General features: G+C 43.8%; 1 protein-coding gene and 1 pseudogene across 2 annotated transcripts; one reads left to right on the top strand and one right to left on the bottom strand.

Moving 5' to 3' along the window:
• Nucleotides 1-85,403: 85,403 nt before the first annotated feature.
• LOC126456952 (E1A-binding protein p400-like) lies at nt 85,404-274,925 on the top strand. 2 transcript variants are annotated; one of them, XM_050092889.1, is made up of 7 exons: nt 85,404-85,500; nt 196,596-196,949; nt 200,040-200,276; nt 203,607-203,884; nt 209,354-209,783; nt 215,428-215,889; nt 271,825-274,925. In XM_050092889.1, the coding sequence occupies exons 1-6, from the start codon at nt 85,483-85,485 to the stop codon at nt 215,884-215,886; spliced, it is 1,776 nt and encodes a 591-aa protein (XP_049948846.1). In that variant the 5' UTR covers nt 85,404-85,482; the 3' UTR covers nt 215,887-215,889; nt 271,825-274,925. The 2 variants fall into 2 exon arrangements, with proteins under 2 accessions (XP_049948846.1, XP_049948845.1); XM_050092888.1 differs by having other exon boundaries at nt 85,428-85,500; nt 196,593-196,949.
• Nucleotides 274,926-283,142: 8,217 nt separating this feature from the next.
• LOC126459137 (5S ribosomal RNA) lies at nt 283,143-283,259 on the bottom strand (annotated as a pseudogene).
• Nucleotides 283,260-288,358: the final 5,099 nt, after the last annotated feature.

Raw genomic sequence — 288,358 nt, 5'->3', positions numbered from 1 at the left:
AAGGACTCGTTTGTGCCATTCCACAACTCTTGAACGACTCAGATTGTACTCACCGTACACAGCCTTCATCCGTCGATACATTTCACGGTCTCCAACTCTGTCCGCCGCCAAAAATCGAATCATTCCTCGTTGTTCCTGCTTACTCGCCTGCATGTTCGGTAGTGGACGGTAACTTGTGTGACCACCTTCTCTTCGACGTCCGCAGCTCGTGGTCTTGGGGTCGCGTTCTCACTCCCCTAGCACGGTTAGCACGGTGTCCCGGGTTCGATTCCCGGCGGTGTCAGGGATTTTCACCTGCCTCGAGATGTCTGGGTGTTTGTGTTGTCCTCATCATTTCATCATCATTCATGCAAGTGGCAAAATTGGACTGAGAAAAGGTTGGAAATTTGTAAGGGCGCTGATAACCACGAAGTTGAGCGCCCCACAATCCAAACATCATCATCTTCGGCGTGAAACCACACTGGCGCTATGTAACATCAAACGGTGCGCACGCGTCACCAAGCGAGGTGGCGCAGTGGTTAGACACTGGACTCGCATTCGGGAGGACGACGGTTCAATCCCGTGTCCGGCCGTCCTGATTTAGGTTTTCCGTGATTTCCCTAAATCACTCCAGGCAAATGCCGGGATGGTTCCTCTGAAAGGGCACGGCCGACTTCCTTCCCCATCCTTCCCTAATCCGATGAGGCCGATGACCACGCTGTCTGGTCTCCTTCCCCAAACAAACAACCAACAACGCACGCGTCAGTCTCTCTAACAATACCCGCAGTTACGTGGTGCCACCTTACTTGTATGGCAAAGGTAGACGCACTGACCAACTCTCATTTGAATAAACCTCATATTTATAAGATGTACGGTATTCAAACAAGTTCTCTTTAAAAACTTCGGTACGCCTCGTCTCGCTGGTTTGGTGGGGCGCACCACAATGTGGTGATTCAGAATCGTAGTTGCGTAGTTGCGTCGTGTACGGTGGCCGGTACCCAAGAGCTGTTGTGACGTTTCATTATTATTCGCAGAGGGCAGGGCTCGCTGCCCGCTGCCGCCTTGAGCAACAGGCCGAGGCGCAACCGCTGCGTCGCTACAGGCGCGCGCGTGCTACCAGGACATTTCTCCCAGTGGCACAACAGCCGTCGTTACGAATACTCGCTGACCACGCGTCTTTCGACATGGTGGAACAGTGGCCAGCAACTCGCATTCTGCGGCGACTCTATTCATGGCGCTTTCATCGCGCGCCATCTATTCTAGTGCCCAAACACTAATTTTAAGCCGGCCGGGGTGACCGAGCGGTTCGAATCCTACCTCGGGCATGGATGTGTGTGATGTCCTTAAGTTACTTAGGTTTAATTAGTTCTAAGTTCTAGGGGACTGATGACCTCAGAAGTTAAGTCCCATAGTGCTCAGAGCCTATTGAACCATTTCTTGAACTAACTTTAATCAGGAAATGAGGAAAATGCAAAGAGATACGGTCGGTAGTCACTGAAAATCTTCCTAAAAATTAGAATCGTGCTATCTGTTTAATAAAGGAGTATTAGAACAGACACGTTATTAAAGTTTTGTATCGCCATGTTGCAGTTCTGCAACATACCATTCAAATCACCATAAGCAATTTTTCTCGCATCTTAGAATACGAAATCTTCATTGCTGCAGTGCTCCAACATTCTGTCTTTCTAATTTCTTAAACATTCCGTTAGATATCTCTGCTGCAAGTATTCGTCAGTTACTTTCCAAAGATATACAGGGTGGTCCATTGATAGTGACCGGGCGAAATATCTCACGAAATAAGCATCAAACGAAAAAACTACAAAGAACGAAACTCGCCTAGCTTGAAGGGGGAAACCAGATGGCGCTATGGTTGGCCAGCTAGATCGCGCTGCCATAGGTCAAACGGATATCAACTGCGTTTTTTTTTAAATGGGAACCCCCAATTTTTATTACATATAATATGAATGTTTTAGTTGGACCACTTTTTTCGCTTTATGATAGATGGCGCTGTAATAGTCACAAACGTATAAGTACGTGGTATCACGTAACATTCCGCCAGTGTTGACGGTATTTGCTTCGTGATACATTACCCGTGTTAAAATGGACCGTTTACCAATTGCGGGAAAGGTCGATATCGTTTGATGTATGGCTATTGTGATCAAAATGCCCAACGGGCTTGTGCTATGTATGCTGCTCGGTATCCTGGACGACATCACCCAAGTGTCCGGACCGTTCGCCGGATAGTTACGTTATTTAAGGAAACAGGAAATGTTTAGCCACATGTGAAACGTCAACCACTACCTGCAATAAATTATGATGCCCAAGTAGGTGTTTTAGCTGCTGTCGCGGCTAATCCGCATATCAGTAGCAGACAAACTGCGCGAGAATCGGGAATCTCAAAAACGTCGGTGTTGAGAATGGTACATCAACATCGATTGCACCAGTACCATATTTCTATGCACCAGGATTTGCATGGCGGCGACTTTGAACCTCGTGTACAGTTTTGCCACTGGGCACAAGATAAATTACGGGACGATGACAGATTTTTGCACGCGTTCTATTTAGCTACGAAGCGTCATTTTCTACGTAATGTACTACCAATGTTACTACAAGATGTTTCACTGCATGGCAAAATGGCGATGTACTCCAAACATGACGGATGTCCGGCATATAGCTCGCGTGCGGGTGAAGCTGTATTGAATAGCATATTTCACGACAGGTGGATTCGTCGTCGAAGCACCATACCATGGCCCGCACGTTACGAGATTTGACGTCCCCGGATTTCTTTCTGCGGGGAAAGTTGAAGGATATTTGCTATCGTGATCCACCGACAACGCCTGACAACATGCGTCAACGCATTGTCAATGCATGTGCGAACATTACGGAAGACGAACTACTCGCTGTTGAGAGGAATGTCGTTACACGTATTGCCAAATGCATTGAGGTTGACGCACATAATTTTGAACATTTATTGCATTAATGTGGTATTTACAGGTAATCACGCTGTAACAGCATGCGTTCTCAGAAATGATAAGTTCACAAAGGTACATGTATCACATTGGAACAACCGAAATAAAATGTTCAAACGTACCTACGTTCTGTATTTTAATTTAAAAATCATACCTGTTACCAACTGTTCGTCTAAAATTGTGAGCCATATGTTTGTGACTATTACAGCGCCATCTATCACAAAGCGAAAAAAGTGGTCCAAGTAAAACATTCATATTTCTTTACGTACTACACGAATGGGGGTTCCTATTTAAAAAAACGCAGTTGATAATCCGTTTGACGTATGGCAGCGCCATCTAGCGGGCCAACCATAACGCCACCTGGTTTCCTCATTCAAGGTAGACAAGTTTAGTAATTTGTAGTTTTTTCGTTTCGCTTATTTTGTCAGATATTTGGCCCGGTCACGATCAATGGACCATCCTGTATATATCTGAAGTCACTCGTTTTTGAAACGCGAAAAACCGGTAAGAAGTGTTACGTAAGACTCATCTGATACTATATGTAATAGGCATGCTTCCATTTTCTACTTCCTGAATGTATGTATTTGTGAAATTACATTGTTTTACGTACATAAGTGTACTCATTTCTATACTGCAGAAGTGCAGCATCACCTAAATACACTCTACAAAAATCGACTATTTCATGCATGATACTCAAGATGAGAGGGCTGGTTCATTTAATGCTAACTGCAATTTAGTTACTACTACAGGTATCCGCTGTGGTAGGCTATTCAAAATAAAACCTGTGGCGAGCAAACGCACTGAAGCATTTGATAAACTGCCCCTTGAGGAATACGTGGCCGTTGTTGAACAAATGTGCTCAACAAAATCTCTTAACAGCATGAAACGGCACGTGCCAAACAAACCACACAAGTGGGATTATAGAATTATAGAATTATTGTGCTCAGTGGTGATCAGAGTTTGTTTACAAGTTTAAGGCTGAAACAAGCAAAGACGATTACGTAAGAGGCGAGAATCAAGTGTGGGAGCTTTCTCAAATATCTTTGCAAAGGATATTCGAAGATATTAGAATTACTGTGTATTTTTTGATAGTTACTTCACATCGATTCCTTTCTAGAAGTGCCTGCACATACAGGTGATCCTTAGACTTGGTAATATTAGAAGAAACCGAATTCCAAGCTGTGAGATAGCAGATGTGAAGAAAATGCAGAAAAATGAACCTAGTGTTAGGAGAGTATCTAGCTTACATCAGTGGGCAGAAGTTTCTGTGGTTAGTTGGAGGGGTAGTACGATAGTAAATCTGGCACCAACATTTGCAGATGAAATGTCTAAATCACAGGTGCAATGGTATGACAGATCTCAGAGAAACGATATTTCCACTAATGGACCATTGATTTTTGTTGAATATAATCGCTACATAGATGGGGTGGATCTGATCGATAGCACTGTAGGGAGATACAACACAGTCCTGAGAGATGGCATGCACATATGTTTTACCATTTTCTTGACATGAGTGTAGGAAATACCTTCGTGCTACAGAAATGTGTGCAAAAAGAGAACGGGTCATCGTGGTAATCAATTTCCAGCTTAATTTGGCAGAATTATTGTCAATCCAAACAGAAAATAATCTAGAACCAGAAAAATCAAGCGGTTCAATGGAAGAGGATATTCAAGCAAAGAAAGACAAAGGCCTCACGCAGCTTGTGCCACAAAAACCTGTATGTCAGGGTATGGTGGTCACTGGCCAATATGGACTGTATTAGATGCAAGTTCACTAATGGTGCATTCAATCCACATATGTGTGAAAAGTGTGGTGTTCAACCCTGCTACAACAAAGTGACAACTGTTTCAAGAAATTTCATAACAAGAGCATAGGTGATATGTTATACTTATTATGTAATAATTATGCCTTGATGTCGCAATGTTGCAGAACGTTGTTTTCAATAAAAACTATGTTCTTTGAAGGAAATGACTTTTTAATTGTTTTCCCCTCATGCCATGTCTACTGAAGAACAATAAATTGAGAGCCAATGGTTAACCGTTACAGAAAAGTAGTTGTCTGGAGCCATAACGTGCTTGCACTTCTGTTGTGAAGAAATTAACAACGGTATGATTTAATGATACTCAATGTGTCTGGATTCGACGGTCAAATTTTTTGGCCGCCTAGAAGTTTATGTAACAAGGCCGTAACATTAGATACATTACTACGACATGCAACCTCAAAAGAGATGTGTTTCACAGTAGTAGAGATAAACAAGTGCTCATAGCCCTCAAGTATTTCATTTTAGAGCCAATGTTTACTGGGCACTTTTTTCATTTAGTCCACGATACCATCTCTCAAAATATGGAAAGCAATGAGCTTGCATTGGAAGAGATTTGTTTCACAGTGCAAAAAATGAAGAAGTGCTCATAGCTTTCAGATACGCATTTCAGACCCCAACTTTTTTGGTACATTTACCCTTCTCCATCAGCCCTAAAAGTTTGGTACATCATCAAGGAATCTCCCTGTACAGAAAGTGTTCGTCGTATGCTATTAGGAAGTCGGCCAAGAGTAATATAGCTACACAAGGACGAATAGTTGACTTTATATGCACCTTAAATTAAATACATTCAAAACAGTTATCTACTCCACCTTCGGTTTCCTAACGAATTTAGTGACAAACTATCTATATGCCGGACGCTCAATCACAGGGATACCGTGGAAAGATATATTTCCACTACTCTCTTAGCACCACGTACTGTAACTCGCAAATGTTCTTTTTCTGAGAATTGACTGTCAGTAGTCATTGCCCTACCTTACAGCCAGCACTTACAGTTGTTGTGAAGTACACTATGGTATCAAAAGCGCCCCGACAGTCCTATCTGATGGGGAACCGACCACTAGTTCTCACAAAACGTGAACCCACAAGTGTGAAAGGAGGCGGAGATTATTGTGTTATCAGAAGAGAAGGAGTAATGCAGAATAAGTCGGTTGGGAGAATTCAATGATTTCGAACGAGGGCTTTTTATTGGAGTGACAAATCCATCCAGGACTTTCCAAATCTTCTAAGGCTGCCCATGTCGACTGTTGATGATGTAAATGCGAAGCAGAATCGCGAAGGAACCATCACAGCTAAACTACTACCTGACCGATCTCGTGTACTGGCGGATAGGGACCGTCGAGCTTTGTGGAGGGACGGAGTGTGGTCCCCCTTATTGCGTTTCAGAAGCGCTAAAGGCGAAAGGACATGAATACATTTTACAGCAATGTGTACGGCGTGCAGTAGAGGAACACTTCGGAGATGATGACTGTATCAGCATGGCAATGCACGCTGTCCTAAAGCAGCGTGTTAAAGCGTCGACTTCACTAGTTAGTTACATGTTCCGTAAACCATTTCAACTATTCTTTTATCAAAATGATGTGGCACGAGTCAGTTTACAGGATACATATACACTGAAGCGTCAAAGAAATTGGTATAGGCTTGCGTATTGAAATACAGAGGTATGTAAAGAGGCAGAATATAGCGCTGCGGTCGGCAACGCCTATATAAGACTACAAGTGTCTGGCGCAGTTGTTAGATCGGTTGCTGCCACTGCAGTGGCAGGTTATCAGGATTTAAGTTAGTTTGAACGTGGTGTCATAACAGGCGCGCGAGCGAGGTAGCGATGAAGTGGGGATTTTCCGGTACGACCATTTCACGAGAGTACCGTGAATATCAGGAATCTGGTAAAACATCAAATCTCCGACATCGCTGCGGCCAGAGGAAGATCCAGGAAGAACTTGACCAACGACGATTGAAGAGAATCGCCCAACTTGACAGAAGTGCAACCCTTCCGCAAACTGCTACAGATTTCAATGCTGGGCCATCAACAAGTGTCAGCGTGAGAACCATTCAACGAAACATCATCGATATGGGCGTTCGTAGCCGAAGGCCCACTCGTGTACCCTTTATGACGGCACACAAAGCTTTACGCCTCGCATGGGCCCGTCAACACCGACGTTGGATTGTTGATGACTGGAAACATGTTGCCTTGTCGGACGAATCTCGTTTCAAATTTTATCGAGCGGATGGACGTGTACGGGTATGGAGACAACCTAATGAATCCATGGACCGTGCATATCAGCTGGGGACTGTTCAAGCTGTTGGAGGCTCTGTAATGGTGTGGGGCGTGTGAAGTTGGAGTGATATGGGACCCTGATACGGCTAGATAAGACGCTGACAGGTGACACGTACGTAAGCACCCTGTCTGATCACATGCATGCATTCATGTCCATTGTGCATTCCAGCGAACTTGGACCATTCCATCAGAACAATACGACACCCTACACATCCAGAATTGCTACAGAGTGGCTCCAGGAACAATCTTCTTTCGCTGGCCACCAATCTCCCCAGACATAAACATTATTGAGCACATCTTTGATGCCTTTCAACGTGCTGTTCAGAAGAGATCTCCACCCCCTCGTACTCTTACGTATTTACAGACAGCCCTGCAGGATTCATGGTGTCTGTTCCCTCCAGCACTACTTCAGACATTAGCCGAGCCCATGCCTCGTCGTGCTGCGGCACTTCCGCGTGCTCACGGGGGCCCTACATGATATTAGGCAGGTGTACCAGTGTCTTTGGGTCTTCAGTGTATACGATTGCTGTGAACATAAATGAAAACATTATTATGTTTAGTCCTATTCATACAAAAACATTTTTTTTATTTTACTGGCTACCAGTTTTTAAGTACAAATTTGTGAGGGGTATCGAAGGAGCTGGCCAGGACACATGAATTTAAATTTAAAAATTGCGCCACTATCTGTCAGACATTTTATGTTGTTGGAGAAATGATAAAAAATTTTTGTTGCTGCATGTTGGACTCCTTTCTGACGCACTGACAGCTTTAAGAATGGGAAGTAAAAGTCATTTTTCCCACTAGTGTGTAGGTATAGACATCATTTTCATTTCAAATTGTGATGGATTATTTATGACAATTTCGTTGGCGAATATACAGGGTTATTCTTATTAAGGTTTAAAAGGTCCCGCAGCAACGTAGATGACACTTAGGCAAGTAATTTAAAAGAAGACACATGGGATGGAAATTTTGGGAAATACGCCAAAAATGAAAACCAAATGTTGAACATGTGACGTCACCAGATGCTGTACCTCGCCGCACGTGCAGCGGTCTGTTGCACCTGATCATCCCAGCCCAAGTCAAGAACTCACGACTGTGTGGCTCCGGGAGTACGCGCGTGACTTTAACATTTGGGGCTGAGGATTCGAGTCTTGTGCCTCGCATGCAATAATTTTTTGCATTGCGTTAGACATTATGAGTTACATTGACGTAATATTCATTGTTTTATTTACCTGTCTGCCGGTCTCCACTGGTTAATACCAAAATACAGTACAACAAAAACCTATCATATTGCGTCACAAGTAAATAAAGTACAAGATTCTGAATTGCGTCGTTGCCAGTAAATGATCTATATGTTCTTTACTAAACAAAATCTGTAAACAAACAAAGAAGGGACAAAATAAAAGTAACACAAAATAAGAATGGCTTTTGGTTGGTTACGGCGAGGACAATAATTTTGTAACTTCTACATTTACAATACATCACATTTACAAAAGATACAACTGAGCAGCCCAGCTGAGCGAGATGTAGAATTGCCCCTGGGATCCCGCGGGTTGTACGGTAATGTGCATGTAGTGGGGATCACGAAATAAAATACAACCTCTCTAATCCACTCGCAGAAAATCAAAGTTCTGAACTGTTCTCAAATTCCATATCAGCTCAGAGCCCCTACGTGCTACTGCATGAAAAGACTTACCCATCCATTACACAGCGCAAACAGCTTTAATGGTCCCGAAAATGTGGTTGGACGTGCAAGTTTGGCAACGTTTCGTCTATGGGATGCCAACTCACATTCTTCGCAATGCACCGAATGTACCACCAAATTATTTGATATAAATTCAGGCAGGATTTGATATGTAAAAATGATGTACACACTCACGAATTTTTTAAAGTTTCGCAAATTCGAATTTATTCCCAACAAGAACATAGAGAAATCGAAAAGTCACAATTCACATAAATTAATTTCAGAGTCTGACTGAGTTTCTTAAGATCTTGGAGGCGGTTGAGTAAACCACGATTAATTGCGTGTTATCTTTAGAAGACCAGTGATGTTCCACTATGTCACAAACTGTAAATTCCACAACGGCTACCTGTTGAAACCGCCAAAGTGCGGCTTGTATAACATGCAGCCCGACAAATAAGAAGTCCATCACATGGAAAAAAACTTCTGTGTCCCAAAACAGGAACTCTGAACGCGAACTAGCGGCCATTTCACCGCTCATCCGATACAACTTTCTCGAAACGCAGACTAACGCAGCCTGACCGTCTCCAATGGGATCCGAACATAGACTCCCTGCCAAAATGCCGCTGTTCATCCAGGAAACAGGAGCCAAGCACCACTGAGGTCAGTTAAGCTATTGAATATGAAAATTACTGATATTCTCTGGTTTTTTGGACTTCTAATTGAAAAATTGTGTGATAGTTTTTATGCAGACATGCATGTTATTATTTTATTTCCTGTGAAAGTGTGGGGAAAGGAGATTATTTGTATTTTATAAAGTGGACTATAATTGTGCAGTTTCTTGCATTCGGCTCATAAAAAGTGAGTGGCATCTTGTTTAAACGAACCAGTTCAAAGTTTTATTACTTTTACAATATCAGTTCCTCGCTAATAGTCTATTAAAGCGTCAAGATAACTGACTCACGACCTACGTTCTGTTGTCTGCGCAGTTTGGCGAATATTATTCAGGACTGATGCATTCCAATCAGGGCCGTCAAAGCAGTTAGTCTCCTCGGGTGTACTGCAGTCTTAGTACAAATGAGACCAGTGACACGTCATCTGCAGTAACACATGTTCTGTAAACCCTCGTCGCCTGTTTCGTGAAGGCCTCGTCGTTACTGCTGTGGAGGCCGGGTCGTCACTGTTGTTACGGTAGGTCGAGTTTGTGAGTTCGTGAAACGGCTCCTGGTCCAGTACACCGCTAAAGACAATTTGTCCCTGCCACTATTACATAGCTATCCCCCAGGATCAGATAACAGGGTAGGAGAACGATGATTCTTCAACACTTCACAAATTAGTAACAAAGTCACACAAATGACTTAAAGGGTTTCAAAATGGTTCAAATGGCTCTGAGCACTATGGGACTCAACAGCTGTGGTCATAAGTCCCCTAGAACTTAGAATTACTTAAACCTAACTAACCTAAGGATAGCACACAACACCCAGCCATCACGAGGCAGAGAAAATCCCTGACCCCGCCGGGAATCGAACCCGGGAACCCGGACGTGGGAAGCGAGAACGCTACCGCACGACCACGAGATGCGGGCTTTAAAGGGTTTACTTATCTTTGTGACTAGTTGAATAATGAAGTCTGCAATACTGCACGTAATATAACACAAAAAGGCCCTCAATGGCTAAGTGCACTTAATTGTAAGTAAATTTCACAGCACATAGCAAATGCAATTTACAGCAATTGTCTGTTCACTTCTAAGAGTTTACTAAACAGCATTCCCTTTCCAAGTCAGCCCTTAACGATGATCTATAACCAAGTGGGCGAGAGCTGTTCTTCTACCTTCCGAGTAGGCTTCTGTCCGTTGTAGTTCGGTCATCGTCGGAGTTTACTCGGTCGGCAATTGGCCGAGACGAAGTCGATGTCTTCAACCTCAGCGCCGCCCGTGGCGCTGTGGAACTCGCACAAGTGGAGAGAGTAGGGCACTGGTAGCAGCTCGCATCTTTGCATCTGTGGTGTTTGTGTCGTCGTTTCTTGATCTGATGACACAGAAACATGTAAATTCCTCTTGAAAATAACTCTATATCTATCTCTCTTCCAATTGCCGTAGTGTAACTAATTGGTGTGGATGGGACGGACGACAAATCTGTGTTGAGAGGTTTATTTGGCTAACGCTACAGTGTTTTCCTGGAGCAAGAGCATTCTGAATGTCCAATTCATTTATTAACTGCATCACGGGAGTAAAACTCCGTACATATTATAAGGTGTAGAGTTTTAAAGACGTCCAGTATACGGGACTGATGACCTCAGATGTTAAGTCCCATAGCGCTTAGACCCATTTGAACCGCCCAAAGCTGCTGTTGAGGCATTGACCCATCAGGTCGACGAATGTAGGTCTTAGTGCAGGACACACTTTCCTAGTAACGAGCCATGCCTACTCGTTGACACCAGTTAATATCTTTTCGAAACTGTCCGTACATCCATATATGTAACTGAACTGAGTACTAGATATCACTGAAGGCGGAACAGCTAGTATAAAAAGAGGCGGGGAATACCGTGTTCTCCGTACAAATGAGACCAGTGACACGTCATCTGCGGTAACACGTTGTCGGTAGAGCAGCAGTGACAGGAGGGCAGCTTAGTGCTTTCGAACTTGGACTAGTCATTAAATGTCACCTTAGTAACAAATCCAACATGGACATATCAACCCTTTTACAGCTGACCAAATCGAGTTTTTGTGACACGATTGTGAGGTGGAAACGTGAAGGAACAGCCACACCTAATAAACCAAGACCAGACAGACCTCATGTACTGACGGACAGGAACGATCTAGCACGGCCGCATAACACACTATTGGCCATTAAAATTGTTGCACCAAGAAGAAATGCAGATTATAAACGGGTATTCATTGGACAAATATATTATACTACAACTGACATATGATTACATTTTCACCCAATTTGGGTGCATAGATCCTGAGAAATCAGTACCCAGAACAACCACCTCTGGCCCTAATAACGGCCTTGATACGCCTGGGCATTGAGTCAAACAGAGATTGGATGGCGTGTACAGCTACAGCTGCCCATGCAGCTTCAACACGATACCACAGTTCATCAAGAGTAGTGACTGGCGTATTGTGACAAGCCAGTTGCTCGGCCACCATTGACCCGACGTTTTCAATTGGTGAGAGATCTGGAGAATGTGCTGGCCAGGGCAGCAGTCGAACATTTTCTGTATCCAGAAAGGCCCATACAGGACCTGCAACATGTGGTCGTGCATTATCCTACTGAAATGTAGGGTTTCGCAGGGATCGAATGAAGGGTAGAACCACGGGTCGTAACACATCTGAAATGTAACGTCCACTGTTCAAAGTGCCGTCAGTGCGAACAAGAGGTGACCGAGACGTGTAATCAATGGCACCCCATACCATCACCCCGGGAGATACGGAAGTATGGCGATGACGAATACACGCTTCCAATGTGCGTTCACTGCGGTGGCGCCAAACACGGGTGCGACCATTCACGATGCTGTAAACAGAACCTGTATTCATCCGAATAATAACGTTCTGCCGGCCGTGGTGGCCGTGCAGTTCTATGCGCTTCAGCCTGGAACCGCGTGACCGCTACGGTCGCAGGTTCGAATCCTGCCTCGGGCATGGATGTTTGTGATGTCCTTAGGTTAGTTAGGTTTAAGTAGTTCTAAGTTCTAGGGGACTAATGACGACAGCAGTTAAGTCCCATAGTGCTCAGAGCCATTTGAACCATTTGAACCAATGACGTTTTGCCATTCGTGCACCCAGGTTCGTCGTTGAGTACACCATCGCAGGCGCTCCCGTCTCTGATGCAGCGTCAAGGGTAACCGCAGCCATGGTCTCCGAGCTGATAGTCCATGCTGCTGCAAACGTTGTCGAACTGGTCGTGCAGATGGTTGTTGTCTTGAAAAGTCCCCATCTGTTGACTCAGGGATCGAGACGTGGCTGCACGATCCGTTACAGCAATGCGGATAAGATGCCTGTCATCTCGTCTGCTAGTGATACGAGGCCGTTGGGATCCAGCACGGCGTTCCGTATTACCCTCCCGAACCCACCGATCCCATGTTCTGCTAATAGTCATTGAATATCGACGAACGCGAGCAGCAATGTCGCGATACGATAAACCGCAATCGCGATAGGCTACAATCCGAGCTTTATCAAAGTCGGAAACGTGATGGTACGCATTTCTCCTCCTTACACGAGGCATCACAACGTTTCACCAAGCAACGCCGGTCAACTGCTGCTTGTGTATGAGAAATCGGTTGGAAACTGTCCTCATGTCAGCACGTTGTAGGTGTCGCCACCGGCGCCAACCTTGTGTGAATGCTCCGAAAAGCTAATCATTTGCGTATGACAGCATCTCCTTCCTGACGGTTAAATTTTGGCGTTTGTAGCACGTCATCTTCGTGGTGTAGCAATTTTAATGGCCAGTAGTGTACTCTGGAAAATGTAGAGCGTTGAAAACGAATGAATCGTTTATAGTAGGCCTGTAAAGTCGGACTATTGGCAACCCTAGTCGTGTCAGTCAGCCTGCCGAGCGTTCTCCAAGTGAGAGGACTCTTGCTTTCTCTGGAGGTGGACCTGGTGATTTCATAGAGCAATAAAGCACTGGTTACCTTTTAACTGCACCTCCCGCGCCGAGAGAGATGCGGCCGGTTGCGCAATGCGTGCATTTAGTGACTGGACGAAGCTGCCCCAGTTGACGCTTTATTTCGGGCGCTCCCATTGTTACGTTTGACAGTGCCGCGGCGCGCACCTGCGGACTTTCTACCCGCGCTGCCAGCCCAGCCCCTAATGAGGCCGCTAACGAAGCCCAGGTAGAGACAGGCCTGCCACTGTGCACTGCACCGATTCCAGCACGCAGCGAAGGCGTAGAGGTGTGAGCTGCGCCGCTGGAACGCCCGGCGCTCTTACGGGACAGGGCGCCCGCAGTGTGTTACGCAAAACGCTCTGCGTGCCGCCAGGAGCTGAGGTGGAGAATGTGGCGTCGAGGAAAAGGCACCGCCACTTCCTAGTCGTTCCACCGACCTCCTTCCACTCCTGTCTCCTTTCCAATTGGAAAATGTATTTATTATTTGAAGTACAAGTTCAGATGCACTTCAAAGCCAACCACTTTCTTTCCTGTCACTGAAAGCGTTAACGTATGGACAAAAATTTGTGGAAACTACGCATGTACACTTGGGAGTTCTCGTATCCACATGTTGCCTCATTGCGCAAGTAGTCAGCTACGAATCTCCTTCTTTGCTTGAGAGCTTGTGTTGCGTTTATTGTGACGAAAAGGCGATAGAAAAAAAAACCGTAAAAGTGCCTGTAGGTAAAGAAGTATGTAAACAACTGAGGAACCAAAAATACAAGATACTGACAATGTTTCCTGTGCAATATTTGTTTTATAAATAAAACTGTCTTTTCCTGCTGCTAGTTACTTTATTTATCCCACACGCGTTTCGCCTTCTCCTGTTCTAAAGCATCTTCAGTGGGATCTATGCCATATATGGCAGTGACGAAAGTGGTAGTGCGACCTACAGACCAGATGTGTGGAAACACAGATCAGCAAATCGTAAGTAATAACTTTTTTTACAAAAATCGCGAAGTGAACCGTTTGATAATCTATAACTAACAAACTTGTATCGTTATAGATCCCACCGATGATGCCTTAGAACAGGAGAAAGCGAAACGAGTATGGGACAAATAAAGTAACTAGCAGCAGGAAAAGACAGTTTTATTTACAAAACAAATATTTATATTCAAAATATCAGTTCCCTCTGAGCAGCCATAGCGTACGGATCTCCGTGCCGGCACGTTCACAGGAGCTCAGTCCGTCAGTTCACCTGATGGTGGCGACATGTATGATCGCCGAAATATTGTGCCCGTTGAACACTGTAGACGGCAGTACACCCGTGGAAATTTTGATTATCAAATACGCCGGGAGAAACTCAAGAATCAAAATACTTATATGCTTGCTGCGGAGGATGGCCACACAAACAAACTTGTTTTCCTCTGCAAATTTCAGAAGTAGGTCACTAAGAGAGGGCTGGAAATAAAATTTTTTAGCTACTGACTGGCAACTTATATACTCGTTTCAATTATTTATTCCTCATTTCAAAACAAGGCATTTAAATTCAATCAAATTTGTAACTTGTAATGTGGAATAGCTGTAATTTATTGTTTGATCGTTTTATACCTCTTTTCACTGTAGCAAATGCCAAAGCTTGTAATTATTAGCATATTTTGTTCCTATACAAATTATAAATTGCATCTATTAGCATTTATAGGTACTGTTCTCAAGTATATCCATGACTCGTTCCATATCCACGCAGTTCCCTTGCATGCTGGCTCAGCGTAACACAAATAAATAAATAAAAATAGAAGAGATTTTCCCTGAAACTGCGAAATACTCTAAGGAAGTTCTAAGTCGTTATGTTAAAGTTTATTTACTTTCAATGCGTCATTTGTATTTGATCATGAAATACAATAGGTAGAATAGCATCCTAGGACTCAACAAATTTGGGAAGCCACTAGAGCGGAGCTTGTATTTTTCAGTTTCGTATTTTTTGCATAATCAGTGTGCTTCTTTTCTATTTTTAGGAGTTTGTTGAGAAGCGACACATACCGCATCACTTGTTTTGTTCAGATATCAGGCTCCTCAGTTGTTGTGCTTTTAAGTTACTTTAGCATGAATGTCCGTCCACCGTTTTCATACACACTTATCATAAATTTTTAAGTTATTCTCTTCAGTTTGTCTACTTCGAAGCTTATGGTATCTTCATGTTTACAGAAATATGATCGGAGACTTTTTACCTAATACGCTGAGGTCAACACATCCTGAATTTTTATTTAAATAATCTTTAGAAATGGCATTACGCACGACTGTTTTCATTGTCTGTAATTAGCTATAAACTTAAGCGTGCTTCTTCTGGACGGAGTCAACAGACATAAATCGCATTACAGGATAATCTCAACGCACTACACAATCAGACGCATATGAACCCCAGCTGCCCATAGTCTGCTAAAAAGCGCAAAGATTCCCACTGAAGGCGGGTAGCAATGCGCTTTACGCACTGTCTCCATTTCCAGAAAATTGTGCATGTACAAATGCGCACGCTTAGTTGCGCTATTAGATATTTAAGGGCATGCGCAAAGTTGAACACAAGAAGGCCATCGTGCGAACGCATCTTTAGTTTGGTCCGAGAGTTGCGCTTACGCCGCCTCGCCTACGTGGCTTATGCCGGGTGTTTCACAATATTCTGACGATTTCAAATTGTAACACGCTACCTAATCGCGAAACAATGTTGTACACTTTACATAAGGTACAACATTTATTCAAGTTTGCTTATGAAATACTACATCGGACAATTGACGACCATTCACGGCTACACGACACTCGACGCGTTTCACCCAGTTTTTGACCACATTTTCCGTAACTGCTGGAGGACTAATGGAAATTTCGTCATGAGTTCGACCTTTAAACGTTGCAAGCTTTGGGTATGTTGTAACCTCCCCACAAAAATTTTGAAAAGACAATTATTAAATGTAAATGGGCATCGTGCTAAACGTAACCTCCCAGCAGATTTTTACAAGACAATATAAATGTTAACATGAATAGAGCCAAGTGTAACCTCCCCGTGAAATTATGAAAATGAAAAGAATTGAATAGAATTGCAAATAGTGCGAAATGTTAGCTTCCCACAGTAATAAAACTCAATGATAATAAAAATGTGCAAAAATGTTAAGTCCCCACAAAATTAACGTTATGGTGAACCTGATAAATTTTATAAGGGCAGCTGCGCTGACCTTAGGCCCTGTGCAATAGTTAATCTGATAAATTGATTCTGGGAGGAAAAGCATAGGGAATATTGTTTCAATTGTAATGATTATTTTCTTAAAAACGATTGCTTTGAAAACAAAATTATTATTGGGCCATTTCTTGAACAAATTAATTACAATTAACATACATTACATTATCAGATGTGCGCAATGCTGCTTCATTACCTTATTTGCAATATACCTCGTCCCGAACTTTGACCAGAGATGTAAAGGGCGCACGCCGCCGACCCATGCCGTCGGCTGACTACTTCCTCTCGCGACTCACTACACCCAACATCCTACTCGCAACTGGACTCTCGCGCAGTCAAGCGCAGACTAGCAACGATAAACAACTCTCTGGTCAGAGATTCTGTCATGCCTCGCCATCGCTGGTACTGAATACATGCGCATTTCAATGTATTCGTAAAAAACGACGAGGGCTTGTCTCTAAAGTGCTACGTACACGTTCCATGTTCTCGGGAGTTTTCCGAGGGCCGGTTGACTTTCGATTCAATACTGTTCCACGATCAGGAATTGGATATCGCGGCTGAATCTTGAAATACTTACGAAAGGCAAGCTGCACGCACAAGGCAGATTCGCCGACGTGAAAACAGCACTCCACCGCGAGTGCACTGTGTTACTTCGACCACTACAACATGGTTACCGACCAGGATATGGGATGAAACTTGACACTCCGCACTACTAATAGACGCCACCACCGTTGCTGTACCTTTTAGCGCTCGTTATTCAAATCTGAAATCATCAAAACATCGTGAAATCGATTCATCAGTATGATTTCCGCTGGCGCCGGAGACACTTTTGTGCAGTCTACGGCATGACGAGTCATTCAAGCTCTGTTCTACCTATCTGTTCTAGTTAAGAGATATTAATGTCGTGTTTTTAGTATGAATATGAACTCTGTGGTTCAGGGTTTCATATTAAGCATATATTTCAGCTGAGACAGCATCGTGGACTGGCGGAATCTCTAACGTCGTTTCCAGTTGTGACCTATATAGTTTAGAACATGATCACTTCCACACCTACATCTACAAAAAAAATGGTTCAAATGGCTCTGAGCACTATGCGACTTAACTTCTGAGGTCATCAGTCGCCTAGAACTTAGAACTAATTAAACCCAACTAACCTAAGGACATCACACACATCCATGCCCGAGGCAGGACTCGAACCTGCGACGGTAGCGGCCGCTCGACTCCAGACTGTAGTGGCTAGAACCGCACGGCCACTCCGGCCGGCACCTACATCTACACATCTGTATGTTATACAAATAACATCTTTAATGTGTTTTATGGCATTTGTTTAGCATTTATAACAATAGAGGGTGATCGTACAGTGTCTTGGTTCACATGGCTCTGAGCACTATGGGACTACAGTGTCTTGCACTAGGCGTTTGACGTAAGGCGTATTTGATGGCTCATTGTGTTCGCAATGCGTATGAAATCGAATTTTCGTTGCGATTCTGCTTATATTACTATAAACATGCAGTTCATTGAGCTGTACAGACAATTCAAATGCATCCATTTTTAATTTGTGCTTGCAAAGTGTAAGCTGCCTCACGATATGTGGTAAGTAGTTTTATTTATTTTCCGAGATATCGACTCTGAAATTGTCCTTGGAAATGTCACAGCTCTCACTGTTACTGTCTTTGGTCGTGTATTTATAGGCAGTCCATGTCCTGGTGCAGTTTAAGTGTGTTTGTGGTGCTATAGTTGGTTGTGGGTTTTATTTTCTTGAACCATAGTTTTCAGAAATGTATCTGCACAGATTGAATACCCATTTTACGTATTTAGATACCACTGCAATGTGAGCTGCGCTCTTTTTGCGTTGCCGATACATTTTTACAAAATTGTGAGTGATATTGTAGGGAAAATACAATGTATAAAGACTTTTAGAATTGGCAGCAAGGGCACTTACCTAGTCAGAGGGCACAGTCAGGTCCTAGAGAATGGGGTGGGGAAACTGTTGAACATCATTCGTCATTAAGTACCTCCTCGAAAAATTTGTTAACCAACAAGGGATCCTTTTCCAAAACAGTAACAAGGTGCAACCTTGTCTGTTTTCATTTATATCTACAAAGGGAAAAAATTAAATATTAAACACATCAAATATTAATCAATTGCATTTGACCAGCTCGATGTCAGATCGGGTCACATCCCCGCTGGCGGCACAAGAGGCCCCAGACATGGATCCAGGACCCCAACCCCCGGTGATAACAAGACAAGTGAGAGTAAGATGACCGCAGGTAGACTAAAGCTCTTGGTCCAGCTCTGAAAGATATCACAAGCCTTTGAAATCAGAATCATAAGAAAACAACAATTTGAGCCGTAACTTAAAATCGAGCGCCCAAAATTTTTAAAAAATTTCTCTGAAGAGATAAGTCAAGGGGGTTGCGCATGTGCCAGCGGCCCTTTTAAATAATCACCAACGAAATGCAAAATACGGAAACGGAGCACAACTGAAGTTGAACAGAGCGGAAGGCAAGCGCCATGCTGCTTCAGACTGCAGGCTGACGACCATTACAAACGACAGTCACCCTTAAACAGAAGGAGGCATGACGTGGTTCTGTCCGCGACCGGAAAATCGCGATGAAGGTGTTCCGAGCAACTAGGGCACCGGGGGCACGCTCTGTAAGCTTCACAGAACAGCGCCGAGTTCTGCAGGAGGGACCCCGAAACCACACTAATTAGCGCAGGCAGGGCGGGCATAGCCTCGCCGAGCACGTCGCGTCAACAGCCGCACTGCCCTCTACGGTTAACGCTGGCTCGCACCAGAAAACACTTGCGCCAATAATACTAACCAATTGCTCCCCATGTAGCACGTACGCTCCGCCAGACACCACTACTAACCTCCGCCAGCTTCGACCATCTCTCTGTTGTTCGCTCCACACCTTCATTTACACCACAGAGAGAGACACAAAGAGCCTTGAACCTGCAATGAAAGTTCTCAACTCGTCGGGTGCGAGCTATCGATCTATTGATTGCAAACTGCTGTTTCTTCCACAAAGCCTATGTCATTCCTAACAATAGCAGTAACTTTAAGTCAATATAATGGTATATATTTGTTTACTGAATAACATGCTGCATTATCTCTTTACCTCCCAAAACGGTGTCTGAGACCAATTTAAATACGTAAATATTTATTTTTGTGGTGTGTTGTGACTAACTTAATAGTACTTCTAATCAGTTACGTTTAGTCACTCTAGTTGCCTGCTTAGTGTAGTATTTTAGGTAATACGTAACTTTCTGCTGTTATAAGCCTGGGCAGGTTTTATGACATCCATTTATTGGGCCTAATTTCTAAATTGTCACAGTTATTAGGTGAAATCTAGCGTTAGATACACACTTTACAAATTTGGGCACTAATTTGATGTTCATGTGTGTAGGTGGAAAGTAACTCACATTTCTTTAACACTGCAGATGTATTTATGAAATATTGTGAAATCACATTAACTGATTTCAGTCTTAAGAAATATTTATTTTTGTGGTGTGTTGTGACTAACTTAATAGTACTTCTAATCAGTTACGTTTAGTCACTCTAGTTGCCTGCTTAGTGTAGTATTTTAGGTAATACGTAACTTTCTGCTGTTATAAGCCTGGGCAGGTTTTATGACATCCATTTATTGGGCCTAATTTCTAAATTGTCACAGTTATTAGGTGAAATCTAGCGTTAGATACACACTTTACAAATTTGGGCACTAATTTGATGTTCATGTGTGTAGGTGGAAAGTAACTCACATTTCTTTAGCACTGCAGATGTATTTATGAAATATTGTGAAATCACATTAACTGATTTCAGTCTTAAGAAATTTATCCCGTAAAAAACTCAAGTCGAAACTAGGCCCCGGGAGTAGACAACATTCCATTAGAACTACTGATAGCCTTGGGAGAGCCAGCCGTGACAAAACTCTACCATCTGGTGAGCAAGATGTATGAGACAGAAAAAATAGCCTCAAACTTAAAGAAGAATATAATAATGCCAATCCCAAAAAAAGCAGGTGTTAACAGATGTGCAAATTACCGAACTATCAGTTTAATAAGTCACGGCTGCAAAATACTAACACGAATTCTATACAGACTAATGGAAAAACTGGTAGAAGCCGACGTCGGGGAAGATCAGTTTGGATTCCGTAGAAATGTCTGAACACGTGAGGCAATACTGACCCTACGACTTATCTTAGAAGATAGATTAAGGAATGACAAATGTACATTTCTAGCATTTATAGACTTAGCGAAAGCTTTTGATAATATTGACTGGAATACTCTCTTTCAGATTCTGAAGGCGGTAGGGGTTAAATACAGGGAATGAAAGGCTATTTACAATTTGTATAGAAACCAGACAGCAGTTATAATAGTCAAGAGGCATGAAAGGGAAGCAGTCGCGGGGAAGGGAGTGAGACAGGATTGTAGCCTATCCTCGATGTTATTCAATCTGTATATTGAGCAAGCAGTTAAGGAAACAAAAGAAAAATTTGGAGTAGGAATTAAAATCCATGGAGAAGAAATAAAAACTTTGGAGGTTTGCTGATGATATTGTAATTCTGTCATAGACAGCAAAGGACTTGGAAGAGCAGCTGAATTGAATGGTCAGTGTCTTGGAAGCAGGATATAAGATGAACATCAACAAAAGCAAAACGAGGATAATGTAATGTAGTCAAATTAAATGGGGTGATGTTAAGGGAATTGGATTAGGAAATGAGACACTTAAAGTAGTAGTTGAGTTTTTCTATTTGGGGGGGGGGGGAAATAACTGATTATGCGGTGTGGCCGAGCGGTTCTAGGCGCTACAATCTGGAAGCGCCACCGCTACGGTCGCAGATTCGAATCCTGCCTCGGGCATGGATGTGTGTGATGTTCTTAGGTTAGTTAGGTTTAAGTAGTTCTAAGTTCTAGGGGACTGATGACCTCAGCAGTTAAGTCCCATAGTGCTCAGAGCCACCTGAACCATTTAACTGATGAGGGTCGAAGTAGAGTGGATATAAAATGTAGACTGGCAATGGCAAGGAAAGAGTTTCTGAAGCAGAGAAATTTCTTAACATGGAGAATAGATTTAAGTATCAGGTTCAAATGGCTCTGAGCACTATGGGACTCAACTGCTGTGGTCATAAGTCCCCTAGAACTTAGAACTACTTAAACCTAACTAACCTAAGGACATCACACACATCCATGCCCGAGGCAGGATTCGAACCTGCGACCGTAGCGGTCGTGCGGTTCCAGACTGTAGCGCCTTTAACCGCTCGGCCACTCCGGCCGGCTTAAGTATCAGGAAGTCATTTCTGAAAGTATTTGTGTGGAGTGTAGCCATGCATTGAAGTCAAACATGAATGACAAATGGTTTAGACAAGAAGAGTATAGAAGCTTTTGAAATGTGGTGCTACTAAAGAATGCTGAAGATTAGATGGGTAGATCACGTAAGTAATGAGGTGGTACTGAATAGATTTGGGGAGAAGAGAAATCTGTGGCACAACTTGACCATAAGAATGGATCGGGTGGTAGGACATGTTCTGAGGCAGCAAGGGATCACCAGTTTAATACAGGAGGGCAGTGTGGAGGGTAAAATATCGTAGAGGGAGACCACGAGATGAATACACTAAGCAGATTCAGAAGCATGTAGGTTGCAGAAGATACTGGGAGATGATGAAGCTTGCACAGGATAGAGTAGCATTGAGAGCTGCATCCAACTAGTATTTGGACTGAAGACCACAACAACAACTAGAACAACAACAAAAAACTAGATCTGTATAGTTGATGTAAACATCGTACTTTTGTGCTGCCTACGTAGTTTGCAGTGCCTCTTTTGTTAAGAAGAACTTCATAATATTCCTTCAGAAGTGCCTGCATATCCGAAGGAACACGGCACTGTTATTAACAAACTGCCACTATAATATCGTATTTATCCACCGACACCAGACAGCGATTTTCAACTGAAGTGTCCTCCCCTGTAAGGGAATTATATAATACATGTATGAGTACGGGCTGTGACGCACGAACGACATGATACGAAAGTTTGACTCTGCTGTGAGTCATGCAAAGACAGCGAAAGCAATTAAGGTGAGCGCTCGCGTAAAGCGAGAAATCGGGGTTCGAATCCTGATCACGAAGATATTTTCATTGTCATCATGCCCTCATACAGCTGATGGTTGCTCGTATTCACAACTGTGAGTATATTTGATGTACTTTTAGAATTTTTCAACATCTTAGATGTGGGAAATAATTTACCACTCTGTTCAGTTATTAACTATGAAGCCATCTATTGGTGGAAATAACTATCTGTGGTATAAAGATCGAACACTGCTGCTTTTCTTTAGTGAAGCCGTCTGCTGGTGATAGGTGCACTCGTTTTCTAGAGTGCAGCCATCTGCTGGTGGCATGAGCTATGGGATGTGAAAGAGGCTTTTATTTCGTTTTTGCAAGCATTGTGGTAAGGTATTTAAGGTAAAACTTAGTTTCAACAAATACAAATTCTTAATTTACTATTTATATTTTAAAAGCAAATGTTGGTTTTCAGTTTTTTGTATGTATAGAGAAATATGCTGTCTACTCGTTGCAATAGTCCATGGAGAATGTTTTATAGCCTCAAATAAAATTTATCAATTTTACGGCTGAAGGGCAGCGCATATGCTGCTGCCAGCCGCCCCGATGGGGAATTGAAATACAATAAAGAAAAAAAAAATTGTCAATTTTTGGAAGTCAGTCTCGAACATACCCGCGTCTTCTACACCTCCCGCCGCCTTGATCCCCCTCATCCTCGTGTTGCTCCTCTCCTCTCCAACCCCCGCCCTCTACCGTGCCTTCACTGTTGTGTTCCCCCTACCCTTCACCTCTACACTCTCCATCTCCTTTTCCAAGGTGGCTTCCGTCGACTCCCCCTCCCGGATGATGCCCTCTCTCCCTCCATTTATCCCTCCTATCAACTCTGATCCTCATCTCCCCCTCCCTTTCTCTGTCCTTTCCTCGGGCTCCCTCTTCCATCCTGTTTTTTCCCCACCTACCCTCTCTCTGCCTTCTTTCTCTCCCCCGAGTCTTTTTTGCTCTCCCCTCCCCTGCCTTTCCCACTCCTTCTCACATCCATCCATCCAGGCCCCCCTTTGTATGTACCCTCCCTCCATTGGCTCCCACATTTTTTTTTCTTTTTTCTCCTCCCACCCTTTTCCCCCTCATAGGTCGGTGGGTCCCCCCCCCCCATCTGCCGCCGTGTCACCTGTATAGTGCTGTTACAAATGAGTGTTCAGTGTTGTGCGCCCCCTGTCAGTGTTACAAACAGCCATCATACTGTCGCTAGTTGTGTTTTTTATCTCGTGCGAACAGAAAACAGAATGTCGCCATGTTTTTTTTAATTGTGCCTATCCCCTTCTTGTGTATGTTCATCTGCATCGTCACCACAGTGTTTTTATATTTTAAATTCCACAACTTTGCACCATTTTACAGTTTTTTACACTGTCACCGTTTTCTTGTTTGTTTGTATTCTCATTACATTAACTTTTCTGTAGGGTGTAGAGCAGTGTATTATGCAGCTGCCAGCCCAGCCCAGAGGGGGGGGGTGGGGGGGGGGGGACCGTAATCCGTCAGTAATGCAAACAAGGTTGACATAATTTTTGGCGTCAGATACTTTATCGTACTTGGCCACCAAACACAGGTGCATGGGGGCACGGGGAGTGATGAACTACCCCTCCCCTCTCTCTATGGCTGGATGTCATGAAACTGATTTGATGATTACCGGAATGACCTTGGAGATAAGAAAGTGGTGATGCTGATGTGACATACCTGGTTCCCCTCCTTGGTCTTGGCACGTTGCCGATGTCATAATTCCTGGAATGGCCTTGGACATAATAAAGTGCTGATCCTTCGAAATATGACACGTGCAGTTGAGACAGCTGCAATATGACACCACAAATAAGAGAGTACTGACGCTGATGTCATAGAATTCCCGGCCAGAATTCCCACTGCCACCCTATTAGTGAAAAAAACAGTTTAACGTTAATTTGACTGTGTGACAGTATATGGGGAGGAGGGGTGGTTAAACGGTTCAATAGTAATTATCAAAACTCTATACTGAGGAAACAACAATTATATTCTGCTGGCCATAACTGTACAGGTAAATAAACACTGTCCATAATTTTTAAACATGGTTAAAGGACAAATACTTTGGCAGTAGTGCAGTAGGACCAGATCCTGTGTTAGCTGCGGCTGTAACGGGCAGATGAGGCCCACAGAATGTGACACCGAACTCATGGATTATTGGCACCGTAAATATTCCCAGCGCTAGTTTTAAATTATTCACCCCGTAGACCCATACGATGTATCCCATAATCCACTTCACAGTGTTCGGAGTCGGTTCACAGTGTACTAGTGTCATTTTTCCGCCTCTCTCGATTTGGTACATGAGAAGGATTAATATTCGTAAGACTGTTTGTAAGTCCTAATATTTATGTTTTTGGCTTTATTGCCCTTAACTGCCTTGTAATGTGGGAAATTTAAATGTTTCGAGATTCATAGTCCCAACTCTGGCAATATTTAAGAGAAAGATCGGCAAACGGTTACACGCGTTATCTTAGTAACGCCAACGCCGCTGCTAATAAAGGCTAAAATCTGAAACAAGCAGACTGCAATCAACATGACGTCTAGTTGTTTCTGGGCAGTGGGCAATCTCTCCCTTTTCCTTTGACTAGAGTCATCTTTCACTGTTTATTACAACTACCTAAGCACGCGAAAGAAAGTGTTTGAATTAATTTGAGACGTAAACGGAATGAAAGAACATGAAATATTGCAATATAAACTTTATTTAGTTATAATATGAGGAAAAGAGTTACTAAATTAGCGGTATACACATACAGCCAATAGAATTTAGATAAACGAAGGTGTGAAAATAGATCAAATAATTGCACTTCAGTTATACTGATCCAATAAAATAAACTAAAGATTCAAATTTAAATACTTTTATGCTTGTACTCAATGCATGCAGTGTAAAAATTCGCTTAATTGCTGAATTTGGGCTACTTCGACGATGAAGTTTAAGGTGAGAAACATAAAAGATGTGTGCTATGGTAGTGAGGTACAAGTGTGAAGAAAATGTTGAACAAGATTGATATGAAAATGGAACAAGCCTGGAGTTGGATCATTTGCAGCATGAAGATTATGATGATGGTGAGCATACTGATGATTTCCCCTCGAAACTTTATTGGCTTTGCCGTCTGATTTATCAACCGTTTTAGAGAATGACGCGCGGCATGTCGACCGCGTTTCACTTTTTATTCGCCGAAGCAATATGGTGAAGGCCATTTAATTTTTAGTTTTGGACCTCCATTAGTTATGATGTTTTTTTAGCCCTTTTTACATGTGCCTGTTTTTAGCTGTCTCCTATTCTGTCCATTGGGACTCACGTATAGTCGTTTAACTCCTCTCTGTGTTCGTGTTCTACAGTTTTGACCTGGGCGCTTATTAACCCAGTTGTTTTTTGCGCCCTAAAGCAAAACAAAACAAAACAAACAAACAAACGGTAGAAGGAAAGGTGAATCACTTTTGAGTACAGGATGGAATTGATAGAATGCTTATTTATTCATTTCAGCAGCCAACTGAGAATCATACGTGCCATATTAGTACGGCCATACCCAACATTTGAAATTGGAAACATCCGATAGATCAAGATCGTTATGCATCGTAACCTCGAACTGTCATTTTAAATGGTATCAGTGACCCTCCCCCCCTCGCCCCCCAGAAGAATCTAACTCCCATGTATAAAACAGGTAATTTTTCACCCATCTTAATGTTTGTGAAGTCGTATTTCCTGAGACAACTGTAGCACATTCAGTAGTTTACAGGGTGTCTCATTTATCTTGACCACCCTAAATAACTGTTTGTCCAGATGGAAATTACAAAACGTTTCAAGCAAATGTTCTTTAGCCGTCAGGAGAACATCAATTAGCATGATTGCCTTCGTTGTAGCTTTGTTTTTTACAAAGATATGATCGCGTTCACATTGTTACTTCGTGCCAGTAGGGGCTCTCAACAAGGGAAGTGTCCAGGCGTCTTGGAGTGAACCAAAGCGATGTTGTTCGGACAAGGACGAGATAAAGAGGGGAACTGTCGATGACATGCCTCGCTCTAACCCTCCAAGTGCTACTACTGCAATTGATGACAGCTACCTACGGATTATGGCTAGAAGGAACCCCCACAGCAATGCCACCTTGTTGAATAATGGTTTTCGTGCAGCCACAGGACGTCGTGTCATGTCTCAAACTGTGCGCAATAGGCTGCATGATGTGCAACTTCACTTCCGATGTCCATGGCGAGGTCCATCTTTGCAACCAAGACACCATGCAGCGCGGTACAGAGGGGCCCAACAACATACCCAATGTACCGCTCAGGATTGGCGTCACGTTCTCTTCACCGATGAGTGTCGCATATGCCTTCAACCAGACAATCGCCGGAGACGTGTTTGGATACAACCCGGTGAGGCTGAATGCCTTAGACACATCGTCACGCGAGTGCAGCAAGGTGGAGGTTCCCTGCACCTGTTTTGGGGTGGCATTATGGGGGGCCGACGTACGCCGCTGGTGGTCATGGAAGGCGGCGTAAGGGCTGTACGATACGTGAATGCCATCCTCCTACCGATAGTGCAACCATACAGGCAGCATACTGGAAAGGCATTCGTTTTCATGGACGACAATTCGCGCACCAGTCGTGCACATCTTGTGAATGACCTCCTTTAGGATAACGACATCGCTCGACTAGAGTGGCCAGCATGTTCTCCAGACATATACCCTATCGATCATGCCTGGGATAGATTGAAAAGGGCTGTTTATGTGTGACAAGACCCACCAACCACTCTGAGGGATCTACGCCGAATCGCCGTCGAGGAGTGGGACAATCTTGACCAACAGTGGCTTTATGATCTCGTGGATAGTATGCCACGACGATTACAGGCATGCATCAAGGCACGAGGATGTGCTACTCGATTTTACAGGTACTGATGTGTACAGCAATCTGGACCACCACCTCTGAAGGTCCCGCTGTATGTTGGTACAACACGCACTGTGTGGTTTTCATGAGCAATAAAAAGGGAAGAAATGATGTTTATGTTGATCTCTATTTAAATTTTCTGTATAGGTTCCGGGACTCTCGGAACCGAGGTGATGCAAAAATTTTTTTGGTGTGTGTACCTCCTATAGGAAGTCGATCCCTGCACCTTGTAATAGTACTTGAATTACGTAACCATTACGACACCTCACCTCAACCTCTCGATACCAGCAATATTCTACTGTGTTTCTGTAAAATAGTTAACATATTTCTGTGACAACATTCAGATTTAATTTCATAAATGTAGAGGTACTTTGATACATCGATATGTTTATATTGCAATGATATTAATCTTATGTGTATTCTTTCTTTTGTCACTATGATCTTTGACGTACATGTAACTCTGATTTTTGGGCGCGTAAGCGGTTATTAGAGAGTCAAGTCTTGGTCGTCATGTTGAAAAGACGCAAATTGTAGTCAGTTTATGAAATGTGAACTTTAACAGTGAGGAAGATATTTTCAAGTGTGTTTTATATTGCGAGGTGATATTGCAACGAAAGTAATAAAAAGAAGTGTAACTTAAATTCGGAGAGCTGATTGCTTTTTTTACATTACCATTGTCCTAACTTGCAAAAGTTTAATCTTCAAGAATGGTTTATGAAACACATCTATAAAACTTTTGAATATCGCAGAATAACACCTAGGCCTCTTTGCATCCGAGCTTGGAATCATCACTACCTAGATTTTCGATGATTGAGCCATGAGTTCACAACGAGACCAGCGTGGGAAACACGAAAAGATGAGTGCCTAGTTTATCCATTATTTCACGAAATGACTTTATTAACTGTGCTCTAATGACACCTGCCACATAATATAACTTTGTTGTTGCCCGAAAATGCAATATTTAGCAGCGTGAGCAACACTACAATCATAATTAATTTTTGACCTTTGTTGTGGTGGGGTTGTTAGAAACTCCAGGGCACTCATCTTCTGTCGCCCTCGTGATGCAAATGGTGAGTTATTATCTTAATTTCTAATATATCCTGTATTGCAGGTCATTTAGGATGTCAGGGTAGTTCACGCCAGTCTCCCGGTGGTGGCAGCTCACAACAATGTAATACACTGCTGAAAAATAATTGCAAGACCAACAAGGAATTGTACGACGTAAATGGAAGTTGGCAGGCATGTTCTATATCTGATAGGTGATACACACTCAGACTTCTCGCCTGTCGCATAAGAGAGGGGCTAGTAACGCCACTATGAGAATGCAAATCAAGATAGCGTTAAATACACATTGTAACCGTCGTGAGCGGTAGTTACCATTGAGACTGCACCCTGTGAGTTGGTTTTTAGTTAAGAATGGCTTTAGGCAACAAGGACGCAGTTACCAACATCTCACTGAGTGTGGTGTGCGTACTGTAAGACCTTCGGTACACACACCATCAGATTATTTGACTTGTCGCTCTAACGAAGTAGGCGAGTGTCAGCAATATGTCTCGTGCTCTTATTGTGGCGTGTTTATCTTCTGCCGTTAGGTCAGACGATAGAAATGCCACTTGCATGCTTAGAATAGCAGATCGACGATGACCAACTTTGAACAGAACTTGATTAATTTTCACACACATTTATTAAAATAATAAAAATCATAGACCTTACGTAACTTGATTCTGGATGCCGTTTACAATTGACAATCTGAAGTTCCTTTGGTCTTGGTACGTTAATCTTATTCTCACACATCTCTGATACTTGACAAAGTGTCTAGTCATTTATCTACATGGGTATGTACAGGAATATGGTAATATTATTAGGCACAGACTGAAACTTGACTACAGACTAATGCAGACTGACTAATTGGAGGTCTGTACACTCGTTATAATACCTCGCGCGTTCAGGTATCACTGCGCGAGTGTGATCCGCGAGGAGAAAAGGTTCTACGTTAGCAGCAATCTCATTGGCTGCATTACATATTAATACGCGGATCGGCGGAAGCAGAATTTGGTCCGTCTCCAAGACAGCGCCATCTCGTAGAGCGGAGACGGACGAGCGCTGCGCCTGAGCTGTTGTGCTTAGCGGGGCGCGCTCTAGTGGGAAATTTGTGTACGCGCTGACTACGCGGAACTATGTACACAACACTGAGTTTGATCCCAGTCGTATAATAGGGCTAAGAGTACCTGGATGTTCCTTCTACGATACTGCAGAAAGACTTGGCGGGAATATAGCCACTGTACATAACTGCAGGAATGTAGCCACTGTACATAATTGCTGGCAGCGATAGTCAAGAGAATGTAGTGTCGCAAGACGACCAGGCTCTGGAAAGCTACGTGACACTACCGAGAGGGAAGATCGTCGTGTTCGCGGATGGCTCTGGCGTATCGTATTGCATCTGCAGCAGCAATATGAGCAACAGTTGGTATCACAGTGAGACAACGAACCGTTACAAATCGGTTACTTCAAAGGCAGCTCTGAGCCAGGAGCCCTGTGGCATGCATTCCACTGACCCCCAAACCACAGCCATTTTCGACTTCTGTGGTGTCAAGCGAGAGCTCATTGGCGGCTAGGGTGGAGGTCTATTGGGTTTTCTCATGAAAGACGGTTCTGCCTTGGTACCAGTGATGGTCGTGTGTCGATTAGGAGGAGGCAGTTGAGAACATGCAACCAACCTGTCTATGTGCTAGACACTCTGGACTTTCACCTGGAGTTATGGTCTGATGTGAGATTTCGTACGTCAGTAGGAGCACTCCCGTGGTTATCCAACGCACCCTGAGTGCAAATTTGTACATCTGCCTGATGCTTCGACCTGTTGTGCTGCCATTCGTGGACAGCGTTCCAGGGGGTATTTTCCAACAGGATAACTCTCGCCTACATACCACTGTTGTAACCCAACACGCTTTACACGTTGCCTTGGGTTGCTCGATTACCACATCTGTCTCCAGTCAAGCACAGATGGAACACCATCGGACGACAACTCCAGCATCATTCACAACCAGCATTAACCGTCCCTGTTCTGACCGGACAAGTGCAGCAGGCGTGGAACTCCATCCCATAAACTGATATCCAGCACGTGTACAACACAATGCATGTGCGTTTACATTAATGTACCAGCATTTCACACTTGCAGTGGCTTATCTCGCGCTTACATTAAACTCTGATCTCGCAGTGTTAATCTCTTAAATATGTCACCTACAACAATATGGTCGTATTCCCGAAATTTCATTGCCCTACATCAATTGTCTTGTGATGTTGCAACTATTTTCCCCATCAGTATGTGTATGGATGATACCAAGCAGTTTTGCCATTCAATGCTAGATGGTATTGGCATCGTTCTCGTAGTGGCAGGCAACTCAAATTCTTGATTCATCACAGTTTAAGCGATTTGCACGGAATATTTATAAATTGCGTACAAGAATCTTCATTGTGAGCTATTATCTATTAGTGTTAAAGATATCAAAATCCCTACAGTAGTTCCTGAGATGGTGTTGACCGTACAGGAAGAAACGACGGTGGAGGACATTATTTTAAATATGTATAGAAAAAAATAATAAATGGGGGATTATTCCACTCCACTGTCTTCCACACCTTAAAAACCTTGGTCTGACCATCTTTTCCTACGCCAGTGTTGCATGGATATTTGTCCCACCTATGTCCTATAAGCCCATCCAGATTCCTTAATGTCAAGCACTCCACCTCGCTTTCCGCATCCGTCTACATTCCCCTGTTTGGATCCTCTACAATCTTTTCAGATTCCCATTCGTCTTCAACCACGACGACCATCTCCGCATATGCTACACTACCCACAGACTAGATTCCAATACCCCTATTGTTTCTCCTCCGATCACCAGTCCCAGTATGCTGTCACGCCTTTACAGACACATACCCCATCATTACACCTATACGGCCTACACACACTCCATATCCTATCTGAACACAACTTCAACCGACTTCGTCTGCCAAACAATGATATCCGCCTCAATCTCTTTACATTTCAATAGTACTTGTTTTCGCCTCTGTTATATTTTAAAAGCTCACGGGGAGAGGGGTATGAAATTACAATACAGAAAAAAAAGATACAAGAAGAAGAAGATCGAAGATAAGTTTGTCACAGGGAAGCTTGGATATCGCAAACTGTGTGCAAGATGGGTACCGACAAATGCGTCCAAACACTGTTGCCTCTAGCAACGATCAGATTCTGTATTTGGAACTTACAAGTTACAGTCCCGATCTCACACCCTGACAATATCGCATCTTCTTGTTCTTGGACCAATGTTTTTGAGGACAACGGTTTGAAGATGATAAGAAACTTCGCTGTTGTCAACTGAATCAATTCCCAGCCGGAGAAATTTTATACAGAGCAGCTGAAGAAGCTAAAAGAGCTGAATGTGAAGGGCGATTGGGCGGAAACGCCAAGTGGGGTTTCAGACAACTATAATCAATAATAATAGCTTATCGTAGAGAGATTTATTTAAATAGTACTTTCCCTTCCAGTTATATGTTTTAGAAAGCTCTTTCGGAGAAGAAGTGCTGAAATAGCGATTTCTGGAGGCTTATGAACCTCAAATATATTTCAAAAAATGACAGGTTTTGCCAAGAACGACGACTAACACTCTACACTGCTGGTGATAAAAGATATCAGAGTCTCACTTTAGTTTTTACGATTAACGAAGTATCCCAATACTTCCTCTTAAAGATGAGGCTTAGCTTAGTGGTAACCTGTCTCAAGCAATATGCACACCAAAATTACAGTAAGTCAAAAGAGATGCCAATAACAGATTTCTGTGAATGGGATACATGTAGAATACTTTTCCCAGCGTTCGAAAACTTTGATTCCAGTTTTCGGCTTTATCAATTTTAAAAATCAAACCAGTGCTCCCTGAAGCTTAGCATCATTTATCTGTGGAAAAATCATTCATAAAATGCTGTACGTGAAAGAAAATTTCACACTCACAAGAGCATTCATCAGTGTGTAACTAGTAATTAACGAATTCTTTGTATAAAACAGATTGATTTACCCTTTTCTTCTTCACAAAAAAAAAAAAGAAAAGCGCATGTGTGGCAAACACATAGAATTAAACGAACACATGTACAGAGAAAGGAATGACAAGAAGTTACAACCAATACATGGGCGTTTGATTACAATTCTTTACGAAAACGTATTGCGTCAAACACCGAGAATTTATGGCACACAAGAAATTTGAAAGCAACTGGCTCGTCTGTATCTATTGGGTATACTACGCATCAAAGGTAACTACAACCGTCTGTCAAAATATGCGATGTTCAATGTTCTAGTTGTGTCTGTTTTTCACCTACTTCAGGAAACAGGTTTTTAAAACACTGTCTTGAATGCACGGCATGACAGGCGTACAGTAACGAGTAATCGATACAAAAACCACTGATGGCTATGAATGTACAGCTAAATGACTACCGGAAACGAGCAAATAACATGTTATGGCAGCTGGCTTTCTCCTTAAGGAATCTATCTCAGCTGGTACCGGAAAAACTACATGAAATGATCAAATGATGCTCTGACATCCACAACTGTCACCAGAATAGTCGTTGACAGCAACTGCTGTGTGAACACGAGGAAATGTATTTGAGTGAACACATGTCTTAATTCACATCCGGTGTGAGGTGGCGCAGTGGTTAGCAGACTGTACTCCCATTTTGCTGTACGTCGGTTCAATTACCCGTCCAAGCAACCAAATTGCCGCTGTGGTTCCTTTGAGAAATGCACAGTCTGTTTCCCTCATATTTCCGCAATCCGTGCACGTGCTTCGTCTCTAAAGAATGATCTGTCGACAGGACATTAAACCATAATATTCCTTCCTTTCACTTTTATTCGAATCTTTTTATTCACAAATTGCATTTCCAATTAAGAACTGTGTTTTTATGGTCAAACACACACACACACACACACACACACACACACACACACACCCACATACAAGCACACACACACACACACACACACACACACACACACACACACACACACACACACACAAACGTCCATCATCCGGCAAATTAGAAGATGTTATAAAATATTTGATCAACCAAATATTTAAAACTGTGTGCCGGACCGAGACTCGAACTCGGGACCTTTGCCTTTAGCGTGTTTGGGTTGCTCAGATGGTAGAGCACTTGCCCGCGAAAGGCAAATATCCCGAGTTCGAGTCTCCGTCCGGCACACAGTTTTAATCTGCCAGGAAGTTTCATATCAGCGCACACTCCGCTGCAGAGTGGAACCAAATATTTACTGAGTAACATTATGGTATGATAATATTTAGTATATTAAACACGCCCATGGTCAGCACGACTATATCGTTAAGCCAATACAAATCTGAGTATTGGCTGAATTGGACGTAACATTCACCTTTCAACTGAGTGGCATATGTTGGGTTTACACTAGTAAACTGGCTTCTGCAAACGGAGTGTAAAACATACAGACGGCGATGACACTGGAAAACATGCTGCACTTGTCACAGTAGTTCAGCTTGGTCACACTACAGTAATGCATAAAATAGCGTCGTGGAAACCAGCGTTGTCCATCCTTTAGACCTGACCTGCTGGCAAGGGAAAACAAGCGTTAGTGGCTTTCTCTTGCTACACGTACTTGGAGGTACTATCCAATGTAGAAGCATACTACTACTAATAGCTGTAATTGTTAGTCTGCACATGAAGTAAACACTGATGTAATGTTATTCATTGCACCGTGCTCAGTCACAAATAAAAATATCTCGACTTATACCTCTAACACCCTGTATCACGAAAGAAACTCGGGTCATCACAACACATTAAAGTGCCCGAATGCCAGCCTGCAACTGCGTTATACTAGCAGTGAAAGCACAAGAAGTCAGAATGGGCTCGTCTATATAGATCACAGATTTCTAGTATGGTTAAGTGACTTGTGGCTAGCGATTTTACAAGACGAAAATGGCGCATTCTGCACTTCTGCGCGCGCGCACGCACACACACACACACACACACACACACACGCACGCACGCACATGTTAACTGCTACTTATTTCAATATGAAATGCTATCAGGCTGAAGTGTTTATTCTTAGAATAATAATAGTTTGTTGTGGGAGGTGCCAACTTGGTTTCCATGGTAATGCTCTTGCTAAAGAGCTACACGCCATGCGTTTGCATGCTAGGTGATGTCTAGCGTCTAACGTGAAGTATGGAGCGACGCTGTATCACTCTGGAAGAGCGGTAAGACGTTTCATGCAGTGATGGATCTCAGGAAGCCGAGAGCTGTTCCATTGTGAGCGTGCTGGCAGGGAAGAGTTTTATGATCGGATTCAGCGTAGCTGCGAAATGATGTAGTGCAACGCCGGTGAGAGGTAAGTTGTAGAATGATGATGACGATGATGTGGTGGTGGTGGTGTGTGCGCACGACCTGGTTTTGAAAGAGTGAAACTGTTGTCCCTCAGTAGCTTGATCATGTTAACCTATGAAACTTAATCTTCCTTTTTAATCTCTTGCAAATACATGGCTGAAACTAACCTACTGGCCATTAAAATTGCTACACCACGAAGATGACGTGCTACAGACGCGAAATTTAGCCGACAGGAGGAAGATGCTGTGATATGCAAATGATTAGCTTTTTAGAGCATTCACACAAGGTTGGCGCCGGTGGCGACACCTAAAACGTGCTGACAAGAGGAAAGTTTCCAAGCGATTTCTCATACACAAACAGCAGTTGACCGGCGTTCCCTGCTGAAAAGTTGTTGTGATGCCTCGTGTAAGGAGGAGAAATGCGTACCATCACGTTTACGACTTTGATAAAGGTCGGATTGTAGCCTATCGCGATTGCGGTTTATCGTATCGCGACAATGCTGCTCGCGTTGGTCGCGATCCAATGACAGTTAGCAGAATATGGAACTGGTGGGATCAGGAGGGTAATACGGAACGCTGTGCTGGATCCCAACGGCCTCGTATCACTAGCAGTCGAGATGACAGGCATCTTATCCGCATGGCTGTAACGGATCGTGCAGCCACGTCTCGGTCCCTGAGTCAACAGATGGGGACGTTTGCGAGACAACAACCATCTGCACGAACAGTTCGACGTTTGCAGCAGCGTGGACTATCAGCTCGGAGACCATGGCTGCGGTTACCCTTGACGCTGCATCCCAGACAGGAGCGCCTGCGATGGTGTACTCAACGACGAACCTGGGAGCACGAATGGCAAAACGTCATTTTTTCGGATGAATCCAGGTTCTGTTTACAGCATAATGATGGTCGCATCCGTGTTTGGCGACATCGCGGTGAACGCACATTGGAAGCGTGTATTAGTCATCACCATACTGGCGCATCACCAGGCTTGATGGTATGGGGTGCCATTGGTTACACGTCTCGGTCACCTCCTGTTTGCATTGACGGCACTTTGAACAGTGGACGTTACATTTCAGATGTGTTACGACCAGTGGCTCTACTTTTCATTCGATCCCTGCGAAACCCTACATTTCAGCAGGATAGTACACGACCGCATGTTGCAGGTCCTGTACTGGCCTTTCTGGATACAAAAAATGTTCGACTGCTGCCCTGGCCAGCACATTCTCCAGATATCTCACCAATTGAAAATGTCTGGTCAAAGGTGGCCGAGCAGCTGGCTCGTCACAATACGCCAGTCACTACTCTTGATGAACTGTGGCATCGTGTTGAAGCTGCATGGGCAGCTGTACCTGTACACGCAGCCGGTCGAAGTGGCCGAGCGGATCTAGGCGCTACAGTCTGGAACCGCGCTACCGCTACGGTCGCAGGTTCGAATCCTGCCTCGGGCATGGATGTGTGTGATGTCCTTAGGTTAGTTAGGTTTAAGTAGTTCTAAGTTCTAGGGGACTGATGACCACAGCAGATAAGTCCCATAGTGCTCAGAGCCATTTGAACCAACCTGTACACGCCATCCAAGCTCTGTTTGACTGAATGCCCAGGCGTATGAAGGCCGTTATTACGGCCAGAGGTGGTTGTTCTAGGTACTGATTTCTCAGGATCTATGCACCCAAATTGTGTGAAAATGTAATCACATGTCAGTTCCAGTATAATTTATTTGTCCAATGAATACCCGTTTAGTGTCTGCATTTCTTCTTGGTGTTGCAATTTTAATGGCCGGTAGGGTAGTTGAATTATTCGCAGTTGGATCTAATTTGGTACGAATGTGAATTAGATGGTGTCATACACATAAACCCTCGTGTCAACGTCTTCAGTACTGAAGGGCTGCCTACCAATCGCAACTGTAGATTGCCTATCTAACGGCATCCAAGAACAACAATAATTTCGTTTTCAACAGTTCTCGCAGTTATTGACCGAATTTAAAAATTTTGAAAGTATTAAAGTTAGAATCTGTGTATATGTCCTGAGGCATCATAAGTTACGACGTGCAAATTACCCAGACCACATTCACCCAGTATTTGAGAAAGAGAGCACTTAGCGACTTCCAAGAGCTTTCCATATAGTTTCAAACGTTTTGAAACTTTTTCTCCCGGACACCCACAGCAAAATAATGAAAAGATAAATGATTACGATTAGTACATTTTCGCTGTTCATGCTGCACAACCTTAGCATCAGGCGTGACGTTTTATTTTTTTACATCCTTACAGGTGACTCCATTCGCAACAACGTCTCCAGACAGTAACTACATTACATCACTGTAACTACATTATATCATTGTATGACGCATAGCTCTGGAAATATGACACCTTCAACACTGAGATGCCTGAAAAACTAGCTTCTCTTAAAAGCGAGCAGTTTTATACACGGGAGTTGGTTTCTGTAAAGAAACAGTGGTTGACGTCGTTACTGTTTATTCATATCCGAAGATACTATCTTTCGATTGAGACTGAATTTTAGTTTTCGTAGGTATATTTCTCTTGTAGATCACTTGCTATCTAAAGAAAAAAATGCAACATTGTTCTGCTTTATTACAGTGACTCTGAAAGCGCAGCTACACTACACTATAGACATTCTTTTAGTCTTTCATTTTGGAACAGCTTTTACTGACACTTCCGAGGGTGTTTGTTCAGCTGTAGGTACAATTATTCAATTCATGACTTGAATTATAACGAAGAACTATATTAATGTTTTGAGTCGACGTGCCAATCGCATTCAACGCCTTCAAAATGATGGAGCACAGCAATCAATCGTCCGTTCCCTTCAGGTTTTGGTAGTCTTGAATGAACTGTGACTGAAGCTCGGAGAACTGGGGACTGACATTCTATGGCATATATTGAACCTCTGAAATAATGCAATGATAATGGCTAGGCACTAGCCGAAATGTAGATTTGCTTTAATAAAGCCTGAAAGGAAAGGACGACTAATTGCTGTTTTCTCACCGCCCGCGTAACTGTCGCAGTACTTGCAGTGGATCCTGATGCAGTTTGGAATTCCCGTGTGATGGTCTGGATAGATGTCTGCCTATTACACATTACAACCCTCTTCAACCGTCGGCGGTCTCTTTCAGTCAACAGACGACGTCGGCCTATACGCTTTTTGTGCTGCACGTGTCCCTTCACATTTCCACTTTACTAACACGTCGGAAACAGTGCACTTAGGGATGTTTAGGAGTGTGGAAATCTCGCGTACAGACGTATGACACAAGTGACACCCAATCACCTTACCACGTTCGAAATCCGTGAGTTCCACGAAGGGCCCCATTCTGGTCTCTCACGATGTCTAATGACTACTGAGGTCACTGATATGGAACACCTGGCAGTAGGTGCCAGCACAATGCACCTAATGTGAAAAACATATGTTTATGGGTGTGTGCGGTTACTTTTGATCACGTAGTGTAGTTGGCAAGCTGTTGGCCTTGGAGTCCTCTGTAAAGTGGAGCGAATGAGCTCGGAATCACGCTTCATGAAGCATACATAAAACTCTGTAGTCTTCAAAAATATGCCAAATGTGAGGGAAAAGGCCGGCCGGAGTGGCCGAGCGGTTCTAGGCGCTACAGTCTGGAACCGCGCGGCCGCTTCGGTCGCAGGTTCGAATCCTGCCTCGGGCATGGATGTGTGTGATGTCCTTAGGTTAGTTAGGTTTAATTAGTTCTAAGTTGTAGGGGACTGATGACCTCAGCAGTTAAGTCCCATAGTGCTCAGAGCCATTTGAACCATTTTTTTGAGGGAAAAGAAGTTTCATAGGACGAGTCGGAACACATTTGGTTCCTCATTGGTATGGCTTGCATTTTATACGATGAGCTTCATATTATCTCGAGACGTTACTGAAACAGAAATTGATAGTGTAAACACTAGTGCGTGTTCTGGTGAACAAAAATAAAATAAAAATAAAATTTTATTTTCATTTCAGATTTACCTTAACGAAATCCTACAGTCCCACCAAAAGGTTGTATACAGTGTGCGGGCCTTAAATCCGGACGAATTTCAATTTCGATTTCTCGCTATATCGTAGTTCCGCCGGAGGTCATGATTAACGTTCTCGAAAGCTATAGCCATCTAGTAAACACTCAGGACTTCAAAATGGCCGAGATGTTACGGACAACTGGGGAGTAGAACTGAAGAGCAGCTGTTATCGAAACTCTTCGCGCTGGGCGTTCGCCCGCTGAAATAGTTCGATTCTCCGAGCACCCGAGCTCAACCGTTTAGGATATTGTGGCCAAGTATAATGCTTCGGAGAAGTATGGGCAAGGTTCCGCTATCGCGGCGAGAAAAGCTCATTCGAGTAAACGTGTGTCACGAACTGCGGTAGTCATCGAAAGTGCTCAGGCGCTGATTTAGGACGGTCCGAGGCAATCGCTGAGGAAATTGGTATCAGTATTGAATGTCAGCGAGCGAACAATCCGTCGGGCGGCATAGGAAGACCTCATACGAGCCATTTGGTACAAAACTGGCTCTCGAATAACGTTGACATGCTTTGGTCAAAGGAGTTCTGCCCCCAGAATGGGTCGGATTTAAACCCCCTCGACTACTATGTTCGCCGGCCGAAATGGCCCAGCGGTTCTAGGCGCTACAGTCTGGAACCGCGCTACCGCTACGGTCTCAGGTTCAAATCCTGCCTCGGGCATGGATGTGTGTGATATCCTTAGGTTAGTTAGGTTTAAGTAGTTCTAAGTTCTAGGGGAATGATGACCTCAGACATAGTGCTCAGAACCATTTGAACCATTTTTTGAACTACTATGTTCTGTGCGTAATCGAAAGAGTTGCCAAAAAGACAAGGCACTCTAATGTCGCATTTCTACGCACAGCTATCGAAGCAGCATTCGACAATGTGGACAGCGCTGTTTTAAAGAGTGCGTGCGATAGCTTCAGGACAGATGCTTGCGGGCATTGCGGATGAAGGGTTTTACATGGAGTAATGTTATTTTTGATTGATGCCACTATTTATATATAAAAGGATTTTTTCGTTTGTATTTTGTTTTCATAAATGTGCTTTTAAAAGAAAAGTTTCATTTGTCCGGATTTAAGCGCGTACCCTGTACTTCTAGTACCGAGAGGCTTCTTAGTGAATAATGAACTTCAAAGAGGTACATAAAACTTCTGTATAAATCGGCGGGAGCTAAAAATGGAAGGGTGATCGCCAATAGGACTGTCAGTTGTATACACTCTCCATATTTGTATCGGTTTTAGCAATTCTCGGACCAGTGTCTTGCACGAAATATTTGTTCTTCCCGCACATAAGTACTCTCGCCGACCAACGGTGCAGTCTTTGATTTGGTCTGCAAGGAGGTGTAAAGTATTAGTTTATTTTATTACAGTACAGGCGTGAAGATTTACTTAGTTTCGTATAATCGATTTCCACAGGAATGTTCTGAGTAATGAGAAAAATCTGGGGACCTGTGTTGGAGAATGGCGTTTGGAGAATTAGAAAGGACAATGAAATTTTTCTGTTAATGAAGCAACCCACTATCATCCAGAAATTAAAAAGTAGGAGACTGCAATGGGCTGGACATGTGGCCAGAATGGAAAACAACAGAATCACCAAGAATGCATTTGAAGGAACTCTCCAGGCAACAAGACCATTGGGCCAACCTCGTACAAGGTTGACAGATGACATAGAGAAGGACGTCGCAGCATTAGGAATTTCCGCAGGGTGGAGAGAGGCTGCGAGAGATAGAAGGCGGTGGAAGCAGATCGTTGATGCAGCGCGTGGCCTACAGGGCCTGTGATCGCTGAGAAGAGAGAGAGAGAGAGAGAGAGTTTACAATTAAGTTTATAATTAAGTATCGCTTGATACAGTTCGTTTGATGATGTCTTGTTTGTGGGGCGCTCAACGGCGCTGTCATCAGCGCCCATACAAAGTCCCAATTCCTACACAGTCCATTTTTTTCACAATCCAATGTAGACGCTAACACAAATGATGAAGATGATGAACTTTATACAGGAAATTTTACGTAACTCTTCGCTTGAAGACTAAGTGATACAATGTACACATTAAGGTGTGCTTAAGACATGTAATATACAGGTTGCCTAGCTAAGACGATGCGATGCAGTCGTGTCGCTCGTTGACTGCAAACTGGACCGAGCGTTCCTCTGCTCAGCCGTAAGTAGACCGCCGACTGCGGCGGCTTAGCAGACGTCTGGCAGGCGTGGCTACGCCAGCGTTGCTCATTCGTTGGCGCGGCGTGCAGTTACTATACTCTTCTGTGGTTTCCTTGCGAGTTGCCGATCTTGCTTTGGTTACCCCGATTTTTGGACGTGCACTCACTTCCACTTGCTGCCATTCGTCCATTTTTTGGCAATACTGTGGGCCCTTGCAAACACTTTTGGCCCAGATACGTATTGCCGTAAACATTACTGAGTAGTGGTGGCTGGTAGTATTGTGGGACATGTCGCTGCAATTGCAGTGTTGCCAGACAACATTGTCGAGATATGCTGTCAGCAACAGGCAATTATTATCGCCCATGTAAATGTATGCTAAGAAATGTGACACCGGTGGTCTAATTATACTGTTAGACGTGCAATGTTTCGAAGCACCCACAGTCCAGCTAATCAGCCTACACGCTGCGCAAGGCCGCTGCAACACGGCCGAAACGTCAGTTGTTTTAGTATCATTTTTATAATTTTAAATATTTTATAAGATAAGGCGTCAGTACACCCAGTAAGCTATTACTCAGAAATTCTGTTTAGTACTTAATACTTCGCCCGTCATTAATACTCCTCTCATGGTGAAGTTCTTACATTCCTGTTCGTTTGTTGGAAAATTTAGTTGTCCACATCCTACTCACACAGTTGTCTTTGACGTAGCCGCTAAGCCCCTCACCATTGTCTATGTGAATTTACGTGTCAGAGAGAAAGACGTGTTAAGAGCCGTCCTTAACATTGTTTACTCGCTGTAGTAAGGTGTTTGCCAAAATTAACTGTGCATTATGCTGAGTTGTAAATTGATTTTTATTCTTTTATACTTTATCACGGCAAAGATTGTTAATGCAAATTTTAGTATCAAAAACTGATCAGTTTGGATATTTTAAATTTGTATTTTGAAAGGTTTCGCACTAATGTTACGTTAATTTGTCCAGAAATGGTAAGAAAGTGCTGACCCATCTTAAGTGCACTCAGATTGCTAATAAATGTTGTTAAATAACAACTGACAGATCTTTAAGCATAAGATTTTGGGTAGAATTATCATTTTAAAAATATGTAGTTATTGGTAATATATTTGGAAAATATGGATTACTTACCTGAATAAAAAAATCACATTTCATGTTACTGAAATTTCTTATTTATGAGATTTTATTGAAACATTACTGAACATTCTATTGAAACAATGAAACCTGTCGCTTACCACTGTTTACAGCTGAGATCTTAAAATACGTTATTACAAGAGTGTAATGAAACAGTGCACATATGTAAGAAGACACCAAGTTTAATGCTGTGGTTTTGATCCATAACGACGTAAGTCTGGCCGGGGGGGGGGGGGGGGGACACAACAGCCCTTTGTGCATTGCGTGGTGGAGGGGGGGGGGGGAGGGGGTGAAACTCAATGGTCCCACCGGCACGCCTATTGTGACACAAAAGTACTTGTATATTACATTTGCAGAATCCCATGCTAATATTAACTACGTTGTTTCCTACAAGAATGAACCATTGAAACATCAGCTGCCCTTGCGAAAGTTTAACAATTTTTCAGTAAATCTTTCGAATCAGATTGCAATATCACATGAATATTCCTAAAAAAATGCTAATAAATCAGTCGTAAGATGTTTGAAAATTTATATTGCGCATTTGAACGAGTTGCAAGCCACCGTTAGCTTTCACATTCGAATTTTGTTATCACTTCCTTACACCAATAGACTTTCACTGTGTTTGAGGTTCGGTCGAATCATGCAGAGTCCATCGGAAGCAGATCTTTCTCACAGCTGGATGTAAAATCGAATTTAATCCAGTCTTCTATACGCCTAAGGACGGCTCGATCTCGCAGCAAGACACATGTCAATATTCTTCAAACATAGTGCCCACCGCGAACTTCTGCAAAACACTTCTATACATTCTTCTGGGAACATCATTAATTACCAAACGTTGAACGAAGTGGTTCGTGGTATTGTTGTTAGGACACATCTTTAAGAAAACGGTGAAACAATCATGCAAGGTAACATTCAGGTGAGTCATCTTTTATTTACAATACCGTTTCTTTAAACGCTCACTGTAAACAAACTGCAGCTATTATTTTAATAAAAAACGTTAAGAGTGTCACTTCTCAATAACCCCATGAAGATGTCACTTGTAGAAACTTCCCGTGTGATCACATATGTAGAAGATACCGAGAAATAAGCGTTTCATTCAACCGTTTTTCATATCTGAAAATGAGACAGCACTGTCCTAAAACTGAACACCTCCTAGAGGACGACTCAGTGCCAGATTCACTCGTTCTGATTTATAATACTTGCGAGTTTTCTTTACCTTAAGTCAGGTAATAAAGACAAGTCTTCCTACCCAGAATGTATACGAATTAGCTTCCTTTCGAAATATTCTGATGTAATAGCTCCATTTTTAGTACTCATATACAACCTCTTTTCTCGCCGTAAAATTCGTACTTAAGGAATGGAGAAACGCACAGGTCACTCCATAACACAATAAAGGAAATAGAAGTTATCCGTTGAATTATACACACATGTCACTGACATCAATATCCAGTAGGATTTTGGACATATACTGTGTGTCTTCGAACCCTAGAAGAAAACAATCCCTTTACAAGTATTTGGCACGAATTCAGAAAATACCGTTCTTGTGAAACACAGGTGTGACTTTATTCAAGTGAAGCAATGACTGGTCTCAAACTGATTCCATATTTGTAGATTTCCAGAAATTCCTCACAAGTGGCTTCTAATCAAATTGTGTATCGGTGGAATATCGACGCAGTTGTGCACTGGCTTCATAATTCATAAGGTCAAACTGCATAGTAGTTGGCGGAATGTCATCGAGTGAAGCAGAAATGTTGTTTGTTGTTTCCAAAGGAAGTGTTATAGAACACCTGCTGTGCCTAATTCATATAAATCATTGAGTAGCCATCAGAGGCCATTTTCAGATGATGCTGTCGTTTATCGTCTAATATCGTCATCAGAGGTTCAAAACCAACTGCAAAGTGATTTAGATGCCTGTATGATACAAAAAGTGACAGTGGATTCTGAACAATAAGTTTCGGTTACACGATAAATCAAAGACATTTGAATGTTGTCGATTGAACTAAATACCTAGAGATTACGATTACGAACAGCTTAAATTGGAATAACCACATAGAGAATATTGTGGGGAAGCTGAACCACAGGTTGCATTTTATCGACAGAACAACTAGAACAGACCTCAAATACACTGAAAATGGTACACCTGCCTAACATCGTGTAGGGCCCCCGCGATCACGCGGAAGTGCCGCACACGACGTGCCATGGACTCAACTAATGTCTGAAGTAGAACTGGAGAGAATTGGCACCATGAATCCTGCAGGGAAGTCTTTAAATCCGTAAGAGTACGAGGGGATGGAGATCTCTTCTGAACAACACGTTGCAAGGCATCCCAGATATGCTCAATACTGTTCATGTCTGGAGAGTTTGGTGGCCAGCGGATGTGTTTAAACTCAGAAGAATGTTCCTGGAGTCACTCTCTAGCTATTCTGGACGTGTGGAGTGTCGCATTGTCCAGCTATAATTGCCCACGTCCGTTACAATGCACAAGGGACATGAATTGATGCAGGTGATCAGACGAGATGCTTTTCCACGTGTCACCTGTCACAGTCGTATCTAGACGTATCAGTGGTCCCATATGACTCCAACTGCACACGTCAAACACCATTACACAGCCTCCACCAGCTTACACATTCCCCTGCTTATATACAATTTGAAACGAGATTCGTCCGACCATGTTTCCAGTCGTCAACACTCCAATGTCGGTGTTGACTGGCCCAGGTGAGACGTAAATCTTTGTGTCGTTCAGTCATCAAGGGTATACGAGTGGGCCTTCGGCTCCGAAAGTCCATATCGATGATGGTTCGTTGAATGGTTCGCACGCTGACACTTTTTGATGGCCCAGCATAAAATCTGCAACAATTTGTGGAAAGGTTGCACTTCTGTCACATTGCACGACTCTCTTCAATCGTCGTTGATCCCGTTCTTGGAGTATCTTTTTCCGGGCGCAGCAATGTCGGAGATTTGACACTTTACCTGATTCCTGATATTCACGATGCACTCGGTGAATGGTCGTACGGGAGAATCCCCACTTCATCGCTACCTCGGAGATGTTCTGTCCCATTGCTTGTGCGCCGGCTATGACACCACGTTCAGTTGAAAGGTGGCTACACTGAGCCACAGCGCCAGAGATTGCGCCAAAGAGTATTATTCAGCCGCCTCCACTGGCAGTGCTTGGGGAGAACTCGTTGTAGTCAGTGCTTGTTGAGAACTCGTAGCAGAGAGTGCTTGCTGAGATGTCGTAGTGAAGAGTGCTTGTCGAGATGTGGCAGTACTCAGTTCTTGTTGAGATGTGGTAGTAGCTACTCGGTATGGTGATATATTGTAATGATTAGAGTGCTTTTCATCAATATAAATGAAGGTAAAAAAAAATTTTCTTTTCTCTCTCATTATTTCAGTGTCCTGAATAATGCGTCATAACAGGTTCAGTCAACAAAGCATCTGGCGTGTGTTCTTGTATTAGAGTGTAATTCTGGTTTTCTTGCGCAATTATAGTATTTCTAATTTTTTTTATCACGTCAGTATAAATGGTATTTGAAATTTCTTGTCTTTTTGAAGAAGAACCGTGCCAGATGTGTACGTTGAATCACACTTCCACACACAGAACAGTTACTCTTGTGCTTGTTGTTGCGTTGGTTTTATAGTTGCTGGGGACTTAATTAATTAATTGTGTTAACGAAAATTTTCTTTCATTCTTTGTTGTTATTCTATGCAGTCAGATTGCGTACAAATACTAGTCAGGGCCAACCGTTTACGAGAAACAGCGTAATCGGACTTACAGCTACTAAAAATTTAAAAAGTATTTTCATTATTAATAATTAAGCCCCCATGCACGTGGCGACCGCTGCTTCGGATCGTCCCTTGGAATTCTTCTGAATGTAAAAATAGTAGACAGTATTGTTGTAGTAATTTGTAGTTTAGTAATTGTAGTCTATTTTGCATATGTAGATTTGGTAATTGGCATTCTTCTAATGGTATTTTTCAAAATTTAATTTTTATTGTCTTGTCTATGGATTTGACAATTTAGTGCAATTATTTCAATTGTTCGTTAATCGTGTTTGAAGGAAACATTTCGTGTGAATGGTATTGTTGGAGATAAAGTGTCATTGTGTGCAATTTTCATATAGTGACGATTTTTGTATATTTTGTAAATGATTACGCGATCAATGAAAAAGGCAAAAATGATGAATAGTGAGAATGACGACATTGTTAACATGGCGTACTCGCCAACACAGGAGAACAGTGTGATGAATAATGAAGTGGAAAACAATTTAATAAGTCGGGAAAATAGTCCGGAACCATTTCAAAATTTTTCTCAATCAGAAAATTCACAGAATACGAGATTAACGACAGAAGATTCTGTAATAGTATCGAACACAGATGGCCTTACAGCTATGACGAAGGAAGCTGGTTTTGTGGTAAATGTTAGGGGCGAAAGGAATTTTGAACTAGTTCATACGGAGCAGTTGATGAGTGCAATATTAAATTTGGGAACACGGTTAGACTCACTGGGATCACAAATAGGAACAATTAAAACAGAGATAGGAACAATTAAAACCGAGATGGGAACTTTGGGATCTGAATTAAAAACTGATATGGGAACAATGGAAACACGGTTAGACTCACTTGGATCACAGTTAGGATCTGAATTAAAAATAGAGATAGGAACAATTAAAACAGAGATGGGAACTTTGGAAACACGGTTAGATTCACGAATAGGGACTTGTTTCAAAAATATGAAAGATGAATTAAAGAAAGAAATCAGAGAAGAAGTACAACCGATTTTGAATGCTCGCAATAATAGATTAGTTGCAGTAGAGATTAGACAAAGGGAACAGGATAGAGAACAGGAAGAAAGAGATCGCGTGATAGTACAGAAATTTTCAGAGTTAAATTTACAACGTGCAAAAGATAAGGAAGAAATATTTGAGAGAATCCAGGAATCCGTACCAAATGACAGATTAAATAACCTAACACAACAGTATGAACAGTTAACTACTAAATGTGTTAATACTGAAACCCGAGTCGCGACACTTACGGAAGACGTAAATAAACAGAAAGAACAAATAGGTGATTTATCGGAAAGAGTTGAGGAGATTTCAGACAAATTGACAAATCTTAGTTTAAATGGGGACAGAGTTTCGGATGATACAGCTCCATTACCATTTGCAGAAACCGAAGAGTATCAGAACATAAACAAGCATGTTGAAAATCAGGGAAAATTTAATGAACGCGTTAAAAGGGAAGTTGAGGCATTACGAAAGCAAGTCAAACAAATCGAAGGCGAAATTGGAGGAAAAGACAGTAGAAGAAATTTAGAATCACAGATAGCAGAGGGGTTTGAAGAAAATAATTTGTTTCATTTACGGGATGCAACAAGAGAGCGCCAGGCGCACGAACTTGACAATAATCAACATTGGGACTGGGACAGACGCGGTAGGTCTTTGTCGCCACTAGGCGAAAACTTTGACTATAAACACTTTTTGACTGTTCGGAAATTTAAGATCTTCCGCAATTCTAAGAATGACATACATCCATGTTCATGGCTAGATCAATTTATGTACGCACTCCCACCAAATTGGCCACTAAGTCACAAACTGGAATTTATGTGTGGATATTTAGAAAACGAACCGGCGACGCGGATGCGCGCACTCATTAGAGATTGTTAAAATGTAAATGATTTTTATCATGCATTTCTATCGGCATATCGGTCCGAAAACACGCAAGACAGAGTCAAACATAGTCTGATTATGCAGCGTAATTTTAAACAGTCTGAGTTCCGCACGCCAGCAGAATATTTTGAAGACATGATTCGAAAGGATCAGTTCCTGTCCAACCCTTATAGCCCGACTGAATTAATTCGCACTTGTTTAACTAAGCTGCCACAATCCATAAGACAAATTGCTTTAGCCGGAAGATGTAAAGACGACATTGAGACTTTTAAGACTTTGTTGCAAGAACTTGAGTATGACAACGACGACGGGATTTCTTGTAATTTTTTTCAGTAACAGTTATTACAATAGATTTTCAGAAAAAAGGGATAGTGATCGGAACGGGCGTTATATGGGTAATTTTGAGAATGGCAGACGTAACAGACAGGACAATAGATACCAGCCTTATGACAATAACAGACGTTCTAACAGAAATTACACAGACAGTTATAATAACGGTAATTCCTACCGGAATGATCAATCATACGGAAACAGTAATCGGTATTATCAAGACAGAAATTATTCATACAGTAATAGAAATTCTTACTACAGAAATAATCAGGGTAGTAGATACAACAATAATTTCAGAAGTGACAGTCGAAATTATACAAGAAGTAGTTATGCAGACAGACAGGAAAACAGAAATTTTAATAACAGACACAACCAAGAATTTGCATCTAACAGACAGGAGGGACCTAATTGGCATCCTCCACGTGACAGAACTTCAGAGAGACAAGTGCAAATCGTAGAAATTGATCCGCGAAATGACGCGAATACTCAAAGACGTGACGCAAACAATCGACAATGACTTGTAGCTTCGGCTTCTGGCAGCAATGTAGACGGTTCAGAAAGTAATGACACTGCGACTTTACACTACGTACGCCTGGAAGACATGAGAGACATTTTGCTAGACGAAAAGGAAAATAATGTAGGCGCGTTTTTACATCCTGTTATTGAAGTATGTGTGGGTAAGAATAAGTTCACTGCAGTTTTTGATTCTGGGAGCCCATTGAATGTCATTAGTGAACCAGTTTTTCGTATATGTGTAAGAGCTATTGCTTGTCCTGTGTTACCTGTTTCTAAAACTACAATTCGAGGCGCTATTTCTGGAAAAAGTGTGGAAGTTAAACAACAGACCAACTTAAATTTCATTTGTCAAGGATACGAATTTTCTGCTAATTTTATTATTGTTCCATTACTCAGTACACAAATTATATTAGGTATGGAGTTTCTTAACCCATATAAGGTAATTTTGAACTTTAAAGATGGAAGTGTGAATTTGACTGTTGCCGGAATGCCGAAATGTTTGAAATTTTTCGAGTGTTTAACAAGATCTGAGTCAGATACAAAATGTTTAAGGTTTCTTACTTCTGATGTTTTCGTTGAGCATTATGACAACAGTGTGTTTATTTATGACAATGACAATAGATACAGAGACGCGATGGATGATATAATTAATAGCGAAGAATTAATTAATGAAAAGGTTAAGAAAGCTGAAGTGCCAGATGACGTTGCAAGAGAAGAGCTGCACCACATTTTGACTTCACATGTTACAGTATTTAGTCATCACACAGGAACTATACAAGGCTTACAATATTTATTTAAAGTAAAAGAACACACACCATTTCGGGGGAAAACGTACGCAATTCCTTTGGCTTACAGAGACAAGGTTAAGAATGAACTTCAATACATGTTAGATCAGGGCATTATTGAGCCTGCAGTCAGTCCTTATACCAGCCCATTACACGTTGTTCTTAAAAAGGATGGGTCAATTCGTTTGGTTCTGGATTCCAGACAGATAAATAATATCATCATTCCTGAAACTGACCGCCCACAAAATTTAGATGAACTTCTTCAACATTTCCATGGAATTAAAGTTTTATCAACGATTGATATGCGCGCAAGTTTTTGGCAAATAGAACTCCACCCTGATTGTAGAAAATATACTGCCTTTTTAGCCTTTGGTAACTGTTACCAGTTTCGGAAATTACCGTTTGGACTTACTGTATCTTCAGCAGCATTCATTCGTAGTTTAAACGAAATCTTACCTGTTTATCTTCGTGACAATATTACTTCGTATGTTGACGATATTCTTATTGCTAAACATTCTTGGAGTGAGCACAACAAAATTTTGGATTCATTATTACGTATCTTTGCAAGAGTTGGCATTACAGTGAACTTGGAAAAATCTGAATTTGGTCGTTCACAGGTGAAATTTCGTGGTCACATTATTTCTACAGAAGGTATTCTTCCTGATCCAGAAAAATTAGACGCTATTCGTAATTATGCTGTTCCTACTACAAAACGTGATGTTCGTAGTTTCCTTGGTGTCTGTAATTTTCTTAGACGCTTTGTTAAATTGGACGATTTGGCCACACCTCGTTTATGTGAACTATCCGGAAAGAATTCTAATTGGTGTTGGGATGAGGAAGCTCAATCAGAATTTGAACAACTTCGTGATGCTTTAGTTGCCGCTCCACTTCTTTCACATCCAGATTTATCTAAAGATTTTTGTTTGGCGACGGACTCATCTTACAAAGGCCTAGGTGCACATTTATTTCAAGAGATAGAAGAAAACGGCGTTGTAGTACAGAAGACTATTGCATTTGGAAGTCGTGTTCTCTCTAAATCAGAAAAGAATTATTCGATTACGGAACTTGAAGCTTTGGCGGTTGTTTGGGCTTTCACAAAATTTCGAACATTTTTGTTTGGCAGACATACTAAGGTTTACACCGATCATCGAGCTCTGGAATTTCTTATGTCGACAAAATTAACTCATGGCAGATTGTCACGATGGGCGTTGTACCTACTGGAATTTGACTTTAGTATTGTTTACATACAGGGTTCTTCAAATATTGTTGCTGATGCTTTATCACGTACACCTATGGGTTTGAAACTAAGTGCTGAAGAGGACTGCAAGGAAAACAATTATTGTTTGATGTATATTCAAGGTGTTGCGTTTGAGAACTTTATTTCGTCTTCGCTCCAGGACGTCGCTAAGGAGCAAAATAAGGATCCAATCTGGAAGGACATTAAGGAGAAATGGAGGAGAAAGGAAAGCGTAGCGATTAGACAGCATTATTTAGTTCGCAATGACATTCTTTTTAAACGAAAATCGGTCGACAACTCTGTTTGGTTAGTTTGTATTCCTGATGAGTGGATTAATAAGCTGATTTGGTATACGCATTTCAGTTATGCACGCTTTGGTCCCAGAAAATGCTTTCATAAATTACAGGAAAATTGCTACTTCAGTAATATGGAAAAACGTATTCGATCTGTTCTGGCCAAATGCAAATTATGTCAAAAGGCTAAGCCGCCAACAATTTCTCACAGAGCACCGTTGTTTCCTATCATTCCAGCGAAATTAAAGGACATGGCTGCAGTCGATTTGTTCAGTCCAGTAGTTCGTTCTGCTAATGGTTTTGCGTACATTTTCGTAGCAGTGGAATTGACATCAAAATATGTGTGTTTTACACCTTTACGCAAAGTAACAGCTCGTTCAGTATCTAATGCTTTCATCAAACATTTTCTTAAAGAAGTTGGTCATGTTGATAAGGTTATATCAGATAATGGATCACAGTTTCGTTCTAAAATTTGGCTCTGTACTCTACGGCGTCGTAAAATTAAACCAATTTTCATTTCACTTTTTCACCCTCAATCTAACGCTTCAGAGAGATGGATGAAGGAAATCAATAAATTGTGTCGTCTTTATTGTTATCAGAATCACAGAACGTGGGATCAGTATCTTCATATTTTTCAAAACATTCTGAATGAACTTCCTAATGACTCAACTTCTTTACCGCCTATACTGATATTAAAATACAAAGCACCGACAAATCGCATATCTGAAATCGTTTCTTTTCCGCCTTCACGGAAACTGCGGCATTCTGAAGTTGTGAACATGGCTCTACAAAATATTGCATCTGCGGCTGCTAGAAGAGAGAAATCAGCTAAGCGTCCTGGTCGTTTAAAAATCTTGTCAGTTGGTCAGAAGGTGTTAATTAAGTCTCATCGTTTGTCTCACAAAGGAAAAGGCTTGTGTCGCAAATTTTTTCTGCTTTATAACGGTCCATATAGAATTCGCAAAATTATACATGATAACACTGTTGAAGTAGAAACTCTTAAATCACGACGCTCTAAGAGAATACATCATATATCAAACGTTAAAATTTTTGTGGAATGACATACTTTCGAGAAACCAACAGTTTACGTAAACATGCAGAGAATACAAGGATACCGCACTGTGTTTTGGCGGCGGCACATACTCAAAGCAACAGTCAAGTCTGCGCGCCGCATAAGGCAGTCGTTGACCGAAAACAATTGCTTCCTACGTCACGCGCCTACAGCTGATCGAGCGCTCAGTGCGAATGCACTGACAGCCGTAAACAAATACACAGTCTAATTTCTCCGACCAAATTCAGTATAAAGCTATAGTGACTTGATGAATTATGTTATTAACGTTCAGTATTTTTCAGGATACGGTTCTATAAAATATTTAAGAACTTCAGGTAAATTCTGTGTGTCTCCGACGTTAAGAGGACTTGCTATCGAGAAAATTTCAGAAAGAATGTAATTTCGAAGAAGAAACTAATATACTAAAAAAGGTAACTATTAATTGAGTTCATTTTTCAGGTAACATATTTCCACTTAGGTACGTACTTTAGACGTAATTTGCTGCTCGCAATTACGTGATTCATACTTTGTGCTAATTTCATGTTCTATGAATTTACTTGTGAAGCGACGTGCTTGCGTACATTAACTGATTTTGACAATGATTATTAATGAACTGGGTTGTAACTTGTGTATATTATGCATCGCTTGGCTGCCATGCTTTTTCACTGATGTCACATTATTTTTCTTATGTGCCTGCTGTGCTTATTTATTTAAATTATAATTGTAACCTGATTAATTGTGCTGACTGTGATTAGGTATGTAAGTTATACATTGTGATTTATCTGCTTGCGCCTCCATGTTTACTTATTAAGATTACATATGAATATTTATTTGCTTATGCTGATATGATGCTAATGACCTGTTTATTATGTTAGATAACATATTTGCTGCCTTGCTTATGGATTGCATATTTACACATTTCTGTTTTGTTGTCATAACTACTCTTTAATTTGGTATATAGAAATGCTGATATACTGTGAATTAACATAGAGTTTAGGTCACACTATTGTATTAATTATAGATTGTTCGCTTGGCAGAGCCTCGTTGTAAGAATTGTGCTGCATCCACTTGTTGACATTCTGTTCTCTACTGGTATATTTACTCGCTATTGCATGTTTTGCTTACGCTCAGTGCCTTATATTTTTAAGATAGGAAAATGAACTGCTATAATTCGACATAAACGACATTAGTACAAGAAACTTCATAGAAGTCACATGAGCTGGAGGTTTTATGAAAGCTGTATAAATGTATGCTAATAGGAAGGAAGCTAACAACATGACATACCAAAACTAGGTTTAGACCATTGACAGTTATTACACTGCATTTTTCGTGAGCAATTGAAATAGGAAGTGACACTTGACACAAGAAATACTCCACGTTTGCTTCTGCCATGATTCTTGAAGTGGTGTACACACTGTGAAATATTATGATCATTCACTCTCCGTAATCGTACTTAATTACTGAGAGTTATTCAAACTAAGTCTGTTAGAGGTCATGTATGCATTTCTTTGTTTATAATTCATAATGAGTAGAAGATTTGGGTCAGATGGACTACACAGAGGTTGTGTGTGGACATTGTGTCTTCGGATTGTATGGGATGATGAACTGAGGTTTGCATTAGGATTTTATCTGTACTTGTTCGAGGAGACTGACTAGAGGAAAGAGTTGTTATGGAAGTGAAATGATATTGGCGATAAGGTTTATATGTGTTGACGTATTGAAGAGATATTATTGAGGTATTGAGATTATATGAAGTTGATGATTATTGGAGTTTTTGTGGACAAGAGGTAAGGTAAATGATATTGATGATAAGATTTATATGTATCGACATAAGAGGTATTATTGAAGTATTGAGATTATGTGATGCAGATGATTATTGGAGTTTTGGTGGATAAGAGGTAAAGTAAGTGAGGTGCATATTTTTTTTGTTGGTCTATATGGAACAAGGAGGATGAAGATAGCAGACTAGAACACTAAAGTAGAAGGAAGATTGTCTACACACACTTGTTAAATCAATAAGCAGTACATATTTTTTTTTTTTTTTTTTGGAGAGAGGAAGTAATTGCATATCTTGGCTCATTGACAGTTGTTCAGCAACAGTACATTTTATTTGGCTTGGCAAACATTGGTCTTGACATGATGACTATGACGTTGACTAACTATTATTGACTGTTATACATTGCTGCCACTCCTACTTGATACACATGTCAAACATCAAATTTTGACAGAATTGCATTTACACAGTTAACACTATTCAATTACATAGTAGTACTTAATGTGGATGAAAGATGAGTGAGTGTGTTTTGTGTGTTTTCCTTTCCTAATCCTATCCACCTATCTCCTAAATATTATTTTGTTTGTATGTAGTGGCTTGCACTGACACCCATAAATGTTATAGGTTTACTGATATTTGTGTATTTGTAATAGTTAATATGACAATTATCTGACATCATTTGTGTGTTTGTTACGATTTGTATGTTTAGTGTAAAAGCATTTGTATGTGGATTCAAGCTATTGTTCATGCCTGAACTGTCTTATTAGTGATGGTGAATATTATGAACTGTTACCTGCACTTATTCAACATTGATGTGTGACACTTAGAAATGTTTAATTTCTGCTGATGAACTGTGTGATCAGTGATAGTAAATATTATGGACTGTTGCTTGTACTTTTTCTACATGATTGATGCCACTAGGACATGTTTAATTTCTGCTTATAAACTCTGATGAACAGTGTGATTAGTGATAGTGAATATTATGGACTGCTGTCTGGACCTGCTCATCATTGCTAGGTGCAACTGATGGACTGCTTCTACTGAAATAATGTCACTTGTGGTGTCTGCACCTGCTCAACATTACTGGGTGCCACTGATGGACTGCTTCTACTGAAATGATGTCACTTGTTGGTGTCCGCACCTGCTCAACATTGCTGGGTGCCACTGATGAACTGCTTCTACTGAAATGATGTCAGCTGTTGGTGTCTGCACCTGTTCAACAATGCTGGATGTCACTAATGGAACCGCTTCTGCTGAGAAATGTGACTGTTGCTGTGTGCACCTGTTCAACATTGCTGGGTGCCACTGATGGACTGCTTCTACTGAAATAATGTCACTTGTTGGTATCTGCACCTGTCAGCATTACTGGGTGCCACTGATGAACTGCTTCTACTGAAATAATGTCACTTGTTGGTGTCTGCACCTGTTCAACATTGCCGGGTGCCACAAATGGAACTGTTTCTACTGAAATAATGTCACTTGTTGCTGTCTGCACCTGTTCAACATTGCTGGGTGCCACTAATGGAACTGTTTCTGCTGAGTGATGTCACTTGTTGCTGTCTGCACCTGTTCAACATTGCTGGGTGCCACTGATGGACTGCTTGTACTGAAATAATGTCACTTGTTGGTTTATGCATCTGTTCAACATTGCTGGGTGCCACTGATGGAATTGCTTCAACTGAGAAGATGTCACTTGTTGGTGTCTGCAGCTGCTCAACATTACTGGGTGCCACTGATGGACTGTTTCTACTAAAATGATGTCACTTGTTGGTGTTTGCACCTTTTGACCATTGCTGGGTGCTACTGCTGGAACTAATCATTGAAAGCATTTTATGTGAACATTTGTATAAACTGATTTTTTGTGTATTGTGTGAACTATTATGTAAAGTCACATGTATGAAAGAATTTGTATTGCTTACTGTATTTTATATATTAGGTTATTGAAAGGTCAGTGCAAAGCCAAAATTTTAACTAATTATGTGATATTTAGGTATTAATATTATCTTTTATTTTTGTCTGTATTTTTGTGGACGAATCTTGTGGTATTTTCACCACCAATGCTGGCAAAAATACCATCAAATTCTGGCCCGTGGAGGAGGGGCATATGAAAGGTGGCTACACTGAGCCACAGCGCCAGAGATTGCGCCAAAGAGTATTATTCAGCCGCCTCCACTGGCAGTGCTTGGGGAGAACTCGTTGTAGTCAGTGCTTGTTGAGAACTCGTAGCAGAGAGTGCTTGCTGAGATGTCGTGGTGAAGATTGCTTGTCGAGATGTGGCAGTACTCAGTTCTTGTTGAGATGTGGTAGTAGCGACTCGGTATGGTGATATATTGTAATGATTAGAGTGCTTTTCATCAATATAAATGAAGGTAAAAAAAATTTTCTTTTCTCTCTCATTATTTCAGTGTCCTGAATAATGCGTCATTACAGGTTCAGTCAACAAAGCATCTGGCGTGTGTTCTTGTATTAGAGTGTAATTCTGGTTTTCTTGCGCAATTATAGTATTTCTAATTTTTTTTATCACGTCAGTATAAATGGTATTTGAAATTTCTTGTCTTTTTGAAGAAGAACCGTGCCAGATGTACGTTGAATCACACTTCCACACACAGAACAGTTACTCTTGTGCTTGTTGTTGCGTTGGTTTTATAGTTGCTGGGGACTTAATTAATTAATTGTGTTAACGAAAATTTTCTTTCATTCTTTGTTGTTATTCTATGCAGTCAGATTGCGTACAAATACTAGTCAGGGCCAACCGTTTACGAGACACAGCGTAATCGGACTTACAGCTACTAAAAATTTAAAAAGTATTTTCATTATTAATAATTAAGCCCCCATGCACAGTCTCACTTAAATCGTGATTACCTACCATTGTAGCAGCAATAACCGATCTAACAACTGCGCCAGACACTTGTTGTCTTACATAGACGTTGCCGACCGTGGCGCCGTACTCTGCCTTTTTACACATCTCCGTATTTGAATACGCATGCCTATACCAGTTTCTTCAGCGCTTAAGTGTATATTGCAGGGACAGTCTATACAACGCTTGTCCGTCCGCTTTTTGGAGTATTGCTGCACAGTATGCGATCCATGCAGATATCGCTGTCGGACGACAGGCAAAAAGTTCCAAGGAGGGCAGCACGTTTCGCATTACCCCAAAACAGGGAAGATAACATCACGTATATGATATGCGAAACGAGGTGGCGATCATTAAAAAAAGGCGTTTTTCATTGCGACGATATCTTTTCACGAAATCAATTACCAACTTTTCCTCCGAAAGCGAAAATTTTTTGTTAACTCCTATATGCATACGGAAAAATTACCACCGTAGTGAAATTAGAAAAATCAGATCTCGCACGGAAAGACTTATGTATTCGATAGTGGAAAGGTAGAGAAAGAGAAAGTGGTTCGACTAACCTTCTACCAAGCCCTTCAGCGTGAACTGAAGAGTATTCATGTGTATGTAGATGTTCATCATTTCAGATACATGTCTCATAGACTTGTCTCATAGACATCCTTACATAGGCAGCTTCTAGTGGAAGTTGAGCTACTGGTCATTCGCTATCTACACTGCAGTCGACGGTACGTTGAACTGTTACGAGTCCAAAGGTACGTGAATAACTGCTCAATTTACACATCCATGTCTGTAATCTAACTTCAAAGACTGAGAAAATGCGTTACATATGAAGCCCTAGTTCACAGAGCTTAGTGGAAACTTTTCATTTTGCAGTAACGCAGTGTGCACTATCTAAATGGGATCTCAAGAAAACGTTCCTCACTTTCTTATCCATAAACATCGTGAAACCTGGAGCAGGTGCAGTTTACAGAACCTGGTAGCAAAGAATACGAGTAGTTCGTTGATGGTAATACCTGACAGGGGATCTCAGTTACGTAATGCAGTGCATTTTAAGTATCGTGAAGATTTGGACTAATTAAGAACGAGATGGTCTTTAATAACTTTCCACGCTTGTTCTGGCTGCAACCAGGATGACTACGCAAAAGTTACCGTTTCGCCAGGGAACTGGTGGATGGCGTAAAAGGAGCTGAAACAAACGAAGATTTACTGTGTCTGTGTGAAAACGTTTTAAAATTAACGGCCGGGATCAGTGCAATGAGCCTTTATAAACATTGTTAGATACCACTTTACTCAAGAAAATAAGACTTTTTTGTTACAAAAGATGAAGTGATTACCTCTTCTGACTTCTTCTCTGACAAAAGACTTGTGCTTCTTCTTTAGGGCTGCAAATAAGCCTACTAGGTGGCTAGCGTGAAACTTTTGGACCCAAGTGGAAATGTTCTGTACAACTAGACGCAGTCACAGCATCGAAACCATACCGAGCCGGTTGGCGCAGCGGGCACTGTGCACTCGCATTCTGGAGAACAACGGTTTCTGTTAAAATCATGTGCGAGGAAGAAAACAAAATAGCACATCGTTGTCTATACAATTTTTGTTTAAAACTATGTACAAGGTGAAAAGTATTTAAACCGACAAACCCTGGGAGGTTGTAGGCGACATCAAAACAAATATTTTCCCTAATGTCATTTTTTCCTATGAGGATTATTTAAACCGGTGGAGGCCGCATTACGCTCTTCAGTTGTAGGCTTCTGCTGTCCACCTGTGTAGTAGTGCATTGTCTGTGTTTACTAATGGAACGATACACCTGGAGTGAGTACATTGATATGGTTGGTGCGTACTACGTAGCGCACCACAACGGACGAGCTGCACAGCGGGTTTATCAACAACAATATCCTACTCGTCGTATCCCGCATCACACGACCTTTGCTGCTGTGTACCAACGTTTGCCTGAGACCGGGTCATTTAGCAGATTACCTGGACAGGGACGCCGTCGCACGGTAAGAAGGCTGCAATTTGAGGAAGCTGTCTTGCAGCATGTGGAGCGGGATCCTTCAATCACAACACTCGTCCAATTGCACGTAACATTGGGACGAATCAGGAGAATGTAAGAACAGTCCTTCGAGAGCAATTGTTACGTCCATTTCACTTACAGCGTGTCCACAATCTGGAACCAGTTGATCATCCACCCAGAGCACAGTTTTCGCAGTGGTACCAGAACAGTGTGAAATGCATCCTACATTTCCATCCTGTGTGTTGTTTACCAATGAAGCAAGATTCGGACGTGATGGAGTCTTCAACATGCACGATTCGCATGTTTGGAGTGAGGACAACCTACATGTCACAGTTACTAGCGCTCATCAAGTGTGGGTCGGTGTTGTTGGGAACTGTTTAATTGGGCCATATCTGCTACCTAGGCCATTTTCTCGCCACAGCATTGCCAGAATTCCTGGAAGACGTCCCGCTCCCTACAAGACACATGCATGTGGTTCCAACATGACGGGGCGCCGACACATTTCAGTCGTCGTGTGCGTCGATTCCTGGACCGACGGTTCCCAGAAACGTGGACTGGCAGATGTGGTCCTACCATGGCCTGCTTGGCCCCCAGATATGTCCCCTCTGGACTTTTTTGTGTGGGGAGAGATGCGCAACCTTGTTTACACAACCCCTGTAGCATCAGAAGAGGATCTGGTTGCCCGGATAGTAGCAGCAGCAGGAAAAATTCAGGATACTCCTGGGGTTTTTGCACGTGTCATATAGAACATGATCCGACGGTGTAACCTTTGTTTACGTGTCAACGGAGGCATTTTTGAAAATCTACTGTAATTGAAATTTGGTTGTGTTAATGTATTGTCTCTTGGTCATAAAAAAACGGAAAAGTGTTTGTTGGTTTAATCAATTTGCCGCCAGAGAAATCTTCCTCTACCGGTTTAAATACTCCTCATAGGAAAAAATGACATCAGGGAAAAATATTTGTTTTGATGTCCCTTACAACCTCCCAGAGTTTGTCGGTGTAAATACTTTTCACCCTGTATAAGGAGAATGAATATATATGAGAGAAGCCATTAGTGCAATGATTTAGAAGCCCTACTATGGTGGTTAAAACTAACTGTGAAAATATTATATAATATATTAAAAATATAATATATATTCTTTTAAACAATTTGCAGATTTTCTGTTAATACTAAACGTAAGAAGGAAAATGTTGTGCTATCAAAATGTATAATGTCATTATACGTATTTTCACAGTCAGTTTTAACTACGATAGTAGGGCGTCTAAACCATTGCATAAATGGTGCACATATATATATTCTTTTAAACAATATACATATAGTCAGTGAGTGTCGAGATATTTATTACAGTATCATGAACAAATCTGAACTGGTTAAGAACATTTCGAGATTTGTGCTTAGTTTACCCTTTAGATACAGGGTGATTTTTTCCACCGTGTACAAACTCTAGGGATCGATCGATGAGAGGCTATGGAAAAAAAGGTCTAATGAACTTACGGCAGGAAGTGCACGGTTTCCATGCTAGAGGCAATTTATTCAGTCATACAGTGTTACAGAGACTGTGGTCTAATGCGTTCTGCACCATACATCCACAGTCACTATATGTGAAAAAATGGTTTCCAAGTGCCTCAACGCATGCGTGTACGAGCTGTACCCTGTTCTGTCTTACACGTTCACATCGGCCAGGCTGCATCCGAACAATGTCAAAGGCAAAATGAGTGCGCTACTCCAGTGTCTCCACATCTGGAATGCACTCTGCATACACGATACTTTCCAGATGACCCCATAACCAAAAATTGCACGGATTGAGATCCGGTGAACGAGTAGGCCACGCAACTGGATCCCCTCTATCGACCAGAGAAGACACGATTGAGATGCGTCCGGACGTTAACGGCGAAGTGGGCTGGAGCACCATCACGTAGCAGCCACATAACCCTTCGAATCAACAATGGCACTTCTTCCAGTGGGGGAGACAAAGTTACCATAAAGGAACTCCGACAGTTCCGGCCTGTTAGGAGACGTGGAAGGAAGACTGGTCCCAAAATGCGGTCGCCAATTATCACGACCCACAAATTTCGATGATCATGATTTCCTGTCACCATACCTCGGGGATTCTGCATGATATCCTACAGATGACTGTTATGGAAGTTGAAGAGGCGTAAAGGTTGCCTCGTATGTGAATGGGATGGATGACAGAAATCCCGGAATAGTGGTGGCCCGTTGAAGAAACCGATGACAAAACTGCTCCAGATGTGAAACGTCTGTCGCTAGTAAGCCCTGCACACGCTGTAAGAATGTTCCACACAGTCGTCTGGCTTACCCTTTACTGGCGGGCCAACTGCCTGGTACTGACCCAGCGGTTGCCTTCCACAGTGTTAATCGCATTTTCCTCCAAATCTGGTGTCCGAACATTTCGGATACGTCCTTCATGATTGCAAACATTGAATGCTGTAGCTGTTGTCGGCGGGGATAGGTCTTCTGATACAGACCTCCTGCTCGCCGCCCGTTGCCATTTCGCTTTCAGTAAGTAAATACCATGCTGGCAAGCTCTCGATTCGAATACGGAAGCACTGTGTACAACGCAGTATCGAGTCCACTACAAGGTGAGTCAGCAAAAGAAGTGAATCAGGCACAACATTACCAATTACTATGGAAGGAGAGGGCGTTAGGGCATCACGTATGAGGAACAGTAGCACCCTCTAGGAAGAAACCATACATACTGTAACTGTGGCGGTATGGTACAGCGCGTATTAGACCACAGTCTCTGTAATAAGATGTGATTGAATAAATGGCCTCTAAACATGAAAACCATGCATTTCCGGACATAAATTCATTACATCTTTTTTGTTCCTTATCCTCTCATCGATCAGTCCCTAGACTTTGTACACAGCGACAAAAATCACCCTGTATATAGAGGGAAAACGTAGCACAAATCTCGAAATGTTCTTGACCAGTTCACTTCATATTTGTTCATGATACTGTAATAAATATCTGAACATTCACTGACTATATGTATATCGTTTAAAAGAATATATATATGTGCACCATTTGTGCAATGGTTTAGATGACTTATGTATATGCAACACGTTGCCTATGTCCATCCAAGCGCTTATCAGGGTATTGTCTAAATATTTCCAGTACATGGGTTACGAAATGTCCAAGAATTTGCTAATAAAAAAATTATAAGAATGTTGTGTAAAAATTTGAGGTAAATCGATTAAGAACTTTTCGCGATTTTTAGCAACACATTGAAAAATATGTATTGTATGTTCGTCCAAACGTTCATTAGAATATTGTTTATTAGTGTATTGTGTTAAAATTTGAAGTAAATTTGTCAAGAACTTTTGAAGATTTTTAGTTGCAACATTAAGCAAGGAACTCTCAGGGTGTAGTAGCATTATTATAATATATGTGTTTAAGTACTTAATATACAGGGTGATTCAAAAAGAATACCACAACTTTAAAAATGTGTATTTAATGAAAGAAACATAATATAACCTTCTGTTATACATCATTACAAAGAGTATTTAAAAAGGTTTTTTTTCACTCAAAAACAAGTTCAGAGATGTTCAATATGGCCCCCTCCAGACACACGAGCAATATCAACCCGATACTCCAACTCGTTCCACACTCTCTGTAGCATATCAGGCGTAACAGTTTGGATAGCTGCTGTTATTTCTCGTTTCAAATCATCAATGGTGGCTGGGAGAGGTGGCCGAAACACCATATCCTTAACATACCCCCATAAGAAAAAATCGCTGGGGGTAAGATCAGGGCTTCTTGGAGGCCAGTGATGAAGTGCTCTGTCACGGGCCGCCTGGCGGCCGATCCATCGCCTCGGGTAGTTGACGTTCAGGTAGTTACGGACAGATAAGTGCCAATGTGGTGGCGCTCCATCCTGCTGAAATATGAATTGTTGTGCTTCTTGTTCGAGCTGAGGGAACAGCCAATTCTCTAATATCTCCAGATACTGTAGTCCAGTTACAGTAGCACCTTCGAAGAAAAAGGGACCAAAAACTTTATTGGCTGAAATGGCGAACAAATGTACAACTAAATGAAACTTTATAGCTCCCTTAATTCGCCGACAGATAGTGCTTAGCTCTGCCTTTTGTCGTTGCAGAGTTTTAAATTCCTAAAGTTGTGGTATTCTTTTTGAATCACCCTGTATATTAAAAAGATAGTTAAACAAGACTTGTCTTTATTTAGTAGTATAGATTTAAGGAAATCTAAGAAAGGTGTACTAGTTTACCTCTGTTGCTCGTTACTGTCTGTCTGCCACCTTAACAGATCAAAACTGTTGTCTACCCAACGTTTCTGCTTTCTTCCCTATATGCCACTGAACCCCACACGGAGCGAGGCTAATTACTTAGAGAGGTCGCCTGTTAACCCTTCCCACGTGCCACGCACCCCTCAACAGGGATTGCACCACATCTTGCGTTGGGTATTTGGGTAACGGAGGAAGGACTGTGGGAATTGACAGTGGAGGGATGTGGCGTTCAGGGACGCTCTTCTACTGGTTCATCCACTGAGGCCTCTCCGGGATGGGAGACCCTGTCAGTTGCTGAACTACAGCCGTCATAACCTTCAGTTTGTTGCAAACACGCAAGCCTCTCCGCTCACATGCTTTTACAAGGTGGTCTCTCCCAATGGGAAACAAAGTTTTACATCGTCTGCCTGTCAAAAGTGGAGAAACCATAATAAAAGATAAAAATCATTGTCGTTATTAAGCGCTAGGGTCACCAAGAGAAGCGACAAATAATGTGCATATCATACGATCCTAGGAACAATATTCTTAACAGCAGTTTTAATAGGAATTACAAAAAGCGAAACAGGAGAGAAACGTTGTTCTTATGTTTGCTTTTCAGATTTTAAGTCGAAGTTTCTCGTTAAAATGATCTAGTAATCTTCATGATCAGACACTAAAGAGAACGCCTTGCTGATGTAGCAATCCCTTTCTGCCCCCCGCCATCTGTACCAGTCGATTGTTAGCTGCAAAAATTCATTCCATCGATAACGCTTTGTAATATGGGTGTTCTGGGTCTTCCTCTTGATTCTTTCCCCAGTGTAGTTCCTTCCAAAATAATTTATGAAAGTGTTGTGTCGAATTAGATGTCCAACTAATTTTGTTTTCTGCACTGTATGATTTTAATCAATGTCCTTTTCTCTCTAATTTCTTTTAGTGTTTGTTCATCAGATTTACTTTCAGTTTATGATGGTTTTGTGGCTCTTCTCGATATGCTCATCTCTGTTGTTTTCAATTTTTTTTTGTCCCCGCCCTTCACAACCACAACTTGAAATATTTTAGTAATATATTTCTTTCTTGTTTCTATATTAAAGTGGTTTTTTGTTAATAAATTATTCTCATTTCTGAATGTTTGTTTAGTCACTGCAATTCTTTTTTCGATATGCGTTATACTTCTGTTGTCATGTGTTATTGTACTTTCCAAGTATCAAAACTGATTTTCTTGCATTAGTATTTTATTTCTTATCTTAACGTTTCTTTTATCTGTCCTTTCAACTTAACTGTCACTAGTTCGCATCTATATTCAATTTTCGGTATTAGAAGACATCAGACAAAATTTTAAACATTTGGTTCATGCCCTTTTCAGAAACAAATTGGAGTACTATATCATCAACAAATTGAATACATTGTGTGATAGACTGAGAGGAGAGTAGGAACGCACATCGAAGTCTGCTTTTGAATTGATTTGCAGAGCAATTTTAACACAGTGCCGGACCCTAACGTTTCCATCCACTATTCAGCATAGACAGTAACTGCCGACTCTTTAATTCATACGCAGCAAGAAGCATAGCTGTCACACTATGTGCCGTATTTTACGTATTGCATGGTGATGTGCTGTTATGTGCCTCTACAGCTTGCTTATGACGCGTGCGTACGCAGTGGGAAGTACTTACTTCAGGAGTACTGAGGATAATTAACCCATACAAATAGATGTCGCTTTGTGACCTTAATGAGTGAACTGCCTACGGACTCCAGAGCCTATTGTGGCCACTTAATGTATGCCACACGTCTGTAGACACAGTGAGACAATGGGCGAGCGTCGACGTGAAGGCGGTCCACTCAAGGTCGACTCTTTTTCCTGTGCGACAGGACGTTACATTCTTGTTCCAATAAGATTTTTGTGCAGTAACCGTTGCCTACAGCGACCACAAAAAGACGGTGATGGAGGGGGAAAAGGGGTGGGCAGGATGGGACCCTGCTGGAATCTGATTACTTCAGCCTTTCTTTAGAAAAATATTTCTGCTGGTTTGATGCTTTCCTCCGTCTATTCCTGTCCTGTGCTAATCTGTAAAGCACATTCTAAACTTGGTTTTCCACTAGATTTTCCCCACTACAGCCCATCCCAGTGCCAGGTTAACTATTCGTGGATACTGTACGAAATAATCTATCCATTCTTCTGGTACGGGTCATATAAAGTTCTTTTCAGTGCCTCTGCATTTCGTACTACATCGGTCCACTTCATTTTTAATATTATTCGATAGCATAGTATTTTATATCTTTCAGTTTCTTCTTCTTCACATTTCCAATGGTCAATGTTGCACTTCCATACAATGTTGTGGTCTGCCCTCACGGACCTCTTCTTCGGTTCCATAACATCTTTTGATAGCGGTATAGTGCTTTTCATAAAGAAACCTTTATTCATGTGCACCGCTTTCAACCAGCACCACAGAGTAAACTTGGCTGTAGTATAACTGCCCGACATCAGTCCGTACGTCTGATGTACGGAAAGTTGTAGCTGTGGTATGCAGTCCAAAGACTGGTTTGACGTTACACTCCCAGCTAGTTTATCTTTAGAAAGCCTCTTCATTTCTAAATAACCACTGTAACCACTTAGTCTGCTTACTGTATTCGTCCCTTGATATTCCTCTCACATTTCCCTCCATTATCAAACTGATTATTCCTTGATGTTCCCTCCCCTTTCCTTTCCCCTCCCGCTCCCCCTCCCCGGCAACTTAAATGTAGGCTACATGTAATCTATCAAAGCTGCGGATTCCACGTGGTGTCTGTTCTTTCGGACATCTACGATAGAACAGACACCACGCATTCATATAATCTATGTCCCATAGCACCGCCTGACTTAATTCCACTACATTCCGTAATCTTTGTTTTACCTTTGTCGATGTTCATCTTATAATCTGTTCAAATGTGTGTGAAATCTTATGGGACTTAACTGCTAAGATCATCAGTCCCTAAGCTTACACACTACTTAACCTAAATTATCCTAAGGAGAAACACACCCAACCATGCCCGAGGGAGAACTCGAAACTCTGCCGGAACCAGCCGCGCAGTCCATGACTGCAGCGCCTTAAATCTGTTTTTGAGACACTGTCCTCTCCGTTCAGTCGGTCTTTCAAGTCTTTTGCGTCTCTGACAGAATTACAACATCATCGGCAAACCTCAAAGTTTTTATTTCTTCTCTCTGAAATTTAATTTAATTTTCAAATTTCGCATTGGTTTACTGCATGCGCAGTGTAAAGACTGAATAACGATAGGGATTCACTACAACCTAGTCTGACTCCATTCTCAACCACTGCTTCCTTTTCATGTCCTTTGGCACTTAAAACTGCAGTCTGGTTTCTGTACCAACTCGTAAATAACCTTTCATTCCCTGTATTTTATTCCTGCTGCTTTTAAAGCACTACACTATTCTCACACTTCCTAGAAATAAGTGTTTGTAAGTCAAAAGATCACAGGTTTAGCATCGTTGACTGCAACGGAAAACACTGCGGTTTCAGCAAGCACTGCATGACCTGCGTTTGTTTGGTTGTCAGGCTGTTCTATGTGAATCGTACCGTTGCGTTGGGGCATAGGTAGTTTCAGCGCTGTTTTGCAATCATGACGGATTTGAGCCTTTACATAACATTGGCGAAATACATTCCCCAGTCTGTTATCTGTTGCTTCTCTTTACTATCTGTATGGAGTTCAGAGAGGAACGGTTCCAACACCCAGCACAGAGTAAACTTGGCTGTAGTACACCTCTCCGACATCAGTCCATAATTCCCAAATGGACGCCACTCTCCACTGTTGCACAAGTAAAATAATAGTAGTTTGCCTACCGTGGCTTTGTGGCACCACACTCAGTTGTACACAGCACAACGATTGAAGTAGACTCGGGAACACATGTATATGCTCTACTGCATGTGTCCTCACCTATACTTCATCTGTGGGCGCAAAAGTATCAGTCGAGACGATGAAATGCTGTTTCCTGTGCTAGACGAGAGGGGAAAAACTTTAGTACTTCACATTCGGACAGATGTCCTTCTCAAGTGGCAGGACCTTTCAACTGCATGTTTACAAAACAGCGCTACATATAGTCATAGAGTTATGAATTCTTCAGTAAGGATGGCATAACAACACAGTAACGTATCAAACTGAGGAGGCGAGGATCGTCTTAGTTAGATGTGTTAAGATTACCTTCTACCATCAAAATTGGGGGCACTCTTTTGGAAGCATTCCCGCACTCATTTCACTGAATCCTGGGCTTGCACTCTACTTGAATGTTAGATATTACATTCCAACTTCCAGCATTTAATAATTTTCTCGTACTATTTACGGCAGGGTTACTGCAAAGATGCAGTTCAGTACCTGGTATCACAGACATATATTACTAGACGGGCGATACTGTATATAGTATCACTGGAGTCTGTTTAGAGTGGCAAAATGGCGGTGAGCACAAAGGACATGTAAACAGTTGCTTATTTACTGATAAAAAAACAGTGGTAAGAAATGGGGATAAACTGACATAACTACGTAACCTTTAGAGTTTTGACATAATGGTCAATACGTGCGTCGTGTTTGTAATTTATCGTACAGCAGGGCGATGATACGAGGAAAGGAACATGTCTCGATGCAAACTTAACTAGACGCATCACACGTATTTTTGCTTTTGTACCGTATGTAACGCTAAATAATTTCACTACAGTTTATCTTATGTGAAATATCGGCAATGTTTCAGTAGTTTATGTATATTTTAAGGCGTTTCAACTAAAACAAACCTTCAGCCTCCATTGTTGGTGATGGAACGGCGTCGAGCTCGCCGCTGTAGATTATATATAGGTGGTGCGCCAACGTGAGAGGGCTTTCCCGCGGTCGTTTCCGTTGCGATCAACTGTCGTTCGCTGCAGCACAGGAATCCAGGATCCGTTCACTCTGGGGCTTTCTTCTTTCTTGTGGAAGCTACTGTCATGTTAGTGTATTTCTAAAGCTTCTCTGAACAAGCAGGTGTGATAACTCTTCTCTACAGCAAGAACTTCCATGTCGGCGAATTTGACTATGTGGTTGGTCTCACACAGTGCGTGCGTGCTACGCCACGGCCGACTTCGCCACCTACCGCAGCCTCCAGTGCCGCTTATGTTCGGTGATCCTGCTGTTGTGTGATTGTACAGGCAATCCAACATACATTTTTCTGCACTTACATGGTATGCGGTATGTTCCCGACTTTGCAAGTGGATCCTAATGTGTCGTCCGAACAAGACACAGCCAGGGCAAAAGCATCACAGACACAAAGATGAAAGCTGGTGCCAGTGGCATAGAGACTGGTCATTTGCACGAGTTCCATCAGCGCCAGGGGCGGCGCTTAGTATGAAGATATCGACTTCGCCTCGACCAATTGCCGGAGTACAGTTCGCCAATGACCGAACGGCAACGAACAGAACCCTACTCGGAAGACAGAAGAGCAGCTCTCGCCCACTTGGTTATAGATCATCGTCTAGGGCTGAATTAGACAGGGAACTTCGTTTAGTGAACTCTTAGAAGTGAACAGGCAGTTGTAAATTGCATTTGTTATTTACTGTGAAGTTTACCTACGATTATTTGCACTTAGCCATTGAGGGCCTTTTTTCTACATCTACATCTGCATTTATACTCCGCAAGCCACCCAACGGTGTGTGGCGGAGGGCACTTTATGTGCCACTGTCATTGCCTCCCTTTCCTGTTCCAGTCACGCATGGTTCGCGGGAACAACGACTGCCGAAAAGCCTCTGTGCGCGATCGAATCTCCCTAATTTTACATTCGTGATGTTCTCGGGAGGTATAAGTAGGGGGAAGCAATATGTGGTGTCCCCGCCAGACACCACACTTGCTAGGTGGTAGCCTTTCAATCGGCCGCGGTCCGTTAGTATACGTCGGACCCGCGTGTCGCCACTATCAGTGATTGCAGACCGAGCGCCGCCACACGGCAGGTCTAGAGAGACTTCCTAGCACTCGCCCCAGTTGTACAGCCAACTTTGCTAGCGATGGTTCACTGACAAATTACGCTCTCATTTGCCGAGGCGATAGTTAGCATAGCCTTCAGCTACGTCATTTGCTACGACCTAGCAAGGCGCCATTGTCATTTGCTATTTATCTTGTGATGCATGTACCGTCAGACCGATGTTCACCAATTATGGATTAAAGTTAAGTATTCCAGAAGCTACGTACCTTTTTTGCTAGTATAATTACTTTACCTGTTCCAGACCTCACGCCAGCCTGCGTGAGCCTAAACGCGTACCTTTCGGCTACTTCCTAGTGGCTTGGCTGTCTTGCCAAGTCACAACACAATATATTCGATACCTCATCCAGAAACGCACCCTCTCGAAACCTGGACAGCAAGCTACACCACGATGCAGAGCGCCTCTCTTGCAGAGTCTGCCACTTGAGTGTGCTAAACATCTCCGTAACGCTATCACGCTTACCAAATAAGCCTGAGACGAAACACGCCGCTCTTCTTTGGATCTTCTATATCCCCTCTGTCAACCCGACCTGGTACGGATCCCACACTGAAGGGCAATACTCAAGTACAGGTCGAACGAGTATTTTGTAAGCCACCTCCTTTGTTGATGGACTACATTTTCTAAGGACTCTCCCAATGAATCTCAACCTCGCACCCGCCTTACAAACAATTAATTTTATATGATCATTCCACTTCAAATCGTTCCGTACGCATACTCTCAGATATTTTACAGAAGTAACTGCTACCAGTGTTTGTTCCGCTATCATATAATCATACAATTAAGGATCCTTCTTTCTATGTATTCACAATACATTACATTTGTCTATGTTAAGGGTCAGTTGCCACTCCCTGCACCAAGTGCCTATCCGCTGCAGATCTTCCTGCATATCGCTGCAACTTCTAATTCTGCAACTCCTCTGTATACCACAGCATCATCCTCGAAAAGCCGCATGGATCTTCCGACAATATGTGTTACATCAGAAGCACTGTTGCAGATTTCAATATTGAATTACTCGCAAAGATAAGCAAACCTTTTAACTCGTTTGTGTGACTTCGTTGCTAATTTGTTGGAATGTTGCAGAATCTTCGTTCTCCCATCCTCTTACCTGACCGTGGGGCAGAGCTGTGTAATAGTGGCAGGGAGCAACTGTCTTAGCGCTGTACTGCACCAGAAGCCGTTTCACGAACTCACAAGCTCGGTCTACCGTAACAAAAGTGGCAATCGGCTCCCATAGCAGTAGCGACGAGGCCTTTACAAAAGATCTCTTTTCTCCTTTGCCGAACAAATACACCATTTGATCTTCTTTGACGGTTTATAAATAGTCTTTACGTCGTGTTTGCGCAATATACGGCCGAATCTGTCAGTCACTCTGCGAAAGTATGGCAGGAAGGCCGTCTCGACATTTCTTTTTCCGATGTGTCACTTCACCGATACTTTGATTCTATGACACTTCTTACGTAACTCCCTCCTCAGAACACTTTCCAGGTGTTGCATCTCGCGTCTGAGGTGCTCCGTTTCACATATTCGTCTCCCTTGCATTACAAGCGTATAAATCATGCCTTTTTTCTGGCTAGCGTGACTTGACAGTTAATGCAGGTATCAGTCCGTGAGTGATGGTTTACAATACACTCTGTGTCCCAGGTTTTCACCATCCCTCGCGACCAGCACGTATAGAAAGGGTGGCTGTTGGTCCTATGAACAGCTGGAAGGCGTAGCCATTGGTAGTCTACCTAGTCTAGTGGTGGCCAACTTCTTCATGGAACACTGCTAAGCATAGGCATTGGACTTAGCACCTTGTAAACTTAAGGTGTAGTACACGTAATACGTGGACGATATCTTCGTTGTGTGGAGTCATGGTGAGGAAATCGGAAATTTGTGGTAAGGTCTTATGGGACCAAACTGCTGAGGTCGTAGGTCCCTAAGTTTACATACTACTTAATCAAACTTAAACTAACTTACGCTAAAGACGACACTCACACCCATGCCCAAGGGAGGACTCGAACCTCCGACGGAGGAGCCGCGCGGACCGTGATAAGACGCCTCAGACCACACGTCTACCCCGCTCGGCGTGGTGAGGAACAGCTCGGGAACTTCCTAAGACATCTGAACAGCTTCCATGCCCACACCGAGCGAGGTGGCGCAGTGGTTAGCACACTGGCCTCGCATTCGGGAGGACGACGGTTCAATCCCGTCTCCGGCCATCCTGATTTAGGTTTTCCGTGATTTCCCTAAATCGTTTCAGGCAAATGCCGGGATGGTTCCTTTGAAAGGGCACGGCCGATTTCCTTCCCAATCCTTCCCTAACCCGAGCTTGCGCTCCGTCTCTAATGACCTCGTTGTCGACGGGACGTTAAACACTAACCACCACCCCATCCATGCCAACATAAAATTCAGCATGGAGGTAGAAAAAGACCAACAGTTACAATTCTAGATGTGTTTGTCACGAGAGATGGTAAAAATCAGGGGCCAAAGCGTGTTTCAAAAATCGACATACAGGGTTCAATACCTGCAAAAAAATGTCAAACTACCACGCGAGCCAGAAAAGATAGGCATGATTAATAGGCTTGTAACGCGAGCGAGACAAGTATGTGAGGCTCAGCACCTCAGACGCGAGATGCATCACCTGAAAAGCGCTTTGAGGAGCAATGGGTACTCCACCAGTTGTTACAGAATCACTCGTGGAAGTGGCTCATCGGAGAAAGAAATGTCGGGTGCAGCCTTTCTGCCATGCATTTTCAGAGTGACTGACAAAGTCGGTCATATATTGCGGAAACAATGCGTAAAGACTATTTATAATCTGACAGAGAAGATCAAATAGTGTCTCAGATCGGAAAACGAGAAAAGGGACCCACTTGCAATGTCATGAATATACCGCATACCACGTACATGTGGAAAAGTCTGTGATGGAGTGCCTGGATGATCATTCAACATCACGATCACCGAACGTAAGTAGCATTGCAGGTTGCGGCAGGTGGAGAAATCGGCCGTGACTGAGCACTCGCTGTGTGTGACCGACCATATAGTGAAATTCGCCGACACGGAAGTTCTTGCTGTAGAGAAGAGCTGTCATACCTGCTTGTTTAGATACGCTTTAGAAATACGCAGACATGACAAAAGCTTCTACAAGAAAGAAGAAAGCCTCAAGGTGAACGGATCCTGGAATCCCGTTCTGGAGCGAACGGCCGTTATCGCTGCGGAAACGACATCGTGCTCAACTCAAGTCCTCCACCAGCATTGGAGGCTGAAGGTTTGATAATGCCAGCCACTCGTGCTGTGAGTGTTGAGTGTTGAGTGATCGTCCAGGCACTCCATCACAGACTTTTCCACATGTACGTGGTATGCGGTATATTCATGACATTGCAAGTGGGTCCCTTTTCTCGTTTTCCGATCTGAGACACTATTTGATCTTCTCAGAAAAATCATGAAACGAAAGTCGTCCGAAGAACCCGGTACAAAAGGCAACAGGCAGTTTGTTAGCTTCCAAAAGACGGAAGATGAAGAAAAACGAGGCATAAGAAATCACTCCCGGCCCTGAAAACAGAATTCCCTGCCAAGATTGAACTTCTATCTTAATTTCTTCTTAACTTTGTGTTGCGTATGATACAACGTTAAGGATTATTTCTACTGTATTCTCAAACGAAATGAATAACAACGAGAAGAGTGGAGCATAGGTCTGATAAACCAACCAATAGACGTAATTCGGATAATGATAATTCTAGAATGGTCATAGATTACCCGCTAAAGGCATAAAGAGTTATATATTCTATACAGGGTGGTCCATTGATAGTGGCCGAGCCACATATCTCACGAAATAAGCATCAAACGAAATGACTACACAGAACGAAACTCGTCTAGCTTGAAGGGGGAAACCAGATGGCGCTATGGTTGGCCCGCTAGATGGCGCTGCCATAGGTCAAACGGCTATCAACTGCGTTTTTTTAAAACAGGAACCCCCATTTTTAATTACATATTCGTGTAGTACCTAAAGAAATATAAATGTTTTAGTTGGACCACTTTTTTCGCTTTGTGATAAATGGCGCTGTAATAGCCACAAACGTATAAGTACGTGGTATCACGCAACATTCCGCCAGTGCGGACGGTATTTGCTTCGTGATACATTACCCGTGTTAAAATGGACCGTCTACCAATTGCGGAAAAGGTCGATATCACGTTGATGTATGGCTATTGTGATCAAAATGCCCAACGGGCGTGTGCTATGTATGTTGCTCGGTATACTGTACGACATCATCCAAGTGTCCGGACCGTTCGCCGGATAGTACGTTATTTAAGGAAACAGGAAGTGTTCAGCCACATGTGAAACTTCAACCACGACCTGCAACAAATGATGATGCCCAAGTAGGTGTTTTAGCTGCTATCGTGGCTAATCCGCACGTCAGTAGCGAACAAATTGCGCGAGAATCTGGAATCTCAAAAACGTCGGTGTTGAGAATGCTACATCAACATCGATTGCACCCGTACCATATTTCTATGCACTAGGAATTGCATGGCGACGACTTTGAACGTCGTGTGCAGTTCTGCCACTGGGCATAACAGAAATTACGGGACGATGAAAGATTTTTTGCACGCGTTCTATTTAGCGACGAAGCGTCATTCACTAACAACGGTAACGTAAACCGGCATAATATGCACTATTGGGCAACGGGAAATCCACGATGGCTGCGACAAGTGGAACATCAGCGACCTTGGCGGGTTAATGTACGGTGCGGCATTATCCGAGGAAGGATAATTGGCTATTACAGTTCCATCTATCAGAAAGCGAAAAAAGTGGTCCAACTAAAACATTGATATATCTTTATGTACTACACGAATATGTAATAAAAATGGGGGTTCCTATTTCAAAAACGCAGTTGATATTTGTTGGACCTATGGCAGCGCCATCTAGGCGGGCCAACCATAGCGCCATCTGGTTTCGCCCTTCAAGTTAGACAAGTTTCGTTCTTTGTAGTTTTTTCGTTTGACGCTTATTTCGTGAGATATTTGGCCCGATCACGATCAATGGACCACCCTGTATACTGAGTAAAGCTCAACTTACTCTTATGAAATGGGAATAAACGACTAAACTAAGTTTCCTCCCTCTCCATTATAAGATGCCATAATTTTGCACAAGATTTCAAGTGATACTCCATAAATGCAAGTATTGTTTATACAAATAGTTACGTCTCATTGTAATTGTATTTTGCAGTCTATCGGGTACCCGAGATTAGAAACAGCCCTTGTCACTCTTACACGAAATTACTTTTAATTGGCTTGCTGACATATTAGTATAATACATCTTACTGAAAAGTCATCCGCAACTACGGGGCCGTTCCGACAATAGTTCGGCAATCGGACTTTATTTTGGTTACGTTATTGAGCGAGGTTCAATAGCATAACACTTGAATGGTCACGTTCAAAAGTTATTGGCGATAGGAATGGGCATGCTACGTAAATAACTACAGTTCTGTGTTCCCGCTACGCTTTGGGGTCGCGATCGTCTGTACCAAAACTCACCATCCCTGGTCATAAATAAGGCTCAGCCACGAACACTTTCTGAAATTTTACTGTCCTTCTGCCTCTCAGTTGTGTGTAATACGATTTTGATAATTATTACTTTGTCTGTGTCTACTCAAAATCAAATAAAACATATTTTTCGTGCCATATGCGTTTCGCCTTTATAATTTGCGAGACATCTTCAGTGACCCCTTATATATATAGGGTGTTACAAAAAGGTACGGCCAAACTTTCAGGAAAGATTCCTCACACAAAAAGAAGGAAAATATGTTATGTGGACATGTGTCCGGAAACGCTTACTTCCCATGTTAGACCTCATTTTATTATTTCTCTTCAAATCACATTAATCATGGAATGGAAACACACAGCAACAGAACGTACCAGCGTGACTTCAAACACTTTGCTACAGGAAATGTTCAAAATGTCCTCCGTTAGCAAGGATACATGCATCCACGCTCCGTCGCATGGAATCCCTGATGCGCTGATGCAGCCCTGGAGAATGGCGTTTGTATCACAGCCGTCCACAATACGAGCACGAAGAGTCTCTACATTTAGTACCAGGGTTGCGTAGACAAGAGCTTTCAAATGCCCCCATAAATGAAAGTCAAGAGAGTTGAGGTCAGGAGAGCGTGGAGGCCATGGAATTGGTCCGTCTCTACCAATCCATCGGTCACCAAATCTGTTGTTGAGAAGCGTACGAACACTTCGACTGCAATGTGCAGGAGCTCCATCGCGCATGAACCACATGTTGTGTCGTACTTGTAAAGGCACATGTTCTAGCAGCACAGGTAGAGTATCCCGTGTGAAATCATGATAACGTGCTCCATTGAGCGTAGGTGGAAGAACATATTGACGAAACGAAAATGAGCTGTAACATGGAAATTAAGCGTTTCCGGACACATGTCCACATAACATCTTTTCTTTATTTTTGTGTGAGGAATGTTTCCTGAAAGTTTGGCCGTACCTTTTTGTAAATTTTGCTTTACATTTTGAACGTTATACGTTGAAGTTATAAACAGTTCTGGAACTTTCTGCCATCCTGTGATGTTGTAGAAGCTTAAATTTCTACTTACAGATTTCGTAGATGCTGATGTACATGTGTTCTATGTCCCCTTTTCAGCTTTTGTTCTACTTACTGCCGTAAGAAATTTTGTTTTCACTGCACTAGGAAATGAGCACACTTTTATTTAGTGATACGTTTTGAACAGTGTTGTCAACTGTTGAATGTAATAGCCATTCACTATGTTGCAGCACGAGGCGCTCTTCTTGTTTCTTCACAAGTAGCTCTTTCCTTGTACTTTGTAGTCCACCAGTTAGTTAAGTGTACAACGTTTTAGAAATAACTAACGCTACACTGCTTCGATACACATAGTCTAACTACATGTAGTCATCCGTTAAATAAAATTAGGCAATCAACAGCCTAGCCGAGTAATCACGCTCATATGAACATAAAGCATCAGGTACATTTTGAAAGTAATAGTAGCTTTCATAAATATAGCACCAAGAATAAAAATAGCCTCCACTGTCTACACTATAACTTTTTGTACAGAAAACGCAAAGTACGCAGTGATAAAAGTATTTGATCACCTCCAGTGATAATTGAAGGTGCTAGCAGATCAGGAATATTTTAAAAACTAATTGAAATCATTCCTGCATGTTAACACCTTCTACACCATGTACGAATATCTGAATAGATAGTATGCATATGTTCAGATTAAACTTTGTAAAATTTTGTAATATATTATTATTTAAAAAAGAAAGAAAAATTTGGTTATGTAAAAGGAAGACTTGTAGCCATGTTTTCCCAGAGATCTTCTTCTTCTTCACTTCATTGAGAAGACTGACAGCCTGTTCCGTCTTCACTGGAGCCACCTGTTCCTTAGTCGTCTTACATGTCTCTTTCCTACTGGTTTATAGTTGATTACTTCTTTAACTAATGTGTCTTCCGCCACTCTTTGTACTGTTGTTCCTATTTTATGCGTCCTTTACATTTATATAGTATATATTAAGCTCTTCCCTCGTAATAACGTTTCGTATTTGATCACCGAAGGAACTGCCTTTATCTTTCCTTAAGTCCGCCCCGACAGCTGAGTGGTCAGCATGACGGATTGACGTTCTACGGGCCCGGATTCGATTCCCGGCTGGGTCGGAGATTGTCTCCGCTCAGGGACTGGGTGTTGTGTTGTCTTCATCATCAATTCATCCCCATCCGGCGCGCAGGTCGCCCAATGTGGCGTCGAATGTAACAAGACCTGCACCAAGGCGGCCTGACCTGCCCCTAAAGGGGCCTCCCGGCTAATAACGCCAAATGCTCATCTTTCCTTAAAAATTTCATTTCAGTCTACTGTAGCCGGCCGGTGTGGCCGAGCGGTTCTAGGCGCTTCAGTCTGGAACCGCGCGACCGCTACGGTCGCAGGTTCGAATCCTGCCTCGGGCATGGATGTGTGTGATGTCCTTGGGTTGGTTAGGTTTAAGTAGTTCTAAGTTCTAGGGGACTGATGAGCTCAGATGTTAAGTCGCATAGTGCTCAGAGCCATTCAGCATACTGTAGTCTTTTATCTTCTTAGCTAATGACCAAGGTTCGCTTCCACATGTTATAATAAGGGGAGCTGTTCCTTTGCAAAATCTTAACTTTGTTTTCTCCCTTGTCTTGACATCCACTGTTCTGCTTTTCCACATATCTTTTCAAAATTATGTAATTTATCACAGATATAGTTTTCATAATGATAGCTAATATCGCATCCTAACAGATGAAAATGTGACACCTGTTCTATTGATTGTCTGTCTAGTACTATTTTGGAGCGTACTGAAAATGTCCCTTTGAAGGCCATTACTTTAGGTTGTTACTGAAATGTTTAGATGATTGATAATACATATTTGATTTAGGTAACGTGTTGTAAATTGCAGATTGTTTTCTGTCTTGTGAATAATTATTTGGTCATCGGCAATTGACACCCTTTGGGGTGTTTTAGAAAGCCGACTCCGTGCCAGGCCTCACCCACCGACATCGATACCTCTGCTCAGTGCAGCACTACGTGAAGAGTTGGCTGCCATTCCCCAAGAAACCTTCCAGCACCTAACTGAACGTATGCCTGCGAGAGTGGAAGCTGTCACCAAGGCTAAAGGTGGGCCACCACCATATTGAATTCCAGCATTACCGATGGAGGGCGACAGGAACTTGTAAGTCATTTTCAGCCAGGTGTTCGGATACTTTTGATCCCATAGTGTAGCTTCTGCCCTAAATCTCTTCACAAGAGCGTCAACTGTTTTGTTAGCTGGTATATTGGTGCCGTATTTTACGAACTATAAGACGCTACGGTCAGTAAGACGCACCTTAATTTTTAAGCATTTTTAAAAAATATCTTTTCACCATTTTTATTATTAGATTCCAAAGCCAGACTAAAAAAATTCTTGGTTTATAGAACCGAACTGAACTTTAAAATCCCTGAAATCGTCACCTGAGCTTTCTTCTTCTTCTTCTTCTTCTTCCTCTTCCTCTTCTTCGCTATCGTTGTCCACTCCATGTATAACAAGGTCTTCACTGTCATCGAGAGTGCTCCCTATGCGCACTTCTTGAAAAATTTAACAACAGTGTATTCTCTTACTCTAGACCACGACTGTTTTATCCACTGACACATTTGTTTGATTATAGGTCGCTTTAAAGCTTGCTTCGGCGTGAATTCAGATTGGGTTTCATCCATCATCCATTTATTTTATTCCTCTCTCATCTACACTATAAATGGTTTGTTGAACAAGACATGAAGAGGTTGCAATTGTGAAGCACGTGCTCCCGGAATAACAGCAAGCTCTGTATTTCACAATTCCTCATTCACAGAATTTTTCAAGTGACTGCTAAACTGATCTAGCACAAGAAGAGATCTCCTCTTCAATGAAGCAGCTTCCCTTCTCTCCCATACTCTGTTAATCCATAATTTGATATCAGCCTTGTCCATCCAATCCTTTTCATGTACGTGAACAACACCTGGCGGAATTTCAGGTTTTAGAATTGGTGAAAACGATCATTGTGTTAAGTTTAGTAGCATCAGCACAACATGAAAGGGGACCATGTAGTGCATTTTTTCATGTCCACTTGTTTTTACAGTTTAGTTTTAGTATATTTTTGTTATTTGATACATCGAATGTCAGAGAAGTTTCATCAATATTCAATATTTGGTCCATTTCCACACTGGTTTTCTGTAGATGTTGAATAACAAAGAGAAGGAAAGATGACGTTTTCTCTTCATACTCTTGTTTCGTTTTCTGAGATATTTTGGGTTTGGTTCGCGTGCTTAGTCCATTACGCTTCATACACCGGTAGCACCAACCAACTCCACCCTTAAAGTTTGTTAAGTTCCACTGTAGCGCTAGTTTACGAGCGTGTATGTGAATCAATTTTGTATTGATTCCAATGCCATAAATCCATTTCAATGCGTCACTTCCTAGTTTTGGCCAATGTGCGTTCAGTGCTTTATTTGCACATTTAGTCTTTCTCATATTTTTCACTTCTTATTTACTGGACCACCAACCGCGAATGGTTTTTTCTATATTGACCACCATGAAATAGGCTGTGAAATAGTTTAAGTGTGTTTTCCTGAACCTTTTAAGTAAAGTGATTGCAGATTTGGAATCAGACAGAATACCGATAAGTTCACCGGAAAAAATATTGATCACCCACTTTGCAAGAAAACACGGGTCGCAATGAAGCACTGTAGTTTGGTTGGTTGGTTGATTTGGCGGAGTGGAAAACCTAAATCGGGATAACCGGACGCAGATTTGAACTGCCGTCCTCCCGAAAGCGAGTCCATTGCGTTAACCACTGCGCCACTTTGCTCGGTGAAGCACTACATGTGTTTTAGAGCTGATATAGGGTATTCATGTGATATCCCACCGCTGTCGTAAGTCATGGCAGTGAAGCGGTTTGTTTGTGACAGTCGGTTATACCGAATCAATGTAGCACGATGGGTCGACGTGCAGACGTGACGGACACAAAAGAGCTAAAGTTTTTCGATGTGGCCACAACTGTGAATGAAGTTGCCCGATTTGTTGGTATATCATAGTGGACCGTCGAACGAACTGTCATAATCAGTCATGTAGCTAGATGCAAGAGCGGTGGTCGTAAAAAGATGCTAACCAACAGGGACTAGAGACGTGTCAACGACAGTCGATTTCAAACCCAACAGAAACTTCTATTGTCAGTGAATTCAGGTCCTTCTCAGTAAGTCTCGGAGCGAAGACAGCGAAGGGAACGGTTCGAAGTGGACGTTTGGAGTCGCATACATCCCAAAAAAAGGCCGGTGCTTACAGCAGTACTTCAAGCTGTACGCCATGAATGGACCAAACAACACTAAAATTGAGGATGTGTAGTGTGGTCCAACGATTTTGCTTCATAAAATAATGACGCAAACCGCCGAATGCACCGACAATCCAACGCTGCTTTTTAATCTGCAGTTTGCGAACGGTGTACTTAACGTCAAAGGTGGTACTGTAACTTTTTTGTGTGTGTTCTTCGTACCCTCTCTTGTGCTCTTTCATCCAGGTTGCCTTCAATATTATGAAATTTGACGCGAAAATTGCAAATCTAAAGTCACATCAGCTGCACTTTTTATTGGTGTCACACGAAAATTTGTGCTGGACTGGGATTCGAATCCGGATTTCCCGCTTTACGCGCATGGTCGACCCAAACTTCCATTACGTCACACTTGCACGCATTTCACAAAGCTCGGACATGCAGTGTGTGATTCCCGCCAGAGAGAAACATTCGGTATGATGGTCGTTTCAACCCGTCATGTAGTACTTACTATGTAACTGTCCAATGTCTGTGTTGACAATCTACCTGAAACAACGTTCCTTTTTATATGCATTGCTTTTATGTTACGGACAGTCCCATCTTCCAATACGGTAATGGCTGCGTTCACAGGGCTACACGCATATGTTCCCGGCATGTAGAAGACTCAGACACTCTAATGTACTTCGCCTGCTCTTTTAAATCGTCCGATCTTAGTCCCAAAGCGGATGCGTGGGACTACTTGGGGCAACGGTTGAATTTGCCGTAGCAGTCAACGTGCTGCAATTTGGTAGCGCTACGATATGCGGTCATTGATTAGTGTCTTCAGCTGGAGAGGACATACCTGAGGAAAGTGGAATCTCTTGCCAGCATAACTGATGATATTATCAAGGCTAGAGTTGGTGTTACACGGTATTAGCGTGACGTCTCCTGGGGGGGGGGGGGGGGGGGTTAATTTTTGGTCCCGCGTGCTTACATGCTGCTCAGCCATAATATTATGATCACCGACCTACTATCGATATAAACCCGTCCAGGCGATAGCAGCGTCACCTGGCGAGGAATGGGTACTAGTCAGACGCTTGCGCTGTGCACGAAGTATCAGTGAGTGCGCTGTCCGTATGTAGAATGCGGAAGGCGGTCGATGTATCTGAATTTGACCGAAGGCAGATTGTGATGACCTGGGGCATTCCGGAAACTTCACGACTCGTCGGGTGTTCGAGAAGTGCTGTGCCAATGTTAACACCACGACATCGGCAAATACGACTGAAATGGGCACTTGACTATCGCCACTGGACGTTGGCGCAGAGGCAGAGAGTTGCAATGTCTGATGAATCCCTATACTTTCTTCATCATGCCTATGGGAAGGCGCGAATCTGTCGTCTTCCAGGGAAGCAGCTCCTTGATATCTGTACTGCGGGACAGAGACAAGCTATTGACTGCTCCAGTATGTTCTGGGGAACATCCACGTAGACATCCATGAATCCAGTGGAGCTCGTGCAAGGCACCATGATGGCCAAGGAGTATCGTACACTGGTTGCAGACCACGTACTCACCTTCATGACACCGAGCGAGGTGGCGCAGTGGTTAGCACACTGAAATCGCATTCGGGAGGACGACGGTTCAAACCCGCATCCGGCCATCCTGATTTAGGTTTTCCGTGATATCCCTAAATCGCTTCAGACAAATGCTGGGAAGGTTCCTTTGGAAGGGCACGGCCGATTTCCTCCCCAATTCTTCCCTAATCTAATGGGACCGACGATCTCGCTGTTTCGTCACCTCTACAGCATCAACCAATCAACCCTTCATGACTATCATTTTTCCCGACAGCAGTTAGATTTTTCAACAAGATAATGCGCCATGTCAGAAGCCCAGAAGTGTGGAGTGGTTGGGAAATATAGTGGCGAGTTCCAGTTGATGTGCTGCCCCCCACCCCCAACTCTCCAGATCTGAACCTTAACGAACATATTTGGAATGTGATTGAATGTGGCATCAGAGTTCTTCGACCCCCTCCACGGATTTTCGGGAATTAGGTGACTTGTATGGACAGGTGTGGTGCTAACACCCTCTGGCGATCTACCAACGCCTCATTACTTCCATCTTACGACATGCCGCTGCTGCTATCTGTGCCAAATGTGGACATACCGGCTGTTAGGTCGTGGTCATAATGTTCTGGATGATCGGCGTATTTCTCTCTTCATATACATCCTGATGGAAAAAAATGAAGCACCCATAAGGGAAGGAGGAAACGAAATGAAATGTCACATATTAGGAGAGTATGCGATGTTATTTCAGTGATTCTAAAACTGAGTCGTAGTTACAAAGAATTGGCCAGTACGAGCCCACTTATCACTATGGCGTTCCACTATGGCCTGGATGCACGCACTGATTCGGTTCGAAAGGGTGTCACAGAGCCGTTGTATCCTCGCCTGTTGCACTGGTCCTCGATATCGTCGATACTGACACTAGGATAGAGCTGTCCCACTCAAGTTCTACTGGGGACAGATGTGCTGATCTTCATAGCCATGAGTACCCCAGCACCACGATGACAGTTCTTAGAGATCCACACCGAGTGTGAACGAAATTAATCCTGTTGAAAAATGGCTGCACGGTACAGCTGCATAAGAGGTAGCACACGCCAGAGTTCCCTCAATCGCTACCTGCCGTGAACTGAAGTCATAGTCGATGTTGCTGAATGTCATGACGCCGGGACTAACACAGCTGTGCCTCTAAAAGTAATGGATGTCTCCGCATGTCACCGATATACCCGCTGACGTAGGTCATCTGAGATAGTGTAGAACCGCGATTCATTACTGAACACAGTGCGAATCTGTTCATCAGCAGTCCATACATCTCGGTCATGACATCAGTCCTAACACAGATGTTTGTATTGTGATGTTAACGGCAGCCTGTACATGGGACAGTCTAGCTACTTTCTAGTCTCAGCTCAAAGGTATGACATGACCCACAACGTTGCAGGAAGTCCATCACTTGTTCTCGGATGGCAGGCGCAAATGTAGTTACAACGTGCTTGATGTGCGATCCCTCCCTTGTGGTGGTCAAGAGTGTTCGACAGCAACCTTCACAACGGGTATGCTAATGCTTACGTCCCCATACAGTCCAACGTCGGATCCCTGTCACATCCGAATACGGCACAAATGTGAATTTGTACACTGCGACCAAAACGATACGCACAATGAAGCGCTTTTCAAACAATCTCAGGCGCTGCTAAAACAGTCTCATACGAGTATGCCGCATCTTGCTGTGTTTGCCCCCCTCATTTATTCTTCCAGGCCTGGTAACAATACTAAACATGCACAACACTAATGCACTCTGGTGGTCGTCCAGTCCGCCACAGAGAATTGGTGCTCCAATCATTTTCATACCCATCAACGGTCTGTACATATACGAAGTTACATTGACATCAGACCATGTTTTCTGGATGCATCACCTTTTTGTCAGGCAGTGGAAGACGGTTTACGTTACAGCTTACTGACTGAGTACCTTGTTGTTGCCAGCTTATGTATTTATTCCAGTTCTATTCGTCCATCTGGTCCTTCCCTCTCCCACTGTCCATCTCATCCCCCACCCTACTCTATCCATCTCATTCTCCTCTCTCTGTCCACGTCTTCCATCCTCCACCTTCTGTTAATCTCATCTTGCCCCTCTGTCTGTCCATTTGTTACTCCCCCTCTCTATGTCCATCTGCTCCTCCCAGTCGCTCTATCCATATGCTCCTTCCCCTCTGTCTATCCCCTCCTCCTCCTTCTAAGTTCATTTTCTGCTTCTTCTGTACCGTCCTCTCCGCCTCTATCTTGTCTTCTCTCTCTCTCTCTCTCTCTCCCTCTCCCTCCCTCCCTCTCCCTCCTCCTCCTCCTCCTCCTCCTCTCTCTCTCTCTCTCTCTCTCTCTCTCTCTCTCTCTCTCTCTGTGTGTGTGTGTGTCTTCGTCCATCTACTTCTCCGCTCTCTCCCTGTCCATCTCCTCCTCTCCCTTCCACTGTCCATCTCCTACTCTTTTCTTCCTTCGTCCATCTCCGCCATCCCATCTCTCTGTTCATCTCCTTCTCAACCCTCTTCTTGTCCATCTCCTCTTCCCTTTCTCTGTCCGTTTCCCTTTCCCCCTATATCTCTCCATCTCCTCCTCCCCCACAACTGTCTCCATCTCCTCTTGCTCCCTCTCTGTCTATCGATCTCTTCCTCACTCGTTCTCTCCCCACATTATCACTCTCACCCAAATAGAAAGTCTGCAGGTTCTCCCTCTCACAGAATTTCTTTCCAGATAGTAAGTAATATGTGTACCAAGATTAGCTGAATTCGATCTAGAGGTTTACGAGGAGCTTTTTACCCACAGTTTTTCCCGCATACGCACCTGTCGCATTTATTTCCTTGTATCTAACACATTTCACACACATTTGTACACATATTTCACCTGTATCTCAACCGAATTTCCCACTGCAGTTCCGTTTTTACGCAGTTCAAAGTTTATGACGCCTTGTCTTCTGAGCAATGTATCGTACAGTGATATAATTTTGTACGTACAATCAGAGACATTTGCATACTGTCTCCGGAATGTGTTGCGAATAGAATTATTAACAAGGAAGTAATTAATTTAAACGTCATGTACGATGTGTCAGTTTTTACGCAGCTTACTATTTATGACCTCGTATCTCCTGAACTATACGTTGGACAATGATATTATTTTGCAGGTACGTTCAGTGGCATACGTGAATACTGTCGGCAAAATGTGTCGTGAATGCAATAGTATTACAGAAGTAGTGAACTGAAACGTCTTGCCTCATGCAGCAGTTTTACGCATGATCATCAAAAACGTGGTAAGCGATTAACTTTTTTGCTTTCCTCATTTTGTGAGAATTGTTAGCGATAAATGTTTCGTAAAAGTCTGAAATTATATGTAAAGTTTGTTGCAAGTCGTTAACCGCTCTCAGTCTCAAATACTCGATGAATAAGGTCTGGGTACACGCGCGTCGTGAGCTACAATTCTTTTTCACCTCCACTCATCTGATAAACTTCCCGTACAAACACGCCTGGGAACGCCCAACGGTACCGACCGACCGCCGCGTCTTCCTCGACGATAGGCGCCACAGGATTCGGATATGGAGGGGTATGTGGTTAGCACACCGTTCTCCCAGCTGTTGTCAGTTTTCGTGACCGGAGTCGCAACGTCTCAGTCAGTTAGAGCTTTAGTTGGCTTGACAAGCGATGAATGCACCCCACTTGCCAACAGTGCTCGGTAGACTCGAACCATCACCCATCCAACCTCTAGCCAACCCCGACAGCGCTTAACTTGAGTGATGTAACGGGAACCGGTGTTACCACTGCGCCAAGGACGTTGGCACCCATTTAGCTGATAGATGGTTATCACCGCCACAGCGTTTCTTTTCTGACAGCAAGTGGTATACGCACCAAGTTTCGTTGAAATCGGACCAGTGTTTTCGGACAAGATGACGGGAAGCTCTGCAGTCGAAATAATGGCGTCGTTGTTTGCATACGGTTGATGCCAAGACTGAGCGTCGGACCCACCGAAGGGAGGAGTCACCACCAACGGCGGGTATGCCGGCCGAAGCGGGGCGCGTAACGCTCGGCCCGGGGCCGCTCTCACTGTGTGCGCGGCCTTATAAAGCGACCGCCAGTCGCGCGCGCCACTACTGCACTGTCTGCCGCGGACTCGACGCCGCTCGCTCCAGACTCTCGACGCGCTCTCCTACGACTCACCATGAGGCAGCGAACTCAGGTACGTCTCGTCCAGTGTTCACGCAGTTGTCAAATTCTTTTGCAGCCTGTGTCGTATAAAGAAAATAATAACAATCGTGGAAGTGACATTCACAGACTAACATGTAAACCGTGTTCAACCACCAGAATGAAGTTGTGTCAGCGACGAGGCAGCGTTTCGTCCTGGAGAGAATCAACTTAACTCAGTTCAAACGATTTTTACCAGTATAGTACCATAGACTCTCGCAGTTGCAGTATGATTTAGAAATGTGTTTGGCGTGTGACTACGTCATAATACAAAACGAGATTAAAATGTTCCAGTGGGTATCTGTCACCAGCGGAAGATTTCCGAGCATTTTCAGTGGGGCTAGAATATATTATAGACTCCACGCATCGTAGCTCGAGGTCTAGGTTAGGATAGAAGGTGATGACTTGGTCGTGCGTTGGCAACAACAACGAATATCACTGCGAAAAGAAGTATGTGGTAACAGATTGAACTGTAGCGTAGCCCGATGTCTACGTTATCACTTGTTGATGTGTTGGCTACTAGCTTTCGTCACGGGATCTTCGGCTAAAGTTTATTTATTGATTTTTGTGACGTTTCGCCAACACGAGTGGCTGGTGTTGTCGACGATTCACTCTCTATTGATTTTGGAGGATTGGAGATTACATATAATTGCCGTTCCAAACTCTGAGGGCTACCTGCAATGGTCGTTCGCTGCAGCACGGAAATCCAGGATCCCCTTGCCTTGTGGCTTTATTCTTTTTTGTTAAAACCGTTGTCACGTCGATGGATATCAATGGTTTTAGTAAATGTCTTCAGTAAACCTATATTATATAACAGAAGAGTCTTCGACGAGTATCTTGATGCAGATTACGAACGTAAATCGTACGTAAACTGTAAAGAAATGCAAAATGAAAGTGGTCCGAAACGCAATTTTTACCGGCAGTGATTCACGGACATGACTTGCATTCGGTAGGAAACGCGTTTAACTCCACTGATGGTCGCAGAACTCTAGATTTTATACGTTGTCTGTAAATCATTTCACAGGAATATTAGGGCAGTTCCTCCAATCACGAGGCCGCTTATTCGCCTAAGTATTATATTTCTAGCGACCACTTCGTTGATGTGACTCTAATATGTAACTTGAGGTATGTTCTTTTACGTTCCTAATTAAACCTGTCATCAACTGGAAGTTTAGTTTGAATACTACAGAGCTTTACTAGTCATGATCCTGTTGGAGCCGGTTTGACGTTGTCTTTCTCTGATCTTTGAACTGATTTATATTTATACGGCGAACTACAATCGATCGTGGACTCCAAACCACGATTGAACTCGGAAATGTTTACATCAACAAGTATGGCCAGAGGCAAAAGAAGTAATAAGTGACTGATAATATTTCTAGGATCGAGCAAAGATTTTGTAAAATCTACAAGTATTTCAGTGTGTTGAAATGCAATGAACTGCAACATTGTGCTAATACTGACTGTAAGCTTTATTTCAATCAACACATCTTTCAAATTATTCACGTTAATCTCGTACCCAAAACTTCTGAATACGTAAACTGTATTTTACCACTGATTTACAGAAGCACTTAACAAACATTATATCAAAAGGCACGAAAGTCTTGTGTGTCAACTTTTATTGAGTTGTATAGACTTAGTTCTGAGTGTACGGTAGTTTAACTGATTAGGTGTTGTCATTCTCAGGCGGAGATGGAAAAACAAAAAAGCAATTGATTATACACAAATTTAAATGCGTGTCACATCACACTCAGGCAAGGACGATGGTCTATTCCGGAAATTCTTAAGACAACTGTTGAACTCCATCACAAGTGGCCTGATTACTGTTGCACGTCTATATAGACGACTGTTAGAACAGCGGTCGTTAATAGTCATCTATCTCGCAAGGTAGCGACCTGCCCTTTAGTTAAAACTCTTTCACAAAAAAAATTCTATTCATATGCATTTTTTGCCGCAAGCGATGTAAGTTCCCTAGTTACAGGTTTATCATCACGTAATATTTCGTCTTGATCTCGAAAATGGGTATTTGTCTCAGGTTCACTGTCGTAAATTTTTCACCTGCTTTAAATGTTAGCAAGTAATTGTGTCTTTACCGACCTGGGTATGAACCAGAATTAGGTATGCTGTATTTCAAATACGAGGGTGCTCAATTTCGAACGTGTTATGATTTGTGTTGCTTTTATGATTAGTTTTATGTTTGGTGAAGTTTTCTTCTTGTCGATCAACGATTAGGATAAAGAGGGCTTTTCCAATTATTTATACAGTTTATGTTGAGGGGAATGCTTCTCACGGGAACAAAAACTGACAAGAGAAGTATTTGTGTCAATTATTTCTGTATCGGTTATGTGATGTGTTGAGTACGTGAAAGGAATGTGTCTTTCACGCATTCCGTGGTATCACCTTGAAGAAAGTTGTGAACAGTGTCTTCTACGATGTCGCCAAGTTACATAGTCAGTTCTACGTAGAGCTTTGTTCAGGTGGCGTACAAATAGATAGCTTGTTTAGATTTGTCGTAAAGCGTCGAACTTTCCTCCCGGATATACAGTTTGCCGTTCACCCAGGTCCCTCTCAGCAAGGTAACATTTTATTGATCGTAATACAATCGTTACGTTTATAACTCTGTACCGTTTACAAAAATCGTCAGCTCAGTTGAACGTCTCCTAGCTTTCTACATGTCAGTGTTACAGCTACTAGATAATTAGCGAGTTCAGTGGTAACAGCATTACCCCGTTGAAGTTCATAGAAGGTGACGGGATTTTCACGCAGTGACGTAAGCAAAACTCTGCGCTGTGTATTGAAGCTTACAAGGCACTCACTTTCAGACCTGGAATGACTTGCTACAGAACAGACGTCTACACGCGTACTCACAGGTCACAACAGTTTTCACTGTATCATTGCTTACCACTTTGTAAGTATTTCAAACTGCGCAGTAGTGTACCGTGCAAGAACTCGTAGACTCTACACTGATTTGAATGAAACCGGTGGCCTTTTCTTGATGAAATGTAAACAGGCAACAGTAATATAGAGTTATCCAAAATGATGTGCACTAATTGAAGTAGCTGACACAGGAGCCGAAATTCAGCAACTTTGGACCAGACGGTTGTGGTGTTAGAAGTAATCCTGAATCAGTGAAGTCTTTGGAATGTGAGGTACAACAAGGACAATCGAGGTACAGGAAAGATAATGTACTATTTCCGTATACGTACGCTTGGTTGCAACTAGAAGGAGCACTGAAAAGTTTTCCGTGCAAATACGTGACGTAAACGGTGGCACATATCCCAAGCCTGGATTGGAAGGGAAGTAGAACTGTATAGCTCCCCTGATCTGATGCATTATGATTTTTTGGGGGTGGGGGGAGGGAAGGGGTACATCAAAAGTCTCATGTACGCGTCACAAGTTCCCGATGTAGCAACACTTCTTACCAGGATACTTGCAGTGTCTGATGAGGTTCTTGCGCTGGATGTCGCGTGTGGTAGAGGGTGCCAGAATTTTACACAAAGATGTCATTCCAGTGTTGAATGTGTTGGTCTCCTGTTTGGACACCTTCTGTAATGTACGACAGTTTTGAGTAGACACTGCATTGACTTTGGCGAAATTAAAGCGCGTGTGCACTGATTGTTCTGAATGTTGGTTCAAATGGCTCTGAGGTCATTAGTCCCCTAGAACTTAGAACTAGTTAAACCTAACTAACCTAAGGACATCACAAACATCCATGCCCGAGGCAGGATTCGAACCTGCGACCGTAGCGGTCTTGCGGTTCCAGACTGCAGCGCCTTTAACCGCACGGCCACTTCGGCCGGCTGTTCTGAATGTTTCTGACATTCCAAATCCTTCATTGGCTCAGGATCTATACCAATATTAAAGTTCATATTCCAAAATTGTTGCTTTTGAATTCTCTGTCACCTCATTTAAAAAGAGCGTAACCTTTTGAATCCTCCTGTATAGCGGCAGTTCAGTCTCTTCTGTTGATTAATTATGAACTCAGGTGTCACCTTTGGCTCTCATGTGTCGAACGTCTGTTGTAAATGGCGCGTATGGCACTTTTCGTTAGGAAATAGAGAGCATTAAACGGACACCTAACCTGAAATACATGTTGTCTCGCGTTAGAAGAGACACAACAGTAAGTGAAAGTACCCAACTACGGTAAGGCAAATTAAGGGCTAGTGAGAAAGGACAGCCGATTTACATAACAACGTTAATAATAATTATACTGTTTCACTGGGCGTGCAGCGACATTTTTGCGTAATTGGAACAGTTTTCCAGGTGATGACGGTTTAGTGGACTCCATTCATAATTGCTAGTTCACGCTCTGCCGACCGTCGTCTAATGGTCCATCTCTGATTCACTAGGAACGTTTCGTCGACTGTCACTTATTCACAAGCGACAATGTATCGAATAACTGGCCACTAAGTGTAGCTTTGATGATAATGAATTCGGGCAACGTAAAGTTTAGCCCTACTAACATACAGCAATCGGTCGTTATGTGTTTACAGAGCTTTTCTTGTCTACGTTATGTTGGGAACATAGTAAGATTTTTTATTTTGTACAATATCTAAAATACGCACGTGATATATCATCAGAATCGCCACATGATGACATCTAATTATTGCTCCGTGCACTGTTTTAGTGACGAAGTATTGTGATGGAACCGTTGCAAGTAAAATTCACGATTTAGCGAAGGAAATTATTGTCAAACGTATTTGTAGGATATGCCTATATGGAATATTACCATCGCTCTGGAATCTTGCTGCGCGTCGCATACTCATTGCACTGGGTGTTTCACTGTGTCTGGCGTTGAGAGGAAACCTGTACCCCCATAAGCAGGCTCCATTCGCCACATATGCCGCGGCCCTTTTTCGGACTCTGCCAGCCGAACTGGAAGAGTCAGGAGTGCCCTTGGAAGTCCGAGAAAACGCTTGCGGCATTTAGCACTTACAGTGGACTGTCCGAAACTCTGATTGCCCTTTTCTCGCAATACATCCTGAGAACCATAGATGAAGGGCAAAGCGTCCGACACAGTGCCACACTGTAGGCTGTTAACCAAGGTCCGAGCATACGGAATAGGTTCTCAGATACGTCAGTGGCTCGACTATTTGTTAAGTAATAGAAAGTACGTTCTACAGGACAGCGAGTGTTCATCAGAGACAAGAATATCGTTAGGGAAGCCACAGCGACGTGTGCTAGGACCGATATTGTTCTATATGTAAATAAACGACCTGACGTACAGGATGAGCAGCAATCTGCGGCTGTAGGCTGACGACTGTGCACTGTATTGTACGTTGGGTGACTGGGAAGATACAGGATGAACTGGTAAGAATTTCTGTTTGGTGTGATGAATGGCAGCGTGCTATAAATACAGAAAAATATAAATTAATAGAGAAGGGTATTAAAAACAATCCTATAATGTTCGAATACAATATTATTAATGGCGTTCAAAGCGACTTGAAATGGAATGAAGACGTAGTGGCGGTTGTAGGGTAGGCGAATTGTCGACTTTGGTTTACGGGGAGAATTTTAGAGAAGTGTAGCTCAACTTCATGACTGCGTATAGAAAACTTTTGAGATCCATTCTACCCATTCTTGAGAACTGCTCGAGTATTTGAGTTCCCCACCAGATCGGATTAAAGAAAGACATTGTTGCAGTTGAGAAGCCTGCTGTTAGATTTCGTACCAGTAGGTTCGATGAAGATGGGAGTATTACTGAAATGCTGTGTGAACTCGATTGGGAATCCATGGAGGGAAAAAGTTCTTTTGGCGCAACACTATAGTGAAAATTTAAGGAACCGGCATTTGTGACAGATTGTAGAACCAACCTAATACCACCAACATACATCACGCAAAGACAAGATAAGAGAAATAAGTGTTTATACGGAAGGACATAGTCGTTTTTTCCTCCCTTCAGTTGTGACTGTAACGATGTAAATGCTAAACATTCGAGCAGTACTGAATAATGGATCATACAAGTATTGTGTATGCAGTTTCCCTTACAGAAAATTTACAATTTCGTAGAATTTTCCCAATAAAGCAGAGCTAAGCACTCGCCTTCACAACAACCGAATTTGCTTAGTTGTTCCATTTCATGTAGTTTTGCGTCGTTGCTACGACATATTTAATCGATCTGACTGTATTAAGCAGCAGACCACTAACACTGTAATACAACTGATACTCTGTATTAACATCCTTTTTTAACAGCATTTTTCTAGCCAACAGAGCACAGCACGTCATTTTCAAAGGAGAGAAAACGTCAGACATAAAAGTAGCGTCTGGCGTACCCCAAGAAAGGGTTACGGGATAATTAAATTCCATAATACGAAGGCTTGCTGAAAAGCATAGCCTCAGAACTTTCTACGGAGAACTCTGACAGCTGTTTAAATAAAACGAACCTTACTAACATTCTACCTTTTTTATCCTCCTTGCCTACATAATTGCAACCCTCTGCTACTATTAGAACGTGTAACGTGGCGGTAGGTAACGTAACTATGGCGGTGCGTGAGAAACCGCTCGCTGTAATCAATTTTCGAATTCAAAGAGTTTTTCCATACGTGGAGGACCCTCTCCTTCAATATAACTATGCCAGACCATATACGAGCGCTACGACTTCTGGAACAAGCTAACTGCTTGGGCTCCCTGTCACCGATCATCGTGCATACAATACCGGCTTCACCCCATCTAATTTTCGTCTGTTTCCAAAGTTTAAGGAACACCTTAAAGGACTTCATTTTGATGATAAAGCGGTGGTTGCAGATGTGAGGTTGTGGCTCCGTCAACGAAGTCAAACATTCTACAGTGACGGTATCAGTAAACTAATCTCTCGTTAGAAGAAATGTGTTTGTCGTCAAGGTAACAGTGTTGAGAAGAATGAAGAAGTATAATGATAATAATATTTGTCATAATTAAAAAGCTGTAAGCAGAATGAGTGAAAATTTCATCCTGGAAACATCCCCCAGGCTGTGGCTAAGCGATGTCTCCGCAATATCCTTTCTTTCAGGAGTGCTAGTTGTGCATGGTTCACAGGAGAGCTTCTGTAAAGTTTGGAAGGTTGGAGACGAGGTACTGTCAGAAGTGAAGCTGTGAGGACGGGGAGTGAGTCGTGCTCGGGTAGCTCAGTTGGTAGAGCACTTGCCCGCGAAAGGTAAAGGTCCCGATTTCGAGTCTCGGTCCGGCACACAGTTGTAATCTGCCAGGAAGTTTCAAAAAGCTGTAAGGGTTTTTACATAAAAAATTCTGATGCATTAATCCTCGCCACGCCCTCGTATAAGTGAGTTACTGGATACTGTCGTAATTTCCGTGAGGTTTTTCACTGGTTACACTGCTGTATACAAAGAAGTCGGAACACTAGAAAACTATAGAGAAATCCCGGAAGACCTGCAGAAGATCGACGCAAGGTGCAGGAATTGGCAGTTGAGCCACGATATAAACGAAAGTAATACACTGCGCAAAAATAAACATCTAGATCCATTATAGTGGCGTTACACGACTGCAGAACAATCGATAGAAGCAATCACATTCATTACATACCTAGGAGTATACGAACGATTTAAAATGGACAACCACATAAAACTATTCAAAGGTAAGGTAGACACCAGACAGATCCACTGCAAGAATCATCTGGATGTATAGCCAATCCAGAAAGGAGATAGATCGTTCGACCAATATTTGAATATTGCTCGTCAGTCTGGGATCCGTACCAGATAGGAATGATAGAGGACCCAAAGAAGAGCAGCACGTTTCGTTACAGGTTCATCTAGTAAGCATGAAAGTGTTACCCAGGTGTTCAGCCAATTCTAGTGGCAGACGCTGCAAGTGATGCATTCTGCATCGCAGTATGGTTTACTTGTAAAGTTCAGATTGCTAGAAGGGTCGACCAGTGTATTGCTTACTCCTTCTTAATATGACCTGTGAGCTTACGCGGAGACATAGGAGCAAACGTTATGCTGCGAACCATTCCCGACAGTAACAGGAAAGGGGAAAGTAACGATGGCATACAAAATATCCTGCACCACACACAGTAATGAGGCTTGCAAATTGTAGACGTAGAAAGATATAGATGGGACTGAACCAGTTTGGAGTGGTTGAGATTACTTTTGCCTCAGAGATGAAAGAATTCTATTCAATTCATTTCCTTCCCGCAAACTGGGGTAAAGTTGATCAAAATTTGAAGTTTTGTTACAAAATTATTACACTGATGATTAATGAGAATCTATAAAAAATCTGGCATTATCTTAAAGATGCCCCCAAAATTATATTTTTACAGGACACGGTAACTAACAAAAAAATTCTACAATCCTCATCCGCTTTTCACTGCTAGTTAGGTTGAAGTGGATCACCTATATATTTTCGTGTTTAAAACGCTTTACCACATTCAAGGTGTAAAGAGGCAGGCTGTAAGACTTTCTGGAAGAAATAATGCTAAAAATTTTAATAAAAAATGTCTTCGATATTAAAGTTACAACTGAAGACATAGTGAGATGACTACTACCGGTACTCTTCAGAACGTGAACATAAGGCCAACAACATAGCAATGTTTTCGCATCACATATAGCAATGCGGTAATTCTGTCTACTCCACATTGATCGCTTTGATGCCTAAGAATATTGGCCCCTACTCAAATTTTCACGTTCGCCTTTACCTTTTAGTTATGTTTTGTAAGGAAGCTGTTTGAATGTTAGCAACACTAGCGTACACAAAATGTGTCTAATTAGTATCCTCTTCTTCCTTAAAAAATGATTACTGCAGTGGCTTTACCTGCCTCCAATCTTTTTCCTTCGTAGCATCTACCTCACTTGACACTATGAAAGAGATGAGAACACTGTCTCCTGTGTCATAATTAGTTTCAAACACTTTTCATACGGCACTTTAATTGATATTTACTTTTCTCACTCCTTCGTGCAAAAAAAGTTTCATTCTAATTCCTTTTTACCTCTGCTCCAAGCCTCTGTATATATTTTCGGGGCATGATCCACTTAACATCTGAAATTAGGAAAAGATCGTATTTGGCACAATAGCGAAAAGATAACCTATACTGATGAAAGATTCGGGTACATTTCTGATACCTTATTGCTTTGATACAATTCGACAGGAAAATACATGTAGTTAGGCTCCTGTGGGTGCTGCAACATTTTGGTTTCGTTGAAATCACAAATCTGTATAGGCATCCTACGATGATAATGGCTTATGGAAGCCGCAACTTTCGTTTCTCGTGTTGCTTACGAGACAGATAACAAACAAACAGCTCATAGGCGTCAAAATACGTTTCAGTATCTGTGTATCTCTCTCTTGTCATCAAAATGGCAGCGATTTAGTACAGTGTCTTCGATCCGCTTTACCCCACCTCATTTTACCAGTACACTGCTGCCGAATCACGTAACATTGGTCTAATTTATGATAGGGCACGAATTATAGGTGTTAATGTAACTACACATGAATGTGTACTGTAATTTTTAGCTTGAACGATATGGTGGTCGTCGTCAGAAAACAGGGAGTAATTTTGTACATATTTGGAGACGCAGACGAATTAAAAAGGATGCTGGGCCTTAAATTGGCCTTGGCCACAAAGGACCAGGCTGAGAGTAAGGAGGCCGCCATTGTCCGTGGGCAGCATTGTGATGTAAATGACGGAACGTGGCGGGTGGCCAGCGAGGAGTGAACGGAGGCGTGGGTCTAGGCCGTGCTGCGGGTTGCGAACGCCAAGGCGCTTGTGCAGGCAATCTAGAATTTCAATGGTAAGGTCTCGTTGTTGATAAGTTACATAACATGTAACGCATAGTACGTCCATTATAATGCATAAGCCACACTTATACAGAGTTTTTTTCCGTCTCAAATATACTACAATTTAAGTGAGTTTTCACAAGGCCCGTTTCGCTTCCATTAACAAAGCATCATCGGTGATGGTTCTGCAGATTCAATCTACTTAACACGTTTCTACGTTTTTTTAATTATAGATTAAAAACTGTTTTCTTGTGTTTTTTGTACACGATCAACTGCGGTGTTTATTATCTATCTACATGTTTTACACTAGACAAGTTTTTCCCTCATTTTTTTCTTTTGGTGAATTTTCGTTCTATGCACTTAACTTCACTTCTGTAAAACTCATAAATGTAGTAGTCATAGAAACTTTGTGATTTCACGTGTTACGTATTCAGCCCTGTGTGTTTGTGTTTCATTTGTTTCTCGTGTCGTTTGTGAAGTTCACGACCTCGCCAATGCAAAGTTTCTGAACAGACTCATAAACAACAAGAAAATGAACACACAAAAAGTTAGTGCTGAATTCAAAAGAGATGAAATCAAAGAAAAATGTCTATGAAGCCAACTTGTGTGAAGTTTTCCTGAAGTGAAGTGCATGGAACGCAACTGTAGCAGTATAAAATGTGCCCACCTAAATACGAAACATCACCAAGCGTGCAAGTGCAACTACTGTTCTTTTTCGACTTCAATCCTACTACATCGGAAGGGGTACAACATAACATTGTTTACTTCTTTAAGGAATTATTCACGTTTTCCAGATTAGTAGGGGCCAGTTTACGCCACAAGCGATACAAACGATGAACATTTGTGTGCAGGGAGTATCACAGCAAACACCAAAAACTGACAGAGATGGAAGTGTACGAGGAAAATCTAAAGGTAGGAGGTGGGGCGCCAAATGAAAAGTCGCGTATGTAGGGATATGTTTCTAACGGCCCTTACTGATTAGCAACAACTTTTGAAGAGAATTTCCATTCAGGAATATATTCAGGATCTTTGTATGGATGGTAGCCATCCACATCATCCTCGGATTTGTACAAATTTCTCCTGAAAACCATTTACCTGCCACGAACGTAACACACATTACTACTACTGGGAGCCCTGTTTCTGGCACATACCACTGTTACAAGCACACATCCTGACAAAGTTGTCGTTAGTGAGAGTCTCAAATTAGAAATAGAGCTGCCATTTCTCTGTTTATCGTGGTGTATTAACTGACATGAATGCAGCACATCACCTACCATGTGTCCGTTACCATTGTTTATGGCCATCTTCTTGACATTGCTGTCCAAGGCTCACTCCCGAAGGATGAGGCAGTGCTCTATCCGCTGCGAAAACTTACAGACACTTCCTGTCAGATTACAGCTGTGAAGCGACTTGGAACCTTGCCTTTAGCGAAGCAATGCGCTAACTGAGTTATCCAGGCATGATCCATTCTGGACACAGTCCCTTAGACTGTGGCTAAGCTATTTCCCTACAACGTCCTTCTTCCTTCCAGATGAGTACCAATTCAGCAAGGTATGCAACATAAGTTACCTGAAATTTGTACTAAAGTGGGAAAGTGGTACTGGGAGACGCGTAGCTGTGAGGGAAGGATGTGAATCGCGTTTGCTTAGTTCAACCAGTAGAAACATTGCCGCGAAAAGCAGTGCTCCGTTTTCGAGTCAAAAATGGTTCGAATGGCTCTAAGCACTATGTCACTTAAGAAATTGGTTCAAATGGCTCTGAGCACTTTGGGACTTAACATCTGAGGTCATCACTCCCCTAGAACGTAGAACTACTTAAACCTAACTAACTCAAGGACAGCAAACACATCCATGCCCGAGGCAAGATTTGAACCTGCGACCGTAGCAGCCGCGTGGTTCTGGAGTGAAGCGCCTAGAACCGCTCGACCACAGCGGCCGGCGTTTTCGAGTTCCGGTCCGACACACAGCTGTACTAAGCCAGGAATTTTCAGTACAGCGCACACTCCGCTGCACAGTGAGACGTCCATTCTGAAAATACGATACCTATTTTTCTTAAAAATCTCTGATCGATCGCGAAATTAAAACCGCAGCGAAAATCAGGTGAAGTTTTGCGCTGACTTGTTGCGCAGTGTCTCTAGCATGCAAAACATCGCACTTTTCATTTCTGAGTGCACAGTGCGCTTGTAAAGATGCCCACAAAATAGTGTCTTCTGCCAAGTGTGAAGTCCTGGTGAGGGGTTCCGCTTGATTTGATGAAGCGCACATAAAATAACTGTCATGTCCTTCCTTCTTCATCATAATTCACGGCCGCTTACTGCAGGTACAACGAAGACGCTCCTGCAGCGTTTGCGATGGGAAGTATTTGATCACCACCATACAGATTGGACTTAGCTCCCTCTGATTTTCGTCTCTTCGCACACAATAATCGCTGACTATGAAGACAACATTTTGCCACAGAAAACGAGATGGAGACCAGCGTAGGAAATTGGTGGAAATCACAGGTGGTTACCTTCTACGAAAGGAGTACTGGAAGGTTGGTACCACATACGATAAATTTCTGACTCGGCGAATATGGTTGAGAAGTAGCTGAAAGTTGTGGCTCACTGTTGCAAGTAATGCGTTTTTGATTTTCACTGTGGTTTCCGTTTCACAATCGGTCGGAACTTACTTTCCAAATAGTCCTCGTATCTCGTGCCCCTTAACACAGGAAAGCCAACTAACATCGTCTACCCCAGGTGCAGATATTGTTCAGTTTGGTTGCCTTTCTTAAAATGCTTTTAATATTTTCCAGATCAGTTTTATTTTGCCACCCTGTAGTCCCGAGACTTGTCACGGCCCGTTCGACGACCAGCGAACTGGCACACAACGATAACTAGGGAGAGTTTCGAGCAGCACAAATATAAAGCAGGAATCACTTGCTGGTAACTTCGTTTTTGTTCGAGGTTTTTGCCGTGCACGGTTACAGCTGCAGCTGCACGCGGTTCGCTAGACTCGCGTGCTTTTACTTTCCGTCGTCAGAAGGCGCTTCGGAAATTGGACGGTTCGCACGCGACGCTGTAATGTGGGACTGGGGCCGGCGGTGCGAAATGCGTGCGGGAACCTGAGGCCGGCGTGCGTCGCAAGCGGCCCGCGCGGACAATGGGCGTTCCCTTCCCAGTGCCCGGTCCCACAGACAGCCGCGGTACAACAGCTGCTGCCGCCGCTGCGGCTGCGGCAGGTCACTGACGCCTCCGGGAAGGAAAGTGAGGCGAGGCGTACCACAGGCTCCGCAGACGCTGCCCCGCATCGCAAACGAGGGCATTTCACCTGGCACACCGCCTCGCGTATGGACCGGCTGCTAACAAGCCAGCGCCCGTCGACGCGTCCACATTTCATCCTTCTAGCACTTGCACCAGGTCTTGGATACACTGGGAGTCCAAGATCGACTCGGTAGTCACTCTGAGGCGCGGCAGCCCCAAATTACACTACAGGCCATTAAAATTGCTGCACCACGAAGATGACATGCTACAGACGCGAAAATTAACCGGCAGGAAGAAGATGCTGTCATATGCAAATGATTAGCTTTTCAGAGCATTCACACAAGGTTGGGGCCGGTGGCGACACCTACAACGTGCTGGCATGAGGAACGTTTCCAACCGATTTTTCAAAAATGGTTCAAATGGCTCTGAGCACTATGGGACTTAACATCTATGGTCATCAGTCCCCTATAACTTAGAACTACTTAAACCTAACTAACCTAAGGACAGCACACAACACCCAGCCATCACGAGGCAGAGAAAATCCCTGACCCCGCCGGGAATCGAACCCGGGAACCCGGGCGTGGGAAGCGAGAACGCTACCGCACGACCACGAGATGCGGGCCCGATTTTTCATACACAAACAGCAGTTGACCGGCGTTGCCTGGTGAAACGTTGTTGTGATGGTTCGTCTAAGGAGGAGAAATACGTACCATCACGTTTATGACTTTGATTAAGGTCGGATTGTAGCCTATCGCGATTGCGGTTTATCGTATCGCGACATTGCTACTCGCGTCGGTCGAGATCCAATGACTGTTAGCAGAATATGGAATCGGTGGGTTCCGGAGGGTAATACGAAACGTCGTGCCGGATCCCAATGGCATCGTATCACTAGCAGGCGAGATGACACATATCTTATCCGCATGGCTGTAACGGATCGTGCAGCCACGTCTCGATCCCTGAGTCAACAGATGGGGGCTTTTGCACGACAACAACCATCTGCACGAACAGCTTGACGACGTTAGCACCAGCATGGACTATCAGCTCGGAAACCATGGCTGCAGTTACCCTTGACGCTGCATCACAGACAGGAGCGACTGCGATGCTGTACTCAACGATGAACCTGGGTGCACGAATGGCAAAACGTCATTTTTTTCGGATGAATCCAGGTTCTGTTTACAGCATCATGATGGTCGCATCTGTGTTTGGCGAACATCGCGGTGAACGCACATTGGAAGCGTGTATTCGTCATCGCCATACTGGCGTATCACCCGGCGTGATGGTGTGGGTTGCCATTGGTTACACGTCTCGGTCACCTCTTGTTCGTATAGACGGCACTTTGGACAGTGGACGTTACATTTCAGATGTGTTACGACCCGTGGCTCTACCCTTCATTCGATCTCTTCGAAACCCTACATTTCAGCAGGATAATGCACGACCGCATGCTGCCTGTCCTGCGCGGGCCTTTCTGGACACAGAAAATGTTCGACTGCTGCCCTGGTCAGCACATTCTCCAGATCTCTCACCAATTGAAAAGTCTGGTCAATGGTGGCCGAGCAACTGGCTCGTCACAATAAGCCAGTCACTACTCGTGATGAAATGTGTTATCGTGTTGAAGCTGCATGGGCAGGTGTACCTGTACACGCCATCCAAGGTCTGTTTGACTCAATGCCCAGGCGTATCAAGGCCGTTATTACGCCCAGAGGTGGTTGTTCTGGGTACTGATTTCTCAGGATCTATGCACCCAAATTGCGTGAAAATGTAATCACATGTCAGTTCTAATATAATATATTTGTCCAATGAATACCCGTTTATCATCTGCATTTCTTCTTGGTGTAGCAGTTTTAATGGCCAGTAGTGTATATACTGTACTACACGGTCCAGTCACATTAATGTGACCACCGCCTATGTTCGATGTCAACGTGCACCGAGCGAGGTGGCGCAGTGGTTAGCAGACTGGACTCACATTCGGGAGGACAACGGTTCAATCCCGCGTCCTGCCATCCTGATTTAGGTTTTCCGTGATTCCCCTAAATCGCTCCAGGCAAATGCCGGGATGGTTCCTTTGAAAGGGCACGGCCGACTTCCTTCCCCATCCTTCCATAATCCGATGAGACCGATGACCTCGCTGTTTGGTCTCTTCCCCCAAACAACCCAACCCAACCCTCAACGTGCAATAACCACTAACGGACGTCAGGTGGCAGCACTAGCCATGGAGAATATATGAAGGATATTGAGGGAACGCGGAAAACAATGCATTCGTTGTTGTAATGCAAAAACGGAGCGAGTTATCAGACGTCCAAAAGGGAATGACGCTGGCCTTCGGGTTCAAGGGTGCACTTATTTCTAAAACGGCTAAGTTTGTAAACTGTTCGCGTGCCGATGTGGATAAATTAATCTGTGCGTGGTAAAATGGCGTTATCCAAAACTGACCCCGAGGCAACTTGGTGCACCACGGGCCTTAGACGACAAGACCAGACGATGGCTGTGAAAAAGTCTACGGGCGGATAAACGTGCAACTTTGAGCAACTGACTGCCCAGATGGACCATGAGGCTACGAACAGTGTTTCTTCAACGAACGTTCAGCGAACGTTGCTCCGTATGGGCCTCCGCAGTAGCTCCTAGTTCATGCATCCAGGCTGACTGCTATTCATCGACGACGAAGGCTGGAATTTGCTCGCCATTACCGAAGCTGGACGTCCACTGAGTGGTGACAGGTGGTCTTCTCGGATGAATAACTTTCTACGCTTAATCGGACAGACCGCCGTTTGTGTGTATGGCGAGAAATGGCTAAAAGCGAACAAGGGGGAAGCGTCATGTCTGGTGAACGTTTTCGTGATATTCCCTGGAGTATCTAGTCAATATATATCACGAGAATAATATAACCGAAATTAGGGCATATCCAAAGGGAAAGTAAATATTCCCTGGCGTTATGCGCCTGTGAAATAGGACAGTTGGAAATAAAATCGAAATGATGTATCTTAGCCGGCCGGGGTGGCCGAGCGGTTCTAGGCGCTACAGGCTGGAACCGCGTGACCGCTACGGTAGCAGGTTCGAATCCTGCCTCGGACATGGATGTGTGTGATGTCCTTAGGTTAGTTAGGTTTAAGTAGTTCTAAGTTCTAGGGGACTGATGACCTCAGAAGTTAAGTCCCATAGTGCTCAGAGCCATTTGAACCATTTTTTTTAATGTATCTTACGCCTGCACGCTACTTGCGGTGTATATATGTAAATGTAGAGTGACGTAGATGCAGATGAACAGTAACATTTATTAACTGCCATGCAATTCGCAAGACATTTCTTCTCTACTGGCTCTAGCTATAAGACAAAACTGGAATAATAATGCACCCCCAACTGGCGTTAAGTTCGAATCTTTTGCCTGCCAGTTCCTTCGAACTGTGATAACTGCAACAGGTCCTCGTAACATTTTACTTCATGAGATTTTCCAAGTTTCCGTGGAGCACGAACGCGAATGAAACCGTGAGAGAAGACTGAGGCCATATTACTTAACATCTTTTTTATTTTTTACTTATTTTTTCTTCACAAAGCAATACCTGTGAGCTTTCGGGACGTATAAGGAGCAGTCAGCTAGAATGAGATAGACCATATACCGAAGTAAGGCACGGAAGCTGTTAACGCAGGTAGGAGTGCTCCCAGAAGTTCCCTCTATTGGAATGAGGAGGGATGACCAGGAAAGTTCAACGCCGCACCATTTGTCTGTTAGATGTGCTCGACGTGAGATCAGTGTGTCGTGTGTGCGTTCAGTGGCCAGGAAAGAGCAACAGCTTAGTCCAAATCGTTCAAATGGCTCTGAGAACTAAGGGACTTAACTTCTGAGGTCATCAGTCCCCTAGAAGTTAGAACTACTTAAACCTAACTAACCTAAGTACATCACACACATCCATGCCCGAGGCAGGATTTGAACCTGCGGCAGTAGCGGTCCCGCGGTTCCAGGCTGTAGCGCCTAGAACCGCTCGGCCACCCCGGCCGGCAACAGCTAAGTGTGGTGCAGTTTTTTACTGAGAAAGGAGTCTCAGGAGGGGAAATTCATACCCATATCGTTACCGTGTGTGTGGCGAAAACTACGTCACGTGCTCATGTGTTTGCGTGGAATAAACAATTTCGGCGGGGTGTCACTGAAAGACTGCAGTCGGCCACGACAGGCACGTCGTGTCACTACCCATTCTGTCATTGCTGCTGTGAATGCTGTCGTCAAAAACGATCGACGGCGGCTGGTGTAAGACATCCACCTCATGAATGAGATTTTCACTCTGTAGCGGAGTGTGCGCTGATATGAAATTTCCTGGCAGATTAAAACTGTGTGCTGGACCGAGACTCGAACTCGGGTCCCGAGTTCGAGTCTCGGTCCGGCACACAGTTTTAATCTGCCAGTAAATTTCATCCACCTCATGTTGGGCATCAGCCATGGCACCACTCACGCCATCAGGACAGAGAATCTGGAGTTCCGGAAAATCTGTGCGCAGTTGGTTTTCCACAGCCTAACGAAACTGTAGAAGTTGAACAGAATGTCGACGTCACTGCACCATCTTGAACGGTATCATGTTAAGGAGCATCGTTCCTCGTCCTGTTATGTCGCGGGGGATGAAACATGGTGTCATCATTTTGAACCGGAAAGCAAGCATCAGAACTAAGAGTGGAAGCTCATGTATTCACACCCACTGAAAAAATCCGAAGCCCCGCACGGCAGCTCCGGGAAAGTAATGATGTTCCTTTTCTTAGACTGCAGGGATCGCTGCTCATTGAGTTTCTGGAACGCGGCGCCACAATTAACGCACGGTGATACATGAATACTCTCCATAAAATTGAAACGCGGCATCAAGTCCTTAACGCCCAGGAATTCTGACGGACGGCATCATTCTGTTGCTCTCCAATGCTCGCCCACATCGTGCCAAGGTCGTTCCGGCTAGACTGCAAAAGTTTCGCTGTGCAGCCCTTACATATCGCCCATACAGTTCCGATCTTTCGCCATCCGATTTCCACATTTTTGGAGCCCTGAATAGAGACATTCTTGGCTGTCAATTGCTTTGGACGAACAGGCGCCTGGATACAGTCATCGTTCCGTATGCATTTTTCCATTAAGGCATTAACCGTCTTGTCTCACAGTGGCATTAACGTTTTAACAGTAAAGATGATTGGTTTTGAAATAACGAACACTTTACTTACATCTTTTTCATCGGTTTCGTTTTCATTCGACTGCCCCTTATACGTAGCTTCGGAAGGAGTTGGTTCTCCGTGCGTGAAGCCGTTCCAATTATGCGCTGGAAATTACGTTTCCAAGAGACACGCACAAGAATTCCTAGCAGGGCACACAAGCGGCAGCTGACCTTTCCGCCGGCCATCTGTGGGCGAGCTCTTCGGAAGGCTGCAATTGTTTCGTTCTGGATCGCAGAGATGCCGGCACGCGAATGCTGCACCCTTGCTTGCTCGTCGCCTCGACTAACCATTATGTTTGGGCTGGCTCTGTCCCACTCTAGCTGCGATTTGTAGCGAACCCCATAGTTAAATTGAACTCTTCTAAAAATTGGGGGATATTTAGAAAGATGTGGACTCTTCTTTTGTAGTAGCTATGAGTTTGTGTCAATAATTCACAGCATAGTTTATAGAAGGCTCATACATTAGAAGCCGGTTGCTGTGGCCTTGCTGCTGTTACAGTCGTAGGTTCGAATCCTGCCTCGGACATGGGTGTGTGTGATGTCCTTAGGTTAGTTAGGTTTAAGTAGTTCTAAGTCTAGGGGACTGATGACCTCAGATGTTACGTCCCATAGTGCTTGGAGCCATTTGAACCACAGATTAGAAATTATTTAATGTTTCTCCATCGCGTCATAGTCACGCAAAATTTGTTATGGTTGAGACGTTCAATATTGTAGAATTGCCCCAAAAAGCGTCCTCCTCACATAGAAACGTGGGGTTATTTCTCATGTCTAAATGCCTCCCTTGTACGAATCACTTTATGGATGGTGTTTTATTTCCAAAACAATGTCGCGTTTCGAGGATTTATTCCGATTTTTAGCTGCCTGTTCTGGCATGTTTTGATATCTGATCGTCTAGTTGTGCGTTATTTCCCAGTGAGGTGTGTGGCAATACTTTATTTGCACAGTATGTGATAGATGTTTGGCGCTAAAGTAAGTCGCTGTGACACATCATTGCACACACGTAATATATTTACAGAAAACATGAATTTGACTGTAGATTGTATACGGAGGAAAACAAGTGTCGAATATGATACATTATTGCATGCATTACTTATATTAAAATGAAAAAAAACTTGTTCCAGTGTCAACACTACCACATATGAGGTGCCATGGTGGAGATATTCTCTTCCCCCAGCGCCACCCACACTTGACCACAACACACTGAAAGTACATACAACCATACATATCTGTCCAAAAAGTCCCCCTTTGGGATATTCAACTCGCGCCTCACATTTTCTTGAATGTCGGTTATGTCGTCAAGGCGTTGACGCTTCAAGTGAATTAAAAAAAAAAGTGGTTCAAACGGCTCTGAGCACTATGGGACTTAACATCTTAGGTCATCAGTCCCCTAGAACTTAGAACTACTTAAACCTAACTAACCTAAGGACATCACACACATCCATGCCCGAGGCAGGATTCGAACCTGCGACCGTAGCAGTCCTGCGGTTCTGGACTGCAGCGCCTAGAACCGCACGGCCACCGCGGTCGGCTCAAGTGAATTTCTGCACTTTTCGTTTTAGTAGGTTTGTATTGACAGTGCCAGGTCTCCTCAGTAGTGTCTTCTTTCTGACAAAACGTCCGCATTTTTCATTTCAACAAGTCGCGGCAGCTGTCCACGCGTCGTTATTTTTTTCAGGGGTCAGGGTGTGCGGACAAACTCTGCACACACTTTTCTCTTCTTTAAATATTCTGGGAAATGTCTTAAACACTTCATTAAGAGATGTTGCTCCATTGTCGTTTGTGACACAACAATGTTCAGACACTACGGCCGCACTTTCTCTACTTCCACTGCCTGCTCACAGATGACTTGTCGAAGGCACATCTGTTGTTTACAACTGTTAGTTCAAGCCACCATAGGCACAGGGCTGAAGTTACTTTTACGGCTGGAGCGAAATTAGTCTTAGAGCATTGTGAACACACAAGCTACAATACGTGGTCAAAAGTATCCGGACACCCCCAAAAACCTAGGTTTTTCATATTAGGTGCATTGTGTTGCCACCTACTCCATGTCAGCGACCTCACTAGTCAATAGACATCGTGAGAGAGCAGAATAGGGCGCTACGCAGAAGTCCCGGACTTTGAATTTGGTCAGGTGATTGGGTGTCACTTGTGTCATACATCTGTCATACGTCTGCGGGGTTTCCACACTCCTAAACATCCGTAGGTCCACTGTTCCCGATGTGGTAGTGAAGTGGAAACGTGAAGGGACACGTACAGCACAAAAGCGTACAGACCGTCCTCGTCTGCTGAGTGACAGAGACCGTCGACAGTCAAAGAGGGTCGTAATGTGTAATAGGCAGACATCTATCCAGGCCATCACACAGGAATTCCAAACTGCATCAGGATTCACTGCAAGTACTATGACTGTTAGGCGGGAGGTGAGAAAACTCATGGTCGAGCGGCTGCTCATAGACCACACATCACGCCGATAAGTGCCGATCGACGCCTCGCTCGGTGTAAGAAGCGTAAACATGGGATGATCGAACAGTGGAAAAACGATGTATGGAGTGACGAGTCACGGTACACCTTGTGACGATCCGACAGCAGGGTGTGGGTATGGCGAATGCCCGGTGAACGACATCTGCCAGCGTGTGTAGTGCCAACAGCAAAATTCGGAGGCGGTGGTGGTGTGGTGTGGTCGTGTTTTTCATGGAGGGGCCTAGCACCCCTTGTTGTTTTGCGTGGCATTATCCCAGTACAGGCCTACATTGATGTTTTAAGCACCTTATTGCTTCCCACTGTTGAAGAGCAATTCGGGGATGGTGATTGCGTCTTTCAACACGATCGAGCACCTGTTCATAATACACGGCCTGTGGAGGAATGGTTGCACGATACTAACATACCTTTGGGATGTTTTGGAACGCCGACTGCGTGGCAGGCCTCGCCGGCCGACGTCGATACCTCTCCTCAGTGCAGCACTCCGTGAAGAGTGGGCTGCCATTCCCCAAGAAACCTTCCTGCACCGGATTGAACGTATACCTGAGAGAGTGGAAGCTGTCATCAAAGCTAAGGGTGGGCCAACACCCTCTAGAATTCCAGCTTTACCGATGGAGGGCGCCATGAGCTTGTAAGTCATTTTCAGTCAGGTGTCTGGCTACTTTTGATCATAGTGTATGTTGAAGACTCTAAGAAGGTGCAAGATTTTCAGACTTACCGAATTAATAACCTTCCAGTTAGAAACTGCATTTATAACTAGTGTGGGTAAGGTCGAAATGTTCACAAGGTATTCACTGATTAGCGTTGCTCGCCATATGTTCCACAGTTCCTTACTTCATACGCTGTTAGTACACCCACGCTGGCGAAGTCGCAGCAGCTTGTAGACAGGTTAGCCGCCAGCGACTCTACAGTCTGAACCACCAACAGGGGCCCGCGTACAGCAATCAGAAGGCTGACGTTCGAGGCGAGGACTTGACTACTCATGTTGGCCCCCGTCCACTGTGAAACATCTGGCGAGCAAATCTGATCAGTGAATACTTTGTGAACATTTTGTCTGTACACACGCTAATTTTAAACGCAGTCATCGAGACGCGGGGATTAGTAGTGCATGTAAAAAATGCTGAGCGGTACACGACGCGATATTGCGACTCGACTGAAGAGAGGCATATTTGGCATTTGTCTAGTCAGAGGCACTCCTTGTGTGAGTACGGGCTCTGCAGAGCGCCTGCAGTGGACGGAAGGCGTCGCTTCCGGCGGTGTGCGGTTTCAACAGAGCCGCTCAAGGCGCGGGTGCCCAGCGCAGTGAGAACAATGCAGTGGGCTCGCAACAGCGAACCACGGGCCGCCAACCTCCGCTGATACTCGTCGCTGACACATTTCCAGCAAACGCGTCGGATTTCACTGCCACGCACCGCCTACTTGCATTGTGCACCACAGTTGTTCCGAGCAAATCACCAGGCATCTCAAAAGCATGCACTCGTTCTCGAGGATGGAGAGGAGGGTGGGGTGGGGGGAGGCTGGGGTGGAGGAGCACCTCATGTCAGTTTCGCGGTATACAACGAAATACACTGCCCGACAAAAAAAGTAAAGCGCCCAGAAGACATGCTCAGATGTCAGTATAACTTCGTACACGTTGCAGCTTCGCAGGTTACGTAAATAGTGGTTAGAGTTGCAATTCTCTGTGGCAGGTAGAACGACTAGCACGTTCATTGTTGTTATCAGGCCTGGCAGGTTATATAAGGAGCGTGATCTGTGTCAGATGAGTGACCACTGTGAAGGACACTGAGATTCCGCGTATACGTGTGAGATAGCGTTATCAGCAAGTGACAGAATTTGAAAGAGACCTCGTTGTGGAGATCCATTTGACCGGCTGCTCGAATCGAGCAGTATTTCTGGTACATTCGGATGTGACAGTGGTTCTACGTTAGACTGTACGGGAACGGTAGGGCAGGTAACCGTGTTATCAAGGTTGCGGTCGTATCTGCATCTACATCATGACTACTCTGTTACGTGCCTAGCGGAGGATCAATCGAGCTACCTTCACGCTATTCCCCTACCGTTACACTCTAGAACAGCACGAGAGAGAAACAAACACTTAAATTTTCTGCGAGAGCTCTGATTTCTCTCTTTTGTTACAATGGTAATTGTGGCGCCAGCAAAATATTTTCGCATTCGGAGAAGAAACTTGGTTATTGAAATTTCGTGAAAAAGTCCTTCTGCAACGAAATACGCCTTTTGTTAAATGACGGCCACCACGACTAGCGTATCATATCCGTGACACTCTGCCCCCTCTTTTCGGATAACACAAAACGAGCTGTCATTCTTTGAACTCTTTCGATGTCACCCGTCATTGCTATCTGATTCGGGTCCCACACCGCGCAACAGTGCTCAAGAAGAGGACAGAAAGGCGTAGTGTTGACAGTCTCTTTAGTTGACCTGCTGCATCTTCTTAGTAATGTATTTGTCAATAATTCGCAATCTCTGGTTAGCTTTCACCACCCCACAATCTATGTGATCATTCTAGTTTAAGTTATTCGTAACTGTAATCTGTAGCATTTAGTTCAGTTCAGAGCCTTCGGATATCTGTGAACTATCGCATAACCGAAATTTAATGAATTCCTTAAGTACTCAGTGGATTACTTCTCTCTTTTCGTTATTTCGAATTAATTGCCACTTTTCTAACTCTAGAGATCTTGTCTAATTGCAGTTGGTTTCGATCTTCTGATGATTTTGCTAGGTTGTAAATGACGTCATCTTCTGCAAACAATCTAAGAGGGCTGCTCAGATTGTCTCCTAAATCATTCATGCTGATCAGGAACAGCAGGGAGCCTGCAACACTTTCTTGGGAAACGTTACATATTTCTTCTGTTTGACTCGATGACTTTCCCTCAGTAACTGCGAAATGTGATTTTTCTGCCAGGAAATCACGAATCTAGTCGCCCAACTGAGAGGATACTTCGTAGGCACACAGTTTGGTTAGAGGTCACTTGTGAGCAACGGTGACAAAAACCTTCCGGAAATCTAGAAATATTACTTCATGCTAGTAATGAGTGAGTTGTTTTAGAAAACCATATTTTCTGATTGCGTGGTGAGTATTTATCATTGAATCGTTTTCGTCGAGGTAATTCATAATGTTCGAAAGCAGTGTACACACCAAAATCCTACTGCAGATCTAAATTAGTGATACGGGTCTGTAATTCAGTGAAGTATTACTATTTCCTTTCTTAAGTATTGGTGAGACCGGTGCAACTTTCCTTTATTGCAGTACGGATCAATCGTCTGCGCCTTCCATGCGAGAAAGAGTAATGGACGCCCTACTACGTTCTGTGTCACCGCAATCGGAGTCTAGCAGCAGCCTCAACGTAGGGCTTCAGGACCCGGTTGATAGTGATTCAAGGAACCATTTTTCAACAGGACAATGCACGTCTTCGCATGACACGTGTTTCTATGAAATGTCTGCGTGCTGTTGAGGTACTCCCGTGACCAGTAAGATTTCCAGGTCTCTCCCCGACAGAACATTTGTGGGAACAGCTCAGAAGTCAACTCGGTCCCTGCGCCTGCTTCCAGGAAATCAGGGACCAGTTACAAAAGCTGTGTGGACAAGCTTGTGTCAGGTGAGGGTACAACCGCTTTCTGACACCCCATCACAACCGAATCAGTGCATGCGTCCAGACCAGGGAAGATGCAACGTCATTCCGTTAAGTAGGCTTATACTGCCAAGTTAGACTCGATTGTGTAATCACCGAACTAGCACCACATACGCCATCAGCCTGGACCCATGAAGTTTCCCGTTTCCTCCTTTCCTTCTTGGCGCTTCAGTTTTTTCTGTCAGGGAGTGTAATAATATGATTTCACGACAAATGCCACTGATTGAACTTCCTGCTAATCATTCACTACATGTCCCAGATTTCTTGAACTTAATTTGACAGCGTAAACTGGCGATTTAAAAAAAAATTGTTGATAAAGTGAAAGTTTGTCACTACGCGCATATAGTCGTGCTATAAGGAAATTAATCTGTCGCTCAAGCTGTTTGAAGTGAAAGCATTTCATGCCGTGTGCCACAAAACTGCATTCCCTCCCACAAAGTCGATTTAACATCTGGCGCGCATTTTCGGTATACGACTTTCGCTTTCTCACGGTTGTTAACGATGTCGCCGGAAGGAAACTCAGTCTAATGAACGGCGGAAATGACGCGGGCTGCATAAAGTGGTTTGTCCGCTTATAGGAGACGGGAAAGGTAATCCGTGATTTTACAGATCTCGCTTCAATTGGCGCCTTCCGTGCCGCCGTCTTTGACTCCTGTGAATATTCAGCCGGTAACTTCGTGGCATCCGGACTTTCACTAGTAAATAACGTCGGATTCATCGTCAGTACCGTGCGTCCTGTACAGGATAGAATTTCGGAAGCGAGCAGTCGGGTGTCCTTCACCTTGTAACGACGGTCACAGGGCGTTACCAGCAAAAGATCAGCAGTTCTTGCTCCCCTCCTTAGCAGAAGCGACGCCCTTCGCCAACCTCAATGTTTCGTTCAAAGAAAGGAGAATTTCTCAGCGCTTCTTGCCTCGTCAAGCTCTGGTAACTGTACACAGATGGACATTAAAACTGCAGCACCATGGAGACGGCATGCAACGAACGTGAAGATCGTAGGAAGTGTACTATCTGCTTCGACACGCAAATGGTTAGCATATCAGCGCAGGCTCACAAAGTATGTAGGAGAAATGCCACCTACATTCTGTACTGTGTTTAACGTAAGATTACGTAGCGGATTTCTCATTCATAAATCGCCTCTGGATGTCGTTTGCCTTAAGCTTGTGTTATGCCTCATGCAAGTAGAAAAAATCTCTGCCAGTGCCGACGAACCTTTTTATTAATTGGCTTTAGTTTATTAAACCATACGGCCAACAGCTTGATGCAAACGTAAAACTTATATAAAGAGAAATGGCAATATAAAATCTTGGAACACTAATTTAAAATTATTTCACAGTCTTCACATAGGTACAGTACACACAGCTAAGGAAACCAGAGTTATTAATTCGTGTAAAGCAGAAAATAAAAAGAACGCAATAGAAATTGGGGAGCATACACCTGGGGATTAAAGGGTTGGGTCAATTCTAGTGTCCGATTCCGCCCGTCGGCTTTGAACCATGACGTCATACCAAAGGCAATAACTCTACATAGACTTCATCTTTGAAAGCAAGGGATCATATTCCTAAACAAACGAATGTAGAATACGACAAAATTACAATCCCAGTTCATGTGATAGATTAATTACTCACGAATTATGTCGAAAAGCATTGAAAATAAAAAAAACCAAAAAAGAGAAATAATAATTTACCTCAGTAATAAAACCAATGAGAACCTTGAAATCTATTGCAGTATAGCGCATGACAAAGTCGTAATTGAGTGAAATTGTTTTAATGTTTAATAATATTTATTGAATCTAAAGGAAATAACGCGAGATACGGGCGGGAGAAACTAAAATGTAAGACAACAAAAGGAAAATGTAATTAATAATAACATACAAGAAACATAAAAATGGCAGTAGCATGAAATTTGGAGAAACAACACAAGAAAAGCCAGCACACAAGTAAGGAAAATTCACAAGGAAGTAAGATTTCGGAATCGTTTTAGGCTTATAGGTCAGATCTACGTAGTTACAGAATCCACTCCATGGTTCATTATTTATGTCGTTTTTGCAGCAGGTGTGTGCTCTCAAATATAATAGGATTTCTGTATTTCTAATAGTCTCTGAACGTCTGAAAAAAGTAACAAATATTAGAATCGTTAAGTAGAACTGCACTATATGGGTTGATTCCAGTTGGCAGATTCCAGTCAGTCCACGGTTCGTTATTTACACCCTTTTTGCAATAGGTGTGTGCACCACAGTGTTATTGGATTCCTACAATTAGTATTACGCTCTTCACTACTATGAAAAAGAAAAAAAAACTTGGAATCGACACCTACAATATTTGTTACTTTTTCGTAGTAGTTCAGAGATTAAAAAGAACTCCAGAAATCCTACAAAAAATCCAGTCCACATACTAACTGCACACACGTCCAAATCACTGCATGACTGGAATCGGTAAATAGAATTTACCTGCTATATAAGTCAGATGCATTTACCGAGACCTAGCGAGGTGGTGCAGTGGTAGCACACTGGACTCACATTCTGGAGGACGACAGTTCAAACCAGCGACCGGCCATCTTGATTTAGGTTTTCCGTGATTTCCCTAAATCATCGCCGGCTGAAGTGGCCGTGCGGTTAAAGGCGCTGCAGTCTGGAACCACAAGGCCACTACGGTCGCAGGTTCGAATCCTGCCTCGGGCATGGATGTGTGTGATGTCCTTAGGTTAGTTAGGTTTAACTAGTTCTAAGTTCTAGGGGATTAATGACCTCAGAAGTTGAGTCCCATAGTCCTCAGAGCCATTTGACCCATTTTTTGAACCTAAATTATCTCAGGCAAATGCTGGGATGGTTCCTTTGAAAGGGCACGGCCACTTTCCTTCGTCATCCCTCCCTAATTCGAATTTGTGTTGCGTCACTAATGACATCGTTGTCGACGGGACATTAAATATCAATCTACTCCTCCTCCTTTCTAATTACCGATTCCAACAACTCCATAGTTCAATATTTAGATCGTTTTGCGGCACTTGTCTACACTAAAATGTAACAGTATTTCTGCATTTGTAATTTCTCTCTAAACTTCCGCGAAATACAACAAATATCGGAACCGGTAACTAGAATTAAACTGTATAGGAGGTCAATTCTAGTTACCGACTTCAACCACTGTATGGTTTATTATTTAGATCGTTTTTGCAGCAGGTATGTGCACTGAAATGTAATACGATTTCACTCTTGTAATTGCTCCCTGAATTGCTGCGAAAAAGTAACAAATGTTGGAATCGGTAACTAGAATTAACGTATGTAGTTCAGTTCTAGTTATCGATTCCAGTATTTGTTACTTCTTGTGAATTTTCGTTATTTGAGTAGTGGCTTTTTTAACGATTTCTGTGTCGGTTTTTCCTCACATCGCAGTACCATTTCATTTACGTTATCGTTTATTTCATTTTCCAGTTGTTGCATTACATTTTAGTTTCACCCTGCCCAAAACCCCACTTTCCTGCGGTACAACTGCGGTACAATTATTATTATCAATTAACGCTGTTTTATAGTTCACTACTGGCCATTAAAATTGCTACATCACGAAGATGTCGTGCTACAGACGCGAAATTTAACCGACAGGAAGAAGATGCTGTCATATGCAAATGATTAGCTTTTCAGAGCATTCACACAAGGTTGGCGCCGGTGGCGATACCTACAACGTGCTGACATGAGGAAAGTTTCCAACCGATTTCTCATAGACAAACAGCAGATGACCGACGTTGCCTGGTGAAACGTTGTTGTGATGTCTCATGTAAGGAGAAGAAATGCGTACCATCACGTTTCCGACTTTGATAAAGGTCGGATTGTAGCCTATCGCGATTGCGGATTATCGTATCACGACATTGCTGACCGCGTTGGTCAAGATCCAATGACTGTTAGCAGAATATGGAATCGGTGGGTTCAGGAGTTAATACGGAGCGTCGTGCTGGATCCCAACGGCCTCGTATCACTAGCAGTCGAGATGACAGGCATCTTATCCGCATGGCTGTAACGGATCGTGCAGCCACGTCTCGATCCCTGAGTCAACAGATGGGCACGTTTGCAAGGCAACAACCATCTGCACGAACAGTTCGAAGACGTTTGCAGCAGCATGGACTATCAGCTCGGAGACCATGGCTGCGGTTACCCATGACGCAGCATCGCAGACAGGAGCACCTGCGATGGTGTACTCAACGACGAACCTGGCTGCACGAATGGCAAAACGTCATTTTTTCGGATGAATGCAGGTTCTGTTTACAGAATCATGATGGTCGCATCCGTGTTTGGCGACATCACGGTGAACGCGCATCGGAAGCGTGTATTCGTCATTGCCATACGGGCGTATCACCCAGCATGATGGTACGTGGTACCGTTGGTTACACGTCTCGTTCACCTCTTGTTCGCAGTGACGGAACTTTGAACAGTGGACGTTACATTTCAGATGTGTTACGGCCCGTGGCTCTACCCTTCATTCGATCCGTCCGAAACAATACATTTCAGCAGGATAATCCACGACCGCGTGTTGCGGGTCCTGTACGGGCCTATCTGGATACAGAAAATGTTCGACTGCTGCCCTGGCCAGCACATTCTCCAGATCTCTCACCAATTGAAAACGTCTGGTCAATGGTGGCCAAGCAACTGGCTCGTCAAAATACGCCAGTCACTACTCTTGATGAACTGTGGTATCGTGTTGAAGCTGCATGGGCAGCTGTACCTGTACACGCCATCCAAGCTCTGTTTGACTCAATGCCCAGGCGTATCAAGGCCGTTATTACGCCCAGAGGTGGTTGTTCTGGGTACTGATTTCTCAGGATCTATGCACCCAAATTGCGTGAAAATGTAATCACATGTCAGTTCTAGTATAATATATCTGTCCAATGAATACCCGTTTATCATCTGAATTTCTTCTCGGTGTAGCAATTTGAATGGCCAGTAGTGTATTATGTCTTCACCAGGCGCTATACTGTAATGGAATTTACAGGTTTTCTGTGTGTTTTTTGCTCGCTTTAATTTCGACAGTAATTTATTTCTCGCATTCATATTTCTCTTTTGTTTTGCTCTTATTTATTTCCATCATTTTCGATACATTTCGATATAACTTGTGACTAAGTAAATAGTCGTGTGAATTGTGAATATAATTTTACCGTATGCAACATTCCTTTGTTTACTAAAATCATCCACTGTTTTCAAAGATTGGCTCTACGTAGCTCCTTGTCTTTGGGATGACGTTATTGCTCGAAGCTGGCGAGTGGAATCGGACGCTAGAATTTATCCTATCGTCTGACCTCGCTCGGAAACAGTGGCCATCACCCCGGCTTGCAGATTGCTCGTAATTGCATCCCGTGAAGCCTTACGGCTGTTACCAATTGCCACGGACCTTCGTTACGGGCGGCCCGAAGCCTCTCACGGACAGCCGCGGGAAAAATCCCGCGTCCGATGTGATTGAGGGGCGCACCTTAGAAGTTAGCGCCTTCACAAATCGTGCTTCGTGCGTCGTTGCGCCACGTGTCTAGTTTTCTTGCTGGATTCTCACGAGACAGTTCGCACGAATATTGCTGAACCACAACTCAGTTTCCATTACGCGGTCTAAAAAAGGGCAGAGGGATGTTTAGTTTTTAACGAGCAAACCAGTGACTATTAGTACCGTTTAACGATGCGAAATCACCGCCAGGACCGAAATTTAACAATTATCTGTTTCCAAATGCTGAGATTTCGTTAGGGTTGCGAATATTCTCAGTTCACAAGGAATATTCTTAGCCTAGGAAAGGTATCTCACTTGGATCTGCGGGATCAGTACTTCAGTTCCTGCAGGTCTTTGTTCGAGCATTGTTATAATATCCATGTATTCCGTCACGGAACTTACTGTTAATGAAAAAGGAGTAGCCACATTCGCACTTGGATAACTCTTCTTTAGATATTGCTTAGAGATATGCGCTCTATTATGCAGAGTTTGTTTTTAGGAGGCTTCCAGCAGAACTAGAGCGCAATTCGCAAAATTTTCAAATCTAACAAATCAAAACCTTCACTCATACTACAACCTTTTTATTCTGTACGGGAGATTCTCGCCATTGTTTAGAGTCTATTACTGTAACATATTCCTATTATTTATTGTATATACTATCATAACTTTGTTTCATAATTTTTGTTTTATTTTCAAATTTTCTTATCAACTTTCTGTGAATTACGTAGTGGCTCCTTCCAAGTAGCTTTGGTTCATAAATGAGATTAAATTCAATGAAAGGGCTTGGACAAAGGAGAACATGTAACGCAGAATATCCGTAATTACATTTCTCTGAACTAAACAAAATATTCAAACATTAAATTTTCGTGCTACAGTAGATACTTCAGCATATGAGAAAAAGAGATTTTCCCCTGCGATCCGCTTGAAAGTACTACTAACTAGGGTACGAACCTTTAAGTCAGTGTTCATGTAACCGGAGACTCTGGAGGAACCTGCAAATTTCTATAAATCAGCCAGCACTGCAAACCTTAGCCTACTAGTTACTGCTGTCTTCGAAGGTCGCTCTGAAGGAATCGTTGTAGAAGTTGTGTTTGAATAGAAGAAATAACATCACAGGGTGGCGAGTAGCCATTAAGGTGCGCTCGCTAGATGCTATCGTAACAGCCTACTTCGCTACCTGAGCGATCATGATGTCCTTCAGTTTGTTCAGCTGTTAAATTCAGTTGCGTGAAGCAGAGACGGGAGGAGCTACGACCGTCAAGTAGTATAAAGTTATTGTGTATAGTGACGAACTTCTGTTTTTATAATCACGTTCCCTGCTTTAGAATCAATCAAAAAAATTTACTAATGAACTGCAAGTAATTGACACTACACTAAAGTGGAATCTGCGCCATCCCAGCGCGGATGAATCGCGAATTAAAGAAAATGTAAACCTGAAATGTGTGCGAAATCCACGAACTACCGCGTTCATCAATGACTCCCGAGGGATCAAGGATGCATCCAGCGAGGCGCATGTGCAGGCAAGGGGTGCCTCCCCCACCCCCACCCGCTTGAAATAAAACTACGCAACTCAAGCTCGCTTCCTGCACCTGCAACACAATCAGGCTTTTTAACTCAGTATCAAATGGTTCAAATGGCTCTGAGCACTGTGGGACTCAACATCTGAGGTCATCAGTCCCCTAGAACTTAAAACTACTTAAACCTAACTAACCTAAGGACATCACACACATCCATGCCCGAGGCAGGATTCGAACCTGCGACCGTAGCAGTCACGCGGTTCCGGACTGAAGTGCCTAGAACCGCACGGCCACCACGGCTGGCAACTCTGTACCAGTTTGGAGAAATCCTGAATACGTAACGGGTGTGGACTAGTAGCAATTACACCTGCAGCTATACGTCGAGAAATGTCAAAAATATTGCATTCATCAGGAAACTAATAACAGTTGCCACCTACAGCTCAGATCCTGGGTGCGCTCGTCCGAGCAACGGTAACGAACGAGCAGAAATTATACGATGTAGCCTAGGCAGTGCTTCACACTGTCAACACGCACCCCACTGTCTAAGCACACAGATTTGTTTGACTTGTTCTTCCAGCGGACAGATGTTACCTGACGGCGTAACGTAAGTTCAGGAATCGATTCAGGAATCGATGGCGACAGCTTGCGAGATGACCAAAATGAAAAAAACTCTTAAATTTTTCATTTGAACCACGATGTGAGAATTAAAAGATCCTCGCAAAGAGATATGCTGTACCGATTTAAAATTCCCCTCGTACCACTCACAGAACGGGACGGCCTTGCTTATGTTTGCAAACATCGTGGCGAGCGATACAGCCACGTTCGCTTCTGGACTCGGTCCACAGCGAGCCACAACGTGCTGGCTTCGTGCCCAGAGGTGACCTTGTTTCCGGTTCCGCCAGCTGGCTCGTAGCGAAACTCGAGCCAAGCAACGAACTTAGCGTGCGCAGCAGGGCACAGCTACCTGTCCAGTCGTTGAGAGGCAGGGGTACAGGTTCGACAATAGGCCTCATTAACGTCAGATTAGGAGTGAGACTACAAACACTTCTACACATGTGTCCAAAATTAAAGTAACGAACGAAAATTTTGCATGTCTGCATTTATTTTGCAACAAAACAGCATAAACAGGTGATAGTAAAATAGAAGCAATGTAAAGCATGCAGAACGTAAACAACTGCAACGTGCATGATGGTAGATAAAAATGTTCCTCGTTTTTTTCCAGTTTACCCTATTTGCACACACATTCCAACAACTTGTTAAGGTGTTCAGTATGGGGTGTGACCACCTCTGGCAGCAGCACAGGCCTGACAGCGACAGGGCATGCTGTGAATGATGTCATCAATCTCTTGTTGAGGCAACAACAGCCATTCTTCTTGCAGAGCTTCTCGCAAGTCTTGGGGAGTGAATGATGACTAACTGAAACCCTCAGCTGCCGAGAGGTGTTGTTGATATACCTCGATGTGGACAGCTGAAAATGTGTGCCCCGACCGGGGCTCGAACCCAGGATCTCCCGGTCGGGGCACACATTTTCAGCTGTCCACATCGAAGTATATCAACAACACATGTCGGCAGCTGAGGGTTTCAGTTAGTCATCATTTATTCCACGGAAAAGCTGCACAGTCATCTACAGTACCTGTTCTTTGAGAACAGTTACTGTCTTCATATATCTTGGGGAGTGGTTGGTGAATGCTGACGTGATGTAACCTATTTCCGCAGTGCATCCCAGTCATGCTCTACCGGATTCATATCGGAAGAGCGAGCAGACCACGCCATGCGCGCAGTATCTTCGGCTTCCAAGAAAACATCAACCGCCCACGTTCTGAGAGGTCGAGCATTATTGTCGAGCAATACAAAGTCGGGGCTCACAGCACCTCGCAACAACCACACATTAGGTCTCAAGATCTCGTCACGATACGTGACAGCAGTTGAACCTGACCGATACACCCGTACTATTTCATGAAGAGCTGTTCGAGCTGTCAGCATGATCCCTGCCCACGCCGTTAAGGATCCTACTCTATGCCGGTCTCTTTCCGCAAAGTTTGGGTCCCGAAATTGTGCTCCACGTTCCCCTCTGATGCGAATCCGTCGAGAACCACTCTCCAGACCACATTGGGACTCATCTGTGAAAAGAACATTGGTCCAATGTTCGACCGTCCAGGTGGCATGTTGACGACTCCATTAGAGATGCTTCCTTCTGAGAAGACACATCAGAGATACTCTTGGAGCAAGTGGCCGATAATAAAGGCCACTATGCCGAAGCCTTCTGTACACCCTTCGCCTCAATACAACACGCCCAGAGAATGCTGAGAGGTCAGATGCCAGTTGCCATGCAGTACTATGGCGGTACCATCGTGCTCTTACAGCCGAATAACGGTCCTCTCTCTTTGGTGTCACACTCTGTCTACTCTGCCTTGGTCTTTAAGATACAGTTTCGGTCTCTAAAAACTGTCGCCACATCCCAGGAACAAATGGACGATCACATTAAACCATCGAGCCACGTCAGTTTGGGACTATCCAGCTTCAATTCTTTCTACGGCTTTCCACTGCAGAGAGTCTGACAGGCGTCTTCTCTGTTCCATACAGCGATTGTGGATGTGGGACTACACAATAAATACTATCTCGTGTGATGGGTGCCCTGATCTCGTCGCTGCCGTGGTTGTCCGTCGACCGGAATGCCATCTCCTGTGCTATCTCATAGGTTACAAAATGCCGCAGAGTAACAGTTGGCGTGGCTACGTAAAGTTTTCAGCCCTCCTCAATTCATGAAAAAGAAACATCGTCAACTGATAAAAAGACCACCGTCAGTGATGGGTGTTGGTGATAAATATATTGTTGCTCTACATGGGCCGACAAGAGCATATTTTAATCGGTAAATTATGAAACGTCCCCTTTGAACAATTTATACAAGACTGTGCTTAAACTGACACACAATATTTTGTTAGCGCAACGCAATCTGACTTTCAATAATCCCTACAAAAGAATGGCCCTGACTAACATTAAACTATACCTTTCAGAAATCACTTACCTCACAAAAATCTTCATTACTCGAACTACTGCAATACAGCGAGCGCCACTACTGCCAGCTAAATAAAAGATTCAAACTACGGAAGACACTAACTACTGATAGGGATAGTTAGCAAATGAAAGATGTTAATAGAGAACAAACAATGTATTTACCTTAATAGTCATAATATATATAGCAGTTCATGACAAATTACAAAACTCCGCCATCTCTCTCCCCACATCCACCACTGCTGGCGGCTCACCTCCAACTGCGCAACGCTACGCGCTGTTCACATCCAGTTGCCGCTGCCCAACACTACAATGGCAGACAACAATGCAAACTAGACACAGACTGCACACAGCACAGCCAATGATTTTTATACAGAGGTGGCGTTACCAATAAAAAAACCTGAACAGCCTACTTACAAAATGTACAGTTCATGACTTAACACAGACGTGGCATTCATCATTGAACAAATACAGCTACAGCGGATCATTGGGCATTTCATTCAGTTTCAAAATTCAAATGGCTCCGAGCACTGTGGGACTTAACATCTGAGGTCATCAGTCCCCTAGACTTAGAACTACTTAAACCTAACTAACCTAAGGACGTCACACACGTCCATGCCCGAGGCAGGATTCGAATCTGCGACCGTAGCAGCAGTGCGGTTCCGGGCTGAAGTACCTAGAACCTCTCGGCCACAGCGGCCGACTTCATTCAGTTTCATTTTAATAATTTTAACACATGTATTTCAAAAACCTGTTCACCGTGTGAATTGTTAAGCAGTCACCTTGACGTCATCATCATTGTCACTGAGTAGTAAGAACTCTCTTTGAAACTTCAGGAAATCCATTACATAAGAATGAAATTGCAAAACGTCTGTTTTCTTTGCGTCATCTTCAGTGACGGCAGATGGTCATCCACTTCGCAGTTGATCATGAACGTTAGTACAGACATCCTTAACCGCTCTGATTCTTTTTCATACCATTTCATCCCTTACAATGTTTTCTCCACAAACATCATCTAACTACCAATGAATTTCGTCTGCTTTCACGCGTTCTACACGCAGAAAACAAGTCACTCAGCGGTATTTTCGGTTATGTGAGGCGGTTTGATTACGCATGAACAAACGTAAACAAGAACGAATGTTTCCGTTATGACATTCGACAGCCAATTGCTGCAGGCACTCAGCGCGCATGCGCAGATTGTCGATCGCAGTGCTGCAGCGGCCATACTTGAAAGTTCGAGTATTACTTAACTTCCCTTGTACTTTACTGGATAAATTTGCTGAGCAAATACGACAGCCAGCCCACGACCTACATATTGGTAACTGTGGCGGCGTTTCGGACGCACGCGGTGCTTGTACGTGCGAGCTGAAAGCGAAAACCGGCTGCGGCGACGTGGAGGAAGGCGGTGGCGTACGCACAAGGTCACCGCTGCCTCCGTAACTCTGCGCGAAAGTTGTCCACGCTTTAAGAGCGCAGCCCCGTTTGTACCAAGCTCTCTCGTGGAACGCACATTTCCTCTATGCACGCAACTTGTATTCTCATTGAGAGAAATTCCCCACCGTCCCGGTGGATGTCAATGTTTCACAAGGAGTCACTCAGCACTATCCAAAATTTCTCAGCATCAGGAAGGATATAAAATAACGAAATCTTACTCACTCCGCTTGTACAGTATCGTGCGAAGAAAACACAGTCAGCAGAAAAATGCCACTATCGAAGCACAAAAAAGCGCATATTTTCCTGTTCACTTGAAGGTTCTGACTGAAAATTGGAGTATCAACTGCCTCATTCTACGTTACTCAGCACTTAAAAATTTTCCCAGAAATTTTGGCATGCGAAGGTATTTTCAGTTTATTTTAACATGCAGCTCACCTCAAACTCTTACAAGATTCCCTAACTTTAACTCACTTGCACCCACTAGTCCATCGCTGTAAGTCGGTCATACGCGTCTGCTCTCAGTTGCCCTTTCCACTCACTCATTCAGCCCAATTCATTGTCATAATCTCTTTGTGTGTCTCTGTTACTGTCTCCTGTGTCACAGCCGCAATTCCCTTCCCTCTGTCTTATTATTACAATCTCGCTCATTGCCACTATGCCCTCTTGCTCTCACGTATTGCTAATTCTCATTCCTACCTTCCTTCCTTACTGCTGTTGTCTTCTCACTGTCACTATCTCTCTCTTCCTCGTTGTCATTATCACATATTCTCTCATTATCACTAGCTCTCTCCCACTTCCACTTTCTCTTTCTTCCCTACCCCACCCATCCCCCTGACACTGTCTCCTTCACTCTTTCCCTATCATTCTTGTCACTGACAACTGTTTCACTGCTACTGTGTTCCTCTTTTCCCCTCATACTGCCATAGTATTCTTCGCCCTTCCTATGACACAACCACTGGCTATTATCTTCCAGTGTTTATTACTTTTCCTCCTCATTGCTACTGACGCTGTCTCCTTCTCTGTCAGCATAAAAAATCGCGAATATGATTGCATACCAAAAGTTTTGGGAAAAAATTTTGTTAAGGAAGGTAGAATGAGATAGCTGGTACCCAGGTTTTAGTCAGTCTTTTAAATAAACAGGAACATATTCGCATTTTTCGCTCTTTCACTGCATATACAATGCAGCTACCATTACTCCAAATTACTTGGCACAGTTGTAGTAAAATTCTCATCACTATTATAGTCAATGATGAAGTACACGTCACACCAATTTCATGTTTGTGCCTTGCACCTGTCCTTCGTAATGGTCAGTAGTGTACGATTAATTTTATGCGAGCAAGTCATATGGCAGATTGGTTAAGTAACTGGATTTCCACTTGGGTGGAAGGCCATTCATGTCTCCATCCGGCCGTTCAATTTTAGGATATTCGTACTTTAGTTAGTCGCTTGGATAAAATGCTGAAGTGATTCCCTTCATAAGGCCACTATTGATATCCTTACCCAGGACATCTGCTTGTGTTTGGTCTGCAGTGACCTCAACGTCAACTGGTCGTTAAGTGCTAATCTAACTTCCTCCCTTTCACCAAGCATGGTGGTGTAGTGGAAAGACTCTGGAATCACAATTAGAAGTACGACAGAGCGAACTCTCATTCTACCAGTTAGATTAAGTATACTTCAATTAAGTATCAAATAAAGACCGTTTCGGTGACAGACCTTGATGGAAAAAATTGATTTGTCTTAAACCAAATGATTTTAGTTGGTGAACGTCTGCGCGACCTGGGTTGAATTGTTGGCACCATTTCATTACGGTTGCACACGACGTTGCATTTGGGCCATAAAGCGCCACAATTTCGCGCCAAATTTGCGTGCACTTTAGTCGTTTTGTCCACAAGAATTGTATTGGCCCGCGTACTTCAAATTCAGAATACGTTTCCAGTTGTTGCGCCATTTCAGTCCACACTGTGATGCATCTGTCATCCGTACCGCAGCAGAACCGTGTCTACAGGAAACATGGGACATGTACTCTCTGCTCTGACAATGCGCCAGTCTTGTTGCGCGATGGTCTTAGCTGGGGCGACACGTGTAGCTTACTTTTTGAACTCCCTTCGTAATCAGACACAACCAGTGCTGCTATTAGTACAGTGCTCATGTCAGACGTTTTACAGAAATCGATGTTCAAAGACATTTTTAAAATTTTAATTACGTGTGCTTTCTGATATCATTACTAGACAATAAATGTGGCTGTTAAGACAGCAACGTCCGCGAAATGTTGTTGATGTGAGTCTGTACTATGTTTTTCATGCTTTTATGATAACTGTCGGCCTACCAATGACAACGAAGAATACTAAGTCGAGCCTACAATGGGCCATTCATCAATTTCCCTGCAGCAACAGATCTAATTAAGTTTGGTACGTTATATGTATATGTCCAACGAACTATATTAAATTTACTGTATAACGTGGTATGCTAATTGGTGAATAAATAAACTACGATGACTGTTTAATACACGCTAGACTGTATCGATAAATAAAATTCATTTAATAATATTTACTTAATGATTCCTTGCTATATGAGAGGCGATGAAAACGTTTCCGTTTGAGGACTTTGCTGCAGCGTATATGGAACCTAGTACGATTCCGATATGGGCACAGTGGCGGTACGCCACATAACGTGAAAAAGATGATATTAAATAACTTCACAAATATACCAAAGCTGAAGTCGTAACGAAATATGTTATTGTGTGAACTTTCAAAGATATAAATATTATCTTTTCTCAGAAAAATAACAAAGACTTTGTAATCAATTAATATGATCTGCGAATGTAATTACAATCTCTGTTTTTATGCAAAAAGATCTCTTCCCTTTTGTTTTTTTTTCGTAGTGTAAGAAGCCATTTTTGTGACGAGGCACGAAAACGTTTCATGTAATATTCAGCTTAAATATAATCAGATATTACTTAAAAGTGTTGTCAAATTTTATGTGCACCAGCTCCTATATTCATGAACTGGCAAAATTAATTTCTTTATGCAAATACAATAGGGGAATATTGGTGCAGAGGTCAGCGCCATTATTCTAAATGATAAGGGCCTAGAGTCGTAACAAACATCTTAATATTCCCTAATTTTGACAAATAAAACAAATGTAAATGTAGGAGATTTCTCTTGATTAACGGTTCTTCCTTTGCAACAATAAAAGTGATCAATATATCCAATATTGAATCATATCTGAGTAAACTGATTCAGAAAGTTTTTTCGATCCTTACTTAACGAAATCGCGAGAATTTCTTTAGCGTTGCATTTTCACAAAAGTAAAAATAGACAAAAATCAATTTATTAACAATTAGTCAAACTTCTAAATTCTTAGATAAACAGTCGTGTGCTTAAACTACACATACAATTAATGGTAGCACATTGTAATATGTGTTTTTTTTTTTTTTTTTTTTTTTTTTTTTTTTTTTTTTTTTTTTTAAACGGACTTGTAGTCCGGGGTGATATGTTACAATACAGCATCACCGGTCTATTGCGGTCTAACTGTGTTGGTGAGGCAGTAAATTTCCACAGGGCAGTGACTCCGTCACTGCAATTCACTTTGGAGGTGTGGCGGTGGGACTTGTAGTCCCGTACCACCCTCTGACGGTGATAGTACTACATGAGTCAGGCAAAAGAATTTTGCCTGACATGGACAGGTGAAGGTGTGGCGGTGGGATTTTTTTTTTTTTTTTTTTTTTTTTTTAAAAAGGACTTGTAGTCCGGGGTGATATGTTATATTACAGCATCACCGCTCTATTGCGGTCTGGCTGTGTTGGTGAGGCAGTGGATTTCCACAGGGCAGTGACTGCGTCACTGAAATTCACTTTGGAGGTGTGGCGGTGGGACTTGTAGTCCCGTACCACCCTCTGACGGTGATAGTGCTACATGAGTCAGGCGTCTTTTAATATAAAAACACCGTGTCAGGCAAATTAACTGCGAGAAGCATCACATCTGAGTCACAGACGTCAATAATTTTCCTGTTGAGAAGTTGGCACAATAACATCGACTTCAACTTTATATATATATATATATATATATATATATATATATATATATATATATATATATGCGTGTGTGTGTGTGTGTGTGTGTGTGTGTGTGTGTGTGAGCGATCCACGGTATACAGGGTGCTTCTTATTAACGTTTAAAGCTCCCAAAGCTACGTAGACGATGCTGAGACAAGTGATTTAATATGAGACACACTGAGCCACAAATGTCGAGAAATACGCCAAAAGTGGATGCCAAATGTTGAACATGGGACGTCACGAAATGACGTGCAGCGGTGGAGCCTATCGGTTTGTCACACCTGATCATTCCAACCGAGGCAATTATGTGTTAACATTGAGTATTAATTGACTTACCGGTCTCGCGGTATCTTCTGGTTTATTGTGAAGTGCAGTGCAAAAAATCTTCCGTATTGTCTCAAGTAAATAAGTGTAGGCTACGCTTCCGAATTACGTAGCTACAAATAGATGACCTATGTTTTCTTTACTAAATAAAGTCTATAAACAAAAAAGAGTGGACAAAAAGAAATAAACACAAAATAAGAACAGCTTTTGGTTGGTTACAGCGAGGACAATAATTGTGTAGCCTCCATGTTTACAATAGATCACAACTCCAAAAGTTGTTTGAAAACAGAGTAGACTAGTGAAGTGATGTGCTGCACTGCCTCCTACTGGCGAGGGTAGGATTGTCGAGTCCAATCGCTGCAAGTACGTCGTCAGGTGACGTCGCATGTTCAACATCTGTGATCCACTTTCTGGGTATTTCCCTACATTTGCAACCCACTGTGTCTTACATTAAATTGACTCATCTACGTCGCTTCCGGGTTTTTAAACGTTAGTAAGAATTACCCTGTATAAGCGGCGACATCTGGCCGTCGAACAGATAATTTTCGATTGCCCCTTACACTTCGATTATACACTCCTGGAAATTGAAATAAGAACACCGTGAATTCATTGTCCCAGGAAGGGGAAACTTTATTGACACATTCCTGAGGTCAGATACATCACATGATCACACTGACAGAACCACAGGCACGTAGACACAGGCAACAGAGCATGCACAATGTCGGCACTAGTACAGTGTATATCCACCTTTCGCAGCAATGCAGGCTGCTATTCTCCCATGGAGACGATCGTAGAGATGCTGGATGTAGTCCTGTGGAACGGCTTGCCATGCCATTTCCACCTGGCGCCTCAGTTGGACCAGCGTTCGTGCTGGACGTGCAGACCGCGTGAGACGACGCTTCATCCAGTCCCAAACATGCTCAATGGGGGACAGATCCGGAGATCTTGCTGGCCAGGGTAGTTGACTTACACCTTCTAGAGCACGTTGGGTGGCACGGGATACATGCGGACGTGCATTGTCCTGTTGGAACAGCAAGTTCCCTTGCCGGTCTAGGAATGGTAGAACGATGGGTTCGATGACGGTTTGGATGTACCGTGCACTATTCAGTGTCCCCTCGACGATCACCAGTGGTGTACGGCCAGTGTAGGAGATCGTTCCCCACACCATGATGCCGGGTGTTGGCCCTGTGTGCCTCGGTCGTATGCAGTCCTGATTGTGGCGCTCACCTGCACGGCGCCAAACACGCATACGACCATCATTGGCACCAAGGCAGAAGCGACTCCCATCGCTGAAGACGACACGTCTCCATTCGTCCCTCCATTCACGCCTGTCGCGACACCACTGGAGGCGGGCTGCACGATGTTGGGGCGTGAGCGGAAGACGGCCTAACGGTGTGCGGGACCGTAGCCCAGCTTCATGGAGACGGTTGCGAATGGTCCTCGCCGATACCCCAGGAGCAACAGTGTCCCTAATTTGCTGGGAAGTGGCGGTGCGGTCCCCTACGGCACTGCGTAGGATCCTACGGTCTTGGCGTGCATCCGTGCGTCGCTGCGGTCCGGTCCCAGGTCGACGGGCACGTGCACCTTCCGCCGACCACTGGCGACAACATCGATGTACTGTGGAGACCTCACGCCCCACGTGTTGAGCAATTCGGCGGTACGTCCACCCGGCCTCCCGCATGCCCACTATACGCCCTCGCTCAAAGTCCGTCAACTGCACATACGGGTCACGTCCACGCTGTCGCGGCATGCTACCAGTGTTAAAGACTGCGATGGAGATCCGTATGCCACGGCAAACTGGCTGACACTGACGGCGGCGGTGCACAAATGCTGCGCAGCTAGCGCCATTCGACGGCCAACACCGCGGTTCCTGGTGTGTCCGCTGTGCCGTGCGTGTGATCATTGCTTGTACAGCCCTCTCGCAGTGTCCGGAGCAAGTATGGTGGGTCTGACACACCGGTGTCAATGTGTTCTTTTTTCCATTTCCAGGAGTGTATTTTGCCACGGATGTACGACAGTTATTATTATTATTATTATTGTCCCTACACGAAGGAACATAATTGATTGCAGTGGCACAGGTGTTTGGTGGAATATTAGATAAAAAGGACGAGGCTGGAACTCATTAAGTCGGAAATGCTTCTAGTCTACCGCCGCAGCCGGTTACGCTAACGCCGCACACCCAAGACTGACACTCTCGTGTGGAATTCATCGTGCGCATAAAATTTTGAACTTGGATGTCTCGAAAAAGCCTAACAAGCGCATCGTGCGAAGGCAGCCTACATTACATATAAGTATGCACTACAGCCGAGCTACAGAGGTTCATTGAAAGATCGTTCGATGTTCTACAATGAAACAGTGTTACACTTTAAACTGGAACATTTTCACTCGACCTGTTTGTCGGGCCTAGTGCGGCAGATGGTGCCTCCGCCCACTTGATCTTCCGAAGCTCGACGCAGAAGAAACGTAAATACACGCAAAGAAGAAAGTTCTGGATCGGCGAAACGCGATCTGGCGGAGATACGACCAGTCGCTCCCTTAGGCGCAATGTGTCGCCTTAAGGCGCCCGGTTGCCCTCGCGACTGAACCAGTTGTGTGTTTTCTTTCTGCGAGATCTCCGCCGTTGCGGCGCTGACTCCCGCGTCACTCCTTTAGAGCGGCCGGACATGTGGGACAGCGTGAGAGAGCGGACGCGCGCAATTCGAGGCCAAAAGCGGCTTCGCCGATGGAACGGCGACGATAGCGAGGCGTTCGGCGAAGGCGGCTTTCTAGCGTCGCGTACCAGGCGCCGGACACGGGGCGCTCGAGACGGCGGCTCTGACGCAACAGCCACTGCCCTGCCGGCGTCGCGATAAAACACTCTGCCTCACTTCCGCTCTGTGCGCTGACCGGTGTCCGTCACCGGCGAATGGAGTCGACCGAGAGCGAACAGGAGAGAAAAAGCTGCAAGGACAGCGGCCACTCGGTTGCCAGAGCATTCAGTTCTTTGTACGCAAGAGACTGCTGTCGAGCTCTGGTGTCTGTCGTCCGTCTCTCAGCCTCTGGCGTCAGCGTATCTACCTGGTGCTGCTTACGATATTTCTGAAGTCGAAGGAATATACTGGTGTGACAATAGTCATGGGATACCGTAATATTGTGTCGGACTTCGAATTGGTCAGCTTAGTGCACCAAATCGACGTGGCGTGGACTAAACAATTTAGAATTCCCCTGCAGAAATACTGCGCCATCCTGCCTCTACAGCCGTCCATAATTGGGAAAGTGTAGCCAGTGCAGGGCTTATGCACAAACTGACCTCTCGGTTATGAACCATAAATGTTCGATGGGAGTCATCCAGTCGACTTGTACGCAATGTTCTGACATACTGCATTGCCATCCATAAAAATTCCACGGCTCTTTCTTTTGTATCCCGCCTAGAAGGCGGCGCGTGGGTCTGCTCCTGTAAACTGAAGAGTAGGCCGAATGTAGGAAGTGAGTAGGAGCAGGAAAAGGTAAAACACGCCGGTATTTCGCGTAAAATTATTGATGTTTACTATAGGCAAAAACAAGTTAATAAATGGTTACATAACTTTGCAATAATAATAATGTCGTGTGACTAGGGCCTCCAGTCGGGTAGACCGTTCGCCGGGTGCAAGTCTTTCGATTTGACCCCACTTCGGCGACTTGCGCGTCGATGGGATGAAATGATGATGATTAGGACAACACAACACCCAGTCCCTGAGCGGAGAAAATCTCCGACCCAGCCGGGAATCGAACTCGGGCCCTTACGATTGACATGCCGTCGCGCTGACCACTCTTTTTTTTCCATTTTGTTCGTTGTTGATCGTTGTCTTTGGTCGTTGCGGACGTCACATGACATCCGTTCAAGTTCGTTTATTGATCCTTCCACTCAGTTTTTTTTTTATTACAGAGGCCAACCAGCTCTCTGACCGAACACGCTGAGCCACCATGTTGGCTGTCACTCAGCTACCGCGGGCGGACACTTTGCAATGATGAGCAAGCTTTAGACCCGTCGTAAGTAGTGCGAAGTCTCTATAGCAAGCCAACACCCTCTGAAGTTGAAGCCAAGTGTCCCGGCAGTCTGCTCTTGATCAAATGGAGAGAATCTGCAGCGGCGCTCGTAGAGCTGAACAGCGCCGGCTAGAGGGCGCTGTCGTCGGTGTCGGTGTCGTAGTGCCAACCTACGTACTTGCACCTACGCCGTGGCATAGTAACTATCGATACCACACTTTCGGAGCGTGTACATCGCTGCAAATGGGCTCCACTTACCCAAACATAACCATTTCCACTCAATGATTTGTTCAGATGTATCAAAGGACCCAGTCCACTGCGTGCAAACACAGCTCACATAATTATGGAGCCACCGTCAGCTTGCACAGTGCCTTGTTGTCAACTTAGGTCCATGGCTCCGTGGGGTCTGCGCCACACTCGAACCCTACGATCAACTCTTACCATTTTTTTTTTTTTTTTTTTACCAGGCCATGGCTCTCCAATCGCCTAGGGTCCTACCGAAATGGTCACGAGCCCAGGAGGAGCGCTGCAGGCGATGTCGTGCTGTTAGCAAGATCACTCGCATCGGTCGTCTGCTACAATAGCCCGTTAACTCAAACTTTCGTCGCACTATTCTAACGGATACGATCGTCGTACGTCCCACATTTCTTTCTGCGGTTATTTCACGTAGTGTGGCTTATCAGTTACCGGCAGCAATTCCACGGAAATTGCGCTGCTCTTGGTTCTCGGTCGTCAGGTGAAGGCCATCGGCCACTGCGTTGTCCATGGTGAGAGTTAATGCCTGAAATTTGGAACTGTCGGCACGCTGTTGACACTGCGGCTCTTGGAATACTGAGTTCCGTAACGATTTTCGAAACTGAATGCCCCATTCGTCTAGCTCTAACTACCATTATGCCTCCAAAGTCTGCTAATTCCTGTCGTGCGGTCATGAAATGAAATGAAATGTTCGTACGGCATTGTTGGCCGGGAGACCCCATGTGAGGTGTTCGGCCGCGGAAATTGCAAGTCCTTTTTAGCTGACGCCACGTCTGTGACTTGCGAGTCAATGATGATGAAATAATGATGGAAGACACACAACACCCAGGCATCACGAGGCAGAAAAAATCCCTGACCCCACCGGGAATCGAACTCGGGACACCGTGCGCGGGTAGCGAGAACGCTACCGGAAGACCATGAGCTGCGGACCGTGCAGTCATAATCACGTCGAACACCTTCCAACATGAGTAGAAATGACAGCTTCGCCAATGCACTGCCTTTTTATGCCTTGTGTACGCAGTATTACCGCCATATGCATATCGCTTTCAGACAAACGAACCTAGAGTAAAATCTCAGCTGACACTGCTGAGCAATGGAATGGCAACTGTGCAAACCCCCCTGCGAACAAAAAGCTATGCGGTCCGGGAAAACTAATTGTGAGCCAGTAACGCCTTTGAGATCGAAGTTAGCAGTTTTAACGTGCGCAATTTTAATGGATAACGCCATTTCAAAGCCCATAACTATAGACCCTAAAATGGAAGTTTACACAAACTGGTTTTTAATATGAATGGGAGGTGTGCAACAGAAACACTCTTTTAGTAAACACAATAGTCTGTTCAATAAAACATAGTAAAAAATGAACATATTCAAGACTGCTAATTAGTTTATAAAATCAATACATATCAATTTAACAACTAGATTTTCACACAAAGGAATTAATGACAGCCGCATATTAGGCATTGATTTATGTCAATGGAGAAAGTTGAAAATTTGTGCCGGACCGGCATTCAGACCCGGGTCTCCTGCTTACGATGCGGGTTCTCTGATTAAATTTTTAATCTCATTTTGTTCTTTATATTTCGTAGTATTTGTTCGCGGCAGACGTCCCATGACACCTGTTCAAGTTCGTCGTGGATCCATTCACACTGTTTTTTATTGCAATGGCCACCTAACCCTCTGACCGCACACGCTGAGCTACCGTGTCGGCTTAACCACTAAGTGATCCGAACACAATGATCATCGTAACTCCACGGGCTACCCTAGCACTCTTCTCGTCAGACCCAAATTCTCAACATATCCTCACACTACTGACTTACTGCCCCTGTCCATTATCCTCATTACTCGCTGCATTTCTCCGGGTCCCGTAAGAGCTCGAGACTGGCGTGTGTCTGCACTGAAGGATTCGTTGTCCAGCCTCGCCTTCAACGACACCGAGAATGTGTACGTCATGATCAGGATTCGTAAATTGTGGTCCCCCAAGTTTGAGCGCTGCGCGAGGCTAAGGCAGAACTTGCGTAGATCTTCAAAAATGGTTCAAATGGCACTGAGCACTATGGGACTTAACTTCTGAGGTCATCAGTCCCCTAGAACTTAGAACTACTTAAATCTAACTAACCTAAGGACATCACACACATCCATGCCCGAGGCAGGATTCGAACCTGCGACCGTAGAGGTCGCGCGGTTCCAGACTGTAGCGCCTAGAACCGCTCGGCCACTTCGGCCGGCCGTAGATCTTCGCTTATGCCTTTCATCTCGGTCGTTTCCCGACCAGGGTCCATTACCTCAGTGTCAGAAAGAACATACATCACATATATACTGGATTTTGAATGGTCCCCAACGAGACAGCAAAGCCCTTTTAGCGCAAATAGCAAGGAGTAATTTGGTCTGAAAATTTGTTAACCCCAGGCGAGCACCATGACTCGACACCTGTTGATTAATCAAGACCTCTTACACTCAATATGGCATCTGTGAACCTGGGACAGGTTTCTGTGCAGAAATCTGCAATTGCGGGCCAAGAATACAGTATCACGAGCTCTCCGTAATTATTCTCGAACCGCAGTTTCAGTGTCCCTACTGCGCGCTCCGAACTCTGTCCAAGACGAACACTAACCACCGACTCGCTGTTTTCTAGCGTCTATCCAGGAATATTTTTCCTCAAAGCCGCACATGTCCGCCAATAACGAATAGTGTACACGCTGCGGCCCAATAGAGCGGATTCTCTCCAGCACCCAGAATCCCAAGACAATGACCACATAAAACAAACTGTAGGAAAGATAGCTACCAGGCTGAGAGTCATTGGTAGAACCTTCAGGAAATATAATTCATCCACGAAAGATGTGACTTACAAAACTGTTATTCGACCGATTCTTGAGTGCTGATCATTCACTCTGGGACCCTTACCAAGTTGGATTAATAACAGAGACAGAGAAGATTCAATGAAGAGCGGTGCGTTTCGTCACGGGACCGTTTGGTACGGACATTCTCAACAAAGTACGATGGCAGGGAGAGGCGTCGTGTATCAAGCAGAGGTTTACTGTTGAAATTCCTACAGATCACGTGGAAATACCTACGATGAGAAAAGCAAAGACATTAGAGAGCTTACGGACGTATACCGACAGCAGCTGTTCCCACCTATTGTTCGTAAATGGAACGCCAAGGGGCCAAATGAAGTGGTGTCAGAAGCACCCTCCACTACATTCCGTAAGGTTCCTTGCACAGAAGTGATGTAGATGTAGATGTAAATGTACTTGAAGAAGACTCCGGGTAAGGTGGACTAGTAGTAACACACTGGAAACGTGACATCGACGGTTGAAACTGTTCACCGAGATTTAGATTTAGATTGTCCGTGATTTCCATAAGTCACTTAAGTCTGAGATGGTTAATAAGGGCACTGTCAGTTTCGTTTCCCAAGCCTAGCTTCTGTTTCATCTTTAAAGACCTTATCGTCGCCAGGACGTTAATCCCCAATCCTCATTTCTTCCTTGGGAGGAGAAGTAGCGCTTTAATTGTTGACAGCTGGTACTAATTGTCTGGAGATGTGTGTACTCCTACACGCCTCTACAGCATTACCCTTCTAGCGAGGAGACTGACGGTGAAGCAATGGTTGATCTACGGCATTGCATGGTTCCTTGTAGTGTACCGGTAGTTCTCAAAATCCTGACACTACATAAGAGACTGTTGTTCCTGAGTGGCTGAGTGATGATTTGTTGGTGACCATGTGTGAAGTCGCGAAACAGAATGTAAATATGTCAGCGTTTAACGTCTCTTCGTTCAGCATATTAACAATATACTGTCTCAGTCGGGTGTAGAGTGGCTGGGTGAAGCGGTGGTGTTGGCTCAGGTTCATTACAGAAATTAATTCGATTTAGTTTGAAGTGATATGGACAACATGATGAAGATAGAAATAAGGAACCTCCTCCTTACGAATGCTGTCCATCTGCCTCAGTTTTTGCATTACTGTTTTATCAAATTTATAAAATAGTAGGAATATTCAGTATGAGCAAAACTGCATGCATCTTCGTCGTATTATTCTACCGCCTCTCCGGGTTTAAGCTAACCACTTTCCGGTTTCATCTTCTTGTTTTCGGTTTGCCTACTCATCTTCTCCACAATGGTTTAGAACGTAATGCATGCCGTGAGATCCTGGTCTCTGACACACACAGTTCATGTTTCATTCATTCACTTTCGTTTTTTACAGCTTTAGTGTTGATTTCACATCTAATCCTGCCCTTACATAATGATTCTCGCCAGAGTCATTGCGATACGAGCGGCAGCGAAATTACTGGAAGGGACTACCAACCTGCACAGGCCTCCACGGAGAAAACAGATGAAGTATCTCCTGAACCTTGAGACAGGGAGCGCCGTAGCGTAGCGAAGTCAACATTTCTAAACAAGACAGAAACCCGATACAGATAACTGGAAAACAGGAAGGAGCCACACCACTCGACTTAGTCACTTCCAGAACGCGGAGGACAACGTATAGCGTTTCACACTTGGACGGGGAGAACATATTTTAAAATTTCGCTGAAAAACTAAAAGTCAGAATAATTAGAATAAGCATCGATAGAACAGGCACAATTTTTAGAGTTTTCATGGAGGGTAATAATTAGTAGTCCGAAATACGTTGGGAATTTCATATGAAAGGGCACTAGCGTAAGGAAGGAAACAGCCAAAATTTTTTATTAGCTCCTGCCAAGTCTTACTTCTTCACTAAATCCGAATAGCACAAATATGAACGAGATTCAGGAATACAAAGTGGTATTAATGTCTTGCAATTAATGCTATCGGCAATCGTAGCAACTCTATTCGCGTAGACGACAGTAGTTAAAAGAAGACGCTGATTATGACCAGGCGAATTACAGAAGAAAACTGTGAATCTAGATTTCTAGAAAGGAAAAGTTCAGTAACATCACATAGATAGACACATAAAAACGTGGCTAGCTGTAGTGTAACACTCTAGATAAACTTTTGGTTTTATTTTGGGCCATCAGCCTTCTGATTTGAAACGGCCCGCAACGAGTTCCTCTCTTGTGCCAACCTCTTCATCTCAGAGTACTGTTTGTAACCTACGTTATCAATTATTTGTTGAATGTATGGAAATTTCTGTCTTCCTCTACAGTTTTTACCCTCTACTGCTCCCTTTTAGCGCCACTGAAGGTATAGCTAGACTAGGGCGGGAGTATGATAATTAATTACAAGCCGAACGAAGGGGCCGTCTCCTGTTCCTTCCGTTGCTTCAGGTATATTCTGACGAAGTAGGAATTATATCCAAGAAAGCGTGGATTTATCCAAACAACGATTCGTACATAACGAATAGCCATTGTCGCGAGTGATTATACGTAAGAAAACGAAACACCTACAGCCGTCCTTATGAAGTCACTTATTGTATGACTACCAGTTTCGATGCTTCAGTGCATCATCTTTAGGCCTTAGCTGTGGTTAACACCAGCCATATACATGATGCATTAGTGGTCAATATCTATAACTGGTTCTCGCAGACTACCTGTAACCACAATTTTGTTTGAAATAAGAATTATATTAATACCGTCAGCTGCTCACAGGCGTTGATATATATCAACGGGGACAGGCGAAAATGTGTGCCGCGATCGGGACGCGAACCCGGGATCTCCTGCTTACATGGCAGACGCTCTATCCATCTGAACCACCGAGGGCACAGTGGATAGGGCGACTGCAGGGACTATCTCGCGCACGCCTCCCGCGGGACCCACATTTTGACCTTATATGTCCACACACTATATTCGTAATGTCCCCTCCCAACACAGTCACTCGTGGAAGACATCCTTACCAAGTCCCGTAAGAGTTCGGGGAATATGTGTGCATCCGCACAGAAGAAGAAGGTCATAGTCGGTATTGCCAGAACTATATACTGATGTGGATATGGTGTCTGTTCTTGCGGACATGTCTGAAAGAACAGACACTATATCCATATCTGTATACAATGTTGTCTCTTCAACCATCAACTATCAATGTCCCATTTCTGCAGCAACGCTGCAGTTGATGGTCGGAAAGACAACATTGCGGTTACAGGTAGTATGTGAATACTATTTATAGATATTGGCCACTGATGCCTTATGTATACGGATGGTGTTAACCCATAACAACTGCTAAGGTCTGAAGATGGCTCGCTGAAGCACCGAAACTGGTAGCCATACAATAAGTGACATAATAGGGACGCCTGGAGATGTTTCATTTCCTTACATAAGTGAAGTGCCGATGTCCCCCAGACCTCCAATCACAGGGATGGACGTACAAAAACTCGAGTTTTCATAGTTTCCATTTCAGACATTCGTTTTAAAATGAAAGGAAAGTCACACTGTTGTCAATATGATGTCATCAGAGATTTTCACTTGGAGTACTGGGTGAGAAGGATGAGGTTTGTGAAATAAATCGTTTCGGAATGAGAATAAAATAAATTACAGAAATCATAGGCCTACTAAAAATAGGCTGTTGATATACTTTCCGGGATGTGAGGTCGTGGTCCAAGAACTTTTCTGCTCCTTACGTTTCGTCCAGGACTGCGCTGGACTTCCTCTCCGCTGAGTCTTGCCGACAGCGGAGCAGCGCCTCTCAGGAAGTCCAGCGCAGTCCTGGACGAAACGTAAGGAGCAGAAAAGTTCTTGGACCACGACCTCACATCCCGGAAAGTATATCAACAGCCATGTCACCCGGTCGTGAAAGCCTTCATTCTACTACTAAAAATAATTTGGCAAGTTGGACAATAATTTGAGTTTCGCACGTCCCTCAAAAGAATGAAAGAGATTTCAATCACCTTGTAGCAAGAGTCCCAAGGCTGCCAGAACTGGCATTTGTTAGTGGAAGCAAAGATGCCTGGGTATCGTAACTCAATCACAGATCACAGTTTTTGAAATCTCGAATGAAATACCCTCTCTATCTTCTCTGCATCACGGAACAGATCTTGTTCAAACAGGTGAGTCATAACTGCGTTTGAGAGGCGTCACATCGGTTAAGTTAAAGCAGAGCGCAGTTCGTGGTGCGACGCAGAGATCAAGGTACGAGCGTCTATAAAATTACGTTCCATTTCTACAGCAACGGTTCCGGAGCTATCACAAGAGAGAGACGGTGCCTTTCACCCGGGTTACGTTATGATTACGGCTTCCCAAGTGAGCGGTGTGGTCGCAATTATTACAGTGCCCGGGAGGCCGGTTTTGTCATATCTTCGCGTGACGAGCCCTGCTTTTCATTTGCTGCTGTGACATAACTTGCTATGCCCTACCTCCTATGAGAAGCGACAAAACAAGAAAAAGACTCAATACCGATTCTAATAAATAAATGGATATCAACATTCAATTTGAAAATTTTACCTGATTTCAGTTGTTACATTGCCTACATTTTTCGATTTACGCTAAGTCCCTGTATTCTGACTCGTTTGGTGCGGCCACATCAAACATCCTAAATTACTCGTTGAGTATATTCCAGTCTCTTTCTCTACAGTTTTTACTCTCTACAGATCACTCTAGTACCGTGAAAGTTATTCCCTGATGTCCTAAGACATGTTCTGCCAACTCGTGCTTTTTCTATTCATTGTTTTCCACATATTTCTTACCTCACCGATTTTGTGGAGAACCTCCTCATTTCTTATCAGTCCACCTACAGGGTGTTTCAAAAATGACCGGTATATTTGAAACGGCAATAAAAACTAAACGAGCAGCGATAGAAATACACCGTTTGTTGCAATATGCTTGGGACAACAGTACATTTTCAGGCAGACAAACTTTCGAAATTACAGTAGTTACAATTTTCAACAACAGATGGCGCTGCAAGTGATGTGAAAGATATAGAAGACAACACAGTCTGTGGGTGCGCCATTCTGTACGTCGTCTTTCTGCTGTAAGCGTGTGCTGTTCACAATGTGCAAGTGTGCTGTAGACAACATGGTTTATTCCTTAGAACAGAGGAATTTTCTGGTGTTGGAATTCCACCGCCTAGAACACAGTGTTGTTGCAACAAGACGAAGTTTTCAACGGAGGTTTAATGTAACCAAAGGACCGAAAAGCGATACAATAAAGGATCTGTTTGAAAAATTTCAACGGACTGGGAACGTGACGGATGAACGTGCTGGAAAGGTAGGGAGACCGCGTACGGCAACCACAGAGGGCAACGCGCAGCTAGTGCAGCAGGTGATCCAACAGCGGCCTCGGGTTTCCGTTCGCCGTGTTGCAGCTGCAGTCCAAATGACGCCAACGTCCACGTATCGTCTCATGCGCCAGAGTTTACACCTCTATCCATACAAAATTCAAACGCGGCAACCCCTCAGCGCCGCTACCATTGCTGCATGAGAGACATTCGCTAACGATATAGTGCACAGGATTGATGACGGCGATATGCATGTGGGCAGCATTTGGTTTACTGACGAAGCTTATTTTTACCTGGACGGCTTCGTCAATAAACAGGACTGGCGCATATGGGGAACTGAAAAGCCCCATGTTGCAGTCCCATCGTCCATGCATCCACAAAAAGTACTGGTCTGGGCCGCCATTTCTTCCAAAGGAATCATTGGCCCATTTTTCAGATCCGAAACGATTACTGCATCACGCTATCTGGACATTCTTCGTGAATTTGTGGCGGTACAAACTGCCTTAGACGACAATGCGAACACCTCGTGGTTTATGCAAGATGGTGCCCGGCCACACCGCACGGCCGACGTCTTTAATTTCCTGAATGAATATTTCGATGATCGTGTGATTGCTTTGGGCTATCCGAAACATACAGGAGGCGGCGTGGATTGGCCTCCCTATTCGCCAGACATGAACCCCTGTGATTTCTTTCTGTGGGGACACTTGAAAGACCAGGTGTACCGCCAGAATCCAGAAACAATTGAACAGCTGAAGCAGTACATCTCATCTTCATGTGAAGCCATTCCGCCAGACACGTTGTCAAAGGTTTCGGGTAATTTCATTCAGAGACTACGCCATATTATTGCTACGCATGGTGGATATGTGGAAAATATCGTACTATAGAGATTCCCAGACCGCAGCGCCATCTGTTGTTGAAAATTGTAGCTACTGTAATTTCGAAAGTTTGTCTGACTGAAAATGTACTGTTGTCCCAAGCATATTGCAACAAACGGTGTATTTCTATCGCTGCTCGTTTAGTTTTTATTGCCGTTTCAAATATGCCAGTCCTTTTTGAAACACCCTGTATCTATCAACATGCTTCTGCTGCATCAAATCTCAGTCGTTTCAATTCTCTTCTTTTCCCTGTTTCCCATGGTCCATGATTCGCTTCCTTACAATACTGTACGCCCTCAGACATTTCTCCGTCAAATTGAGGCCTTTGTTCATATTGAGAATGTCCTCTTTTCCTGTGCTGATCTGCTTCTTAGGTAAACTCACCTAGCTTCGGCTCTTAGGCGATCTATTGCTTCCAAAGTAACAGAATTCCTTCTCTTCATATATTACGTAGTCCTGAATTCTGATGTTAAGTTTATCGCTAACGTCATTTTTGGTAAAGCTCGTAAATTTCGTCTCTCTTTACTTTATTCTCCATGCGCATTCTGTGCTCATTAGAATGTTCTTTCCATTCAATACGTCATAAATTCTTTTTCACTTGCTGTGAATGTAGCAATGTCATCAGAATATCTTATCACTGACACGCTTTCACCCTGAATTTCATTCCTGCTCTTGGAACGTTATTCCATTTCCTTCATTGCTTTTTATGTGTACAGATTAATCATTATGGGAGGAAGACTGCATCCTTCCCTTATGATCTTTTGTGTTGAAGCACTACTCTCTTGATCTTCACACTACAGCAGTGTATATATAAAACTATCCGCCGCGATGTTGTTTTGTTGTCGATGGATACGAGTAAACTACTACACACGTATATGCTATTCTCCTCCCAATCTCTCTGCAGTATCTCAAATTCATCGACTGTTTTGCAGCATATAAATAGAACCACAGATGTATTCTGGTATGTTAGTAAATCATAGGAAGTGTTACCTCAAAGATTATGATGGACAACGCATTTACCGACCGCTTGTAACTGTAAGGCAACATTTTATCTTTTCCGTACTGTCGACAATCAATTTTTGGTGTAACTAGGAAAAGGCAGGAGACTACGCTCCATCGTAATGCTCTTAAACAAGATAACAATTCGAACTGCAGACTTATGAAGTGACGTTTCCAATCACACCAGAATGTGGCATATCACACAGTCTCCTGATTGAAACGACTGACAATATTTACGTGTTGTTATGTTATATCATGACCGAACTGACTCGAAATGGCCCGTGAAGTGAAGGACATATTTTTTAATCGACAGCAGTTGCACTGTTGACTGCATATATTTATCACAAATTCCACAATTGCTGTTTCGCTTTTTAGACTAAGTGGTGTAGATGCTGAGAGACAGCTGTCTATACGGGTAAAGTAACGTGTGTGCACTAGTACATATTAAGATCATTGGAAACAGGTCACTGTACTAGCTCAAATGTAGTAGGATGGAGAAATGATAACGCCACGCCACTTGAAGGTAAAACCGGTCATTTTTAAGCGATTTTGAGGATCGGCGGAAGAACTAAACTAGTATAGTTTTATCCTGCTTGTTTGGAATATGAAAACATCTTCATATCAACTGCGATATCTGCTGTGCGGCAAATGCCCACTCCCCCACCGCGTCCCGATTGTGGAGCGAAAGAGGAACGAAGACCACTTTAAGCGTCAGCTATCTCCTCAAAGGTATGTCCACGCGAATTCTCTTCCCTCGAGAGCTCTCGCAGACGCACGAGGAGAAAAGGGCAAGCACAAAAATTTGGGGAAAGAACGCTTGTACGCACGGACGTTTTCCACACGTTGCCTAATTGCGCAAGCAGTCTGCTATGGATCTGCTTCTTTGCTTCTTGCGTGTGCTGCGTTTATTGTGATGAAAGAGCGACAGAAAAATAAAATCCAAAAGCGATTGTAGTAAAGAAATATTTAAATAACAGATGCACGAGAAATACAAATTGACGACAATGTTTTGTTTTCAGGAGGTGGTCACAGCGAGATTTTATATTTTCTGCTTTCAAAGCTGCAGCGATAAAACTGGCAACAATATTTCCTTACCAATAACTGGCGACTTCCATACCAATTTAAACTATTTATTTCGCATTACAAAACAAAGCCTTTCAGTAATTAATCCCGAAAGTGAGGAACACTTAAGTGAGGTTCTTAGTCGTTATGTGAAGGTTAAATAGCAGCGTCATTTATATTGTAGTTAATAACAAGTTAGTTTGACACTTTTAATCTTAAAAGATTATAGGTTGTGTGGATAAACGTCCTCAGACTCGACAAATCTGGGCATTTCATAGACGTCAGAATCCACCAGAACCAAGGGTATGTTTTCAAATTTGTATTTTTTTCTATCATTAGTGTCTTTCATATCTATTTCTAATTTTTTGTTGAGAACCTAAGCGTCATGTATTTCGTTAAGATCTCAGGCTCCTCAGTTATCCAATTAATCGCCACAGTTTTTATATACACTTTTCATAAATTTCTAGCTTGTTCTTCCCTGTCTTCCTACTTCCAAACCTACATTATCCTATTCTTTGCAGTAATATGAGTGGAGACTTTTTATCTAACACTTGACGCTCAGGGCATCACATCTCAAATTTTTATTGAAATAATCATTAGAAGCGGCAGTTCATACAACTTTTCTTTGTCTATAATCGTCCATGACTGCAGCGCGCAAGACTGCTCGGCTAATCCCGCGCGGCCCTCATAGTTGGTTTTGTGCCTTTCCGTTAGTCTACGTTCCACTAGCGCTGATTTGTGAAGATTTGTGTACTTGATGTGCTGTCTTTCTTCAGTGCAACAATCGGCTGAGGTGCGGATTGTCCGCCCTACGTAATTTTTATCACATTCACACGGAGCACTGAAGACAACAGGTACTCTCAAATCCACTTTCAATGGATACAGCAAATCCTTAATTTTCCGCGGAGGTCGGAATGCTGATCTGTTAAAAAAAAAATTACGTAATACGCGCCTAGTTTTGCTCGTGGTCACACCGCAGAATGGAAGTAATGCTGTGGATTTGTCTTCTTTCGTTGGCTGGATGCGTTTGCGCCCACTTTTACCAGAAAACGGAGCTCTAATTTGATATGGTTTGCATGCGTTGTTCCTGAACATATTTTTGATGTGTTTCAGTTCGTATCCCAGTTGATCAATGACAGATTGTCTGTGCTCTGTCTAACAACTCTTAAGAGGGTAAGTGATGCTGAGGATGGTCTCCTTTTCCTTTCCGCCCGTCAACTGCAGCCCGTTGGAGGTCGGGGGCATACCACCACACTGCCGATTTCATGCACTTGTGGGTGTAAATACCGCCCAACGGGTGACAGCACCGCCAATAGAAGTTAGAATTCGAAGCATAACCAAGCTTGAACCTTAAAATGAATTAAAAACAGTTTTGACAACAATAAAATATTTATTTGCAATTTTTACCGGTTTCGGTCAGAATATGACCATCTTCAGACCATTTATATGAAGGGCTTATTTCTATAGTGGTACAAGTCCATTACCTCCACTTTTCTGTCTACAGGGTGTTACAAAAAGGTACGGCCAAACTTTCAGGTAACATTCCTCACACACAAATAAAGAAAAGATGTTATGTGGACATGTGTCCGGAGACGCTTAATTTCCATGTTAGAGCTCATTTCAGTTTCGTCAGTATGTACTGTACTTCCTCGATTCACCGCCAGTTGGCCCAATTGAAGGAAGCTAATGTTGACTTCGGTGCTTGTGTTGACATGCGACTCATTGCTCTACAGTGCTAGCATGAAGCACATCAGTACGTAGCATCAACAGGTTTTGCAGTCAGTGCAATGTTTACAAATGCGGAGTTGGCAGATGCCCATTTGATGTACGGATTAGCACGGGGCAATAGCCGTGGCGTGGTACGTTTGTATCGAGACAGATTTCCAGAACGAAGGTGTCCCGACGGGAAGACGTTCGAAGCAATTGATCGGCGTCTTAGGGAGCACGGGAAATTCCAGCCTATGACTCGCGACTGGGAAAGACCTAGAACGACGAGGACACCTGCAACGGACGAGACAATTCTTCATGCAGTTGACGATAACCCTAATGTCAGCGTCAGAGAAGTTGCTGCTGTACAACGTAACGTTGACCACGTCACTGTATGGAGAGTGCTACCGGAGAATCAGTTGTTTCCGTACCATGTACAGCGTGTGCAGGCACTACCAGCAGCTGATTGGCCTCCACGGGTACACTTCTGCGAATGGTTCATCCAACAATGTGTCAATCCTCATTTCAGTGCAACTGTTCTCTTTACGGATGAGGCTTCATTCCAATCAAATTGTAAATTTTCACAATCAACATGTGTGGGCTGACGAGAATCCGCACGCAATTGTGCAATAACGCCATCAACACAGATTTTTTGTGAACGTTTGGGCAGGCATTGTTGGTGATGTCTTGATTAGGCCCCATGTTCTTCCACCTACGCTCAATGGAGCACGTTATCGTGATTTCATACGGGATACTCTACCTGTGCTGCTAGAACATGTGCCCTTTACAAGTACGACACAACATGTGGTTCATGCACGATGGAGCTCCTGCACATTTCAGTCGAAGTGTTCGTACGCTTCTCAACAAAAGATTCGGTGACCGATGGATTGGTAGAGGCGGACCAATTCCATTGCCTCCACGCTTTCCTGACCTCAACCCTCTTGACTTTCATGTATTTGGGCATTTGAAAGCTCTTGTCTACGCAACCCCGGTACCAAATGCAGAGACTCTCCGCGCTCGTATTGTGGACGGCTGTGATACAATACGTCATTCTCCAGAGCTACATCAGCTCATCAGGGATTCCATGCGACGGAGCGTGGATGCATGTATCCTCGCTAACGGAGGACATTTTGAACATTTCCTGAAACAAAGTGTTTGAAGTCACGCTGGTACGTTCTGTTGCTGTGTGTTTCCATTCCATGATTAATGTGATTTGAAGAGAAGTAATAAAATGAGCTCTAACATGGAAAGTAAGCGTTTCCGGACACATGTCCACATAACATATTTTCCTTCTTTTTGTGTGAGGAATGTTTCCTGAAAGTTTGGCCGTACCTTTTTGTAACACCCTGTATAATGCTTCTGAAATTAATGAGCCAAACAAACAGAAAGAAAGGTTCATCTCTAGCAAGAAACCATATGCTGGAATATTTCTGGTATCTCAACTGCACATTTTTCAACGCTCATTTAACTTTAGGACGCTGTTTCTCAATATGAACAAGAAAGGACTTGTACCCCTATTGAAATAAGCCCTTGATATCATGATGGTAGGCGGTCGAGGTGAACATAGCAGGTGTTTGTGACTCCACGAACGCCAACTGCTTAACTTTTCCTCCACCGGAAATGCTCTCAAAAATTACACGCTTGAACGCCACTAGAAATGAAGAATACTCGTACTTCGCTCCTGGCAGACAATCATCTCCCGATGAACAGGATGGTCTTAATCTTCCAGTGCTTGAGTTTTAACTCTGATTTGATGCGGTCTGAACACGAAGAAGATTTTGTGCAACATCCAGTAGAATGAACGATCCCCAGTAGAGCACTGTGGTATTCAATCCGACTTTCACGCTGAGTATAGCTTTTATTTAATGTTGGTATAACTTTCTCAGCTGAAGTGTAATAGAACTACAAGAGACAATGGCTGGAATGCACTATATGTAAAATACAGGTGAGATTTTAATTTGTGTGTGTGTGTGTGTGTGTGTGTGTGTGTGTGTGTGTGTAGAAAACTACGTAAAAAATATCACGATACCCGCCGGGTCGTCGGTAGCACCGTATTCTAGACAAATCCAAAGAACTGAGCAATTACAGCAAGGCAGTTTAAATGACCGGGACAGACTGATCAGCACCTGGAATTACGCGTCTCACGTTGGCGATTCAAGGCTTCAGAACGGTCTCGGAGCGTTCAGCGAATATGCCGCTGGCCGCTCCTCTCGCTGGAACTCGTCCAAGGCCGCAGCGTCATATGGCCGACCAGGTACACACAAAAAAAAAGCAAACAAACCAGATCAGAGGGCAGATGGCGGGCAGAGGCGGATCCGATGATCACGCATCCCTGATGGCTTTCATAACCTTGCCGCCGTCTCGTTAGCCACATCCGTCCCACAGTTTCAGTTGCTGAGAGTAATTACGTTAAGTACCATTTTCTGTAGGAAATTAGTTTTAGGGAGAGGCATGCCATTCAGATTCATTTGCAGTCTAACTGCTATTGCTAAAACTCTTTATCAGCCTCGGTGCCAGAGGTAAGCTAGTTGTAACAGGTATAAATGCAGATATTTTATTTGTGGTGCCTCAGTATGTACACACATCATTGTGTTGGTTATTTTTTCCCGCATTGAACAGTCTTCCCACAAATACATCACAAACATTACGACCTGATATTTCCTGCGCGGTCGTACTGCACCACTAAGTGGGCTACACCTGTCAGTATATATACCCGTTTCGCTTTCTCGCATCCACACTTCCCCAACATTTTTACATCTACATCCAAACTCCGCAAGCCACCTGACGGTGTGTGGCGGAGGGTACTTTGAGTCCCTCTTTCGGTTTTCCCTTCTATTCCAGTCTCGTATTGTTCGTGGAAAGAAAGATTGTCGGTATCCCTTTGTGTGGGGTCTAATCTCTCTGATTTTATCCTCATGGTCTCTTCGCGAGATATACGTAGGAGGGAGCAATATACTTCTTGACTCCTCGGTGGAGGTATGTTCTCGAAACTTCAACAAAAGCCCGTACCGAGCTACTGAGCTTCTCTCTTACAGAGTCTTCCACTGGAGTCTATCTGTCATCTCCGTAACGCTTTCGCGATTACTAAATGATCCTGTAACGAAGCGCACTGCTCTCCGTTGGATCTTCTCTATCTCTTCTATCAACCCTATCTGGTACGGATCCCACACCGGTGAGCAGTATTCAAGGAGTGGGCGAACAAGTGTAGGGTTGGGTTGTTTGGGGAAGGAGACCAGACAGCGAGGTCATCGGTCTCATCGGATTAGGGAAGGATGGGGAAGGAAGTCGGCCGTGCCCTTTGAAAGGAACCATCCCGGCATTTGCCTGGAGCGATTTAGGGAAATCACGGAAAACCTAAATCAGGACGGCCGGACGCGGGATTGAACCGTCGTCCTCCCGAATGCGAGTCCAGTGAAGTGTACTGTAACCTGCTTCCTTTGTTTTCGGATTGCATTTCCTTAGGATTCTTCCAGTGAATCTCAGTCTGGCATCTGCTTTACCGACGATTAATTTTATATGGTCATTCCATTTTAAATCACTCCTAATGTCTACTCCCAGATAATTTATGGAATTAACTGCTTCCAGATGCTGACCTGCTATATTGTAGCTGAATGTTAAAGGATCCTTCTTTCTATGTATTCGCAGCACATTACACTTGTCTACATTGAGATTCAATTGCCATTCCCTGCACCATGCGTCAATTCGTCAGATCCTCATGTATTTCAGTACAATTTTCCATTTTTATAACCTCTCGATATACCACAGCATCATCCACAAAAAGCCTCAGCGAACTTCCGATGTTATCCACAATGTCATTTATGTATATTGTGAACAGCAACGGTCCTGCTGCACGGGGTAAATTAACCATAAATGCCTTGCTCTTGCCTCGTGTACCTGGAGATAGTAACCAACCAAGAAACATACGACTTGTAATGCTGACCTGCTATATTGTAGCTGAATGGTAAAGGATCCTTCTTTCTATGTATTCGCAGCACATTACACTTGTCTACATTGAGATTCAATTGCCATTCCCTGCACCATGCGTCAATTCGTCAGATCCTCATGCATTTCAGTACAATTTTCCATTTTTATAACCTATCGATATACCACAGCATCATCCACAAAAAGCCTCAGCGAACTTCCGATGTTATCCACAATGTCATTTATGTATATTGTGAATAGCAACGATCCTGCTGCACGGGGTAAATTAACCATAAATGCCTTGCTCTTGCCTCGTGTACTTGGAGATAGTAACCAACCAAGAAACATACGACTTGTAATGGCTATAATTATTGTTCTGCAGATGGCGTAAATATTGATGTAATGTTGTTCAGTAAACCAACGGAAATATCTGGACTTATGCCCGTTACAGCATGTATATGGGTGGACACAGATGATGTAGGAAATCGATTACTGCCCTATTCTACTATTTGTCTCGAGAGAAGTATGGGAGGCTACTTGAATGACAACTTGTAGTCATCCAGACGTCAGTTCGTTCTTCTTTTAGTTTCCACACTGATGCAGGATGACTGGTAGATCATTTGCTAATATTTGATTAGGTTCCATGAAGTTTTAGGATTGCAACCGGGTAAAGTCGACTTCTTGCCACAAGTTGCAGACTGTCCTGATGATGGTTACCTAGCGAAATATTGTGGTAAACAAACGACGTCGTCTAGTTGCAATCTCAAAACCTCATCTAGCACCCATCACGCTGGTAGAGCTTCAAGACGCATCTTGTGAGGTCACCGTTGCTACGTGTCGATCGATACAAGAACAAATTCAACCTCTGTAAGGTGTGATAAAGTCCTGCGTTCTCTGCGATGGTCAGTGAGTTTTACGGTGGCTTATTTTGAACGCGCTAGCGTGGTAATAGTTAATGTGGAGCCTTTACATGTGGTAGATCGTAAACGCCCGGTCGGAGAAAGTATTCGAAACAAAGCCAAGTAGTGCAATGAACTTTATGGCTGCGTGTCGAGAGAATACTGAACAGTAATTCGAGGGTAGGGAATGTCATCCAAGAAGGAAGCATAGATGAAAGTTTTACTCGAATCTTGTGGCATGACTTTGTCATTACAGTTCAGTACAAGTATTCGGTAATACCGTCTCTTGCGACTATAATGAAAGCCGTATGTAGACAATACGCCGTTCACTTTATTCCAAAGCATCTTCAGTGTCGAGATTTTTTTCTTCCTACTTCATTCCTCATGTAACTTGTATAATTCAATAATAACTTTCAGCAAAGGATATAATACTGTAATAGTGGCATCTCAGTCCACTGTGTTTAATGAATTCCACCCAACCGATCATCAAATAATACAAATGATGGAACAATCCATCATCGTCAAGGAGAGGCGTAACTAACGACGAAGTAAGCAACGAGAAGAAACTGTGTAATCTTCATCTATGAAGAGATATGGCATAATAGTGTAACTCATGTCTTGACGAAGATGAATTGTGTACTGTGTTAAGTAGCATAAACTGAACTCTTTTCTATGGCGAAGCGATGTATTCGTATGTCTTGGTACGCACAATAGCATCACAGATAGCACCCCAAGTTCTAATTTGAAATGGTTTGTATGATACACGTTATGGCAAAGTGAAGTAAGTCTGTCTTTCACCACAATTCCATGAAACAAAATTACAGTTCCCGTTCCATCATGGGAAAGCTTTTTTTCATTATTACCTTTATTATTTTGCAGAAAAGCTTTAGATGTATATTAATGTTAATTAAAAAACTGCAATTCGTGCAATTTATGCACGATTATGGTGGTAATATTAATGTTACTACACTTAACTGTGCCCAAGTGTTGTTAATTCAAAGTGAAATTCGTGGCATTTAAATACTTACAGTGATAAATTACTACATTTTATTTGTGTCCCAGTGTTAAGACAATCCCTTACTAGGCTCAATAACTCCATACCTACTTCCATGAGGCTTTTCTGATTTTTTATGCTGTGTTACACAAAAAGTTCAATTTCTCAACATAAGCAAAATCGACGTACACCATTCTGCCATAAACCCCTTCATATGCAGATACATGAAAGGATGAGCAGTTTCCCTACGTTCATGTCTGCTGTGCATCGATTCTCGTATCATTGTACATCAAGATGCAGCGTTGAGGCTTTCAATCCGATATTGTCTGAACAGGAAAACAGGAAATATGACTAAGTGGACAAAGAAATATAAAAAAGGGAATAAAACGCATTTATTACCCTGTGATGTTAATTCCATTTTATTGTTGTGGCCATTTAGAAATAAATCATTTTCCTGATAGAATTTAGGTCCTTGAGAGATTACTTGAAACCGAAACTTCTCTCGGCTTTCATAGCAATCAGTATATGTGACATATTCCACAACTGAGAAACTTGATTAGTTTGTCTGTGCTATGGGAGGTGTGCTCAGCATAAATACACAGGAAAAAACAATGCTTGCCTACCTGAATTTGTCAGCCAGATGTTTCATAGGAGACCGGGAGCCAGAGCCAAAGATAACCTTGCCATAGCGTGGCTCTGTAACTTCAAAGCTCTCAGTACTCCAGTACTCAGTGAGCCCAAGAACAGAGCCAGAACTGTTAAACTAAAACTTATTATAACTTCATCTTTCCCGCGAAAAGAAGTGAAGGATGATTTGAGGAGGTGAAATCAGTGCACTCTTTTCTGTCATGTGTTGCTTTTTTCTTGTTTGGCAATCATTTTTACACATTAAAAATGCATTTGAAATAATTACATTCTCCTAGAGACATTGGAGTGTCAATTATACACTCCTGGAAATTGAAATAAGAACACCGTGAATTCATTGTCCCAGGAAGGGGAAACTTTATTGACACATTCCTGGGGGTCAGATACATCACATGATCACACTGACAGAACCACAGGCACATAGACACAGGCAACAGAGCATGCACAATGTCGGCACTAGTACAGTGTATATCCACCTTTCGCAGCCGGCCGCGGTGGTCTCGCGGTTAAGGCGCTCAGTCCGGAACCGCGCGACTGCTACGGTCGCAGGTTCGAATCCTGTTTCGGGCATGGATGTGTGTGATGTCCTTAGGTTAGTTAGGTTTAAGTAGTTCTAAGTTCTAGGGGACTGATGACCAAGGAAGTTAAGTCCCATAGTGCTCAGAGCCATTTGAATCCACCTTTCGCAGCAATGCAGGCTGCTATTCTCCCATGGAGACGATCGTAGAGATGCTGGATGTAGTCCTGTGGAACGGCTTGCCATGCCATTTCCACCTGGCGCCTCAGTTGGACCAGCGTTCGTGCTGGACATGCAGACCGCATGAGACGACGCTTCATCCAGTCCCAAACATGCTCAATGGGGGACAGATCCGGAGATCTTGCTGGCCAGGGTAGTTGACTTACACCTTCTAGAGCACGTTGGGTGGCACGGGATACATGCGGACGTGCATTGTCCTGTTGGAACAGCAAGTTCCCTTGCCGGTCTAGGAATGGTAGAACGATGGGTTCGATGACGGTTTGGATGTACCGTGCACTATTCAGTGTCCCCTCGACGATCACCAGTGGTGTACGGCCAGTGTAGGAGATCGCTCCCCACACCATGATGCCGGGTGTTGGCCCTGTGTGCCTCGGTCGTATGCAGTCCTGATTGTGGCGCTCACCTGCACGGCGCCAAACACGCATACGACCATCATTGGCACCAAGGCAGAAGCGACTCTCATCGCTGAAGACGACACGTCTCCATTCGTCCCTCCATTCACGCCTGTCGCGACACCACTGGAGGCGGGCTGCACGATGTTGGGGCGTGAGCGGAAGACGGCCTAACGGTGTGCGGGACCGTAGCCCAGCTTCATGGAGACGGTTGCGAATGGTCCTCGCCGATACCCCAGGAGCAACAGTGTCCCTAATTTGCTGGGAAGTGGCGGTGCGGTCCCCTACGGCACTGCGTAGGATCCTACGGTCTTGGCGTGCATCCGTGCGTCGCTGCGGTCCGGTCCCAGGTCGACGGGCACGTGCACCTTCTGCCGACCACTGGCGACAACATCGATGTACTGTGGAGACCTCACGCCCCACGTGTTGAGCAATTCGGCGGTACGTCCACCCGGCCTCCCGCATGCCCACTATACGCCCTCGCTCAAAGTCCGTCAACTGCACATACGGTTCACGTCCACGCTGTCGCGGCATGCTACCAGTGTTAAAGACTGCGATGGAGCTCCGTATGCCACGGCAAACTGGCTGACACTGACGGCGGCGGTGCACAAATGCTGCGCAGCTAGCGCCATTCGACGGCCAACACCGCGGTTCCTGGTGTGTCCGCTGTGCCGTGCGTGTGATCATTGCTTGTACAGCCCTCTCGCAGTGTCCGGAGCAAGTATGGTGGGTCTGACACACCGGTGTCAATGTGTTCTTTTTTCCATTTCCAGGAGTGTATATGTGACAATGATAAAGGCTGAAGAAAAGAATTTAAATCTGTGCCATTGAACCGAGGTGTTATTGCTTATTAGGCAGGGGTGCTAGCCATTACACAACTGCAGCAGTATAGGCAACACAGTTGCACAGACTACCTCAGCATTAGTGACGATTTAAGAGGGGGAAAATAAGCTGAAGACATGAACCGCAGTTTGTGTTAGGGAGGGCATTCGATTAGGGTAGTGAGTGTAGCTGGGTTAGGTGTGCAGCTGAAGTGGTGTAATGGCTATCACACCTGTCTGGTAAACAACGCGACCTCGGTTTAAGTCCTGGTTGTGGCTCAAATCTTAATTCTTTTCTTCAGCTTCTGTCATTATTGTAGATAAAATTAAGAATGTCAATTAGCACCATGTTTCAAGCATTACTCTTAGACCATAGGTCCCCCTGTACCATTGTAAGTCACTTCAGTGGTTTGGAGGAGAGAAGGGCGTAACACTTCCAATAGGTCATTGCTTAGAAAAGCATTTGAAACTAGTTTTCTGGTTGCAGAAAGCTTTACTTTATCCCCGTGAATGTAAGTCCATTGTGTTATCACTACACTGGGCAGCAATCGTATTAGTACTGTTCTGTAGACTCCTGAGGTACAATTACACGTGCCATATACATTGCATGTTACCGGCAATATAGCCCAGCAATGTTACCTGCCTTAATGGATGCATTCCTTGCAAATAAGCGAGCTGCTTCTGAGGCTTTAACTCTTAAACGAATGCTGAATACATACCTTTTCCAGAATACTGAAACAAAATTTTGAGTATTTCATTTAAAGACATTTCGTCCGATTATTGATAACAACAATATGAGTATGAAAGACTATACCCCGGCTACAACCAAATTGGCAATAATCCGTCTGGTATTGGCTACTGACGATTCATAGAGAAATTTGATGTAACTCTTTGAAGTGCATTTCTCATCGATGTGCCTCTCGGTACGAGACATTTGCGACGATTTCGCGAAAGGACAAAGAGTTCATTAGAATAGTATGAAGTAACAATCAAATGTTTATTGAGGTTCTCACTGCAATGATAGAACTAAGAATTTCATAAACGCGATCTATTTACGACCAGAGTTACTGGACGTGAAAAGCAATGTTAAAAAGACCGTAATAAAAAGAGAGCTAGTAAATTGCTGCCATGAAGAACACGTAAATAAAAAGTCTTAATAACCTATTAAGAATACAGTTATTGCTCACTACAGCAGATCTTTTATTACGACTGTAGCAGCGGCAGTGTCGTTTTCAGATTGCGGTCTTTGCCTGTACAGATATTACTTTCTGCATTCTATGACTCTGGTCGTAAATGTACTCATCATGGTTGTCTCGTTACCTCACTTCTGCATTGCTGTAGATAACACATAAGTATAGTGCATCTATGTACGCACGCTATCTTTCGAACTGAATGGTCATTATATTATATAACCGTACCTATTATGACTTGGCTCTGCAGCGCTTCTAAACTTAACAAGCAGGGCTGGAAGTGAGAGGTAAGTATTTATAGACAATTAGTGACCTTTCTCAGCCAAATATCTGCGGCCAGGCGACTTGTCTAGTGTGGCAGATACAAATTATATACATGAGCGTTCCTCTTGAATCAGTCTATTAGTAAAAGTCGTAACAAAATCCCTGCTGTAGGTCCTGAAATTAGCCTCAACCAACTATCAGAAACTGCGCCCGGCGACTTTTATTTAGTTATATACATGTATACAGTGTGTTTGTCCTAGGTCTCAGGCGTATTATCTTTGATGTTTCGGCAGATATTTGCAATTTCGCTTTCGCAACGTGAAACTTAGCGTGTTATCGAACAGATGTACCCACTGTGGAACAATGCAGCAAGGAGCATGAGAGGTTTTATCCCCTCCCTACAAGGAGGAATCTGCTTATCAGAGCATGCTTTATAAAACGGTCCCCGAATAAAATACGACCAAACATCCGTTGCTCGCAGTTCCGGCTTCTGAGATTGTGTAATTAATGAAGCCATTGAAATAAAAATCACCGACAACACCCCAAAGAGATATGGTGGACTGCAGCTTAGCACGGCCTGGAATCCAGCGATCGCACGGTTGAACGAGCTTATCGAACGCTGAGTCTACGTATGCCCATATATGGCGATACTGCAAGCACCAGTGACGTCATATACGGTAGCTAGAGTAAGGGGCATACCGCTTGACAATGGCCAAGGAGTGTTTGGCCCAAACTTCGTGTAATTTTAATCACTTCACGCTGCTGGAAACACGAGAACTTTTTACTAAAACTATTATTGCTCATCGCATGTTCGGCTGCTTAGCTGGGTGCCGGCACGGTAGCTCAGCGTGATCGGACAGAGGGCTGTTCGCCCTCTGCAACAAAAAAAAAAGAAAAAACTGAGTAAAGGAATCTTGCACGGATGTCTTGTGACGTCCGCCCAGACCAAACGCAACGAACAACACCGAACAAAGTGGAAAAAAAAAGAAAAGAAAGCGTGTTCGCTCAAGGTGTTAGCTGTCCTCTCTAATAAAAACCTGAGTGGATGGATCAACTATGAACTTCAGCGGGTGTCATGGGACTCCCGCCCTGAACAAATGCGTCGAACAATAGAAAATAAGGTGGTAACGTGCTTACCTCTCATGCAAGCGGGTCCGGGTTCGATTCCCGGCCGCCTTGGAAATTTTGTCCCCTTGGGGACTGGGTGTTGCGTTGTCATCATCATTTCATCCTCATCACCGGCGCGCAAGTCGCCCAATGTGGCGTCGAATGAAATAAGACTTGCACTTGGCGGCCGAACTTCCCCACATGGGGCCTCTCTGCCGAGGATCCCATACGTTCATTTCCATTTTTTGCTCATCTCATCTTTCACGCGACACTCATTGTTTATGGAAGGCGTCGCTTTGTTTCCCTTTACAGACAAAATTTTACGTCCTCATTCGACAGAGCTGCCCCAAATTATTCTATTGGGATATCCGTTTAATCGATGAGTATTAACATGGATAGCAAATCACGTGGAATAACCAGTACTCTAGCAGCGCCCTGGCCCGAACTGACGGCTGCGGCCATGCAGCACCACTTCTGAGACGCTTCTGAAGTACAAGTTATTCCTCGTGTTATATTGTTCCTGTTAACACGTATGGAGATAAAGGAAAAATGAATTGGACTAAGTTGGGATCGCTCTATCAAATGGGAACGTAAAATTCCGATTTAAAAATCATTTTGTTTGTAATGGAAAACAAACCGCCGCTTTCCGTCGACGGTCGGTGTCATAATGAAGACGTGACGAGCAGTGCTTCTTTGTGCTGGCTCCAGCAAAAGATTGTAAAATCCAAATAGCAAATATCTGCGGAAACAGTAGAGAAAATGCGACCCGGTAGATAAGAGAGAATACGAAATTTTCACCACCGTTAGTGGACAACATCGTCAACACATCTACATCAGAAATATTGCCATACCATGCCGAAATATTGCCGTCTATTGCGATCTCGTTGCAGCAATACTGATAGCAACGGATGTCGTAAAATAAGGCCCGTGTAAAGGCTTCTCTAGATAAGCCACTGATCTTCCATTTCATCATGACTGGGCTAAAAGTTACAGCCAGCCCCTCTCAAACAAGAGTCTATCGTCATAGTGACTGGACAAATACGAGATTTGTCCAGAAAGTAAGTTCCGATCGGTCACTAAATGGAAACCACAGTGAAAATCAGAAATATTTTATTTGCAAGAGTTAGCTACACTTTCCATATACTTCTCTACATAGTCGCCGCTCCGACTTAGACATTTGCCGGAGCGTTATACCAAATTTCCAACACCATCGTCATATAAGGCAGCCGCCTGTGCTTTCCGATAATTCTCTACGCTGGTCTATAGCGCGCAGCCTGCGCCCAAGTGATGTCTTCGTATCTAGCGTTTCATGTGAAAAGAGATGATACTCAGGACGAACCAATTAGGGCTGCAGGAGCGCCTTCACTGCCCCTACCGAGTGCGGCTGAGAATTGCCATGACGAAGGAAGAGAGTGGCACTTGTGTTAGGTGGGCTGCATTCATTACGGCGAAGCCTCTCAACGGGCCCTCCTACTTGGCGGGAGACATCGTTGTTCTAGGCACTTTTACTCGCTCACAGTGCGCTCACAACTGAAAAGAGCGTCTCGATGCGACCGACGGTCATACTAGAGACACTACCCAACACATCTGTTCAAAGCTTCATCTGTTTTTCACTGTGGTGTCCATTTCGCGAGCGATCGGAACTTACTTCCTGGACCGGCCGTGTGGCCGAGCGGTTCTAGGCGCTTCAGTCTGGAACCGCGCGACAGCTACGGTCGCAGGTTCGACTCCCGCCTCTGGCATGGATGTGTGTGATGTCCTCAGGTTAGTTAGGTTTAAGTAGTTCTAAGTTATAGGGGACTGATGACCTCAGATGTTAAGTCCCATAGTGCTTAGAGCCATTTGAGCCTTACTTTCTGGACAACCCTCGTAGTAAGGTGGCAGGCAGCCTTGGGGCTGGGAGTCACCATTGTGTTGTGGTCATGCAGAGGCACCTCTAGGGAAGTCACTGATGGCACAATTCGGCACGAGCAGTCTACGAGTTAGAGCCACCTCCTCTCAAACAAGTGTCTAGCGTCAAAGTGACTGGTCCAGTAGAATGGTGGCAGCCTTGAGGCTGAGAGTCGTCACAGTGCGCAGGCCCGTGTAATGGCACCTCCAGGCAGTTGCTGATTATCCAATTTAACAGGGCACAGCTAGAAGTTAGAGCCAGCTCCTCTCAAGCAAGTGCCCAATGTCTTAATGACTGGGCTAGTACTACGGTGATAGGTGACGGTGCTGGCAGTCATCACTGTGCACAGTATTAAGGCCTGGTCCTTCTGGGCAAACAGGGCCGTAAGTCACGGAGGTGGCGTTGTTTACTGGCGCTGACCGCGCTGTCACGGAGAGGCCGCGTTCAGGATCTAGTCTGGGCTGTCTCACCTTGAGGCGTGGCGCAGCAGCAGAACAGCGGAATGCGAGCGCAAGGAAAACCACTCGCTAGCCCCACTCACGACGCCCAGGCCAACGCTACGCTCTTCAACACGGGTCGTATCCACCTGCTGCCGAGACTAGATCTCCATTGACGTTCTACAGTATCTCTCGATCCAGTAACCTTATAACTTCTATGTCTTCCCTACTCACTGTCGCTTTGCGAAAGGGATACTTTTATATTCAATGTAACATTTGAATTGTGAAAAATTTTCAAAAGAGACTTTTTACTTTTGCATCCTAGTGAAACCTTAAGACTTTAACCTGACTGAGTACGTGCTATAATTTTATGCTGACTGGTGACTGTATGTAACCATTACTTGTACTGCATATCAAACATCTATGTTTAAAGTACCTACGAGCATTATTACATGCAATCCTTATAAACAACACACACCTGACCTATCACATGTGATAACTTTATTACTGGGTAAACTTCATACGTAATCCGAAAGCTTAGATTTCTAACGCAAAACACTTACGCGACCATTGAACCAAATAGTATCAAAGTACGTAAAACCAGTGGAGAAATCTGCAGTGGCAATGCACGCGCTGTGTGAGGCCGACCACATAGTAAAATTCGCCGACAGGGAAATTCAGGCTGTGGAGAAGAGCTATCGCACCCGGTTGTTCAGAGAAGCAACAGAAATACAGAAACACGAGAACAGCTTCAATAAGAAAAAAGGAAGCCTCCAGGTAAACAAATCTTAGATTTCCGTGCTGCAGCGAACGACAGTTACAGATAGCAAGAGGAGGACTGCACCGGAAATGACCACGGAAAAACCCTCGGACGTGGGCGCGCCAGGTACATATGATTTTCAGCCGTGAACTCGATTCCAGTCTACCACCAGGAATGGAGGGTGAAGCTTTGACAATGCCAGCCACTCGTGTTGACGAAAAATCATCAAACAAACGTCGGCCGAAGAGTCCGAGACAGAAGCCAACAAGCAATAACAATTGGCCAAGAAACCCTTAAAAATTTTCTAAAGAGACAATACTTTGTATGATCTCAATGACAGCGACATGTGCAGCCGCACTGTATGTCGAACGCTACTCCTGTACTGGGAAGTCAACTTTCGATTTCACCGGAAGCAAGGGAGAAATTGTTGCTGTCTCGCTTTCGCTCTTCCCGACTCGGGAACTTAGCACGCTTATCAAATTCGACATTCGCCTGACCCTGAGTTTTTCGTAGCGGGACCTGAGTGGTTCTATACGCTAGTAACACAAATTCACGGATACTGCACGTCGTGGGTATAACTCGCGGTTTTAATTTCGCATGGCTCACTATGTAATTCACGCCATTTTTACGGATTATGAATCGTGAATTGTGTTTAGTGATTCGAGTAGCTCTTCAGTCCTCAAAATGGTGGGTTCTTTTCCTCTTCGGAATAATCCTCAGCAGATTCCTATAACAGAATCAAGATCTCTGCGACAGCAACCAATGAAGTATTTAATTCACTTAAAGGTTGCTGTAAACCGACAAAGAATGGTCAAATTGGGATTTACAACACTCCTAAAAAAAAAAAAAAAAAAAAAAGTCTAGACCGTTAGGACGCTTCGCGTTGCTCTGTTTAAAAGGACTTGTATGACGTCTGACGCCACAGTTGCCATATAATTCGTGGATTAATTACGTTGCATTGTAATAAAGCTGCTTTCCTTGGTGATATGTTTGGTTTGTGATGCGCTCAACTGCGCAATCATCAGCGCCCGACAAAGTCCCAATTTTTACACAATCCAATTTTCTTAACCAATCTAATCTAGCCACTGTCACGAATGATGATGATGAAATGGTGAGGACACTACAAACACCCAGTCCCCGGGCAGAGAAAATCCCCAACCCGGCCGGGAATCGAACCCGGGCCCCTGTGATCCAGAGGCAACAGCGCTCGCTACTAGACCACGAGTTGCGGACGCTTTCCTTGTTGCGTAACTTTTAGATTATCATACAAGATACATGTGGTTTACTTTCTTCCAATGTATTAGTTATCTTTAGTAGGACTCTTTCAATTTCTGAAATTATCACGGATACAGTACAGGGGCAGATGTTATCTACAACTTGCACAGATATCGGACTGCAATTATAAAAGTCGAAAGACGTAGAAGGACGATAGTGGACGAGAAAGGAATGTGATAAAGTTACAACCTCTCTCTTAAGTCGATCTGTAAGGTGAGCAAGCACTAAAGGAAACCAAGAAGGAATTTGGAAAGGGAATTTCTGTTCAGGAAAAAGAAATTGTAACTTCGAGTTTTGCTGATGATACAGTAGTTCTGTCAGTGAAGGCAAAGTACTTTGAACAGCAGCTGGACTAAATGGATAATGACTTGAAGAAAAGAGTATAAGATGAAAGCCAGACACAGTAATAAGTGGGTAATAGAATCGTAGTTGAAATAAGTCAGGTGATGGTGGTAGAATTACCTGACGAAATGAGACATTAAAACTATAAAATAATTACCTAGTTTTGTCAGAAAAACAACAGACGACGACAGAAGAGGATACAAAATGCTAACAGGCACTGTCAAGAAAAGGTTTGCTTACAGCGAGAAATATGTTACGAAAGAATATAAATTTTGTGCTTTTATGCCTCCGAAAATATTGGTCTGTAGTGTTGCCTTATACACAAATGCAACGTGGACGATAAACAGGAATTGAATCTTTTCGAATTAGGTGTTACACTACCTGCATACTGTTTGATGGATAGATCATATAACCGATAAAGAGGTACTGAATACACTCGGGGGCAAAAGAACTTTTGACACAGGTAGAATGAAGACATCCTGAAACATTAGATAACAGATAATTTGGTATTGGAATTTTGAGACTTAAAACCGTAGAGGAGGATCCAAGAATGAATGCAGTGATTTTCTACAAATGGGTGTGTGGGTTGCTGCATCTATTCAGTGGTACAGTTATGTAGAGCTGAAGATATTTGTACAGCACAGTCTAGCATGGAAAGCTGCATGAAACCAATCTTCAGACAGAAGGCTACAGCAAGAACAACCATAACATAAAAGTAATGACTATATAAACAAATCAAATTTTAAATGCTTTCGATTTGCTTCGATGCTTCACCACAGACTACAATGTTCAATGAAAATCATACACAGAACCTCAAAGAGCTATCTTTGTACCACAGTGTCTAACACTGTTGCTCGCAGAAGCGTATTAAGCATTAACAAATTCGTTCCTCAGGCAAAAAGTTAAAGGTGCTTGAGCTGGCGACCCGCTCCGGCTTCACACGAGTAGCACAGGGTATCTACATCCGGACGACTAGGCTGGCGTAACGGGAACAAATTATATGCGCAAAAGTTCCTTGTGAATCAGCGTATCTATTAGTGAAAACCATACCAATATCCATACAGTAGTTCCTGAGATTAGCCTTCATACACAGACAGAAAATCGAGGTGGAGGACTTTCATTTAATAATATGTATAGACTGACTACCCACTTTGATCGGTGCAGTACTAGATTTATTCAAGGAAAACTTGTTACGAAATAAGACATCCGCTAAGCGACTCGCCTGTACCAGTTTAGCTGATTTCTCCTTTCCCTTTTTATGCAGTTCTTTCATAAGAGAAATGTGAAGAAAGGTCGTACAGGATACAGGAAGTCACAAGCTGCTGTCAACGTGACGTTTTCTTTTCGATCTGCGAATCGTGCGTCACGAAAGACGTGATACTGACTGCTGTCACTTCCTCTTCAAGTGACAGAATTGCTTCCTCGAACTTTTTCCTGTGCTGCTACTTGTTTTAGCGACAGTATTGCACGTTCACACGTACAGCTTCCTCTCAATCGTCACGAAAGGAAACGATCTGTCCCTTCATGACTGTTCAGTCTGTGCTATTAAACAGAGCTAATAGTTATAGTTTCAGTGACCTGTGCAAACACATCCCTTCTATAGTAATTACAATCGTAAAAGATAAATTAAGACACTTACCTGTGTCAATAACTTTTTATTTTCTCCCACGACGCGTTTCGAGAGCTTACGCTTCGATCTTCAGGTGAATCAGTGGATTTTATTACATTTAAGTTTGCTGGATGTAGACAGTTGTCTGTTTTGAGTCTCATTTCGAATATGTTCCAGCAGGAAAAACCCTGAGCGTCATTATAAATATACATTTTCATCTTTACATGTCACAAAAAACCCGAACCAATAACACAAATTGTCCAGAGACTGTGTTTTTGTGATAAACACTGCGTGATCCATTGATAAATTATCATTCTAGCCACGTGTCGCATTTTTTAACACTTTCGCTGAGAGATAATTAAGAATGGTGTTCAGGTGTGATCGATCGCACACTTGATTTCGCACCTCACGACCACAATGACCGTGGTCTAAGTAGGGCAACCACGAAGCCACCAAGCGTGACTCACAATTCCGTTGTTAGCGAGACACCGCGCTGCCTTTTTATTCTGTCTGAAAGGGACACGCACTTCTGCACAAGACGTTGGGCGCATGCTCATAACTCGACCTGCATTTCTGTATTCGTTTCCAAATTCTGTTAGCAAAAATTCCATTTCTCGACAGGGTTCCCCTGATTTCTGTGATCTTCGGCGCTTTGTCTTTTTATTGAAATGAAATGCTTCGCGTGACGTAAAAGAAATGAAATTATCTGAGGAGCTCTCGAACGTGTCTGTACTAAGCTGCACATCGACCAGAGTTAAGTTGGCTGAAGAATTTGAAACTGGTCACAGAGTAAAGAAAGTGTTCAACGTCGACAAACAGCCGTGCGCTAATACGCTATGAGAAATGTTTCCTGTTACCTCGGCAGCGTTCACTTATTTATTTACAGACCTCTTAGACCTCGAGTGACTTTACCTAATCATGTATGTGCAATAGCAGTTTATTACTTTCAAACTCTTTTATCGTTTCCTCAACAGTAATCCGTATCAAACTTTATATTGCTGTTTCACGATAATAAATAATCGATTTAACGAGGATATGGAATTATGCTGGTTCTGAAACTAGCATGTAACTTTACGAAAAAAGTAATTATGTGACAATATTATTGCTTACATTTAAATAATTGTTCAATAACGTGACCCATAAAGGCAGGTGCATTACAGGCCAGTGTTCAGGTTTTGATTTCTCGTTTCTGGAACGTTTCAAACTAACCTAATCAAATCTTAAATGCTTTCGATTTGCTTCGATGCTCCACCACAGACTACACTGTTCAATGAAAATCATACACATAAACCTCAAAGAGACTATCTTTGTACCGCAAAATAGTGTCTAATAATGTGGCTCACAGAAGCATATTAAGCATTAACTAATTCGCTCCTCTGGACAAAATGCCAACGGTGCTTTTCATCAATGCGGCCCAAGAAGAGGGTATCTATCACACGATCGGTAAAAAAATAAAAAATATACGTTTATGTAAAGTTATGATAAATTGCATATTTTCAATTAGAAACTTCCTCCACACGATGCTATTCTCCCATTGGTCCATCTCGTTGTTAAATTGCAGCCTGCGCTATACTTAAAGACCCAGGGTCTCGTTCTTACAACAAGCCGGTCCATCAGAGGCAGAAGTCTGTTATTCAAAGCTACTTCAGTTGCAGCTGCGAAACTACAAATTTAGAGGCGTATAATGAAATTAATTTATGCAAACACAAGTAAATTCTGTGTTATTTCCACAGTAGTTCTGATCGCTACAAGAAGGTAGAACTTAGAAATCTTCACGTAGATTGCAGTTACTGCCAATGTTTGTTATCGAGCAGTGCCGTAATTATGCAAATACCGTAAGTCAACTGTCACACTAATTATAGGGTTTTTAATTACTTATATACAAAATTATTAATGAAATCTCTTATATAAAATGCCAAATTAATCTCATCTTGCATTTTTAGGATAAATAATCATAAATTAATAAATTCTAATTAAGGGAATTACGATAATGTGATATATGAAACGAGATTCGTGACTGGATTCAGGATTTATCGATAGGCAGTGCACAGCTTAACTTGAATCTAAAGTCATAAACAAATATAAAAGTAACTTCAAGACTTTCCTAGGCAAGTGTGGTAGGACCCTTAACGTTCAGTTGTATGTCAATGACTTTGCAAATAATGTTATAGTAACCTCTGATTTTTTGCGGATGGTGTAGTAATCTGTACAGAAGCAGGTTGCATACTGCAATTCGTTGACAGGAAACTAGGAGACTGCAATCAGTCTCGGAAGGAGACTGCTTACACAACATGACGGAAACTTATTGCCCATCATACTCCAGTTAGCTGTATGTGAGCTGTTGGCGTAGCCTGATAGGACTAAAATCCAAGCAGCTCGCATTTACGGGACTGCTTCCAGAACACACTTGTTTATCATCAAGCTGCGTCAGACATTCCTGATCATACAACGTTGCAAGCCGTATTTTCCAATTTTTACTTTCTCTTTCAATTTTTCCAATTTTTTCCCCTTCCTTTCTTTCTTCTGGGCGCCTGGAGGGTCCCTTTGTTTCCAGGACCCCCTGGGCTTTGATCCGACTGCCCCAGCGTATCAGGCTATTTACGCCCATGTTGCTATCACACACTGATGTAACATTTGTATTTCTCCTCCTTGTACTTTAACTCCCTAAGTTTTTGTTTGGTTCACTTTACTGATTTCTCAGTGTACAGACCAAATAGCTTAGGAGATTGGCTATAACCTATCTCACTCCCTTCTCAGTTACAGCCCCCTTTCATGTCCTTAGACACCCATGAGTGCAGTCTGGTTTCAGTAACACAAGATGGACAAAATAAGCCTGTCCCAGAAATATTACATTCCCCTTAAGACAGGCAACCCAACTTACGTCATCGCCCCAGGTGTAGAAGATGGAAGTTTGGTTGCCTATCTTAAGGTGCATTAAACATAACGGGCGATCAAAATGTTTCCGTGGGAGAGCGTTATTGCACCGTAAGTCAACCCACGTCTACGAAGCAAGTATATAAGCACCGACATGTAGGCAAGGGATTAGTGTGGCATTTATGTCTTTCCGACGTGCTTGTGGTAAGTGCGGAAACGCGAACTGTGTCAACGTTACAGCAAAATGCTTCCAAAGGGGAGTAATGTGCTTTATTCTTTTCTTGGCTGTTAAGTACAAACACTGGTAGACATCCAACGGAGATTTAAGAATGTGTAAGGGACAGTATGTCTGTCGAAAACCACCACGTGGATTGTTGTGCCAGGTTTCGTGCCGGTCGCGATTCGACACAAGACGCGGGTCGATGGTGGAGACCAGCCTCGTTCATTGAGGACGAACAAAGAGCGAGACACCCCAGCCACCCGCCCCCCTCTCGTCCCCCCACCCCCTACCTTTACAGTCCTGATGTTTCCCCATGCGATCATCACGCCTTCGGCCCCTTAAGAAAGACTTTCAAGGTTCGACGATTCGTGTCGGACGCGGATGTGCAGCAGGCAGTTACAGACACCTCCGCGCAGCACGACCCGGTGTTTTACCAAATGGGTGCGTTCAACGTGGTGTGTTGGTGGGATGATTGCCTCAATGCTCACGGTGATGTTGCCTGAGTGGCATAGCGGTTCTGGACTGTTCTTCGAACAGGAACGTTTTGATCGTCCTTTGTATTTTCTGGGTCATGTTTATTTTTCCACCCTGTAGATAACCTTTCGCTCCCAGTGTTGTATCACTGATAACTCCTGAATTTCTAACAGGAAACAGGACCAGTAAAAGCAAAATGATTATACGACCTGGCCGCGCTGACCTCGCAACGGCGCGAGTGGTTAGCAAGAGCGGCACGCGAACAATTGTTGCTGGCTCTCTCACGACTGTGGGCCAGCGGAGGCTGCGAGCTCTGGCGCGGTGTGGCTCGCCGTGTCCTTGGCACAGGGTCGGGAGTGGCCGCTCCGCAGGCGGCTCCCCTCTTGCGTCACCGCACCTGGCGCTTTCCAAACGCGCTGCTGCAGTACTTAACAACGGCCGCAGTCTCTCCAGAAGCGTCTCCTCATGAGCAGACAGGCACTTCGGTCGGATAACTTCGGATGCTCCATGTGGCTGTTCGCAGATGACACTGCCGTTTACAGAGTTGTTTCGTTGAATGGTTCGCCACAAGAAAATTGTGCTGAAGTGTAGGAACGCCAGCCGAGGATCGATGGCTGGTGCAGGGATTGGCAGTCGGCCCATGACGTAAAAAAAATGTTTATTTAATGTTTACCTGCGTCTACAATTCTGCAATGTTTTAGAAAGAACAACATCTTTCACCTAGACTATTAAGTACAACATATACACTGAAAGACCTGAGTCGAAACAAGGCCCCGGGAGTAGCCAACATTCCATTAGAACTACTGATGGCCTTGGGAGAGCCAGTCATGACAAAACTCTACCATCTGGTGAGCAAGATGTATGAGACAGGCGAAATACCCTCAGACTTCAAGAAGAATATAATAATTCCAATCCCAAAGAAAGCAGGTGTTGACAGATGTGAAAACTACCGAACTATCAGTTTAATAAGTCACAGCTGCAAAATACTAACGCGAATTCTTTACAGACGAATGGAAAAACTGGTAGAAGCCGACCTCGGGGAAGATCAGTTTGGATTCCGTAGAAATACTGGAACACGTGAGGCAATACTAACCTTACGACTTATCTTAGAAGAAAGATTAAGAAAAGGCAAACCTACGTTTCTAGCATTTGTAGACTTAGAGAAAGCTTTTGACAATGTTAACTGGAATACTCTCTTTCAAATTGTGAAGGTGGCAGGTATATAATACAGGGAGCGAAAGGCTATTTACAATTTGTACAGAAATCAGATGGCAGTTATAAGAGTCGAGGGACATGAAAGGGAAGCAGTGGTTGGGAAAGGAGTGAGACAGGGTTGTAGCCTCTCCCCTATTTTATTCAATCTGTATATTGAGCAAGCAGTAAACGAAACAAAAGAAAAGTTCGGAGTAGGTATTAAAATCCATGGAGAAGAAATAAAAACTTTGAGGTTCGCCGATGACATTGTAATTCTGTCAGAGACAGCAAATGACTTGGAAGAGCAGTTGAACGGAATGGACAGTGTCTTGAAAGAAGGATATAAGATGAACATCAACAAAAGCAAAACGAGGATAATGGAATGTAGTCAAATTAAATCGGGTGATGCTGAGGGAATTAGATTAGGAAATGAGACACTTAAAGTAGTAAAGGAGTTTTGCTATTTAGGGAGTAAAATAACTGATGATGGTCGAAGTAGAGAGGATATAAAATGTAGACTGGCAATGGCAAGGAAATCGTTTCTGAAGAAGAGAAATTTATTAACATCGTGTATAGATTTAAGTATCAGGAAGTCGTTTCTGAAAGTATTTGTATGGAGTGTAGCCATATATGGAAGTGAAACATGGACGATAACTAGTTTGGACAAGAAGAGAATAGAAGCTTTCGAAATGTGGTGCTACAGAAGAATGCTGAAGATAAGGTGGGTAGATCACGTAACTAATGAGGAGGTACTGAATAGGATTGGGGAGAAGAGAAGTTTGTGGCAAAACTTGACTAGAAGGAGGGATCGGTTGGTAGGACATGTTTTGAGGCATCAAGGAATCACAAATTTAGCATTGGAGGGCAGCATGGAGGGTAAACATCGTAGAGGGAGACCAAGAGATGAATACACTAAGCAGATTCAGAAGGATGTAGGTTGCAGTAGGTACTGGGAGATGAAGAAGCTTGCACAGGATAGAGTAGCATGGAGAGCTGCATCAAACCAGTCTCAGGACTGAAGACCACAACAACATACACTGAAGAGCCAAAGAAACTGGTACACCTGTATAATATCGTGCAGGACCCCCGAGAGCACGCCGAAGTGTCGCAACACGACGTGGCTTCTACTCGACTGATGTCTGAAGTAGTGCTGGAGGGAACCGACACCATGAATCCTGCAGTGCTGTCCATAAATTCACAAGAGTACAAGGCAGTGGAGATCTCTTCTGAACAGCACGTTGCAAGACATCAAAGATATGCAATAATGTTCATGTCTTGGGAGTTTGGTAGCCAGCGGAAGTGTTTAAACTCAGAAGAGTGTTCCTGGAGACACTCTGTACCAATTCTGGACGTGTGGGGTGTCGCATTGTCCTGCTGGAATTGCCCAAGTCAGTCGGAATGCACAATGGACATGAATGGATGTAGGTGATCGAACAGGATGCTTACGTATGAGTGACCCGTAAGAGTCGTATTTAGACATATCAGGGATCCCTTATCACACCAATTGCACACGCCCCACAGCATTACAGAGCCTCTACCAGCTTGGAAAAGTCCCCTGTTAACATGCGGAGTCCATGGATTCATGAGGTTGTCTCCATACTCGTACACGTCCATCCAGTCGATACAATCTGAAACGAGACTCGTTCGACCAGGCAACATGTTTCCAGTCATCAACAGTCCAATGTCAGTGTTGACGGCCCCAGGCGAGGCGTAAAGCTTTGTGTCGTGTAGTTATCAATGGTACATATCGATGATGTTTCGTTAATGCTTCGCACGCTGACACTTGTTGATGGCCCAGCAATGAAATTTACGGAAGGGTTGCTCTTCTGTCAAGTCGAACGATTCTCTTCAGCCATCTTTGGGACTGTTCTTGCAGGATATTTTTCCGGCCGCAGCTATGTCGGTGATTTGATCTTTTAGCGGATTCCTGATATTCGCGGTACACTCGTGAAATGGTCGTACGGGAAAATCTGCACTACATCGCTGCCTCGGAGATGCTGTGTCCTATCGCTCGTGCACCGACTATAACACCACGTTCAAACTCACTTAAATCTTGATAACCTGCCATTGTAACGACAGTAAGCGATCTAACAACTGCTCCAGACACTTGTTGTGTTGTATAGGCGTATTCGGCCTGTTTACATATCTCTGTATTTAAATGCGCATGCCTGTACCAGTTTCTTTGGTTCTTCAGTATATATTCATCAGGGGATCGATTTCAGCCTTTTATGGCGCGATCAGGTAAAAGTTGTAACAACTTAGATTGCTGACTGTCCAATACAACTTTAAGAAAGCAGATTCCTCCCAAAACCCATTCATATTATGAAAATGAATGTACGTATATACGTATGTAAGGTTCACATATCCCTCGAAACCACTGGATCGATTTCAACCAAAGTTGGTACACGTATCATTCACTGTCTGGAAAGAATCGTTGTGGGGGTAAGTACCACCTACCTATCAAAGGGGTTGAAGTGAGGGTGAAAAAGCAGTGTAGCCCACGACGTGCGAATACCCGTACTTTTAGTCAAAAAAATGGCTCTGAGCACTATGCGACTTAACTTCTGAGGTCATCAGTCGCCTAGAACTTAGAACTAATTAAACCTGACTAACCTAAAGACATCACACACGTCCATGCCCGAGGCAGGATTCGAACCTGCCACCGTAGCGGTCGCCCGGTTCCAGACTTTAGCGCCTAGAACCGCACGGCCACTCCGGCAGTATTTGAGAATGAGAGCACTTAGTGACTTGCAATAAATCTTACACATAATTTCAAACCTTAACGAAATCCCCACAAAATTATGAAAGGAAAGAAGTTCATCGGCTACTACATTTTCGCTGTTCATGCAGTAAATCTCCCGCATGGTGTTTTAATTCATTATTTCTTTGCTACCAACTGTATTCGCAACACATTTTCCAGCCAATATTCACATATACCACTGAAAGTAAGAGCAAAATTTATCACTGTACGTCATGTAGTTCAGGAGATATGACGTCATAAATAATGAGATGCGTGAAAAACAGCCGCATCATGCAAGGCCCTTAATTTATTACTTCGTTGCTACTAACTCTTTTCATAACACATTTTACAAACTGTAGCCACATACACCGTAGCCACATATACCACTGGATGTACCTGAGAAATTATATCGTTGTACAGTACATAGTTCAGAAAAATAAAACTGTAGGGCGAAATTCGCTAGAGATACAAGTGAAATGCGTAAAAATACTGTGAAATGTGTTAAATATATGTGAAATATACGAGGGTAATCCCAAAAGTAAGGTCTCCTATTTTTTTATAAGTACGTAGACCTGTTTATTTCTACAATGGTTTACATCAGTTTACAACTTGAACATTTAGCTATTTTTCTACATAATCACCATTTCTGTCGATGAATTTTTGTAGACGCTGTGGCAGTTTTTGTATGCTCATGTCATACCACTTCGCCGCCATGCTGTTCAGAAAGTTATGAACCTCTTCTTTCACCTCTTCGTCGGATCTGAATCGCTTACCGGCCAAATGTTCTTTTAACCTAGGGAACAGGTGATAGTCACTGGGCGCCAAGTTAGAACTGGGTGATTATGTTCCACTGAAACTGTTGCAGGAGAGCAACGGTTTGCCGAGCGATGTGTGGGCGAGCGTTGTCATGGAGAACGTGTACGCCCTTGCTCAACATTCCTCTTCTTCGGTTCTGAATTGTCCGTTTGAGTTTTTTCAGAGTCTCACAGTACATGACAGCGTTTATTGTGGTCCCAGCGATTCAGCTTCGACGACGAGGTGAAAGAAGAGGTTCATAACTTTCTGAACAGCATGGCGGCGAGCTGGTATGACGTGGGCACACAAAAACTGCCCCAGCGTCTACAAAAATGCATCGACAGAAATGGTGATTATGTCAAAAAATAGCCAAATGTTCAAGCTGTAAACTCATGTAAACCATTGTAGAAATAAACAGGTCTATGTACTTGTAAAAAAATAGGAGACCTTACTTTTGTGATTACTGTCGTATTTGACATGTGCGTACGCGGGGAAAGCAATGGGTAAAAAACTCATCCAAAACGGCCAGAACGATTTCAACCGAATCTGGTGCACGTCCTACTTTCTATCTGAAAGAAACACTAAGGGGGTAAGAACCAACGGCCTCCTATTGCAGTAAGCGTGACAAAGAAGAGGGGAAGCGGTGATGAACAAGCAGGGAGAGGGAAGGAGGAGATGGAAGGGGATAGGGGGAGGAGAAGATGGACAGCAGAGGGGGAGGGGAAGATACACAGAGAGACGAACAAGAGGTGACGGGCAGAGACTTGGGGTTGAGTGGAGGAGGTAGACACAGAAAGGGGATGGAGGAGATGAACAGAGGGGGGGGGGGGTAAAGAGGAGATGCAGGCAGGGAAAGGGGGAAAGAGGAGATGGACTAGTAGAAGATCGGAATAAATACAGACTGGGGCAATACAAGGAATCCAGGTATTGTCTCATAAAAAAATTCTTAAAATTGTTGCTCTCCTTACCTCACTGCACAGTGCATAAATGCATGTCGTTCCTTTTAAGAGGACACTGTCTTCGTGCAGCCATATTGACATACTCCATACGCACAATAATAGAAGAATCTCCGTCGTTTATACAGGGTGTTTCGAAGTCTTTGTATCAAGTGCCTAAGGGGGATAGATCACGCCACAGGGAACAACTTTTGTTAGAGACACATTGTTCGCTGATGCTTGACAGCGGCGCTAGGTGTCCCTCTTTATCTTATGCCCCCTGAGGGGCGGCAGGCTATAGATACGCTGCAGTGTGCGTATGCCTTGTGTGTTGCCTATAATCCAGTCAATTATTCCGTTTGAAATGGGGTAGCAGGCCTAGTAAAATACTAAGAAATAGTAAACTAGTAAAATACTAAGAACACACCTAGCGTCGCCGGGAACTGTAGGCGAACATTTTGTTTCAAACAGAATTTGTTCTCGATTATGTGATTTGTACCCTTAGATGTTTGATGCAAAGACTTTGAAACACCCTGTATAGAAGAAAGTAGCACTTTACTCCATAGAAACATGACAGTTTCAAAGAAAATTTTAAATTGTATTTAACTAATATGACATAATAATTGGTGAAAATATATCTGTGATACTACAGGAGAACGCTCGTATAACTTCAGTTGTAAGGCGTTACACATGATCGGCGCACAGTGAAAAATGTGTGTGCAGTTGACATGGACTCATTAGTAATTACTACATCAAGTAATGTGTTTGTGAGTGGTTAATTGAATTTATCCTTAGACACCTGGTTTGACATAATATTTCTGTTTATAGTAAAGTATTGCGTACTTTTATATACGTGACAAATACTCTTCCCTTATTACAAACATGGAATATGTGAACATGGTTGACTTGAGGACAGTGCCCTCTTAAAAAGGAACGATTATGCACCGATGCACATCATCGTGAGTTAGGAAGAGCTAATATCTTTTTAAAAAAGCTATATAATTTTTATTTTGAGGAAAAAATGTACTATTGAAGTTGAACTGGTCCTCAGGTAAGCAATTTATCTTGTTAGATCTGTCAATTGATAATGACATGAAAGGGGGAAATCGCAATCGTAGTGAATAAACACAAGGTGGGCAAAATGAACCAGCCCTCAGAATTATTTCACGTACCTTAAAGAAGGCAACCCAACTTATATCATCCACATTGGAAGCGCATGATGTAAGTTATTTTGCCCATCTTAAAGTGCGTCAAATATTTCTTAGGGCAGGTTCATTTTGCCCACCTTCTAAATTTAATAAAAATCCTGGCTGTAAAATGTCATTGCTAAAAATTAACGAAATTAGCGTTGTTCTTGTACGCTTACTCCATTTCAGAGTAATCAGTGGAAACAATCACAAGCGTTAAACATCTGGGAGTAGTCATACGGAACGATTTAAAGCGAACTTTGGCTTTCGTGGGCAATATTTTTACTGACTTAACTATTGGGACAGGACTCGTAACCAGCCCTCACAGCCCTTGGCTTCGGAGCAGTACAACTAACTTTGAGTTGGCTGTAGTGCGTTGCGTACCATGCGAATGAACCTCGCTCGTGCTCATAAATAATAAATGAAGAGCTGTAAAGAGTATATTGCTTAAAGAAAATTGATCGTATGCGTGCGACCTATCGACCATAAAAATTTGTCAGCGACATCGTTACAGAGAGTGTACAATGAGATAACAGCTTTTACTCTATCTCAAGTATACAGTTTGGAGCTAGTAAAGTATAAATACTAATAAGAAATAAAGTGTACGACAGCCGCAGAGCTGCCAAGACAAACAGCTGCAAGTGAAAGGTCAAGTAATGCAGACACGAGGAAACAATACGTTCACGCTCCTGACAAATAGCGTGAAAAAATCTTACCTCCTCCTACTGTGACGTTCTCATTATACTGTCACAGTGCGCTGGTAAGCGTTGTAACACTTTTCAGCTTCTTTATCGTTATTTTATTCTTCTGAAAGGGAGGTCCTCTCTTGTTTATTCCGCTGCACTGTTACTTAGTTTTTTAAGCGGTAGTCTTATAGGCTCATTCAGTATTAAATTTATTCACTTAGTATAAAACTCCGCATGTTCGAATCCCTCTCGTAACTGCAGTTCGTAAATAAAGTAACCATAATAACAGACGCAGTGGTTTAGTTATCGGAAGGTGTAAAGTATAATTTTAATGAGCATGGAATAGAGATCGCCAGGACATATAGAGCTAGGGAAATACCTAAATGACGACAGAATGGAGTGTGGGTAAGAAAAAGTGCATTAGAAAAAGTGCAGTCGTAACATCTTGAACGTAAATGCGTGGAGAATTTGGAGCAGGCCTTCCTCCAACGGTGAATTTTAAGTGGTTGATGATAGGTCATTCAGACTTCAGTATTCATTGGACAAAATGTTTGGAGATGTAAGTTCTCCCTATGCTACATTCGATCAGCAGCAGTGATCATAAATGAAACTAGGAGCAAGTGAAATGCGTCTTTACCAGTAGTCGATGGACTAATGCAGGATAAACTGAGGTACTCTGGGTGATGAATGTTCAGTGGTAAATCACGAGACCTTGTGTCGACTACATTACTGGCTGCAATCACTTTTGCATATACAAGACCGTGGCTCGTAGTCTTTCTGACACCATTACCCTTTAGTGCAATCAGATATGAGCTAGTAACCCACTTAACCCCCTCCCCCCATCATCATCAGCATTAACACTAAACTAAACTCTAGAACGAAAAAGAATTTTCTTTGAATTATTTCACTTTCTAAGTAACGAAAGATTTGATATTTAATTTTTGTAGTTGTCTTATTAAACCACGAACTAATGAATCCATGAGACAACTGATACTGGTTATCCCTAACCTTTTCCACAGAATGATGTAACAAGTCTTAGTGCATCGCGAGTGCTATCTACAGCTCCCCAGAAAACAAAGCTATCTATACACATTGGGGGCAGATACTTGTTACAGAACATGCTTTCTCTGCACCACTCCTCTCCATAGTCATAAATGCCTACCCACAACCTTCGCATTCATTTAAAATCAACCTAATCAACATGTGTGCGCTATGCATAGGTCTACAGTTTGTAAATCACGAGATTGATATACTCCTTATTTCTGATCTAGCAGAAATTGGAAGGCTTGAGGCCGTCAATGCTATGTGTCGGATCACTGCAACTTAATAATAATAACAATAATAATAATAGTAATAATAATATGGTGTACGCCCAACAACAGTGCAGTAACCATTATATAGTTATTATTGTTTTCTGCTGTCAGTTAGTTTGTTTATTATTACGAAGTGAATAATGACGAAATTTCTGGTCTGTTGCGGAAACTAGCTACTGCTCGGAGAAGGCACATTTATGAGATCAACAAATGTGATGCATATGTCTCAATTTCACTGTCATAGATGCATGGTCTAACGTTTGTGTGTAGTAGCTGAACTATATGAGAAAGGTGTTGTTCATACATTCGTTCCACAAGTTGTAACCTCCACTGCATTGTGTCGCACGTTAATGCTAGTATTTGGAAAAACTATATTATTACTGGTAACTTCTGTAGTAAGTTTACTGTCTAATCAAGCAGTAATAATAGTGGAGGAATGTGCCCTAAACTGGACTCCCACCCTCAAGCGGATCCCCTGCTGTCTTGGCCCTGTATTCTCCTGACTTTTAGTGGGACCACGTGTAAATAGCAGTCTAGGTTTCTGCTACTCTGTAGCGGAATGTACCAGTCTCACGCTTACTTCTTTCATGTCAGTCCTTCATTGCATGTGCTATGTACAACTCATCAGCAATTTTTTTCATTGTGTCACGTTTTTTCTTATTTCTGCTAGATATTGGCAGTTAAGTCTTTTGCTTATACACTCCTGGAAATAGAAAAAAGAACACATTGACACCGGTGTGTCAGATCCACCATACTTGCTCCGGACACTGCGAGAGGGCTGTACAAGCGATGATCACACGCACGGCACAGCGGACACCCCAGGAACCGCGGTGTTGGCCGTCGAATGGCGCTAGCTGCGCAGCATTTGTGCACCGCCGCCGTCAGTGTCAGCCAGTTTGCCGTGGCATACGAAGCTCCATCGCAGTCTTTAACACTGGTAGCATGCCGCGACAGCGTGGACGTGAACCGTATGTGCAGTTGACGGACTTTGAGCGAGGGCGTATAGTGGGCATGCGGGAGGCCGGGTGGACGTACCGCCGAATTGCTCAACACGTGGGGCGTGAGGTCTCCACAGTACATCGATGTTGTCGCCAGTGGTCGGCGGAAGGTGCACGTGCCCGTCGACCTGGGACCGGACCGCAGCGACGCACGGATGCACGCCAAGACCGTAGGATCCTACGCAGTGCCGTAGGGACCGCACCGCCACTTCCCAGCAAATTAGGGACACTGTTGCTCCTGGGGTATCGGCGAGGACCATTCGCAACCGTCTCCATGAAGCTGGGCTACGGTCCCGCACACCGTTAGGCCGTCTTCCGCTCACGCCCCAACATCGTGCAGCCCGCCTCCAGTGGTGTCGCGACAGGCGTGAATGGAGGGACGAATGGAGACGTGTCGTCTTCAGCGATGAGAGTCGCTTCTGCCTTGGTGCCAATGATGGTCGTATGCGTGTTTGGCGCCGTACAGGTGAGCGCCACAATCAGGACTGCATACGACCGAGGCACACAGGGCCAACACCTGGCGTCATGGTGTGGGGAGCGATCTCCTACACTGGCCGTACACCACTGGTGATCGTCGAGGGGACACTGAATAGTGCACAGTACATCCAAACCGTCATCGAACCCATCGTTCTACCATTCCTAGACCGGCAAGGGAACTTGCTGTTCCAACAGGACAATGCACGTCCGCATGTATCCCGTGCCACCCAACGTGCTCTAGAAGGTGTAAGTCAACTACCCTGGCCAGAAAGATCTCCGGATCTGTCCCCCATTGAGCATGTTTGGGACTGGATGAAGCGTCGTCTCACGCGGTCTGCACGTCCAGCACGAACGCTGGTCCAACTGAGGCGCCAGGTGGAAATGGCATGGCAAGCCGTTCCACAGGACTACATCCAGCATCTCTACGATCGTCTCCATGGGAGAATAGCAGCCTGCATTGCTGCGAAAGGTGGATATACACTGTACTAGTGCCGACATTGTGCATGCTCTGTTGCCTGTGTCCATGTGCGTCTGGTTCTGTCAGTGTGATCATGTGATATATCTGACCCCAGGAATGTGTCAATAAAGTTTCCCCTTCCTGGGACAATGAATTCACGGTGTTCTTATTTCAATTTCCAGGAGTGTATGTGTATATGAATAATAAGGTTCAACCGAATGTGCTCTCACTCTACTTTCGGATGGAATAGGAAAGGAAATGAGTAAGAGTGGTACAAGATACCCTCCGCCATGCATATACAGTGGCTTACGGAGTATGCGCGTAGCTTGAGATTCTCGAATACTAGATGAATATAGTTTGAGTAATTGGTGCACCGTCAGCTAGGCTGCACAGAACACAGAACATAGTTTCTAAATTAAGCACTTCACTTACTGCGTTAAATCTCCAACTTAAGATCATGCCTCCTAATTAGTAGACTATGGCAGAATTTTAAATTTTTTAATTCAGTCAATAATTATATGAAAGACTGATGATCAGTTTTTTGTTGTTCCTGGAAGCTGTTGGATAAGCAAGTCGCTTTTAGTAATATACATATTGGTTACGTGCTCAGCAATGCGTAGCGTTGGAGACTGATAAAGGAAAGCATAGTTCATATTTCATATATTAAAGAGACCAATGTCGCTGCGGATGACGTAATATAATTAGTTGGCTTACTTTAAACAGAAAATTTGCAAGCCTTTTTGTCGACATGATGTGGAACGAGTGAGTTTACAATGAGCGTCATTTGTTTGTTAGTATGGCTGCATCGTTACCATATTTGGGAAGCTAAATAGCACGCTGGGTTAAATATAATAAGAATAAATATATTGGTTGTATTTTCTCATTGTGAGAGTGTTGAAAGGCGATCCGTTTTCATTGCTAAAAACCAATCAAAAGCAAAGACCGCACTAAAAATATTTTATTCACCACAACCGGTTTCGACAGTCTTTGCTATCATTGCTATCATCTTTGGGTCTTAAACCTGCAAAAAGATGTTTAAGACCTGAAGATGATAGCAAAGACTCATGCAACCGATTTGATGAATGAAAAATATTTTGTGCGATCTTCGCTTTTGAATGGTTTTTAACGAATATATTGGTGCTTAATACTACTCAAACAAGTAGTGATAGCTTGTTTCAGCTAGGTCTGCTAGCGGTTTTTAATGGATTCACCAACGATATGGAAGGAGCTATATAGACGAAATGATTTTAGGTTCGATTAAAAATTTTATTTACTAACTGTCGGGCAATTTATGTTACTGGGAAGAAGATCAAACATTTTTGAGGCTGCATGTTGAACTCATTTCTGAAGCACTGACATATTTAGTGATGAGTCACAGTCATATTTTGTTCTGGTGTTGTAGATGGGGACATCTCTATTCTTCTCAAACTCTGTAGGTGCGGTTAAAATGCTTAACTCCCGAAAGAGACGTCTGTAAGATGATAGTGACTTAACAGCACGTATTAGTCTGATTGCTCGTTTTTGTGCAACCATCACTTTTTAAGTGATGATTTACCTCTCAAAATCATGCCATGAGACATGAGTTTCATGTTTCCAAAACTAACTACTATACGAATACCAGAAGTTGCAGAACTAACTTGTTTGAGCAGCTCAGAAATATAGTTCTTCCATCTCAAGTTTTCATCGAGACTGAGGCTTATACAGAAAAATCATTTTTCCCTCGCTCCATATGAGAAAGAGACGGGTAACGGAATGAGGGGGTGTCTAACAGTGTACAAGGTACCCTCCATCACGCACTTGTACAGGAGTTTGCTGAGTACTGGTACGGATAAAGGCAGACTATCTATAAATGTATAATTACCATCTGAAAAAAAATAAAGTGTCTATAAGCAAGCAAAATTCAATTGCGTAACTAAACTTTTTTGAGGTGATAATTTAAAATTTATGACGAATTAAATCTCCTCGTGTTATCAGTCGAGCAGAGGTGTCGTAGTCACGACGTTTTGACGACTCTCTCACTCGCGATGTTCAGGTGAAAACGAACATAAAGCACTCGGACTGAATACCGAGTTTCTGCCCGTCAAGCGACCATGGTGGGCCAGTGGTAAGATGCTGGACTCTCTCCGTGAGGGCTCCAGTTCATATCCCCGTCTGGCCACCGAAATTTAGGTTCCAGAGAGATTCAGAGAAGGCGTTGTTTTGAAAATATCTAGCAGATAAATCTCTTTGCCAGACCAAAACACGAACCTGGGCACTTGACTTTCGCCGGCAGTATCTTACCGAATGCGCTATACATGCCCTCCTTCGCAGGTAAGCTTCCATGTTCGAGTGGTCCTCAGGGGCACCGTTTTAATCTATTTTTTTCTGAGATCTTCGTAAATGACTAGACGGCCTCCGTATCTGAATGGTTAGCTTCGCTGTCTCAGATGGGGGAGGACTCTGGTTAGATTCTTGGTATCTGCTCAGGTTTCTTCTGAGTGAGGGAGGCCTGGAACGGGGTCCCCTCAGCATAGTGATGCCAAATGAGGAGTTGCTTCGTCACGATTCATCTACTGGCAATAACGACTTGGCATCATACTGTTCACACGTCCCACGATCACAGACCGCTCCCCATACTGCCTTATAGGCGGCAGTCAGCCAGTCGCAGCAGGCCTGAAGTCTAACCTGTGAGTGCTACTTAAGTTTCGCTGAACAACTTAAGACAAATGTCGCGATGATTCCTTCGAAAGGGCTCGACCGATCCCGTTCCCATTTCGTGCTTCTGCTCCGTCACTAATGGCTTTGTCTGTCGACGAGACATTAAACTCTAACATTCCTTTCCTTCTTTCGGTCCTAGGCGCTGTAGAGCAACTGGTGCTGCGAGGGAAAGGTGTTCAGCACACGACTTTTTTGCGAGGCACCATTTACGTAGCTGTGCTCTCATTGTAATGCAAGAGTGGCCGCAGTGAATCGTTAAGTCGCTAGGCCAGACCGGACGTGACCAAAGTGGCGTTAGAAAGGAGAGGCGAGGACTTTCGCTGCAGACCGCCTTCGTGGCCAGTAGCCACGGCTTCCTGCGACACACTTACTAGAGCGCTCGTGTACGTGAGCCACTTGCTCTTGACATTGAGAACGGGTTTCTGTGTCCTGTCGTTCCGAGGCAAATGTGGGTTATGACACGCCCACGTCAACTCAGGCCTTGTTTTAGTCACTTTCATATCACGGTGTATGGACCTTGAACTTCATACGCTGTTAGAGCCAAAAGAAAAGCTTCTTTAACATAGTGTCGAGAAGGTGAACTTCCGTCATTAAATATACAGGCTGCTTCAAAAATATTCATCCACTTTATTAAGGCAACATCTACTGCCTGAATGGAGATAGAAACATGGACTGAATTTTACTTGGTTCGTTCAAAAATGATTGGTACCACATTTTTTTTGTGTTCACAGGAACCATTTACTAAACAAACGAATGCTGATCATATTACAGGTATTCCTCGCCAATGTGTATACACTTTTGCCGTCGTTTTGGCGGCTTCCGTATTTAGCTTGCGCCACTGGTGAGAAAGTGGATGACGTTCGTCGTAAGGGTGAAGTTCTTACCCTGCATGGTCTCTTTAATTGCTTCGAATAGGGCATAGTCTGTAGAAGCCAGATGCGGAGAACGTGGAGGATGTGGCAGCATAACCGACCCTATTTCACACACGGTGGCAATGGTTTGGCGACTGGCATGTGACCGCGCATTATCGTGTTGGAACATAATGCCACTGCCTCATTTTTCATGGAGGCTTTGTACAATGCGTCGGCGGACTTGGTATAGTGAACTAAAGCACCGATCAGTGTTGAGGGTCGTGGTGGATGGGAATCAATTGACCACCAGAATCCCTTCCTGATCCCAGAACTCTGTCGCCATTTATTTCTGCACGAATAGCCACGGGCGTGACCTCTTGGGTCGAGGGAACCCAGTATCCTTCCACTCCATAGACTGGCTTTTGTTTTCTGGAGTCTCGCAAAAGAGCCATTACTCGTCGCTGGTGACCAGACGCTCAAAGATCTCTGCTGGATCTGCGCTGTACTGTTGCACCAACTGTTGGCATACCTCCACACTCTTCTTTTCCTGCACAGTGGTGAGGTAATGGGGTACCCATTGCACACACACCTTCTTCACTTTCAGATCCTCATGGATGATGGTGTGGAGCGTTCCCCGCGATGGACTTGCTGCCCTCTGTAGTTCATCAAATGTGATTCACATGTGCCCCACTATCAAGTCATTGACACGCTGGGAATTGTTTGGTTTGCGTGCAGCTGCTAGATGCTCAATGATTTTGCGTTTTTCGGTATAATCCCTGCCGTGTTTGAACTCTGACACCCAACGAAACGCAGATACGCGACTTGGTTGTGTTTCCCCACATGTGATTACTAACCTCCTGTGAATGTAGGAAGCAGTCACTCCTACCCTTGAGGAGTCAAACCTTAACCGTGCTAATTACTGAATATGACGATGATTGTCTATTCCCAAATCAACACTCATACACCACATTAATACTTCCTTCGCTTACCCTCCTCCGTGTTACCACGAGTGACATGTAACTACGTAACTGTCTCCATTGGTATTGGAAATGAAGGACATACGAGAGACGTAGTCGTGTTCTGCCGCCTCAGGATAGGACACAGATATTCTGTTACACTTTACTAACCTGATATCTCCTGAAGATGTTGTCCCAGCGCAGATGTAGAGCTCAGGTTACAGGTGAGGCTGTAAAATAACTGGTGAGGTGGCTAAGGCTGTCGATCCTACTAAATCTGTTAAGTTCCAAATTAGGGATGCCAATAACTTTATTGGCACACGAAACAGATTAAGTAATAAAATGCTAATAAGACGTTTTGCATATGTTCGGCTATAGACTCACAAGTTACACAGTTCATTTTAGAATCAATAACTATTCTGTTTCATTAAGTTTTGTAGAAATGGTGTTCACAAAAAAATTATATACACGGTTACCCTGTTCTTCTCTGTTTTGCGCACAGATTCACGTTACTTGAATACAATGTTGTGTGGCGTGCATCCGAGATCTCAATCGTGGGGCCGGTAACATGAAGCTTACCGTCCAACCTCTCGCTCCCGACAGACTAGACAGTCCAAAACACGTCGCTTCTTATCGCGCTTTTGTCGGGAGCCGAAGGTGCACGAAGTACATCGTCTGAGTATCGTTACTCCAATATTAATGAAAATGGTTGTAAAAGTGAGATTTGAAATAAGTGGATGAAAGCTTGCTATTGGGCGTGTATTCAGCGTGACAGACCATAAAATCTGAATTATACTTCATCAAATATATTAATAAGAAACTAACAAATTTACCACTGGTTTCTGAATCGACAACCAATCAGATTATCCTCGTACTAAACTGGGACAATTTCTCATAGAACTGGTACTCACTGTACCATCTCTTGTCTTCCTCTCACCTCATCTCTTACATTACGCCTCACCTGCTGTAATCTTAGTCAAACTATGAAATGAATCTTACATTGAAATCTTATGATTCTAAAGACAGAAATAACACAATGTGCATGTCTGTAAGCTGTATACGTTCGTAGAGTCACATGGTTCTGCTCCAAAATAAGAACTTTGTAGTGGTATGCGGAAGTTAAAAGTTTTTAGGGTTGTGGCAGTAGGTAAGGTTAGGGAAGGAAGCAGACCTTGCTGTTTTCAAAGGAACCACCGTGGCACTCACTTTAAGAGATTTTGGGGAACCACAAAACCTTAAATCTGGATGGTCTTAAAGGGGATTTGAGCCATCAGCCTCCCGAAAGCCAGTCCAGTGTCTTACCACCGCACAACCATGGCCGGTAACATCTATTCGTAGTAAAAATCTAGAATGTATTCTGTTTTCAGACATTATGAACCACCTGGAACCTGCTCGATGGAAATTAATGATTCCGAAAGACTGTGAATTTTATCCTACGAAGTTTTCATTTCACTTTGCAAGATGACGCGTTTGTGTACAAGAGATGACCTCATGTGATCTGACAGCGACACGCTCTAATGGCAGATATAATTTTGTACTAAGCCAATATAGTTTCTTCTTCTTTACACTCGTCTTAGCATTACTTTAATGATTCATCTGCTGTCTCTAGGAATCTCTAATACTTGCTGAACAGTCTGGACGTTTCGATTTAAAGAATACAGGGTTAATCATTAGTACCTCTGCGGTTTCGGAAGATGTCTGTCCAAACATCAAGACATATAGAAAAATGACACATATCAGTGTATATAGCATCTCTCCGAGTTTGTAATTCACATTACGCGTGTTCAGTGCGGGCGCCGTTCTTGATGCGACGGAACGTCTATATGTGCATGCAATTTATTGAAGTCGCTGACACGAATTGCCTGAGAGGGCGTAACAGCAGCCCACTTGTGTACATTTGGTCGCCTCTCTGCAGGCGTGAACTAATTCAATGCGGCAGAACGGTGTGTATGATTTATCTGCATGTTCTGATACATCTACCCCATAGTGCAACTGCGCCACGGTGTATATTACGAAGCGAAACTTGAACAGATGATCTATCCACTGTGTGTAAGTTGTCTCCATGTCCTGCAGTTTTCACACAGTCGTCTTTTGAAATCACGGAGTTATTTATGAATAACACTGCATATTACACTAGTTGTTTATATTCGACATAATAATTAATTTATACATGTAATAGTTACTTAATAATACACTCCTGGAAGGGGAAACTTTATTGACACATTCCTGGGGTCAGATACATCACATAATCACACTGACAGAACCACAGGCACATAGACACAGGCAACAGAGCATGCACAATGTCGGCACTAGTACAGTGTATATCCACCTTTCGCAGCAATGCAGGCTGCTATTCTCCCATGGAGACGATCGTAGAGATGCTGGATGTAGTCGTGTGGAACGGCTTGCCATGCCATTTCCACCTGGCACCTTAGTTGGACCAGCGTTCGTGCTGGACGTGCAGACCGCGTGAGACGACGCTTCATCCAGTCCCAAACATGCTCAATGGGGGACAGATCCGGAGATCTTGCTGGCCAGGGTAGTTGACTTACACCTTCTAGAGCACGTTGGGTGGCACGGGATACATGCGGACGTACATTGTCCTGTTGGAACAGCAAGTTCCCTTGCCGGTCTAGGAATGGTAGAACGATGGGTTCGATGACGGTTTGGATGTACCGTGCACTATTCAGTGTCCCCTCGACGATCACCAGTGGTGTACGGCCAGTGTAGGAGATCGCTCCCCACACCATGATGCCGGGTGTTGGCCCTGTGTGCCTCGGTCGTATGCAGTCCTGATTGTGGCGCTCACCTGCACGGCGCCAAACACGCATACGACCATCATTGGCACCAAGGCAGAAGCGACTCTCATCGCTGAAGACGACACGTCTCCATTCATCCCTCCATTCACGCCTGTCGCGACACTACTGGAGGCGGGCTGCACGATGTTGGGGCGTGAGCGGAAGACGGCCTAACGGTGTGCGGGACCGTAGCCCAGCTTCATGGAGACGGTTGCGAATGGTCCTCGCCGATACCCCAGGAGCAACAGTGTCCCTAATTTGCTGGGAAGTGGCGGTGCGGTCCCCTACGGCACTACGTAGGATCCTACGGTCTTGGCGTGCATCCATGCGTCGCTGCGGTCCGGTCCCAGGTCGACGGGCACGTGCACCTTCCGCCGACCACTGGCGACAACATCGATGTACTGTGGAGACGTCACGCCCCACGTGTTGAGCAATTCGGCGGTACGTCCACCCGGCCTCCCGCATGCCCACTATACGCCCTCGCTCAAAGTCCGTCAACTGCACATACGGTTCACGTCCACGCTGTCGCGGCATGCTACCAGTGTTAAAGACTGCGATGGAGCTCCGTATGCCACGGCAAACTGGCTGACACTGACGGCGGCGGTGCACAAATGCTGCGCAGCTAGCGCCATTCGACGGCCAACACCGCGGTTCCTGGTGTGTCCGCTGTGCCGTGCGTGTGATCATTGCTTGTACAGCCCTCTCGCAGTGTCCGGAGCAAGTATGGTGGGTCTGACACACCGGTGTCAATGTGTTCTTTTTTCCATTTCCAGGAGTGTATTTATTGAGTACAAAAAATATCTGAAATTATGCTCAGATCGAAAGATTTAATACATAAATTTCCGCAACTTCTTAACTAGTAGGTGGTCCACTAAAAGCAACCAGTGGTACTTCAACACTCCATATTCAGTGAGTTGCGCGTAATGTGCACACATTGTGATCATCGGCACCTTAGTATGAATGCATTTCAGTGTGTCAGTTGTTTTTCCTCTATGTCTAACACATCAGGTAATTTACTACCTGATGTTTTCTGTACAGTAGTGACTGCACCACTAACTAACCCGCCAGGGCAGTCGAGAGCGCTAATGCGCTGCTTCCTGGACTCGGGTAGGCGCGCCGGCCCCGGATCGAATCCGCCCGGCGGATGAACGTCGAGGGCCCGTATGCCAGCCAGCCTGGATGTGGTTTTTAGGTGGTCTTCCACATCCCACTAGGTGAATACCGGGCTGGTCCCCACGTTCCGCCTCAGTTACACATTTCACGGATATTTGATAACGTTCGCACTATTTCATGACTTACACTAGACGCAGACAGCTGGGGTACACTACTTCTGTCCCGGGGGTTTTGGGGTGGTGGCGGGAAGGGCATCTGCCCACCCTCTGCAATTAAAACTGCCAAATCCGTCATAACAAAGCCGACTCCGCGTTGCAGCGGGACAAAGGCCCGAGAAAGAAAGGGAGGAAGTGACTGCACCACTAACTGGACTACGCCTGTCAGTAGAGACTAACCTTCATTGCGTCAACCATCCACACTTCAGTACTTGAGCTGCTGCCCAGGGCAAAATGAGTATTAATGGTTTGCACTTGCCACGTGTACTTGGAGGTGCTAACCAAGCTGACAACGTACTACTCCTGACACCTGACAGCTGTAATTATCAGTCTGCAAATTAAGTAAATACTGATGTATTGTTATTCACTATACTGCCTTCAGTCAGCAATAAAAATATTTGCACTTACGCCCCTAACGTCCTGTATTTTATAAGGTGCTTCATGCGTTCACGAAACAATTATCGTGAATTATTTCACCTCCATTGCATAACAGGGCTCATAGCTGAGAATTTTAGATTCTGTCATCACCTTTCGTATTCAAATTTGTTTGTTTCTGCTAATACATCCGCTGAAAATACTGACAAGCTATATATACCAGAAGTTCTAAAGCAACTCTAACGCTGTTAAAAAGTCGTGAAAGCCGTGGAAATCAATTTGTAACCCTCTATTTGGCGTTGCTTCATAATTTTGAGAAAAGAATTGTTTTAATTTTATTGTTCGGGCGTATGGGGATTCCTGAATGTAGTAAAATTTATTTAAAAATACGTACGTTATCTTGCTCATAAGTAATTAAACCGTTCCAAGGTCTAAAATATTACTTTATTTTTATGTAACTCATTCTAAATGTAGATATTTTTTGTGCAACTGAACTGACGAGGCCTGCATGAGAGTTTTCCCTCATTCGCGATTTTTTAAAGAAAATATCGATTGGAAGATCACAGTTCTCGTGAAACCTGATGTATATGTGTCATCTGTCGACAAAATGTACTAAAAAGCTAAGTCCTGTCAAATATGAATAACTATTGAAAGGCTCGGAGCAACACTATTGGTTTTAATGTATTAAAATTCTCAGCAGTTGCATAGAGATTATTGGAAACCACTCTTCTTTGAGTGAGATATTGTCAGTTTCACGTAAGGGCCAGAAAAAGAATGATTTCCTTCAGTACATCGCTATTTGCAAAGTCTACGTGTGTTAATTATACCTACATATACGCGTATCCACTTGACATCCACTCGACTGCGTACTGCGACATATCAAAAATATAATTGCGATATATTAAATTATTTAAGAAATCATCAAGCAGTCCATGGATGAGCGCAAACCTAGGTAAGCCGATGGCAACGACAACACTCTATTTTGAGGTGTCTGAAATATTGGTGGAGGTCCGCAGTGTTGTAAACGTTCATCAAAAAGCGACTTATTTGGTAATAAAGTAAAATAGATTGTGGTTACCACAAGGCTTGAGACATGCGTTCAAGTTATTTGTTCGCTTGAGCATACATCAAGGCTCAAGTTATGCACAAAGTCACGCCAGTAGAGGAAAGCGAAATAGAAGTCAGTTTAGAAATGACGGTCGTTATTCTCCGGATGTTGCCGTCGCTAAGCAACTGCAGCCGGTACTCCATGCAAAGGATGTAAACCCTAAGAGTCGCAACCGTGTAGGCAAGCGCTTTCTCTTCTCTGTCGAAAAGAAAGGAAGTATATGTCGTTTTAGCATTTATTCAGCATTGTCGGACATGCAACTCTGGGAGATTTCTAAGTCATATGTACCGAATCGTGAAGAACAGTTGGAACTCCTACGAAAGTCATCATTAGTTATCTACTACAGCTCCACTGTAGTTCAGAAAATGACAAGACAAAATTGTTATAACTACAGAACTAGCATCTATCCTGAAGGTAATGCAGTAGAAAAATAGAAAGATTCTGATACTGGAATGCAGACCTCGGCAACAATTTTGATATAAATAGGAAGCGCTTCCCAGACTAGAATACTAGATAGCAGCATATATACTGTCTGCCGATTTAGAGCACAGTGTCACTAAATCATTGTTACGAGGTGCTATGTAGACATTGCTCGGAGCGTTCAGCAACTGTGTCTCGTTCGCACTGTGCAGTATGGAGCAAATTGCCGATGTTTTGACTGACTGAAGGAAGGAATTGCCTCTGGGCGTATCAGTCACTTTATGACTTAAGGGATGGATTGCCCACAAGTATTCCTCTTACAGTCGTAAGGGGAGTGCCGCTATCTTTTCAGCACGGAATGAAATTAAAGGTGGTCGAATGACGATCGTGAAAGATCGACGTATCTATCTTACGTCTCGGTTCCAGGATAAAAAAGCCCTGTGTGGGACAAATTGCTGAAGTTTGTTAACATTTTACTCCCAGACAGTGGTTAAAATCAGAAATTTTTGCGTGCAGTTGATTCAGGACTGACCTACAGAGCCTCTGAGTTCGAACCCATTTAACAAAGCTCTGAGATCGCTAGAAACATTGCGCCGTACGTCGCGGATTGTATCCACGCAATCTAGTCGACCTGCTCTGTTCGTTGTGTCTTGAGAAGTTTGCCACTGACAACTAATGAATCCAGAGACTCTGTAACCAAACCTCTGTTAGAATGATTATAACTAATTTCTTGTATAGTTGGCATACTTTACTAATAGAAGAATTACTACTGTAGAATTTTAGAACACGTTTTATGCTCGCATATTATGATCTTTCTCGAGACCGAAAATTTCCTGTGTAGGAATCAACACGAATTCCGAGAACAAGGGTATTACGAAACCGAGCGCGCTGTGTCTGTCCACGAGATCAAGAAGGCGGGAAATGCCCATCCCAAGGTTAATGCCTGTCCCTTAAATAATGGAGGGTGTTCGATATATTTCGACACTGACACCTAACGAACACGATGTGCACGGAATATCACTCTAGCTTTGTGATTAGACTGAAGAATTTCTAGCAAATAGGACATAGTATGTCATTCCTAACGGAGAGGAGTCTTCAGACATAAACACTACTTCGAGCGAATTATAGGACCGATACTGTTCACATTATTTACAGGGTGTACTGAATATAAGAGCAGATATTTTTGTCTGGTATCTTCATACGTACACACAGCGGTGTGTTGATCGTTTTTTCTCTGCATCGAACACTCTTCCCACAAACACGTCAGGAACTTTACTATTTGATTTTTTTCCTGGCGGTCCTAATTGCAGCACTAGGTCGGTGATACCTGTGAGTACAGACTAACCGTTTTGCGTCCACGTGTCCACACTTCAATACAAGCCTTGCTGCCCAGGGGACAATAAGCATTAATGGCTTGCTCTTGCCACGTGCACATGAGATACTACCGAACTTAAAAATATACGATTTGTAATAGCTATAACTCTTAGTCTGCAAGGGACGTAAAAATGATGTAATGTTGCTCAGTACACGGTTCGTATCTCTAAAAGAAATATCTACACATGGTTCGTTACATCCTGTACAACTGACCTAGTGGATAGTGTCGGAAGCCCTTTGAGGTTGTTCAAATGGTTCAAATGGCTCTGAGCACTATGGGACTTAACATATGAGGTCATCAGTCCCCTAGACTCAGAACAACTTAAACGAACTAACCTAAGGACGTCACATACATCCATGCCCGAGGCAGGATTCGAACCTGCGACCGTAACAGCAGCGCGGTTCCGGACTGAAGCGCCTAGAACCGCTCGCCCACAGCGGCCGGATGAGGTTGTTCGCGGATGGTAATACTGTATACAGAAAAGTCGCAACGCTATAAAATTGTAGTGGAATGCAGGCAGATCTGCAGAGAATCGACGCTTGGTGTAGGAATTGGCAGTTACCCCTCAACATAAACAAATGTAACGTATTGCTCATAAATAGCCGGAACGAGCCGTCACTGTATGATTGCATGATTGTGGAACTGCCTGTGAAGCTACCACATCAATCAAACATCTTGGAGTATGCGTCCATAAAACTAATCACAAGTAAGGCAGATTCTTTAGAAGAATCCTTAGGAAACGTAGTCCACTTACAAAGGAGGTAGATTACAAAACTCACCTTCGATCAACAGCTGATATTCATTGGTTCGAATCCGTTACCAGGTAGAGGGGAAAAAAAGGAGATGAAAAGAAGTGCACCGCGCTTCGTCACAGGTTAGTTTAAGAAGGGCGAAAGCGGGGCGGAGACGCTCACCCAGTTCCAGTTGCAGACGCTACGAGAAAGGCATTGTGCTATCACAGAGTGTTAACTGTTAAAATTTCGGGAGTTTACGCTGCCAGAAAGTATACCAGCATATTGCTTTCTCCTACGTATGTCTCGTGAGAAGACCATGAACTAGAGAGATTACAGCACATGCGGAGTTTTACTGACATTTCTTCCCGCACACGAATCGCGATTGGTGCAGAAAAATGGGTGAAAAGGGGGGGGGGGGGGGAGGGAGAGAGTGTTACGCTCTGCCATATATTCAAAAATGGTTCAAATGGCGCTGAGCACTATGGGAGGTCATCAGTCCCCTAGACTTAGAACTACTTAAACCTAGCTAACCTAAAGGCATCACACACACCAATGCCGAAGGCAGGATTCGAACCTGCTACCGTAGCGGACAGCAGCGCCTAGAAACGCTCGACCATAGCGGCCGGCTGCCATACATTATTTGGTAGTTTGCAGAGTAGTATAGGTGTCGATGTACACCATCTGATCTAAAGTATCTGGACATTTGTTGCCGGCCGTGGTGGCCAAGCGGTTAAAGGCGCTACAGTCTGGAACCGCGCGACCGCTACGGTCGCAGGTTCGAATCTTGCCTCGGGCATGGATGTGTGTGATGTCCTTAGGTTAGTTAGGTTTAAGTAGTTCTAAGTTCTAGGGGACTTATCACCTTAGAAGTTAAGTCCCATAGTGCTCAGAGCCATTTGAACCATTTTTTTTTTTTTTTGGACATCTGTTACTGGATATTAATAATGTGCGAGTCCACCCTTCCCCTTTATGAAGGCTTGATACTCCGAATACTTTCAGTGCGCTGTCTAAATTTCTGTAGAGGAATGGCAACCCAGTCTTCTTCGGGAGCAGAAACCAGACAGTGTAGTGATGTTGTACGCTGGGGTCAAGATCAGAATCGATAGTCTGACCCATCCTAATTTGGTACTATTAGGTTCAGGTCGGGACGCTCGCAGGACAGTCCATTTCAGGGATGTTACTCTGCACAACCTTTCCCTCACAGATGTTATATTACGACAGTTTGCCTTGTCACGCTATTACAGTCATCGTCTCAGAGTTGTTCCTCTATCGTATGCAGTGCACAATGTTGATAAATGTGTACACATACTTCCGCATTTAGCGTTTTCTTAAGTGCAGTCTCAACCATGGAAAACATCCCCATACCATAACACCATCTTCTCGATACTTTAGCTCCTGGCATGACGTTCTCCAGACATCGCTCAAACCAAAAACTCTACCAATGGATTGCCAAGCGTATACCGTGATTCATCACTCGAAATGAGTCGTTTCCAGTTATCCACTGTCCAGTATCGTCGCTCTTTACAATCATCCCAGTTGACTACAGAAATGTGTGGTTTATGAAGGGCTGCTCAGCCAGTCTTCAGCATTCTTTCCAACACCTTACACAGAGACATTGTGCTAGCTGGACTGCTGGAATTGAAGACTGATTTCTCTCGATGAGTTCATGAGATTTTTTTTACAACGACCCTCCACAACGCTCGACGGTCCATGTCTGTCAGTAGATGAGGTCTGGCTGGTCTTGATTCAGCTGTGGTTGTTCCTTCGTATTTCCACGTCAGAATCACAACGCCAACATTCGACTTGAGTAACTGTAGAAGGGTTGAAATGTCCGAGATAGATCTGTTGCCTAGGTAATATCCAATGAACTTTTCACGTCTGAAGACACTGAACTGTCATGACTGACCCGTTTTGCTTCTCCATACTGACAGCACTATACTCACTGCCTCTTATTTATGGTGGCGGGTCTGCCTCTCATGACATACAGCCGTCAATTCTGCATTAAACATGGGTGCCCACAAACCTCTGATTAGATACCGTATACTATGAAGGAAGCGACCCACGTTTGTGGTTACATAACATTACAAGCAAACAAGCACCGAGCGAGGTAGCGCAGTGGTCAGCACACTTGTCTCGTGTTTGGGAGGACGTCGGTTCATTCCCGCATCCGGCCATTATGATTTAGGGTCTGCGTGATTTCCTCAAATTGCTTCGCCGGCCGGTGGGGCCGAGCGGTTCCAGGCGCTTCAGTCTGGAACCACGCGACCGCTACGGTCGCATTTTCGAATCCTGCCTCGGGCATGGACATGTGTGATGTCCTTAGGTTAGTTAGGTTTAAGTACACTACTGGCCATTAAAATTGCTACACCAAGAAGAATTGCAGATGATAAACGGGTATTCTTTGGACAAGTATATTATACTAGAACTGACATGTGATTACATTTTCACGCAATTTGGGTATAGATCCTGAGAAATCAGTACCCAGAACAACCACCTCTGGCCGTAATAACAGCCTTGATACGCCTGGGCATTGAGTCAAACAGAGCTTGGATGGCGTTTACAGGTAGAGCTGCCCATGCAGCTTCAACACGATACCACAGTTCATCAAGAGTCGTGACTGGCGTATTGTGACGAGCCAGTTGCTCGGCCACCATTGACCAGACGTTTTCAATTGGTGAGAGATCTGGAGAATGAGCTGGCGAGGGTGGCAGTCGAACATTTTCCGTATCCAGAAAGGCCCGTACCGGACCTGCAACTTGCGGTCGTGCATTATCTTGCTGAAATGTAGGGTTTCGTAGGGATGAATGAAGGGTAGAGCCACGGGTCGTAACACATCTGAAATGTACCGTCCACTGTTGAAAGTGCCGTCAATGCGAACAAGAGGTGACCGAGACGTGTAACCAATGGCACCCCATACCATCACGCCAGGTCATACGCCAGTATGGCGATGACGAATACACGCTTCCAGTGTGTGTTCACAGCGATGTCGCCAAACACGGATGCGACCATCATGATGCTGTAAACAGAACCTGGTTACATCCGAAAAAATGACGTTTTGCCTTTCGTGCACCCAGGTTCGTCGTTGAGAATACCATCGCAGGCGCTCCTGTCTGTGATGCAGCGGCAAGGGTGACCGCAGCCATGGTCTCCGAGCTGATATTACATGCTGCTGCAAACGTGTGGAACTGTTCGTGCAGATGGTTTTTGTCTTGCAAACGTCTCCGTCCGTATTTCACTCCTGAACCTACCGATTCCACATTCTACTAACAGTCATTGGATCTCGACCAATGCGAGCAGCAATATCGCGATACGATAAACCGCAATCGCGATAGGCTACAATCCGATCTTTATCAAAGTCAGAAACATGATGGTACGCATTTATCCTCCTTACACGAAGCATCACAACAACGTTTCACCAGGCAACGCCGGTCAACTGCTGTTTGTGTATGAGAAATCGGTTGGAAACTTTCCTCACGTCAGTACGTTGTAGGTATCGCCACCGTCGCCAACTTTGGGTGAATACTCTGAAAAGCTTATCGTTTGTATATCACAGCATGTTCGCGACTGTAGCACATCTTCGTGGTGCACCAATTTTAATGGCCAGTAGTGTAGTTCTAAGTTCTAGGAGACTGATGTCCTCCGATGTGAAGTCCCATAGTGCTCAGAGCCATTTGAACCATTTGAACTCAAACTGCTTCAGGCAAATGCTGGGATGACTCCTTTGAAAGGGCACGCTGATTTCCTTCCGCATCCTTCCATAATCCGAGCTTGTGCTCTGTCTCTTATGACCTTATTTTCGACGGTACGTTAAACACTAATCTCGTCCTCCCTATTCATTACAAGCACTGCCTTCGGACCCTTCCACCTGTCAGAACTCTCGCTGTACGTGGACGCCTCAGGGCTCTCAGCCCGGTACCGGTGGGTGCTGTGGGAAAGAGTCAGCCGGTTCCTTTGGGAGAGTAAATGGGACGGAAATCCCACACGCCCCGCAGGACGCTGAGCCGCCACTTCCCGGCGGTCAGCGCCGCGCCTGACCTTCGGTACGCCTCCGGCCTCTCCTTCGTGGCCGCCATCTGTGGTGATGGCGAGCGGGGCCGTGCATTCATCACCACCGCGCCGTGACGTCACGCTGAAGCGGCCTAGGCGAAAGTGGTCCGCGGCGCGAGTCGGCGTAGCCAGCCCGGCTGTCGTTACTGGCTGGCTCACGCAACGGGCGAGACTCCTACGCGGTGCTTCCTCGTAACATCGCGGCTCACCGCAGGCAACGCCCTTCTCCTAACGACGCATTGAAACGGAGGCCGCAGTGGGCATTGCCACGCTGCCCAGCATGCGTCACGTAACTGGACTACGTAGCCAATCACTTTCCGTGCCTCCATATTACTGCCACATCACACACGAATGACCAACTGGAAAAATTTCTAAGATTAAAGCGACAAATGAAAATTTGTAACATGGCTGGGATTCGAGCCCGGCTTACTAGGCAGATGCGCTGACCACGAACGCCGACCTGGCACAGTGATTTTTCACAACTACATGGAGTAACAAAGTACGCCTCCCTGCTCAATCCAAATACCCATTCACGCCTCAACCAACATGGTATTCTCCCTAAACTCGAACAGCATTATAGAGTTTCTCCAACTGTGTTTCGTTCGATGCTGAGGTGCTCTTCCAGTACAAATGGAGAGCGTCTGCAAGGATGTTAGAGTTTAGGGAGAATACCATGCAGGCTGAGGCGTGAATGGGAATTTGGGTTGAGGAGGGAGGCGAACTAGGGCAGTCCATGCAGTTGTGAAAAATCACTGTGCCAGGGTGGCGTACTGGTTAATGCAACTGCCTAGTGCGTAGGAGACTTGGGTTCGAATCCTGACCTTGGTACAAATTTTCACTCATTGCTTCAGTTTGATATCTGTAGGATGTTGGAGACTGGAAAGATTTATTTGAAAATTTCTGAGCTGGTAGAGTTAAAATACAGGGAGTGAAAGCGTATTCACATCTTCTACATAAACCACACTGCACATTCAAGATTCGTAGGATATGAAAGGGCAGCAGTAGTTGAGAATGGACTGTGGCAGGGTTGTAGCCCATCTCCGATTTTGTTCAATCTGTACATTTACCAAGCAACAAACGAAACTAAGGGGATGTACTGGAAAGGGAATTAAAGTTCGGGGAGAAGAAATAAAAACTTTTGGTTTTCCACTGTCACTGTAACTGGAAAAAGCAGTTGAACAGAACCAATAGCGTCTTGGAAAGAGTTTGATGAAGATTAACCAGTGTAAAATAAGGTTAATGGAATGTAGTTGAATGAAATCAAACAATTCAGAGGAAACTAGGTTAGGAAATGAGACGCTAAAAGTAGTAGATGCGTTTAGCTATTTAGGCAGCAAAATTACTGATAAGAGAATATAGAGGACATAAAACACACACTAGCAATGGTAAGAAAAGCATCTCCTGAAAGGGAAATTTTTTTTCATCGACTTGCGTGAAGATATTTGTCTCAGTTGTAGTCTTGTATGGCAGTGAAACGTCGACTGTAAACATTTCAAACGAGAAGAGAATAGAAGCCTTTAAAACGTGGTGTTACAAAAGAATGCTGAAGATTAGACAGGTACATCGAACGATCAATGAGGAGGTACTGAACCGAGTAGGAGAAAAAAAAAGTATATGGCACAACCTCACTAAAGGAAGTGTTTGGTTAACACAACATACCCAACAACATGGTCTGTTTGGTCGTGGAGGGGAGTGTAGTAGTCAAAACTTGTAGGGGGAGACAAATGCTAGAATGGTTCCAATGGATGTGGGCTGGAATGGTAATACAGACATGAAGAGACTTGCGTAGGATGGACTAGAGTGGAGAGCTGCATCCAACTAGTCTTCGAAGTGCAGATCACAGCAATGACCAAATGGGATCACTTAACAACAACATGCTATTCTTTCCTCACTGTTGACTATTTTTCTAGTACGACTTAGCCTTCTCCAGCTTCATCGAACCTGGGTACCCATCCACATGAAAAAATAAGCTTAAGATAAATACGACGAAACAAACAGTAAATGTATGTGGCGTTTGAGGATACATGATCCTCGAAACAATTAATAGTAGAAGCTCACGTTACAAACCTATTTTCTTAATCAATGCGTCACTTTCCTCGATCTCGAACATGTAGTCGATACGTATGGACAGCTGCCGGAAATAGGCTGCATTCCCATTGGTTGACAAATATTTACACTGTTTTTGTGGTAGCAACATAGATAACTTCTCTTTCACTTAATTCATACACTGCTGGACATTAAAACGGCCATACTGCGAAGAAAAGATAAAACAAACATCAGATTCCCATGGAGTGTACTACACACTTGGATGTGCAAATGGTAACCATTAGTGTGAAAATTACAATCTATGTAACGTCGCCTACATCCGATATATAAGGAAAGATTACACAGTGGGTTTATCATTCAGAAACCGCATTTGTTTATGAGAAGATCGTGTTGCGCATTAGGCAAGAAGGAAAAATATATAACTACATACAGGGTGTAACGGGTATAAGTGCAGATATTTTTATTAGTGATTGAGTACAGTGTCATGAAAAACGTTAGATAGGTATTTACTTCATTTACAGACTAACAATTATAGCTATTAGAAGTAGTACGTTTTTAGGTCGGTTAGTACTTCCAAGTACATGCGGCAAGAGCAAGCTATTGATGCTATTTTTCCTTGGATAGCAGGTCAGGTGCGGAAGTGCAGCCGCGTGGGGGCAAAACGGTGAACGTAAACTGACAGCCGTAGCTCACTTAGTGGTGCAGATACAAGACCGCAGAAAACATCAGAACGTAAACCATGTGATGTTTTTCTGGGAAGTGTGTTCGACGCAGAGAAAAAACAACCAACGCAGTGATGCGTGTACATACGAGTATTAAGGTACCACATATAAAATATATGCACGTAGACCCGTTACGCACTATATTTAGGTATCCTACAACGACAGGGTCTTACTCTACTGAGTTCGCGGTTAACCGTTCCGTAATTTTTTTGCTAGTGATTGTTTGTATCCCATGACCGGTGTGCGAATACGGAATCGATGGGTTCAGGGGAAACAGTCACGATCTGAGTGTCTCCGTGTGGCTAGTGCATGAGAAGACTAACATATTGTTCTCTTGGTCATGCAGCATCACACAGCCTTGTCAAGTAACTTTAGTCAGGAAATAGGATAGTTTGCAGCAGGTCAGCTATCTACACGGCATGTGGTACTGTACCAGTAATACCAATGATAGCACGAGAACGATTTCTCTTGACACGGCAGCAGAGAGAGGCGAACCGACAATAACACTGGACACATAAGTGACATCACATCGTCTTTTCAGAAGAGACTCATTTCTGGGTGCGCCCGCATCTCGTGGTCGTGCGGCAGCGTTCTCGCTTCCCACGCCCGGGTTCCCGGGTTCGATTCCCGGCGGGGTCAGGGATTTTCTCTGCCTCGTGATGGCTGGGTGTTGTGTGATGTCCTTAGGTTAGTTAGGTTTAAGTAGTTCTAAGTTCTAGGGGACTGATGACCATAGACGTTAAGTCCCATAGTGCTCAGAGCCATTTCTGGGTGCGGCATCCAAGGGTAGAGGTCTTAAGAAAAATGGACATTACCCTTTTGCTTTCGTTATATATCTGATGTGTAAGGCTAGTGGCCGCATCCAGTTTTCAAGATCTCCGTGATATCATCTTTTTAAAAGATATCGTAACACCGCATGTTGTCCATGCTGTCCTGAACTACCTAGCTTGTTCGACTGTCGCCTTCATTAGCACACTGAGCAGAATTCACACCTGTTGAAAAGACTTGGTTATGGATTACGGAGAGATTGAGGCGCCACCAGCAACCAGCATATACGATGGATGAACTCTGCCGTGAATTTGAAATAGCATCGGACGACGTACTTATATTTGTGTTGTAGACTCCGTTCGACTCGATTCCCAGTCAGCTTACAGTGGCTACGGCTATAGGTGGCAGCTCTGTGTACCACTGTATACCCTGTATACCAGAAAATCGCCTACAAATTTAATTATTTACACTCAGAGACAAAAAAATCGAGACGCCAATAAGGAATTATCCGAAGGGGATGGAAATCAGTAGATGATCACAATTTCAGAAAAATTGGATGATTTATTCGAGAATGAAATGAAATGATAGTTTGGCATTGATAACAGAGAGTCGTCGCCTGGCGACGCTCGACCGCCAAGTTGCAAGTATTCTCAGTTGCCACCACATTGTTGTTTGTTGTGGTCTTCAGTCCTGAGACTGGTTTGATGCAGCTCCCCATGCTACTCTATCCTGTGCAAGCTTCTTCAGCTCCCAGTACCTACTACATCCTACATCCTTCTGAATCTGCTTGGTGTATCCATCTCTTGGTCTTCCTCTACGATTTTTACCCTCCACGCTGCCCTCCAATGCTAAATTTGTGATCCCTTGATGCCTCAGAACATGTCCTATCAATCGATCCCTTCTTCTAGTCAAGTTGTGCCACAAACTCCTGTTCTCCCCAATTCTGTTCAATACCTCCTCATTAGTTACGTGATCTACCCATCTAATCTTCAGCATTCTTCTGTAGCACCACATTTCGACAGTTTCTATTCTCTTCTTGTCCAAACTATTTATCGTCCATGTTTCACTTCCATACATGGCTACACTCCACACAAATACTTCCATAAACGACTTCCTGACACTAAAATCAATACTCGATGTTAACAAATTTCTTTTATTCAGAAGCGCTTTCCTTGCCATTGCCAATCTACATTTTATATCCTCTCTACTTCGACTATCATCAGTTATTTTGCTGCCCAAATAGCAAAACTCCTTTACTACTTTAGGTGTCTCATGTCCTAATCTAATTCCCTCAGCGTCACCCGATTTAATTCGACTACATTTCACTACCCTCGTTTTGCTTATGTTGATGTTCATCTTATACCCTCCTATCAAGACACTGTCCATTCCGTTCAACTGCTCTTCCAAGTCCTTTGCTGTCTCTGACAGAATTACAACGTCATCGGCAAACCTCAAAGTTTTTATTTCTTCTCCATGGATTTTAATACCTACCCCGAACTTTTCTTTTGTTTCCTTTACTGCTTGCTCAATATACAGATTGAATAGCATCGGGGAGAGGCTACAATCCTGTCTCACTCCTTCCCAACCACTGCTTCCCTTTCATGTCCCTCGACTCTTATAACTGCCATCTGGTTTCTGTACAAATTGTAAATAGTCTTTCGCTCCCTGTATTTTACCCCTGCCACCTTAGAATTTGAAAGAGAGTATTCTAGTCAACATTGTCAAAAGCTTTCTCTAAGTCTACAAATGCTAGAAATGTAGGTTTGCCTTTCCTTAATCTTTCTTCTAAGATAAGTCGTAGGGTCAGTATTGCCTCACGTGTTCCAACATTTCTACGGAATCCAAACTGATCTTCCCCGAGGTCAGCGTCTACCAGTTTTTCCATTCGTCTGTAAAGAATTCGCATTAGTATTTTGCAGCTGTGACTTATTAAACTGATAGTTCGGTAATTTTCACATCTGTCAACACCTGCTTTCTTTGGGATTGGAATTACTATATTCTTCTTGAAGTCTGAGGGAATTTCGCCTGTCTCATACATCTTGCTCACCAGATGGTAGAGCTTTGTTAGGCGTGGCTCTCCCAAGGCTCTCAGCATGTGCATGAAATGACCGGCGTAAGTGTACAGTAGAAGTAACGTGCCCTGGTCCGTTTTGTCAGCAGAAGCTGCTGTGGACTGCGGCGCTCCTCTCGGCGCTACTGAGCGTGGCTTTGGCAGCGGACGCCCGCAGGAGCCGCTACAGGCCGCAGCCTGTGTCGGTCGAGGACGACGACCCGCAGTACTACCAGCAGCCGGCGGCGGCGGCCGCCACGCAGGTGGAGACGGAGCAGGCGGGCGTGGTGCTGGTCTCCAGCGACCCCTACAACGGGCTGTACGGCCGCCAGACCGACCCCTCGGCCGCTGCCCAGCGCTACCGGGGCTCCGCCGGCAGCAGAGCGGCGCTGGCCGCCACGGGCGCGCCCCGCACCAAGGAGCCCAAGCAGCCGCCCGTGCAGACCATCCGCAACTACTCCAAGGTACGGGACCTACCGGTTCTCAGTTGTATCGTTTCCTTTCCACGGCTGTTTAATCGGACTGTTAAAACGGATCAAAATAACCGGTTTCTGAAATAACCGATTTCTTAACTTTTTGTTCCAGTTATTTCTTGCAGTCAACGTAGAAAAAGAACAAAGATTGAAAAATTTTCACTCTCACTTTCTAGATATATGGAATGAAAATATTTAATTAAGTATGCAAGTAAAAGGAACCTTTTTTCGTCCACGAGTCGCTGCTTTTCTTGGAGAGTGATAAGGGGTTGAATATCTCAAAAAATCACCAGTATTCTCCTGCTGTTTTTAATTTTTTTGAAACCCTGCACAGAAATCATGTTGTAATTGGTGATCATATAACTACAAGACAAATTTTCAATATTTTAAAGCAGAAGAACTGTTGCACTTCCTTGCCGAGTCACTTAGTACATAAAACACTACTGGCCATTTTCTCAGAGAGTGATAAGGGGTTGAATACCACAAAAAAATCGCCAGTATTCTCCTGCTAAGTCTAATTTTTTATCAAACCCTGCTCAGAAATCATGTTGTAATTGGGGTTCATATAACTACAAGACAAATCTTCAATATTTTAAAGCAGAAGAACTGTTGCACTTCCTTGCCGAGTCACTTCGTAAAAATACACTACTGGCCATTAAAATTGCTACACCAAGAAGAAATGCAGATGATAAACGAGTATTCATTGGACAAGTATATTGTACTAGAACTGACATGTGATTACATTTTCACGTAATTTGGGTGCATAGATCCTGAGAAATCAGTATCCAGAATAACCACCTCTGGCCGTAATAACGACCTTGATACGCCTGGGCATTGAGTCAAACAGAGCGTGGATAGCGCTTACAGGTACAGCTACCCATGCATCTTCAACACGATACCACAGTTCATCAAGAGTAGTGACTGGCGTATTGTAACGAGCCAGTTGCTCAGCCACCATTGACCAGACGTTTTCAGTTGGTGAGATATCTGGAGAATGTGCTGGCCAGGGCAGCAGTCGAACATTTTCTGTATCCAGAAACGCCCGTACAGAACCTGCAACATGCGGTCGTGCATTATCCTGCAGAAATGTAGGGTTTCGCAGGGATCGAAGAAGGCTGGAGCTATTGGTCGTAACACATCTGAAATGTAACGTCCACTGTTCAAAGTGCCGTCAATGCGAAAAAGAGGTGACCGAGACGTGTAACCAGTGGCACCCCACACCATCACGCTGGGTGATACGCCACAGAACCTGGATTCATCCGAAAAAATGACGTTTTGCCATTTGTGCACCCAGGTTCGTCTTTGAGTACACCATCACAGGCGCTCCTGTCTGTAATGCAACGTCAAGGGTAACCGCAGCCACGGTCTCCCGAGCTGATAGTCCATGCTGCTGCAAGCGTCGTCGAACTGTTCGCGCAGATGTTCGTTGTCTTGCAAACGTCCTCATCTGTTGACTCAGGGATCCAAACGTGACTGCACGATCTGTTACAGCCAAGCGGATAAGATGCCTGTCATCTCGACTGCTAGTGATACGAGGCCGTTGGGATCCAGCACGGCGTTCCGTATTACCCTCCTAAACCGACCGATGGGGACACTTTATATGAAGTATTCGGTACCACGCAGTTACGTATTATACGATACACATTTCACAGTATAGCAAATGTTAAAATACAAATTTTGGTTCTCTGTATTGCAACAAATAACTCTGTACACGAAATACATAAAATGTAACACACCCATATAGTCAACTACAGCTCATTTAAATACAGTTAACAGGAATTTTTTATTGGTGGCGAAGTATCTCATTGTAATCCCCAATTTTAAGAAATTTACGAACTAATCACTTAATCTGTGTAAATATCAGACAATAATCACGTAGAAATATTAGAGTTAAAATCATTTCAGTCACTAAATGGGAAATTAATTGTCAAAATTCGATTATTTCATAAAACGTGAAAATTAGTTTGGGTAGATTTCTGGCTAACTGATGCACTGAAAGCTACGTTCAGCTTCAAGATATGTTTGTATAAAAGCTCAACTCAGATTCATTGTAATCAATTCTGTAACTACGAGTTCTAGAACTTTCTTACATAAACAAACCATTATTTCGATCATTTAGTCAAAACAAGATTATTGTGTAAAATTTGAATCTCAAAATCTATTTTCGCATTAATAAAAGTACTCCAAAATTATGTAGCAACCAAATTCCTGTTATAATTAACGACATATTAATTGTTTTGTATCACGTATTGTTAGTTACAGTTCTAAAGAAGTATTTCGATACTAAATTTGAAAAGCATTTTTAGAAATTACATTTGTTGCAATCAGTTATTTATTATCTTCAAAACTGTAACTACAGTTTCTTGTAAAACAACCGATTTTAACTGTAAGTCAGTTAATGTGACTTTGTTGAACAATACTTTCAAAGATATTGTGTTTTTAAGAAACCGTATAAGCATTGAGAGCTAAGAGCTCAGGGGTGGTAGTACATTGGCAGTTGTTTTCTGTTAGTTCGAGTACATGGTCTGTAAAGTCAGTTTCTTTGAGCTATGCAAGGTACGAATGTTCTGTAACTGCATAAACATTAACACAATGCAAACTATGGGCTGGTGTAAATTATTTAATATTATCGGCTTTTTCACATTGACTCTCCAGTGAAGCAATTAGTATTATGCACCCCAATTAACAATGAACTGGTGGAGAGAAGTCGTCGAAACCAACAAAATAAGTACGCACTCCAAACATTTCACTGAACTTACACACACTCGTAATATACGTGTATGTTTATCGAACAGTTCTAGCTAGAACCTGGTAAAAAGAGAATATTAGACCAGGCAAACATACTTGTTAGACTGTAGAAACACAACTAAATATTTTTCTCGAAATAAATTCATTTGTACAGATCGGATTCCTACGTTCCGTTCAGTTAGTTCCGCAAGACTTCATAATGTTGATCTTCAGCACTGAATAACGTTGCATGACAGCATCTGTTCCACCTCTCTGTTGTCACCGTCACCATTATACAGCAGTTGGAGGTAAGGTAGGCTGACGCTGCTATGTTACCTGTTGTGTTCTGTCCAGGTGAACGATGACGGATCGTTCACGTTTGGCTACGAGGCGGCCGACGGCAGCTTCAAAGAGGAGACGCGTGGCACAGACTGCGTGGTGCGCGGCAAGTACGGCTACGTGGACCCGGACGGCAACAAGCGCGAGTTCACGTACGTGTCTGGAAACCCGTGCGACCCCAACAACCCGGAGGGGCGCGACCCCCAGCAGGCTGAGGAAGAAGAAGACAGCGGCGAGGAGAACATCCCCAAGGTAAGGCAGCACTAGTGCCGAATAATCTGTCACAAGTTAAGCGAAGGTAATGTAAAAGAATGCGCTGAAGCTCACTTATAAACGTTTTGTGAAATAGCTGAGCTCATCTACACTTAATTTATGAGTCCTAAATCAAACAGGAAGTGCGCAGAAGTCGAAGCGGTCAGACTCTTCAAGAATCTCGGTGAGATTACAGAAAGAACGAGGCTAAAAACGAAGCACAGACAGCTCGGCTACAGAAAAAAAGAGAGCTCTTGAGGCAATACAGAAAACATAAGAAAAAAGTGTATGTCCACACATAAAATATTAGACATTATAAAACAGTGACCAAATCTGAAGCTGTGTACATGAGCATAACTTTCTCAATAGAAAAACCGCACCTCGAAACGTCCTGAACGAAGAATGAAGGATTGTGAGCGACAATCTTGGCCCATAAAAAAAGGAGGACGAATATAGACTGGAATCTTCTGAAGCAAAAACGAAATTGTCCATCCTAGTAGCAGGCCTTAGAAAACGAAGATAAAAAGTTTATTTACATGTTCAAAGGCTCCCGATAACAAGGCTTCCACACGAGATTATGGCGTATATCTGAATGTTAAAGAATATACTATCGGCTCAGCAAATTAAAAAAGACCTCGAGAAAGCCCAGACAGAAACAGCGGAAGTAGCAGACAGGATTCTGTTCAGTTCAAAGGTAAACTGTTCGATAGTACAGCCAGAGTATGAGGATCCCATAAAACCAGGAACCAAGTGAGCTTAAGAAAGAAAACCAGCCCATGGAGGGAGAATGGGAGATGTATGGAAGATCATAAAAACGAAACTACTAGCACCGTGTGGTGTAACAGTGCCTATACGCAGATAACGGTGAAAGAAATGCGTTCTGAAAGAACATTTGTACCACAAAACCAGTGCAATTACTAGTGAAACACTAAACTGTACAAAATATAAAGTTCAGAGCAGAAATTACGGAAAATTTTGGAGTTAAAACAGGACTGAGACAACGTGAAGCACTCCCTCTATCACTATTCGACAAAGTAATTCAAGAGTGGCAGAAACTAAAATCTAAACCTTAAATCGAAGAACCAATGCAACTGCGAAATTCTCGTAGGTTGCATCTGCGGACGATCTGGCGATTCTATGTCGGGACATTTAAATAGCATAAAAACAAGTAAAAATTCGTAAAGAAACAACGGAAAGAAAAGCCAAAATACATGTCTAGCAACAATTTTATACTAAAAGTTCTACGTTAGTCAGACCGAGAGTTTTTCAGTTCAAATTACGCGTAACTATTCAGAAGACTGGTCCAGGAAAAATTGGTTATGAGATCCGTTGTCACAAAACGGAAATAATTGTCAGATTTACAAAAGGAAATGCTTCTCAAATACACAATACTGAGATACTACAACAAAGTCGTGAAAACGGCGTATCTCTATAAGAGCGAAACAATCATTGCAATCAGTAAGGGAAATATTGAAGCAATCCAAAAGAGAGAAAGAAAAATAATCAGGAAAAGGTGATTCTAAATTACGCTGGACAAGGTATGTACAAAGAAAAAATTTATTAATTAAAAATATACTACGGTTTGTACAGATATGGAAATATGGAGGCTAAAACACTGCATCCATATTAAAATAATGGAACTGACCTGGTAAACCAGCCGGTTGCAGTTTCTATGAAAGGTGCAGTAAGGCGAGAACTAAGACAGTAAATTGGATGGTTGTAGTGAAAACAGGCCTGAAAGAAGAAGGGGTAACAAACAGAAACGTTTTGGGCAGAAATCGGATGAGTGGACAGTTGGTCTGGCAAAAAAGCCCATAAATACTGCACCTGCGCCGCGTGGGATTAGCCGAGGTGAAGTCACGGACTGTGCGGCTGGTCCCGGCGGAGGTTCGAGTCCTCCCTCGGGCATGGGTGTGTGTGTGTTTGTCCTTGGGATAATTTAGGTCAAGTAGTGTGTCAGCTTAGGGACTGATGACCTTAGCAGTTAAGTCCCATAAGATTTCACACACATTTGAACATTTGAACTGCGCCTGCTTGGTATGACGATAGAAAAAGTGTGTATCCTGAGTAATATAGGGACTAGGAAAAGCTGAAACAAACCTGTTGTTGTTGTTGTCTTCAGTCCTGAGACTGGTTTGATGCAGCTCTCCATGTTACTCTATCCTGTGCAAGCTTCTTCATCTCCCAGTATTTACTGCAACCTACATCCTTCTGAATCTGCTTAGTGTATTCGTCTCTTGGTCTCCCTCTACGATTTTTACCCTCCACACTGCCCTCCAATGCTAAATTTGTGATCCCTTGATGCCTCAGAACATGTCCTACCAACCGATCCCTTCTTCTTGTCAAGTTGTGCCACAAACTCCCCTGCTCCCCAATTCTGTTCAATACCTCCTCATTAGTTATGTGATCTACCCATCTAATCTTCAGCATTCTTCTGTAGCATCACATTTCAAAAGCTTATATTCTCTTCTTGTCTAAACTATTTATCGTCCATGTTTCACTTCCATACATGGCTACACTCCATACAAATACTTTCAGAAACAACTTCCTGACACTTAAATCTATACTCGATGTTAACAAATTTCTCTTCTTCAGAAACGCTTTTCTTGCCATTGCCAGTCTACATTTTATATCATCTCTACTTCGACCATCATCAGTTCTTTTGCTCCCCAAATAGCAAAACTCCTTTACTACTTTAAGTGTCTCATTTCCTAATCTAATTCCCTCAGCGTCACCCGATTTCATTCGACTACATTTCACTACCCTCGTTTTGCTTTTGTTGATGTTCATCTTATATCCTCCTATCAAGACACTGTCCATTCCGTTCAACTGCTCTTCCAAGTCCTTTGCTGTCTCTGACAGAATTACAATGTCATCGGCAAACCTCAACGTTTTTATTTCTTGTCCATGGATTTTAATACCTACTCCGAATTTTTCTTTTGTTTCCTTTACTGCTTGCTCAATATACAGATTGAATAACATCGGGGACAGGCTACAACCCTGTCTCGCTCCCTTCCCAACCGCTGCTTCCCTTTCATGCCCCTCGACTCTTATAACTGCCATCTGGTTTCTGTACAAACTGTAAATAGCCTTCGCTCCCTGTATTTTACCCCTGCCACCTTTAGAATTTGAAAGAGAGTATTCCAGTCAACATTGTCGAAAGCTTTCTCTATGTCTACAAATGCTAGAATCGTAATTTTGCCTTTCCTATGGAATGGATATTGTTGTACATCGCGTTGTCCAGTAGGACCTAAAAGCAAACAATAGTAATAATATAGCCATCGCGAGCTACTATGTACATCACATGTACACTCACTTGGCTGTCTGCAGGTTCCCATCAGACCTCTGCGCCCCCTGCGGCCGACGGTGGCGACGCCGCCGCGCCCGCAGACGACGACCACGGTGTTCCAGAACGACTACCGCCAGGATCAGCTGGGCCAGTCTGTGGAGGACGAGGTGGACGACGAGCCGCAGCAGCTGTACACGGCCAGGCCCGCCTCCGCCTACTCCATCCCCAGCACCAGCTCGCTGTACCACCAGTACGACAGCCAGCAGTACACCACGTCCTCTCCCCTAGCCTACCGCCCACAGCCGCAGCAGGCCGTCAGGTAAGCTTCATCTCCATATTGTCCGCCCCCGGTAGCTGAGTGGTCGCCGGCACGGTACCTCAGCGTGTTCGGTCAGAGGGGTAGATGCCCTCTGTAATAAATAAAAACTGAGTGAATTAACGAACTTCAACTGGCGTCAGGGGACGTCCGCCACGACCAATTGCAACGAACTGTAACGAACAAAATGAGATTACAAAAAAACAAAAACAAAAAGGGGGTCAGCCCGACGGACTGTCAATCCTAAGGACCCGGGTTCGATTCCCGGCTGGGTCGGAAATTTTCTCCGCTCATTGACTGGGTGTTGTGTTGTCCTAATCATCATCATTTTATCCCCATCGACGCGCAAGTCGCCGAAGTGCCGTCAAATCGAAAGACTTGCACCAGGCGAGCGGTCTATCCGATGGGAGACCCTCGTCACACGACATTATTATTATTATTATCTCCATATTGCTGCAGCATGGACACCATGACCGAATGCTAACAAAAAGACATTCCAGCACTTGCATGCCTATGGGATATTTTGATTACTATTTCATCCTTCTGCCAGCTTACTTTCAGTAATTTCAGTACATAAAATAGCCTTTCCTAAAGGTGAAGAATGGCGCGAGTTCTTTTTGTCCATTGGGTGTCTTTAAAGTTACAGGAACTCTTCAAGTGGAGATCAGAACACGGTATATCCAGGTGACTTCCACGTGCATATTATCTTTCAGACTTTGACAAACGTTGTATTATCCTGTCTTCTTCTGCGGTTGTTTTCCCACTATGGTTCGCTCCAGTACCATGGTAGCTACTCCCTGATATCTTAACATGTGGTGTATGATTATGCCCCTCCTTGTCGTGAGTGCTTTCCATCTATTCTTTTGCTTACCGATTCTGTGGAGGACCTGCTCATTTTTTAACAGTGCACTTAATTTTAAGCATCCTTCTGTAACACCACGTCTCAAACGCTTCTACTTTCATATTTTTCGGCTTACCACAGTCCATGACTCACTTATACACGATGCTGTGTTCCAGACTTGCATTCTACGAAATTTCTTCCCCTAATTAAAACCTATATCTCTTCGAGGAATACTCTCTTAGCCGTTGGTAGTCTGCTTCTTATATCCATCTTACTTCAACCATCATGTGTTATTTTGTTACCAAGGTAGCAGAATTCTTTCTCATCATCCACTATGTGGTCACCCATTTTTATGTTAAATTTGTCGGTAATCCGTTTTCTGATGCTCCTCATTACTTGTCTTTCTTTTTTTTCTTGTTCTGAATGCATATGAGGTGTGTCTATAAAATAGTGTCACCGAGTAAGTATGCAGCCAAGTAGAATGCGACCTTTCTGATGTATGCAGACAAATGAGTTTGGCCGTGGCCTTCGTTTGAGTAAGAGCTGTTATTTTGTTTTGCCGGAAAAGTCATAAGTGTAATAACAGAGAAGCGAATAGTCGTGAAGTTTCACACGAAACTTGAGATAACTCGTACTGAAACCCACCTTTTACTAAAAGAACTACATTTTACTAAGTCGCTTCAGGCAAATGCCGGATTGGTTCCTTTGAAAGGGCACGGCCGACTTCCTTCCCCCATCCTTCCCCAATCCGATGGGACCGATGACGTCACTGTTTGGTCCCCTCACTCAAATCACCCAACCAATCTAAGAGAACGGTATGGCTGAGGTTGTTTATCACGTATACGAGTTTTTGAGTGGTTAAAATGTTTCCAAGATGGCCGAGAAGACGTTGTAGATGACTCACGCCTAGGACGTACTTCAACGTCACAAACGGATTAAAATATCAAACAAGTATGTAATGCTATTCGATCTGGGTATTCGGTCGATTGCTAAATGAGCAAATACAGATTCAAAGCAATGATGATTGTTGTTTTCGATACACATGGAATTGGGTATCTTCAGTGGGCTATTGATCACCATTACTACTTTGAGGTCCTTACTCAACTCCGTGAGCAAATAAGAAACAAACGACTAATTACGGAAGAACACGTTAAGAGTCCTGCATCAAGACAATGCATCGGATCATACCGCACTGTCTGTTAAGAGGTTTCTAGCTCCGTGGTAGACTACAGACGTTATTCGCCTGAGCTAGCACCAAGTGGCTTTAATGTATTGCCCAATTTCAAATCTATAATAAAAGGAACAAGATTTAGGTCCGCTGAAGCAGTGAAAGAAAAGCAGCATGCGTCATCGAGGAGCTCACAGAGGAAGACGTCCAGTACTGTCTTCATTAATGGTAAATTCGCATGGAGCGTTTTAGGGATAGAGCATGGAAGTATATTGAGGAAGACACTCGCTAAATATGTATACTTTTGAAATTAAATGTTTTAGAGCAATAGTCCCGTTATTTTATAGCCACGCACTTTCTGTGTTCAGTAAACTGTGTTCATTAAGATCTGTAGCTCTCATAATTCTTCCTCACATTCGTCTCTATGTTGGTAGAAATTGTGTATAATCGTCTTCCTTAAACCCAGATAGCTGTCTTTATGAGACGCTCCCTTAACGTTCTTATGGTCATTTGAAAGGAAAGTAGAAAGAGAAAGTCATTTTGTTAAACTGTGAACAGATTTGGAAGGTAAGTACATGTGGTTCACTTATAAAAACACTATCAAAGACAGATATCTGGATTTTAATCTGATCTGGCACCCAGCTTCAGCCTGAGTGCTCAAAACAGTGCTTGGTACTGCCAGTAGACACATATAAAAACACGTACGCTCTCCTACCCTTCAGAACTAATATTTCCTTCGTTAAGAAGCAGAGTCCACCTCCACACCTGAAGGGTCAGCATGGCTGACCCAGTACTGCCACGTACTTTTCCTTGTGGAAGGTCTGGCACGGGGTGCACTCTGCCTCCCGAGACCAGCTGACGAGTTACTCGACCGATTAGGAGCGGTTTTAAGGTCAAGACACATGGCAACTATGGTGAGAGCGGTGTGCTGACCACATGTTCGTTCAACCACATACGATGACGCCACTGACAGAGATTGACATGACCCGTCTAAGGCCAGAACGTGGAACTTTACTTTTACCTTGTGGAGTAGAGCCGGATAATTTGGGTAAAATTAATGAGGAAGGTCAGATACTGAGATTCTCAGAATGAGGGGGCTCAGTTTTGAGGACGAGCATCCGAGCGACCTTCCCTTCCTTTTTAACCTTCTCCAATCTGTCACTCACTCCTCTGACAGGAGGAAGATATTAGCTCCAGCTGTTATCGTACTGCATGTGCCTTTATGCAGGGTTATTCATAAGTACGTTCTGGTTTCAAAAGACTACTGTGTTAAAACTATAAGACAATAAGAAAAACGAAACACATCGCGGCTAGAGCATCTCTCCAAGCGTCGATTCATAATAAGCGCCCTGCAATTGTTTCAGTAGGGGAAGAGATGCCAGAACATGAAGAAAAACCATTCGTTATGCATCGTCAGATTGAATTATTTCGCAGTTAGCAACAAGCAACTCAGTGAATAGATCTAAAAAGTGGACCGCTGTCATACTTTCCCAGACATTTCATGACAGCAGATTAAATGAACTGCACACACATATTGACGTTTGCCCGTATTGAGTGTTGTATACAACTTCATATAGAATGGTAAAGAGAAGTGGGTTACAGAGTGGTGTGGCAACTGTCGCCATAGGAAAGCTGGACAAGAGCAGAAATGGTTAGCGAACAAGTTAACATAACACACAGAACATTTACTTAACTTGTATTTCTCCAAGTGTACAAAGACTTATTACAAATAATACAGCAAAAATTAGAGTGCAGCTCACACAATAGCAACAAGCATGAGACTTGGTGTACTAAGCACGAACGATAGTATCATAGCGATGAGGCTCCAAAAGAGTGTGCTGAGTGGCTGCCGCGGGCCGTCCTGTATTGCAGTGGCAGAGGACGCTCGTGGTCCAGAGCCAGTGGAGGCGTGGCTGAGTGGCCGCTCACCAACTGGGTCCGCCAGATGCTGCACGACCACTGTCGGCATCAGACAGGAAACTTTCAATTCCGTTGCTAACTGTGATGTCCGTACGGTGGTATCGACACGTGATACCACACTGAGCACGTGTAATGTACATTAAAACCTTGGACAGATGCTCTGTCCACTAATATATGTGTATCTTATGAATGTGTAATAGTGTACGCGCATTTTCTTTTGAAACTCCAGAAAATATTAGATACAGGCTTTCAGGTAGATGCCATTTTCCTTGACTTCCGGAAGGCGTTCGATACAGTTCTGCACTGTCGCCTGATAAACAAAGTAAGAGCTTACGGAATATCAGACCAGCTGTGTGGCTGGATTGAAGAGTTTTTAGCAAACAGAACACAGCATGTTGTTCTCAATGGAGAGACGTCTACAGACGTTAAAGTAACCTCTGGCGTGCCACAGGGGAGTGTTATGCGACCATTGCTTTTCACAATATATATAAATGACCTAGTGTCGTAAGTTCCATGCGGCTTTTCGCGGATGTAGTATACAGAGAAGTTGCAGCATTAGAAAATTGTAGCGAAATGCAGGAAGATCTGCAGCGGATAGGCACTTGGTGCAGGGAGTGGCAACTGACCCTTAACATAGACAAATGTAACGTATTGCGAATACGTAGAAAGAAGGACCCTTTATTGTACGATTATATGATAGCGGAACAAACACTGGTAGCAGTTACTTCTGCAAAATATCTGGGAGTATGCGTGCGGAACGATTTGAAGTGGAATGATCATAAAAAATTAATTGTTGGTAAGGCGAGTGCCAGGTTGAGATTCATTGGGAGAATCCTTAGAAAATGTAGTCCATCAACAAAGGAGGTGGCTTACAAAACACTCGTTCGACCTGTACTTGAGTATTGCTCATCAGTGTGGGATCCGTACCAGGGCGGGTTGACGGAGGAGATAGAGAAGATCCAAAGCAGAGCGTCGCGTTTCGTGTCAGGGTTATTTGGTAAGCGTGATTGCGTTACGGAGATGTTTAGCAAACTCAAGTGGCAGACTCTGCAAGAGAGGCGCTCTGCATCGCGGTGTAGCTTGCTGTCCAGGTTTCGAGAGGGTGCGTTTCTGGATGAGGTATCGAATACATTGCTTCCCCCTACTTATACCTCCAGAGGAGATCACGAATGTAGAATTAGAGAGATTCGAGCGCGCACGGAGGCTTTCCGGCAGTCGTTCTTCCCGCGAACCATACGCGACTGGCACAGGAAAGGGATGTAATGACAGTGGCACGTAAAGTGCCCTCCACCAAACACCGTTGGGCGGCTTGCGGAGTATAAATGTAGATGTAGATGTAGGTACTCATGAATAGCCCTGTACGTGAGATAAGAATTGGCTAGCAGTTCTGTCTCATAACTTTAGTTTTCTCTAGTGAATTTTCGTTTCGATACAACACGTTGTTTTTTCATGTGCTGAGTAACAAAGTTGTATCAACCACCTGTTTGAGAGCCAGGTGGAGAGTGTATGGCCTGGTGTTGTAAACTGCCCTCTCTCCCCTCAGCATCACGCCGCGCCCTCGCCCAGCTGTGGCGCCGTCGACGGTGCGCAGCCAGCTGCCGGCCACCACGTACCGACCACAGCTGCTGGCCACGGCCACACCGCGCCCGCAGACGACCACCACGCAGCTGTACACCCGCCCCCCGCCCGTCTTCCAGTCCAGCACAGCGTCGCCCTACTCGACTGCAGCTCACTCCCAGGCGCAGCTGTACGGCAGGACGACGTCGCTGTACCAGCCGTCCAGCACGGTGGCCACCGCCGCTACCGCCGACGTCGACTTCGACGACGAGCTGCGCAAGTTCCAGCTGGAGAACAACGTCGTGACCACGCCGCGCACCGTCAGCCCCGCCGCGCTGGCGCAGCGGGTGCAACCTATCCAGCACGCGCAGCTAGCCACAGCCAGGCCACAACAGGTGGTCCAACAGGCACGCAAGGTGAGAGGGATTGCCTTCTCAGAAGAAGAAAAATGCGGCACCCGTAACCTGGGACACACACTGAATTTATTTCACTCTGCTGGTACAATATTGAAAATGGGTCCACAGCTGCGTTGAAATGTTTACATAATTACACTACTGGCTATTAAAATAGCTACACCCAGAAGAAATGCAGATGATAAACGAGTATTCATTGGACAAGTATATTATACTAGAACTGACATGTAATTTGGGTGCATAGATCCTGAGAAATCAGTACCCAGAACAACCACATCTGGCCGTAATAACGGCCTTTATACGCCTGGGCATAGAGTCAAACACAGCTTGCGTGGCGTGTACAGGTACAGCTGCCCATGCAACTTCAACACGATACCACAGTTCATCAAGAGTAGCGATTGGCGTATTGTGACGAGCCAGTTGCTCGGCCACCATTGACCAGACGCTTTCAGTTGGTGAGAGATCTGGAGAATGTGCTGGCCAGGGCAGCAGTCGAACATTTTCTGTATCCAGAAAGGCCCGTACAGGACCTGCAACATGCGGTCGTGCATTATCCTACTGAAATGTAGGGTTTCGCAGGGATCAGGGATCGAATGAAGGGTAGAGCCACAGGTCGTAACATATCTGAAATTTAACGTCCACTGTTCAAAGTGCCGTCAGTGCGAACAAGAGGTGACCGAGACGTTTAACCAATGGCACCACATACCATCACGCCAGGTGATACGCCAGTATGGAGATGACGAATACACGCTCCCAATGTGCGTTCACCGCAATGTCGCCAAACACGGATGCGACCATCATGATGCTGTAAACAGAACCTGGATTCATCCGAAAAAATGACGTTTTGTCATTCCTGCACCCAGGTTCGTCGTTTACACCATCGCAGGTGCTCCTGTCTGTGATGCAGCGTCAAGGGTAACCGCAGCCACGGTCTCCGAGCTGATAGTCCATGCTGCTGCAAACGTCGTCGAACTGTTCGTGCAGATCGTTGTTGTCTAGCAAACGTCCCCATGTGTTGACTCAGGGATCGAGACGCGACAGCACGATCCGTTACAGCCATGTGGATAAGATGCCTGTCATCTCAACTGCTAGTGATACGAGGCCGTTGGGATCCAGCACGGCGTTCCGTATTACCCTCCTGAACCCACCGATTCCATACTCTGCTAACAGTCATTGGATCTCGACCACCGCGAGCAGCACTGTCGCGATACGATAAACCGCAATCGCGATGGGCTACAATCCGACCTTTATCAAAGTCGGAAACATGATGGTACGCATTTTTCCTCCTTACACGAGGCATCACAACAACGTTTCACCAGGCAGCGCCGGTCAACTGCTGTTTATGTATGAGAAATTGGTTGGAAACTTTCTTCATGTCAGCACGTTGTAGGTGTCGCCACCGGCGCCAACCTTGTGTAAATGCTCTGAAAAGCTAGTCATTCACATACCACAGCATCCTCTCCCTGTCTGTTAAATTTCGCGTCTCAAGCACGTGACCTTCGCGATGTAGCCATTTTAATGGCCAGTAGTGTAGATATGTCCTGCAGCTAATTAAATTTCGCGTCTCAAGCACGTGACCTTCGCGATGTAGCAATTTTAATGGCCAGTAGTGTAGATATGTCCTGCAGCTAACACTTTTTTTTAATTTATGTACGATTGCACAATTTCGGTCTTGGTCATAACGTGAAAGTTGAGTCCAATGGTAGGTTGAAAGATATGTAATTCAAAAACTGTGATGTGCACCCATATTAATTGTGCTAGTGATCCAGGTTTTATTATATATCAACTGATAATCACAAACAGAAAGGACACCATATAAATATACCATGAGGTGACAGAAGTCATGCGAACCTGCTAATTAACGTGACGGATCTCCTTTTGCCCGATATAGTACAGCAGCTCCACGTGGCATGGAATCAACAAGTCGCTGAAAGCCCCCTGCGTTGATATTGAGCCATGCTGCCTTTATAGCTGCCCATAATTGTGAAGGTGTTGAAGTGCAGTATTTTCTGCATGAACTGACCCCTCAGTTTTGTCCCATAAATTTTCGACAGAGTTCGTGTCACGCGTTCTGAGTGTCCGGTATTGTCATCAATAAAAATTCCACAGTTGTTTGGGAACAGGGAGTCCATGTTTGGCTGCAAATCGCCCCCTAGTAGCTGAACCATTTCGAGTCAACCATCGGCTCAGTTGGAACAGTGCCTTGTTGACAACTTGGGTGCATGGCTTCGTGAGGTGTGCTCCACGCTCGAACCCCATCATCAGCTCTTACAAGCTGAAGTCGGCAGTCGTCTAACGGGGCCACGGTCTTCCAGTCGTCTAGGGTCCAACCGATATGGTCATGAGCCCAGGAGAAGAGATGTCGTGCTGTTAGTAAAGGCGCTCATGTCGGTTGTCTACTGCCACAGCCAATTAAGGCCACCTTGTCCTGACTGCTACGTTCGTCGTATGTCCCACATTGATTTCTGCAGTTATTTCACGAGGTGTTGTCTGTCTGTTGACACGGACAACTCTAAGCAAACGCCGCTGCTCTCGGTTGTTAAGCGAAGGCCGTCGGCCACTCCGTTGTCCGTGGTGAGCGGTAATGCCTGAAATTTGGTATTCTCGGCTCACTGTTGATATTGTGGGTCTCGGAATAACGAATTCCCTAAGATTTCCGAAATGAAATGTCCCATGCGTTCAGCTCCAACCACCAGCCCACGTTCAACATCTGTTAATTCCCCTCGTGCGGCCATAAGCACGTCGGAAACCTTTTCACTTTAATCCCCTGAGTGCAAATTTCAGCTCCGTCAATGCATTGCCGTTTTACACTTTCTGTACACGGTACTACCGCCGTCTGTGTATGTGCATATCGCTATCCCGTGGCTTTTGTCACCTCAGAGTATTTCAGTCTGCTCGTTACAACACTAAGTTCACTACCGTCCCTGAAACTCTGTCCACAGATGCTATGAAATGTTTAAATAACTAGGTACGACCTGTAGTTGTCTTTTATTATTTGTATACGACTGCACAATTTATGTCTTTGTCATAACATGAAAGTTGAGTGCAATTACGCGTGGAAATATATGTAACATAAAAACTGTGACATGCAACCATATTAATGGTGCCACTTTCATGATAACCTACAAGCGCAATGATAAAGGACACCTTTCAAGTACACTGCCCAGCGGAATTCAAGGCTGACTTCTTCGAAACTCCGGAATTACCACCCACGGCGACCCTTAAGGTTGAAATTTCGCTCAAAGATACTACCTTCCTCTGCAATGGTACAATAGCGTAGCGCCCTGCGACGTCAGCCTAGGTCACGACGACGTTCAAAAAGCAAGTTACCGACACATGCGAAAAAAAGGCAACAGCTCAGAAGTTTATTTGACATGTAAGATGGGTTAATGACGTCACATTGCAGCCAAGTATCGCCAAAGTTCTTCCCAATGCCACCGAGAACGCGTCGCACTTTCTGAAGGACGTACTCTCCCTCATCCTCACATTTCACCACTTCTATTGCTGCCTCCACGATGGAGGTCAGGCCGGCCGCGGTGGTCTCGTAGTTCTAGGCGCTCAGTCCGGAACCGCGCGACTGCTACGGTCGCAGGTTCGAATCCTGCCTCGGGCATGGATGTGTGTGATGTGCTTAGGTTAGTTAGGTTTAAGTAGTTCTAAGTTCTAGGGGACTGATGACCACAGATGTTAAGTCCCATAGTGCTCAGAGCCATTTGAACCATTTTTTGATGGAGGTCAGAATCGCGGCGCCCAGCGTTGAAACGATGCGGGTTTCTTATGAGTGCCTCAGGAAAACATTCCAGACACGCCGCCTCTCAGAATCTTCACGGAAAGGGCGCAGGGAGTGGCTTAAAGGGCGTCAATGAAACCATCCTTTCTCCAGGCCGTTGATTCCCACACATTTCGCTGTCGAAAACAGTTCACAGTGCGATGAGCAACAGGAAGACGTTCTTCACAATCTTTGGCACTACTGACATCCTCCGGCGTTTCAACCCTTCTCAAAGTATACTGTCGGGCTGCATCCCTATTAAACGCTATTTGACCCCTTTGGACCACAGCGCGACCTCAATTTTTACAGGCTGGAATCAATAGAGACCGTTAGAAACCATCTGAAAGTGATTCAAACCAGAAAAGAGTGCTTATGTTCTACCAACCCTCCTATTTCGCATCCTTCCACGGTGTGTGTGCGTGGGTGGGGAGGGATGGGGGCGCGATATTGGCGAATGCGTGAATAAAACGGCAAAGGATCATTCTAAAACACCCTAGTTCGGCAAAACCCTCGGTGTCACCCACCCACCTTTGTTGAGCACTTTGAAAGTGAACCTGTACAGGCGGAACATGTGACGAGAATACCAAGCGTCTGCCGGCAAGCTAAGCTGCTGCTGAAACTTCCTAGCAGATTAAAACTGTGTGCTGGACCAAGACTCGAACTCGGGATCTTTGCCTTTCACGGGCAATTGCTCTACCACCTGAGCTACCCAAGCACGACTCACAACACGTCTTACAGCTTCAATTCTGGCAGTATCTCGTCTCCTACCTTCCAAAGGTAGGGCAGAAAAGCTTCTGTAAAGTTTGGAAGGCAGGATACGGGGTACTGCCAGAATTGAAGCTGTAAGGACGTGTTGTGAGTCGTGCTTGGGTAGCTCAGGTGGTAGAGCACTTGCCCGCGAAAGGCAAAGGTCCCGAGTTCGAATCTCGGTCCGGCACACAGTTTTAATCTGCCATGAAGTTTCATATCAGCACACACTCCGCTGCAGAGTGAAAATCTCATTCTGGATACGCTGCTGCTCTTTCGAGGCTTCACTGCTACTCTTGCGCCTGATAGTAGGCCATCTGGCATTGGAGTTTGTCGAAGACGTTGCTGCCCTTCAATCGCCTACGATTTCGTCCCGGATTGGGTCTGTACACAGATGCATTTTTAAATTTCTCAGTAAAGGTGGGCGTTTGGCAATGAGGGTTTTGCTTAACTGGGGGGTCTTAGAGGAACGATTTGTCGTTGTAATCGTGCATGGGTCAACGTCTGGACCAGAAAATATTTCAGGCACCTTAGGATAGGCAACCCAGCTTACGTCATACAAATCCATGACAGATTATGTAAGTTGGGTTGCCTACCTTGAGATGCACTAGACTTTTCTGGGTCCGTTTCACAAATCTTGACCAAAACGCTTACTTGCAAAGGCCACACTAAACCCCTGCCCGGCCGAAGTGGCCGTGCGGTTAAAGGCGCTGCAGTCTGGAACCGCATGACCGCTACAGTCGCAGGTTCGAATCCTCCCTCGGGCATGGATGTTTGTGATGTCCTTAGGTTAGTTAGGTTTAACTAGTTCTAAGTTCTAGGGGACTAATGACCTCAGCAGTTGAGTCCCATAGTGCTCAGAGCCATTTGAGCCAAACCCCTGCCTATATGTCGGTGCTTATATACCCGCATCGGAGTCGCAATGAGTTGCATATACGCTATAGTGACGGCTTCCGACGGAAACTTTTTGATCATACCTTCTACTTTGCCCACCCTGTACGAGAAGACCAAAAGAATTTTCTGCATTTTCTGCATTTTATTTCTTTGTCTTTGGTGACTGATGATCAAGCACCCCTGCAGAGAAACTATAGCAACAACAACAATAATCACAACGAGATGGTGTTCCTGCAGGTTCCACCTGCGGCGGCGGCGCCAGCGGCGAGCTCGGACCCGATCTACTCGTCGGAGCTGGTGTACGACCCGTCGACGGGCCAGTACAACACGGTGCTGTACCAGACGCTGCCGCAGACGCAGGGCGGCGAGCTGAACCTGCGCGCCAGCATCCAGCCGTACGTGGCGCCGCAGCAGTCGCAGCAGCAGCACTACTTCCAGCAGCTGCTCCAGTCGCAGCAGCTGTACGCGCAGCAGCGACAGCGCTCCCGCTACGAGGTGACGACGCCGCCGCCGGCGCCCGCGCCAGCTGCCGCGAGACAGCAGCAGTACCGCCAAGCGCAGGTGCAGCAGGCGCCACAGACCTACTATTACGTGGCCGCACCTGCTGGCCCGGCAGCCGCTGCGCCTACGGGCAGGGAGTCCCTATCGCACGGTCAGATAGAGGCCTTCCTCCGGGGGCACAACATCGCCTTCTAAAAGGTAACCCTCTCTCCTCTTCTACCACTTGTAACACTGTAATTGTCTCACCTCGGGCCGTATGCTCTTGGCTACAATGGGCACTTGCCGCACACCTTTCTGACCTGTTCCTAATGCAGGCCTCTTCTTCCTCTCATTGTCACAGGCGTAATTAACCCTATTCTCTATCTTAACCAGTACGATTATGACCAAGCTACTAATACATCCAGGGGACAAAAGTCAGCCGGCCGGAGTGGCCGTGCGGTTCTAGGCGCTACAGTCTGGAGCCGAGCGACCGCTACGGTCGCAGGTTCGAATCCTGCCTCGGGCATGGATGTGTGTGATGTCTTTAGGTTAGTTAGGTTTAATTAGTTCTAAGTTCTAGGCGACTGATGACCTAAGAAGCTAAGTCGCATAGTGCTCAGAGCCATTTGAACCATTTGAACAAAAGTCAAGGGATACCTCCTAATATGGTGTCGGACCACCTTTTGCCGAGTGTAGTCCAGCAACTCGACGTGGCATGGACTCAACAAGTCGTCGGCAGTCTCCTGCAAAAATATTGAGCCAAGCTGCCTCTATAGCGATCCATAACTCGGAAAATGTTGCCGATTCAGGATTTTGTGCACGAACTTTCCACGTGTCGGGCGATCTGGGTGCCAAAACATTCGCTCGAACTGTCCGGAATGCTCTTCAAACCAACAGCGAAGAACTGTATGCCGACAACATGGTGCATTGTCACCCATAAAAATGTGCTATTAGCAAAGACACTCACGTCGGTCGTCTACTGCCATAGCCCATTAACGCCAAATTTCGCCGCACTGTCCCAACAGATACTTCCGTCTTCCCTTCCACATTGATATCTATGGTTATTTCATGCGTTGTTGCTTGTCCGTCAGCACTGACAACTCTACGGAAACACCACTGCTCTCGGTCGTTAAGTGAAGTCTGTCAGTCACTGCGTTGTCCGTGGTGAGAGGTAATGTCTGAAATTTGGTATTCTCGGCACACTCTTACACTGTGGATCTCTGATTATTAAATTCCTTAACGATTTCGGAAATGAAATGTCCTCCTTTGCATCTAGCTCCAGCTAGCATTCCGCGTTCAAAGTCCGCTAATTTCCGTGGTTTGGCCTTTATCACGTTGGAAACGTTTTGACACGAATCATCTGAATACAAATAACAGCTCCGCCAATGCACTGTCCTTTTATGCTTTACAGTATACTACCGCCACTTCCACGCTTTCATATTGCTGTCGATGACTTTCGTCACCTCGGTGTATACAGGGCTATTACAAATGATTGAAGCGATTTCATAAATTCACTGTAGCTCCATTCATTGACATATGGTCACGACACACTACAGATACGTAGAAAAACTCATAAAGTTTTGTTCGGCTGAAGCCGCACTTCAGGTTTCTGCCGCCAGAGCGCTCGAGAGCGCAGTGAGACAAAATGGCGACAGGAGCCCAGAAAGCGTATGTCGTGCTTGAAATGCACTCACATCAGTCAGTCATAACAGTGCAACGACACTTCAGGACGAAGTTCAACAAAGATCCACCAACTGCTAACTCCATTCGGCGATGGTATGCGCAGTTTAAAGCTTCTGGATGCCTCTGTAAGGGGAAATCAACGGGTCGGCCTGCAGTGAGCGAAGAAACGGTTGAACGCGTGCGGGCAAGTTTCACGCGTAGCCCGCGGAAGTCGACGAATAACGCAAGCAGGGAGCTAAACGTATCACAGCCGACGGTTTGGAAAATCTTACGGAAAAGACTAAAGCAGAAGCCTTGACGTTTACAATTGCTACAAGCCCTGACACCCGATGACAAAGTCAGACGCTTTGAATTTTCGGCGCGGTTGCAACAGCTCATGGAAGAGGATGCGTTCAGTGCGAAACTTGTTTTCAGTGATGAAGCAACATTTTTTCTTAATGGTGAAGTGAACAGACACAATGTGCCAGAACTACGAGCTCGCATCAACGATGCTTTCGAACTCATTGATGGGGACATGCTGCGCCGAGTGTGAGAGGAACTTGATTATCAGCTTGATGTCTGCCGAATCACTAAAGGGGCACATATCGAACATTTGTGAATGCCTAAAAAAACTTTTTGAGTTTTTGTATGTGTGTGCAAAGCATTGTGAAAATATCTCAAATAATAAAGCTATTGTAAAGCTGTGAAATCGCTTCAATCATTTGTAATAACCCTGTATAAGGGGCAGACATTTGAAAACGAAGCAGGTGGAAAAAATGCTTGAACTGTTCATTATATCGAAAGTAATCGGCATAACTGTTAATACATTTTTCCCCCTGCGAGACAAGACTGTCAATGCCTTCATGGAAAAGTGTTTGCAGCTAGTTATAGAACCGTGATTGTACCCAGGGGTACACCTTTTCGTCCAAACGCAAACGACGCCCCAGAATATCTTTCTTCAGGGTTCTAGAAGTATGGAAACCACATTGGGAGAAGACGCGTAAGGCCTTCCCAGCGAATCTGCAGTGTAGTCGAAAGGAATGACGTCGCCCGTCGACATTCCTGAGTGTTTGGACTTTATGGTGCGCTTCAGTTTCTGAAAAGTGTCCACATACCGCTGTGCATTAACTGTGGCTTCGTGCTCCAGAAAGCCAATGAGCAGCGGTCCCTTGCTGTGAACGGAAACGGTCATCATGACATGAAACAACATTCCTCATCGTGATGCCGACGCAGGTGCTGTAGTTATGTCGACAATCTGTTCAACCTTGGCTCCGTCGTCAGGCTGTTAGGAACCCACTACCCAAAGATTTTTCCATATCTGCAGACGCTATGGAGTGACGGCGTGAGCGGTACCGTGACTGATCCCTAAAATGAACCGAATGTCTTCTGCCACCTGGTGTCGATCATTTCTGATGGCAGCATCCGCCGCAACAATGGCAGAAGGGGTAATGAACGATGAGCCTGCCCTGGTCGATAGCTGCCTTTCAGTGACACCCGATCTTGTCGAAATAATGTAGTCTACGCAAACATACGTGCACATGACATACTGTGTTCGCCATGCACGGTAGACATTCAGGAATGAATTTCTCTTCCTTTACATCTTCCGTAGTCAAAAACCACTCTACACCTCGCTGTTCCTCTTTTCCGGCCTCGATAGTGAAGGGAGACGCACACAAAATTCGCTGACCTCAAGTCGAGCACGTCTAACAGACATACGACACAGCTGTGAGCGTTGGCGCTGTTCCTTCCCGACTCCTAATAGACAGCGTTCCTATACACAAGCCTATCGGCTTTACCAATATCCGAGCTATGCTTTTTATGCCCGTTATGTATTTATTTGACTTTCCCTTCTAAATTAAGTACAACTTTCGAGATTATAAACCTGTGTAAATAAGAGTCCTGGACAGGTCACAAGAAACAGATATATCGAGTAAAACCCTCGGACTCAGATACAGATACGCTCTGCAAGTGTAGTCCTACCACACCGAGAGCGTAGAAAGTGGTCACGGTGGAGTTTTAGACCAACAATGGATGTGACGCAATGAGTGCACCTACAAGCCCCAGCAATCCATATCAATGCCTATGCTGAGTGGAGCAGCATTGCTGCACAGTGCTCAAATGGAGTTTTCTTCCGAATCAAGAACACTGTCCACTCTCGCTGATGGATAATTGGACATTACGTCGCTGCTCAACTCTGCGTACAAAACGACCGTTATATTCTCCCACCACATCACAGCTCTTATGATTATTTTCAATAGTGTGTAAACATCTGACTCAGAAATAATGAAAGGAAGACGTAAGTTCGTATTCTCTGTTTCTTCACATCTGTATCTACAATTATAGTGTGTAGGCCACATAATGGTGTGTGGCGGAGGGTACTTCTGGTACCATTATCATTTGCCCCTTCCTTGTTCCATTCGCGAACAGTGGTTGGGAGGAAAGTCGGTCGGTAACCTTCCGTATGAGATTTAATTTGTCTCATTTTCTCGTCGTGGTCATTTCGCGTGGTAGCGAGTAATATATTGTTTCCACTGTTCTTGGAACGAATACTCTCATAAGTGTAGTAGAAAACCTCTCCTAAACGCACAAGCCTATGTTGTATCGTCTGCCACTGGAGTTTTTTGAGCATCTCCGTCACTCTTTCTACATCTATATTTGCCAATGCACGTTATGACATACGACGAACGGTACTTAGTATGCAAATTCCCTTCTTCCTGTTCATGTTCATTTTCTGTGGGAGGAACAATTGTTGGTAAGTCTCTGTGTGAACTCGAATATTGCTAATCTTACCATCGTGGTCTTTTCGCTACATCTATACAGAAGGAAGCTGAGTATTGGCTGACTCTTCTACGAACGTATTCTCTCGTGAATTTAACAGTTAACTACCGTATGATGCACAACGACTCCCTTGTGGTGTCTGCCACTGGATTTGATTGAGCAACTCTATGATGCATTCACGCTTACTAAATGAACTCGTAACGAAACGCGCTGCGTTTATTTGATCCTCTCTATTTGGTCTATCAGTCCTACCTGGTGTAGATCCCAGACTGCCGAACAATATTGGCTGCCGGAGGGATTTGTAAGATATCTCATTTGTGGGTGGACTACACTTGCTGAGCATTCAGTTGCTTTCCTGTGGTCGCTTCTCACGCATACTCTCAGCTCACTTAATTGATGTGGTAGCACTGAAATGAGTGGTGAAGAGTGTTTAGACTGTACAACTTTAACAGAGGTTTGATCTCAAGCGCTAGTGTTCAGAATAAAATTTAGATCTGTCTGTACAAGCACACTTGGGTGGATCATCGTTTCTAAGGGGCCTGACTAAAAGTTCCGTGGAAAAAGTATTTTTACTAGCACCATATACGTTACTGGGACCCTAAATAAACAGGTTATGCCAAAAATTCAACAAAAAGTTGAAATTTCAAAGAATAAACAATTGGCCCAGTTTATAAGCGTCTATTACGAATTTTTGTTGTACACCTTTATTCACAGGCGTAACTCTAAATTAGATGCATATGTTGAAAGTACACATTTCATCAGTTAAATACACTACTGGCCATTAAAATAGCTACACCCCGAAGATGACGTGCTACAGACGCGAAATTTAACTGACAGGGAGAAGATGCTGTGATATGCAAATGATTAGCTTTTCAGAGCATTCACACAAGGTTGGCGCCGGTGGCGACAGCTACAACGTGCTGACATGAGGAAAGTTTCCAACCGATTTCTCATACACAAATAGCAGTTGACCGGCGTTACCTAGTGAAACGTTGTTGTGATGTCTCGGGTAAGGAGGAGAAATTCGTACCATCACGTTTCTGACTTTGATAAGGGTCGGATTGTAGCCTAACGCGATTGCGGTTTATCGTATCGCGACATTGCTACTAGCGTTGGTCGAGATCCAATGACTGTTCGCAGAATATGGAATCGGTGGGTTCAGGAGGGTATTACGGATCCCAACGGCCTCGTATCACTAGCAGTCGCGATGACAGGCATCTTATCCGCTTGGCTGTAACGGATCGTGCAGCCACGACTCGATCCCTGAGTCAACAGATGGGGACGTTTGCAAGACAACAACCATCTGCACGAACAGTTCGACGACGTTTGCCGCAGCATGGACTAACAGCTCGGGGACCATGGCTACGGTTACCCTTGACGCTGCATCACAGACAGGAGCGCCTGCGATGGTGTACTCAACGACGGATCTGGGTGCACGAATGGCACAACGTCGTTTTTTCGGATGAATCCAGGTTCTGTGTACAGCATCATGATAGTCGCATCCGTGTTTGGCGACATCGTGGTGAACGCACAATGGAAGCGTGTATTCGTCATCGCCATACTGGCGTATCACCCGACGTGATGGTATGGGGTGCCATTGGTTACACGCCTCGGTCACTTCTTGTTCGCATTGTCGGCGCATTGAAGACTGGACGTTACATTTCAGATGTGTTACGTCCCGTGGCTCTACCCTTCATTCGATCCCTGCGAAGCCCTACATTTCAGCAGGATAATGCACGGCTGCATGTTGCAGGTCCTGTACGATCCTTTCTGGATACAGAAAATGTTCGACTTCTGCCCTGGCCAGCACATTCTCTAGATCTCTCACCAATTAAAAACGTCTGGTCAATGGTGGCCGAGCAAGTGGCTCGTCACAATACGCCAGTCACTACTCATGATGAACTGTGGTATCGTGTTGAAGCTGCATGGACAGCTGTACCTGTACACGCTATCCAAGCTTTGTTTGACTCAATGCCCGGGCGTATCAACGCCGTTATTACGGCCAGAGGTGGTTGTTCTGGGTACTGATTTCTCAGGATCTATGCACCCAGATTGCGTGAAAATGTAATCACATGTCAGTTCCAGTATAATATCTTTGTCCAATGAATACCCGTTTATCATCTGCATTTCTTCTTGGTGTAGCAATTTTAATGGTCAGTAATGTATTAATCGAAATATTCCTAACTTTCGTAACTAAGAACATAAAAGAACGAATATCCAAGACACACTGTACAACGAATCTTCAACCTCCCCAAAATCCAGCACATCAGCGTCGAGGTGACATTAACCATTAACCTTCCTTTCGTGACTTCCTACTACTGCCTTGGACGTATATGGGTTGGAAAACTGTAAGAAAAAGATAAGGCAGTGCCATTTTTGTCAGCAAAGGGCGATTCCTGAATGGAACCTGAAACATAAATACAGAAAACAGTATATTGTAAACTCTCCAACAAGTACTTGCCTATGAATTATATGTTGGGCCTAGTTGTAAATGCAAATTCAGATGTATAAATATATGCTACTTCCTCGTTTTCCATTTGTTCATTCTCGGACTTGGCGCTGTAACGTACTATCAAGATACTTTGATAAAAAAAGTACTTTGTCGCTGGAGGACTACTCATCAAATTCGCCTGCCCCTCTAAGAATAGTCGTGTCTTTTGGAACATAGACACATCTCGTTATTTTCGTTCATCCCTGCACTTACTGGCAGCCCTCGCGAACGAGAGACAGAACCTTTATCATTGTTGTTTGCCTAGTAGCGTGCGTGACAAAAGAAGGCTACATTCTCATCTGTAAACTACACACGGACACAAAAAGTGTTCCCAGCAAACATCGAAGTCTTTGCAACGGATATAATGTATTCTCTGGAGAGTTGGAGAAAGTGTAAGAAGGGAGCAGTTGTCAGAGCCAGAATATTTCACACTTTATGTATGCAGCACTCGTGTTGACATGCTACATATGTGATGCACTTCTCGAGCAGTGAAACGCCAATGCGACTACTTGTCTTCAAACACACTCTCTCTCAAAACTTTCCGCCGCGTCTGCAAGAAAACTTATTTCCTTAATAAAGACTGAGTACTGGGTATCCTCAAGTTTCAACTGCGATATAAATGAAAAAAACGCCTGCATGAATTAAAACCAATTTCAAGACTTCTGATACTACTTCCCGTATTATGAACAAACTAAGCATTAAATTACTACATTAGTTAAGTTTCTTGGTCTTCCAAAACGTAACAAAATAGATCTGCACCATCCAAAGAACGATAACGCTGGATCAGAGGTCTTTTTGTGGCTTTCTCTTCAGCATTTAGGCACTGAGGACTTTGGATGATTTTGACAGCAAAAAATATGCGTAAGTGAAAAACGGATCAGGGATCAATAACAAAAGAAAACCTTGGATTATTTTTCGTGTTATATAACAAGCACTTCAGTTACCTAAGGAGATATATTACTTTCAATGGAGATATGTAGATATTAAATTCTAGAAATATAATTGTATACGTAGCATTGTGAACACAACATTAAAATTTACGAAGATACGTAAAAATTAAATTCTATAAGGTGATGGCTGCACATGTTGTCCTGTTTGGCAGTGAGACCTAGCCATACTCAGGTTGCTGAAATGAAATTTTTAGGGCTAATCAAAGGTCGCACTAGGTTGGACAGGATACCTAATGAATACATTAGACAAGAACTCAATATTTTTGCAATAAATGACAAAATAGAAGTGTATAAACAAAAATGGAAGGAATATCTGGAACGAGAGGAAGAAACGAGTATTCATTACAAAATGAGAGGAAAGAGGGACATAGGACAGCCAGTGAAAAGACCAGATCAGGTCGATAAGCCGATTATGTGAAAAGCAGAAGAAGAAGAAGAATAACAAAAAGAAGAAGAAGATGAGGAAGACAATGCTGTAATTCAAGCAATATGTACAGGCCAGGCCGATAATTAGGTGTTTAGAAGCGAAATACATTTTAGCGCAACTCTTAGGAGGGAGGTACACGGTCATTGTGTCATTGTGGTAAACAATGTATCAGGTAGACTGTTCGGGCAATCACTAAAAGGAATAACAGTGGCATACTCCACTGAAATGAACTGACCACATTAAACAACCAGTCATCACAGTCAAGTACAAATATCAGATTTGTCCCACAAAAGCTGGCAAAATTGTTTAAAACAATGACTGTGGGCGTTGTCTGGACATCACTAAATTCTAAGTGTACAGGGTGTAACGGGTAAAAGTGCACAATTTTGTATTGGTGATTGAGGACGAAATACTGAACAACATTGCATCAGATAATTGTAGGCTTTACAAGTCGTATGTTTTATGTGGGTTATCACCTCCAAGTATGTGTGACAAGAGCAAGTCATTAATGCTTATTTTCCCCTGGGTAGCAGGTCAGGTGTGAAGTATGACGCGTGGACACCAAACGTTAAGTCTATACCGACAGGCATAGTCCACCTAGTGGTGTAGTTATGACCATAACATAAAACGAAAACGTAAGGTCGTAAAGTTTGTGACATGTTTGTGGTAAGACTGTTCAACACAGAGAAAAAACAGTCATTACACTGCTGTGTGTACATATTAAGGCACTACATATAAAAATATCTGTACTGATACCCCTTACACCCTGTATAATGCAAGTACATTAGAATCCTTAGAATAGTGAAACTAAGAAAAGATAGTTACTTCACTGTCCAGCACACCTCTTGCCATTTCAGTACTGGACCACAATGACTGGTGAGCTCCTTTTCGTACCAGTTAAACACGAGTTTCAACATTTTTAACGAAATCTTTTATGAGAAGAGAATCCTAGAGTTTAAGATGAGGTGCTATAGAAGGCTGTTGAAAATCAGGTAGACTGATAGGTTCATAAATGAGGAAGTTTTCCGCAGAACTGGCGATGAGAGAAACATACGTAAAACATTGAAAAGCAGTAGTGGCGGGACACTAGGATATGTGTTAAGACATCTGAGTATATCTGCCATGGTATTAGAGGAAGCCGTAAAGGGTAAAAAATGTAATGAAAGACAGACACTGGAATAAATTCAACAAATATTTGAGAATGTTGGGTTCAAGTGCTACTCTGGGATGAAGAAGTTAGCACATGAGAGGCAGTCTTGGCGGGCCACATCAAAAATGGTTCAGATGGCTCTGAGCACTATGGGACTTAACGTCTGAGGTCATCAGTCCCCTAGAACTTAGAACTACTTAAACCTAACCAGTCGTAAGACTGATGACGAGCTCTCTCTCTCTCTCTCTCTCTCTCTCTCTCTCTCTCTCTCTCTCTCTCACACACACACACACACACACACACACACACACACACACAATGAAACAAAAGATCTAACACACAAAGAAGAGAAAGAAATGTTTTCCTAGTAGGACGAATATGCGTGGCACGTTTTCTTCGTAATATATCACCAAGTGGCAAATCATATACGGCATTGTGGTCCAGAAAGTGAAGGAAACACTTTCTCTCGAGAACGCCTAGAGCAAAATAAACATGGAACCGGACTTCCCACCTACCAAAGCGGAACTGCTTTGCATAACCAGAGAGCATGTCCTCTGGCGAAACCCAGATTCCGGACCGATTTCGAAACAGAATGTCTACAGCAGACTGTTGCGGAGGACGCATTCCTACTTCGCAACACTGCTGTCGTTGACCTATTGTCTCTTATATCACACGATTGCGCTGCTAACGAATGACTGACTTTTGGTGCTCCGGCAGTATGAACAACACAGAAAAACAAAAAACGTTCACAGTGCTCCACAGCCTTCGCACAGGGTGTGATCCAAGGTGTAAGATATCATTTAGGAGCCTTTAGCGATGGGCTACCGTAACAGTTAAGAATTTGATGACGTTTCTAATTGGGCAGCGGGTTAACAGCGACGTGAAAGATTTCCGCCGCCTAGACAGAATCTTCGTGTCATCACATAAGAGAAGGCATTTGTTGAATTTCCAGAAGACACCGCTTTGTCGCCAATAATTACCTGATGAACTGGGTCTTGACCATAATTGTTTGAGGTACGTGGCCAGTCCGTCGAGAGTGCTCTTGTCGGAGGTACTGGTTTCGTCTGTATATCAGAGGATTCCCCCTTATGTTTATTTATTGGTTATTTAGCCTAAGCACATTATGGCCTTAAGGCCCTCTCTGACATATGAACAGGAATAACACCTACCATTGACGTTACAAAAACATTCACAGGAGCAATAATAACAATAATAATAATAATAGCACTAACAATAATGAAATAATAATACTAGACACAATAATAATAACAATAGTTGACAGTAATAATTGTTATACAAACAATAGTTGACACTTATTATAATAATGAAAATAGTAGTAAAGGGCATTAAGAATAATATCGATTACTTTAGCACATCCGAATACATTTTTACACGACTGGCCATTCAAATTGCTACACCACGAAAATGAATTGCTACAGACGCGAAATTTAACCGACAGGCAGAACATGCTGTGATATGCAAATGATTAGCTTTTCAGAGCATTCACACAAGGTTGGCGCTAGTGGCGACACCTACAACGTGCTGACATGAAGAATGTTTCCAACCGATTTCTCATACACAGACAGCAGTTGACCGACGTTGCCTGGTGAAACGTTGTTTTGATGCCTCGTGTAAGGAGGAGAAATGCTTACCATCACGTTTCCGACTTTGATAAAGATCGGATTGTAGCCTATCGCGATTGTGGTTTATCGTATCCCGACATTGCTGCTTGCGTTGGTCGAAATCCAATGTCTGTTACCAGAATATGGAATCGGTGGGTTCAGGAGGGTAATACGGAACGCCGTGCTGGATCCCAACGGCCTCGTATCACTAGCAGTCGAGATGACAGGCATCTTATCCGCATGGCTGTAACGGATCGTGCAGCCACGTCTCGATCCCTGAGTCATCATATGGGGACGTTTGCAAGACAACAGCCATCTGCACGAACAGTTCGACGACGTTTGCAGCAGCATGGACTATCAGCTCGGAGACCATGGCTGCGGTTACCCTTGACGCTGTTCACAGACAGGAGCGCCTGCGATGGTGTACTCAACGACGAACCTGGGTGCACGAATGGCAAAACGTCATTTTTTCCGATGAATCCAGGTTCTGTTTACAGCATCATGATGGTCGCATCCGTGTTTGGCGACATCGCGGTGAACGCACATTGGAAACGTGTATTCGTTATCGCCATACTAGCGTATCACCCGGCGTGATGGTAGGAAGTGCCATTGGTTACACGTGTCTGTCACCTCTTGTTCGCATTGACGGCACTTTGAACAGTGCACGTTACATTTCAGATGTGTTACGACCCGTGGCTCTACCCTTCATTCGATCCCTGCGAAACCCTACATTTCAGCAGGATAATGCATGACCGCATGTTGTAGGTCCTGTACGGGCCTTTCTGGATACAGAAAACGTTCGACTGCTGCCCTGGCCAGCACATTCTCCAGGTCTCTTACCAATAGAAAACGTCTGGTCAATGGTGGCCGCGCAACTGGCTCGTCACAATACGCCAGTCACTACTCTTGATGAACTGTGGTATCGTGTTGAAGCTGCATGGGCAGCTGTACCTGTACACGCCATCCAAGCTCTGTTTGACTCAATGCCCAGGTGTAGCAAGGCCGTTATTACGGCCTGAGGTGGTTGTTCTGGGTACTGATTTCTCAGGATCTATGCACCCAAATTGCGTGAAAATGTAATCACATGTGAGTTCTGGTCTAATATCTTTCTCCAATGAATACCCGTTTATCATCTGCATTTCTTCTTGGTGTAGCAATTGTAATGGCCAGTAGTGTAGTATTAAAGAAGCGGAAGGATTAAAAAGAGAGGATAAGATTGAAATGACAATGGAATTGGTTTTTAGGAATGAACATAATTTAAATAAAGAACTCTGCCAACACGGGGGAGGGAAAACTTGTGGCGGATGGGAGACTAACGAGAGTGAGCTGCAGACTAATACATGGGAGAGATGGCTATTGTGTTAGGTGGGCCCTTAACTGACTTTTGAAGTTTGGAAGGAGTTTAATTTCCCTGATTTCTTGAGAAATATCGTTCCAAAGTCGGGCTCCTGATAGAGAAAAGATTTATAGAACATGCCAGAGTGTTGTGATGGTACAGAGAATTACTTTGTTGAGACCGAGTATTTCTGCTGTGCTGTTCAGATACTAGTATAAAAGATGAAGGTAAATAAGAGGAAGTGCAAGGGTAAAGAAAAAAAATAGAATATAGTCTCTATGCTTGTGGGCAGGCAGCTATATTTATTGTCCGTAGGCAGGAATGATAAGGTGGAAATAGCGAATGTCAGAAATGTGTCGCACACAAGCATTCATTGCCAGTTCTAGCCTGAGTGAGCTTTCCTGTGGAAGTCCTTCGAGAATAGCATCACCATAGTCAAGTATGGAGAGTATTAGTGGCTCTACGAACTCGAAAGGATATACTTTTTTGTATTTATGTGGTGAATGAAGCGATGTTGACACTTTCTTGCAGACTGCAGTTGTATTTTCAGTCCAGTGTAAGCGATTATCAGGACAACATTTGTGTGTTGAATAATGCGACGAGATTCTGTCTTAGAAGGTAGCATCTTACGATGTGTTTGAGGACTGTTACCAGAAACTGTGGCAGTAAGGAAGAATATTTAAGAGTACCTTGTCAGTGACAGAGTGTTCACTAGATTCGCAACACGCAGTTGCAGAGCGGTAATGGAGGGAATGAGCGCCGTCTGAATAACTTACCCATAATTATATGCTGTAGATATCATGCTCCTTCTTTAAAACTTCTGGCGTTCCCAGTGTTACTGTGATATACAGAGATAAGCTCAGACGTTATGCCCGCCTTATTAATAGCGTGTTGGCGCACCTCTGGAACGCAATACGTTGGCGACTCTGCGTTTTATCGTTTCGATAAGTCCTTGGTAGATTTCGAGAAGTACGCGGCATCAGATGTCTACGCACCGGTCACACCATTCCGGTAAACTACGGGCCGATGGTTTGAACGCTTGGAGTTGGAGCCTGATAGCTCAAATGGTTCAAATGGCTCTAAGCACTATGGGACTTATCATCTGAGGTCATCAGTCCCCTAAGACTTAGAACTACTTAAACCTAACTAACCTAAAGACATCACACTCATCCGTGCCCGAGGCAAGATTCGAACCTGCGACCGTAGCAGCAGCGCTGTTCCGGACTGAAGCGCTAGAACCGCTCGGTCACAGCGGCCGGCAGCCCGATAACGTCCCGAATGTGTTCCATTGGGTTCAGACAAGGCGAATTTGGTGGCCAAAATGTGAGTTCACTATCATGCTGCTCGAATCATTTCAGCACGGTTCTAGCCTTGAGACTGAGACAGTTACCCAACTGGCAATGCCATCCCCATTGGGAAAATCATGAAGCATGAAGTGATGTAGGTGATATGCAATAATGTCTGCTTAGTCCAAAGTTGCCAGGATGCCTCAGATTACTACCATAGGGCCATGGAAGTCCAGATGAATGTCCTTTGTAACATAATATTGCCCCCATTGGGCTTTGTCCATGACGTGGTGCCTGTTTCAAACAGCCTCTCACCTCTATGACGCCGTATTCGGACAGAGCATCGACTTGGTGTACCAAGAAAGGTGACTTATCCTACCAAGTTACACGTTTGCATTGATTCAAGGTACAATATCGATGAAACCCTGCCCAATGTGATCGTAACTGATGACGTCGTTGGGACAATATGGGAATATACAGAAGCCACCTGCTGCATACCTCACGTTCAACTAATTTGGCTGAATGTTGTGCTCCGAACCACTAGTGTCTGCACCAGCACTGTACTCTCTCGATCTGGCACATATTGCCTCATATCCCTCCATGTTCTGTGATGAGCCATGGACATCAAACACCCTGTCGCCCACTCATGGTTTCACCGCCCTTTAACGACTTTTCGTAAATGCTCATGACATCAGCATGCAAACAATCGACCAGCGTCCCAGTTTCTGAGATATTTAATCCAAGGCGCCGGGCCATAACAATCTCCCCTTTCTCAAAGGCGCTTATGTCAATGAATTTCTTCATTTCCGGTCCGCGTCGTTGCTAAAAACTGTTCCCCATTTGTCTCTGCTGCGCTTATTTTCCTTACCGTTTTACGTAGCGGCAACTCCAACAGCCAGTGTTCTACGCAATGGTTATAATTACAATGGAGCTACTCACAGAGATAAAATGTGAGCTGTAATTATTGTATGGCAGCGAAACTTGGCAGGTGATAAAAGTCATGGGATACCTCCTGATAAGCGAGTGGCACTTGCAACCTGAATCCTCAATTATTTGCTGGGCGTATTCCTGTCTCTGTCTTCCTCTACCGTTTTTACCCTCTACAGCTCCCTCTAGTACCATCGGAGTTACTCCCTGATGTCTTAACAACTGTGCTGCCATTCTGCCCCTTCTTCTTGTCAGTGTTTTCCACGCACTCCTTTCCTCTTAGATTCTCCGCAGAACCACTTCATTCCTTACCATATCAGTCCACCTAATTTTCAACATATGTCTTACACCATATCTCAAATGCTTCCATTCTCTTCTGTTCCTGTTTTCCCGCAGTCCATGTTTCATTACCATACAATTCTGTGCTCAAAACATACATACTCAGAAATTTTCGCCTCATATTAATGACGATGTTTGATACTGGTAGACTTCTCTTGGCTGGGAATGCCCTTTTGCTTGTGCTAGTCAGCTTTCGATGTCCTCCTTGCTCCGTCCATCAATGGTTATTTTGCTGACTAGGTGGTAGAATTCCTTAACTTCATCTGCTTCGTGCCCATAAATCCTAATGCTAAGTTCCTCGCTGTTCTCGTTTCTGCTGCTTCTCATTACTTTCGTCTTTCTTCGATTTACTCTTAATCCATATCCTGTACTCATTAGACTGTTCATTTCATTCAACAGATCCTGTAATTCTTCTTCACTTTCACCGAGGATAGCAATGTCATCGTTAATTCCGCTCCCGAACCTTTCTTTTATTTCCATCAGTGCTTCTTCGATGTATAGATCTAACAGTTGGGGGGGGAGACTACGTACCTGTCTTACACCCTCTTTAATTCGAGCACTTCGTTCTTGGTCTTCCACACTTATTATTCCCTCTTGGCTTTTGTACATGTTGTACGGGTATATTACCTGTCTCTCCCTATAGCTTATCCCCATTTTCCTCAGAATTTCGAACATCTTGCACCATTTAGTATTGTCGAACGCTTTTGCCAGGTTGACAAATCCAACGAAAGTGTCTTGAGTTTTCTTTACTCTTGCTTCCGTTATCAATTACAACGTCAGAATTGCCTCTCTGGTGTCTCTGAGTTTCATAAAGACGAACTGATCATCGTTTAATAACCCTCAATTTTCTTTTCCACTCTTCTGCTTATTATTCTTGACAGCAACTTGAGTGCATGAGCCGTTCAGCTGATCATGCGATAATTCTAGCTCTTGCAGTCTTCGGAATTGTGCGGATGATATTTTCCCGAAAGTCAGATGATATGTCGCCAGACTCATGCATTCCACACACCAACGTGAATAGTCGTTTTGTTGACACTTTCTCCAATGATTTTAGTAATTCTGATGGAATCTTTTCTATCCCTTCTACCTTATTTGATTTTAAGTCTTTCAATGCTCTTTTAAATTCTGTTTCTAATACTGGATTCACTGTCACTACTAAATCTACTCTTGTTTCTTTTTCCAACACATCAGGCAAATCTTCCCCCTCAGAGAGCCCTTCCGTGTACTCTTTCCAGCTATCCGCTCTCTCACTTGCATTTAACACTGGAATTCCAGTTGCACTCTTAACGTTGCCATCGTGGGATTTTTGATTTCAGCGAAGACTGTTTTGACTTTTCTGTATACTGAGTCAATCTTTCCGACAATCATTTCTTTTTCGATTTGTTCACATTTTCATGCAGCCATTTAGCTTCCCTGCACTTCCTTTTTATTTCATTCTTCAGGGGCTTCATTGCTGTATTCCTGTAATTCCCTCGATTATGTCCCATAAATGTTCGATGGTATTCGTGTCGGCAGATTTGGGTGGCGAAATCATTCGCTGTAATTGTCCAGAATGTTCTTCAAAACAATCGCGAACTGGTTATGGTCCGGTGACATGGCGCACTGTCATCCATAAAAATTCCACTGTTGTTTGGGAATATGAAGTCCATGAATGTCAGCAAATGATCTCCAATTACCCGAATATAACAATTTCTAGTCAATAATCGGTTCATTTGTGCCAGAGGACCAGTCCATTCCGTGTAAATACAGCCCACACCATTACAGACCCACAGCCAGTTTGCACAGTGCCTCGTCGACAAACTGTGGCCATGGCTTCCTGAAGTCTGCTCCACACTCGAACCTTACCATCAGCTCTTACCAACTAAAATCGGGACTCATCTGACCAGCCCAAGGTTTTCCAGTCGTCTAGGGCCCAACCGGTGGGTCCTCTGCTGCCATTGCCCACTAACGCCAAATTTGGCCGCACTGTCCTAACGGATGCATTCGTCTTACGTTCCACATTGATTTCTGCTGTTATTTCATGCCTGTGTGTTAGCACTGACAACTCTATGCAAATGCCACTTCTGTCGGTCGTTTAGTGAAGGCCATCAGCCACTGCGTTGTCCATGTTGGGAGGTAATACCTGAAATTTGGTCTTCTCGCCACACTCTTGACACTGTCGATCTCAGAATATTGTGTTCCCTAACGATTTTAGAAATGAATTGTCCCATGCGTCTAGCTCGACCACGCTCAAAGTCTTTTAGTGAGGAACCAGTTTACGCTGGAAAAAGATTAGTTCCAATTTTGGCTACCAGGTGAGAATCTTAGGCAGCGACTGCAAGAAAGATGTATCGAAGTGTTTCCATATATAATGGATTGGGAACTGGACGTGGGCAGGGGAAGTCAGAGAAGTGAGACAGGTATAATATTTATCTTATTATTAACCGCCGCCTACGCAATTTCTTCAATATGAGCACCGGAGACTACATGTTGTGAAGCGCCAGATTTGCACTGATGGCCAAAATTAGCACTATTTTTTTCCAGCATAAATCGGTTCCATATTTACGCACCATAATATCTACCAAGTTTCGGATCCATACAGTAATTACTGGCCAAATTGGATCTCCGTGAGTAGCTGCATTTTAATTATGATCATCCGGTAGCTCACGGTGTTCAGGAGTCGTAAGGTGTTAACTCATCAGCGTATTTTTCAAATTTATACTTTGCACATTTGGGCAGTTCAGTTGGCACGTGTTACCTACGCTATCCGTGTGTTACTAGAACGTGACCGAGCGAGGTGGCGCAGTGGTTAATACACTGGACTCGCTATCTGGAGGACGACGGATCAAATCCGCGTCGCGCCATCCTGATTTAGCTTCTCCGTGATTTTCCTGAATCGCTTCAGGCAAATGTCGGGGTGGTTCCTTTGAAAGGGCACAGCCGGCCTCTTTCCCTAATCCGATGCGCCGAGTGACCTCGTTGTTTGGTTCCCTCCTCCAGATCGACCAACTAGAGCGTGTTTCTTATTCTGTATGTTTTCGTAGTTTACTAGAATCTTGGTAGTGTGTTCGTGAACAGATAAGCGGTCCGGTGTTTGCTGTAAAGAGTTTGCGAAACCACACTGACACTTAACACGTGTGTCAGACCGCACTTCCTTAATCCATGACTTTGACTGAATCCGGGTTTGGCCCGCCCCGAAGTTCCGGAAAGATATACAAGCGGGTCACCACCGCACTCGTTTGTATACTTGCTACGTGTAGTTCTGAGAAAGGCAAAAAGAAATTGTGCGTAGAAACCGGTTCAGTAAGAGAGCCTTGAAAAGTGAGAGCGTCGACTCACGCAAAGAATGCCGCGCGCGGCCACGCAAATTAGGAGCAAGGCTGAACCACATTGTCGGCTATTTAAGCTCTTAATGACTTCGTTATGAACTGATGGCGCATATTCGGTGCCCTTGCGTTCTGTAACTGCCTAATTGTAGATGGAAAACTATAACAGAATTAGGCCTCTGTTAATACAACAAGACGTAGAAGATTTACATTGCAGCTGATTGTTATATCTGGTTTAACGAAAGAACGTTGAACACACGCATTCGTCAGTGACGCTGTTCTCATACACTTACACTATGCGGATCCTATGAGTACTAATAACAGTAAAAGAGAATACTGTTCATCAGAAATGCAAGACGAAGAACGTAGCATGGAATTTGTAAAATTGGCACATTAGATGGAGCACACGGGCCGATCACATTAGTATGACCACCACCTATGTTCGACGTCAACGTGTAATAACCGCTCACAGACGGCAGGTGGCAGCACTAGCAATGGAGGGTGTGCAGGGTGGTCCACTGATCGTGACCGGGCCAAATATCTCACGAAATAAGCGTCAAACGAAAAAACTACAAAGAACGAAACTTGTCTAGCTTGAAGGGGGAAACCAGATGGCGCTATGGTTGGCCCGCTAGATGGCGCTGCCATAGATCAAACGGATATCACCTCTGTTTCTTTAAATAGGAACTCCCATTTTTGTTACATATTCGTGTAGTACGTAAAGAAATATGAATGTTTTAGTTGGACCACTTTTTTCGCTTTGTGATCGATAGGGATGTAATAGTCACAAACATATGGCTCACAATTTTAGACGAACATTTGGTAACAGGTAGGTTTTTTAAATTAAAATACGGAACACAGGTACGTTTGAACATTTTATTCCGGTTTTTCCAATGTGATACATGTACCTTTATGAACTTATCATTTCTAAGATCGCATGCTGTTACAGCGTGATTACCTGTAAATACCACATTAATGCAATAAATGCTCAAAATGATGTCCTTCAACCTCAATGCATTTGGCAGTACATGTAACGACATTCCTTTCAACAGCGAGTAGTTCACCTTCCGTAACGTTCGCACATGTCAGTGGTTGCATCAATGACTACAAGTGTAATAAGAAATGCCAAGAAAGGAAGGAAAATATATTTGCTTAACAAGAGTGATAGGGCACAAATCGCAGAATATCTGAGTGACCACCATCAAACGTTCATTTCAGAGGAAGAGGATGTGGAACAAAAATGGAAAAAATTCAGAAACATCGTCCAGTACGCCTTAGATAAGTTCGTACCGACTAAGGTCCAAAGCGAGGAGAAAGATCCACCGTGGTATAACAATCATGTACGAAAGGTACTACGGAAACAAAGGACGCTTCATCATAGGTTTAAGAGTAGTCGAATCATAGCTGATAAGGAAAAGCTGAACGAAGCGAAAAAGAGCGTAAAGAGAGCAATGAGAGAAGCATTCAACGAATTCGAACATAAAACATTGGCAAACAATCTAAACAAGAACCCTAAAAAGTTTTGGTCATATGTAAAATCGGTAAGCGGATCTAAATCCCCTATTCAGTCACTCGTTGACCACGATGGCACCGAAACAGAGGACGACCGAAGAAAGGCAGAAGTACTGAATTCAGTGTTCCGAAACTGTTTCACTGCGGAAAATCGTAACACGGTCCCTGACTTCAGCCGTCGCACGGACGCCAAAATGGAAAATATTGAAATAAACGATATCGGAATTGAAAAACAACTGCTATCACTTAGTAGCGGAAAAGCATCCGGACCAGACGAGATACCCTTAAGATTCTACAGTGATTATGCTAAAGAACTTGCCCCCTTTCTATCAGCAATTTATCGTAGATCGCTGGAAGAACGTAAAGTACCTAGCGACTGGAAGAAAGCGCAGGTCGTTCCCATTTTCAAGAAGGGTCATAAATCAGATGCGAATAATTATAGGCCTATTTCGCTTACGTCAATCTGTTGTAGAATAATGGAACATGTTTTGTGTTCTCGTATTATGACGTTCTTAGATAATACAAATCTCCTTCATCATAACCAACATGGATTCCGCAAACAGAGATCATGTGAAACTCAGCTCGCCCTATTTGCCCAAGAAATTCACAGTGCCGTAGACACTGGCGAGCAGATTGATGCCGTATTCCTGGACTTCAGGAAGGCATTTGATACGGTTCCGCACTTACGTTTAGTGAAAAAAATACGAGCTTACGGAATATCGGACCAGGTTTGTGATTGGATTCAGGATTTCCTAGAAGAAAGAACACAACATGTCATTCTTAACGGTTCAAAATCTGCAGATGTAGAGGTAATTTCGGGAGTACCGCAGGGAAGCGTGATAGGACCTTTATTGTTTACAATATACATAAATGACTTAGTTGACAACATCGGTAGCTCCGTGAGGCTATTTGCAGATGACACGGTTGTCTACAAGAAAGTAGCAACATCAGAAGACTCGTACGTACTCCAGGAGGACCTGCAGAGGATTAATGCATGGTGCGACAGCTGGCAGCTTTCCCTAAACGTAGATAAATGTAACATAATGCGCATACATAGGGGCAGAAATCCATTCCAGTACGATTATGCCATAGGTGGTAAATCATTGGAAGCGGTAACGACCGTAAAATACTTAGGAGTCACTATCCGGAGCGATCTGAAGTGGAATGATCACATAAAACAAATAGTGGGAAAAGCAGGCGCCAGGTTGAGATTCATAGGAAGAATTCTAAGAAAATGTGACTCATCGACGAAAGAAGTAGCTTACAAAACGCTTGTTCGTCCGATTCTTGAGTATTGCTCATCAGTATGGGACCCTTACCAGGTTGGATTAATAGAAGAGATAGACATGATCCAGCGAAAAGCAGCGCGATTCGTCATGGGGACATTTAGTCAGCGCGAGAGCGTTACGGAGATGCTGAACAAGCTCCAGTGGCGGACACTTCAAGAAAGGCGTTACGCAATACGGAGAGGCTTATTATCGAAATTACGAGAGAGCACATTCCGGGAAGAGATGGGCAACATATTACTACCGCCCACATATATCTCGCGTAATGATCACAACGAAAAGATCCGAGAAATTAGAGCAAATACGGAGACTTACAAGCAGTCGTTCTTCCCACGCACAATTCGTGAATGGAACAGGGAAGGGGGGATCAGATAGTGGTACAATAAGTACCCTCCGCCACACACCGTAAGGTGGCTCGCGGAGTATAGATGTAGATGTAGATGTATTGACAATGCGCTGACCGCGTGCAAAAGATCTGTCATCGTCCCGTAATTTGTCTTGTGCCCAGTGGTAGAACTGTACACGACGTTCAAAGTCGTCGCCATGCAATTCTTGGTGCATAGAGATGTGGTACGGGTGCAGTCGATGTTGATGTAGCATTCTCAACATTGACGTTTTTGAGATTCCCGATTCTCGGGCAATTTGTCTGCTACTGATGTGCGGATTAGCCGCGACAGCAGCAAAAACACCTACTTGGGCATCATCATTTGTTGCAGGTCGTGGTTGACGTTTCACATGTGGCTAAACACTTCTGTTTCCTTAAATAACGTAACTATCCGGCGAACGGTCCGGACACTTGGATGATGTCGTCCAGGATACCGAGCAGCATGCATACAACACGGCTGTTGGACATTTTGATCACAATAGCCATACATCAACACTATATCAACCTTTTCCCCAATCGGTAAACGGTCCATTTTAACACGGGTAATCTATCACGAAGCAAATACCGTCCACACAGGCGGAATGTTACGTGATACCACGTATTTATTGTTTGTGACTATTACAGCGCCATCTGTCACAAAGCGAAAAAAGTGGTCCAACTGAAACATTCATATTTCTTTACGTACTACACGAATATAATAAAAAGTGGGGGTTCCTATTTAAAAAAATGCATTTGATATCCGTTTGACCTATGGCAGTGCCCTCTAGTGGGCCGACCGTAGCGCCATCTGGTTTCCACCTTCAAGCTAGACGAGTGTCGTTCTTTGTAGTTTTTTCGTTTGATGCTTATTTCGTGAGACATTTGGCCCGGTCACTATCAATGGATCACCCTGTATAAGGCCACTCGGGGGCAAGCGGAAACATTGAAGCGTTTTCGTAATACAGAAACTAAGTGATTTATCCAAAAGGGTGTTGATACCTCATAACAAGGGTTGGGATAATTTTAGGGAAAAACACGTGGAAGGTGGACCCACAGATTTCTTCATTCGCTGTTTCATGGAAAACATTTTACTGCTTAACAACAATATATTAATTACAATTTTAAAACCTTGTTAAAAGAATAACAATCCTCAGAATAATGTAAGGAGCTTCAACAAGCTCTGTTCATCAATAACAAATTTTAACAAGTTATACCATTAATAACGAGGCTTGAAACAAGTTGTATACAGTCTCCAAATAAACCAACTAGGCGTGGCTGCAAGCTGGTTTATTAAACTGAGATTTACCATTTAAAATAATTACAAATTACTGCCTCTAAAAGTACTAACAATTCTCAAGCATGGGTAACACGCTAAACAAGCGGATAGCGCCGTTCCAAAATGCAGAAAGGATAAAAAGTCACTTCACTGAATGTGACAGTTGGAAAACCGTTAACAATGTATAAGCCTCAATAAAATCCCTTAAGGAATAAAATACACAGTCCCTCAAAATACAGGCAAAGCTGGAAGGCATGCAATGTAAATGTGACTCCCAGATGGTACACACCAGCAAAAACATTGAGAATGATGCTTAAATAAATATAAAATTGCCAAATTTCAAGATAATCTGGGTGGACATGCAATTTGAATGTGACTCCCAAGTGGTTCACACCAGCAGAAACATTAACAATGATCCTTAAATAAATATACGATTGCCCAAAATACAAGTTAAGCTGGGATACGCAGTAGGCGGCTATCACAGCCAACAGGGAGCAAGCAGACAAATTTCACAATGAGGCCCAAAATACAAGTTAAGCGAAGAGGAACTTCGGGCTTGCAGAACACACTTTAAAACTCATGAGCTTACTGAATTCACCAAACAGGATAAATTAATAGTTCGCAATTAATTGTCGACACTCCACCATGGCACGTATCAAGCGATGGACTTTACTTAACCTGAGCCAAAACGATGCTGCTGGTAGAGTCACCAGATTACGGGCCAACCCAGACATCATGCGACTACGGAAGTGCCGCCGCAGCAGATAGAAAACCGGTCCATGGAACAGGAATGTGTCGTTCGCTGCCAAAAGTACCTTACCACACCTATCTACACCAGAAGGGAACAGTAATAAGACTACAGACGAGAATGCCTAAGATGTAGAGAATATTAACTTATAGCGTAAGTGACTACACTCCCAAATTACGAGCTTATCACACCTTAAAATTACTCGTAAATTACAAGATGAAATATCAGCGCCCAATGCAATGACTAGGGCATACTCATATACGAGGGTTGCCCAGAAAGTAATGTACCGCATTTTTTTCTCAGCAGAAAACAATGCTTCGAATGCGAAACATTCCGTATGTATTATTTGAAATCTCCTGAGTGAGCGTGCCAACTTTCCGTCACTTCCGACAGATAGCGTAGCTGCAGGACAGTTTCAAAATGGCGTCTATAGGTGATGTACGTTACAAGCAACATGCCATCATTGAATTTCTCGCTGCAGAGAAAGAAACTGTGGGTAATATTCACAAACGCTTGTGCAAAATCTATAGAGCATCTGCTGTCCACAGAAGTACAGTTAGTCACTGGGAACGGAGGGTGAGGTCATCAGAAGACGGTTCGACGGCGCTCCACGGTTTGCAGCGGTTGGGGAGAACATCCACGGCTGTCACACCTGACATGTTGCAGCGGACCGATGTTGTCATCCGCGACTACAGACGCTTCACGACTCGGCAGTTGGCTCTGCACCTGTCAATCAGCAAAGAAAGTATGGATGCACAATTCTGAGGACTGCTGAGCACATCGAAAAACACGGTTGGACAGTGTAACACCATACGCCCTACAGCCCTGACCTAGCCCCATCGGATTTCCACTTGTTTGGGCCATTAAAGGATGCCATTCGTGGAAGACATTTTGAGGACATGAGGAGGTGATTCACACAGAGAAGTACTGGTTCCGCCACCAGGACAAGGATTGGTACAGACAGGGCATACAAGCCCTTGTTTCGCGCTGGAGGAAGGCCATAGAATGGGATGGAGATTATGCGGAAAAATGGGGTGCCTAGATAAAATACCATTATTTCGTGTGTAATTCTCATTATCTTCAACAAAGAATTGTTGAAGAAAAAAATGCGGTGCATTACTTTCTGGGCAACGCTCGTACATGGGTGACGCTTCCGACAGGTACTGTGTTACAAATTTAATTTCATCAAGTCAATTTATAACAGAGAATACTAGTACACTTGCACAGTGTGTGGCCGGGAACAACAAATTACCATCAGTTAAACTAACCTGTGATCACACACACAATCACTCGGAGGTGTGTTAATGTAATAGGTCGAAATGGTTCAAATGGCTCTAAGCACTATGGGACTCTACATCTGAGGTCATCAGTCCCCCTAGACTTAGAACTACTTAAACCTAACTAACATTTACATCTACATCTACATCCATACTCCGCAAGCCACCTGACGGTGTGTGGCGGATGGTACCCTGAGTACCTCTATCGGTTTTTCCCTCTATTCCAGTCTCGTATTGTTCGTGGAAAGAAGGATTGTCGGTATGCTTCTGTGTGGGCTCTAATCTCTCTGATTTTATCCTCATGGTCTCTTCGCGAGATATACGTAGGAGGGAGCAATATACTGCTTGACTCTTCGGTGAAGGTATGTTCTCGAAACTTTAACAAAAGTCCGTACCGAGCTACTGAGGGTCTCTCCTGCAGAGTCTTCCACTGGAGTTTATCTATCATCTCCGTAATGCTTTCGCGATTACTAAATGATCCTGTAACGAAGCGCGCTGCTCTCCGTTGGATATTCTCTATCTCTTCTATCAACCCTATCTGGTACGGATCCCACACTGCTGAGCAGTATTCAAGCAGTGGGCGAACAAGTGTACTGTAAACTACTTCCCTTGTTTTCGGATTGCATTTCCTGAGGATTCTTCCAATGAATCTCAGTCTGGCTTCTGCTTTACCGACGATCAACTTTATATGATCATTCCATTTTAAATCACTCCTAATGCGTACTCCCAGATAATTTATGGAATTAACTGCTTCCAGTTGCTGACCTGCTATTTTGTAGCTAAATGATAAGGGATCTATCTTTCTATGTATTCGCAGCACATTACACTTTTCTACATTTCTAACCTAAGGACATCACACACATCCATGCCCGAGGCAGGATTCGAACCTGCAACCGTAGCAGCAGCGTGGTTCCGGACTGAAGCGTCTGAGAAGATCGTGTTATGAATCGTATAAGAAGGAAAAACATCTACCAACTTATGTCGGAAATCTACAGCGGCAAGATCTAGGCCTATGGAGACTGCAGTTTGTTACTCCGTGATGTCGATTCTCGCGGTGCTCAGGATCCCACGACTGTCATGTTAATGTTTAATCCAAGGGTTCATGAGAACGTTACTCAGCGCCATGCAGTATTCCAACGATCCCAGTGACCAGCACCCCAGAGGAGATGCATGTTGTCTGTCCGGCCTTGTTGGTTCGTAGAGCCTTGTCAAGTAGCTTGGCTCAAGAAATGGACTTGTTTTCAGTATGACAATTATCCGCATGGTCAATGCGATGGCATCTGGAGCATCGCTGACTGGCGATCACCGTTGCGTCAACCCCAGACGCGGCTAGTGAGGCGTGCTGACAGTATTGTGCCCAACGACAATGATCAGAGGAGAGGCAATCGTCCTTTCAGACGACTTCCGTTTCTGCGTATTACAGTACAAAGAATATATGAAGGGCTTATTTCAATAGTGATACAAGTCCATTTTTGTTCATTGTGAGATACAGAGTCCTAAAGTTAAATGGGCGCTGAAAAATATGAAGTTGAGATACCAGAAATATCCAATCATATGGCTTGTTGCTAGAGATGAACCTTTCTTTCTGTTTGTTTGGATCATTAATTGCAGAAGCATTATGATCAGAAAAGTGGCGGTAATGGACTTGTACCACTATTGAAATAAGCCCTTCATATCCACATGTGGAGATTCCTGGGAGTACAAGCGTCACCAAATTGCATTCGACATTTATGTTCGGAGCCAGCAACTTACTCTGTGGTATAGGGAGCCTCTGGCTACGCTAAACTGTAACTTCTGGTTCGCACAGCTGATAAGTTGGACAACAAACGTTACACTTCTAATGGCTTTGTTGTATCATCGAGGACTCTGTAACATTAACTTTCAACGAGATAATGGAAGACTACATGTTGTACGTGATATCCTAACTTATCTCGATGCAGAGGTCGTTCAGATATTGCCTTGGCATTCTCCAGATCATCTATTGCAAACATCTGGGCACGAGTTATCGAGAGACAAGCCACGCGCCACTATTGATGGATTCTGGAGTTGAATCTGCATGGAATCATATACCGGTATACGTTCGTCAGTTATAGTGCCTAGCGTGACTCTAGAGATGAGTTTGACTCGATGCCCAGCTGGGTTAAAGCAAGTCTAGCTGCCAGAGGTGGCAGCTCCTAGTACTAAATTTCCTACTCTGTATACCGGAACAGCCAAACCACACATAGATTTAATCATGTGTTTCTCCCACAATAAGTAAGATTTCGTTTATTTTGTATCCTTCTAAGTGTTGCAATTTGAACTACCGGTAAAGTACATTTTCAGCATAAGTTCCGCAAACCCCGTCTTGCGTCTACGCTCTATAGATGCCGGAAGTCAAGTACCACGCTTGGCATATTTCTGTTTCTGCTCACAACCAAAGGTGTTTCAGTTTCCTTAAGAGAATCATTTAATAAATAGTCGCATACTTCAATACAGATGGGTAAAACTGACCCAGAAAATACGTCACTCATCTTCAGGTAGGCAACCTACGTAACATCATCTGCCCAGATCCATAGCCGGCCGAGGTGGCCGAGCGGTTCTAGGCGCTTCAGTCCGGAACCACACGGCTGCTACGGTCGCAGGTTCGAATCTTGCCTCCAGCAAGGATGTGTCTGATGTCCTCAAGTCAGTTAGGTTTAAGTAGTTCTAAGTCTAGGGGACTGATGACCTCAGATGTTAAGTCCCATAGTGCTCAGAGCCATTTGAACCATTTTGAACCAGATCCATATGACGTAAATCGTGTTGCCTATCTTAAGGTGCACGAAATAGTTTCTGGGGTAGCTTTACACTGCCCAGTCACAGTGACGTGACCGCCTTTCATAAGCCTGAATTATCACCTTCTGCAGCGCGAACCACTGCGGGACGTGCAGGAAGAGAATCATTGAGGTTCTGGAAGATACTGACAAGGATGTCGAGCCATGCTGACTCCAGTGCTCTGGCCAGCTGCGCTAGGTTTCTCCGTTGAGAGGGATCCATGGCGAAAACAGCCCGACTGATGTGTTCCCCCAGATTCTCGACTGAATTTAAGTCCAGTGAGTTTAGTAACCAGGGGAGTTATAGTATGGTAAACTCATCCTACTAGTTTTGTGACCCATTCAGTTTTCCTGTAGGCTGATACCATTGTGCCGAGGACAAACAAACCTCATATAGGGATAGACGCGCTCCCCAAGGATAGACAAATACTTTGTTAATCCACTGTGCCTTCAAGAATGACGAAGTCACCCAGGGAAAGCACGAAAACATTCCCGAGACCATGACGCTCCTTCCTTTTTGTATGGACACTTTCGATGAAGCATAAAACGTGGTTCACCTGAAAAGACCACTTCTCGCCACTCACTGGACGTCTGGTTGCGGTACTGGTATGAAAATTCCATTATTTGCGCCGACGAAGAGCAGTCAGCATAGATGCCTGAACCAGGTACCTGTTGCAGAGGCCCATACCACAGCACTGTTGTTGAATGATCGTTGAAGAGACGCTGTTGGTAGCCCCTCAGTTCATCTGCTCTACAGCTACACGTGTATGGCCCTTACACATCAACGCAGCTGTCGTTCACCCCTGTCATCTATCGACCATGGTGCACCACTGTGGTGTGTCTACTGTAAGACCTTCGGTACACACACCATCAGGTTATTTGACTTGTCGCTCTAACGAAGCAGGCGAGTGTCAGCAATATGTCTCGTGGTCTTACCTTGTCGTGTTTATCTTCTGCCTTTAGGTCAGACGATAGAATTGCCACTTGCACGCTCCGTCTCTTAAGACAGCGCCATCTCGTAGTGCGAAGACGGACGAGCGCTACGCCTGCGCTGTTGTGCTTAGCGGGGCGCGCTCTAGTGGGAAAGTTGTGTATGCGCTGACTACGCGGAACTATGTACACAACAACCACACTTACCACGGCGCCGGTTTTGAATAGCGCCATTTTGCCATGCGTGGTATACTTTCAAGCACGGCAGCGCGAGCACAGTTTACAACCTTAGCCGTTTCAGATATGCTTCCACCATTGGTCCGAAAGCCAGTGATCATGCCCTTTTGGACGTCAGATAAATCTCTCCGATTCCACACTGTGACAACGACTGCAGCGTCTCCCCACGACAAGCTTTGTGTACCCTCCACTTCTAGTGCTGCCACTTGCGCTCTCTGAGTAATTGCTGCACGTTGGTATCGAACATAGGCGGTGGTCACATTAATGTGACCGACTCGTGTAGTTTTTCCAAGCTGTAGAATAAAATCTAGAAGCAGAAACTTGCAATTACAAGTTTCGAGACTCGCACATTCTTTCACCTGCTTCTTCCGTACTGGACTTCATATAATTTTCCTTTCCTGTAGCCGGCCGGAGTGGCCGGGCGGTTCTAGGCGCTACAGTCTGGAACGGCGCGACCGCTACGGTCGCAGTTTCGAATCCTGTCTCGGGCATGGATGTGTGTGATGTCCTTAGGTTAGTTAGGTTGAAGTAGTTCTAAGTTATAGGGGACTGATAACCTCAGAAGTTAAGTCCCATAGTGCTCGGAGCCATTTGAACCATTTGAAACTTTTCTGTAAATAAATCTCCTACCACGCTATTGATCGAACATTGCTTGTCACACAGTCCTTTGGTCACCATCGTCACCCCCATAACCGAAGTAGTAAGTCCTTCACGGAGCATTCATTCCTTTCGCATCAAAACAAATGGTAAATCACATACGCTACAAATTTCCGTCACGTCATCGAGAATTCAGGCTTCCCTAAATTACCTGAGGCGAATTAAGGAATCATTCCTTTGACTCGATCACGGCCGTTTATCTGCCCCATTCTTGTTTACTGTAAAACGTTCCTCTGTCTCTAATGATCTCGTCGTCGACGCGACGTTGAAACCTAATTTTGTCCTTTTTTTTTCCTTCCACATTGTAATATGAGGCAGATGAGGCAGACAGGACGCGACTGCCGTTTCCTGCTAACTAGTGCTCCACGCACAATCCTTTCGCTATAATTCGCCAAGCCACAGTGCGACAGATCGGAAAGACGGCAACATTTTTCACGCTCTCCGTCTCGCTTGCGCGGGCTGCGGTTACCACGGTGGGTGACCGCTGACGGTGCTGGACCAGTGAAAACGCCCGTGGCCGGAGAGTTCTCTGAGGCAGATAATTTCGTGATTCGTTGTAAACACAGACGCGCCGCCAGCGCAAGGAAAAAACTGTCCCTCACACATTAAGCGGAAAAGTGGAGTCCTGGAGCAGGAGAACCACAACCGCAGGAAGCGGATACCGTCTCATTTAGAAACAAAAAGAAGCGAGACGAGCCAGTGAGGTAACCGAAAAGAGCTTATGAAACAGTAAGCATCGTGAGGAGCTTGTGTGTGTGTGTGTGTGTGTGTGTGTGTGTGTGTGTGTGTGTGCGCGTGCGTGCGCGTGCGTGCTTGCGTACGTGTGCTTACATGTCCATGTGGCGCAGTCTGGTTAAATGGAAAAGAAAGAAGATAGAAATCACACGTTTTTGTCATGTATGGGAATTGGATATACGTCTAATTCCTTCCCCCCCCCCCTTTTCCCCTGTTTCTGTCCATCTCCTTCACCCCCTCCGACTGATGGCGTCGTTTGGTGATGATCGTGCCCTCAGCCGCCTCTTTCGTCATGCTTGGCCTCCCAAGTCCCCAGACCTCAGTCCGTGCGATTATTGGCTTTGGGGTTACCTGAAGTCGCAAGTGTATCGTGATCGACCGACATCTCTAGGGATGCTGAAACACCATCCGAAGCCAATGCCTCACCATAACTCCAGACATGCTTTACAGTGCTGTTCACAACATTATTCCTCGACTACAGCTATTGTTGAGGAATGATGGGGGACATATTGAGCATTTCCTGTAAAGAACATCATCTTTGCTTTGTCTTACTTTGTTATGCTAATTATTGCTATTCTGATCAGATGAAGCGCCATCTGTCAGACATTTCTTGAACTTTTGTATGTTTTTGGTTCTAATAAAATCCCATGTCAGTCCAAGCATGTGTGTCAATTTGTACCTCTCTATCGACATTATTCCGCGATTTACTCAGTTTTCAAATTTATACTGACTTTTTGATCACCCAGTACATAATTAAGTTTGTACAGAACCCTTAGAGTGCGAGTCCTACTAGCACTCGTTCGGTTTTTAATCCCTAGAAAGTATTCAGCATCAGACCTGAAGGCAGTCAATGCATCTTTTTCTTTAACGTTCGTTGTATTCTCAAAACGGAATTCCTTTATCTAAATTTAAGGGATCAACAAAAATTCCAGGTTTAAAATTTTATTAACTAATGAACGAAAGTTTTCATACAAAGCTACTTAAAGAAGAATCCATCTTGTGGAAGAACCTTTACAAACTGCTTCATCAAGCAGCCTGATATGTAGAGGTGGAAGCAATAACTTTTTGTGGTCTACAAGCGGTTCGTGCAAGATATTTTAACTCTAAACCACAAAATGCTTTCGATTTGGCCAAAGCTTTACACTAAAATGAAATACTTTTGCTATGCCAAGCTTACCAACTCACATAAAAAGCAAGCCACTTCGTGTAACCAACTTGCTGCCCGAATAAAATTCCTACAACTACAATTAAAAGAAACCTTATTTCATTATGAATAAAGTGTACGTGACAGAAGAAAACTACTGTATTTGTTGTTGTGGTCTTCAGCCCAGAGACTGGTTTTGATGCATCTCTCCATGCTACTCTAATCCTGCGCAAGCCTCTTCATCTCCGAATAACTACTGCAACTTCTTCTGAATGTGCTTAGTGTATTCATCTCTTGGTCTTCCTCCACGCTTCCCTCCAGCACTAAATTGGTGGTCCCTTGGCCGGCCGCTGTGACCGAGCGGTTCTAGGCACTTCAGTCCGGAACCACGCGGCTGCTACGGTCGCAGGTTCGAATCCTGCCTCGGGCATGGACGTGTGCGATTTCCTTAGGTTAGTTAGATTTAAGTAGTTCTAAGTGTAGGGGACTGATGACCTCAGTTGTTAAGTCCCATAATGTTTATAGCCAGTTGAACCATTTTTGGTGGTCCCTTGTTGCCTCGGAACGTGACCTACCAACCGATCCCTTCTTCTAGTCACGTTGTGCCACAAATTTCTCGTATCCCCTGTTCTTTTTAGTACCACCTCATTAGTTACGTGATATTCCCTTCTTATCTTTACCGTCCTTCTATAGCACCATATTTCGAAAGTTTCTATTCTCTTCTTGTCTAAACTGTTTATCGTCGATGTTTCACTTCCATGCATGGCTACACTCCATACAAACACTTTCAGAAAAGACTTCCTGACACTTAAATCTATACTCGAAGTTAACAAATTTCTGTTCTTCAGAAAGGCTTTCCTTGCCATAACTAACCTACATTTTATATCCGCTCTACTTCGACCATCATCCGTTATTTTGTTCCCCAAGTAGCAAAACTCATTTACTATTTCAGGTGTCCCATTTCCTAATCTAATACCCTTAGCATCACTGATTAGTTCGACTACATTCCACTATCCTCGTTTTGCTTTTGTTGATGCTCATCATATATCGTCCCAAAACACTGTTCATTCCGTTCGGCTGTTCTTCCAGATCCTTTGCTGTCTCTGACATAATTACAGAGTCGCCGGCAAACCTCAAAGTTTTTATTTCTTCTCCAAGAATTTTAATTCCTACTTCAAATTTTTCTTTACTGCTTGCTCAATATACAGCTTGAATGACATCGGGGATAGGCTGCAACCCTGTCTCACTCTCTTCTCAACCACTGCTTCCCTTTCGTGCCCCTCGACTCTTACAACTGCCATCTGGTTTCTGTACAAATTGTAAATAGCCTTAAGCTCCCTGTATTTTACCCCTACCACCTTCAGAATTTGATAGAGAGTATTCCAGTCAACATTGTCAAAAGCTTTCTCTAAGTCTACAAATGCTAGAAACGTAGGTTTGCCTTTCCTTAAATTATCTTTTAAGGTAAGTCGTAGGGTCAGTACTGCCTCGCGTGTTCTAACATTTGTATGGAGTCCAAACTGACCTTCCCCGAGGTCGGCTTCTACCAGTTTTTCCATTCGCCTGTAAAGAATTCGTGTTGGCATTTTGCAAGCGTGGCTTATTAAACCGATAGTTCTGTAATATTCACAGCTGACAACACCTGCTTTCTTTGGGATTGGAATCATTATATTCTTCTTGAATAAGAAACTAACACAGTTTTAAAATCACCCTGAAAACGTAAGTTAAGGGCACATATTTATTTTCAGTCACCTGATACTACGCAGACTGATGTTATATCACCTCACAGTACAGGAAATTATGAGTGAATAAGTAACTCTGGCACAATATGTCTTGCCTGCAAAAAACCATGTGACAGAGAAGACGGCATAAAAGCAAAAATGAGCGTGCGCAAGCTCAGTGGGAAGGTTGCGGAGAAAGCCCAGAATTGGTCGTGGGAGCTTTTCGCAGGCCTACATCACGCCTACCACTGTCTTTACGGGCCTAAATTACCGAGCTGTCTCCTGCACTGCTTGCAATTAAAATTTTCTCCCCTACGCCCTGAATTGGAACTGACCGCACAGTGTCTTGTGAAATTCGGAGCTTCTTTTAACTGAGATCGCTTCGCGGGATTATTAATGCTTGTAGTGTCACGTAAATATTAAACTGGGAAGTTGCGTTGTAATACTCGCAGAGCTCCATAATTTCCAAAGAGTTACAAGCGCGAATTATGAAAATCGTTGAGCACCGTTATCATTCTTCCGGCTTTAATGTAAAATGTAAAAGGTATTATCCGCCGCATTTTAACCTCTCTCTTGTCTCGTAAGTGCACTAGTTCAGAAGCTGATGAACGTGCAGTATGTTCAACAGCATTACCTCCATATTGTTTTATGTCTTAATTTAATCAACAATCTTGTGAAGCTAAATCAAGTACTACTTCAGAGTTATTATTGGATTCAGCTCTATCTCTGACACGTATTTTAAAGTTTTTCAAACAACCTGCACTTTTAGAAACGAAGTGTATAAAACCAAAGTTCGAAATAGTCATACGAATATATTATTAAATTATTATTAGTATTTTATTGTATATTAACTTACGTACTCGCATGAGGAGGATAGTTAAATACCTTGAATAAACCAGACAGTACAAAAAGAATAAATAAGCAGAAAAGCTATCCATTCGCGTATATCAGCATACCTTAATGAAAGGTCATACAGACATAACTTTAACGAAAGTATTACCAATGACAACAGAATTTATCATTAGTTTTCGTACATCATACATTTGACAAGGGAACTATAATTCTCAGTTTCTATGACGTTTCATGGACTTCTTGTTGACATTTGCATTGCCAGAATATGAACATTTTGTCCATTTAGCAGACGATACGAGTATAACAATAAAAAGTAGCACTAGTCCTCATACAGATAATGCAGCTAATAAACTCTTTAAGAACATCAGCACATGGTTGAAGGCAATCAGGTTTTCATTACTCTTTGACAAGACTCGGGACATACAGTTTAGCCCTTTTCATAGAATTCTCGTAGCTATAAAAATAATCCTCTCAAATAGTCATGTGACAACATCAATTTCTTCGAATTACAAATACATTACAACCCGAATGAAACACTCACTTCTCACTATTATCAATGAAGCGCCTTGGTGTCACAAAAATGAATATGCAAAATCGTTCCGAATTCGCTTTGGATTTGTTCTTTCTGATCGCGACACCATTTCGAAATGAGCGTGTTTTGCACTCGTTCAGAAATGGCTGTTTTATCATCGATCGTTTTTTACTGTTTCTTTATGTTTCTCTTCAAACTTGACTTCCGAAAAATGTCTTTCACGTTTGCTGTCAATATGGCCCTCTATATCGCCCGAAATCTTGTCCAATGGACGCAATAGACGTATATTATTGGTTAATCGAAGCTTGTTCTACAGCCAATTTATTTGCTCAGCGACAATTACATCAATTTTCTCAACTTTTCTATAGTACCTTACTGCTCATGGACGATAACTATGCCGGCAAGAGTGGCCGAGCGGTTCTAGGCGCTTTAGTCTGGAACCGCGCGTCCGCTACGGACGCAGGTTCGAATCCTGCCTCGGGCATGGATGTGTGTGTGATGTCCTTAGGTTAGTTAGGTTTAAGTAGTTCTAAGTTCTAGGGGACTGATGACCTCAGCTGTTTAGCCCCATAGTGCACAGAGCCATTTTTTGAACGATAGCTATTACTACGCCAAGTGTTTACTCTAATTTCGACAGCATGTTAGTACTCTTATCTCGGGAAACCTCCGTAGTTTGGCTTCCCGGTTAAATCTCAGTTTCGATAGCCGGTGTCTCGTCGACTTTCGATTGAGATTTGGTTCCACTTCACAAATCAGTCTCCCATTTTTAAAAATAATTCCCCTATTTCAAATTAATTATTTTCCTAGAAAAATGCAAAAGAATCTTATTACGATGATATCTGCATGCAACAATTGTTCCTCAGTCTATGAAAATAATCGCGTGTCCTTGCGTACAACAATAGATGGCTGACATTACATACCTCAACGTCAGTAGCAAGTCATTATTAGAAAATCAAGTTCACCATTATCTACAACATTCTGCACAGTATAACTACGACTACTTTTTAGTACTTTGAACGGGAAATTACTACTCCTGGAACTCAGCGCAGAATCTGCTATTGTGAAATCCAAGACAAACGAAAAAAATTTTACCAATTATGTATTATTTTCTTTTTATTACAAAAGTGGTAGATGTTGGTTTTTTTCAATTACATTCCAGATTCATTGCATTCTAGCAGCAAAATTTACGAAAAAATATTAGTAATCTGATACGTAAAATGTTATTTTCTAATTTTCAAATTAATGTCTTCGCTTTTGAAAAACGTTTTTCATGTTTGTTTCTTTTTTCACTTCTACCATAACTCGACCAGGGCGGAGCATATGAACACTTCACTTGAGATAGTACAAAAAGTCATTTAATTGTTCCAGACCAATTTAGGTTATGTTGATATTAATCTCGTTCACCAGTCATTCTTTGGAGCATAAAAGTACTGTTTGATTAAAAACGCTGAAAACACGTCAGACATAGATTGTCCTACACCTTTGGTTTATTTAGTTCTTCTTGAAATACTATTTTGAGTACGTGCTTTAAGATTTATTGATATTAAGATGATAAAAACCTCCGAAATAGGTTGTCAAACTCCCATCACGTCGCTTTCGTAATACTTCGCCTGTGCAAAATCCTCGTCATCCACTGATCGTACGAAATAGTTTGATATACATTACGATAAAATTGTTTGATTTTTCTTTCAACATTTTTCTAGTGATTTTTGTTTTGTATATTTTTAGTCGAAATCCCGGATTAATAAATATATTATAAACATGATTTTCATACGAACAGAATCGCCATATTGTGATGTATTCACAATGTCTTTTGGAAGCAACGAACAATCTGCATAGCTGGGCATCAACATAGCTTAAAATTACATAAAACTTACTTTGATCCCAAGACATACCGTGATTCTGGCGTAGGTATTGTTCGTCGTCATGGGAATGACGTCACAAGTCAGTGGAATAAATACAGCAGCCACAGGTGAAGGCCAGCACTCGGGCAGTTGTTGCGACAGTCTTAAAAGCGACATCGACGTGTGTATCTAGCAGACGCTTTGACAGTTACAGAAGTGCGTGTTTTGTATTGTTTGTGTCTTGAGTGTAGTTGGCAACAGTGAGACAGCGAGATATTTCAGTGCACCGCACTCGTGTAACAGTGTTCGTACCGAAAAAAGTAAACAAATATTATTCTAAGTTTTTGTTTTGTTTATAAAGTACAAAATGGTTCAAATGGCTCTGAGCACTATGGGACTCAACTGCTGAGGTCATAAGTCCCCTAGAACTTAGAACTACTTAAACCTAACTAACCTAAGGACAACACACACATCCATGCCCGAGGCAGGATTCGAACCTGCGACCGTAGCGGTCGCGCGGTTCCAGACTGTAGCGCCAGAACCGCTCGGCCACCAGCGGTCGGCTATAAAGTACATATTGCGTCAAGTATATAATGGAGCCATAGACCTACAATCCATTGGAGTTGTGTTTTTGAGAATATGCTGATGGGAGCTCGCCTTTTGTAAACAATACTAAACAAAGAGCTACTGTATATGTAGATTTAAGTTTTATTATTTCTCATATCAAAAACATACATACTATACACAGCTACCAGTGTATTACTTTTTCCCAAAACTTGGCCACTTCCAATGCACTTTCTCTTCGTTGATGAAGTTCATTTTCTGTGCATGATGCTAGACACAGTCGGCGTTGAAGCATATGATGACGAGTCTGGTCTTCTTCAGTCTCACTGAATATCATGTAGATCAATGTAGCCCCATCTTGCCAAATAAACCTTTGATCTACCAACTCCAGATCTCGGTCTATTCAAGGAGTTCCAAGTCGTCCATTCCTCATCACAGCCAGGAGGCCAGGAGGTGACGCTTCAGAAATGCTTTTTCAGCAAGGTGGAAGTTGAGTCATAGTTGCATCCTATCTTTCACAGCAGTGGCTCTATGTGCCGTCGGTGTTCTAAGGAAACTCACCATTGACGCCAGTGGCAGCTATTTCTCTTCGAAGAGGAAGTGGTGTTATTCCTGCGAGGTGGTAAAGCCATTCGACTGTAGTGGATTTCAGGAAACCTATTATGATTCTGTAGGTGCCATTGAGAGCTACTTCCACCTGTTCGGTATGTGCTGAATTATACCAAACTGGGCCTACATGCTGTGCCGCAAAAGAGAATAGAATCACTGCACAATTTCGTATAGTTGCCAGTTTAGTTCATGCAGTGCTTCTTGAAATTAAGAATCTATCAAGTGTCACTCCTAGATACTTTGTGGTCTGACAGGGATCCAGTTCGACACCTGATCATAGTACCTTTAATTTGCGACTAGCTTACCATTTGGTTTAAGTTGTTCTGTGTATCTGAAAAAATGTTCAAGAGTATTTGTGTGGGTGTTCTCCACAATTCAAAATATATGCTCTGGGTGGCTATAACAAGGTAATCGGCATACAATAAGTTCCTACTATATGGTGTTATGGGTTACTCATTCATTTATACATTCTAAGACGAGAATTAAATAGAAAAAAAAACACGGCGCTCGACGAAGGAATTATCCGTATGGAACGGAAATCGGTAGGTCTAGTGTACATGTAGAAGTAAACAAGTGATTACAATTTCAGAAAAATTGAATGATTTATTCTAAAGGAAGAACACAATTTCAGCGAGTCGAAAACGCGTTGAATCACCTGTTGTCCCTATGAAAATTCGGCTTCGCACTGATTGATAGATTTGTTGGATGTTCTCCTAAGGGATGTTGTTGTTGTTGTGGTCTTCAGTCCTGAGACTGGTTTGATGCAGCTCTCCATGCTACTCTATCCTGTGCAAGCTTCTTCATCTCCCAGTACCTACTGCAACCTACATCCTTCTGAATCTGCTTAGTGTATTCATCTCTTGGTCTCCCTCTACGATTTTCACCCTCCATGCTGCCCTCCAATGCTAAATTTGTGATCCCTTGATGCCTCAAAACATGTCCTACCAACCGATCCCTTCTTCTAGTCAAGGTGTGCCACAAACTTCTCTTCTCTCCAATTCTATTCATTACCTCCTCATTAGTTACGTGATCTACCCACCTTATCTTCAGCATTCTTCCGTAGCACCACATTTCGAAAGCTTCTATTCTCTTCTTGTCCATACTAGTTATCGTCCATGTTTCACTCCCATACATGGCCACACTCCATACAAATACTTTCAGAAACGACTTCCTGACACTTAAATCTATAGTCGATGTTAACAAATTTCTCTTCTTCAGAAACGATTTCCTTGCCATTGCCAGTCTACATTATATATCCTCTCTACTTCGACCATCATCAGTTATTTTACTCCCTAAATATCAAAACTCCTTTACTACTTTAAGTGTCTCATTTCCTAATCTAATTCCCTCAGCATCACCCGATTTAATTTGACTACATTCCATTATCCTCGTTTTGCTTTTGTTGATGTTCATCTTATATCCTCCTTTCAAAACACTATCCATTCCGTTCAACTGCTCTTCCAAGTCCTTTGCTGTCTCTGACAGAATTACAATGTCACCGGCAAACCTCAAAGTTTTTATTACTTCTTCATGGATTTTAATGCCTACTCCGAATTTTTCTTTTGTTTCCTTTACTGCTTGCTCAATATACAGATTGAATAACATTGGACATAGTCTACAACCCTGTCTCACTCCTTTCCCAACCACTGCTTCCCTTTCATGTCCCTCGACTCTTATAACTGCCATCTGGTTTCTGTACAAATTGTAAATAGCCTTTCGCTCCCTGTATTTTACCCCTGCCACCTTCAGAATGTGAAAGAGAGTATTCCAGTCAACATTGTCAAAAGCTTTCTCTAAGTCTACAAATGCTAGAAACGTAGGTTTGCCTTTTCTTAATCTTTCTTCTAAGATAAGTCGTAAGGTTAGTATTGCCTCACGTGTTCCAACATTTCTACGGAATGCAAACTGATCTTCCCCGAGGTCCGCTTCTACCAGTTTTTCCATTCGTCTGTAAAGAATTCGCGTTAGTATTTTGCAGCTGTGACTTATTAAACTGATAGTTCGGTAATTTTCACATCTGTCAACACCTGCTTTCTTTGGGATTGGAATTATTATATTCTTCTTGAAGTCTGAGGGTATTTCACCTGTCTCATACATCTTGCTCACCAGATGGTAGAGTTTTGTCAGGACTGGCTCTCCCAAGGCAGTCAGTAGTTCTAATGGAATGTTGTCTACCCCCGGGGCCTTGTTTCGACTCAGGTCTTTCAGTGCTCTGTCAAACTCTTCACGCAGTATCGTATCTCCCATTTCATCTTCATCTTCATCCTCTTCCATTTCCATAATATTGTCCTCATGTACATCGCCCTTGTATAAACCCTCTATATACTCCTTCCACCTTTCTGCCTTCCCTTCTTTGCTTAGAACTGGGTTGCCATCTGAGCTCTTGATATTCATACAAGTGGTTCTCTTCTCTCCAAAGGTCTCTTTAATTTTCTTGTAGGCAGTATCTATCTTACCCCTAGTGAGACAAGCCTCCACATCCTTACATTTGTCCTCTAGCCATCCCTGCTTAGCCATTTTGCACTTCCTGTCGATCTCATTTTTGAGACGTTTGTATTCCTTTTTGCCTGCTTCATTTACGGCATTTTTATATTTTCTCCTTTCATCAATTAAATTCAATATTTCTTCTGTTACCCAAGGATTTCTATTAGCCCTTGTCTTTTTACCTACTTGATCGTCTGCTGCTTTCACTACTTCATCCCTCAGAGCTACCCATTCTTCTTCTACTGTATTTCTTTCCCCCATTCCTGTCAATTGTTCCCTTATGCTCCCCCTGAAACTCTCTACAACCTCTCGTTCTTTCAGTTTACTCAGGTCCCATCTCCTTAAATTCCCACCTTTTTGCAGTTTCTTCAGTTTCAATCTGCAGTTCATAACCAAGAGATTGTGGTCAAAATCCATATCTGCCCCTGGAAATGTCTTACAATTTAAAACCTGGTTCCTAAATCTCTGTCTTACCATTATATAATCTATCTGATACCTTTTAGTATCTCCAGGATTCTTCCAGGTATACAACCTACTTTTATGATTCTTGAACCAAGTGTTAGCTATGATTAAGTTACGCTCTGAGCAAAATTCTACAAGGCAGCTTCCTCTTTCATTTCTTCCCCCCAATCCATATTCACCTACTATGTTTCCTTCTCTCCCTTTTCCTACTGACGAATTCCAGTCACACATGACTATTAAATTTTCGTCTGCCTTCACTACCTGAATAATTTCTTTTATCTCGTCATACATTTCATCAATTTCTTCATCATCTGCAGAGCTAGTTGGCATATAAACTTGTACTACTGTAGTAGGCATGGGCTTTGTGTCTATCTTGGCCACAATAATGCGTTCACTATGCTGTTTGTAGTAGGTAACCCGCACTCCTATTTTTTTATTCATTATTAAACCTACTCCTGCATTACCTCTATTTGATTTTGTATTTATAACCCTGTAATCACCTGACCATAAGTCTTGTTCCTCCTGCCGCCGAACTTCACTAATTCCCACTATATCTAACTTTAACCTATCCATTTCTCTTTTTAAATTTTCTAACCTACCTGCCCGATTAAGGGATCTGACATTCCACGCTCCGATCCGTAGAACGCCAGTTTTCTATCTCTCTGATATCGACGTCCTCTTGAGTAGTCCCCTCCCGGAGACCTGAATGGGGGACTATTTTACCTCCGGAATATTTTACCCAAGAGGACGCCATCATCATTTAATCATACAGTAAAGCTGCATGTCCTCGGGAAAAATTACGGCTGTAGTTTCTCCTTGCTTTCAGCCGTTCGCAGTACCAGCACAGCAAGGCCGTTTTGGTTAATGTTACAAGGCCAGATCAGTCAATCATCCAGACTGTTGCCCCTGCAACTACTGAAAAGGGTGCTGTCCCTCTTCAGGAACCACATGTTTGTCTGGCCTCTCAACAGATACCCCTCCGTTGTGGCTGCACCTACGGTACGGCCATCTGTATCGCTGAGGCACGCAAGCCTCCCCACCAACGGCAAGGTCCATGGTTCATGGGGGGGGGGGGGGGGGGGGTCCTAAGGGATATCGTGCTAAATTCTGTCCAACTGATGCGTTAGATCAGGGCTTCCCAAACTGTGGTCCGCGGACCCCTTAGGGGTCCGCCGGCTCTTTCTAGGGGGTCCGCGGCCACCTTTCACCAAATCCTCTAAAAAAATGAGTAAAATTATTAAATAAAAATGTGAAAATCAAATTCATCACTATTTTTTTTTTCGTGTGAAAAACGTGTGTACTTTTACTTCAGGTCGTATCCCCAAGCAGCCTTTGGGGTTCAAAAGTGAGAACGTATACACAGTTTAGTGCCGGAGAATGCGGCTTCTCTGAATCGACTGTTTAGCAACAATACGGGGGTCGTTTGTGCCCTGGCTCACAGCGCTAGATGCACTGAAACCTTTTACGCATGCGCGGAGCGAGCTTTGTCGACCAATCACAGCGCTCGCTGGCACGTATGCGGCCCCAGGCATCGTTAAATGTTAAACTTGCTTTTTCAGTGCACTATCTATTTCATAAGTCGATTTTTGACCAGTTTATTACTTCTAACATGGATCAGTGGCTGAAGTCAGGATCATTGAAGAAGGGTGCAGTTTCTCCATCGTCTTCACAACAAGGGAGGGTTTCCAGTTGAAATGAATGAGGAGGGAGGACGACCAATGAAAGACTTTACATAATTTTAATCAGACTATAGTGTTTTGAGCAAAGTGAGTAAATCCACTAGTAAGTGTCTAGACACAGTGGGAATTCAAATTGGATCATTAATTTCAAGTTGTTTTCATTCATCTATAAACCAAAGACTATTGATACTCCTCGGGGGGGGGGGGGGGGGGAGCATTGGGAACATGGCACTTGCATTAAGAAGCTTTCAGTTCCCATGGGTTTCGCTCTGAAATTTAAAGTTACTGTGCTCTTGACTGACTAGGCGTCCGCCATGGATTTTCGACTGAAGAAGGGGTCCGCAAGCTGAAAAGGTTGGGAAGTCCTGCGTTAGACAGTCGAAATCCCGAGCTAGTTGGAGTGCTCGAAACATTCATAACTGAGGAGAGATCCGGTGACCTTGCTAGCCAAATAGACCGTAGAATATCGTCATCGTGCCACTGTGCTGTAAGGATGCCTTGGATGAAAACCAAAGGAGTCCAGCTACAAAAAGAAATGGTCTCCCAGACCATCACTCCTAGCTGCCCGCCCGGATAGCGGACGACAGAGTGATATGCCACGGCTGCCCAGAGCGTCTCCAGACACATCTTTGCTGGTCGTCGGGGCTCAGTTCGAAGCGGGACTCATCACTGAAGATAGTTCTACTCCAGTCGATAAGATTACAGGCCGAATGTGGCTGACGCCACTGCAAACTGGCTTATTGGCGTACCGAGGTCAATGGTAATCGGCGCAAGGAGCCCTCGTTCTGTGGGCCGGCTCTTAATGGTCCTTGTGATCACAGGAGCACCAGTTGCACGTCGGGTTGGGTTGGGTCATTTGGGGGAGGAGACCAGACAGCGAAGTCATCGGTCTCATCGGATTAGGGAAGGACGGGGAAGGAAGTCGGCCGTGCCCTTTCAAAGAAACCATCCCTGCATTTGCCTGGAGCGATTTAGGGAAATCACGGAAAACCTAAATCAGGATGGCCGGACGCGGGATTGAACCGTCGTCCTCCCGAATGCGAGTCCAGTGTGCTAGCCACTGCGCCACCTCGCTCAGTAGTTGCACGTCGGCCCCATGATAATAATTAATCCGGGGCTCTGAGTGCCTCTCTGATGACTGCTCGGACATCACGTTCTGTCGGTCTCTAGGTCGACCGCTTCCTTCTTGACGCTGTGTTCGGCCATGGTTCACCCATTCCCGCCAAATCGACGGATAATTGCATCGCTCCTATTAAAATGTCGAGCGATTCGCTAATTACTTCAACCGACTTTTTTGAGCCCAACTACACGTCCTCTCTCAAGTGCTGACATCTGCGTATGTTGTTCACGCAATAGACTGCGAGGTATAATTACTTTTCAGCTGAGTAGACGGAATGAAAGTCGCAAAAGACTTTATGCCCTGGTATGGTATCGACGTGTCCCCTGTTAACTCTAGCGGTTCTCGGCGATCAGTCCGCAACTGCGCGACTGCTACGGTCGCAAGTTCGAATCCTGCATCGGGCATGGATGTGTGTGATGTCCTTAGGTTAGTTAGGTTTAAGTAGTTCTAAGTTCTAAGGGACTGATGACCACAGATGTTAAGTCCAAGAGTGCTCAGAGCCATTTGAACCATTTGAACCCTGTTAGCTATCCTTAACAGCTGAGTGGTCAAATTGCACTGCAGCGTTATACATTCATCTATCGGCCACCATAGTTTACAGTTTTGCGTTTTTCGTCGACACCTGTATGAATATATTTGTTTTATTCGTGTGTATTTTGAACAGAATTGTAGCCAGCACACTTCCATGCCAGAGCTCGTTTTTCTGCACAGTGTCAAGAATTGAAGGAACGTATGGCATAGTATGCGTTGTGCTTTAATAACTGCTGCAGTAGTCCTGCTCTAGTTACGACTGCAATGCCGTGAAACCTGTTTCTTGCACAGCGGTGACGTAGGCGGGGAGCTGGCGGCCCAGCAAGGCGCGGCTGGCTGGCGGAAACCGCAGGCTGGTACTGCCGCTGCCACGGCAAGGACGCGGCTTCGCAAAGCTGTCGCAACGCTGTCCCCTGCAGATTGCGTCGCGTACACCGTTTACCGTTAGCGAACATCTCGTTATCTCTAATTCCTGTTGTCTATCTAGTGACTTCCCTCCCATTAGCGAGTGGCGTGTCTACTGCAGGTAGGCGCTTCCGACGTCAGGAGGAAAGACTGGAGGTACGTTCTGCGCACCAGCTAAAATGTGCTCCATGTTGACAGAACAACCCTCTTCCTTTTCATGCATGTCTTCCGTAACCTGTAATAGGTCTAGGCAACGTTTATTCAGAACGTCCTCTAAGGCGTTAAACAGTACAAAGCTTTCACCCTTTTTTCACCTGTTACACTCTGTTCCAAGGTTTCATGTTTCCTCATCGTTACTATTAATCTAGCCCAGCCTGTTGGATTTTGGTGGCAATGAATCACGATCGGCAAATAAACACAAAAACACTTGTCCTAAAATAGCACAAAAATTATTTCCCCTACAGATACCAGTGCTATCCCGAAAAATCGTTGGTTCTTCCATTGAAGTATTGTGTCATTCGATAGCAGTACGTAGGGGCCTGCTCCAAATTCACCACTGTCCACGGAATTAATATCAGCTTTATAATCCAAGCATTTCATCCTCATGACATAATAATGAAACTTCCTATAGAGGTAACCGACCATTGCATACTTGCCCTCAATACTGTGTAGGAATGTTTTGATGGCAAATCTTCTTATTCCATGCACACGAAGCGATTCAAGATCATGACCTTCAGATCTTTGGTATGTAATGCTCTTTTCATAACGGTTACGTACAGTGCCCCGATGGAAGAAGACTGCCAGCAGTGTAATTGTCGCTCTTTAGTCGCTGAACTATAACATTTACATTAACACAAAAAAATCAAGAAGATAAAATAAGTGTTGATATTTATGACGAGATGATGGAATCTGACGAACATTATCTTGATTAGGAGCATGGTATGATGGGAGCTCCCAGTAACTTTAAGAACTGGGATGTAAGAAGTGTTGGAGAGAAGGTTACATAGAAAGGTATAGGGATTGTCTTCGTGGGAAGGAAATGATAGGGGGGATGTAGGTGTTATATGAGTGGGATGCCAGTTGGGCAAGTAAAGGACGAAATGGAGCATTCATTTGAGATCGGGTAGATACGGTTGGTTATGTTTACAAGGAATGGCAGACTTAAGGGTTCAGCGATGAGTCATGGTTCCGGGAGCGACAGGTGGTTAGAACTGCGTATTGAAAGGAGCTAGTTTATGAGGAATTTTAGCACCGACATTCTTCAATAAATGCTTCACGGATTTCTTACTGCGTCAGGTTTCAATGTAACCTCAAGCATTCGACGACTTCCTGCGACGTCATCGTTAGGAATTTTCTGAAGGCCGTGTGATACTTTAGTTTTCCGAATACATTCAGTACATTCCATACATTCACCGCTGCCTATCGCGGAAGGAGATTGGCAGTGATGCTTATTTCGTTTGGTGGCGGATGACTCAGTTTATTTCTGTGTTGTCTTTCAGCATCAAGAGCACCACCGAGGATATAGCTCCGCTGCCAGAGTTCTTCCATTATAGACAACGACATATCTCTGGTATTATTTGGAAGTTCCGTGGTTTCGTGACGTGCCTATGATAGTTGTAATTCGGAAAAGAGTAGCTCTCATTTCACAAGACTTTCTGAAAATGTCATTTTGACGTGACACGCAATATCGACAGGTCCAAGAACTGTTATCGACTTTCTTCAGCGTTCGATGCAGGCATCTCTAATATGGGTAACAGCTCACGTATGCCGTTAGCGAAAGAGATATGTCAACCGCGACTGCCGTTGGTTTGCAGGAAGACTTATGAAATGCTACCCTGAAATATTTGTCACCAGAAAGAATACGAGTGTTATTTCTCATCATTTCGCTTGCAGAAATTTAAGCTGACCTCTTAGATTTCCAACTAAAACCACACTCAGAAATCACCACACATTCAGAAAGAAACAATCAAATGTTTATTTCGTCTTTCTTTCTCTAATCAGACGAAAATCTCGAATAACATCTACTGTTGCGGAACATATATTCATAACAGAGTCCCAAAATATGTTAACAAAGTTAAGATGAAAAAAATTATTAACATGTAGTGGGATGCGAATCTACTTCTTTCAACTCCATAAATCACAAAAATATGCATTACGCTTTTTTTATTTTTTTAAATAACGGAAGGAAGAAGAGAGAAGAAACAATCGGGGCTATACATCGGTCCATCGGCGGAGCCCGAGGGCACGGAGGACAGGGGTCGTAACTGAGGCCTGCCCACTGTGCCTCCAGAGCTCTCCGCAGCCGGGTGCCTAGAAAGGGAGGGTTTGTGGTAGTTAGGGTGGAGTGATCACAGTTCCGGTGAAATGGGAGTAGAGGGTAAAATGTCATGATGCTGTCTTATGTGGGCTGCCTTGTTCGGTGAAAGATGCGCTCGCCTTTGTGACTTCCTCAGAAGGCGTGGACCGAAGATGCTGGTGCAGCGAGAAGAGCGGGAGGAGACGTCATAGGTGTGGAGTGGAAACAACTCCCATGACGCCCTAAGTGAGCGATGGGGACATGAATACACCACGCAAGTAGTTGGCAAACAGGGTCCAGTAATGAACTGACTAATCCTAGGGACAAATGTCTTCATTGCCCCTTCCCTCCCCCTCCACCCTCCCTCTCACCACTCCCTGTGGGTGCCACTGTAACTACACACATCAAAAAAAGTTATGCATCACCCTGGTTCCCAGAATATCTGAAGGTAAACGTTGACTGTGGATATTGTATCACAGACACAGTCCCTTTGACTGTTTAGAGATGTCACGAAACCCGCCCAAAGATGTAAACAACCGTGCATGAACAGCGCCGATTAGACGGAGGGGCCCGACAGACGATCAGTAACTGTCGTTCCACAAGGAAGGAGGTACACGGCTCGCGTTGTCTGTAATTCAACCATGCCTAGACCGTCAATACCGCGGTTCGATCGCGTCCGCGTTGTTACTCTGTGCCAAGAAGGGCTCTCAACAAGGGAAGTGTTCGAGCGTCTCGGAGTGAACCAAAGCGATGGTGTTCGGACATGGAGGAGATACAGAGAGATAGGAACTGTCGATGACATGTCTCGGTGAGGCCGCCCAGCGGCTGCTACTTCAGTGATGACCGCTACCTACAGATTATGGCTCGCAGGAACCCTGACAGCAAACCCACCATGTTGAATAATGCTTTTCGTGCAGCCACAGGTCGTCTTGTTACGCCTCAGACTGTGCACAATAAGCTGCATGATGCGCAACTTCACTCCCGACGTCCATGGCGAGGTCCATCTTTGCAATCATGACACCATGCAGCGCAGTACAGTTGGGCCCAACAAAATGCCGAATGGACCGCTCAGGATTGGCATCATGTTCTCTTCACCGATGTGTGTCGCATATGCCTTCAACCAGACAGTCGTCGAAGAAATGCTTGGAGGTAACCCGGTGAGGCTGAATGCCTTAGACACACTCTCCAGCGAGTGCAGCAAGGTGGAGGTTCCCTGCTGTTCTCGGGTAGCATTATGTGGGGCAGACGTACACCGCTGGTGGTCGGCTGTACGATAAGTGAATGCCGTCCTCCGACCGATAGTGCAACCGTTCAAATGGCTCTGAGCACTATGGGTCTTAACATCTATGGTCATCAGTCCCCTAGAACTTAGAACTACTTAAACCTAACTAACCTAAGGACATCACACACATCCATGCAAGAGGCAGGATTCGAACCTGCGACCATAGCGATCAGGCGGTTCCAGACTGAAGCGCCTAGAACCGCACGGCCACACCGGCCGGCTAGTGCAATCGTATCAGCAGCATATTGCCGAGGGATTCGTCTTCATGGACGTCAATTCGCGCCCTCATCGTGCGCATCTTGTGAATGACTTCCTTCAGGATAACGACATCGCTCGACTAGAATGGCGAGCATGTTCTCGAGACATGAACCATATCGAACATGCCTCGGGTAGAATGAAAAGAGCTGTTTATGGACAACGTCACTCTGAGTGATCTACGCCGAATCGCCGTTGAGGAGTGGGACGATCTGGACCAACAGTGTCTTGATGAACCTGTGGATAGTATGCTACGACGAATACAGGCATGCATGAATGGAAGATGACGTGCTACTGGGTATTAGAGGTATCGGTCAGTACAGCAATCTGGACCACCACCTCTGTAGGTCTCGCTGTATGGTGGGACAAGATGAAATGTGTGGTTTTCATGAGCAACAAAAAGGGTGGAAATGATGCTTATGTTGATTCCTATTCCAATTTTCTGTACAGGTTGTTACGAGGTGAGGCAAAGCTTTTTTTATGTGTGTATATGTCTTTCTTATTTTTTACTGTTGTGGAGTCAATATCACTTCCATAGGCGGATAAAGACGCTTTAGCAATAAGTTCACCACACAACTTATGTGTAGGCCCACGACAAAAAGACACAGCATCATATTAGAAGCGCCGAACTAAGACGCTTTTAAAACAGCTAGAATAGTTACTGTATCTATAGCTATCGTTCATTTACTTTTAGTGAAGAATATCTAGACTCAGACGTCAGGCATGAAACACAAAACAATATCCTTGTGTGCTGGAAACACAATGTTTCAAGCAACTGAGCAGCAGATACCAACATCAGATATTAGAGTGACCAAACAGTTAAGGGTGGACGCACTCGAAATTGGGATACGAGTATGTTCCCTTCGTCAAACCAACGAATATTTCTAAGTCCTATTAAGGCGGCACATAAATCGTTTTCATTCCCTTTCTATAGCTCACAATGCGCATCTGTATGCTAACACAAGTTCGGTGGAAAAAAATCAGTTTTTTGGCGCTTGTTCCCTTCTTCAAACTTCAGACTCATTTGTTGTCGTGTCACTTGTTTCTGAGGTATTTCGGTCGTGATAAACATTCCTCCCATCTGTTAAGTAGTCAATCAAGAAGCACTGTGTATCTGCTTCCGTACAAACTCTTACTTCTCGTATTTTGTCTTCGTCATTCGTACGCCGGGTGTATGTTCGCGGCAGTAGGATAATTCTGCAAGTCCGTCGTAAATGCCGGTTCTGTGACGATACAATGTTTTACAGGGTGAATGTCATCTCGTCTGATTCCTTAATTATGTTGACGAATGTTCTTTCCGGTCTATAAGCTACGTCAACATACCATCTAAGGTACTGACGGCTGTGGATAATAGGGCTATTGGACCATGAAATGGGCAGTCGGACTCTGTACAGGAATAAAATCAATATAAGAGTGTAAGAAATAATATACAGATAGGCCTATGTTAAACACCTAATCTCAGTTTGTTGGTTTACAGAGGAAATCGATGAAAAATGCTTCGGTGGATCGGAGGCTGTTACTAAAAGCAGTTCCGATGGTTTTGTTAATGACACAAAAATTCTGAGCAGTATAGGCGGCAAGAAACCGGCAACAAAAAAGTGTAGGTGCTTTATAATACCCTTGGTTTACAGTTAATGGGATAAAGTGTGCAGAAAATCAACTGCCTGCTCTGGTAACAAATTTGCTTGTGAATTTTTTTACTTGGTACGTTACTTTCTTGAATGCGAAATCCTGTGAGGTTGCGGATCGTAGTTGAAGGAACAGAAATAGGTTACTGAAGCGACAGTAATGAAGTGCTATGGTACTGCAAATGCAAACTACAGACATGCAGATGTTGATACGCGATACAATAAGAAACGGAGGACGGCAAGATGAGCGTCGTTCAAGTGAAAGTTTCGCTAGAACAGAAATTTTTTGACAAACATGTGATGTAAATAATAATTTACATGAAGAAGGACACTGTGGGTCGTACAAGTCTTTTAAAGGTATCAGAAAAGCAACAAACTAGAAACACGCTGGTAATATTATGTCGCACCTCCTTACAAACCATTTTTATATTTGAGATCCGACCATTATAGTGATTACCTACTTCTCTGTGAGGTCACTTACAGCTACGGATGTTTTCCGTGAAAACGGTGAAAGCTACAAAAAACGAAATGTGTAAAGAACGGACGGCCTTGGCGAAGGTGACAGGGGGCTAAAATGTAAAGCATTCCTCGTGAATGATTCAGAGCTGCGCAACAGTTCGACCAATGTGACCTCGATACAAGGTCGCCGGAGAGAACTGTTCCGTAAAGTCTTAGTCACTACGCCAGTCGCATCAGCTGTTTCTGGACCGATTCAGGTACGCACTGCACAAATCACTAGAGACTAGTCACGAGCAGAGAGAACGTTCACTTGCAGTCAAAAGTACGTTTTATGTGGAGAATATGTGCCCTTGCGCTGTTTTTGTGACCAACTCCTTGCTGCAGTCTGGGAAGCGCCGCAACAATTCACAACTGTCTGGCTCTGGCTCTGAGTACTATGGGACTTAACATCTTGGGTCATCAGTCCCCAAGAACTTAGAACTACTTAAATCTAACTAACCTAAGGACATCACACACATCCATGCCCGAGGCCGGATTCGAACCTGCGACCGTAGCGGTCGCACGATTCCAGACTGAAGCTCCTAGAACCGCACGGCGACTGCGGCCGGCTCACAACTGTCTCTCTTCGAGAACCAGTCCTACGCCTAGCAACATTTCCTTGGCAACGCTATGCTGCCCGCCTTCGTGACAGATCTCCATGTTATATATAGTCTAGTGACATTAATGTGACCACCTGTCAAAAACCTGAATAATCACCTTTTGAAGAGCGGGAGCTGTAGGAAGGAGGTCAATGAATTCCTTCTTGAAGGTATCTTCTGGGATATGGGGCCCCGTCGACTCCAGGGCTGCGAAAATCTACGCTATGTTTCTCGCCTGAGGATCCATGGTGCGAACAGCCTGATCGAGGCAGCCACACAGTGTCTCGATTGGGCACTGATCCGGGAAGTTTCGTGGTCAGGGGTGCCACCTGTCACAAGCCTAGATAACCACCTTTTGCAGCGCAAGAGGGTCAGGAACAAGTCAATGAATTCTGGAAGATACCTACAGGGATATGGGGCCACGTCGACTCTAATGCCGTAGAAATCTGCGCTGTGTTTCTCGGCTGAGGATCCATGGCGCGAACAGCTTGATCGAGGTAGCCACACAGATTCTCGATTGGGTATTAATCCGGGAAGTGTCGTGGCCAGTGGTGTACGGTAAACTCATGCTGGTGCTCCTCGAACCACAGGTACTGTGAGCTCCGTGGCACGTTACATTGTCCTGCTGATAGATACCGGTGCCGAGGGAAAGGAAACTGCGTGTAGGGGTGGACATGGTTTCCAAGGATAGTTGCGTTCTTTGCTGATACATTGTGTCTTCCAAAACGACGAGGTCACCCCGGGAATGCCTGCAACACTCACTCCAGGTTGCAGGGTGTTTGCCTTCAGACGTTTCACGCTCTACACGCAAACAACCATCGGTCCGATGAAGCATAAAACGTGATTCATCTTAAAGGCTACCTATTACCACTCAGTGGACGTTCAGTTGCGGTATTGGCATGCAAATTCCAGCCTTCGTCGCTTATGAACAGCAGTCAGCATGCGTGCATGAACCAAGCGTCTGCTGCAGAGGCCCATACGCAGCAACGTTCGATAAACGGTCCTTGAGGAGCCACTGTAGGTAGCCCCTTGGTTCATCTTGACGGTTAGTATTTCAACATTTGCACGTCTGTTCACCCGTACCCATCACCGCAGCCGTCGTTCACCCCTGTCACCTATGGCCCGTGGTGCATCACAGTTAACTCGGCGCTGTTTTTGGATAGCGCCGTTTTGCCACACACAGTATACGAGTACTTTAATCACAGCAGCAAGCGAACAATTTACAGACTTAGCCGTGTCGGAAATGTTTTCTCCCTTCGCTCGAAAGCCAATGATCATATGCTTTTGGACGTCAGATACATCGCACAGTTACCACATTACAAGGACGGCACTGTCTTCCGTGTCCCACCGACACGCTGTATACAGGGTGTTACAAAAAGGTACGGCCAAACTTTCAGGTAACATTCCTCATACACAAATAAAGAAAAGATGTTATGTGGACATGTGTCCGGAAACGCTTAATATCCATGTTAGAGCTCATTTTAGTTTCGTCAGTATGTGCTGTACCTCCTCGATTCACCGCCATGATTTCGTACGGGATACTCTACCTGTGCTGCTAGAACATGTGCCTTTACAAGTAAGACACAACATGTGGTTCATGCACGATGGAGCGCCTGCACATTTCAGTCGAAGTGTTCGTACGCTTCTCAACAACAGATTCGATGACCGATGGATTGGTAGAGGCGGACCAATTTCATGGCCTCCACGCTCTCCTAACCTCAACCCTCTTGACTTTCATTTATGGGGGCATTTGAAAGCTCTTGTCTACGCAACCCCGGTACTAAATGTAGAGACTCTTCGTGCTCGTATTGTGGACGGCTGTGATACAATACGCCATTCTCCAGGGCTGCATCAGCGCATCAGGGATTCCATGCGACGGAGGGTGGATGCATGTATCCTCGCTAACGGAGAACATTTTGAACATTTCCTATAACAAAGTGGTTGAAGTCACGCTGATACGTTCTGTTGCTGTGTGTTTCCATTCTATGATTAATGTGATTTGAAGAGAAGTAATAAAATGAGCTCTAACATGGAAAGTAAGCGTTTCCGGACACATGTCCACATAACATATTTTCTTTCTTTGTGTGTGAGGAATGTTTCCTGAAACTTTGGCCGTACCTTTTTGTAACACCCTTTATACCCTCAAGTCGCAGTGCTGCCACCTGTCGTCTATGAGTGGTTACTGCATGTTGACGTCGAACATAGGTGTTGGTCACATTAATGTGACTGGACTGCGTAGTGGCAACATTCCTGATACTAGCCTATATAAAGTTTCGTTACCACGAATTCACAGCCAGCATGTGAGAAACCTTAATGCTGCTGGAACCAAGTTGTCCTGCCTTAAATTACGAAATTTTCCGCTAAGCTTACGATATAAATTCGCAAGTCGCAGTCGAATGGTGTAGTTAGTCCTGGTGATTCGCATTTAACTAACGTGCTGTAATGAGTTCCAGCCGTCGCAGTGGTCGCTGGTTCGAAGACCGCTGAGCGGATGGAGAGGGGTGGGGAGAGGAGAGGAGTGTAGAGCTTGGAATGGGGTTTCGTTCGCCACTAGCAGATAGTGCGGCCGAGTCTTGAACTGAAGCCTAGCTGTACATCGTTCACTTGGTGTCAGAGCTCAAGCCATTGTTTATGATAATACGAAGGTCTGATATCAATAGTGGACCTGTTACTCCCGCCGTTCTACGCGCCAGTATCTGTTTCCACGTGTTTGTTGTCATACCTTAGGTACACAAAAGAAAACGACACTTGACGGTCATGGATAAGAATCAACTATGTTACTGTTCTGTTCATTAGTCTGTAATCTAGTGTCATGCAGCTCTGCACACTAGTTTATTCTGTGTAAGTCTCTTTATCTCTGCATACCTACAGCAACTAATATCCACTTGAAGTCAAGTCACTGCTTGCCTGTACAATTTTTGCCCCACGGAAGCAACACGGAAATCCTCATCCAACTCCAGTGGCAGGCGCTACAACGGAGGCGTTGGGCGTCATGCTATAGTATACTCCGAAAATTCCAAGAGCGTACATTCCTAGAAGAATTGCTTCCTCTTACGTATACCTCACGAAAAGACCATGAAGGTAAAATTAAAGAGATTCGGGTTCAGATAGCGGCTTTCCAAAAATCGTTCTTTCCGCGAACTATTCGACTCTGGAACAGGGAATCGGGGAAGTGACAGTGGAGAGCAAAACATCCTTCGCCACACATCATCAGGCGGCTTGTAGAGTATATACGTAGATGGGAGGAAAGAAGATCAGAGTTTGACGTCATGTCGACTGTGAGATCATTGGAGACGGAGCACAAAATCGGATTACGACAGGACGGCGAAGGAAATTCGCTATGTTCTTTCCAAAGGAACCATACCGGCATTTGCTTCGAGCGATTTCGGGAAATCATGGGAAAGCTAAATGTGGATGCCCGGACGGGGATCTGAACCGTCGTCCTCACGAACGTGAGACGATTCTGGTAACTACTGTGTCATCTCCCTCGATATGTAGATGTAAATGTAAACGCAGTTGCAGAAGAGAACTGAAGCGTTTGAATTGTGGTGTTACAGAAGGTTGCTGAAAATTAAGTCGACTGATAAGAAACCAGGAGGTTCTCTGTAGAACTGACGAGAAAGGTATACCTGGAAAACATTTATTGGAAGAAAGGATATGACGATAGGACGTGTGTTATGACATCAGGGAGCCGTAGAGGGCAAAGAGGTGCGTGGAGACAGAGATTGGAATGCATCCAACAAATAATCGAGCATGCTGGGAATAATTGCTACTATAAGATGAAGAGGTTGACAAAGGAGCGGCAATTGTGGTGGGCCGCATCAAACCAGTCTGACGACTGATTTGCCTGAAGATACTAAAAGCGTTGCAGAGTTATAGATTACATGCCACGTACCTCTTAATTCGAGCGTCGGCACAGATATATGTAAAATTAATTGTCTTTCGTGTTAAGTCAGCTGTCTACAATGTTTGGCTGAAATTGTTCCACCCGTTGCAGAGCAATGCTGGAAAAGCGCACGTACATCCATTTTTAGGTTCAAATGGCTCTGAGCACTATGGGACTTAACTGCTGAGGTCATCAGTCCCCTAGAACTTAGAACTACTTATACCTAACTAACCTAAGGACATGACAGACATCCATGCCAGGGGCAGGATTCGAGCCTGCGACCGTAGTGGTCGCGCGGTTCCAGACTGAAGCGCCTAGAACCGCTAGGCCACCCCGGCCGGCCCATTTTTAGGTTTCTGTACCTCAGTCGATAAAAACTGAATTATTATAGGATCACTTTATTGTCTGTATGTCTGTCTGTCTCTCCGACTGTTAAGACTCCTTTTTCTCAGGAACGGCTACAGGCATCGTTTTTAAATTTGTGCCAAGTATTAACGTCTGCTGTTCTTTGGCGATGTACAAAATTTAAATTTATAAATCAATGCAATCAAAAGATATTGTCGTATCTGAATACACATTTTTCTCAGTAATGGTTAGAGTTATCGAGCTGCAATTTATGTCAAATACCAAGGTTTACTGCCCGCATCTCGTGGTCGTGCGGTAGCGTTCTCGCTTCCCACGCCCGGGTTCCCGGGTTCGATTCCCGGCGGGGTCAGGGATTTTCTCTGCCTCGTGATGGCTGGGTGTTGTGTGATGTCCTTAGGTTAGTTAGGTTTAAGTAGTTCCAAGTTCTAGGGGACTGATGACCATAGATGTTAAGTCCCATAGTGCTCAGAGCCATTAGAACCAGGTTTACAGTGGTGTAAATAATTTAAGCTTCTACGTCAAGTCAATAAATACGGCAATGACTGTCACATATTATTTTGATACTCGCAAACTCACTCATCAGAACCTATGGATGAACTACCTACATACGTGTCGAGCCTGGTGGTCTAGCGGTGATGGATCTGCCTGAAAACTATAAGGACGCGGGATTTTCCAGTGTTCATTTTAACCTAGCCTTCACCTCTCAACTATTCGATGAGTCGCCAGAAACAACACCTGGTTTCGGATTCCACGTCGAATTGTAGGGCCCCTTTACCCGGTTGGATAACTGGAATAAGGTAGGGACACACATCTAAGGCGCTGCAGTCATGGACTGTGCGGCTGGTCCCAGCAGAGGTTCGAGTCCTCCTTCGGGCATGGGTGTGTGTTTGTCCTTAGGATAAATTAGGTTAAGTAGTGTGTAAGCTTAGGAACTGATGACCTTCGCAGTTAAGTCCCTTAAGATTTCACGCACATTTGAACATTTTTATGGACACACAACTAGCGTCCAGTAGAAAGATCTGCACCAGACCACTGAGTGAGCCTCGATAATTATTAATACTATCATTATTATTACTATTATCTATATACGTAATTAAGCTTATACAGAACCCTCCGAGTGCGAGTCCGACTGGCATTTGTCCGGTTTTTTATGCATACGGATACCGAGATTAATGGTTCAACCTGTGTAACCATCGGCGCCAAAACTTTTCTAAATCTTACCACCTTGCGTTTCAATAATTTGACAGCTCAATACTCAAACGACAAAAATTTAGAAATTTGGCTTACTTTTTCCTTTTTATTTGTTCCAGACTGGCAGCGGTCGCAGTTTGGAGCTCCGTTCTCAAGGTGCCCAGGGATCCTGTCAGTAGAACGTCTGGCTACAGCGGCGAACGTCAGCTGGGAAAAGCAGCGCTACTTTGTATAGAGAGCCTCCCTGATTCTCATCCCGACCTAGTCCCTCCTCTGTAATTTAGCTTTAAATCCTCCAAATACCCTGGCCAACCATGACAGCGTCAAATACCAACACTTTAAGAAACCGATGTGGATTCCAACCTGTCAGGTTACTTGTTAACACAGTCTTAACACTCTAGTGGCCAGCTACATTGCGCAAAATTGGTATATTCTTTATATCGTTCTTCGAAATTGGGCAATTAAACGTAATTAGCCTGTTGCACACCGTATTATAGGCTAATATGTAATTTCAACGGGAATTATCACTGGACACCCATCCGAAGCTCCGTATTATAGTCTAATTAAAATTTGTTAATTTACGTCCGCCAAGTGCCGCTGTAGCGTTGTCACGAAGCATTTCAGCTCGAATTCGCTTAAGGCTTAGTCATAGTAATTCCCTGCACCTTCAAAACTCACGGTTCACATCGGTGCTTGGGGACATCGAAACAAGTCGTGGATGTAGTGCGTGTCAACCGTTGTGCACTTCTCGAACCCTACGCATAAACTAATATTTTGTAGTAGCGCGTAGGCAACAGAAGGTAGTTTGTGCGCGACCTTGAGTTCTCAGGTCCGTGATGTAAAGCGTAGATTAACAATTAATTTTAATTAGACTATAGTAAATTTGGATGGCACATTCTTCATATCACCGGAGAGCTGTTCCGTGTGAAATGCAAAGACTGACGTCTCACTCGAAAATAAAAAACACTGTTTGTTAAAATATCCCATTTGGAAAACAGTACGCTGCAAGTACTGCGAAATGGAATTTCGTCTCACAATAGAAAAGACCCATCCAAAAAAAGTCTATTTCGATGCAGTGGCTTCCGTAGGGTTGTTGGTGTTACTAACCGCAGATTGCCATTTACAACATCTCTCCTTCACAACCAAATTGCAAAAGCAGTGCGAAGTACCTTCAGATGATAGCTTTATAAACTAAGGTAGATGAAAGCTTTTCACGTGACCGTGAAAATATTGCCTAATAACGTATCTGCGTGTGAGTAGCCTCAGAGAAATAATTTCTCTATATATTTCAGGTGTAGGTCACAAAGGCTGTATAATTCCCTGTTTCGATTCACTGCCAAGTCGTCATTAAATGACCTGTTTCCGAAGATTTTCAGTGACGACTGCAACCAGTCACCTTTAGATGTTGTTCTCGCCCTTTAATTAGCAACTTACTTCCCTATTGTGGAAATTAATGGTTATTGTATTAACCACGCTGTCAAGTAATGTATGTTGTTGAGCAGGAAAAACTGGCTGAAATCTAGTGGATTTTTTTCAAACAGATCAGTAGTGAGAGCTTTATGTTTCGAATGGGTGAAATTTTTAGCTTTTCGTTATGCATAGATTGCCGAACTATGCTAAGAATTTTCAAAGTTGTCAAGTCCTTAAATCTAGGTTCAGGCCACAAAATTCTTTGTTGAGTAAGGCTCTTTGTTTGTCGTGGGACTTAGTTTCATTTACCTATGTGGTTTCATATTTGCATTTCTGGTTGCTTGTATTGATTCACTGTGGTCTCTAATACAACTCTAACATAATGAGGAACGTTATCTAAGATACATAGCTTATTGAATTTAATTACGAGAACTGTTCTCATTGCCGTCAGTTTACACTTCCTGTAAGTTTTCACTGTTCCTCTGGCCTAGTTAGGTAGCGAAATAAAACGTTTATCCATGATGAATGTGGAATACTGCGACTGTGATTAATAATGGCTATCAGAAATCATTGATTTATTCATCACAGCTGCAGTTTCTACATCCGGAATGGATAAAAGTTAGGTATGTTTTCCGCCTCTCTTTCTTTCGTCACGGATCATATGGTGAGTTGGTAATGAATTGCACCAGGTGATGATACGACTAGTGTGACATGAAGCTGAAATATATATCTAATAAGAAGGACAAGACGGTGACTGCGTTTCCCTAAGGGAGCATCCCAGTCTATAGACTCTATGCAGTTCTTCTGGGGCATTAAATGTTTCTGCGAAGGCACTTGTCGTCTTCTTCGGGGCAAGCGTAGCACCCGCGGCTACAGTCACCACTAACGGTAGCTAACAACCAGTCCACTGCACCAAAGTACCAGCATCAATTCGCGTGATACCTGTTCGCTATAGGCAGCTCGTGAGCGGAAAGTGTGTCCGCTTTCTAGCGGCTACATCGCTGACCACCACGTGGGGGGTGGGCGGACCAGCCCACAGCCTTCTAGAGTCGCGGTCTGCCTGGAGCGCCAGGAAAGCCACAGAAGAAAGTGGCCGCGCGTTATGTCACGCACCGCGCCCGCGGTCGTGTATTGTTCCGCTACGCCCGGCGACTCCACTTGTTTTGGTTTCACTCCGGTCGTCTACCCCAGATCGCCCGCTGCTGGCACTAGTTGAATCCACACGGTTCCTTAATCCCTCACTATCACTCGGTTTCTTTGTGAAATAAAATGAAACAAATTTGAGCACGTACTGCAGTTCAAGAAGACAACTTATAATTCAGGAATACGGCCAGCCCCATAACATCAAATAACCGTAACTCTTCAAGTGGAACTAACACACCTCTTTGTCTTTACTACCCATACTCTTCCTGTATAGAGCCAGGAAAGCAAGGATGTAAGCTCCCTCGTCTTTTCACTATCCTCTGTCCACTATTTATTTATTGATTCTGCATTCGCAGGCACCGGTGATTGAGATAACAAAGTCTACCCTTTGCGCTCCCGCCACTCTCCCCCTCTGTTGTAGCAGTAATCGCCAAGGAGGATTTCCGTATTTCGTCTCGAACTGCGGGAAGTAGAGTATTGATAAGGGACAGTTTTCCTGTCTCACGTGGTATTACTATACCAAACATACTGTATCAAGTATTTTACGAGTACCTTTTATTGTAAATAACTTTTACATGCATTGTTAAGAATTTATTCATTATTTTATTACTCACGTTGTAGTTGTAATAGTTTTGCATTTGTCATATTAAACGTAATGTACAAAATACTTTCGTCTTTTTATTTAAACCACATACTCCTAATGCAAGTTTCAAAGACATTACTCATTTATCTGGATAGAAATTAACAGAATGAAAGTGCAAATATCTTCTGGTAGTGTAATAAAGAAAGCTGTAGGCTACAACTGTAACTTATTAGTACTAACACAAAGAGGTAAAATATCATTAGATTTAAGAGCAAAGTCGATTCAAAATATAGACCAGTCAAACAGGTTAGGTACAAGTGATATTGGAGTAGAATGGCTCGCATTTGGGGTGCAGATGATCTGGCACTTTTAACTAAGGATGTTACCACAGCTCAAAAAAACATTGAAATTCTTAAAGAAGTCTCGGAAAAGGTGGGACCACAAATATCATTCGAAAAAACGAAATACATGGCATGCAACAAACAGGCACCAAAGTTTTTGAACACGAAATATGGAAAAATAAAAAGAGTATCTCAGTTTAAATACTTGGGGGAAATCATACAAGAAAACGGTCTGGAAAAAGCTGCAAATAAAGTTCGCTGTCAAAAGATGGCAACTGCATTCAGATTAACACAAAATATTTATAATAAAAAATCACTTCCTAAATTCAGTAAACTTACACAGTACAACACTGTAATCAAACCTGAATGTCTTTATGGAGCAGAAAATTTAATTTTAAATAGGAAGAGGGATATTGAAGAAATTCAAAACTAAGAAAGAAATATTATTAGGAAAATAGTAGGCCCTAAAGTTACTGATGGAGAATCTTACAGGCTAAGAAGTGATAAGGAAGTAAAAGAATACACAGATATAACGGGTGATCAAAAAGTCAGTATAAATTTGAAAACTTAATAAATCACGGAATAATGTAGATAGAGAGGTAAAAATTGACACACATGCTTGGAATGACATGGGGTTTTATTCGAACCAAAAAAAAAACGAAGTTCACAAAATGTCCGACAGATGGCGCTGGACAGCAAAACTGCTACCGTGACGGGTGAGAGGTACGCCGATATGTTACAGAATTGCATCATCCCCAGCCTGGCTGATAAACACCTACTGGAACGTACGATGTTTATGCAGGATGGCGTTCCACCCCATATTGCTAGACGCGTGAAAGATCTCTTGCGCGCGTCGTTTGGTGATGATCGTGTGCTCAGCCGCCGCTTTCGTCATGCGTGGCATCCCGGGTCCCCAGACCTCAGTCCGTGCGATTATTGGCTTTGGGGTTACCTGAAGTCGCAAGTGTATCGTGATCCACCGGCATCTTTAGGAATGCTGAAAGACAACATCCGACGCCAATGCCTCACCATAACTCTGGACATGCTTTACAGTGCTATTCACAACATTATTCCTCGACTGCTGCTATTGTTGAGGAATGATGGTGGACATATTGAGCATTTCCTGTAAAGAACATCATCTTTGCTTTGTCTTACTTTGTTATGCTAATTATTGCTATTCTGATCAGATGAAGTGCCATCTACGGACATTTTTGGAACTTTTGTATTTTTTTGGTTCTAATAAAACCCCATGTCATTCCAAGCATGTGAGTCAATTTCTACTTCTCTATCTACATTATTCCGTGATTTATTCAGTTTTCAAATTTATACTGACTTTTTGATCACCCGGTACATCGTGACATGAGAAAATGAAGATTTAAATTTTACGGGCACATTAAAAGAAAAGCACAAACTAGGTTGACAAAACAAATAGTAGAATTCTACGAAAATAGAAGTAAGGCCAAAGCGGAGCCAATGATATGGATTGCTGCGATTAAGGAGGATATTAAAGCAGCCGGTATAACTCAGGCAGACCTTTCAGATAGGAAAACATTCAGACAAAAGATATTTGATTGGAAAGTTGGTCAGAGGGAAATTAGAAAACGGTCTGGAACACCGTGGTCTGATGAAAGAAATAGACTTCATTCAGAAATGATGAAACAAATTTGGATACAAAGAAAGGCCAACCATCAAACTTGGCATTGATGGATTGTAATTTGCATGGTCCTACTGGGTCCATACTTGAATAATAATAATTAAGAGACTTCTATGGAATACTAAAAAGCTAGGGAAGAAACTGCACAAAAATGTCCCAAAGCACCAATAGATTCTTTTCTGATATTCATAAGTCAAAACTGAGCAATAAACAAAAATAAGAAAATACGAGGATTGGAACGTAAAAAATGGCAACTATTTATTCACAACCGATACAAAAGAGTTACATGTTTGCACCTGTTACTGTCCTTCAAAGAAGTCACCAGCACTGTGTAGAATCCGTTGCCAGCGAAGTGGAAAGCGTAGTATACCGTTAGCAGAGTCTGTTCTGTCGATGGTGCAAATGGAGCTGCCTGTAGAATCTCTGGAACAGTTCTGAAGCGAATGTTACGAAGTGGTTCCTTCATCTTCGGAATCAAATCAAAGTCACAAGGACTTAAGTCCGGGGAGTATGGTGGATGGTACAGTACTATCCACACCCATCGACCGAACAAAGGAGCCACAGCTTGCACTGTATGCGTCCGCGCATTGCCGTGCAAAATGATGTGTGGGTTGCTCAGAAAGTGTCGCCGCTTCTTTCGCAAAGCTGGTCGAAGGTGATGCTCCAAAAGCGAATAGTAATATTGTGCATTGACGGTCTGCAGTGGAGGAACGTAATGCGTTAGGATAATACCATCACAGTCGTACACGAGAATCACCATGACTTTAGACCGCTCCATTCGCACCATCAACAGAACAGGCTTTGCTAACGGTATACTACGCCTTCCACATCGCTGGCAGCGGGTTCAGTACAACGCTGGCAACTACTTTGAAGGACGGTAACAGGTGCAAACATGTAATTCTTCTGTATCGGTTGTGAATAAATAGTTGCCACCATTTAAGTTCCAAACCTCGTAGATAAAATATCGAATCTGCGAATCTTTATCGAATGTCCAATATGCAGCACTGTATATCTTTACTTCGCAACCCAAATATGAGAATGTAAACTTCAGTGGCGAAACATACTTACTATATGGGTGCTTACAGACTGACCAAACAAAGTCTCTAACACACAACACAGAGACGTCGTGCCAAAGTATGACCAGAACTAGTCACGGTATAGAACTGGAATACAAATTATATACGCCAAAGAATAAACAAAACAAGAGATTAACAATAACACTTTACTTGAAATACATATTGTTCTCCTAAAACAGGACACATATGTCACACAATTAGGTCTCTGAATGGCAGTGCAATGTTGTACCGTGTAAATAAAGTACTTGACAGTCAGTAGTTAAGAATTTAGTGACTCTAGTAGTACCTAATGTGAGTCATCTGGTAGGTTCTACAGGGGGTGGACAGAAACATGTAAACAACGAAAACACGACACATTACCATACGTAATATGGTGTGGCACTCAAAACGTCTTCCAGTCGTCTCGGAATGGATAAATACAGGTCCTGCATGGTTTTCAAGGGAACCTGGTACCATTCTCCCTGTATCGTAAAATAATGGCAAGTTCAGGTAGACTGCAAAGCCAGGGGAATTGAGATGTTTCATTCTCTTGCTCACAAAACCAGTCCTGGACGAAGCAATCTACGTGAACAGCGACCCTATATTATTGGAAAACAGCACCGCCGCTGGAGAACAACCATTGTACCATGGGATGGACCTGATCTGACAAAAATGTCACATAATCCTTGACAGTAATGCGGCCTTGCAGAGTAATCGTGATCCTCAAGGAATACCATGAAATACACTATGTCATCAAAAGTATCCGGACACCTGGCTGAAAATGACTTACAAGTTCGTGGCGCCCTCCACCGGTAACGCTGGGATTCAGTATGGTGTTGGCCCAGGCTTAGCCTTGATCACAGCTTCCACTTACGCAGGCATACGTTCAGTCAGGTGCTGGGAGGTTTCTTGGGAAATGGCAGCCCATTCTTCACGGAGTGCTGCACTGAGGATAGGTATCGATGTCGATCGGTGAGGCCTGGCACGAAGTCGGCGTTCCAAAACATCCCAAAAGTGTTCTATTAGATTCAGGTCAGGACTCCGTGCAGGCCAGCCCATTACACTAATGTTATTGTCGTGTAACCACTCCGCCACAGACTGTGCATTATGAACAGGTGCTCGATAGTGTTGAAAGATGCAATCGCCATCCCCGAATTGCTCTTTAACAGTGGGAAGCAAGAAGGTGCTTAAAACATCAATGCAGGCCTGTGCTGTGATAGTGGCACGCAAAACAACAACGGGTGCAAGCCCCCTCCACGAAAAACACGACCACAACATAACACCACCGCCTCCGAATTTTACTGTTGGCACTACACACGCTGGCAGACGACGGTCACTGGCCGTTCGCCATACCCATATCATGCCATCGGATCGCCGCATTGTGTTCCGTGATTCATCACTCCACACAACGATTTTCCACTGTTCAGTTGTCCAATGTTTACGCTCCTTACACCATCGAGGCGTCGTTTGGTATTTATCGGCGTGATGTGTGGCTTATGAACAGCCACTCGACCATGTAATTCAAGTTTTCTCACCACCTGCCTAGCTGTCATAGTACTTGCAATGGATCCTGATGCAGTTTCGAATTCTTGCGTGATGGTCCGGACAGATGTCTGCCTATTACACATGACGACTCTCTGCAGCTGTCGGCAGTCTCTGTCACTCACAGACTACTTCGGCCTATACGCTTTTGTGCTGTACGTGTCACTTCACGTTTGCACTTCACTGTCACATCGGAAACAGTGGACCTAGGGATGTTTAGGAGTGTGGAAATCTCGCGTACAGACGTATGACACAAGTGACACCCAATCACCTGACTACGTTCGAAGTCCGTGAGTTCCTCGGAGCGCCCCATTCTGCTCTCTCACAATGTCTAATGACTACTGAGGTCGCTGATATGGAGTACCTGGCAGCACAATGCACCTAATATGAAAAACATATGTTTTGGGGGTGTCAAATGGCTCTGAGCACTATGGGACTCAACTTCTGTGGTCATCAGTCCCCTAGAACTTAGAACTACTTAAACCTAACTAACCTAAGGACATCACACACATCCATGCCCGAGGCAGGATTCGAACTTGCGACCGTAGCGGTCTCGCGGTTCCAGACTGCAGCGCCTAGAACCGCACGGCCACTTCGGCCGGCTTGGTGGTGTCCGGATACTTTTGATGACACAGTATAGCTGCCAAAATCATCACCTAAACCCAGCCATGTTTCACTCTTGGGACGTAAACTCGGATAGAAGTTGGAAACAGTGTGAAACGAGACTCATCCGACTAAACGGCATACTTCATTGTTCTAGAGGGCAGCTTTTACAACTCTGGCTCTCTTTTTCCGTTATAGTCATTTCCGAAACTAATGAGTGGTTTATAAATTCCAGTTTGCCCTTCAATTTCCACCTTTTAAAGCACTCTGCGTGTTGTTTTGATGCCGACAGATTTCGCGTGTACAACATTCAGTTCTGCAGTAACTTTAGCGTTTGGCGTCCCTTTGTTTTTCGTCACAGCCCTCTTCAGTGAACGCTTGTCACGACCACTCTACACACATTTTTGTCCGCTTGGTTATGTTTTTCCACTTTTCCTGTATGTGGTACGAATCTTCGACACGGTGCCTCTTGAAACACCAAACACTTCGGAGACCTTGGTTGCCGGAGCGCCCACCACACCAGCACCAAAAATGTGCCCTCGTTGCAATTCTCTTAGCTCCAACATAACGCACTCACAACTACGCAGAACATTGTTCTGGCCACGACTGAGGTCGTTCCACGGGTGCCGTTCGTTGTCAAATACAACAGTACAACCTGCAGGCTCGGCTAGCATCTGCATTTATCTTCAAGTATGCAAGTATGCGCCGGTTCCAAATTTTTGTCCAATCCATGCATACTAGTACAGAAATTCAAACCAGAGTACAGTGGAGTTGAGTGGTGGGAGGTGAGGCTTCTCCTCCCATCCGAGCGAACTGAGTTGTTAACTGAGCTAATCTCAGCAACCTTAAATCCTTTTTCGTACCGTACCTTCAGTATGGAAGTACCTTTCTGTCACTTTCGATCAGATAGCTCAGTAGTTCGGTCAGAAAGAAGTTTTGCATATATCAGTGACCATAGGATAATTAACTCCGCTCAAACACTCCGACGCAAAGTAGATTACATACTGTAGCGTTGCTGGATATTTTCCTTGATAAACGTACAAGTAAAGTCTGACAAATTTGTTTTGACAAATAAAGTTAATCTGACATATCCAGATACGGCAAACTTTAACTCTTTAAAAGCTCATTTACCACATGAAAATATCCTTCTAGTTTCAAAAGATGGCAAAAGTTTGTTGGAAGTCCCCAAGTGCTCTCATTCTCAAATACTGGATAAATATGGTCTGGGGATTTGCTAGCTGTGAGTTACCCTGTCTGAAGACAAATACACAGTTTTAAGAAAAAGCAACTGTCCACTGTGCGAAACATTTAACTTGATGTTATACCTATTAATCATTAGATTATGACAGCATTTTAAATTTTTAACTTTAGCCAATACTTACATGAAGTATAACGTGTATTTAACATGAGGGGTGGGGGCTGTATACAAGGTGTCTGTTCTAAGAGTCGTTAGATGCATTTTCTCTAGTATTTTGACAGATATTTGCAGTTTCTTTTTTGCATCGTGTAGCTGGACTCAGCCCAAACAAATACTGGTCGTAAGGTCTTTCACGCAGCGTCAATGGAAAGCTTCGGTTTTTTCCTGTTAGAAACAAAATTATTTTTAAAGTGTAATTTTACTAGCACATTCGACAGAGCGATCCCATTTTAGTCTAGTGCGATATTCCCTTCATCGCTGTATATTAAGAGAGACAGTAAAACGCGCACTCCAGTAGCGACAACACCGCCCTGGCCCACTATGACTGCTCCAGCAACGCAGCAGCGCTGCTCAGTCGCTGCTGCTGGAGCAGTGATAATTCTTCGCGTTTTACTGTTCCTGTTAGCACATACAGATAAAGCGAATAATCCACTACACTAATTTCGGAACGCTCTATCGAACGAGCACGTAAAATTACACTTCAAAAATCATGTTGTTTGTAATTGGAAACAAACAGACGCTTCCCGCCAATTCTGGGCGTCGTGTGTTGGCTGACTGCAGCTGTGAAGAGAAAATGCACCTGACGACCCATACAAGCGACAACCGGTATAAGTGAATTATCCTGACAGGGTCGGTTACTATGCTCTGAATTACAAGGAGTAAAATTGATCTGCCGGCCATGTGGCAGAGCGGTTCTAGACGCTCCAGTCTGAAACCGCGTGACCGCTACGGCCGCAGGTTCGAATCCTGCCTCGGGCATGGATGTGTGTGATGTCCTTAGGCTTGTTAGGTTTAAGTAGTTCTAAGTTCTAGGGGGCTTATGACCTTAGATATTAAGTCCCATAGTGCTCAGAGCCATTTGAATCATTTGAACGAAAATTGATCTGATGTTGGCAGCTACATACCATTGAAAGTACCGGTACTCTTAAACTCAGTTAAGTGATCAGGAGGAGGAATATACTTCCTCCAAAACGGAAACGACTCATTCATATTATGGTGTTGCTGCCTCTGGATCACGGGGTCCCAGGTTCGATTCCCAGCCGGGTTGGGGATTTTCTCTGCCCGGGGACTGGGTGTTTGTGTTGTCCTCATCATTTCATCATCATCATCTTCATCATCATTCGTCACAGTGGCTAGATTGGGTTGTATAAAAATTTGGGCGCTAATGACCGCACAGTTGAGCGCCCCACAAACTAAACATCATCATCATTCATATTACATCCACTCAGTTAATGTTTTTCATCCCTTTTCAGATGTCGTAACAGTTTAGGTAGCAATGGCATACGCATAAAACAAAATCAATTTATCGTTAATCTCCTTATGGGGCCACTAATATAACACACAAAAATCTGGTGTGTATGGGCCACAAGGCGAAAGGGTGAGACAAATGTAACTGAAGTGCGTCGTCTCTAATAAATGGGGGCACAAGGCTCGTACAATCCGATAGAACCAAAAACAACTGCATGAATCATCGTATTATAGCTAAAGCACTCCGTCTTCAGGCCGCAAGCGGCCCATCGGGAACATCCGACCGCCGTATCATCCTCAGGTGAGAATGGGGATAGGAGGGGCGTGTGGTCAGCACACCGCTCTCCCGGTCGTTATGATGGTTTTCTTTGACCGGAGCCGCTACTATTCGGTCGAGTAGCTCCTCAATTCGCATCACGAGGCTGAGTGCACCCCGAAAAATGGCAACAGCGCATGGCGGCTGGATGGTCACCCATCCAAGTGCCGGCCACGCCCGACAGCGTTTAACTTCGGTGATCTCACGGGAACCGGTGTATCCACTGTGGCAAGGCCGTTGCCCGTATTATAGCTAAGAGAACGTTAATCATGAATGCAAAGCCACCCATCAGCAGTTCTTCGATAGCAAGTATCTGGAAACAAAAAACTAATCTTCAATTCATTCTAAAACTCAAGATGAGGGAGCCGCTCGTAGTGGCCGCGCGGTTAGAGGCACCATGTCACTGACTGCGCGGCCCCTCCTGCCGGAGGTTCGAGTCCTCCTTCGGGCGTGGGCGTGTGTGTTGTTCTTAGCACAGGTTAGTTTAAGTAGTGCGTAAGTCTAGCGACCGATGACCTCTGCAGTTTGGTCCCTTAAGCTCTCGCACACATTTGAATATTTTTTTTAAGATGAGGGATTTAATGATACCACCGAAACTGTTTGAACAAAAGTTTGCATTTCGAGACCGTTGTCTCAGAATGAACAATACCTAACCGAAACTAACACACAACTCGCAGATCAGCGCCTCTGAGTCAGCGCTGTTACCCATGAGCAGCTGATTTCCTCCAACAGCAGTAGTCGGAAGTCTGCTAACATCAGAGACTTGCGTCTACTTCTCTTGAAGCCTGGTACGTGTTCCCTCTTCTGCGCCTAACACTAGAATATCCTTTTGTACTTCCCTTCTTAGCACCACTTAGGGCAGTGATTCCCAACCTTCTGAGACCATTACTCACGGGTGCAGTCACATATTAGCTAATACTACCACCAGCTCAACATTAATGCTGATCTAAACTTAAGCATGGAAAATGATTCTATTTGAATAGCTTCATGTTTAAAATGAGTGAAGCTAAATGAATTTTATGTTTTGCACGTATTTTACGAGGGCTTTTCGGAAAGTAAGGAACGATAGGTCGCGAAATGGAAACCACACTGAAAATCAAAACTGTTTTGCCTGCAACGGTTAGCTACACGTTCCAGCTACTTCTCTACACAGTCGCCGCTCAGGCTTAGACATCTGTTGTAGCGATGTACCAACTTTTCAATTCCTTCGGTATAGAAGACAGCCGCCAGTGCTTTTCGACAGTTTTCTACTCTTCTACTCTGGACTGCAGCTCGTTTTCTGTGTCAAAATATTATCGTCATAGCCAGTGGTTCATTTGAGCAGAGACGAACTTCAGGGGTAGCCAATTACGGGATATGTTGTAGGTGATCGAACACTCCCCATCGAAAACGTTGCAGCAGCATCTTCATTGCCCCTGCAGAGTGCGGCCGACAATTGTCGCGTAGAACGAACTGCATGACAGTTATGTTATGTGGATTGCATAGCTTCAGGCGAAATCCTTCGGCAGGCCCTCATACTTGGTGGGAGACGCTAATTTCTAGCCATATTTACTTTCTCACTGTGAGCTCGTAACTGAAAGAGCGACATGATGCGATCGACGGGTATACGAGACACAGTGCCAAATGCATCTGTGCAAAGCTTCATGAGATTTTCACTGTATTTTTCATTTCGTGACCGATCGTTCCTTACTTTCTGAATAACCCTCGTGTTAAAGCAAGAATTAATGAGTGAGTGAGAAGGCTGGTTGAACTTATTTCTAACAAGTGCTTTTATATTTGGTTCGTTTGCTGACAGTGCACATCAGAAACATGCTACGAGTGCATTCCAGTCCTTACTTGTTTCACTGATATGATAGGAAAACTTCTATTTCCACATATTTAAATATTTACTGCAGTGTTTCTGTTTCATTTGTTGTGATACAATAAGCGCTGAAGCAACTTCCAGTGCATTGCGAGTACTACCTTCAACTCCTCAGAACAGAAAGTTGCACCATGCACCTCCATAGCGACACTTGTTTCAACCAAAACTTCCACCCTGTTTAAAATCAACCAAGTTAAAATATGTGGGCTATAATTACTGTTCATAAATCACTTGAGTGCTGGACTCCTTATATATGAATTGCTAGAAATTGGAAGACTTCAGGCTGCTAATGATTTGTGTCTGGACACTGTCAGTAGCAATAACAATAATAATAATAATAATAATAATAGTTTTTACAGCACTACAGTAGCCGTTATGTAGTTTCTGTTGTATTAGACTGTTGTTTTCATTTATCTCTTTCAAAGTGAGTAATGAAGCAATTTCCAGTCCAACGCAGGAAGTTCAAACAATGCAGAGATTTTCATGAGATATTTAGCATATGAGGTACTTAGCATAGGTACCTGTCTGTTCCACTTTTACAGTCATAGATCCGCCTTAAAAAAACAAAACACTTGTGTAGTGGGTAGACTAAGTGAAGAAGATTTTGTCCATACTCACGTTTCACAAGCGTAACTTCCACCATATCGTGTTATGCCTTAATGGTGGCACTGGAAAAAAAGTAATTACTGATAAATTCATGTAATCGTTATTAGAGCCTTAGAAAATTATGGTGGTAAAAACAATAATGATCTTTCAGAAATAATGTGGTTTCGTGACAGACACAAGCTGCACTAAAATCAGAGGATATTATGAGGGAAGTCTCATACTCTGATCTTCCGTAATTGTTTCTATTCATTAGTGTTCCCTTGCCCATTTCCTTTCTATTACAGGGTAGGAAATTAAAGAAGATACTGAAGTATTGGTTGCTCTCAGTGTAACGGTCCAACTAGTAATCAGTAGGACCGTTTCAAAAACACTGAAAATCAATCTTTCGTTGCCTCTGGCAGCTATTGATTAGGAAACCTGTAATTAGAACTGGATGATCGTTTTATTGTACGACATGTTCGACTCACGGATGTTCGAGGTGTTACTGTGAGCATCATTATCCTTTAAATGAAATTATATTTTCTTGATCGAAGATTCTAAGCTGTGTTCCTGGGATCCTTGTCACTGCTTTAAGATCCCAATATTTTTAAGACTGAGTTTGCACTTTGCTGTCGTTATGATTAGGGAGAGTAATGTCATGTAATGTTGCACTTTTTATGACTACAGCACGGATACCAATTTTCCTGAACTATCACGTATCTTTCTTCAGGCCAGAAGGTAAGTCAGCAGTTGGTGATGCAGAGAGAGCTAGTGGTAAATCATTTTATATATAACGTGATTGTTTTGTGTTTTAAATTTCAGATTTCACGAGAAAAGCAAGGACATCTGCATCTCCTGTCGTGTCACCTGACTGCGAAACGTCTAATACAGACCATTGTTATTGTTAATATTAAAGTCATTCACAGTATTTGCAGTTGCGTGGAATAACTCGGGTTGGCCAAGAAGAACCACCGAACCGAATTTTATGTCCGTATTACTTCCCTTCCGCAAGAGAGTCACAAGCAGTTTCCTATTAAGCATATAGTAAACTACCACAAGAGACACTGTAAGCAGTTGGTAACATCAGTCCAGCAGTAAGATTAGCTATAAACATCCAAGTATAAGATTAATTACTATCTTTTATTTGAACATTGCGGCCATAGCTTTGCGGCATCGATTATTCTTGGTCACGATCAGTACTATAATAACATCCCATAACTGTCATACAGTTTGGCTGTAGGAATGGTAAAATGACCAGAGGCGAGGCTCTGGCGTTGCACTCGACACTGGAGGCAAGACTTAAAAAAAGTCAGGACACCTTCGCAGGATCTGTCGACGTAGAAAAAGTTTATGAAAAATAAAATGATGTAAGATTTTCGAAATTCTCAAAGAAGTAGATGTACTGTACAACAGATTTAAGAACCAAGAGCAAACAGTAACAACTGAAGACCAAGTGGGAAGCACTCTATTAAAAAAGGTACAAGGCGAAGATGCAGCCCTTCTCTTCTTGCTGTTCAATCCGTATATCAAAGAAACAAAGTCTAAAACAAGGATACAGGAGAGGAAGTCAAAGCCGAGGTGAAACGATATCAATGATTACAATCGTTGATGACACTGATTATTCTGAGTGAAATTAAGAAAGAATTACAGGAAATGTAAAATGAAGTGAACAGTCTAATGAGGACGTTTTATGGACTGACAGAAAATCAAAAAAAGACTAAAGTAATGAGGAGCAGCGGACACAACAACAGCATTAAAAGTAATGCCAATATTACGCACCACTTAGTACAAGAAGTGAAGGAATTCTGCTAACTTGGAAGCAAAATATCGCATGATGATCGGAGCTAGAAGTATGTAAGAAACAGTCTAGCACAGGAAAAGGGGACTTCCTCGATAAATATTAATATGAAACAGAGGCCTTCATTTGAACTAGAAATATATGAAAATTTACGTTTGGAAAACAGAAATGTATGCAAGTGCAGCATGGATTGTGGGACAATCGGAATAAAAGAGAATCGAAATGTCTGAGATGTGACATTATAGAAGCACACAGCTGATTAAGTGGACTGATAAGATTGGAAATGAGGAGGTCACCTGCAGAATGTGTGAGGAAAAGAATATCTGGAAAGCTCTGACTATTCGAACAGACAGAGTGATGGGGTATGTGTTAAGACATCAGGGAATAACTTCCATGGTACTGATCATTGTAGGAGGATATGATGAGAAATTCAGACCAAATGGAACTCACACGTCTAAATCTGGTGATCCTGCTGGCTTCGGTTGTTGTTTTACAGCACGAAGAGCACATTGGGTCGTAGTAGTCGTATGTGGTCGTGTATTTTCCTGCTGAAAAATCATATCAGCTTCCTGTCAAATAAATGGCAGTGGCACGATGATAACAGCCTGTATAATGTAGCGAGCACTGGTTACTTCGTCCATCAGAATCACGAAATGTGACCGCGAGTTGTAATTGATGCCACCCGCCAGCCCACCATGAAAACTGGGATGGGACCTGCGTGTCGTGTGCGATGTACACTGCAATAGGCAGCTCATTAAGTTCACACTGTACCCGTATACGTCCATCAGTCGCATAGGGACAGAACCTGCTCTCTTTACTGAAGACAAAATAGCGACATTCCAATCTCCAGTTAACTCTTTTACGACACCAGACTATCCATGATTGGTGGTGTCGAGGTGCCAGTGGTAGCCCGCCCAGATTCAAGAGTGTTCTTAGTCCTTCTGCATGTAGACGGTTCCCAGTGGTCCAGTTGACACAAGACGTGTGAAGGTGCTCCCAGATGACACCCTCGATGATGTTCGGTCGACCACCGCTGTTTGCACAGTGCGTCGATTTTGATGTGTTTTTGTAGCATGTACACTACCGGCCATTAAAAT

This window comes from Schistocerca serialis, chromosome 2, assembly GCF_023864345.2.
Source record: "Schistocerca serialis cubense isolate TAMUIC-IGC-003099 chromosome 2, iqSchSeri2.2, whole genome shotgun sequence".
Lineage (NCBI taxonomy): Eukaryota > Metazoa > Arthropoda > Insecta > Orthoptera > Acrididae > Schistocerca > Schistocerca serialis.
This window is presented reverse-complemented; position numbering and strand designations above follow the sequence as displayed.

Coding starts and splice junctions, on each gene's coding strand:
- LOC126456952 (XM_050092888.1), top strand. Junction 203,885..209,353: donor CAGCCGCAGCAGGCCGTCAG/GTAAGCTTCATC, acceptor CTCTCCCCTCAG/CATCACGCCGCGCCCTCGCC. Junction 209,784..215,427: donor TGGTCCAACAGGCACGCAAG/GTGAGAGGGATT, acceptor GTGTTCCTGCAG/GTTCCACCTGCGGCGGCGGC.